General features: G+C 36.9%; 2 protein-coding genes, 1 non-coding gene and 1 pseudogene across 6 annotated transcripts; 3 read left to right on the top strand and 1 right to left on the bottom strand.

Moving 5' to 3' along the window:
- The first annotated feature begins 370 nt into the window (after window positions 1-370).
- On the top strand, window positions 371-47,820 carry KIF5B (kinesin family member 5B). Its single transcript, XM_058681537.1, has 26 exons — window positions 371-951; window positions 8,228-8,315; window positions 17,096-17,169; window positions 18,323-18,427; window positions 19,261-19,309; window positions 19,867-19,922; window positions 20,215-20,302; window positions 20,465-20,589; window positions 21,730-21,834; window positions 22,135-22,280; window positions 22,981-23,129; window positions 23,573-23,766; window positions 27,377-27,445; window positions 29,599-29,805; window positions 32,545-32,688; window positions 37,048-37,236; window positions 37,770-37,887; window positions 38,419-38,484; window positions 38,581-38,686; window positions 39,447-39,548; window positions 40,918-40,978; window positions 41,090-41,161; window positions 41,333-41,437; window positions 42,735-42,951; window positions 43,686-43,836; window positions 47,503-47,820. The coding sequence occupies exons 1-25, from the start codon at window positions 826-828 to the stop codon at window positions 43,814-43,816; spliced, it is 2,892 nt and encodes a 963-aa protein (XP_058537520.1). The 5' UTR covers window positions 371-825; the 3' UTR covers window positions 43,817-43,836; window positions 47,503-47,820.
- A 12,390-nt stretch (window positions 47,821-60,210) lies between these two features.
- LOC131484151 (U6 spliceosomal RNA) lies at window positions 60,211-60,316 on the top strand. The gene has a single exon (XR_009248062.1). It is a non-coding gene; the product is annotated as a U6 spliceosomal RNA (small nuclear RNA).
- Window positions 60,317-69,396: 9,080 nt separating this feature from the next.
- Window positions 69,397-70,948, bottom strand: LOC131484074 (large ribosomal subunit protein eL34-like; annotated as a pseudogene).
- A 46,605-nt stretch (window positions 70,949-117,553) lies between these two features.
- Window positions 117,554-239,154, top strand: ARHGAP12 (Rho GTPase activating protein 12). Of its 4 annotated transcripts, XM_058681538.1 has the most exons (19): window positions 117,556-117,725; window positions 135,785-135,823; window positions 137,909-138,663; window positions 182,601-182,864; window positions 190,469-190,609; window positions 191,776-191,856; window positions 202,743-202,868; window positions 206,849-206,923; window positions 211,781-211,842; window positions 215,888-215,969; window positions 222,515-222,616; window positions 226,583-226,681; window positions 230,387-230,489; window positions 231,295-231,411; window positions 233,510-233,608; window positions 234,926-235,003; window positions 235,100-235,234; window positions 235,462-235,564; window positions 236,748-239,154. In XM_058681538.1, the coding sequence occupies exons 3-19, from the start codon at window positions 137,986-137,988 to the stop codon at window positions 236,920-236,922; spliced, it is 2,520 nt and encodes an 839-aa protein (XP_058537521.1). In that variant the 5' UTR covers window positions 117,556-117,725; window positions 135,785-135,823; window positions 137,909-137,985; the 3' UTR covers window positions 236,923-239,154. The 4 variants fall into 4 exon arrangements, with proteins under 4 accessions (XP_058537523.1, XP_058537522.1, XP_058537524.1 ...); XM_058681540.1 differs by lacking the exon at window positions 226,583-226,681 and having other exon boundaries at window positions 117,554-117,725; XM_058681539.1 differs by lacking the exon at window positions 206,849-206,923 and having other exon boundaries at window positions 117,555-117,725.
- Window positions 239,155-261,851: the final 22,697 nt, after the last annotated feature.

Raw genomic sequence — 261,851 nt, forward strand, 5'->3', positions numbered from 1 at the left:
AAAAACGTGGGCTAGGAACCCATTTTATCTCCAGACCAAACAGAAGGCAAACACCTCCTTATTAGGAATACAGTATTTTATTTAAACAAGCTACAACATAAGGTAGTTTTAACAAATCCCTTGACCCCTGAAGAAGAGAAAACTAAGCGCGTCTGCCTTCGCTCTGGGAAATTCTGCGGCCGGAGAATTGCCCGGTCAGGCGGCGGGGCCACCAGAGGTACTTATATATGAGAGCTTCCAGTAAAACTCGAATCGGCAACCCCAGGGCGAAGAGTGGCTGCAGGGCGGCGGCGCGGCCCAGCGCGGACGCGGATTGGTCATCTCGGCTGGGACCCGCCGCGCGTGCGCCGTGCTCCGCGCGCACCGCCCATCCCGCCGCTCAGTCGCCGGTCTTCGGCCTCTGAAGTGGTCGGGCGGCAGCCGGCAAGCCGGCGATCAGACTGCCCGGCGGGCGGACGGCGGGGCCGGCCTGCTGTCTCCGAGGAAGAGGGACGTGGCAATTTTTCCGGTGTCTAGAATCCCGTCGGACCCGTGCAGCCTGCCCAGGCCGACGAGGGAGAAACTGAGGAGCCGCAGACTCTCCACCCGTGCCGCCGCCGCCATGGCTGCCATGATGGATCGGAAGTGAGCCTCAGGGCGACTGCTACCGGCGCCGGCGCTTCGAGTCTGAGTTCCCGGGCCACCGCCGCCGCGGGAAGGGCGGGCGACGCGCCAGACTGCTGACTCTCTCGGCCTTCGCGACCCCTGTCCTCAGCTCGGGCCTGCTTCCTTCCAGACTGAGAGGCGGGGAGTGGCTCCCGGTCTCCGGCCCCGGCAGCAAGGAAGATGGCGGACCCGGCCGAGTGCAACATCAAAGTGATGTGTCGCTTCAGACCTCTCAATGAGTCTGAGGTGAACCGCGGCGATAAGTACATCGCCAAGTTTCAGGGAGAAGACACGGTCATGATCGCGGTGAGTGACCACCGCCCCTACCCCCAGTCTAGCTCCTTCGGGCCTGGCCGGGCCCCGAGTTCGGGGAAGTGGCGGGGTGCAGAATTGAGAGCTAGCAGTGATGACCCCAGCCCCGCCCCCCAGTAGAGTTTGCCGGTTCAGATAACCCTGGGGAGGGAGACTGCGCGGCTCCATGGCTGTTCCTGGATCGCCCCTACCCCGATCTTAAGTGCCCAGAGAAGGGAGGCGCCTGGTCTCTGTCTGGGACACTCCCCCACCTGGGGCACTGGAGGAACTGTCCGGGGTGTAAGTTTACTGCATATTTGCCTGTGTGTGTGTGTGTGTGTGTGTGTGTGTGCGTGCGCGCGCGCGCAGTTACTGATGCTGTTGGTGTTTTGGACTACCCCAAGTGTACCATTTGTAACATGTGCAAGATTAAAGTTTAGCTAAGAACGTTGAGCTTTAAGACTAGCCCTATTGTACCTTAAATAGTGAAGATACTTAGTTTTATAGGAGATAAAGATACAACTATTTGCTGAACCGTATTGTTTGCCTCACGGGAGAAGGAAAAATTATCAAACAACTACAAATATACCTGTACCTCAAATGTTCACCCCCCCGTTCTTTGAGTGATGAATGAACGTTCATGTTAACTATTATAAATGACAAATTGAGGACTGTAAAGAGTGAGTTTTCTTTTGAAATCGGAGTGATCAATTTGTTCAATTTTATAGTAGATCTAGCAGATCAGATTGGGTCAAGTAAGTGCCCAGAAAAATCTGTAATCTCTTACTGGGTTTTATGGGGTAAGAGCATAGCAAAGAGTGTTAACTTTTTGTATTATAAAGGTAAGCTTTTTAAAAAAAATTAAAATTTGACCAGTAAGCTGGATTGATTTCTTGTTAGCATTAGATCTCTACTTCTGCCTTGAAGAAAAACTGATTTTGATAATCTTAAGGACGGAGAAATAGTGTCCTTTGTACTATAAAATATAAAACATAACTAGAGTTGGCTGATCATTGTCAGGGAAACCAGAATGTAAGGTTGATTTTTTTGTGGTCTGATCTCTGGTATCAAAAGGTCCTCTGGAAATAGAATTCCCAGGTTAAGAAGATTAAAATGGGTAGCAGAATATTACATACCTAATTGTGACTAAAAATTAAATTTATCTTTCTTGGTAATGCGATTGTGGCAGAACTTTTTTCTACATTGCTATCATGGTACAAAATCTTAATGTTAATCTTTTCTCTAATGGCATTCCATATTTAGCATATTTGCACAGCCTAATTTGGAAATAGGACAAAGGGTCACAGGAGATGGGACATTGATGATTAAGAGCATTGACATAGGAGATAGGACTGAACCTCTTCAAGAGTTTCTATGTCAAAGTTTGCAGAATTAAGCTCTAGGTAATGAGTGTCGTGTCATAGCCTTTTGTTGCTTGGTAGGCTTTTGGCAAACAAATCATTAGATTACTAACAACTGCCAGCCACTACTGTGTAAAGACTGTCCGGCTGGCTTTTTGTTAACAAGTTCATGAGAGAAACTGATATCATGGTGAGACTAAGAAGTTAAGCACAGAAGTAGTCATCCTTTTCCTTTAGGATGGTATCTTCTGTGGAATCAGAGGAGGCTTGCAGGGCCTGGGTTGTTGACAAACTGGCTACTAGTTGCTCAGAGTTTTTGTGATTACTCAGCAGTAACAGTGGTTGACACATTGAAGCTATTTCCTTTTTGATTTGTATTAAGAATGTCTCATTTCTGCAGATTTTTGTGTGTGTGTTTAAACAAATCTATAAGTATTACCAGGACTCATTTGTTGGAATGATAGGATTTAGGATTCACAAGATGTATTGAGAAGGCAACTTTCTGCCCAAATATGACATAAAATATGAGGACAGTTAAAACAAGTAATTACCACTGGAAGCACACATGTATTCTAGGTTGTTCCCTTTGAATAAAGTTCTTGGACGTTCCTTAACAATGTAAATACATTTAAATGATAATAGAAATAATGAATAGGTGATTGAGTTGTGAATCTGCAATAACAGTTGGCCTTTAAGTAAACTGGTAAGCATTTTTTTTTAAGTTTAAACAAAAATACAACGGAGTCCTGTAGCCTTAATAAATATAAGAGGACAGGTTTAGTTCATTATTTTCAAGAATTAGTCTGCATTTACTGGGTCATTGGTTACTCTGAGGTCTCAATTTTTTAAATGAATTTATATTTTAAAAGGTTGGGAATTTATAAGGAATAGCTGAGAGAGTGAAATTTAAAAATTTCTAGGTAAAGTCGTGTGTTGGTTTATTTTGTTCATTTTACTGGATCCTGATTCAAAAGAAATGGTTTTAAGAAGGAATTGCTGCAGTGCGTCATTTAAAACTAAATTATTTTAAACATGACTTAAACACATTTTGTACAGTCTTCTGGTTAAATCAAGATTTAAAGCGTAAGTAGTTTATAATGTTACTGAATTATAGGTATAATCTGTGCTCCTTTAGAAGATAATTTTTAAGGATTCTCATTTTCATTGAAGTTCAATTTCTAATATATTGTCCAAACTTTTTTCTGTTACATCAGTGATTTTAATATAGTATCCCATGGCAGGCAAATCTTGTAATCCTATAGTGTCTCTCTGTGTTTTGCAACTTTCATACAGATTTTTTTGATAATTAAGTGCTTGTTAAAGAGGTATAAGTATCCCATATTGAATGAAATAAATGGATTATTTAAGGAAAACCTTTAAATGATAAAAATAGAACGTATTTGCTTTAAATAAGAGAACTTGTTATCCACAAAAAAAGGAGGACAAGGGAAACACCGTATTCAGTTGAAATGAGCCTGCCGAAAACTCCAGGAAAAAAAAAAGTCAATAGAAAAAATTATTTCTTTATGCATCATAAAAGTGGAACATGCGTATGTGTATCATTAAGTATCTTTATTAATCATTGTTCCTTATATGGTATACTGTAGAGGCTGTCAGAACCAAAAACAGGCTGTTGTAGTTCATTGAAATTAGAGGAAAGTAAAACCTAATTAGATAATCTTGTCCAGTTCCTTGCTTATAGCTCAACATGATTTCTCTTTTCAAGTGAATGATGATTTGGTGTTTGATCCTAATTACCTTAAGAGTGAACATTAAAAGAGAAGAAGTCATCATCACACCTGTACAGTTGTGGAATCTTAGCTAACAGTCATTGTCAAACTAAGGAAAATCTGATAAGCTATAATCCCATGTGATCTGAGGATCACTACTCAAAATTTTAGAGAAAGGTATATATGCCTGCTAGGAAGGTGTCCTTTATAACCAGATTTGATGTTCTGCAGATACAAACAGGAACCACTTCACTAAGAAATCTGAGGTATGGGGTGCCTGGCTGGCTCAGTCTGGAACATGCAACTCTTGATATTGGGATTTTGCATTCAAGCTCCACGTTGGGTATAGAAACTACCTAAAATTAAAATCTTAAAAAAAAAAAAAAAAAGACAAAGAAATCTGAGGTATGGTTGCAATTCAGGTAAACATTCCTATTTGGTTCTGTCCACTTGAAGCCTAAGTCAGATATGAATGTATCTTATGACTTGGGGTATCTCTGAAGGTTCATAGAAATAAGACTATATAATGTACATTTCAAGGCAAAGAACCAGGATTTTTAAGATACAGATGTCTAGATTGTGAGTATTCCTTTGTTTAATTCATTTGAAAGATTTTTAATTAAGAGATGTCCCTTAATTGTAGACCCATTAGAAGTTTTTATGTTTCATGTATCTTGTTTTTCATCCCAGGAAGCTATGGTCAGTTAGTAACTTCAGGTCTTGATCTCTAATCAAAACATTTGCCTTATTTAACAAAATTATAGTTTAGTTTTGGAATTTAAAATAAAACTTTTGTCAACTTAATGCTTATAAGTACTTAATTTTTGATTTAACAATGATCTAACATCTAAAAAAATCACTCAATCCTAGCTTAATTATTTTTTAGTTTGCGTATTTGTGATAAGGAATGCTATAGTAAACAGCTGTATAAAAGTACTTTTGAGGCAGGTTTTACTATTATCCATTATTTTGGGTATATCTCTTACTAAGTGAAAGTTTAAGACCACTGTTTTTATTGATGTGATAATGGAGATGACTTAAAACTCAGTCATGTTTGTTCTTTATATACATATATAATTTTTTAAGTTTATTTTATTTTGAGAGAGACAGTGTGAGCAGGGGAGAGAGAGGGAAAGAGAGAGAAAGAGAAAGAGAAAGGATCCCAAGCAGGCTCCACACTGTCAGCGCAAAACCCGACAGGGGGCTTGAACCCATGAAACTGAGATCCTGACCTGAGTTGAAACCAAGAATCAGACACTCAACCAGCTGAGCCACCCAGGCGCTCCTGTTCTTTGTATTTTTTATTTTTATTTTAAAAATTTTTAAAGTTTATTTATTTTGAGAGAGTGAAAGTGGGATAGGGACAGAGCAGGGGCGGGGAGGGGTGGGGAGGGGAGTAGCGAATTCCAAACAGACTCCTTACGGTCAGTGCAGAGCCCTATGTGAGGCTTGAACCCACAAACCACGAAGTAGTAACCGGAGCTGAAATTGAGAGTCTGACGCTCAACTAACTGAGCCACCCAGGCACCCTTCTTTATATTTTCGAAATGTTTACTTTAATAAAATTGTATTACTTGACTTACTTTGGAGGATGCAGTTGTCTTCATGCTATTACCTATTTTCTGTTGATTAGTTTGTTTCATGCAAGCAAAATTTGAATTAATCATTGTTTAATTCTTGTTTTCATAGTATTTTTTATACATTTTTTATTAAATGTATATTTTGGCTAATTGCAGTCTGAGTTCTTTAATGCCAGATGCTGACTCCATTTCAATTCAGTTAACATTGCATGACCACTTACATTAGATCTTAGTATACAGCTTCTTACCTTAGTATTCAAGATTCTACCCAGCCTTATTCTCTGTTCTTTGAACTCTACAGTCTGTACTAGCTAAATAACATTTCTAAAACTCTGTTAATCGTTTAGGATATCTGATACCTGATAGGTGCTAAATGTTTGCTGGATACATACAGAGGAAAAGTTGCTTTCTTTTTGCATAGGAAGAATTAGCATGGTTTATCTGTGGATGGGGATTGTTATTTTGATTGTACATGTGTTTGTTTTCGATCACGATTATGTCTTATAAAATCAGTAAAAGAGTAGTTTTTTTTTTTTAGTTGCACCTGTAAAATTGAATGTTAATGTCTTTGTAGAACCTTAGTGAAAGGACATTTAGGCAAAGAATAATCAGACATTGAGATGCCTACTTTTAATTGAATACCAAAGTGAGGTCATCTTAGTATATCCGTTAGGAATGCTTTCAGCTGCAGAAGGAAAACAACTAATAGTGGTTTAAATAAATATGAGGTTATTTTTCTCAAATATAAAAAGTCTGCAGATAGGCCCTTACTACTACTACTACTTAATGACTCTGTTATCTGTTGTCATCCTTAAGTTGATTGATTTATCATGATGTTTGTAAGATGGATGCTACAGCTCCATCATTCCAGAAAGGAGAAAGGGCAGCTTCAGCTGAGATGGTCCTTTTTATCAGAAAACAACCGTTTCCCCGAGACCCTTCAGGAGACCATCACTTTATTTACAGAATCCAGAACTGGGTCACGTGTCCACTAGTTGCAAGGAGACTAGGCTATCTGGTGGTTAGCTTCCCAACGTATGTAGTGGAAACTGGCATGGGGAAGGGGAATTAGGAATGACTTTGGATAGCCCTTTAAGAGTGTCTGTTTCGTTGTAATTTTCATTATAACTATTATTGCAGACTTTGGGGAAGGAGACTGTGGGATGTAGTTTCTAAAAAGTAAGGTCTTTTTTTTTTTTTAGCTAAGGCCTGAGAAGTCTTCTGTAATGTTAAGGATTGTTTGGGAAGTCATGATTGTTTTATATTTTAGGGTCCAGTGTCTGTCCTTTCCTTTAGGAGCAGGTAGAAAGCAGGCATACACTTCCTTTCAAATACTTAGAATCCCCTTGCCCTCCTCTCATCTGTGCATGCTTACTTTTTCTCCTTGATTACTAGATTGTTCCTGCCAGCATTTAAACTTGTTCAGGTCTTACCCATCTTTAAAAAAAATTTTTTTAGACCTGTAGCCTGATTTCTGCTCTATTCAGTTACTTCTAATACTTTTTAAATCTCTTTCCAGTCTGACCTTTGTCACTGGATACTTTTCAGTTTTGCCTTGACCTCACAGCTATATTTGACACAATCAGTTCCTCCTTGATAATTCTTCCTTGACTTGCATGGACACTGATTTTTTTCATTCCATACCGTGGCTCATTCATCAGACAATATCAGCAGTGTTCTAAATGAGTCCCCAAGATCCTTTCAGGGGACCCAGAAGGTCAAAACTATTTTCAAAATAACACTAAGATGTTATTTGCCTTTTTCATTGTGTTGTCATTTACATTTGATCTTTGTTCCTTAAACTTCCAACTTAACTTCTTTTGGCTTCCTGCATTCTACAAGCTTCTTTCTGCCATAGGATCTTTAAGCATCCCAATACCTAGCTAGGCTACTTCCCACCCTTACCCTCCCATGACTACTTCTCCAGAGTCATTCCCTGCTATATTTCTGCTTTCTCCCAGACTTGGGTTCTTCTTTTATATGCTGTCACAGCACTCCATTGCATGAGTCAGATATCTGGTCATTTAATTATTTGTCTGATGCCTGCCCCACTATTACTTATCCTCCATTAAAGTAGAGAGTGTATCTATCTTGGTCATCATTCTAGTAAGATGTCTAGTATATTAGGCATTCCATAAATATTTGTTAAATGAATGAATGATTGGAAAGCTGTTGCAGTAAAATGAAAAGCCTAATGGGAGTAGTGGAAGGAGCTCTGAACTGAAAGGAGATTTGGATTTAAATTTTAGTTTTGTCATTAACACCGTTTATACCTTTCAGGATTCTAGTTTCCTTGTCTGCAAAATGATACTATTGAAAATAGAGCCTCAGTACTTGCCAGAGTAGACACTCATTAAATAAAAATTCACTCAACAACATTTCACTATCATAGTAGTGCTAGGCCCTGGAAATCTAACAAAGACATTTTTGGTTTTGTAAAGTTTATTCTAGTGAATTCGTACTTAGTGATCCCTAAGGTCCTTTCTACAAAGATACTATGACATGAAGTAGTAAGTACTCTATTTCAAAGGTTAAATATATGATGACATCTTTAAAGGAGCTTAGAAGTGTCCATTCATCTTTAATTTGTGATGTTGACACCTTTGTTTCTGTTTTTCAGTCCAAGCCTTATGCATTTGACCGAGTGTTCCAGTCAAACACCTCTCAAGAGCAAGTATATAATGATTGTGCAAAGAAGATTGTTAAAGGTAAATATATTGCTATGTTGTCCCAACAATAAGTAAAATTTGTTTGTGATCTTCTCCATTTACCCAACATTTTTTTTCATTTTAATTGCCCCCCCCCTTTTTTAGTTAATTGTAGAAGACAGTTTAATAAAAAAGATAACATACAATTGGTAAACACACTGTTGCTCAAATTCCATGATCTAATTCATATACAGTACCTAGTGAAGGGTATTATAAGAATTTTAGTGTTAACACACTTATTCTAAAAGATGCATTTCTATTAGGTATTCCCAGGAGAGTTTCTAAGGTAGCAGTTATAGAAATACAGCAGCATGAGAATGAATACAAAATAGTTGACAAGTTTCTAAAAAAATAGTAGAAAATGGTAGCAATCTATCATTCTTCCATTCCATTGTTATTTCTTCCCCAAAGACTTCTCTTGTGTTCAACAGAAAAATGCTTGAGGAAGTGTGTACATTCCAGTTAATACTATTAATTTGTACTAAGATTTTCCAAGTTTATATTTTCTAAAACCATAGAACCCTAGAGTTGAGAGAGGGTATGAGTGATATCCCAGTGAATACTAGGATAGAGGGGATGGGATTTGGTATAAAAGTGGACAGGTTAGGGTTAAGTAGGAGCACAGACAATTCATCCAGTAACAGGAGAATAGGTAGAGTTTTTGGATAGAAGTCTATAGGTGTGATGGAAGAAAAATGCAGATCTTTGCATATTCCATTTTGTATGTGATACAGGGAGCAGTCATCACAGAATGAAGATGAGGGGGAGGGGGTCCTAAGAAAAAGAATGAAGTTGTCTGGCAATAGAAGTGAATGGATTAGGGAAATGTGGCAGTATTGCCAGGCAGCATTAAGGGCCCACTTGAAGTTAGTAGCCAAAAGAGTTGAATTTACCTAGTTGGTGTTTTACCAGATGAGTACAAAAGAGGGAGAGAAAGGCAGGAGAATTAATTGAGGCTGTAGTCAAGAGAATGATGATAATAGTGAACCATGGAATCTACGGTGAGTGAGGGGAAGGAGAGCACAGGTGGGAGGAATGGGTTTGAGGGACATGAAAAGAAGCGGTAAGGTTAGTATATTATAGTCTTTGTGGGGTCAAAGGTTTGTTGGAATCAGGGTACTAGAAGGAATAATAGGGGGTAGATACTTAATTGGGCTTAGGGAAACAGTGTAGTTAGTAATTAAATAAAAGGTCTAGAATATAACTGTAGAATTGACATCTGAAGGAGTAAAGGACAAGAGATCATGGAGAAAACTAGGCCCAGAATCTGAGAGACCAGGGTATTTTAATAGGATCATCTACTAAATGGACATTGGAACCACCAAGAATTACAACAGGAATAGTATTGATGAGAGACAGTGGACTGGATGTTGAAATCTTCATAGAATGATGGAGAATTAACTTGATTCTATAAATGATTACAACAAAGAGGAACAGGCAGTGTCCTCTTTTGTTTGTAGGCATCAAGTAATTTTCCAAATGAATCTGTCATAGAACACAATTACATTACATTCTTTGATTTTAACATACTTTTTTAATCAGTACAGCCTAAGATTTTACATGAGCTTTTTTTTTTTTAATGTTTATTTCTTTATTTTTGATGGGGGGGGGGGCGGTGGGGAGAGGCAGAGAGAGGAGACTGAGAATCCCAGGCAAGCTCTGCACTGTCAGCACAGAGCCCAACGCAGGGCTTGAACTCATGAACCTTTGAGGTCATGACCTGAGCTGAAATCAAGAGTCGATGCTTAACCGACTGAGCCACCCGGGTGCCCCACATTCACTACTAAGTTATTGATTCATAAGCTCATGGGCAATTTAAATGTACAGATCTTTTTCACATCTCCTGTGGCCAACATTAAACCCTCTTCCACACTTGAGTATTGGAGTTTTAAAATTTGACTATAGGGGCGCCTGGGTGGCTCAGTCAGTTGGGTGTCCGACTTCAGCTCAGGTCATGATCTCATGGTTTGTGAGTTTGAGCCCCGCATTTGGCTCTGTGCTAACAGCTCAGAGCTTGGAGCCTGCTTTGGATTGATTATGTGTCTCCCTCTCTGCCCCTCTCCCTGCTCACTCGCTGTCTGTCTGTCTGTCTCTCTCTCCCTCCCTCCCTCCCTCCCTCCCTCCCTCCCTCCCTCTCCCTCTCTCTCCCCCTCCCCCCTTCTCTCCTAAAGAAACATTAAAATAAATAAAATTTGACTATCAGCTTTCAAAGTGTGGATTCCATCTTACCATTTTAGCTCTTGATTATATTTTGAGTGTTGTTTTTATGGTTATCTTATTGGGATATATGTTGGCTGTCAGCGTATTTGATAAGTCTGTTATGATGTCAGGGACTTGGAATTTTTTTTTTAACTTTTTATAGGTGTTGTTGTTTGAAAAATATGACTCTAAATCATTTATAAAATGCTTAACGGGAGGCGCCTGAGTGGCTCAGCTGGTTAAGCGTCCAACTTTGGTTTTGGCTCAGGTCATGATCTCATGATTTGTGGGATTGAGCCCAGTGCTCTGCCTCTCCCCCCACTCAAAGTATAATAAGTTTTAATAAAGGCTTAATGGGCTGTGTTCCTTTGCCTAGTCTTCTGAAAACTAAATAAGGTTTTTGGCAGTTAATTAAATCACACTGGGTATCCATCCGACTTCAGATTCTCTTATACAGTTACCTAGTTCTTAGCTTGTCACATATCAACAAAAATTTGATGAAAAATTTGGATCCTTTTATGAAGTCATGGTACATGAGGCTGGTGTTTCCCCAGAGTATCAGTTGGGTGACCGTATCGAGACAGCAAATGAGTTTAGTTCAACCATAGCTTTTCCTTAGTGAAATTTTGTGTACTTGTCTGTAGTTCCCATAATCTATCATTTTTCCTTTTTGAAAATGAATATAACATTTACAAGTTAGTAATCTGCTGTTACTTTTCATTCCCCATGGCTTTTAAAAATTAGCTTGGTGGCTGTGAAGTTTTTATCCATGGAATGTATTTCTCCTATAACTAGTAACCTGGGCTCATTTAAATCCATTCTCTGGATGTCTTATCCACTTCAGCCTTAAAGTCTTTCTTGGCAGTGTTTATTTTGTTGTTCCATTTTGAGGATAATTGTGTAGAAGGTGGTAATAAAATGGGAATACCTCTTTCTTATATTATCTGTTAACATTTTATTCTCTGGGCTGTGCAAGTCTACTCATATATTAGTCTTTTTCTGAATATTTTAAAATCTCTTTTTAGGGCCTTAACTTTTTTGTTTTGATTAGACTCACTCATTATGGACTTCTATTTTTCTCATGCTGTTCTAGTGATTTTTATCTCTTGTACATCCTTAATTAGTCTCTTAATAATAGTTTCATACTTACCTTTCTCAGAACCCTCTGTAATCTCAAGTCCTGAGGTACATGTTTCTATTACCTTTTGTTCTTTTTCATTACTGCTTACAATTTTAAGATGACATGATTCATTTAGTGAAATTTCCCTCCTGTTCTCAAAATTTGATCCCTTTTACTTCACAGCAAATTTCTGTTTTACTGTTTAGAACTGAATTCTGAAGAGCAGTTCATTTGTTTGCATTATGTTAAGAACACAGTCTTTGGAATCAGACAGACCTAGATTGAAATCCAGGCTCTGCCACTTTCTAGCTGTGCGACTTTTGGCAAGTTACCTAACCTTTCTTTTTTAAAAAAAAATTTTTTTTTAACATTTATTTATTTTTGAGAGAGACAGAACACAAGCAGGGAGGAACAGAGAGAGAGAGACACAGAATCCAAAGCAGGCTCCAGGCTCTGAGCTGTCAGCACAGAGCCCGACGCGGGGCTCGAACTCACGGACTGTGAGATCATGACCTGAGCTGAAGTCAGCTACCCAACCAACTGAGCCACCCAGGCACCCCTTTTTTATATATATGTATTTAAAAAAAATTTTTTTTTTAACATTTATTTATTTTTGAGAGACAGAGACAGGTTACTTAACCTTTCTAAGTCTCCATTTCCTGTTCTGTAAAATGAGGGTACTGTGAATATTTAAAAAGATGATTCCTGGAGGGACGCCTGAGTGGCTCAGTTGGTTAAGCGTCTGGCTCTTGGTTTCGGCTCATGTCGTGATCTCACGCAGTCCATGGGATCAAGCCTCAAATTGAGCTCTGTGATGACAGTGTGGAGATTGCTTGGGTTTCTCACTTCTCTCTCTCTACCCCTCTGCATGCTCTGCTCTCTCTTTCAAAATAAATTAATTTTAAAAAAAAGATTCAAGAAAAACAACTTCACCCAGGGCCTGGTATGAAGAAGCAAATACACAACAGATATCAACTGATGTTTGTTTCCTCTGTCTTCTAAGAGAGGAAATTATTTTATTAATTTAATCATCATAATTGTGCTTAGGGTAACTCAGTCTACAATATTTTCACTCTACAAAATTAGGCTTCAGGCAACTATTACAGTAGAAAGTTCTGTCACTGTCTCTCTCCAGCTTCTTTGCCAGCTTGTAATTTGTATTAGGAAAGTATCACCTGGCTATGACTTGCTCCTTTTATCTTCACCCAGATGCTGTCTACCATTTTGGAGAAGGCTGGATATTGATAGTAGGTAGTGGGACTTGTCCTGGGCAAGAACATGAATGTGGCAGAGTTAACGATAGATACATAGATGTAAGGAGAGCAATGAGGTAGAGGTAGGTGGTGAGTGCCTGGTGAGGTATGAGGACAGGAAACCAATTTAAATACATGGCAGGTTGTCCTTGGGACAGTTATTGGCACACAAATTAGGTGGAAGGCCATGGTTAGAAACTGTTGGTAGGCAATAGTTAGCAAAATGATAGGTGAATTGGTATTTCTTCTGAGATGTGGATTTGATGAGCAAGCTGCCAAGGATGACCTGAAAGCAGCTAGTACTCTTTGGGCTCCTGATGGTTCACTGAAGCATTGTTTCATAAATTTCTGTATAAGTTTATGTTTGTATAACTTTATTATGTACAAAGTTATTACCTTTTCCTTTCTATAGATTCAGTAGATAGGTTTTCTTTATTTTGAGCAAGGTTTACCCACTTGTATTCTCTCGTGAATTCCAAATCTGAGGGATATCTCTTCAGTTCTCTGTATGAAGTAGTTGTCATTTATTCAGTACTTGCTATATGCTAGTCATCTTACCAGTCCTTAATAGATTTCTCTGTTTCCTGCCGGAGCTTCCTGACCTGAACTGTTTGCCACTTCATTTACTTTTAATTTTTCCAGATGTGGCCTTCCATATATTTATTTTAGTTCCTGTGTTCCTTGATAATACAGTCAAGAGTATGTCTTTAGAGCCAGGACTGTCTGGGTTTGCATCCCAGCTCTATCTTACTAGCTGTGGAAGTATGGGCAAATTAATATCTCTGTTCCTCAGTTTTGTTCTCTGTAAAGTAGGACTAAAAATAGTACCTTTCACAGGGTTTTGTGAGAATTGAATACATTAATGTATGTAAAATTATTAGAGCCTGGCACATTTTATGCTCTCAGATGTTAACAATTTTCTGATTTGTAATTCTCATAGCCTTCCTTAAGCAGACATTTTGCTGATGAGGAACCTGAAGTTCAGAGAGAGAATTGGCTTTTAGAAGGTGTTATGCTGTTGTCTTGCTTACTAAATGTTTTTCTTTCTTTCTTTTTTTAACGTTTTATTTATTTTTGAGAAAGAGAGCACGCGAGTGAGGGGGGGCAGGTGGGGACAAGATCAGAAGCGGGCTCTGAGCTGATAGTAGAGAGTCTGATGAGGGCTGGAACTCACAAACTGTGAGATCATGGCCTGAGCCGAAGTCAGATGCTCATCTGACTGAGCCACCCAGGTGCCCCTAAATATTTTTCGTTTTTACAGAGTATGAAAGAAGTAATACTTGTCTATAGTTGTCCATCTCTGTTTCTCACAAGAACAGCAAAAGTGTACTTTAAAGGGTGAGGGAGGCATTAGAAAGATGCTGTGTGTTTGTAATGGTAACAATTATTCAGCAAGCATTCAAGTCCCTACTAAGTGCCAGTCACTGTGCTAGGAGTTAAACACAGTCCTGGCTTCAAGGAGTTTACAAGCAGGTGAGGAAGGTAGACAAGTTAATTGTTGCAATAGAGGAAGGCAGACAAGTTAATTGACTGTTGCAATATACAGTAATAAGTATAATCTTTAAATGTAGATGCTATAAGAACACATAGGATAAGCTGCTCATCAAAATTTATTTGGGGTGGTTTATGGTGTTGGGTTGGAGAAAAAAGTAAAGCCTAAGCTAGTCTTAAAAGATGCACAAAGGGGCGCCTGGGTGGCTCAGTTGGTTAAGCATCCGACTTCAGCTCAGGTCATGATCTCGCGGTCTGTGAGTTCGAGCTCTGCGTCGGGCTCTGTGCTGACAGCTCAGAGCTTGGAGCCTGCTCCAGATTCTGTGTCTCCCTCTCTCTCTGCCCCCCTGCTCATGCTCTGTCTCTGTCTCAAAAATAAATAAAAACATTTTTAAAAAAGATGCACAAAGAGTAGGAAGGAGAAAGAGGGGTGCCTTGTGGGCAGAGGTGACATTGCATCAAGGCATACCCACCTGAGAAGAGCATCGTGAATGTGGGAAACAACATACATTATGGTATGACTGAAGTTGAACCATGTGAATTTGTCAGATTTGATCATTTTGACCACCAAAAGAGCATTGTGAGAGGAAGGATGATGGGAGGTGGAGCTGAAAAGCAAACAAGAGCCAGGTCAAAAAGAGCCTAATTTTACCTGATTACAAATGTATGCTCTCCAGGACTTTTAAACGGATTTTTAAACAGATGAGTATTATTTTTTATTTTTTTAAAGATTCATCCTCAGGATGGGTACATTTCATTGTATATAAATTTTTTACCTCAGGGATGGAAACTGGAAAATGGATCCTAGTTAATGATATATGCATGGTGAAGTATTTTAGGTGAAAGTGTACTGAAGTCTGCAGGTTACTTTGAAATGCATTAAAAAATGAGATGGATAGATACATGATTAAACAGTAAAATTATAAAATGTAACTGATCAGATTTTAGTGGTTATAGGAGTGTTCCCTGTAAAATGTATTCACTTTTTCTGTATGTTTAGATTTGTTGGGGGTAAGTCACTAGAGAAAGCAAAGTCAGGGCTGGATATGAAGGTAGGCAAGAATTATTTTCCTACCTATAAAGTAAGTTTATAAACTTACTTTAGTTATAATGTGGTATGTCTAGAAATCCCCTCTAATCAGTCATTGTTCTATCCCTTGCACCCAGAGCAGAGCTTAGATCCTAGCAGGTGTCCAATAAATATTTGAATGTTGAATATTCCATAATCTCTGTAATCATACGAAATTTTTTAAGTTATGCTTGAAGTCCCAAATACAAATGTATTGTATACATTTGTTATCCTAGGTCCCTTCACATAACATAGTTTCACATAACCACAAATAATACTGTAATATTCTGTAGACATGCTAGTAAATATGATCTTGAGAAAGTCACTTGTTCACTTACCAGTATTTATTAAGTATTTATTTTGGTGGTTGCTAGGTATTTGGATCGTATCATGAATAGATATATCAAAAATTTGGATTTGATTAAAAGATATTAAGCAGAGGGTGTGACATAGACATACTGAGAACAATTATGTATAAAGGAAGTGAATTGGAAAGGGTCTAGTACTTTTTTCTCTAGATGATTTCTTACTCAAAATTATACTACAATGCCATCCATTTTAAATGTGATAGAAGATCTCTTAAAATTTTCCCAGGGGAGTAAATACCTTCTTTTGTTGTTGTTGTTGTTGTTGTTGTTGTTAATAAATGTTTCTGTAGGAAATCTGTTAATATCTAGTTAGTTGAGCCCAATGTTGGGATTGTTCTTTTTTTTCTTTTTTAAATAACCAATTAAAAAAAAAATACAAGGATTGACTTGCTTACTGATTTACCACTGTTGCCATCAGCTATTTCCAACAGTCTCCTCTTTTTACTTTAGCTTCCTCTAGAATACAGTGTAATCTCTTAGTACCTTTTCGTCACCAAAATAATACAACTAAATCCCTAAAAATTGAAAATAAAAAGGTCACCTTGTTAAATTTTTTTTCCCTTCAGCCTAGTAAAGAAAGATATTTAAATTAAGGTTAATGGTAGATTTTGGAGTACATACAGGGCTAGAAAATACTTAATTTCATAGGAACTTTCTGAGAATTTATTTTTGAGTTAGAACTGGGCTTATTAAGCTTGTGTAAGGGAGACTGTTGTATGGGTTTGTGAGATTTAACCACCAGTTAACCACTAATCAGTAGTCCTAGTTGTAAAAGTGAATTCATATCTCTATGTAAATTTGCAGAACATTTTTTTCCTTTTAGGTCACATAAATCTTTGGAATACAGGTATAAAGACATTTGAGATATATGTACACTTATATAAGAAATGAATATAAGCAATGGAATTTAAATTTTGTGTTTTATTGACCACAGAAAGTAATCTGGGCTGGAGAGAAAGTAACTACTCAGGTGGATCATTACTAAGAAAATTACTATTAATGTATTCTTATTTTTTTCTTTAATGTCTTTATAAATTTTTCATGAACTAAACTTTGTGATGGTATCTTTCATATTAGTGAAAAGAAAATCTGAACCTTCCTTACTGTTCTTCCCACAAATATTTTATTGTGCAGATTTGATTATGCATGGATGAGGAACAGGGTTAATATGTATGTGAATTTTTTCAGTGTTTTCTAACATTCTTAAGTAATTTCTCATGAAACTTCCTTAAGGGGAAAAATAAATGCCCTGAAGTACAAAATCTCTTATTTTCTCATAGATGTACTTGAGGGATACAATGGAACGATATTTGCATATGGACAAACATCCTCTGGGAAGACACATACAATGGAGGTAATATTTTATAATCTGTACTTGCATGTGGTTTGCAGAATAGAGGTGCATTCATTCATTATTTGCGAAATGATTTTACTGTGTTTAAACAGCTTTATTCTATTGCTTACTCTCCTATGAATAATACATAGGTAACATCACTGTTGGAATCTAATCAGTTCTAGAGTTTGAAATTATACATTTGAAATCATATCTAGCTTTGTTTTGACAGCATAACCACACAATTATAAACATTTTAGAATTAACAGGAATTTTCTTTATAATGGAAATTTGAAATCTTGAATGTTTTATGTTTTCATTTCTATTCAGAGCAATTCGTTCTCCTCTCCAAATACCTGCCACTTTTCTTTATTTTTTTATTTTTTAAAAATTTTTTTTTTTAACGTTTTTATTTATTTTTGAGACAGAGAGAGACAGAGCATGAACAGGGGAAGGTCAGCGAGAGGGAGACACAGAATCTGAAACAGGCTCCAGCTCTGAGCTGTCAGCACAGAGCCTGACGCGAGGCTTGAACTCATGGACTGCGAGATCATGACCTGAGCCGAAGTCGGCCGCTTAACCGACTGAGCCACCCAGGCGCCCCCTGCCACTTTTCTTTAATAGGAATGTGTCCACAATTGTCGGTGCTGCCATTATAATAAGATGTGGATCTGCCCAAACTTTGCTTCTAGAAAACATCCTATATCTTATGCTGCTGCTACAAAGCATCTGCTTTTGTCATTTATCTGAGCATTCTGTATAAATGGCTGAGTATTTTAGTGTAATTCACATTATTCGTTTCCATAAAGTTATGGAGAACAAGGACATTTCTAGCACTTGCGTGGATTTGACTTGAAGGAACAGTATGAACTTACATTGGAAGAAACAAACTAAAACTCTTTCTTTAGAATATGTTCATTTCACAAGCATGGACAATCTAAATCTAATGATTAAATAAAAGGCTAAGATCAGTTGGTAACCCATGTTGTTGACATGCAGTATTTATGTATAATTTACAAATATATGTAATAGTTGAATTGGATTTTTTACATATTTGTAGAGCCATTTCACAATAAAATGGGAACAATTACAATTTCTATCCTCTATTGGCTGTAAATTGTAGATTGGAAGTTTCTACTTTTAATTCATACTTAAAGTCTCATTTTCTGTTTAGGGTAAACTTCATGATCCAGAAGGCATGGGCATTATTCCAAGAATAGTGCAAGATATTTTTAATTACATTTATTCTATGGATGAAAATTTGGAATTTCATATTAAGGTAAAATCCTTGGGGTATTTTGTTTTATATTAGAATAATTTTATTCCAAGAAATAATAAGTGCTCTTTTGTTTTAAAAATATTTTTAGTTATTTTATGGACAGTTACAGTAGAAAGATCATTAGAGTTAGTAAACTGAGGGTTCTTTTTTTTTTTTCCAACGTTTTTTATTTATTTTTGGGACAGAGAGAGACAGAGCATGAACGGGGGAGGGGCAGAGAGAGAGGGAGACACAGAATCGGAAACAGGCTCCAGGCTCCGAGCCATCAGCCCAGAGCCTGACGCAGGGCTCGAACTCATGGACCGCGAGATCGTGACCTGGCTGAAGTCGGACGCTTAACCGACTGCGCCACCCAGGTGCCCCAAACTGAGGGTTCTTAATCTGCCATTAGATGACCTTAAACAAGGTCATAAAGTCTCTTTTGTCTTAGTCTCCTCTGTAAAATGATGGAGTTTATTACTGAACTCAAAGGTTCTTACTGCTCTCATGAGTCTAATTCATTGAAGATGGAGATATGTAATAGAAATTGCTTTTTAGTTACATGAGCAGTTTAGAGAATTTAGATATTCCTGTTAGAACGTGAGCTGTGGCTGAGTTGTTAACTCTGTCCTCTGGTATAGATGGTGCTTGGCACTCAAACCCCAATAAATTTAATGAACTAATTATAAATTATTTTATACTACTATAGTAGTATAAAGTAGTAGTATAGTAGTAGTATAGTAGTAGTAGTAGTATAGTACTAGTAGTATAGTAGTATACTATTATACTACTAATAAATTATTTTATAATTTTAATTAGTTGATCTTTTTTTACTTTATTTCTTTGCCCTTCAGGTTTCATATTTTGAAATTTATTTGGATAAGATAAGGGACCTGTTAGATGGTAAGTTAAATTCTTGCTCTTTTATCATTTTTAAATAGTACATGTTACTTTTTTAAATAGGTGTGAGACCATTTCTAAGTAACTTCTATGAAATTGACTTAAATTACAAGAAACCGATTTTAAAGTTCTTTTAAAGTTAGTTGAATTTCTTTTACACATTGAATAACCTATTTAAAGCACATATTTATGGGTGCTTGTGTTTCTTAAGTAGTAATTAGAGAAATGGATTGTAGTTAGAGGTCCTGAGTCCTAGTCTGCTGTCAGTTAGATACATTGCCCTTGGGCAAACTGTTCAACCACTCTGGCTTGTTATTTCCAAAATGTGGGTGGTAGAGGTTGCATTGGACCTAAAATTCTATATTGCTGCATTAAGTTTCTATTCAGATCTCCTCTACTGTTTCTACAGAGTCTTTTTTAATAATGATGTGTTCATATTTTTAAAATTTACCTATTATTAGGCCGCTTGGGAAAGGAAACAATCTATTGAATTAGCTATTTCATGACTAGTGTTAGAGTTTAGGACAATGTTGCTGATATTATTTGTTTGTCTTTTTCAGTTTCAAAGACCAACCTTTCCGTTCATGAAGATAAAAACCGAGTTCCCTATGTAAAGGTACTTATAAAATAATACAGAATGCTTGTTTAGAAAAATCCTGTAATAGGGGCGCCTAGGTGGCTCAGTTGGTTAAGCGTCTGATTCGGCTCAGGACATGATTTCAAAGTTCATGAGTTTAAGTCCTGCGTTGGGCTCTGCTGACAGCTCAGAGCCTGGTGCCTGCTTCAGATTCTGTCTTCCTCTCTCTGCCTCAAAAATAAATAAACATTAAAAAAAATTTTTTTTTAAGAAAAACCCTGTAAGAAAATTTTTTAAGGTTATTGACATATTAAAAAAAATTATTTTATAGGGATGCACAGAGCGTTTTGTATGTAGTCCAGATGAAGTTATGGATACCATTGATGAAGGAAAATCCAACAGACATGTAGCAGTTACAAGTAAGTAGAATGTTTATTAACACGAGTTAAGGTACAGAGCTGCCTTAAAATATCTTTATCAAGTTGGTTAATTGTAAGATTTTTATGTAAAGTGATGCTTTAGAAATTATTACTAAGGGAAAGCCATGTTTGTTTATAGTTGTTTGTGTAATTTCATTGCAGATATGAATGAACATAGCTCTAGGAGTCACAGTATATTTCTTATTAATGTAAAACAAGAGAACACGCAAACGGAACAAAAGCTGAGTGGAAAACTTTATCTGGTTGATTTAGCTGGTAGTGAAAAGGTAAAATCTTTATATTCTGGTAGATATTTAAGCATTTTTATAAACTTTAGCTTGAATTTGGACTTAGGCATTATTCATTGTTAACATCTTGAAAACTTATCAAATTGGATTTGGTAGTATTTTTGAGAGTTTAAAAGCACTGATGCATTGCCAATGACTACTTAAACTGAAAAATCAGTTGCAAGTTACTATCATTTGTGCCATAGTCCAGTTCAACCAATAGGTGTTACCTTTTACTTAGAGTATATGTTTTTATTGAGAATTAGTTCAGCATATATTGTTATCAATTTTATTTTATTTTATTTTATTTATTTTTTTTTGTTATCAATTTTATTAGTTATTCTTTTCCTAATTTTGGTATCTATTTTATCCATATTGGCAGTGGGCTCCCTGTGAAAACTGATAACTATCCATTAGTCTTTTCTGGTTTGGTTGTACCTATTTTCTTTCCTTTGGATGATTATTTAATTATTACAGACTCTACCGTGGACTATCATCTGATTATAATTTATGTGAAAATCAAAATAAGTTCAAATATTTTAATATTGATCTCTGCAACCATTTTTGCTGTTTCACTAATTTGTTTCTTCTGATTAAAATGACATACCTACTCCCTTTTACTCAAGCCTTAAACATATCCTTCAAAGCCTGTCTTTAATTTTGTGAATTCTGAGAGGCTGTTTCTTCAGCCGACATTGCTAGTCTACTATTTTATCCTATCTTTAACATATGTATTTTATATCTTTTTTAAAAGCAGGTTTGCTTATATATTTAAATTCAGTACATAACAGAATATCAACCTTATGATTTAGCAAATTTTAAAAGGTTCCTCTTTAATGGAGCAAAGGGGATTAACAAATAGTAAATTGGAAATGTACCTGAAAATTTGTTATTTTCAAGAGCACAAACTAAAAATAAAATTTGGGATCTCCTTAATCACATTCTTGTCATGGACCTACAGTTGTCAGAAGACCAATACTCAAGTAGTGATAGCTTAGAGTAAATAATTGACAAAATCATGAAGCTTTTCATTTCGTTGTTTGCTGGTTATTGATGACCTCTGAACTTTTTAGAAAATTCAAAGAAAATAATTCTTAAACTTACAGTTTTGTTTTCATTCTTTTGAAATCTTATGCATAGGTTAGTAAAACTGGAGCTGAAGGTGCTGTGCTGGATGAAGCTAAGAACATCAACAAGTCACTTTCTGCTCTTGGAAATGTCATTTCTGCTTTGGCAGAGGGAAGTGTGAGTACACACGTCTTCTCTTTCCCTATGGTTATCTTATGGGGAATTACTTAAATATCAATGTATGTATATGCACGGATGTTTGTGGGGCCAGGGTGGAGCGGGCATCTGGTGTTTTTAAGTCAGTATGTGTAAATTAGTTGTCTTTAGGAATTTATAGTAGTATGTATGTTCCAGTTCCCATCATAATATTATCAGTTAAAATAGCCAAAATCCCTTTGTAATTTACTTAGAGTATTTATAAACAGATTTTATTCTGTAGAAACCCATTGGTTTGTTTCTTTTGTTTTTGTATCGTAGACGTATGTTCCATATCGCGATAGTAAAATGACAAGAATTCTTCAAGATTCATTAGGTGGGAACTGTAGAACCACTATCGTAATTTGCTGCTCTCCATCATCGTACAATGAATCTGAAACAAAATCTACACTCCTGTTTGGTCAAAGGTTTGTTGTTAAGAAAATACAAAGTCTAAATGTAGATAGGTCTTTTGTTTATTAAGTCTAGGAAAATATAGGTAGATATTCAAATCAGTGCATATTGATAATATGACACAACTTTTTAATTGAGAGATAATACAAGCAAGGTCCATTTTTAAAACTGCTTAGATTTGAATTAAGTTTTAGTACATATTGAAATCAAATGTTAAATTCAGTCAAATTTATAGGAGAAGCTTTAAACATTAAAGAAAATAAATATTTGAGTCAGATAACAGAAAAGCTTGACAAATCTAATTCTGTGTTAGTCTGTTGACAGGTTCAAATAATGAGATAATATGAATTGGTTAACCTAGGAAAGTCAGTAGTGATGATTTTATTTTTGACCTTCAACAATAATTTTTTTTTATTCAGCCTTGCAAAAGAATTAGGAAAATATGGGCCCTTTTTTTTTTTATCCTCCTCTGGTGGTTAATTTTTTTTGTCTTTAAGCTATTCACAGATTTGGGGACTGACCCAAATTTATTTAGCTTGTTGAAGAAGCACTGTAGTAATTATGGGTCTTTGTATTTAGTCTAAAGATAATTAAACAGTCAAATTACTCAGCCATATATGCCATACATATATATATAAAAAACAGAGATCTATAGATAGTAATTGAAAATAGTTAATTTTAGTCACACTTTTTTCCTGCAATTACTTCTTTTAGGGCCAAAACAATTAAGAACACAGTTTGTGTAAATGTAGAATTAACTGCAGAACAGTGGAAAAAGAAGTATGAAAGAGAAAAGGAAAAAAATAAGACCCTGCGGAACACCATTCAATGGCTTGAAAATGAACTCAACCGGTGGCGTAATGGTAATAATTTATAAAATCTGTCATTTTGAGTTTGTTGAATATGAATGTAAAACTATTTTATAAATTTGAGACTGACACGAATATAAATAAAAATAGCAAAGCGTATCCATTTTTATTTTTTAAGCATTAGAGATCATCAAATAAAAATGACTAGTCTTTTAAATTCTGATTTTACCTGAAATAATAAATAGAGGCATAAAGGCCATCTTGGGAGCTATAGCAATCAAGGCACAGATGGCAAGTTTCCTAGATTAGGGTGGCAGCAATAAGAATTACAAGATTTGGTGACTGGATTTAGAAGATGGGGGTGAGTGAAAAGTAATTGTAGTTTTTTAAATCTCAGACTGAGCAGATAAAGTTGGTGAGAGCTGCTGAAATTGAATAAAATTGTCATTAGTTTTAGACAGGTGGATGTTTATTAACTATCTGTTGTCTTATTTTAGGAGAGACAGTGCCTATTGATGAACAGTTTGACAAAGAGAAAGCCAACTTGGAAGCTTTTGCAGTGGATAAGGATATTACCATCACCAATGATAAACCCACAGCTACGATTGGAGTTACTGGAAACTTTACTGATGCTGAGAGAAGAAAGTGTGAGGAAGAAATTGCTAAATTGTACAAACAACTTGATGACAAGGTATGTATTATTCACATTCTATTTTGTTTTAGAATGTTATGACATACAGGTATTTTTATTATCTAATTTTAATATTGTGGGTCCAGGTGACCTGTGTATACATCTTTCCTTGATTTGTTAACCTTTTGAAAATCGTAAAGTTGATGCTCAGACAACACTGGTTTGAACTGCATGGGTCCACTTAGATGTGGGTTTTTTTGATACAGTACAGTAATATAAATGTATTTTCTTTATGATTTTAATAACATTTTCTTTAAATACTATATATAATACATATAACATAAAAAATATGTTAATTGTCTATATTATTGGTAAACCTTGTATTCAACAGCAGACTACCAATAGTTTAAGTTTTGGGGAAGTCAGAGGTTACATGTGGATCTTCAACTCCATAGAGGGGTCAGCACCCCTAACCCTTGTATTGTTTGAGGGTCATCTGTTTTAATAAAAAATATAAAATCACAATTTCTGTTTCTGTGCAGAAACTATATATGAGACCTAATTTTTTCCCCCTCTTCTTTAATTTTCTGAAGGAAATTGAACATTGGGTCATTGGAGAGCCTTAATGAAAGGATCTCTTAGAATCAGGGGTCTAAGGACTCAATAATAAAGGTGATGCAAGAGATTAGAGAGGGAACAGAATAAAGTGGTAATAGTGTTTTCCTGCTTTGATTATATCCATTAGAAGTGTGAAGAATAACAAATTACAAAGCAAATAGGAAAGGGAAAACGAGAACAGTGAAGAGACTAGAAGAAAGTAGTTCTGGTTTTGTTTTTAGGTGGAATTTTATATGTGTTGTAGGCAGATATGGCAAGTTTGAAGTAGCTGAATGGCCTTTCTATCTATCTTTCCTTCTTTCTTATTTAAATTCAAGTTAGTTAACATATAGTGTAGTCTTGGTTTAGGAGTAAAACCCAATGATTCATCACTTAATATAACACCTGATGCTTATCCCAACAAGTGCCCTGCTTAATGCCCATCACCCATTTAACCCATCCACCTCCCCTCCAACAGCCTTCTGTTTGTTCTGTGTTTAAGAGTCTCTTATGGCTTTCCTCCCTCTCTGTTTTTATCTATTTTTCTTTCCCTTCCCCTGTGTTCCTCTGTTGAGTTTATCAGATTCCACATACGACTGAAATCATAAATCTGTCTATCTCTGACTGATGGATTTTGCTTAGCATAATACCCTCCAGTCCTATCCAGTTTGTTGCAAATGGCAAAATTTCATTCTTTTTCATCACCAAGTAGTATTCCAATGCGCGCGCGCGCGTGTGTGGGTGTGTGTGTGTGTACCACATCTTTATCCATTCATCAGTTGGTGAACATTTGGGCTCTTTCCATAATTTGACTATTGTTGATAGTACTGCTGTAAACATGGGGGTGTGGAGGTGTATGTGCTCCTTCGAATCAGCATTTTTGTATCCTTTGGATAAATACTGAGTAGTGCAATTGTTTGGTTGTAGAGTAGTTGTATTTTTACTTTTTTGAAGAACCTCCATACTGTTTTCCAGAGTGGCTGCACCAGTTTGCATTTCGACCGACAGTGCAAAAGGGTTCCCCTTTCTCCACATCCTTGCCAACATCTGTTGTTTCCTGAGTTGTTAATTTTAGCCACTCTGACTGTTGAGGTGGTATCTCAGTGTGGTTTGGATTTGTATTTCCCTGATGATCAGTGATGTTGAGCATCTTTTCGTGTGTTTCTTAGCCATCTCCATGTCTGCTTTGGGAAAATGTCTATTCATATCTTCTGCCCATTTCTTCCCTGGATTATTTGTATTTTGAGTGTTGAGTTTGATAAGTTGTTTATAGATTTTAGATATTAACCCTTTATCCAGTGTGTCATTTACAAATACCTTGCCTTTTAGTTTTGTTGATTATTTCCTTCACTGTGCAGAAGCTTTTTTTATCTTCATGACATCCCAATAGTTCATGTTTGCTTTTATTTCCCTTGCCTCCAGAGACATGTCAGGTAAGAAGTTGCTCCGGCCGAGGTCAAAGAGGTTGTTGCCTGTTTTCTCCTGTAGGATTTTGATGGTTTCCTGTCTTACATTTATTTACGTCTTTCATCCATTTTGAGTTTATTTTGTGTATTGTGTAAGAAAGTGGTCCAGTTTCATTCTTTTGCATTTTGCTCTCCAGTTTATCCAGCACCATTTGCTGAAGAGATTGTCTTTTTTCCATTGGATGGTCTTTCTTGTTTTGTTGAAGATTAGTTGGCCATATATTTGTGGGCCCATTTCTGGGTTCTCTGTTCCATTGGTCTGTGTTTGTTTTTGTGCCAATACCATACTGTCTTGATGACAGCTTTGTAATACAGCTTAAAGTCTGGGATTTTGATGCCTCCAGCTTTGGTTTTCTTTTTCAAGGGTACTTCAGCTATTCGGGGTCTTTTCTGGTTCTATACAAATTTTAGGATTGTTTGTTCTAGCTCTGTGAAGAATGCTGGTGTTATTTTGATGGGGATTGCATTGATTGTGTCTTGCTTTGGGCAGTATTGGCATTTTAACAGTATTTGTTCTTCTTTCTGTGAGTGTGGAAAATAGTTTTCAGTGTGCAGATCTTTTACCTCTATGGTTAGGTTTATTCCTAAGTATTTTACGGTTTTTCGTGCAGTTGTAAATCGGATTGATTTCTTGATAGCTCTTTGCTGCTGCTTCATTATTGGTGTATAGAAATGCACCAGATTTTCTATATATTGGTTTTATATCCTGTGACTGCTGAATTTGTGTATCAACTCTAGCAGTTTTTTGGTGGAGTCTTTCAGGTTTTCCATGTAGACTATCATGTCCTCTGTGAAGAGTAAGAGTTCGACTTCTTCCTTGCCAATTTGGATACCTTTTGTTCTTTTTGGTGTCTGATTGCTGAGGCTAGGACTTCCAGTACTGTGTTGAACAACACTGCTGAGAGTGGGCACCCCTGTTGTGTTCCTGATCTTAGGGGGAAAGCTCTTAGTTTTTCCCCATTGAGGATGATATTAGCTATGGGCCTTTCATATGTGGCTCTTATGATGTTAAAGTATGTTCCTTCTTTCCCTATTCTTTTGAGAGTTTTTATCAAGATGCTGTATTTTGTCAAATGCTTTTTCTGCATCTGTGGAAAGGATCATATGGTTCTTATCCTTTTTTTTTTTTATCACATTGATTGATTTGAGAATACTGAACCAACCCTGCAGCCCAGAAATAAATCCCACTTGATCACGGTGAATAATCTTTTGATGTACAGTTGAGTTCGATTTGCTAATATCTTGTTGAGAATTTTTGCATCCATGTTCATCAGTGATGCTGGCCCATAATTCTTTTTAGTGAATGGCCATTATTTTCAATAATAAATTTAAACATGTTTATTATTTTTTAGCATTTAAAGTATTTAATGAATAACTTGTATAAGTTTAAGCTTTTTTAATTGCATGGTAAGTGTTATAATTATTAATTGAAAGACATTCCATCTCTTTCAACATTTTTTTAGGAGATTGAAATAAGCAATGTTGGACTTGGAGAAACAGTTTTGAAATACCCTGATTGGGGGAATAGTAACCTTATAATTCGTATTAGAAAATAATTAGAATCAGATTGTGAGCTACTTTGTTAACTTGGTACTTTAAAATTCTAGGATGAAGAAATTAATCAACAGAGCCAGTTGGTAGAGAAACTAAAGACACAAATGTTAGATCAAGAAGAGGTAAGTTGAATACTTTACATATTGCTTTCAGGAGAGCTTTATAATTTGTCATTATTATTTGAACATAAAAGATGAACCTACAGATCTCAAAATATACTAGAGTCCATTTAAAAATGTTTTGAATGTGACTGGTTCTCTGTGGGTTGTGCTCTCTGTGCTGTCATATGGGTTGAAGCAAAGATTGATTTCCTCTTAAAGTATTTGTTTTTTATTATTATTTTTTTAATGTTTATTTTTGAAAAAGAGAGAAACACAGTGTGAGGGGGGAGGGGCAGAGAGAGAGGGAGACACAGAATCTGAAGCAGGTTCCTGGCTCCAAGCTGTCAGCACAGAGCCCAACGCAGGGCTCGAATTTGTGAACCTTGAGATCATGACCTGAGCTGAAATTGGACACTTAACCAACTGAGCCACCCAGACACCCCTAGGAATTTGTTTTTTGTTTTTTGGTTTTTTTAAGTTAGAGTTCTAACTGGAGGGGAGAAGATAACAGTTTTCAGTATTATTCTTTAACATATTTCTAATGGACTTTTTAACTCTGTCTTCTTCTTTTCTTGCTTAAAATATGGTGCTGTTTTATCTCCTTATTCTCCCCAAAACATTTCTTACTGATTCTTGAGAAAGACTTACTACACTGGACTGGGATAACTTCAGACTCTCCTTCCCTTCATGGAAAGTATTTCCCCAAGGAAATGAAGGAAAGAATGTAAAAAAACAGCATGTTTTATTATCATTCACTTAAACACGCAGAGTTTAAAGGGATGATTAAAGAAGGAAAATACTGATTTCTGAATTACTTTGACCTGTCTTTAATAATTGCATAATTTGAGGTATGACTTATTGTGGGAATGAGAATATCAGTGAATGAAATCCTTTGGGACTCCTCTCTCACCATGTCTACCCTCATTGAACCCATTCATTTCTGCCTTCTTTCAAGTTTCTCTTCTCTAGTTTGTCACCTAGTTTGGACCGTCAATTTATCTTACCTGGGAGAGCAGGGGGATAATTGAAAAATGGTACATCATGTAAGGTTTGTTTTGGAAATGTGGGGAAAAACTGTATAGCTTCAATAAGGAAAAGATAGCCACTGTCTACCAACTTAATCCTGGTCACGTCATCTTTGCACTTATTTAAATTATAGCATGTTTTCTCAAAAGGGACACTAGTAATTTGCATAATTTTTCATTATATTATTCTGTTTTGTATGTTATAGGACATTTAGTACCCCTGGTCCCTACTTCTAAGTGCCATTAGCATTCTGCCCCATTAGAAATACTCCTACACATTTCCAAATACCCCTTCTTTAAAGCCACTGACCCTGGATGATTACAGTGTTCTCCAGTCTAGTGTCTTGATTTCTCTCCAGTTCAAATTTTATTTGTTGATACTAAATTTTCCTGGGACATAATTTAGGTGTCACCCCTGGTTGCCCAAAGAAAATCTGAAATCTTCTAAACATCTACTAATTTCTTTGTTTTTCTATGCTCACCATTCATGAATCTAATATGCCTGTTCCTTTCTATTACATTCATTTACACATGACTAAGATACCTATTCTAGGGGCATCTGGGTGGCTCAGTGGGTTAAACCTACAATTTCGGCTCAGTGAATGAAATCCTTTGGGATCTCACGGTTCGTGAGTTCGAGCTCCATGTCTGGTTCTGTGCTGACAGCTCAGAGCCTGGAGCCTGCTTCAGTTTGTGTCTCCTTCTCTCTCTGCCCCTCCCTCACTTGCATGCACATGCACGCTTTCAAAAAATAAACATTAAAAAAAAAGTTTTTAAATGCCTGTTCTAGCCTCCTTCTTCGTGAATAACCTACAGAAATACCTACCCTCCTGTTTTAAATACTACCAAGTACTTTGTTATGTGTTATGTCCTGTTGCCTCTTTTATGGCTCTTACTTAACATTCTATCTTATGCGTTTATTTATGTACCTGTGTTTCTTCTACTAGATTCCTCAAAGACAGAGTCATTATTTGATTTCCTTGCTGTCTCCCACAGTGTCTAGCACATTGCCTGCACATAGTAGTTAGTAAATCTGTTAAATGAATAAATACTAACAGCTAATTGCATCCATATTTTATTCACTGTATATAGCATATGATGAAGCAAATAGATTTTTTTAAACCTGTATACTTTTACTCTTTCATGTAGCTTCTGGCATCGACCAGAAGAGATCAAGATAATATGCAAGCTGAACTGAATCGCCTTCAAGCAGAAAATGATGCCTCTAAAGAAGAAGTAAAAGAAGTTTTACAAGCCTTAGAGGAGCTTGCTGTCAATTATGATCAGAAGTCTCAGGAAGTCGAAGATAAAACTAAGGAATATGAATTGCTTAGTGATGAACTAAACCAGAAATCGGTAAACTATGATTTTGTTTTGTTAATACTTTATTATTATTTTTTTAATGCTTGTTATTTTGAGAGTAAGAAAACATGCATGCGTGGGAAGGGTGGGGGAAGAGAGAGTGCGAGAGAGAGAGAGAGAGAGAGAATAAATCCCAAGTAGGCTCCACACTGTAGCACGGAGCCCGGCATGGGGGCCAGTCTCAAGAACCATGAGATCATGACCTGAGCCGAAATAAAGAGTCAGATGCTTAACCAGCTGAGTCTCCCAGGCGCCCCTAATACAAGTATTCTTAATTGAAATTATCTCAGTAACTTCTTTCTATGTAAGCCCAAGACTGATGGTATCAATTCTTAAGGAATTCCAGGTCTCAACTTCACTTCCTCCTTTATATGAAGCCTTAGAGGTAAAGGAAGAAGGCTGTTTTTTTAGTTCCTGAAAGTCTATTAATGGGTAATTAAAATGCCATTTTAAGACTTGCTGACTATTCTTAATATTCTGATGTTAAAGGGGAAATAAGTTAGCTTCTAGTTGCTAGAATAACTTCTAGTAAAGTTATTAGATGATTGTTCAAACTGTAAATTGAGAAAAAGAAAAATATATAACTTCATATAATTTGGGTTTTGTTCACTGTTACATTCCCAGCCCCTGGAGCAGAGCCCACCTGGCACATCTTCCTTGTGATTCCACAGTAGATAAGAATCTTTGTTTGTCATCATTGCTATAGAACAGGATTTGCCACCCTCCTGGAGTGATGCTGAAGATAATAGATAGCTGTGATAATGACTGCTATACTTCCAGCATCACCGTGGATGAGCTTTCTCATTAAGGATTTATTATTGCTAATGCTAACTTCTTGTCTAGAAACCACATCTAGAGTTGGACTCAGGATCAGTGTTCACTGCTTACTTCCCTGTCCATGTTCATCTATCTAAAGGAGCGCAGTCAACACTATTTCTAAAGTTTTCATACCCCTGATAAATTCATTTTCCCTTTCTAATCTCCAAAGTTACAGTTAAGCTGGAAGTTACAATTTCACAGCATGGAAACCAAGGTGCCTTTATAGCTCTTATTGAGTTGCATTATTAGCAAACCTAATTACCGTTTGGAAGAGCAGTAGGAATTTCTTACATTTCTATAAGCTGTAAGTTGGTTTTTGGTCACCTATTTCAGTCTTTAAGACATTTGTGTCTGTGTCCCAGTTATGAAGCTGAATCTGTCAGCACTGTATTGGTAATAGGAGTTAGAAACCTTATAGCATTCTGCATCTTTGTATATGCGTACAATATTCCTGCTCAGTTGTTAGAGAAAATACCTGGTGATTTAGACATTAAAGCTTACTACCTGGGGCTCCTGGGTGGCTCAGTCAGTTGAGCAACCGACTTCGGCTCAGGTCATGGTCTCACAGTTTGTGAGTTCAAGCCCCACGTCAGGCTCTGTGCTGACAGGTCAGAGCCTGGAGCCTGCTTCTGATTCTGTGTGTGTGTCTCTCTCTCTCTCTGCCCCTCCCCCCACGCATGCTCTCTCTCTGTCTCAGAAATAAATAAACATTAAAAAAATTAAAAAATAAAGCATATTACCTTATGAGAAAGATACCTGGTATTTTATATTAAATTTGGTGAGTACACTACTGATATTCAGAAACTTAAGGAAATGTCCATAAGAAACAAAAAACTGAGGGGCGCCTGGGTGGCGCAGTCGGTTAAGCGTCCGACTTCAGCCAGGTCACGATCTCGCGGTCTGTGAGTTCGAGCCCCGCGTCAGGCTCTGGGCCGATGGCTCGGAGCCTGGAGCCTGTTTCCGATTCTGTGTCTCCCTCTCTCTCTGCCCCTCCCCCGTTCATGCTCTGTCTCTCTCTGTCCCAAAAATAAATAAAAAACGTTGAAAAAAAAAAAATTTTTTAAAAAATAAAAAAAAAACTGAAATGATGGCATCTTTACTCATTTATTTTTAGTGCAACTTACTTTTAGTCAGTATCTGACTTGTGCTATAATGATTAGTTTTAAAGTGGCCAAAATGGTTGGACTTTTCAAAGCTGTGGTGACTTTCTTGTTGATAAACCAGCTATTATTTTAAACTTAAAGTAATTAAATTCAGTAATACTATTTCATCACTATCTCCTAAATAACTTTATATCATGTAGTAGTAGTAATTATCAGGTGGATTCTTTCCAGTGACTGTGTATGTAGAAAGTATATAAAGAAAACCTACAAACCATCTAGAAAATTCAGTTCTAACATTAATTTGCTCAGACTCTGTTTCCAAATATAAGCTATACTGTGGAAGTAAAAGAAAATTCAATCTAATTAATATGGAAATTTCCCATTTCTAGGCAGAAAATATTACCCAGTCTCAAAAATTAGTGAAATGATACAAACTACCTGCTCGTACTGGAGCATAATATGGCTATGGAGCATAATATGGCTATTTTATGTAGTCTATTAGGTCTGAAATATTTTGTAAGTTTGAACTGAGAGCTGTCCCAGAACTCAGTAGAATAGTTAGTTCAAAAAACTGAAAGTAGAGGGGCACCTGGCTGGCTCAGCTGGTGGAGTGTGTGACTCTCGATCTCATTGTTGTGAGTTCGAGCCTCACGTTGGGCGTAGAGAATACTTAAAATTAAAGTCTTAAAAAAAGTCGGAACTAGAAAATAATGCTTTTGTAAGTACCGGGTGAAAACTTGGGATGTGTCAATATTTGAAGTAATATTTCATTGAATAGATTTAACTGTGTCTTTTGTTTGGATTATGTTAGGCAACTTTAGCAAGTATAGATGCTGAACTTCAGAAACTTAAGGAAATGACCAACCACCAAAAAAAACGAGCAGCTGAGATGATGGCATCTTTACTAAAAGACCTTGCAGAAATAGGAATTGCTGTAGGAAATAATGATGTAAAGGTAAGTAATAATAACCAAATATTAAGCATAATTATTTGTACACCACTCATACTTATGTTTACTACTAACTTTTTGCAAATTTCTTTTCATACCCATTATCTCATGCACAACAGCAATGCATAGTAGATGGTAATAGGTGAGAAAAGAATAAGGGGCACTCAGAAAGTGTATTCAGTAAGTATTTGGACCCCATGTTTGGTTCTTTACTATGTATGTTTGCATTTAGGAATTATGTTAGTTACAGTACTTGAAAGTATGTCACTGGGACAACAGTGAAGATTAGCTCAGGGAGTAAACTTGTAAATGAATTGGCCTGTGGTTTGTTTTAAATGTTTGAAAAGATAAAAGATGGATATGCTTATTAATTTTTTTAAGTTTTATTATAAAAAATTTTAAACAGTAGAGAGAATAATACTGTGAACCTCAGAGTTATTATCAAAAATTTGCCACACCTATTTTATTTATGCCTTTTTTCTGATAATCTTTTTTAGGGTACTAACATTGGTTATGTTAGCACTAGGCATGTGGTAAAAAAAAAACGTTTAGTGACCTGGTTTTAAAACTTAGACCAGAAAAGCACACTAGGACTCTTAGCTGCAAGCACATGCACATAATATGCAAGATTTGTATGTTGCGCTAGGTATTTGTTTGGATTTTATCTTCTTGATTAAAGCTTAATTTTGTAACAAAGAGAACAAACTAGGGTTGATGACAGCCTACTAAGAATAAGAAGCCCAGTTTAACAAGAGCTTGAAATGAGTAAGTTTGCAATATGGAACACACATTCCTTTTGTCAATTGTTATTCAGATTTGCTGTTTGTTGATGGAGGCAGGGATTCATTCTCCTCATATATTATTGGTTAACATTGTCACGCCATTGAAACAGAGGAAAAATGTTATTGTTAAATACTGGATGACTTGACTTGTTCTCTCTCTTCACTCGCTTGTCTTTTCACTCACTTCATCACTCGCTTCTGTCATTCATTAGGGTGATCTAATGTGAGATGATAGAGCTGTGGGAATCTTTTGGGATGGAAAAGTAAATTTACTTAATATCACTAAACACTAGAATGGTGGTCAAATTTTGCTTTGTAGATTTGCAGCATCTTTTTAGAAAAATCTTCCCATTTTGTGTTCAACTAATCTTACATGAAAAGGTGGTAAAGATAGGGAAAATAAGAGTAGAAATTTCGGCTTATGTTCAGTGGTAGAGCCAGTGATAGAATACAGGTTCCCTTACTCCCAGACTGCTTTTTTCACTATACCATTATAGCATTTTGAAAACAAGTCAGCCTTGCAAATAGCTTCTTTTTTTTTTTAATGTATGGATTCTCAATATTTTTGTCATTTGTATGTAATTCTTTTCCCCTTAACATCACCAGTAAGTACTGCTTGTGTTTTTTACGTTATGGTTCACTCGTGTTGTACAATTTTGTGGATTTTGACAACACATAATTCAGATCCACCATTACAATATAATAATGTAGATTACCTAACAAATCCCTTGTGCTTTTTACCCTATTCATGCCTCAGCCCTGAACCTCTAGCAGCCAGTGATCTTTTCACTATGTGTGCAGTTTTGCTGTTTCCAAAATATCATCACATAGTTGGAATTAGACAGTAAATGTCCTTTTCAAACTGGCTTATTTTTCTTAGCAATGTGCATTTAAGGTTCTTCCATGTTGTTTTGTGACGTGATAGCTCATTTCTTATATCACCAAATATTCCATTGTATAGATGTACTAGTTTGTTTATCCATTCATCTGTTGAGGGCCATCTTGGTTACTTCCAGTCTTTGGCACTTATACATAAAGCTGCTATAAACTTGTGTACACGTTTTCCTGTGGACATAATTTTTCAATTCAGTTGGGTAATAACCTAGGAGCATGATTGCTAGATCATATGTTAAGATAGTGTTAGCTTTGTAAGAGACTCCTAAGGTGGCTACAGCATTTTTTATTCCAACCAGCAGTGAGTGAGAGTTCTTGTTACTTCACACCCTCACAAGTATTGGTGTCACAAGTATTGGTTTTTTGGTTTGAGATGTATAGTGTTATCTTGTTTTAATTTGCATTTGGGATGTTTTCTTATCTTGAGTTCTTTGTATATTTTGGGTAACAGTCCTTTATCAGATATGTGTTTTGCAAATATTTCTCCAAGTCTGGCTTTATCTTTTCATTCCCTTTAATTTTAATGACGTTCAACTTGAAAATTTTTTCTTTCAGGATTGTGTTTCTGGTATTGTATCTAAAAACTCATCTCCAAACCCAAGGTCATCTAGATTTTCTCCTATGTTCTAGAGGTTTTTTGGTTTTATACTTACATTTAGGTCTATGATCCATTTAGAATTAATTTTTCTGTGAGATAAAAAGGGTCTGTCCAGCTTCATTGTATTACATGTGGATGGATAGTTTTTCTAGGACTGAGTCTTGAAGATCTATCTCCAGGTTACCTGGGTGGCTCATTCGGTTAAGTATCTGACTCTTGATTTTGGCTCAGGTCATGATCTTATGGTCTAGAGATGTGGGCTCTGCACTGAGTGTGGAGCCTGCTTAAGATTATCTCTCTCTCACGCGTGTGTGTGCATTTGTTTTCTTGTGTTCTCACTGTTGCTCTCAAAAAAAAAATCTCCATTGAATTGCCTTTGCCCCTTTGTCAGAGATCAGTTGACTGTATTTGTGTGTGTCTATTCCTGGGCTCTCTTCTGTTTTAGTTACCTGTCCTTTTGTCAGTACCCCCACCATCTTGATTACTGTAGCTTTAGTAAATCTTTAGGTTAGGTAGTGTCAGTTCTTTGATTTTGTTGTTCTTTAGTGTTGTGTTGGCAATTCAAGGTCTTTTGCCTTTCCCTTTAAACTTTAGAGTCAAATTTGTTGATAGCCATAAAATAACTTGCAGGAATTTTGATGAAGATTATGTTAAATCTATAGATCAAGTTAGGAAGAATGGACATCTTGAGTCTTTCTTTCCATGAATATAGAATATCTTCCATTTATTCAGTTCTACATTGATTTCTTTTGTCCTATTGATTTTATACCTATTCCATTACATTTATGCCTAAATAATTCTTTTTTTCTTTTTATTACAATGTCAGTGCCACTGTGTTTTTAATTTCAAGTTCCCTTGTTCATTGCTGGTATATAGGAAAGTGACTTTGGTATGTTAATCGTGTATTCTGCAATGTTACTATGGTAGTTTATTTTAGGAGTTTTTTTTTTTAAACAATCCTATCTGCAAACAAAGACAGTCTTAATTTCTTCCTTTTCAAGCTCCACTTAATTTTGACACTGAATATTTTACTGGAATTTTGTAATGAAACTTAAGGAATGTACAGTTACCACAGTTCTTTTGGTGAGCTTAAGAGTCATCTTTCCTCTGCCACCTACACATCAGTATTTGTAAAGTTTTAATTTGGACTCACATATGATTAGGAATGAAGAGGAAATCAAAAATAGAAGCAAGTGTCATCAGTTTTGTTTGTTTTTAGGTTGCATTTTTTTTTTTTTTCTCTTGCAAGCATGTATTAACATTAAGTTTTAGAAAATAAGGAAGGCAAGGGACTCCTTGGGAGGCTCAGTTGGTTAAGTCTCTGACTTTGGCTCAGGTCATGATCTCACAGTCTGTGGGTTTGAGCCCCACGTCAGGCTCCATGCTGACAGCTCAGAGCCTGGGGCTGCTTTGGATTCTGTGTCTCCCTCTCCGCCCCTCCCCTGCTCACCCTCTGTCTCTGTCTCTTTCTCTTTCTCTCTCAAAAATGAATAAACATTAAAAACATTTTTTAAAAAAACAAAATAAGGAAGGCGAGGCGTCTGGGTGGCTCAGTTAAGCGTCTGTCTTTGGAATAGGTCATGATCTCTCAGTTCGTGGGTTTGAGCCCCGTGTGGAGTTCTGTGCTGACAGCTCGGAGCCTGGAGCCTGTTTCAGATTTTGTGTCTCTTTCTCTTTCTGCCCCTCCCTCCGAGTCTCATTCTCTTTCCCTCCTTCCCTCCCTCCCTCCCTCTCTGTCTCTCTGTCTCTCTGTCTCTCTCTCTCTCTCTCTCTTTCTCTCTTTCTCTCTCAAAAATAAATAAACGTTAGGGGCGCCTGGGTGGCTCAGTCAGTTGAGCATCTGACTTTGGTTCAGGTCATGATCTCACAGTTCGTGGGTTCAAGCCCTGCATCAGGCTCTGTGCTGACTGCTTGCTTGCTTCAGAGCCTGGAGGCTGCTTTGGTTCTGTGTCTCCTTCTTTCTTTGCCCCTCCCTTGCTCCTGCTCTCACTCTTATCTCTCAAAAATAAATTAATTAATTAAATAAATAAATAAATAAAGCAAGCATTAAAAACCATTATTGTTTTTAATTTTTCTTTTTTCTTCTGACAGCAGCCTGAGGGAACTGGCATGATAGATGAAGAGTTCACTGTTGCAAGGCTCTACATTAGCAAAATGAAATCAGAAGTAAAAACAATGGTAAAACGCTGCAAACAGTTAGAAAGCACGCAAACTGAGAGCAACAAAAAAATGGAAGAAAATGAAAAGGAGTTAGCAGCATGCCAGCTTCGTATCTCTCAAGTATGTATTATTATAGAACAAAGTTTAAGGAAAATGACCTTCTATAGGTTATTTTGGGTAACAATTAAAAGGGTAATGCAAGTAGTTTTTTCCTAGGTTCGCTGCAGTAGAGCAACATGAATGAATTTAACTGGGTTATGTTTACTGACATGTATAGAAATTTATTAGAAAGCTGTAACTGCTTTGACTATTGAAGAATTCTAGGGTAGACAAAACTGCAAGATCCGTTTTCTGGCTTTGGCAACTGAATGGATGAGGTCCTTCACCAAGATAGGAATTATGTAAGGAGGGAAAGAGAGTAGTATTAGATGGAGAGAATAGTAAGAATATTATCTCATATGTCAGCTTTCAGTACCTTAATGTGCAAATGTTATAAGTTAAACAGGTGACCATTTCAATGATTAAATTCTTTATTGTTGCAATATATATTTAGATACATAGATAAAACCTTGCTTTCTGTTAACTTTATCTGTAAAATGTGTGTGTAAGATTTTTTTGCACTTCATTCATATCAGTATATTTTTTCCCAAAAGCATGAAGCCAAAATCAAATCATTGACTGAATACCTTCAAAATGTGGAGCAAAAGAAAAGACAGCTAGAGGAATCTGTCGATTCCCTCAGTGAAGAACTAGTCCAACTTCGTGCACAAGGTATTAGCTTTCAGTGTTTTATGACTTCTTGTCTATATTCTTCCCTTAGTATAATTGTAGTAAACTTATATTCAAACTGATAGAAAATAGTAGGAATATGGGTAATTTGCAATAGGAAACAAATAATACCTTTTAATGTGGCTTTGATGCATATTTTTGCAAAATTGTGTTTGAATGTGGAAGTGGTCAATCTAGGAATTTCCCACAAAGTCATGAGGTTGTATATATATGTATAAATCGTAATATAGGGGATGTGGTGGAAAGCTATCTCATTCCCTACCATTCCCTAACCCATCTGTTCCAGGATTAGGCAAAGAAAATAAAAGAAACCGTAACCATAATACTAACACAATGGATATAACTAAGAGTCAAAATGTTCTGAACTTCAAGAGCAAGATTTACTGTATGGCATTTGGATAAAGTCAAGTACTGTTAAGCAACAGATCCCTCATTAAACCTATTTGCTCCTTGGTTTATAGGAAGAACTTTAAGGCTTATTTCTTCTCCTGTTTTCTCTCTCTACCCAAACAGAGAAAGTGCATGAAATGGAAAAGGAGCACTTAAATAAAGTTCAGACTGCAAATGAAGTTAAGGCAAGTTTGATGTAGCATTAGATTCTAATGACTTGAACTCGTTATTCTTATGTTGATTAATCTTACCTTAACATCCTTTTCCCCCAATAATTTTAGCAAGCTGTTGAACAGCAGATCCAGAGCCACAGAGAAACACATCAAAAACAAATTAGTAGTTTGAGAGATGAAGTTGAGGCAAAAGAAAAACTTATTACTGATCTTCAAGAGTAAGTAAACTTTTCTTCCCTCTAAGATATTAGAAGTAACACAGAAAGATGGACTGTTTAGCAAGAGGCAATAATAAATTATTGATGGACAGTATGTCCATTTTAGAAACCTGCATTTTTCATTGATCCTGTCATTTTGACTTGAAGATAAAGATTTTTTTTAGTTTATGAGCATAACTTCTAAGTTCCAGATGAAATTTTTAAAAATTAACTTCCTCTTTGAAAATTTGTTAACAGAGAAAAAACTTTATTGGAAATTGTGAGGTTTAGAAGTTTTTAAGTTTTTATTTTATTTTAATTCAAGAAGTTTTTTTTAATAGTTGTTGTCATCTTAGTTTTTCTAGAAGAGGTTTTCCCTATTTCCATAGCCATATGCATATATAGCCTAGAATTTATAGAAATTGGAGGTCTGCAACCAAATCATGATTTGAGTAAGAACCAGAGGTGACTAACAAAAAATGATAAATTTTGACATGTGGATCTTAATACCTAATTGATTTAGGGACATGGGTTCAGGGAATTGATGAATATAGAATGAGAGTCATGATTTCAAACCAAAATATGAAAAATATTATATGACTGAAAGTAGTAGCCACGTGCTCTTCCTTTCTTTTCTCTCTGCTGTGAGGACAGGATAACAGGTAGTCTTGAGTATTTCAGTGATGAGATTATAGAACTAAAGAATTTGATGAAAACATTTTAATGGTGCCATTCAGAAAACAGTGCTGTTGATACTGTGTTATGTTTGGTTTTTTGTCAGCCAAAACCAGAAAATGATGTTAGAACAGGAACGTCTGAGGGTAGAGCATGAGAAATTGAAAGCTACAGATCAGGAAAAGAGCAGAAAACTACATGAACTTACGTGAGTAAATGTTTTAATTCAAGTTTAAAAATAAAAACTAGAGGGGCGCCTGGGTGGCTCAAGTCGGTTAAGCGGCTAACTTTGGCTCAGGTCATGATCTCACAGCTCATGAGTTCGAGCCCCGCATTGGGCTCTGTGCTGACAGCTCAGAGCCTGGAGCCTGCTTCGGATTCTGTGTCTCCCTCTCTCTCTGCCCCTCCCCTGCTTGCGTGCTCTCTCTCTCAAAAATAAATAAACATTAAAAAAAATAAAATAAGATGAAAACTAGAGGGATATCTGGGTGGCTCAGTTGGTTAAGTGTCTGACTCTATTTCAGCTCAGGTCATGATCTCATAGTTTGTAAAATCAAACTCCAAGTTAGGCTCTGTGCTGACAGCATGGAGCCTGTTTGGGATCAATCCTCTCTCTGCCCCTCCCCTGTATGCACGCTGTCTCTCAAAATAAATTTTAAAACTTAAAAACTTTTTAAAAATAAAAACTAAATTAGAGGATTGCAGATATTATTCTTGCTATATCCAATGAATATATTTTTCAGTTTGTATAGGTTAAAGGGTATTTTTCTTAAACCTCTGATTTGGTTTGATTTATACCTTAAAACTTGGCAGTAATATACATATGTTATTGTAGTTTAGCAAAGGCAAGATACTGTATTTTTCACTCATAGTCAAGATTCAGATTTCTGTGCTACCATATTAATTGAAGATCCATTGTAAAAATATACCTTATATGACATTACGTCATTTCAAAGATTTCAGGGTCTGCCAAAAAAATTGAATTTTTGTCAGATTTGATTTTGCATAAAAGACGATTATTGTTTCAGCCTTGCCTCTTGAACAGAGGTTTTCACCATTTACTTTTTTCCTAACATACTAAAAAAATATAGTCTGTACTTATTTTTCTAGAATCTGAGCAGGTACAAAACACATGATTATAACTTTTCCTATCTTGAATTTATGAAAGACGATTTGTAAGTGGAACTGCTGTTATTAGGATGGTCACAGATCAGGATCAACTCAAGAGTTGGTTTTATAAAAACTAGCGAATCTCAACCATAATTTTGTTTAGAATAATTCTAATATAAAATACATAAAATGTTTTAGTCTTCAATAATTTATAATCTCTAATTCCCACTTAATAGGAATTATTTTGGATAAATAGCAGTGTGTTCTATGTGGCACTAAACTATCAGAACCACTCCTTATTCTTTGAATTCTGCTGCATTTTATTTCATCTCTTCTGCTATAAGAGGGTTTTTTTTCTTAATAAACTGTAGATTTAGAAGGAAATTATAAGGCATAAAAATTTATTTGAAAATAAAACTATGACTTTACGAAATTCAACTTGAAAATTATGTATATTCTTCTGTTAGAGTCATGCAAGATAGACGAGAACAAGCAAGACAAGACTTGAAAGGTTTGGAAGAGACAGTGGTAAGAAAAACTTGAAAATAAATAAGATAGTGGGATGTTTAATGGGTTTCCCCTGGCTTATGACTAAAGTTAAAGACCAAATTCCAAAAACATTGCTGTTCTTAATTCAAGGCAAAAGAACTTCAGACTTTACACAACCTGCGTAAGCTCTTTGTTCAGGACTTGGCCACCAGAGTTAAAAAGGTAATAAAATAATGCTGAGGTGGGTATTTATATAAGTGGTGTTTACTATGATTATTTATGTTCATAAGTGAAATAATTTTATATTATCAAAACAATTTCTGTGTAGTTAAGGTTAGATTTTTTTTTTAATCTTTAATGTTTTTGTAGTATTCATTGACCTTCTTTTCTTAGAGTGCCGAGATTGATTCTGATGACACTGGAGGCAGTGCTGCTCAAAAGCAGAAGATCTCCTTTCTTGAAAATAATCTTGAACAACTCACTAAAGTGCACAAACAGGTAATAGAGAGTGTATATTCTCGTAGCTGCAAATTAAAAAAATTGAGGAGTGTTTATATATTTCAGAGCACTAAGGAATTTTCATACCCTGAGCTGTTCCATTATTTTAATCAAGCAATTATATAAATAAATCATTAGCAGTTTTTAGGGAACTTAATATTTTTAACAACCCTTTTATCAAGAGGCCATTGAAAATGGTTAGTATTATTTCTTTTCTAGGATTTTAAGTCTTGTCAGTTTTTCTCAGTTATTCATGGTAATTAAGAAACATTTTTTTATAAATTTTTTTTAATGTTTATTTTTGAGAGGGAGAGAGCATGAATGGGAGAGGGGCAAAGAGAGAGGGAGACACAGAATCCTAGGCAGGCTCCAGGCTCTGAGCTATCAGCACAGAGCCTGATACGAGGCTCAAATCCATGAACTGCAAGATCATGACCTGAGCCGAAGTCAGATGCTTAACCAAGCCACCCAGGTGCCCCTTAAATTTTTTTTTGGTGTTTTATTATTTTCTTAGTGCACGAGCAGGGGAGGGGCAAAAAGAAGGAATTCCAAGCAGGCTTTTCACTGTCAGTACAGAGCCTGATGCAGGGCTCAAACTCACAAACTGTGAGATCATGACCTGAGCCAAAATCAAGAGCCACTTAAGTAAACTGAGCCACCTAGGCACCCCCATGGTAATTTAAAAATCTTCAATAGATAGGTCTTTGTAGTTACAAATACATTTTTTTTGTCTTTTGTCTTTTTACATTTAATGCCCCAGAGTGTGAAATAAATAAAATAATGAGGCAGTTCATTTTTTTTTTTTTTTAAATAATGCTTTCACATTACCTAAACTATGTGGGTTTTTATTGTTTTGCTTTCTGTGCCTTGATATGTGACTTAATTATGTTTAAAGTTTCTTAGTGCACTCAATTGTACATTTCGTTATTGTAGACCTGATGTTTGCACCAGAGTAAAGTTAAGGGAATTTTAGCCTTTTTTTGCTTTCAAAACTTGATTTTAACACTTAACATGGTATTTACCAGATGTTACAATTTCCCGTCATTGGCTAGTGGGGAGAAAGAACCCTTTCCCTCAACCCCTCCCAAAATTAAATGAAGTTATATTTTGTGAGACACACATATGGATCTGTATGGATGTATGTATTCTTTGCTTATTGCTGCCTAAGTTGTTAGATAAATGGAAAACATTAATATAAAATGTAGTTTTCTTTTCCAACGAGAAGTTATGAAACATTCATATTTCTTCAGTTCATCTTGTTAAAGCTAAAATCCTTATTTTCTTTATGTACTTTTAGTTGGTACGTGATAATGCAGATCTTCGCTGTGAACTTCCTAAGTTGGAAAAGCGACTTAGAGCTACAGCTGAGAGGGTAAAAGCTTTGGAGTCAGCACTGAAAGAAGCCAAAGAAAATGCATCTCGTGATCGCAAACGCTATCAGCAAGAAGTAGATCGTATAAAGGAAGCAGTCAGGTCAAAGAATATGGCTAGAAGAGGACATTCTGCACAAATTGGTTAGTAGAACACATTAAAACCTTTTAACCTTGCTTACTTTGAGTGTTTTTATTTACTTGAAAACGTAATCTGATTGACAGATTCTGTGTTGTCATGGTTGTACTTGTCTTTATTTCTAACTTACCTAAGAGTGGCATTGTTGAGAATGAAGAGCAAACTGAGGGATAGCCACATTCACAGGAAAAAAAGATAAATAAGAACTAGACTAGCATGCAAAAATGGTCAGGAGGAGGTGAAGCTATAAAAAGAGCATTTTTTTTTTTTAATGTTTATTTATTTTTGAGAGAGAGAGAGGCACAGAGTGTAAGCAGGGGAGGAGCAGAGAGAGGGGGAGACACAGAATCCCAAGCAGGCTTCATGCTCTAAGCTGTCGGCACAGAGCCTGACCCGGAGCTCGAACTTAAAAACCACAAGATCATGACCTGAGACCTCAGCTTAACCAGCTGAGTGCCCCTGTATAGAGAGCATTTTTAAAGCAGAGAGACTTGCAGGAATATGCAATCTTTTAGCAACAATATTACATGTTTTAGAATAATTATTGATACAGGAATTAGGTTCTTAAGAGACTAGGGATTGTATAGGTCCTGGAGAAAAGGCTATAACTGAAAAAAAGAGAAGAATTCTCTGAGGAACAAAAAGGCAAAGAAAAACCACATTTGGGAATTGTTGTGAATAAAGAGAAGAGTCATGTGTTAAGATTTATGCTAAAGTCAGCTTTTGTTTTTCACACTAGCTAAACCTATTCGTCCTGGGCAACATCCAGCAGCTTCTCCAACTCATCCAAGTGCAATTCGTGGAGGAGGTGCATTTGTTCAGAACAGCCAGCCAGTAGCAGTTCGAGGTGGAGGAGGCAAACAAGTGTAACCTCTACACATTACCCACAGGTTTGTAGTTTATATCTGGCTTTGAGTCACAGCTCTACATGGAAATATTCAGCCATTGGTTGTTAAATACTGCTTTTTTGGATATCCATATTGGGTTGTTTTTTATTTTAATGTATGTGATTATAAAAGTAACTTGGCATAATTCCTTCTAGTCTTTTATCATAGTTTAGATCTCATACTTTATATTCAAGTTTGTGTTCCTAACGTCTTTAACCTTACATACTGGAATATTTTTAAAAGCTCTTGTATTTTGTCTAATGGATATACCATGGCTTATAACTATTCCCTTTATGGGACATTTAATTAAATTAAGCATGCTAATTCTTTTTCTATATTTACTATAAAAAGATGTCTCACATTTCGAATTTCATATACGGAAATTTCAGTTTGGAAAATTTCAAGTGTGAAATATCTTTTTGTGTTCTCTTACCTTTTAGATTATTTTCAGAAGATTCCCAGAAGTGGAATTATAAGAAAGCATGAATATTTTTAAAGTTCTTGATACATACTAGCACATTGCTGTCTAGAAGGACTAGGCCAAATTGCGTCATAGCCAGGGATACTGTCTATTTTGTTCCATCTTTGCCAGTATTGAATATTAATAGTTTTTAAACTTCTGTTTTAATATAAGCATCTCATTGATTTATTAAGAAGTTGGATTTTTTTCATATATTTACCGGCTCATTTATATTTCCCTTTTTTTTTTTAGTTATTCCTGTATCCTTTTCCATTTACCTATTGCAAGTGATTTTTATTTGTTTCTAGTTGTACAGGTAATGTCTGTTCCTTATAGGAGAGTAAAGAATTCTCACAAAGTAGAAGATACATTTCATCCAGAGATACCACACAATTTATTGTGTGTATCTTTCTGGTGTTTTCTTTACATATTATAATTTTCTTTTAATATTTATTTTTGAGAGAGAGAAAAAGCATGAACAGGGGATGGTCAGAGACAGGGAGACAGAGGATTTGAAGTGGGCTCTGTGCTGAGACCAGACAGCCCAATGGGGGGCTTGAACTCACTAATCATGAGATCATGCCTGAGCTGAAGTCAAACTGACTGAGCCACCAGGTGCCCACATATTTTAGTTTTTAGATTAAAAATTTCTAACTGTTGATAAATACTCTAATAACATACTGCTCCTATTCTAGTACATGTTTCTTTGTAGCCTTCTTTAACTTGGCAATGTGTTCTGAACATTTTCTTCTACAACATGATTGACTAGTTAATAAGCTGCCTAGTATGTCATCATCTAGCAGAAACACAGATTTTTGTTGTTTAGAAAGTCCCAGATGTATACACGCTTTGGGTACTAAAAATACTAAAATTAGGGGCGCCTGGGTGGCTCGGTCGGTTAAGCGTCCGACTTCAGCTCAGGTCATGATCTCACAGACCGTGAGTTCGAGCCCCGCGTCGGGCTCTGGGCTGATGGCTCACAGCCTGGAGCCTGCTTCCGATTCTGTGTCTCCCTCTCTGTCTGCCCCTCCCCCGTTCTTGCTCTGTCTCTCTCTGTCTCAAAAATAAACGTAAAAAAAAAAAAAAAAAAAAATTAAATAAAAATACTAAAATTATTACGTTACCTATTAACACTTTCTGACAAATACTAAAGTCCACTTATTTGCATCTTGCTTATTTTTACTTTGACACATTGGATAAGAATGGCTCTCAGTTTGAGTAGAGAATTAAGCAATAGTCTGAAGGATTCAAATATCCCAATAACTCATAAAAATTTTTTGTCCACAAAGTATAGGATTTAAAAGAGAGTAACATAGTGAAGAGTACAGACATCGGAGTTCCATCTAAGTTTGAATCCTGAGTTTTCTACTTTTAGGAACTTCAACAAGTTACTTTATTTGTATATAATTTCTTTCTTGTTTTGACTCCTTTTAAATTTCTTAAGTATGAAAATAAATTATGTGTTTATGATCTAAAACTAATGTATCTGTAAACATAACATTTTTTCTATAATCACAATAGTATCACACCTAACAATATTCTTAAACATTGTCTAATACCAGTCCATATTCATATTTCTCTAATTGTTATTTATTTCCTAAGTCCTTTTATAGCTGGTTTATCTAAACCAGGGTATAATCCATGACTGCTGTTTACATTCAGTTAGACCTCCTTAGTCTCTTTTAATCTAGAAAAATTCTCCCCTTTTTAATGACATTGATTTACTGAAGAGACTAGGCTAGTTCTCTTGAGCATATGCCACCTCTGGGTATGTTTGTTTCTATGTATAGTAAGTAGCTTTGTTCCTCTATTCGTTGTAATGAAAGCATTTATTAGATTGGGCATAAGTAACCATTCTTAATGAGACTACCACATAAAGTAATAATGTGTTTAATATTAATATTGTATTGCATTAATTTAATATTAATATCGTATTGCATCAGTAAAACAGTGGTTTTCCTGCCAATTAGAGGTGGCCTCTGTTTTTCTCCATTTGGAGTAATTAACTTGTTGAAGCCCCTTTGCCACAAGAATGAAAGTCATGCTTGAGAATTCTACAAGTTAAAGTGTTACCTGGTACACAACAGTTGTACAGTAGATGCAAGTTGCCTTTTCTGGAAGTGTAGGTAGGCAAAGGGATTTTCAAAGCATATATATACATACAGATAAAAGTTTATTCTTTTTGGGTATTGTCAGAATTCATGTGTAAACTTTGCACTATCATTCATAGACAAGATAGACCGTGGCCTTACTTAAATATAACTAAGTTTTAGCTTGAAAGTAGAATGGTGATCCCAGTGTAATGACAGCAGTTTAGCACATGAGGGAGATAGCTAACCTGTCCAGATGAGGTTTCAAGACTTGAAGTTACTTGAAAAGTGTAGTCATTTGCAGGTTTGTTTCATTGCTGAGCCAGAGGATAGTGGTTGTTAATTTTTAAAGCCTTGCAGTCTTAAACCATGATTGAGGAGTATAGAAGCCTCATAAGTGATAAAGTGTTGAAAAATCAAATAATATGTAGAGAAATTTTTAATTATTAAGAAACATTTTGAGACACTGGATTTGTTTCTGCGAAAGACAACAGTGTATTAATAGTGATTTTTTAGAACCCAGTTTTACGTGGCTGGTCTTGTAGTTTGCATAATACTTTCGACAAGTTGAGTTTTCCTAAACACATAGGTAAAGAGGTAGTTTAATACAAGGTGCCTCCAGGTAACAGCAGTTGGAATTGTTTATTTTAAGGTCACTTTTCCCACTCCATTATCTCTTGTATATCCCTATTCCTGTCCCCAACCCCCACTTTTTGTTTTTCTTTTCCAGCTACCATGTATAAAACTTTGCTAGTTCATGATCCTTGGCTTAAAAATGTCATGGATATCGTCTACTCCCATTTTATTAACCATTTGTTTCTTTTTACAAAAAAATGTAATTCCTTCATTTGCTCATTCATAACTCTCTTGTGGAGAATAAGGGCTGACTTTTTAAGCACTATACTGCTTATAAACTACCCTGTTTAAAACTTAAGGAAAAGGAATAAAATCATTTAATATTGCCAGTCTTTTTAATTTGGGGGAAAGTGGTCTAAGCCGTTGGCTAAAATGTTTTTAAACTATTGTGTATTTTATGAATTTACTCCCATCTTTTTCATGATTGTTTGGAAACAAGTTTTGTATAAATAAAAATATTTTCTGTTTTTCATCTATTTTCAGGCATTGAAAGTAATTGAATATGAAGAGGACATAATATCAAGCAGAGTCTTTCAGTGACTACCCCCTGGGAATTGTAGAATTATAACTTTTTTTTAATGTATAAATTATACCTGGCTTGTACAGCTGTTTCCTACCCACTCTTCTTGTAAACTCTGCTGCTTCCCAACACAACTAGAGTGCAATTTTGGCGTCTTAGGAGGGAAAAAAATGACAGTTTACAACTGTGGTCCTATTTATTACACAGTTTGTCTTTTGTGTCTTAAATTTAGTCTTCACTGTGCCAAGCTAACTGTACCATATAGGATTGTGCTTTTTGTACTTTTTTTGTGTGTGTGTTTATTTTTTAATCTCAGTTTAAGTTACCTAGCTGCTACTGCTTTTTATTTTGCTTTTCTTATTACGATGTCTTCCTTATTTAGGGAAAATGGAACATTTAGATTAAATGTCTTAAATTTTACCACTTAAAACACTACATGCCCACAAAATATATCCAGTCAGTACTGTACTTTAAAATCCCTTGAAATGATTTCAGAGTTAAAATTATTTGTATCGTCTCTGAAGTTTGCTTCTGAAAACTACTGTTTGAGCACTGAAACCTTAAAACTGCATAAGTAGGCATTTGAGACTGAGCAATGCTACTTAATTCTCTCATGAAATGTCTGTTGCTAAATTATCTTGAATAGAAATATTTTATGTCAAAAGCAGTCTCACTTTAAGAAAGAGAGTTTGGGGGCGCCTGGGTGGCGCAGTCGGTTAAGCGTCCGACTTCAGCCAGGTCACGATCTCGCGGTCCATGAGTTCGAGCCCCGCGTCAGGCTCTGGGCTGATGGCTCGGAGCCTGGAGCCTGTTTCCGATTCTGTGTCTCCCTCTCTCTCTGCCCCTCTCCCGTTCATGCTCTGTCTCTCTCTGTCCCAAAAAATAAATAAAAAACGTTGAAAAAAAAAAAAAAAAAAAAAAAGAAAGAGTTTGGAGACTCTTCCCAGTTCTGTAATCAATATGGCCTGATGGAATGAAAATACCCTGCTTCATTCTGGTGAGCCTGCTAATTAATATAAGAATTGGATAGATTAATTTATCATCTTAATATAGTGAAATGAGTTAAGATACTACACGATCAAACAGCATTTTATATTGTTAGTGCTGTATCAATTATTCTAAATTTATAGCCTGTGAAAATTGAAAAAAAGTATGGAAGAACAGGACAAGTATATGGTGGACTTACAAACACGTTGATTAATTTTGGTCTGAAATCCTTGAGGTGTTTTTAATCTGTTAACACCAAGTCATACACTATAATTTATTTGTTTAGTCTAGAAATAATAAATTGCAAGTCACTAATCCTCAAATTATTGTGTTGGCTATAGCCCCTAATTTTGTAATTAGTACTAAGTGTACCTGTTTTTGCCACTCTTCTCAGCTGATTAGGCGACGTCAAGTTTATTTTCAGAAGCTATAAAAGTAATAAGGAAAGAGGTTTCAATATTTGCTTCATCTGTGCGTGGGGTGACTACAGCTATATTAGCAGAAATTTGCAGAGGATGAGGATTTAAGGTTATTCAGTCAGTAAAGAAAGTTGGAGAGTTCTGTGTTAGGATCTGGCTGGCAGAATTAACTTTTTGAAAAAGTTTTATACACAGATATTTGTATTAAATTTGGAGCCATAGTCAGAAGACTCAGATCATAATTGGCTTATTTTTCTATTTAACTATTGTAATTTCCACTTTTATAATAGCTTTGATTTAAAAGATAAATTTATTTATTTATTTTTTTAACAGTCAAAAATCCTTGCTGTTATAGTATGCGACCTTTAAAATGATTGTGTTGCTTTTGATCAAAGAAACACTCCAGAAATTGAGATGAAACCTTGGTGTGCAGCAAGATTGAAGTAATACAGTTAACTTTAAAAAAAAAAAAAAAAAAAGTGCTATAGCCTATTTATGATGATAGTTTTCTAAATGGAGAAATATTTGGCTGCATTCACATAGACATTTATATTTTGTTTTCAAGAGAAAGCTTGCTTCTTTGGCAGTACTCTTAAATGAAGCAGATTTTTTTTTCTCTTTTATCTGAACATGGTAGTTTCACTCTTGTTAGATGTATCACGGGTATTGGTGCTGTGTAACAAACAATTGTAACTAGCATGTGGTTCAGAATACACAATGTTAGGGTTTTTTAATATTGAAATGGTTCTTTTCTATTTATAATTTCAAACTTTCACAAAGTGTACAAAGAATTTCATAAATTAGTTTTCAGTGAACTCTATTTGCTACGGTAGGTCATTAAACAGCATTTACTCTTACAAATGAAAATTTCTGATCATTTGGAACATTGACGCTTATTTCAATTTGCGGTGTCTTTTTTTTTTTTTGACGATATCAAAGTTCCTCTGAATGGTATTGATAAATGGTTCAGAAGAGAAACTCAGTGAAATAAAAGAATAATATTTATTCATGGTGAGCAATTAAATTATTTGCCTAACTTAAAATACTATTTGTAACTTTCAATTTGATATGAGGTGACAGAAAAGAGTCTTGAGTATACCTGTGGAGTATGTGGGTTTATTTTCAGTGTTTGAAGATACACTCAAAGATCATTGGTTTGGGAAGACGCCATATAATTTTAAGTTAACCTGCATGCTGTAAATGTGTTTTATGTTTAAATAAAGAGGAAAATTTTTTTGAAATGTAATAACTTTCTTAAAACTTAGTTGATGAAGTATTAGGTTGATTTTATATGACTAAGAGGCCTTTTGTCTTGACAGAATAGTGACTAATGTGTCATTATATTCATGTATATTCTGTTTCCTAATGTATTACTTACTCTTTGGACAGTGGGTATTAAATATGTAGGCTGAAAACTTCAGAGCCAGAAATGAAATCAGTCTCACCCATGTTATTTTACTTTAGCCTACCTACATGGTTCTGTTCATCTGAGCCTGATTGTTTTATTAACCTGTGTAAGAAGTGTTTGTTTTTCAATGCTTACTCGGTGGTCCTCAGTGATCATTCAAGCCTAGCTGGAGAAAACTAAAGAAAGACTGTTCTTAAGTTCTAGTGGTGATTTGGCTTTTTGTTGGGGGGGGGGGGTGTCGGGGTGTATAATATTAAATTCTTTAATAGAAATGTTTAATTACATATAAAAGCATACAGTAAATAATGAACGTCCAAGTACCTCAACAATTTTCAACTCAGGGCTAATTTTGTTTAATCCATAACCCCCACTCATGTGCCCCCTCCCCCATATATACATTAAAGCAATCCTGGATATATGCATTTCTTCATAAAATTTCAGTATATTATGCATATTAAAATACATGCTCGTTAAGCGGTGCCTGGTTGGTTCAGTCTGTTAAGCATCTGACTTGATACTGGCTCAGGTCGTGATCTTGCAGTCATGAGAACAAGCCCTGCATGGGGCTCTGGACTGAACGTGGAGCCTGCTTGGGATTCTCTCTTTGCCTCTCCCATTTTCCACACTCTCTCAAGTATATACTCCTTAAAACATACAATACCAGATACCATTATCACCAAAAAAACGAATAATTCCCTAAACAAATTCAATTTTATAAACAATTTGTTTGACTCAAGATCCAATTAAAATCCATATATTGCAGTAGCATCCACTTCATTTCTCTTTCTCATTTTTCCCCCTGTAATTAGTTTATAAGGAAAGCAGGTTCTTTGTTCGGTAGTTTACCAGATTTTGCTGTTCACATTCCTTTGATACTAACTCCTTGGTCCTTTATATTTCCTATAAATTTATCCTGGATCCACAGACTTCATCAGGTTTAGCTTTTCTGTTGAGAGAGGTGCAGCATTGCTTCATAGATGCTGATATTCTTCCATCAGGTGGCACATGATGTCTGTTCTCTTCCTGGATTATTATTTGCCATTAATGATCAGTGCCTTTATCCACCAATTATTAGGGGTTACAGAATAGCAGTAATATGTGATGATGCTTTCATTTGTTAGTTGCAGTAGAGAACTGCAGAGGAAAAACAGGATAAGTGATTCCTTGCAAGTTTCAAAGTCAGTCATGTCACTACTATCTTCCAGTGGTGACCAGTAGTGCATTTTTTCCCTTGTTTTTGTTACTTGGTTTTCTTTTAAGTGTGCTCTGTGAGCCTCCAAATCATTTTTCCCTTCTGTGGAGGAATTGAAATGGAAACCGACTCTTACGTATTCTCTCCCACACTGGACACTGGTACAGTGTGTCTTAGGGACTCCACTGTGCTAGCCACTTCTGTCGCATTTATTTCGATAAGCTTAAAGGTGTTGATCTATGTTCTGTGGAGTGACCAGATGTCCAGAACTCTCAGATTTGACAGAGGTCAGGAGAGTTAACATGGCCCTGGAGCAAAATTGTACATGAATGTTGTCTGCTACATATGAATGTGAACTGCTTATAATCTGAAAGGAGCACGTTACATACTGTTTCGGCCAGTGGGTGTGGGAAAGGAGGGCACAGCAGTTTCAAAGGCTTCTGTTTGGCCTCTGGGATAGCCTGTGTCCTACAGGCCAAAGATGCATGTGGGGCGCCCTGCCATTTATTATGTCAATTCTGGTTACACATGGAGAGATAAGGAAATGACCTATAAGCTGAGTCCACAGTATATACAATTTTTTAAAAAACAATTCTATACATTACCCAGTGCTCATCATGATAAGTGTACTCGTTAATCCCATCACCTCTTTCATCTGTCCCCCACCCACCTCCCCTCTGGTAACCATCTGTTTCTTCTCTGTAGTTAAGAGTTTGTTTTCTTGGTTTGTCTCTCTTGCTCTTTTTTATTTTTCCTTGGTTGGTTTTGTTTCTTAAGGTCCACATATGAGTGAAATCATATGATATTGTCTTTCTCTGACTTTGCTTAGCATTATGCTCTGTAGCTCCATCCATGTTGCAAATGGCAAGATTTCATTCTTTTTTATGGCTGAATAATATACTTTTATATATATGTGCCACATCTTTATCCATTCACCTATCATTGGACACTTGGGCTGCTTTCATAATGTGAGCATTGTAAGTAATGCTGCGGTAAACACAGGGATGCATGTATCCCTTTGAATTAATGTTTTTGTATTTTGGAAGTAAATACCCAGTGCAATTGCTGATCATAGGACAGTTCTATTTTTAACTTTTTGAGGAACCTCCATACTGTCTTCCAGAGTGGCTGTAATAGTTTGCATTCCCATGAACCATGCAAGAGGGTTCCTTTGTCTCCACATTTCCACCAATACCTGTTGCTTGTGTTTTTTATTTTAGCCATCCTGACAGGTGTGAGATGATATCTCATGGTGGCTTTGATTTGCATTTTCCTTGATGATGAATGATGTTGAGCAAATTTTCATGTGTTGTCTGTTGGCCATAGGAGTCTTTGGAGAAATGTCTGTTCATTTCTTCCACCCATTTTTTTATTTGGATTTTTTGTTTTTGGAGTATTGCATTGTATCAGTTCTTTATAGATACTGGTTATCAGATACGTCGTTTACAAATATCTTCTTCCATTCAGTAGATCGTCTTATAGTTTTGTTGACTATTTGCTGTGCAGAAGCTTTTTATTTTGGTGTAGTTGCCAATAGTTTATTTTTGTTTTTGTTTCCCTTGCCTCAGGAGACATATCTAGAAAGATGTTGCTACAGCCGATGTCAGAAAAATTACTGAGGATTTCTCTCTAGGATTTTTATGGTTTCCTGTCTCACATTTACATTCTTAATCCATTTTGAGTTTATTTTTGTGTCCAGTTTCATTCTTTTGCATGTAACTGCAATTTTCCCAACTCCCATTTGTTGAAGAGACTGTCTTTTTCCTATTGCATACCTCTTTGTTGAAGATTAATTGACCATATAATTGTGGGTTTATTTCTGGGTTTTCTATTTTGTTCCATTGATCTGTGCATCTGTTTTTGTGCCAGTACCATACTCTTTTGATTACTGCAGCTTTGTAATATAATTTGAAGTCTGGAATTGTGTTACTAACAGTTTTGTTTTTTCAAGATTGCTTTGGCTATTCAAGGTCTTTTGTGGTTCCATACAAATTTCAGGATTATTCTACCTCTGTGAAGAATCCTGTTGGCATTTTGATAGTGATTGCATTACATTTGTAGATTGCTTTGGGTAGCATAGATATAACAATACTTGTTCTTCCAGTCCATGAATGTATGCAGTATAAGAGCACTTAACACATACATTTATAATTTGATCAACACTGGTGTTTATTACTGTGCCTGTACATGTTCTCCTCCCCCTCTCCCCACCATGATGATGCTTCAGACCCCTGAGTGTCAGTGCCAACCCAGACTGTGTCCAACAGCCTCCCCTCAAAACATTGGATATATCTATCCCTCTCTCCAGTGTACAGTTCTAAGTAAATGGCCAGAATTCCGTTTGGGGTCAGATAGGGAATTGTTTTAGTCTGTGCATGCTGTGTTGTTGCCAGGTCCTTCCTCCTGGGTACCAAACCTCTTCATTTTGTGTTCTGGGTTGAAAAACTGGCTTGGGTTAACTGGGAAAGTTATTGTGGCTTTATTAGGGCAACTGCCCTTAGCTTCCTTGTTGTCTTCCATCATTAATATTCTGATGGTAAAAACTGAATAGTATCCTTATTTGCTGCCCATATATGTTGCCCTTAGACATACTGTGTTCTATTAGCCATATCCATAATTGTGAATCTAGGCCTCTAAGCTGCCAGGTCAGCCCTGCTACACAGTATGATAATTATATCCTTCTGTCTTCTGGTAGTTAGGTATCACCACCTGGTCTTTATATTGGAGAGGGTAGGGAGAATTTTGTCATCTCCATCGCTATCAGTAATTCTAGTGGGGTTTTGTTTTGTTTTGTTTTTTGTTTTTTGGGTTTTTTTTTTTTTTTAGCTTTTTTAATGTTTATTTTTGAGAGAAAGAGCATGCACGCAAGCAGGGGAAGAGTAGAGAGAGGGAGACAGAGGTTCCAAGGCAGGCTCCATGCTGACAGCAGAGCCCCTGTGGGGCTCATACTCCCCAAACCACAAGATCATGACCTAAGCCAAAGTAGGAGGGCTCAACCAACTGAGCCACCCAGCCACCCCAGTGAATCTTGTTCTATAACAGCCTCATTTACCATCAGGCATCGGGCCTACCATACAGAAGAAAGTCACTGCTGAACTTTTTACCTTAACCAAGTGATCACCGATGATACATGTGGAAATCCTGTACCCTTGATATGTAATGAGAGCACTTTCCTGTTATTCTCCGCCAAAACTCCTAACCCCAATCTGATCATGAGAAAAACATCAAACCAAATAGAAGATCATTCTACAGAATGCCTGACTGGTACTTTTCCAAAGTGTCAAGGTCATGAAAAACAAGGAAAGACAAACTCACAAATCACAGGAGACTATGGATTCTTGACAACCAAATGCAGTATGGTATCCTAGATTGGATCCTGGAACAAAAAGTCATCAGTGGAAAACCTGTTGAATAAGTAATGTATCACTTAGTTTCTTAATTTTGAAGCATTGGTGATGAAAGATGTTAACATCGGGAGAAACTGAGTAAAGGGTATAAGGGAATTCCCTGTATTACTTTACAACTTTGTAAATCTAAGATTATTCCAAGAGAAAAGGTTTAATAATTTATAAAGCAGTAAGAAACAGGGATACAGCAGTAACATTCTGGAAACTAAAGCAGACTCCAGAAACCTGACATTGAAGTCAACAGTGAAAAGATTACTAAGAAGCAACCCAATATCTCGCCTCCTGTAGAACTCCCAAATGTTCATGAATATGACATCAGGTACCAGTAGAAGGAGCTTGAATATAGGATGCGTTGAAAGTATTTAGGACTTTCAGTTTGATCCCCAGATGGGCTCTTCAATACTCTACAGCTTGGCAACAGCATCCCAGCATAAGCCTGTGTGTTTATTTAGAGGGGTAAAACAAGGTCTCTATACTAGGAAACACCACAAAGAGTTGAGGGGAGGGTAACATACTGAAAACAAAGAGTAAGGAGCATGACAATTATCAATTTATTGCCTCTTATCCCCAAACTCACCCTTCGTTGCTAATAGAAGTTGAATTGTGCTCCTCCCCCTGCCCGCCCAAATTCCTATAATAAAGTCCTAACCCCTAGTACCTTAGAATGTGACCTTACTTGAAGATGGGGGTCTTTTCAGAGGTAATCAAGTTAAAGGTCACCAGAGTAGCTCTAACCCAATATGGCTGGGGTCCTTGTAAAAGACAAATTTGATACACAGGGAAGATGATGTGAGGAGACATGGGGAACAGCGATCTACAAGCCAAGGAGAGGTCTGGCACAGATTCTTCCCTAAGCCCTTAGAAGAAGTCAACCCTGCCAACACCCTGATTTTGAACTTCCAGCCTCCACAGCTGTGAGACCATAAGTTTCTGTGAAGTTAACTAGGCTGTGGTACTTGATTACGGCAGCCCTAGTAAACTACTACAATTGGCTACACTACAATATTGAGTTGGACCCTCAAGCATTTTTCCTTTTCTCATTTCTTAGCTGGCATGCTTTCATTTGCTTTTCTTGTTAACACTATCCAGTTTTTGGTGGTGTGTTTGTGGTTTTGGATGGAGACATCCAGTGGCTCTCAACCCCAGGGCACAAAGTCTCTAAGCGAGCTTGCAGCCCTGCAGCATGTGACCACCTCTCTGGATGGCAAATAGACTTCCAAAGTCCTGACTCCCTCTGAGCCTCCCTTCAGCCTCGTGGAGAGGCATTTCCTGCTCACCTGTACTCTGGAGGGATGTGCTAGCCTCAACCCTGTTGTATCCCAGTGAGGTGTTTCCTTTTTCCCAGTTCCAGTCATGGTTCCCCGCTTGCCAACCTTGGCCTGACTGCAACCCAGAGGAATGGTTCTTGCTTGCCTGGCGACTGTGGTCCAGTTCTAGCCTGAGAACCCTAGCAAACTTCACCATTCAGTGGGCTGCAATCACCTTCACCAATTAAATCTGAATCCCAGACATGGGGAAAGGGGGCCCCCCCTTCTAAGTTTGTTCCATTCTTGGGTACTTTCCCTTAGCCCTAGACTGTTCTTTAAAGTTCTCTGTACCCAAACCCATGGGGGAGGGGAAGGAAAAAAAAGAGGTTAGAGTGGAAGAGAGCCAAAGCATAAGAGACTCTTAAAAACTGAGAACAAACTGAGGGTTGATGGGGGGGTGGGAGGGAGGGGAGGGCGGGTGATGGGTATTGAGGAGGGCACCTTTTGGGATGAGCACTTGGTCTTGTATGGAAACCAATTTGACAATAAACTTCATATATTGGAAAAAAATAAAAATAAAAGTTATCTGTACCCATTTATACTTAATCCCCTTGGACCATGACTGATACAGAGAGTAATATGAAAGTTTATAATGTGAGTATTTAGAACCTCAGCCCTTTATTCCCTCACTTGGCTACCTGAATGCTGGCAGCCAGGCTTAGACTCTCCATCCAGGAGATTAGAAGATTGCTCTGTGAGAGTGGCCAAAATGAACAAATCAGGAGACTATAGATGCTGGAGAGGATGTGGAGAAACGGGAACCCTCTTGCACTGTTGGTGGGAATGCAAACTGGTGCAGCCACTCTGGAAAGCAGTGTGGAGGTTCCTCAGAAAATTCAAAATAGACCTACCCTATGACCCAGCAGTAGCACTGCTAGGAATTTACCCAAGGGATACAGGAGTACTGATGCATAGGGGCACTTGTACCCCAATGTTTATAGCAGCACTCTCAACAATAGCCAAATTATGGAAAGAGCCTAAATGTCCATCAACTGATGAATGGATAAAGAAATTGTGGTTTATATACACAATGGAATACTACGTGGCAATGAGAAAGAATGAAATATGGCCTTTTGTAGCAACGTGGATGGAACTGGAGAGTGTGATGCTAAGTGAAATAAGCCATACAGAGAAAGACAGATACCATATGGTTTCACTCTTATGTGGATCCTGAGAAACTTAACAGAAACCCATGGGGGAGGGGAAGGAAAAAGAAAAAAAGAGGTTAGAGTGGGAGAGAGCCAAAGCATAAGAGACTGTTAAAAACTGAGAACAAACTGAGGGTTGATGGGGGTTGGGAGGGAGGGGAGGGTGGGGGATGGGTATTGAAGAGGGCACCTTTTGGGATGAGCACTGGGTGTTGTATGGAAACCAATTTGACAATAAATTTCATATATTGAAAAAAAAAAAAAAAAGAAGATTGCTCTGTGAAAAATTTGACAGCCGATACTGGGGGTACCCAAGGAAGCAATTTCAGAAATGCAGGCAAATCCTATTCATACGAACCAATTGCTTCTAGTCAGCTTCTTTGCGTCCCCATCTTAAATATGTACAGTCAAGGATCATCAGACATTTGAGGAAAGCCCTTAAAAGGTGAAAGAATCAAAACAAACAGAATTTTAAAAAAATATATTATGACAGGGAGGGAGGCAAACTATAAGAGACTCAAATACTGAGAACAAACTGAGGGTTGATGGAGGGTGGGAGAGAGGGGAAAGTGGGTGATGGACATTGAGGAGAGCACCTGTTGGCATGAGCACTGGGTGTTGAATGGAAACCAATTTGACAATAAATTATATTTAATTAAAATAAAAATAAATATTATGACAAAGAGTGGCTCTATGAAGGGAGAAGAGAATATTTTAAAGAAATGCCACTAATATTCTCAGGTTTTAAAATAGTAAAAAAGTTTGTCTCCACTAAAAAAGAAATTAAAAACCAAGGGACCATAAAAAAGAAATATTCAGAAAACAAAATATCTTGAAAATAGAAATGAAGGGGCACATGGGTGGCTCAGTCGGTTAAGGTCATGATCTCACGGTTTGTGGGTTCGAGCCCCATATTAGGCTCTGTGCTGACAGCTCAGAGCCTGGAGCCTGCTTGGGATTCTGTGTGTCCCTCTCTCTCTGCCCCTCCTCCACTCATGCTCTGTCTCTCAAAAATAAATAAAAATGTTTAAAAAAATAAAAGAGGGGTGCCTGGGTGGCTCAGTTGGTTAAACGTCCGACTTCGGCTCAGGTCATGATCTCACAGTCCGTGAGTTCGAGCCCCGCATCGGGCTCTGTGCTGACAGCTCAGAACCTGGAGTCTGCTTCAGATTCTGTGTCTCCCTCTCTCTCTGCCCCTCCCCTGCTCATGCTCTGTCTCTCTCTGTCTCAAAAATAAATAAATAAATAACATTTTTAAAAAATTAAAAAAGAAAATAGAAAATAGAAGTGAAAAAGTCAATAGAAGGGTTAGAAGATGAAGTTGAGGAAACTGCTACCAAAATAGTACCCAAAAATGTTGGAAAATAGGGGGGAAAAAAGAAATTAGAAGACTAGAACAAAAAGATCCACATGGGAATAATTAAGCATTCCACAAAGATAGAACAGAGGAAATAATCAATGAAATAATTCAAGAAAGTTTAACGAAAGGTCATCAGTTTCTAATGTACAGCACAATGGGTAAAAATAGACCCACACTAAGGTACATCATTGTTATATCTCAGTACAAAGAAGACCTTAAAAAAACAACAGATTTCATACAAAGGGCTGAGAATCTGAATGCATCAACCAACACTGGAAATTACAAGAAAATGTATTACTACCATCAAAATTCTCAGGGAAAATGGTCTCAATTCATATAAAGGAAGTAAAAGGTTTCCAGACACACAAGTTCTCAAAATTTTACTTCTTAGAACCCTTTACTGGGAAACTATTGCTAACCAAAATGAGGGATTAAACTAAGAAAGAAGGTGTGGGACATGCAAAAGAAGGGTTCAACAAAAGAAGGGAATCATCAAGGTGACACATAAAGAGCAACCAGTCCAGATTAGGGCCAGTTAGAAAGCTACCAGAGATATGTTTCCAAAATAAAACAGATTAATTGATGCATTTAAAGATTTGGAGAGGAAATTTATATAACTGAAGAGTAAGGTTAACCAAATGATTGGTACATAGAACCATGAAAGAAGGTAAATTACTGATTCAAAAAGGAACCCTAAGTGAGAAAGGAAAAGTTGCCATAATATTTAACATGGCTCAGCTGTGAGTGGCATATTTCATTGTCACAGTACATAAACACTGATTATTAAATTCATAAACATGAATTATTAAATTCATGATATGACCTTATTGAGAAGAAGAGGGGTTAAGGGTGTGGTGTGTATGTGTGTGGGGGGGTGTGGGGTGTGTTTGTGTATGTGGGGTGTGTGGGGGGTGTGGGGAGTGTGGGGTGGGTGGGAGGGGTGTATGTGTGTGGTGGGAGGGGTGTGCGTGTGTGTGTGTGTGTGTGTGTGTGTGTGTAGTAATGAAAAGGGTTCATTCTTCATCTTCCATAGTGATAACTGATGATGCTTAACCATGAATAATCAAGAAGTAGCAGGGATTTGGAGATGAAAAAAATGAAAAAGCCTGCTTCTGGAGAGTGGGAAAGAGGTGAGGTGGGGCAGGGGACCACTTTTTAGTTTTGTTTATTTTGATTGGGGGGGAAACCACTGTTTTTGAAACAAGTTTTCTACAGCACATTTGACTTTTCAGGGCTCAGCTCTGTATTCTGTCATCAACAGCTCTGCTGTGAAGATGGCTTTGGATGCTAGCCCCAGGTTCTTGACCTAACAGACTTTAACTTGTTCATTTGTAGAACAAAGAATTGTCATTTGAAAACCGCAAGGTGACTCTTAGATCTTTTGTTGCTCTATAATTCTTTGATGCCAACTAACCTTTCCTGGAGATATAAATATAGCAACTGGTGCCTGCTTCAGCAGCACATATACTAAAAATTGGAATAATACAGACAAGATGAACATGACCCCTGTGTAAAGATGACATGCAAATTTGAAGCATTCCGTATTTTTAAGTAAAATGTTTGTCTGAGTTCAAATATATATATAAGATAAATATATATATCTCACATCTGAAGGGTTCATTTTAAATTAAGCCTTTATAATCACTGACGATGTGCAAAAACAAATCCACAAGTTCTCTGAAATGGAAAGTTATTGAAATTACTTCTTTATGAAATAAATGTTTCTAAAGTTTGAAAATTTAGAAGGGAATTTTTTTAAATTGTGGTAAAATGCACATAAAATAAAATTTACCATTTTAATAACTGTTAAGTGTACAATTCAGTAGTGTTGGAAAAGAAGTGCTTTCTAAAGAAAAATGTACACGGATATTAGCTCAGGACTAGAATTATTTGTGTCATGATCTATACCAGAATATTTATTTAATGCTCTTCATATTAGCTTAATGAATTAATGTTAACATTACGAACTTTCAAATGTGTCCACTGAAGCTAAGATTAGAACCTATGACAACTATTTAAAATATCCAAGAAATTAATTCATTTTTTCACCCACTTAACAGTTGACAGCCATTTGAAATAAAAAATAAAGTAGCGTAACTAAATCTAAGCAATCCCAAATAAATGCTCATTGTTTCTGGAGAGATAGACAAGACATCACCAGTGTGAGCTACAGAAAACACCCACATTAACATCTTGGATATATTATTTTCTCGCTGAATAAAAAGTTAGGCACACAGCTTTTCTATACAATAACTGGAATTGTGCACAGTCCCCCTCCACACTGCTCTGAAAATGAACTTTTGTTTTATGCAGATGTAGGCGAGTTAGAATGAACAAAAGGCACACATTTGAAGGCTGAGAACATTCAACTGAAAAGGAAAAACAGATTTTTCTCTCATTAGACAGGACACCAGATGCAAATGGTTTACGGATTGTTTTGCAGTGGGCAGGTTAGAGGCAGACCAGAGGTCTTCGAACTGTCCTATCTTTGACAGTGGCTGTCCACCAGCAAGTGTTTTCTAACTGCTCCTGCCAAGGTTCCCGACGTGGCCTATCTGAAAGAATACACAGGAACAAGCCTGGTCTCCTTTCTGGTCTCCTCTGGCCCAGTATCTGTGTCCAGGACCAACTTCTTCCTATACCCAGTATTGCAATACCTTGCTCATTTTGGGGTCTGAGTAACTTGCTAGAGGATTGAGCTCAACAGAGAGCTGATGGGACTGGAAAACTGCAGCAGACCCTTGAACTTTTATGGGAGAAGAAGCATGTATAATCCTTCTCAAGAAGGCTGATGGAAAGATGCTTGGTTACCAGGAATGTGGAGGTCAGATCCCTGAGCCTGGACGCAGAGGCAACCGTGAGCCCTTCCTACCCCATCCTCCACACACATGCTCCAAAAGTCTAAGTTCACTCTGACATCTGACAATAACTCCACTGAGAACTAGGAAGCCAGAAAAGTGTGCTGTGTCTTTCCTTGGCCACTGCTAGTGGTCACAGTCCAGAATGATCACACCCTCTACTCTGTCCAATTCAAGCTTTCTTCTCCACATTTCTTGATCCATCCCTTAAACACTGATGTTCCCATTGCTCTTCTGGCAATGCATGGATTCTGTTACGGGCTTTCATGATTCTAATGCAACCATTATCTATATATGTCGATAGATCCAAAATCTGCTTCTCTAACCCTAAGCTCTCCCTTAAATTTCTAACTCATATGTCAACAGCAGGCAGGCCATATACACTTGAAGACCTCACAGGCACTAAAAATCCCCCAAGCATTATGTGTGTAAACTCCACAATCTCTTAGTTGAAATCCTTGGGGACAAACATTTTATGGAATTTTGAGTTTCACGAATTTAGAAAAGATAATAATACACAGTATATAAATACCACCACCAGGGAGGTCTAGACCAGTATCTTATAATCAGTTTTTTTCTTCAGCAAAATGTACCACTACTCCCATTAAGCGGAATTTACAAAGGCTAAAAGTAGTCTTATGTCAGCAGAGGTTACATTTTGTTATCAAATGAGTTTGCACCAAATTTACTAAAAACTTCAGAGCTTTTCAGATGTTGGAATTGTGAATAAGTGATTCAACCTTATTTGTTCCATATATGATATTAAAGGGCTAATGTCCCTAATATACACAGAGCCCTTAGAAATCAATAAGTAAAACAAAGATGAAACCTAAAAGGAAACTGGATGAAGGACACAAGTAGACTGTTTAAAGACAATATTTTTTAAATGTTTGACCATACTAACTATAAGCTGCAAAGATATGAAACCTGAAATAGTAAATTATTTTCTGCTTATCAGATAAGCAGAGACAAAAAATAAATAACTTAGCAGGGAACCTGGGTGGCTCAGTCAGTTAAGTGTCCAACTCTTGGTTTCAGCTCAGGTGATGATCTCACAGTTCATGGAATCAAGCTCCACGTCAGGCTCTGCGCTGACAGCATGCAGCCTGCATGGGATTCTCTCTCCCCTTCTCTCTGTCCCTCCCCTGCTCGTGCTTTCTCTCTCAAAATAAATAAATAAACATTAAAAAAAATAATTTAGCAAAGGTAGAGAAACAGGCACTTACATATACTATTAGTGAGCTTATATTTGTAAAAGCCTTAGAATAGTTGCCTAGCACATAGAAAGCTTTACATAAGCGCTTATTAAATAAATATTGGTAGACATTTTTATTGGTAAAAACTTTTGGGAAGACAAGTTTTCAATAATTGATATTTATTAAAATTTTAAATGTGTATATGCTGATATCCAGTACCTCCAGTTCTAAGAATTTATTCCACCAAAAGACTCAAACAAATATATTTTACATAGAAAGATGTTCATCAAATCACTGTAATCATGAAATTTGGAAACATCATTTCCCTAGGGGAAGAAGAGAATATCTTCCTGGGGCTCACATTTAGGAGAAAAGCTTTTCCTAGAAGCTTCCCAGTAGACTTTTCTCTTGTCTCATTGGACATTTCTGGAGTCCATGAACATTCCCATACCAATCCACAGCAAAGAGAATGGCATTCTTCCAGGCCAGTGGTTCTCAAACTTTCTTATCTTGGGACCAACCCAGATGCTCAAAAAAATTTGTCTCCCCTGGTCGCGCTCTCTCCCAAACAAAAAATTAAAAAGAAAATAGCAACAATAAACCCGTTAAATGTTAATATAAGTTAACATAGTTATATTTTCCAAAGCAAAAGCATTTTTTTAATGTTCATTTTTGAGAGAAAGACAGAGCATGAGAGGGGAGGGGCAGAGAGATAGGGACACACAGAATCTGAAGCAGACTCCAGGCTCTGAGCCGTGCACAGAGCCCGACACAGAGCCTAGACCCATGAACTGTGAGACTATGACCTGAGCCCAAAATCGAGAGCCAGATGCTTAACCGACTGAGCCAACCAGGCACCCCCAAAGCAAAAGCATTGTTAAAATAAAAATTGTCAGTATTTAAGGTGTACAACAGGATGATTTGACATACATATAAGTGGTGAAATGATTACTACAATCAAGCTAATTAATAAACTTGTCCTCTCATAGTTACCATTTGTGTGTGTGATGAGAGCACCTGAAATCTATTCTCTTAGCAAATTTCCAGTATTCAAGACAATATTATTAACTGCAGTCATCATGCTGTATGTTAGATCTCTAGACTTATCCTACATACCTGCAACCTTGTACCCTTTGGCCAACATCTTCCCATTTCTCTTACCTCTAGGCCCTTGAAACCACCTCTCTACTCTCTGCTTCTATGTATTTGCCTCTTTTAGAGTCAACATACAAATGAGATCATGCAGGAGTTTTTTTGTTGTTGTTGTTATTGTTTGTTTTTGTTTTGTTTTGTTTTTGTTTCTTCTGTGTCTGGATTATTTCACTTGGCATAGTGTCCTCCAAGTTCATACATGTTGTCACAAGTGGCAGGATTTCCTTCTTTTTTAAGGCTGAATAATATTCCATTGTATGTACATATCACCATTTCTTTATCAATTCATCTGTCAATAAACACTGAGGTTGTTTCCATATCTTGGCTTTTGTGAATAATGCTGCATGAACATGGGAGTGCAGGTATCTCTTTGAAATGACAATTTCATTTTGTGTGTGGGGGAGGCCGGGGGTGGGTGGGTTATACCCAGAAGAGGGATTTCTGGATCATATGGTAGTTGCTTTTAGCCATATAGTAAACATATTTGATGAGAACAGTGGCCTTGCTTTCCATCTTTGCAAAGCACCTTAATATTTGGTTTAGTATAAGACAGCTCGATTCTCATACATGCTTTTGTATTCATTCAATCTGTTGGAATCTATTAGTAGTAGTGTTTTTTTTTTTAAATGTATATTTATTTTTGAGAGAGAGAGGAAGACAGAGAGGAGAGAGAGGGAGACAGAGGATCCGAAGCAGGCTCTGTTCTGACAGCAGAAAGCCTGATGTAGGCTCCAACTCACAAATTGTGAGATCATGAGATGAACTGAAGTCAGACTCTTAACCGATTGAGTCACCCAGACGCCTCAGTAGAAGTATTTTTTAAAAATCCAGGCTCATTCAGGGGCACCTGGGTGACAGCTCAGAGCCTGGAGCCTGCCTCAAATTCTGTGTCTCCCTCTGCCCATCCCCCCACTTGCACTCTCTCTCTCTCTCTCTCTCTCTCTCTCTCTGTTTCTCTCTGTCTTTCTCTCAAAAATAAATAAACATTAAAAATAAATAAATAAGAATCCAGGCTCATTCAGATATGTAGCCGGAAACGGGAGAAACTCACAGACCCTCGAAAAGGATCTCAGAAACCCCAGGGACTCCGGCTGCATTTTAGGAAGCTCTCCCCTGAAGAGAGGCCCACCCCTGGAGAAGGGGGTAGATCACTAGGGCCTAGGGCTGTTAGGAGAATGGGTGGATATGTAAACTAAGTCACACTGTGTTGGGAAGGAGAGAGGAGAAAATAGATTCTGTCAGGAAGAGGAGACGACAACCAGCCACGCCCCTCTACAAACTTTTCTCCAGAACACATCGAGAACAAGGTTTGGTTGTTTGTTTCTGTTTCCCAATTGTGGTTAAATACGCACAACATGCACTTTTCCATTTTAACCATTTTTAAGCATACAGGCATCAAGTACACTCCCACTGTTGTGCAACTGTCCCCACCACCCATCCACAGAACTCTTCATCTTGCAAAACTGAAACTCTGTCCCCATTAAGCAACCCTCCATTCCCCTGGCACCTGACAGCCACCACTCCACTTTTTGTCTCTAAGAGTTTCATGACTCTGAGTACCTCGTATAAGTGGAATCGCACAGCATTTGTCCATTTATACCTAACTTATGTCACTTAGCGTAATGTCCTCCAGGTTCATCCACGCTGTAACATGTGTCAGAATTTCCTTCTTTTTCAAAGCTGAAGAAGATTCCATTTATGCACATATACTTAGTTTATCCATCCTGGTGATGGGCAGTTGGGTTATTTCCACCTTTTGGTTATTGTAAATAATGCTATTATGAACATGGGCCTACAAATAGGTGTTCAAGTCCCTGCTTTCAACATTTTGGGGCAGATGATTTCAGTTCCCAGCTGTTAAGTTATCCTCAGTATCCAACTTTCCCATCTAAGCATGTATGGGGACAAGCTTTCCCTACCAGGCCCTGTTCAAATTGCAGGTTTGTGAGCAAAATAAATGAGTAATCACTTAATGGCTGTTTTAAGCCACTAATTTGGGATGATCTGCTGTCCAACAGATAACGAGAACACCCACTGAATCTGTATCTGCATTTTAACACAATCTTTCAATAATTCATATGCACATTTCAAATGTGGGAAGTATTGTGCTCGCTTTGGCAGCACATATACTAAAACGTGGGAAGTATTGATTTTTTAAAAGTTTTTATTTAGACAGAAACAGAGGGAGAGAGAGAAAAGAGAGAGAATGCAATCAAGGGAGGGGCAGAGAGAGAGGGAGAGAATCTGAGTTGACAGTCTAGAGCCCAATGTGGGGCTCGAGCCCAGGCACTGTGAGATCATGACCTGAGCTGAAATCGAAAGTTGGCACTCAATCAACTGAGCCACCAGGCACCCCAAGAGGTATTGATTTAAAGTAAAATTGTGTGACATGTAATTCTCCTACTGCCTTTAACAACACTGATTGCAAATTATGAAAAACTTCATACTGAGTTAAAATTGTATTTACAGTAATTATTTCCAGAAAGCTAGATAACTGTTCTCTGTTAAATGTGCTGTGTTCTCTAGGTGTTAAAACTTGTCCAGATCATGGGTCTGACTCACAGTTGGAGGGTATTTTCTCCATGAGAGATGGAGAAAACTGGCTAAATAATCGAGGCAAGTCAAAAGATTTTAGAAGCCAAGATTCCTGAAATGTTGTAAAGATGAGGACTGAGGATGTGTGACTGTCTAGCAAACTTACTCATGTCAAGGGCAGTAATCATTTTAATAGCAGGTGGCTTAAAACTTTTAAAAACAGATGGTGTCATGCTACCAAAATGAAATGCAGATGAACATATGCAGGTGTTTGCTATTGTTAAAGTATAACAACAAAACTGTAATTCATCGCATTCTCTGGGGGCAGGTTTTAAAAGCGTGTTAGCTAAAGGCCTATGGTTTCCTAAAGCAGTGTAGAGGATAGCTTTCATTCCTACTTGTGCATGTGGTTAATATCATCATGGTTAAGTTCTTTGTTCAGTGAAGTTGAACATTTCACTCATAGTGCTCTAAATTCTAAGTCAATCCAAATCACAAAGATCCATGAATAATAATCATCAGCTGTCACATGATGTCAAACAATTGGATATTTGGGAACATCTAAATTTTTAAATTCGTTTTTCCAGTTTCCAACCAGATATTTGGCATCCCGTGACCACAGCCAGGTCATTTAGCATTTCCTCCTATCCCTATCAAACTCACCTGCGTTTAGACTATTCCTGCAAAGAATAGCCCTGCAGCTGCTGTTACATTAATGTGCAGCTTGCTTTATTCCTTTTCCAGCTATAAACAATAACTCATTAGTAAGGGTTCTTGGTTGCAAACAACAGAAACACATTCTGGCTAATGTAAGCAGAAAAGGATTTATTGGAAGACTAATAGGGGCTCATGAACACACTAGGGGGAGGAGTTCCAGGCTTGGGAAAGGGCGGGGGTCAAAGAAGTCCCAGCCCCACCCACTTCCGCACCTACAGTGCTACCACCGCAGGGAGACTGTCCTCCAAAAGATCTACCATTCTTGTAGCGCGGCCTCCTGGGTCAGAGTCCTCCTGGCTTCTGTAAGAGAGAGGTGGATGTGAGATGGGCAAGCTGAAATTTCCCCTTCTGCTGAGATCCCTCACTGAGGAAGAAATACTATTTCCCATAAGAAAACTGGGATGTTATAAGGAAATAGGATGATGTTGGGCATCCAAAACCCTCTATATGTCTGCTATAAATAATGTGTAAGACTTGTTTACATTATGAAATAATGCATGTTCACTGTGGGAATATATAGTATTGGTTTTTTAATGTTTATTTGAGAGAGAAAGCGTGCGTGAGCAGGGGAGGGGCAGAGAGAGAGAGAGAGAGAGAGAGAGAGAGAGAGAGTGCCAAGCAGGCCCCTCGGGGTCAGCCTAGAGCCCAAAGTGAGGCTCTATTTCATGAACTGTGAGATCATGACCTGAGCTGAAATCAGGAATCAGATGCTCAACCCACTGAGCCACCCAGGCGCCCCTATAGTATTTTCTTTCTATATTTTTTTTTCTAAAATTGGAATTATATTGAATGTACTATTTATAACCAACTTTTTTCTCCCAACACATTGTGATTATTTTCCATGTCATTAAACTATTCATCTGCTTTTCAATTGGTTTTCAGTGTTGGCATAGTATTTCTTCTCTGTATGTACTTTAATCACTTAGGCAATTTTTACTTTACCTTTTACTATTGTAAATAATGCTGAGCTGAACATACACTTTTTTTTTTTCTCTTTTGCTTAAGTATGTTGAAGGCTTACTATATATCAGGTAATATGCTAAGGTGCTTCGTGTGCATTTCCTCGTTTACTCCCCACAATGCCCTGTGTGGTAAATCCTATTATTATCACCATTTTCCAGATGAGGAACATGCTGCTTAGAGGCTATAAAGAATGTGCCTAAAATGACACGGACACTGAGGGACACTAATTGATGTGAAGGTCACGCAGCCAGCAGAAGCAGAACCAGCCTGCAAAGCTACATATAGCTCAGGCTCTGAACTTCTTAAGTTCCTTCTTATGTAGCAGTTGTTGGATAATCCACAAATAGTTCCTTAGGATAATAAATAAATCAAGAGAAGTGGCATTGAGGGAGTAAAGGCCTTTGATACATATTATGAGCTGCTCTCCTAAGAGCACCAATTTTATACAACCCCAGAAATCAATTAAAGGGCCTATTTTCCCACACTCTGGGGAAGGGCCTAGATGGAATACCTGCTAGGTATTACCTTTATTAGAGAACCTTTGTGAATCTACCTGGTAGGAAAAAAGGTACCTTGGTTTTTAAATTTTGCATGTTTTGTATTATATGATAATGCTACCTATGATTTATGATGTTTTACTATGTGTCAGTCAAATGTAAGCCCCAAGAAGGTAAAGATTATGTCTGTTTTGTTTAATGCTGTATCCCCAGCACCTAACAGAGTGCTTGGGACACAGCAGTCATGTGATAAACATTTTCAGAGTAGAATAAATAAGGGAATGTGCCAGGCATTGAGTTTAGCACTTTATGTGGGTTATCTCAATCTCAGAACACTCTATGCTTTAGCTAGTATTGACACCATTAATACTTTCACTGGTATGTCTGATGCAGTAGGAACTGCCAATGCCTTGCTTTGAACCTCAGGTTCAGCTGTTCTAAAGTAGGACTGCCCATCTCCCTCGGTCTTTCCCCAAATGGATTCCTTGTACAATACATGAGCTGTATTTTAGGTCGAATCACCCTGAAATCATTCCAAACTTGGTGAAAATATGCCCATCCACTTTCCATGAAGTAGTAATGGAAACTTAATTTTTTAGAAGTCTTTTGCTTTTTTTTATTATTTAGAAAAGGTCCATTTTTTATTATTTTTTAAAATTTTTTTAATGTTTTCTTTATATTTGACAGAGAGACAAAGCAGGAGCAGGAAGGGGCAGAGAGAGATGGAGACAGAATCTGAAGCAGGCTCCAGGCTTTGAGCTGTCAGCACAGAGCCTGACATGGGGTTTGAACTCACCAACCATGAGATCATGACCTGAGCTGAAGTTGTTTGCTTAACCGACTGAGCCACCCAGGAGCCCCAGAAAAGGTCCATTTTTTAATTTAGCTTTCTGATTCTGTGTTTGTGCCTTCAACACTTTCATAATGATTTTCTGCTCCTCGGTCAGAAAAGCACTCTTGATCCTGTCCTGGAGACATTTAGCAACCACGGAAGCACCACAGGCCTGGAGGACATGTTTTTTTGGTTTTAGACAGTCTCATAAAAACTTTAGATCTCATTGCACAAACCCCTTGAAGTTGGCCTGGGCACATGCCACATGTGGATTTTGTGTACTGTCCCCACTCTTCTTGTTTTAAAGAGAAACAATTCTAATACCAGGGGCTCAGGGCAGCCTAGTTTTGCTAGAGGTTGTATTTGTAAAATCGCCTACAATGGTATGTCAAATGCTGGACCATTTGAATGCCTCTAGATACTATCCCTAAAAGGGAAAAAACAGAAACCTAATTTTATTTATAGAAGTTGGAAAGAACTCTCCATGTCTTAAAAACATTAGCCCTAATCCTCTGTCATCCTTTGTCATATAGTTTGCAAATACCTTCCAATATTTTTATTTGCCTTTTAGTTTTATTTACAGTATTTTTTACTTGTAAATATGTTCCCTTTTTTGTAGCAAAATCTGTCTTCCCCTTTATGTTTTTTTTTCTTTGCTGTTATGCATAAAAGTCTTTTCTACTTTAAGTAGGCTAATAATCATATATAATAACCATTTCTTGATGGAATTATCTGGATATAGAATAAAAACTCTGGCTTTCCAACGCAAAATCAAGCTGGTGGTGCACAGAATCCCTCTATTACCATGTAATGGCATGAGATTAGCTTTGAAACTGCTCCAGGGCAATCTAACCCACTCAAGGGCCTGGGATGTCAAAGTTCTCTACTCTGGAAGAGAAGATGGGAGCATCAGTTTTGTTTCCTCTCCAGATCCTACAGACTGGTTATATGCTCTCCAAAGAGCATCTATCATCACAAGCACTACTTCAGTTCCTTGGAATCAATAACTTTGGGTATGTTAAAAAAGAAACATTAGGATTTCCAAAATGGAGCCACTTGTGCTAAACCCCACATCAGCAAGCCAAGAGAAGTTAATACCTAAACTAAGTGCAGTTTCAGCCCCTCCCAGGATGTAATCTTAACCAGTCAGTCTGAAATGTCCAAATCAGCACTAGTGAGGTAATCCTAGTGACTTTGACTTTGCTTGAAACAATCCATTCTTTTCCCCCTTCTGCCTATAAAAGCCTTCCATGTTGTAGAGCGCCTTGGAGGTCCTTTCTATTTGCTAAATGGGATTCATGAATCATTGAAAAAAGCCAATTAGATCTTCAAACTTACTCAGTTGATTTTTTTAGCACTGTAGGAAATGAGAAGGGATGTCTGTATGTACACGTGTATATTCATACAATTTTCCTTATAAAGCTCAAAGGACTGAACAACAACAATAAAAACTGACTAGCATTAAAACAGTTCTCTATAAGAGTGGAAAGTTAAATAAGGAAGAGGAAAAAAAACCTCAACCAAATGTAATGTGTGAAAACGGAATTTTCTAGGCACATGAGTGAGAATTGCTTAGGATGAATGAATTTGTACCATACAATGAGTTAACTGGTAACAAACAGTGAATTCCAGGTATTCACTGAATTCCAATGAATTCCACGTAAAGGGCCCTGCTTCCAGTCCTGTAAGAGAAAACCTGGAGCCTGAAGATGGTGGCCAAGGAAGACCATGGCTGAACTCAACTTCCCCCACAGATACCAAATCTATAGCTACAAAAGGGATAATTCCCTCTAAAAGAGAACAGAAATCTAGCTGAACAGCTCTCTCCATAATGAAGGATAAAGGGGCCACACTGAGAAAGGAAGGAGAGGCAGAAATACAATCTCACCAAAAACTTCATTCCCCACACAACATGCAGCAACCCATACACAATAGGGAGGGATCTCACAGGTCTGGAGTCTCTCCCTGAGAAGTGAGAGGTTTATGCCCCATATCAAGCACTCCAAACCTAAGGATCTGCACCAGAGAGATAAGACCCCCAAAACATTGACTCTGAAAATCAAAGAGGCTTATATCCGGGGAAACTGGGGGGCTGTGGGAATCTGAGATATTTCCTATGAGGGGCTCACATGCAGACTTACTCATCCCAGGAACCAGCACAAAGATAGAAATTTGAGAGGTGACTGGATTACATGTGAAGGACACTCATTTGCTAACCTTAAAGCATCTGCCAGAGGGGCCAGGGATGAGTTGAGACATTCTTTTGGGATGGAGGCACCAGCTAGTGTCATTTTTGCACTCTCCCTCTATTTTGCTAGTACAGGCAAATATGTGTGGACACAGCCTCACTAAAGCCACCAACGAGCTGCACTCCCAGCATTCCCACGTCTCCCTAAACCTGTGGACATGTATGGCCCTCGGCACACTCATGCAGCTTTCCCCAAGCCTGTGTGTGAGTGCAGTCTAAACAGGGGGTGTCTCTTGATGGTCTGGCCCTGGAAGCCTGAGTAACTTGTGTTTCTGAGTCCCAAAAGACTATAACAATTGGAAAGTTAGTTCTGGGCAGGCTATAGCACCCAGGGCACTGCACAGATAGCAAACTGAAATGTACTCTCAGTGTACCCGAGAAAAAGGCCCATCTACTTGTCCTGGAGCTTCAATCAGAGGGATAGCCTTCAACTTTGCCCCACTTTAGAGGTTACAGAGGCACTTTGAGGGAACATAGCAGGGAAACACCATCTTTGAGCCCTTCCTTGGTCTCACCACAGCTTGCTGGCACCTGCCAAAAAGGAATTTATATACCAATCTGAAGCTGATTTTTGCAACACGGTTGATGATGATGATGATGATGATGATTCTACAGATCTGTATATATTTGCATACCTTATTTTTACTTTTTTAATGTCTTTTTTTAAATGTTTTTATTTATTTTCAAGGCAGAGAGAGAGAGAACGCAAGCGGAGGGGGGCCAGGGGGTGGGCAGAGGGTCCAATGTGGGCTCTGTGCTGACAGCAGAGAGCCCTATGTGGGGCTCAAACTCATGAACTGCGAGATCATGACCTGAGCTGAAGTCAGACACTCAACTGACTGAGCCACCCAGGAGACCCTGTCTTTTTTTTTTTTTTTAAAGAGAGTCACTTCAGATCCAAGGACACACACACAAACTGAAAATAAAGGGATGGAAAAAGATATTTCATGCAAGAAAGCTGGTGTAGCTACACTTATATCAGAAAACATAGACCTTAAAACAAAGACTGTAATAAAATACAAGGAAGGGTATTACATAATCATAAAGGAATCAATCTAGCAAGGAAATACAACATTTATAAATATGCGTGTATCCAACACAGGAGCACTAAATATATAGAGCAAATATTAACAGATCTAAAGGGAGAATACACCGATACAATAGTAGAGGACTTTAATACCTCACCTTCATTACTGGGATAGACTACCCAGACATAAATTCAATAAGGAAACATCAACCTTAAAAGACACATTAGACCAGATGGATTTAATACATATATACAGAACATTTTATCCAAAAGCAGCAGAATACACATTCTTCTCAAGTGCATGTGAAATATTCTCTGAAATAGATCATATGTGAGGCCATAAAACAAACCTCCATAAACTTAAGAAGACTGACATTATATCAAATATCTTCCCTGACCACAAGAGTGTGAAACCAGGAATCAATTACGAGAAGAAAACTAAACAAAATCACAAATATGTGGAGATTAAACAACATACCACTGGACAGCCAATGAGTCAATGAAGAAATCAAAGGAGAAATTAAAAAAAAAACCTTGAGACAAATGAAAATGGAAATACGACAATCCAAAACCTGTAAGATTTAGCAAAAGCAGTCCTAAGAGGAAAGTTCATAGTGATACAGACATTGCTCAGGAAACAAGAAAAATATCAAATAAACAATTTAACCTTACACTCAAAGGAACTAGAAAATGAAGAACAAATGGAGCCCAACATTAGGAGAAGGAAAGACATAATAAAGATATGAGCAGAAATAAATGAAATAGAGACTAAAAAACAATAGAAAAGATTAATGAAACTAAGAGCTGGTTCTTTGAAAAGATAAACATAACTGACAAACCTTTAGCTAGATTCACCAAGAAAAAAAGAGACAAGTTCAAATAAACACAAGGAGAAATTAAAGAGAAGTAATAGTTGACATCACAGAAATACAAAAGATCATAAGAGACTACTATGCACAATTATATGCCAGCAAACTCAATAACAAAGAAGAAATGGATAAATTTGTAGAAACATACAATATTCCAAGACTGAATAGACGAATTACTAGTACAGAGATTGAATCAGTAATCAAAAACCTCCCAACAAACAGAAGTCCAGGACCAGATGGCTTCACTGGTGAATTCTATCAAACATTCAAAGGAGATTTAATACCTGTCCTTCTCAAACTCTACCAAAAATTGAAGAGGAATGAAGGCTTCCATACTCATTTTATAAGGCCATTTTAATTACCTTGATACCAAAACCAGACAAGGCCACCACTACAAAGAAGTACAGGTCAATATCCCTGATGAGCACAGATGAAAAAATCTTAACAAAATAGTAGTAAACTTAATCCAATAATACATTAAAAGGATTATACACCATGATCAAGTAGGATTTATTCCAGGGATGCAAGGATTGATCAATATCCACAAATCAATCAACATGATACATCACGTTAACAAAATGAAGGATAAAAATCATATGATCATCTCAATAGATACAGAAAAAACATTTGACAAACTTCAACATCCATTTATGATAAAGATTCCCAGAAAAGTGGGTTTACAAGGAATGCACCTCAACATGATACAGGCCATATATGACAGGCCCACAACTAACATCACAAGCAATGATAAGAAGCTGAAAGCTTTCCAAGACCAAGAATAAGACAAGGGTGCTCACTCTTGTCACGTTTATTCAGACAGTATTGGACGTCCTAGTCATAGCAATTAGGCAAGAGAAAGAAAAAAAAAAGGCATCCAAATTGGAAAGAAAGAAGTAAAATTGTCACTATATACATATGACATAATACTATATGCATAGAAAACCCTAAGGACTCCACCAAAAAAAACTGTTAGAACTAATAAATGAATTCAATAAAGTTGCAGGAAGCAAATAAATATACAAAAATGTGCTGCATTTCGATACACTAATAACAAATTAGCAGAAAGAGAAATTAAGAAAACAAACCCATTTATAATTGTATCAAAAAGAATTAAATACCTAGGAATAAATTTAACCAAAGAAGTGAAAGACTTGTATACTGAAAACTATAGGACACTGATGAAAGAAATTGAAGAAGACAAAAAATGTAAAGATATTCGACACTTATGGGTTGGAAGAATTAACATTCTTAAAATGTCCATACTACCCAAAGCAATCTATGGATTCCATAAAATCTCTACTAAAATTCCAATAGCATTTTGCTATTGGAACTAGAACTAGAATAATTCTAAAATTTGTATGGAACACAAATAACCCTGAATAGCCAAAGCAATCTTGAGAAAGAAGAACAAAGCCGAAGGTATCATGCTCCCTGATTTCAAAGTATACCACAAAGCTACAGTAACCAAAACAGTATTGTATTGTCATAAAAACAGACATATAGATCAACAGAACAGAATAGAAAGCCAGAAAAAACCCACACATATATCATAAGTTAACTTACCATAAAGGAGCCAAGAATATACAGTGGGGATAAGATAATCAAGAAATCATGTTAGGGAAATTGGACAGCCACATGCAAAAGAATGATATGCCATATACAAAGGTTAACTCAAAATGGATCAAAGACTTCAATGTAAGACCTGAAATCATAGAACTCCTAGAAGAAAAAATAGGTAGCAAGCTCTTTGACATTGGTCTTGGTGTTAACTTCTTGGATCTGACCCCATAAGCAAAGACAACAAAAGCAAAAATAAACAATTGGAACTACAAAAAGTGTCAGGAGCACCTGGGTGGCTCAGTCAGTTAAGTGTCCAACTCTTGATCTCAGCTCAGGTCTTGATCTCAGGGTAGTGAGCTTAAGCCTTGCACTGGGCTCTGTGCTGGGCGTTAAACCTACTTAAAACAAAAAACTAAAAAGAAACTAAAAAGCTCTGTACACCAAAGGAAACCATCAACAAAATGAAAAGGCAAACTACTGAATGGTAGAAAATATTTGCAAATCATACATCTGATAAGGGGTTAATATCCAACACATATAAAGAACTCAAACAACTCAATAGCAAAAAAAAAAAAATCCAATTTAAAAATGGGATAGGTTTTAACTAGACATTTTTTTTTTTAATTTTTTTTTTTTAATGTTTTTTAATTTATTTTTGGGACAGAGAGAGACAGAGCATGAACGGGGGAGGGGCAGAGAGAGAGGGAGACACAGAATCAGAAACAGGCTCCAGGCTCCGAGCCATCAGCCCAGAGCCTGACGCGGGGCTCGAACTCACGGACCGCGAGATCGTGACCTGGCTGAAGTCGGACGCTTAACCGACTGCGCCACCCAGGCGCCCCTTAACTAGACATTTTTTGAAAGAAGATATACAGATGGCCAACAAGCACATAGTGATATTCAATATCACTAATCATCAGGGAAATGCAAGTCAAAACCACAAGGAGGTATCATCACCTCACAACTGTCAGAATGGCTAGTATCAAGAAAGCAATAAATAACAAGTGTTGGCAAAGATGTGGAACAAAGGGAACCCTTGTGCACTGTCGGTGGGAATGTAAATTGGTGCAACCACTATGGAAAACATTTCAGATGTTCCTAAAAAAATTAATAACAGAGCTAACATATGATCTACCTATTTCACTTTTGAGTATCTGAAGAAAATGAAAACACTAATTTGGAGAGATTTATGCACCTCTAAGTTCACTGCAGCATTATGTGCAATATCCAATGTAAATAATTTCAATGTACATTGATCGGTGAATGGGTAGGGAAGATGTAATATATATATATATCTATATATATCTATATATCTATATATATATATATATATATATAAAAAACACACACATATATATATAAACATAATATATATATTATTTTTTAGATGTAGCTAAAATTATTTTTATATTATTTGTTTATTTATATGTAAGTTTATAAATTATATAAAAATCTATTTATAAATATACTCTATATATTCTATTATATATATTTATGTATAAATTTATTTATATTTATACATGTTTATGAATATATATTATATACATATAATATATATATGAGTTTTTCATCTATACAATGGATAGTAGTCCAGTGTGTGTGTGTGTGTGCACACAATGGACTACACACAATCATAAAAAAGAAGGAAATCTTGTCATTTGCAACAACATGTATGGACCATGAGGGTATTATGTCAACTGAAATAAGTCAGACAAAGAAAGTCATGTGATTTCATTTATATATGGGACCTGGTGGTTATCTAAGAAGAGAGAGTTGGGAAGTGGGTGAAATGGGTAAAGGGGGTCAATTGTATGCTGATGGACGGAAACTAGATTTATTGTGGTGATCACTTTGTAGTGTACACAAATATTAAATTATTACGTTGTACACCCCAAGCTAGTATAATGTTATATGCCAATTTTACCTCAATTAAAAAAAATAACCTGTAGCCTACAAGTAGATGGGAGCATATTTTAGGCTCACTTTGAGACACTGATCTCCCAAAATAACCAAATCAACTTTGTTTTGGATTCTACATTGAACACACTATCTGCATATAGTTATATCTTACAGAAATTATAGCAAAGGTTGTGGCATTCCTGGTGTTACATAATTATCAAAAACACCTTCAGAACTTGTTGGAGCCTCCATCTGTCATATTTAAAGACAAGGAGTTACAGCAGTAGTGTCAGGGTTGTGTGATGACAGGGTGGCTTGGTAATTAGTTGCTAATTAGAATTTTCTGAAATATTAGGGTAATCATCACAGGAAAATCCCACTCAACATTATATGTAAGTTAAAAATGCCGCAGGGTAGCTATTAACTTCTGAAAATAGTAGCAGGTAGAAGTACTTCAGTTGAAGGTAATCAATATTTCTATTACCTACTTAGTTTTTAGAGATTAAAACTTGATTTTTTTTAACGTTTATTTATTTTTGAGACAGAGAGAGACAGAGCATGAACGGGGGAGGGTCAGAGAGAGGGAGACACAGAATCCGAAACAGGCTCCAGGCTCTGAGCTGTCAGCACAGAGCCCGACGTGGGGCTCAAACTCACGGACCGCGAGATCATGACCTGAGCTGAAGTCGGCCGCCCAACCGACTGAGCCACCCAGGCGCCCCAAAACTTGATATTTTTTTATTGGGCTACATCAGTCTGGTGTTTATACCCAGGTTTATAAATCTATAAATTTAAAAATATCTTTCATTTTATTGTGAAGCTGCTGCTAATGAAAATTGGCTTTAATAAACATCATTTTGATATTGGACTTAGTCTGCTTTCTTTTTCACTTGGAGATTTTTTTTTAGACTTTTCATCAGGGAGAGGTACTTAGGTAACCTACAAACATGAAGACATAAACAGATCTCAAAGACAAGTCATGTTGACCTTATTTGGACCTTAACTTCGTGGTGATTTATTTCAGATCTTTTAAACAATGAGTCAAAGGAAACTTGGCAAAATGATTCTTTTTTAACCTCAGATTACAATTGAAACCTCATTTGAACCACTAAAAAATTAGAGAAACAGCAAAGAACATAGCCAAATAATGTAGTCTAGACTTTACCTAGTTACAGAACGCTGTAATTACTGTATCTTAATTTAAGATTTAAATGTTTAATTTTGTAGAGAGATAGAGCAAGCAAGCAGGGGAGGGGCATAGAGAGAAAGAGAGAGAATCTCAAGCAGGCACCGCACTGCCAGTGCAGGGCTCGAACCCCTGAACCGTAAGATCATAACAAGCCGAAATCTAGAGTTGGATGCTCAACCGACTGAGCCACCCAGGTGCCCCAGGTATCTTCATTTAAGATTTAAATTTAGGGGTGCTTGTCAGTAGGTAGAGCATGTGACTCTTGATCTCAGGACTCTTGATCTCAGGGCATTGATATTACCTAAACATTTTTTTTAATAAATAAGATAATATGCAGTCTGTTCATGGATAAAAATAATACCTGATAGTTTCTTTTAGGGGCAGAAAGTTAGTTTTCTTCAAATTCAACACAGAAAATATTCAAACATGACAGAAGTCATATTTGACATTTTTACAGATTTTTTTTTCCTCATCCTGTAGGTTTTTTTTTTTTTTTGGTCATTTGCACATAAGACCATAAATATTACCTAATAATGGATCAACCCCAGTGTATTAGTTGTCTATTGCTCTTTAACAAATACCCCCAAACTTAGTGACTTATAACAACAAAAATGTATGATCTCTCAGTTTCTGTGGATCAGGAATCTGGGTACAACTTAGTTGGCTGCCTCTAGCTCTAGGTCTCTCAGGAGGTTGCAATTGAGCTGTCAGCCAGGTCTGTTGTCTCATCAAAAGACTAGACTGGGGAAGGATCCACTTCCAAGTTCATACACCTGGTTATTATCAGTCTTAGAAAACGCACTTCCAAGCTCACTTACAAGAACCTCTCCATGGGACTGACTCACAACATGGTAGCTGGCTTCTACACAGGGTGAGCGATCCAAGAGAAAGCCAGAAAGTCAGAACATCCAAGATGGAACCTGCAATCTTTTATAACCGAATCTCAAAAGTGACACACCATTACTTCTATCATACTCTCTTCTTTAGAAGTGAGTCACTAAATCTAGCCTTTGAAAGAGAGAGGATTACAAAAGTACATGGATACTAGGAGGTGGGGATTGTAAGGGGGGGGTGTATCTTTGAGGCTTCTATCGTAACTGTAATCAGTCAATGATGATCTTTTAGAGAAGTAGATCGTTGTTCTCTCTTATTTTTTGTCTGCCTGCCATATTTTTAGAAAATGATTTCTTCCTGATTTTCAATCTGTGTGGTTCTGAGAGCCTTACTACCTAACCTCATCACCCTGGTTTTTGTGGGAGGTACTGTGGTGCCCTGGCCTTGCCAGTAAGAATGCTTAAACTTTTTGGCCACAGTGAGTGGTACAGGGATGGGCCATTTGGTATCTCTTTTCAGGAACTGACATGGGTGCTGGGAGAAAAAGGGTTTCCTAAGATCCTAGGTGCAGTAGAACATTGAAAACTGGAATTTCTTCCATCTCCCATACCTATATACAGGCTACCTTTGCTCCATGTGGAAATATTTTTAGAATAATACCATAGAGAATTAAATGGAACTCAGAAGTGGAAAGTGAGCGAGTTACACCAAGTTCTCATGACATCTTCTGCCTCTCTATACCCAGCTACACCTAAAGCCAGGCTCTCCTTTTTTTTTTTTTTTTTTTTTTTAATTTTTTTTTTTTCAACTTTTATTTATTTATTTTTGGGACAGAGAGAGACAGAGCATGAACGGGGGAGGGGCAGAGAGAGAGGGAGACACAGAATCGGAAACAGGCTCCAGGCTCTGAGCCATCAGCCCAGAGCCTGACGCGGGGCTCGAACTCACGGACCGCGAGATCATGACCTGGCTGAAGTCGGACGCTTAACCGACTGCGCCACCCAGGCGCCCCTCTCCTTTTTTTTTAAATTAGTTTTGATGTGGCTTTCTGTTGCTTCTGACAAAAATGGTCCTAATATACTAATATATCCAGATATTATGGGTGTAGCTCCAAATATTCTAGGCTACCTTAACAATACCATCACAGCAGTGCCTTTTATGAAATTATCTAAATATTGAGAATATTTATATGCTTCAACCTTATCAGCTTAACTCTTAGAACCTAAGCTCCAAGTGTTTCTTATTATGTGAACTACTTCCTTTATCCACCTTAAATTTACTCTTCTCAAGATTCAGGAAAAATCTTCTTGTTGTATTTAAGTTCTCTAAAAGCAAGGAGAAATGCCTTCTTAATTATTAATTTCCTCCCCAAATTGCAGCACAATATCTGGCCACGTAGTCAATCCTCAATAAACCTTTAATGAGTGAATGGGTACATGAATATTCTAAGTACACTTCAGATTATTTTTGTCTAAGTTCAATACTTTATTTTTGCCCAAAGATCAATTCAATACTTGCTGCCTATTCACATAGCTTCATACTAACTTCAGATTATCTCCATATACTTGAGCTTTTCATACTCAGAAGAACTTGTTGTCATTATGCCTTCCCTCCTCCAAATAATTAATAAAAATATTAAACAGGGCAAGTTAGAGAGGAATGCCATGTTTATACTTCTTCCTCCAAGAATGCCCTTTTATCCTAAACCATTGTTTCTTGTCTCTAAGCAACTTCCCTGTGCATTACACCAGTCTCCATCATACCATGATGACTCAATTTTTAAAATAGCCTTTTGTGTGGAGCTCTGTGAAAGGCTTTTTGAAAATCTAAATAGACGCCATTCATGAGCTTTGTCCATATGCATATGTGCCTCCTAAAAGAACTTTAATAAACTGATGAGGCCTCATTTCCTCTTATGGAAACCATACATTTTTCTCCAGCTCCTTCCTTGCCTCCCCCAGTTATATTGCCATACAATTAATTGTCTTTTGGGGAAAAGTTCTTTTCTGTTGATCTGCTCTCATTGGGTCTTTAATCCTTACTAGGTATTGTAGAAATAAGCAGGGTTAAGATAGCGCAAATCTATCCTAAAAGAGATTCATATCTATGGTTAAGTTAGCATGTTGAGGTCAGAAACAGGGAAGTATGGACTAATGCGTGGTAACTATGGGCAAAAAACCAGAAGTAAGTTTAGAAATGTTGGAAGCCAGGGGCGCCTGGGTGGCTCAGTCTGTTAAGTGGCCAACTTCAGCTCAGGTCATGATCTCGTGTTCTCAAGTTGAAGCCCCATGTCGGGCTCTGTGCAGACAGCTCAGAGCCTGGAGCCTGTTTCAGATTCTGTGTTTCTGTCTCTCTCTGCCCCTCCTGTTCATGCTCTGTCTCTCTCTCCATCAAATATAAATTAATTAATTAATTAAAAAATATAAATAAACAAATGATGGAAACCAATCAGAGTCAAGGATGTTTTAGGTCCTTCAGGAATTTGACAATGTTACTGATTTCTCTTTTCTTTAGCTTCTCCCTTCCTTTGATTTCTCTACATCATGCTCTCACCCTGCCTTGGTAAACAGTCTTTCTCCGAGTCTTTCCCTGGATGCTCTTTTTCTTTTTAATATGATTGTTTTCCAGGTCCCATTATTGTTTTTGTGTCTCTTCTACATATTCTCTATTCTCAATTTCATATAATCCAATGGATTTAGGTAAACTCTTATGGATTTAGGTACTCTATTTATTCTGTAGAATCAAAATGTAAATTTGGGGCACATGCTTCTTCCCTGAGCTTTAGAGAAGTCTATTCACCTACCTAGTGGACATTTCCACACTGATATTCCATAGACATTCCAAACATGCATCCAAAAATCAAATAACATTTTAACATGTCCAAACTCAAATGCATCACCTGTATATAATTTAAGACCTTTTTTCATTATATGTGACAAAACTTACATCTCGTGGAATCTAAGAGGGAGCTGAACAGACATGGATACAACTAAGCTCAGAAAAAACTGAACCTAGGACCTGGAAAACTTGATGATTTCTCTCTCCAAATTATACCTCTACTTTCCTCTGTATGTCTCTTTTTCCCCTTGTTACAGACTAACTTCTGTTTCTCAGTCTACTTGGTGGGAAATAATGAAGATTTCTATGTTCTTACTTCAGTCACACAGAATGAGACTGGCTTTAGTCCCTTTGGGTTCTAAATTCAAAATATCAAAAAAGAAAGCCCTTGGCTCAGCCATGGCCAAGGTGTCCACTCATAAAGCAATCAACTTTGGCCTCAGGTACAGAGTTACAATGTATGCAACTTGAAATTTTCCCATAGCTCACTGATTCTCTGGTCATTTTACTTTCAACCCTTTTTCTCTGTTTGTTTCATTTTAGATAAATTTCTATTGCTATGTATTCAAGTTTACTATGCTTTTCTTCTGTTGGGTCTAATCTGCTATTAATCCCATTCAGTATATGGGGTGCCTGGGTGGCTCAATCAGTTAAGCACCCGACTTTGGCTCAGGTCACTATCTTGTGGCCTGTGAGTTCGAGTCCCACATCAGGCTCTATGCTTACAGCTCAGAGCCTGGAGCCTGCTTTGGATTCTGTGTCTCCTCACTCTCTGCCTCTCCCCCACTCAGGCTCTGTCTCTCTCTCTCTCTCTCTCTCTCTCAAAAATAAATAAAACTTCAAGAAAAATTTAATCCCATTCAGTATATTTTTCACCATAGATATATTTCTCATATCTAGAGTTTATTCTTAATATCTCCCATTTCTCCACTTACTATGCTCCATCATTCCCTTAGGTTCTTATACTTATGGAATATAGCTATAATAACTTTTAATGTCCTTGTCTACTAATTCTGTCTTTGTATAAATTAATATCCATGTCATTTCTGGGTTTGCTTCTATTGATTGTTTTTTTTCCTCATCATTCATTGTATTCTCCTGCTTGTTTGCATGCCTAGTCCTTTTTCACTGGATGCCAGACATTGTCAATTTTACCTTCTTAGGTGCTATTTTTTATCCCTATAAATGTTTTCTTGAACCTTATTCTGGGAAGTGGTTAAATTACTTGGACATAGTTTGATGTTTTCAAAGGTTCTTTCAGGCTTTGTTAGGCAGGATGAGCAGCCTTTAATTCAGAGCTAATTTTGCCACACTACTGAGGCAATAACATCCTTTTCACCCAAGGATTATTCCCTCTGTTCCTATCCTGGAGTAGTTCCCACATGCTCAGGTGCTGATCAGTACTCAGCTGAGGACTCTTGGGGGCCTCCTCTAGGAGCTCTCTCCCTGTGTGACACTCCTCTCCCTGCTACTGTGCCTGGGAGCTAAAGATGCCATGGCCCGCTCGGACACTCAAGGCCCACACAGATTCCCACTCTCTAAATCGCACCGTGGAAACTCTCTCCAGGCAGTAAGCCAGGACAATCACAGGGCTCACTTCATTTGTTCTCCCAGTCTCAGGGATCACCGTCCTCTGCTGCCTGGCACACAGCGCCTGAGAACAGTTGTTTTCTGTGTTTTGCCTCTTTTTAAAGTTGTGCCAGATGCGAGGAGGGTAAATCTAGTTCCTTCTCAATCCATCTTGGTCAGAAGCGGAAGTCCAGTTTTTCAGAACCCTGGGCCCTTGCATGTCCAGCATTCCTCTTCTGTGCTCCGTGGCTTTAGACACACACCATACAGTTGGTTCCCCTCACAGAACTCTATGTCCTGTGCCCACAGATCATAGCTGATTCCTCTTTGTATTTTTGAACTTAGCATGGCTGAAGCATAGCAGGTGCTCCACATATGCTTCACAGAATGAATAAAACATTGTAGATAATTACACCAAAACAGAGAACAATCTTCACTGTTTTTTTCAGAGTAGTTTATGAGCTGTTACCTGAAAAATGAATTATAACTTAAGCATCTCTATATTCTGAAGTTCTCATATTACATCTCTGTGAGTCAAGTAAGTCATTAGCAAATTTCTCAGCCATTAGACATGATTCTCAACAAAAGTGGTTTAATTAGAAGTGTCTATCTGCCTTCCTTTGAGGAGGGCTGGGGATTGTTTGGCACATGACTGTGCATTTGGTTTGGTCGCATATACTGAGCATGAAATCTTTTCAATGTGTCATAGATTTTGAAAAAGCATTTGTGTATTTACAGCTCATGCTGAGCAGAATGCAACCAGACTGCCAAACATACAACCTCATTATTTGCTTCTCATGATTGCCTTCTCTGATTCCAAACAAAGTCACGCCACAATCTGTAGCTGTGCATTGTATTTCATTTCAGTCCCATGGTCTGCTCAGTGCAGATACATGGAAAACTTTACGTTTGTCAAGAGTTAGATCTCTGAGATTCTGTAATAGGCCCTTCCCAGGCCACACATGTTCTCTTTTGCTAAAATGTGACACCTCTCTCAGCACTGCCTTCCCCAGATCTCTGGAGCATTCTGAGCTGAAAGCTACTTGACACCTTGGTGCTTTCTTTTTTGACCTAAAATGTTAAGTTTATAAAAAACTGACATAGATAGGACCGGTGTTAACTGTAAATGAAACTAAATATTTGTGTATGAGCAAATAAATAATAAATGTCACATATAATGATGCCAGTCAGAATGTATCATATATCACATATTATATATGTTGTATACATGTTATATACAGTATACATATTATATATCTTATGTTGTATCTACTACTTGGTAAATGGTAATCTGTTTTCCATCCCCCCCCATATCTTTCCATGTCAATGAATATATTTTTTAATTCCCCAAAATAAAATCTTTTACAAATATTACTTTTTGTTATGTTTCCGCTCTTTCTCTTTCTTTCTGGAGTGTCTATATTTTAATAAAAACTCTTGAAGGCATAACACCTAACATAAAGGTATTAATTACTCTCAAGTGGTGGAATTTAAAGCACGATGGGGATAGAATTTTGAGTGTTTTTAAGTTGCTGTATTCACTTCATTCATGCAGAAGGCCAGCTCTGCCATATTATGAGTAACCATAACAGCGTCATTGAATAAAAGGAGCAAAACTAGAAGAGACCATTGTAAAAATTCCAAACGTAATGTTCCACTATGTTCTAAGTGACAACTACTTTTAGTAACAGCAGTGATAGTTGTGAAACTTTACTACCTAAAGGAAAAGAGAAAAGAAAAATCTGTGGTTTGACAATTCCAACATTTTCCAATAGCTGTCTAAAGCCAACAATGAGCAATTTAATTGATTTCTTAATTTTATATTTGTATCTTGAGTTGGGGCATTGTGCAGCCAATTTCCTTGTCTCCTTTTGGGGGAAAATATCTATCTTTGAAATAGTCTAATATAGGAAGATAAAAACATTAATGTTAAGGTCTCTTTGGTAAGATATACTAAGTTCCAAGATAGTAGGAATGATGTCTACCTCTAGTGTCTAACATGGTGCCTCACAAAGAATAGGTGCACGATACATATTTACAGAATCTAATCAAGTGTCAGTATGTTTGTAAGAGTCACTATTTGCATTTGAAAACAAAGTGTCATCTAAAAATTAATTTTTTTTCTTACCCCTTTGTTTTAGAATGACATTGATATACATACAAATTATACAAACACACATATCAGGGTTTCTAACCTTGATACTATTAACACTCTTTGTTGTGAGGGGCTGTCTGTGCACTGTGCACTGTGCACTATAGGATGTTTAGTAGTCTCTCTGGCCCCAACCCACTAAATGCCAGTAGCACCTTGCTCTCCTCCATGTTGTGACAATCAAAAAATATCTCTAGACATTGCCTAATATCCCCTGGATGGGGGGATTGCCTACACATACACACACATACACACAGACACATGCACACCCACATATACACACAAAGTCAGGACTGTTGAGAAACAATTACAATGACTCTTTAAAAAGACATCATTCAAGTGACATATTACTAGTAACACATCAATTCAAAGGAAAAATTACCCAGCACCTTTGTGGCTCAGTTGGTTAAGCATCTTCTGACTCTTGACATTGGCTCAGGTCATGATGTCTCAGTCATGAGATTGAGCCTGATTTGGGCTCCGCCCTGCGTGCAGAGCCTGCTTAATATTCTCTCCCTCTCTCTCTGCCCCTCCCCTGTCCTCTCTCTCTCTCAAAATAAATAAATAAACATTTTTTAAAAAAAGAAGAAGGAGAAATTACAAGGGTGCCTGACTGTCTGAGTTGGTAGAGCATGTGAACTTGATCTCTGGCTGGTGAGTTCCAGCCACATGTTGGATGTAGAGCTTACTTAAAAAAAATAAGAAATAAAAATAAACAGCTTTAAAAAAATAAATGAGCAAATAAAAATGAAAAGAAAATGAAAGATTACTTTAAGAAGTAGGAATATTTACCTCAATTTGCACAAAAATGGCTCGTTATCTTGACAATATTAACTGGGTTCTGAAAAATAAAAAGACCTGTACCATGTAAAAAACAACCCCTTTGCAATAGTCATGCATTAATTTTACGCATCCAGTTATGTACTTGAACTTTAAGAAAAATATCTGAAATCAAATCGGCACCAATATCCTAGTGATTCAAGTAGACTACATTTCAATGCCTTCAAATTCAGATTCTTTCATAATTAATGGCATTCTTGTTTACTTCACTATGTAAAAGTTAATTCTCAATGATCCATGCATTGATTATTCTGGTTCTGCCAGTGACACACAGGGCCTCAGTTTCTTCATCTGCAAAATAAAGGTAATACTAATATTGACTCCTAATTGTTTTGTCAGACTTGAAAGAGCACCCACAAGTGCACAGAACAATGACTGACCCTCATAGAACACCCGGTGAAAATAAATAATATTACTAACATCTACCAATTTGTAACCAGTTTTTCATATCAGAGGACTCATTCTTCTCTGTCTTTGCCACACATTATTTTTGGCTATTCCATCCCATCAAATTATACTAAGCAAAGTAAACTTATTTCAAGATTATCTTACATAAAATATAATTGGATATATACAGCTGTCTCACTATTCTATTAATGCTATTATTCTTTTCTTTAATATAAGTAAAAAATTAAGAATTCATGAGAAAAGGGAAGACTGGCTGGTTTAGTTGGTAGAGCAGGTGACTATTGATCTTGGGGTTGTGAGTTCAAACCCCATGTTGGGCACAGAAATTACTTAAAACAACAACAACAACAACAACAACAACAACAACAACAACAACAAAAGATTTATGAGAAAAGAACAACAGTCGCTATCCTAGATTCTCAATTTATTTCTCCCCAAGTTAAAAAGCAGTTTTAAATTCACTTTTTTCAGGTGATATGCTTTTTTTCTGTGTGAAACAAGAACAATAATGAGTACAATTGACACTTGAATAATATGGGTTCGAACTGCCAAGGTCCAATTATATGTGGATTTTTAAAAATAAATATAGTACAGTACTGTAAAAGTATTTCCTCTCTTATACTTTTCTTACTAACATTCTTTTCTCTAGCTTACTTTATTGTAATACAATATATGATACATATACAAAATATATTAATTTTCAATGTTATCAAGGCTTCTGGTCAATGGTAGGCAATTAGGAGTTAAGTTTTGGGGGAGTCAAAAGTTATATAAGGATTTTTGTGCAGGGGTTTGGCAATCCTAACTGTTCAAGGGTCAATTACTTACACAGCATTTATCCTCTTTCAGGTACTTTCCTAAGCATAAAATTTAATCCTCACCCCTATAAGATAGGTATTTTATTATGCCCATTTTACAGATGAGAAGCTGTAGCAAGACAGATTACATGACATGCTCAAGGACATTCAGCTAATAAGTGGCAGAACTTGTGGAAGAGTCTAGGAAGTCTGAGTCTGGGCTCACAAGTGTATATGACTGAAAACAACAGCAGCAGCAAAGACACAGACATAAAATTAAAAGCTCTTTTCTCTTGACTTTTATGTACCTTCTTAAAATAATGACTTCTCATTGTCACTGTGAAGCTGAATGACAATATCCCAATTCAATCACTTATTTGCAATTGAAATGGTTAAGTGAATTTTTGGTTGCAGCCAAGGGAGCAAAATTAGCTCTCAGTCCAAAAAAAAGCACATTGTATTACACTTAAAAATAAAGCTCTAGAGGGTGGGACATCAGCAAGATGGCAAAATAGGAAGCCCCAGGCCTTTGTTCCCCACAGAGACACCAACTTAACAACAACATCCAGATCAAACTGCTTTTGTCAAACTTCCAGCAACTAGTTAAGAGTCTGTAGTACCTAGGCTAAGACAAAGCCAAGAGAGCCACAGTGAAGTGTGTAGGAAAGTTTGTTCCATTTTGCCTGCCCTCACTTCTTCCCTACCTACCCCACCCACCCTACAGTATGGTGAAATTGGGAGAAAATTCCCGAAGACCAGTTTTTCGTTCAGGAAGGAAAGAAAAGATTGGGACATTTGTCTAAAGATTTTATGGGGCTCCTTGAGGGAATATTCTGTCTCACTTGACTAAGTGCTGATGCGAACTAGTGACATAATTGCTTGCTAGGTTGGGGGCCATTGAGAAGAAAGGCAAGCATCAAGATGTTGTAGCAGTAGGGAGACTGCAGTACCTCAAGCAGACACCAGCAGGAGAAAGAGATTACACTCTCATGAAAAGAAATAGGAAAAGGACTTATTAAGTAAACAATCACATGCAAAAGCTCAGAGGAGACATATCTCTAGAGAAATTTTGAGACGTCCCAGAATCTTTACTGGGTTGATTGGTGATGGTCTTCCCCTGCATAGAGGCAGTCTATAAAGACTGGGAGAGGTGACTTTTTTCAAATGCCAAAATCTCGACAAAAGATCACAAGGTACACAAAGAAATAGGGAAACATGGTCCAATCAAAAGACCAAAATAAATCTCCAGAAACTGACTCTAACGAACCAGAGATTAATGGACTACTTAACACAAAATTCAAAATAACTATCTTAAAGATGCTTAATAAGGTAAAAGAGAACAAAGACAAACAAAATCAGGAAAATGATCATAAACAAAATGAGAATATCAATAAGGAGATAGAAACTATAACAAAAAACAAATAGAAATTCTTAAACTGGAAAATATAATAACTGAATTAAAAAATTTACTAGGGGGGTTTAACAGCAGACTTGATAAAGCTGAAGAAGAATCCGTAAACTTGAAGATATTGAAATTATTTTTTAATGTTTATTTTATTTTTGAGAGAGAGAGAGACAGAGACAAAGGGAGGGGAAGAGAGAGAGAGAGACACAGGATACAAAGCAGGCGGCAGGCTCTGAGCTGTCAGCACAGAGCCCAATGTGGGGCTCGAACTCACAAACTCATGAGATCATGACATGAACCAAAGGTGGTGCTCAACTGACTGAGCCACCCAGGTGCCCCATAAGATATTGAGATTATTGAGTGAGAAGAGTAAAATAAAATAAAATAAAAGTGAAGAAAAGTAAAGATAGCCTAAAGGACTTATAAGGCACCGATAAGCAAACTAATATATACGTTATTGGAGACCTGGAAAGAAATGAAAGGGCCAAAGAGTTTTTCTCAGAAAATAATGGCCAGAAATTTCTCATATTTAAGGAAAGAAATGAACTTACAAATTAAAGAAGCTCAAACAGTTTCAACAAGGAAAAACCCAAGGAGAACTATACTGAGGCACATTATAATAAAACTGTCAAAAGTCAATAGTAGGAGGACCCTTGGCTTATCTCATCCCTCAAACACAACTAGATAACTATTGAATCATTCTGAACACCAAAAAATTGACCTGAGGACTGACAGAGCAAACTGCACAACTAGAGGGAGACAGGAGGCCACATCAAGGAAGGTAGGGAGTGTGGAGACATAGTTTAGGAGAAAAACAGATTGCAGGTGCTGCGGAAGGTTGAGAGCCCTGGTCATGAAGAAAGGCAAGAAAGAAGGGAGTGCACAGGGATACACACAAGGAAAAGACTTCCCCAAAGCCACTGACTGGGAAAACAGGAGGGGATAATTTTTGTGAGTTTTTGTAACCAGTAGGACTTGAAGACTAGAGTTTTAAAAGTTGGAGGGCTTGGCTGGGACAGAGCACAGAGCCCTGAGGGTGCTGCCCTACTCCTGAAGAGAAGGCAGGTAATCCCAGGGCAGACTGCAAGATCTGAGGAATGCCTGGGGCACACAGTAGGAAGACTGCTCTCCCTTCTTGAAGCACATGTGTGAGAGGTGGTGTTCACAGAGATGCCTCTCCGGGGAAAAAAAGAGGTGGTGGGCACCATTTCCCTCCCCCACCCCTCAGACACGGAGCCACCTGCCAAGGGCAGCTCGGCCCTGACACTGGCTGCCTAACCTGCTTGCTCCAAGTCCCATGCCCCTGCACTCTGGAGCAACTGCCCTTCTTGATCAAACCTGCATCTGTCCCAGCACAGCAAGACCCTCCCCAAAAGACCAGTGCAGCCCCTGCCCACACTACATCTCTAAATCCTGGAGTTTTAAAAGTCAGCAAGCTTAGCTGGGACAGAGGCAGGAGGGCACTGTACTGCTCCTGGAGAGAAGGCAGGCAAACAACCCAGAGGCAGACCTCATGAAAACCGCCATCTCAAAAACACTGAAACACACAGCAGGGAGATTATTCGCTCTTCTGGGAGTGCTTCCCTGAGAATAGCAAGCACGGAGACCCCTCTCCCAGGACGAAGGAGCTGGCTGGCACCATCTCCCTTCCCTGCCCCTCAGCATAAACACAGAATCACCTTCAGTAAACAGCACAGCACTGACACTGGCTGCCTAACTTGCTTGCGCCAGGTAACAGCCCACTGCTCTCTATTGGTACTGCCCAGTAAAGTGTACCTCAGTCCCAGCACAACAAACCCCCCACCCTAGAAGACCAGCAGAAACCTCCTGCTCACACCACATTTCTCAACATAAGAGTTTTTGGCAAGGCTTCAGTTCTTGTGGAAGTAGCATCAGGTCTCAGTTAACAAGCACACCAGAGAAAACCAAGTTAAAATTCGCCACATCCTGGCCAAGGGCCAAACACTGCCCACTGCAGGCAAGGAGAGCCTCTGTAGACGACTAACCTAAGAGACAGAGCAGCCAAAACACAATAGCAGAGTACATGCAGCACACACCAAAGATATTCCCTGAAGCACCAGGCCATGGACACTATATGGCCTCTTCTTCATAAAGCCATTACTCTCAGGAGCAGGAAACATAATGGGCTTTTCTAACACACAGAAGAAGACAGAGATTTAGACAAAATGCCAAGACAAAAGAATTCATCCGAATGAAAGAACAAGATAAGGTCATGGCCAGAGATTTAAGCAAAACAGATATAAGTAATATGCCTGATGGCCTGATGGAGAATTTAAAGAAACAATCATAAAGATACTTGATGGGCTTGAGAAAAGAATAGAAGGCTTCTGGGAGTCCCTTACCACAGAGATAAAAGAGATAAAAACAATGAGTCAGAAATGAAAAATACAATAACTGAGATTCAAAACACACTGGATGCAGTAAACACAAGGATGGAAGAAACAGAGGAATGAATAAGTGATATAGAAGATAGAATAATGAAAAATAATGAAGCTCAGCCAAAGAGAGAAAGAAGAATTATGCAACACAAAAATAGATTTAGGGAACTCAGTGACTTCACCAAACATAATAACAGAAGTCCCAGAAGAAGAAGAGAGAAAAGGGGGCAGAAAATTTATTTGAGGAAATCATAGCTGAAAACTTTCCTAATCTGGGGAAGGAAACAACCATACAGATCCAGGAGGCACAGAGAACTCTTATCAACATCAACAAAAGCAGGCCAACACCAAGACATACTGTAATTAAATTTGCAAAATGTAGTGATAAAGAAAAACATCCTAAAAGCAGCAAGAAAAAAGAAGTCCCTACCTTACAAGGAAGGACCCATAAGGCTAGCTGCAGATCTCTCCACAGAAATTTGGCAAGCCAGAGGGGAGTGGCATAATATATTCAATGTGCTGAAGTGGAAAATTCTGCAGCCAAATCTATCCAGCAAGGCTATAATTCAGAATAGAAGGAGAGATAAAGAGTTTCCCAGACAAACAAAACCTAAAGGAGTTCATGACCACTAAACCAGACCTACAAGAAATATTAAAGGGGACCTCTGTGAGTGGAAGGGAAAGAACAAAAGTGACAAAGACAAGAAAGGAACAGAGATCTCTAGAAACAATGTCAAAACAAGTAATAAAATGGCACTAAATATGTATCTATCATTAATTACTCTGAATGTAAATGGACTAAACACTCCAATCAAAGGACACAGGGTGTCAGCATGGAAAAAAAAAGCATTACCCATCTGTATGTTGCTTATAAGACGGTCATTTTAGACCTAAAGACACCTGCAGATTGAAAATGAGGGGATGGATGGGGCGCCTGGGTGGCGCAGTCGATTAAGCGTCCGACTTCAGCCAGGTCACGATCTCGCGGTCCGTGAGTTCGAGCCCCGCGTCAGGCTCTGGGCTGATGGCTCAGAGCCTGGAGCCTGTTTCCGATTCTGTGTCTCCCTCTCTCTCTGCCCCTCCCCCGTTCATGCTCTGTCTCTCTCTGTCCCAAAAATAAATAAAAATAAAAAAAAAAAAAAAAAAGAAAATGAGGGGATGGAGAAACATTTATCATGCAAATGGAAATCAAAAGAAAGCTGGAGTAGCAGTACTTACACCAGAAAACTAGACTTTAAATCAGAGACTTTAACAAGAGACAAAGAAGGACACTATATCATAATAAAGGGGACTGCCCAACAAGAAGATCTAACAATTGTAAATATTTATGCACCCAACGTGAAAGCACCCAAATATATAAATGATTAATAACAAACATAAATGAACTCATTGATAATAATACATAATAGTAGGAGACTTTAACAACCCACTTACATCAATGGACAGATCACCTAAGCAGAAAATTAACAAGGATGCAATGGCTTTGAATGGAGAGCAACACGCAGAAGAATGAAACTGGATCACTTTCTTTAATTTTTTTTTTAATATTTGTTTTTGAGAGAAAGAGACAGAGTGCAAGTGGGGGAGGGGAAGAGAGAGAGGGAGACACAGAACTCGAAGCTGGCTCTAGGCTCTGAGATGTCTGCACAGAGTCCGATGCGGGGCTTGAACTCACGAACTGAGATCATGACCTGAGCCAAAGTTGGATGCTTAACCGACTGAACCATCCAGCCTCCCTGAAACTGGCTCACTTTCTTACACCATACACAAAAATAAATTCAAGATGGATAAAAGACCTAAATGTGAGACTTGAAACCATTAAAGTCCTAGAGAAGAACACAGGCAGTAACCTCTTTGATCTTGGCTATAGCAACTTCTTACTAGTTATGTCTCCTAGGGCAAGGAAAACAAAGGCAAAAATGAACTACCGGGACTTCATCAAAATAAAAAGCTTCTGTACGGTGAAGGAAACAATCAACAAAACTAAAAGGCAACCTACTGAATTAGAGAAGATACTTGCAAGTGACATATATGATACAACATTAGTATCCAAAATATTTAAAGAACTTACCAAACTCAACACCCAAAAACCAAATAATCCGATTAAAAATGGGCAGAAGACAGGAATAGACATTTTTCCAAAGAAGGCATCCAGATGGCCAACAGACACGTGAAAAGATGCTCAACATCACTCATCATCAGGGAAATACAAATCAAAACTACAATGAAATATCACCTCACACTAGTCAAAAGGACTAAAATTAACAATGCAGGAAATAACAAGTGTTGGCAAGCATGTGGAAAAAGGAGAACCCATTTACACTGTTGGTGGGAATGCAAACTGCTGCAGGAACTCTGGAAAACAGTATGGAGTTTCCCCAAAAAGTTAATATAGAACTACCCTATGATTCAGTAATTGCACTACTAGGTATTTACCCAAAGGCTACAAAAATACTGATTCGAATGGACAAATACACCCCAGTGCTTAAAGATGCACCATTAACAATAGGCAAATAATGGAAAGAGCCCAAATGACCATCAACTGATGAATGGATAAAGAAGATGTAGTATATATACACACAATGGAATGCTACTCAGCCATCAAAAAGAATGAAATCTTGCCATTTGCAATGACATGGATGGAGCTAGAGAGCATTATGCTAGCAAAATAAGCCAATCAGAGAAATACAAATACCATATGATTTCACTCATATGTGGAATTTAGGAAACAAAACAAAGGACCATAGAGAGGAAAAGAAAAGAGGAAAACCAAGAAAGAGAGTCTAAACGACAGAGAATTAAATGATGCCTACCAGAGGGGAGGTAGATGGGGCAATGGGTTAAATAAATGATGGGTTTTTTTTTTTTAATGTTTATTTATGTTTGAGAGAGAGAGAGTGCACGCACCAGCACAAGTGGGGGAGGGGCAGAGAAAGATAGGGAGACAGAATCTGAAGCAGCCTCCAGACTCTGAGCTGACAGCAGTGAGCCTGATGTGGGGCTTGAACTCACACACCGTGAGATCATGACTGGAGCCAAAGTTGGATGCTCAACCAATTGATCCACTCAGGTGCCCCTAGGTGATGTGTTTTAAGGAGTGTACTTGTGATGAGCACCAGGCGCTGTATGCAAGTGTTGAATCACCATATTGTACACCTGAAACTAATATTACACTGTATGCTAACTAAATGGAATTTAATAAAAACTTGGGAAAAAAAAAGGATCACTGATTGTCTTCTGTCAGATTCCTCCACAGTGTTAGCAGTATTTGTTATGCTTTTTATTTGTTTAGTAACTATTTGTTGAAATAAAAAAAACTGTCAAAAGTCACAGATAAAGAGAGGATCCTAAAATTAGCAAGAGAAAAGTGATTTGTCATCTGTAAGGGAGCATCTTTAAGATTACTAGTGAATTTCTCAGCAGAAACCTTATAGAATAGAAGGGATTGTGATGATTTAATCAAGGTATGTAAGAAAAAACTACCAGCCAAGAATAATATATTTAGCAAACCTTCCTTCAAAATGAAGGAGAAATTAAGATTTTCCTAGATAAACAAAAGCTGGGGGAGTTTATTACCATTAAATTTGCTCTAATGTTAAAGGGAGTCCTTTAAGTTGAAATGAAAGGACACTAGACAGAAACATGAAACTATATGAAAATATAAGACTTCCTGGTAAAGATAAATATATGAACACATACAGAATCCTGTAGTATTGTACTATTGGTGTGTCAGCCACTTTTACTTCTTGTATAGAATTTAAAACATGAAAGCATAAAAAGTAACTACAAACCTATGTTAATGAATACACAATATAAAAAGATGTAATTTGTGACATCAATAACATAAAATGGGTGAGGATAAACATGTAAAGGAGTAGAGCTTCATATTTACTTGAAGTTAAGGTGTTATCAGTTTAAAATAGGTTGTTATAACCTTAAGATGTTTTATACAATTGCCATGGTAACCACAAAGAAATTACCTATGTAAGTACACAAAAGGAAATGAGAGACCTACAGTTTCTGGTCCAGCATGTAAGAAGCTTAGAAGCATGTAAAGAGCTTAAAAGTTGCCACTTTCTCCTAACACATAAAGAGCTGAACAAAATGAAAAATCAACAATTCTTCTAAGATCTAGAAGAAAAGTGAGGTCACAGGGCAAATCACTGCCCCCAGGGTTGGAGAAACAGGCACATACAGAGATTCACAACTACTGGAGTAGAAATCCATGAGCAAAAATCTCAGCAGGAAACCAGTGCCTAAGTAGGAAAACCTGAACAGTAATTGACAATTTGCTGGAGACTCAATATGGACAAGTATGAAAGTTAAAAACTACAGAGGAGCCCAGTCATTGGGGAGGTGGGATCTCATCCTTTTGTGACTTTTACCCCATGGAGCTCTACTGGATTGTCACAGTGAGCACTGGGCAAAAAACCTCTCATGCCTCATGGTAGGAGGAGGAGAAAAGTACTCATTCTGAAGGACACTAGAGCATTGTTCATTTTTCTTTTTTAACGTTTATTTACTTATATTTGAGAGACAGAGGGAGATAGACAGTTGGGGAGGAGCAGAGAGAAAGGGAGACAGAGATTCCCAAGCAGGCTCCGCAGCTGTCAGTGCAGGGTCTGATGTGGGGCTTGAACCCACAAATCCTGAGATCATGACCTGAACCAAAACCAAGAGTTGGACGCTCAACTGACTGAGCCACCCAGGTGCCCCTGGACCATTCTGTTCTTCATAATAAGGACTGTCCTCAGGAGAAGCTATCTACCAGAGACTAACTTGAATCTAGAATCTTGAATCTTGAATCTAATCTAGACTAACTAGATTAGACTAACTCTATCAGAGTCTAATGTATCTGAAGGAAGGGAAATATCCATTTCCAGCTATTTCTAGACTTCCATTTGGGGGAAGGAGAATATGAAACTCTAACCCCATCTTGCCATTTGTCCCAGGTAAGGGGAAAAAAAACCCTAAGAAGTACTGGTCAATTTCATAGTCTAAGGGCACAGGTATACCAAAAGACTGAGGCCTAGTCATACTGCCATAAAATACTTACCCTCCCCTCAACACCTTACCATCACATTATTAATGGCCTGTTTACAGTAGTTCTTTTTGCCCAGTACATCATGTGTGCTTTCCAACAAAAAATTATGAAACATGTTAAAAGGCAAAAAAACAGTTTGATCAGTGAAAAAAACATCAGAATCAGAGTCAGATAGGGCAGGAATGTTGAAATTAACAACCTGGAAATAAAAAAAATTTTGATGAATATGCTAAGGACTTTAATGGAAAGAGTAAAGAATCTGCAAGAAGAGATGGATAATGTAGCAAAGAGATAGAAATTCTAAAAAAATAAATAAAAGAGAAATGCTAGAGTTCAAAAACACCATAACAGAAATGAAGAGTGTAAGATGGACACTAAATTACAGATCCAGGAAGCTCAGAGAACACCATTTGGCAAAAAAACTACACCGATGCATATCATATTAAACTGCAAAAAATCAAAAGAAAGAGTGTGCAGATAAGAGAGAAAAGTCTTCAAGGAAGCCAAAGGAAAAAAAAACACCTTACACAGAGAATAGTAAAGATAAGAATTACATTTTCTCCTCAGAAATCAAGCAAGCAAGAAGAAAATGGAATGAAAATATTCAAAGTATTGAGAGAAAAACCCATCAATCTAGAATTTTATAAACTGTGAAAATATCCTTCAAAAGTGAAGGAAAAGTCTTTCTCAGAAAAACAAACATTGAATGAATTTGTTGCCAATAGATTTTTCTTATAAAATATGTTAAAAGAAGTTCTTTGGAGTGAAGGAAAATGATATAGATCAGAAAGGAATCTACATAAAGAAAGGAATTGTATTAGATAAGGAATAAGTAAAAGAAAAATAAAAACTTTGATTTTTCTTATTCTTATTCTTATACTCTACCGACTGAGCCAGGCAGGCACCCCTGATTTTTCTTATTCTTAATTTAACTAACAGATAACAGTCAAAATAATACCAATGATGTATTCAATCATGTATGTGTAACTACTTATCATACTTATGTATAAATGAAATAAATGATAACAATCAAGAGACAGGAGGAAGGAGTTAGGAGTATTTTGTTTTCATAAGGTACTTGCACTACCAGTAAAATGTTACAGTGCTATTTGAAACTGGACTTGGATTAGTTGTATATAGCAAGCTCTAGATCAACACTAATTAAAGTTTAAAAATTAAGTATAATTGATATGCTAATAAGGAGAAAATAGAATCTCATAAAATGCTCGGTTAAAACCATAAAGGGCAGAAAAAGTGTTACAGACAAAAATAGGAACAAAGAACAAGAGCAACAAATAGAACACAGTAATAAATATGGTAGATATTAATCCAACTATATCAATAAGCACTTTATGTGTCAATGGTCTAGGGGTACATGGGTGGCTCAGTTGGTTCATTGTCTGACTTCAGCTCAGGTCATGATCTCCCAGTTTGTGAGTTCAAGCCCCACGTCAGGCTCTGTGTTGACAGCTCAGAGCCTGGAGCCCACTTCAGATTCTGTGTCTCCCTCTCTCTCTACCCCTCCCCCGCTTGCGCTCGCTCACTCTCTCTCTCCCTCTCCCTCCCCCAAAAATAAACATTAAAAATTTTTTTAATGTCAATGATCTAAATACACTAACTAAATGACAGAGATTGTTGGAGTGGATCAAAAAGCAAGATCCAACTATATGTTGTCTGCAAGAAACCCACTTAAAATATAAAGACACATATAGATTAAGAGAAGAGGTATGGACCACATGATTTCATTCAAATGGGGAATTTAACAAACAAAACAGATAAACATATTGGGGGAAAAAGAGAGAGGCAAACCATGAAACAGATTCTTAACTATAGAGAATAAACTGAGGGTGCTAGAGGGGAGGTGGGCAGGGGGATGTGCAGAATGGAGAGCCCAGAGATATACTCACAAAAAATATAGTTAACTAATCTTTCACTAAGGAGCAAAGGTAACACAATGCAGACAAACTGTCTTTTCAACAAATAGAGGTGGAAAAACTGGATATCTACATGCAAATAAAAGGATCTAGACAGACCTCACATCCTTCACAAAAACTCAGAATGAATCATAGAACTAAATGCAAAACTGAGAACTATAAAACTCCTAGAAGATAATATAGAAAATCCAGATGATCTTTAGTATTAGTATGCCAATGACTTTTCAAATGTAACAGCAAAACACAATCCATGAAAGAAATAATTGACTTCATTAAAATTAAAAATTTCTGCTCTGTGAAAGCATCTGGGTGGCTTAACTTGTTAAGCATCTGGCTCTTGATTTTGGCTCAGGCCATCATCTCACGGTTCATGAGATGGAGCCCCATATTGGGCTCTGCAGTGATAGCATGGAGCCTGCTTGGGATTCTCTCTCTCTCCCTCTCTCTCTCTCTCTCTGCCCCTCACTCACTCTCTCTCTCAAAATAAATAAACATTAAAAAAATTTCTGCTCTGTGTAACACAATGTGAAGAGAATGGGCAAACAAGGGACAGACTGGGAAAAAAATATTTGCAAAAGACATATAAGATCAAGGACTATTATCCAGAACATACAAAGAGCTCTTTTAAAAAAAAATTATTTTAAGTAGACTCCACACACAATGTGATAATTGAACTCATGACCCTGAGATCAAGAGTCCCAGGCTCCACTGACTGAGCCAGCCAGGAACCCCATACAAAGAACTCTTAGAACACAACACTAGGAAAAAAAACTTGATTTAAAAAATAGGCTAAAGACCTGAACAGACACTCACCAAAGAAATTAAACAGATGTCAGGTAAGTGTAAGTATATGAAAAGATGTTCAGCATTATACATCATTAGGGAACTGCAAATTAAAACAACAGTGAGACACCACTACATTCCTGTTAGAATGGCCAAAAAAACTGACACCATATACTGACAAGGATGTGCAGCAACAGGAGCTCTCATTTATTTCTGATGGGAATGTAAAGTGATTCAGCCACTTTGGAAGACAGTTTGGCAGTTTCTTACAAAACTAAACACACTCTTACCATATGACATAACAATCGCTCCTTGGTATTGAAAATTTATGTTCACACAAAAACCTACACACAGATATTTATAGCAACTTTATGCATAACTGCCAAAACTCAAAAGCAACCAACATTTTCCTTCAGTAGGTGAATAGATAAATAAACTGTAGTGTATCCAGACAATGCAATATTATTCAGTGCTGAAAAGAAATGAGCTATCAAGACTTGGAAAGACATGAAGGAAACTTAAGTGCATAATACTAAGTGAAAGAAGCTAGCTTAAAAGGTTACAAACTATGATTCCATGTATATGACATTCTTGAAAAGGCCAAAGTATGGAGTCAGTGAAAAAATTAGTGGTAACCAAGAGTTAGTGGGGGAGAGTGGGATGAATAGACAGAGAATAGAGGACGTCTAGGGCAATGAAACTATTCTGTATGATACTATATTGGTGGATACATGTCATTGTACATGCCCAATGTACAACTCAGAATTTGCAGCACCAATAACGATCCCTAATGTGAATATGGCCTTTGGATGACAATATATCAATGTAGGTTTATCAACTGTAACAATGTACCACTGTGGCACAAGATGTCAATTGTAGGGTAACTTTCGCCTGTGTGGGGACAGGAGTATATGGGAATGCTCTGTAGTTTCCCCTCAATTTTGCTATGAGCCTAAAAATGCTCTAAAAAGTAAAACTTTTTTTCACAAAAGCATAACCTAAAAAACGATAAAAACCCAACCCCCTTCTAACAAAAAAGAAAATAAATGACAAAGCATGCCACTGCAAAAAATAAATGGAGCACAAAGAAAGGAAGTAAAAGAGGGATAGGTTCAGACATACAGAAAATAATGAACAAAATGGCAATAATAAGTCATTCCCTATCAGTAACTATTTAAATGTGAAAGTATCAAACCACAATTAAATGACATATACTGGCTGAATGGATAAAAAACTTACACACTGTCCACAAGAGACTCACTTTAGATCTAATGACATGCATAGGCTGAAAGTGAAAGGATGGAAAAAAGATATTCCACACAAATGCTAACCAAAAGACAGCAGGGGTAGCATGCTTATATTAGACAAAATATAATTTCAGTCAAAAACTCACAAGAGACAAAGGATTTTATATAATAAAGGGTCAATTCACCGGAAAGATATAATGAAAAAAAAAAAAAAAATATATATATATATATATATATATCTCCACCTAACATCAGAGCTCTTAAATACAGGAAACAAACATTGACAGACTTGAAAGGAATAATAGCAACACAAAAATACTAGGAGCTTTCAATACCTCATTTTTTTTAAATTTTTTTTTTAACGTTTATTTATTTTTGAGACAGAGAGAGACAGAGCATGAACGGGGGAGGGGCAGAGAGAGAGGGAGACACAGAATCGTAAGCAGGCTCCAGGCTCTGAGCCATCAGCCCAGAGCCTGACGCGGGGCTCGAACTCCCGGACCGCGAGATCGTGACCTGAGCGGAAGTTGGACGCTTAACCGACTGAGCCACCCAGGCGCCCCAATACCTCATTTTTAACAATGGATGGAAAAACCAGGCAGAAGGTAAATAACAAAACAGAGGACTTGAACGACAATACAAACCAATTGTAATAAAGAGACGTATGCAGAACAATCCATCCAGCAAAAGAATATACCTTCTTACATGTACATGGAACATTCCCCAGAACAGATTACATGTTAGGCCACAAAAGAAGTCTTAAAAACTTCAAGAAGTTTGAAATTATACAAAGTATGTTTTCTGAATACAAGGGAATAAAATGAGACATTAATAGTAGAAGGAAAACGGGAAGATTTACACATATTTGGAAATTTAACAGCACACTTTTAAACAACCAATGGGTTAAAGAATAAATCACAAGGAAAATTAATAATTAACATATATATTATATATGTAATACATGTACATATTTATATATATATATATATAAATTGTAACATCTAAAATATTTTTAGTGTTTCCTATTAAGGGTTACAATTTATATCTTTAACTTCTCACAACCTACCTTCAAATAGAATTTCACATAAATTTAAGAATCTGACAATAATTTATGTACATTTCTTTTTTCTCAATTTTTCCAGTATTAGTTATTCATTTTACATGTAAATACGTACTAAACACCAAAATTCACTTTTACTACTTTTTCTTTAAAGAATACAAAATAGGGGGAACCTGAGTGGCTCAGTCAGTTAAGCATCCAACTCTTGATTTAGGCTCAGATCATGATCTCATGGTTGGTGAGATCAAGACCCATGTTGGGTTCAGTGCTGACAATGCAGAGCCTGTTAGGGATATTCTCTCTCTCTCTCTCTCTCTCTCTCTCTCTCTCTCTCTCTCTCTCCCCCTCAACTCCTCTCTGTCAAAATAAAGAAATAAACTTAAAAAAAAGAGTAAAAACTATTTACTCACATATTTACCATAGCCTGTGCTCTTCATTCCTTTTGTTCATCCAAATTTTTATGTGGTTTCACTTCCCTCTGCCTGAAGGACTTCTTATGTGGTTTCATTTCCATCTGCCTGAAGGACTTTCACATATCTTGGTGTTGGTCATCTGGTGATGAATTCTTTCAACATTTATATGTCTCCAAATGTCTTTATTTTACCTTCATTGTGAAAAATATTTTCACCAAGTAAATAATTCTAGTTTGGCTATTTTTTAGTTTCATTACTTTTAGGATATTACTTTATTCTTTTCTGGTTTGTATTGTTTCCAATGAGATGTTTGTGTACTTAATGTCAGTTTTCTCTGGCTGCTTTTAAGATTCTTTTTTCTCTTTATCAGTAGTTTTAAGCAATTTAATTATAAGGTCTTATAAACTGCATCATGTTTCTTGTTCTTGGGCTTCATTGAGCTACATAGATCTTGTAGATGTATACTTTTCATTACATATAGAAAATGTTTGGTCATTATTCTTTAAATAGTCTTTCTGCTTCCACTCTCCCATATCACATTCTCTTCTTCTGCGACTGTAATCACACGTATATTAGGTTGCTTGATGTTGTCCCACAGCTCACTGAACTGAACTGTGTTCATTTTCATATCCAATCTCTCTTCTCTTTGTTTTTTATTTTGGATAGGGTTTTTTTTTTTTTTTTTGCTTTGTCTTCAAATTCACTAATCTTTTCTTCTGTGGTGTCTGATCTGCTGCTAATCCCATCAGGTATAATTTTTTGTATTTTCCATATTTGGAAGTTTATATGGGTTATATCTTTTATATATCTCTTTGAAATGCTTCTTTAAAATATGTAGAATATTTATAATAACAGTTTTAATGTCCTTTTCTCCCACTTCTATCATGTGCTCCATATGTGAGTCTGCTTCTTTCTATTGATTGATTTTTCCTCTCACTATGGGTTGTATTTCCCTGTTTCTTTTTATGTTATAATTTTGTTTAAATGGGAGACTTTGTGGATTTTACATTGTTAGGTGCTGGATTTTTTTTTTAATTCTCTTAAATACTTTTGAGCTTTGCTCTGGGATGAAATCTAGTAAAACCTGAAACCGTCTGATCCTGTCAATGCTTACTTTTACACTTGCAAGGTAGAACCAAAACAGCCTTTACTCTAAAGCTAATTTGGCTTTTCTCCTAAAGCAATACCCTTCTGAGCATTCTATTTAATGTCTAATAATTATGAGGTTTTCATTCTGGCTAGTGGGAACAGTAACCATTCCCAACCCTGTTTGATCTCTGAAGATCATTCTGCCTTTTTCCTTCAGGTGGTCTTTTCTCTAGCCTCAAGGAGTTTCCTCTCAGGTGTGTGCTGATCAATACTCAGCTGGAGACCTGAGAGGAACACTCTGCAGTTCCCTGTAGTTCTCTTTCTATATAATTCTTTCTTCTCCAGTACTTCACCCTGCAAATTCTAACCACCTTCACCTCAATTCTGTCATTTCAACTCTCTTTCTTCACTCAGGCTCTGTTTCAGTTTATCCCTCTTTGAGCTATGGCCTGGAAAGTATAGAACAGTAAGCTGAGACAATGGTAGGGCTAACCTCATTTGTTTTCCTTCCCTTAGGGAACACTGTCCTGAGCTTTCTGTTATCCAATATCTGTGAACCAATGTTTCATATACTTTGTCCAATTTCTTATTTGAGGTAAGAGGGTAAGTCCGATTCTTGTTCCATCATGGTTGGAAGAAAAAAACCACTTGGTGCTTTTTGGTTCTACTAAATGACTTTACTGACAGTCTGACATCTACTAATAAGACAAAGAGGCCTATAATGAGAGTAATACACTCAGTCAAATATCCACTGTGTATCACTGACATTTTGTATTATGTGCTGATAAAGAAATACTGCCCCCTTTAAGGTTTTTTAAAATAATATTCTCTTCAGTTTTGTGTTTTTTCTCTCCCAACTTTTGATTTTGAAAAATGTGAACCCTTTTTTGGAGAATTTGAAAAAACTTGAAAAATGAAAATCCATAAGCTTTCACCTAGAATCAAAAATTAATATTCTACTGCATATGCTTTATCTCTGTAAATAAATTGAAAGTAAGTTTCACACCTAAATATTTATCCTTTATCTTTCAAGGAAAGGATATTCTCATAGATAGCCACAATAGTATTATTCTACCTAAGAAATTTAATAAGGGTTCCTGGGTGACTCAGTTGGTTAAGCATCCAACTTCAGCTCAGGTCATGATCTCATGATTCATGGGTTTGAGCCCTGTGTTGGGCTCTGTGCTGACAGCTCAGAGCCAAAGCCTGCTTGGTGTTCTGTGTCTCCCTCTCTCTCTGCCCCTCCCCAACTCGTGCTCTGTGTGTGTGTGTGTGTGTGTGTGTGTGTGTGTGTGTGTGTGTTTGTCTCCCTCAAAAACAAACATTAAAAAAATTTTTAAAAAGAAATTTAATACCAATACAGTAATATTAGGTAATACATAGCCCATATTCGAATTTCTCTAATTATCCTTTTCTCTTTCCACAATCACAATCCAATCAAAAATTACTCACTGAATTTGGTAATTATAGTCTCATTAATCTCTTTTGTCTGAAACAATCCCCCTGCTATTTTCTGTTATTTATGATGTTGGCATTTTTGAGGAGCTCAGGCCTGCCATCCTGTTTCATTTCAATTTTTAAAGATTGTGATAATCTTAGTAAATTTTATGACAACTGGGAAAGAGAAACTCCTCATTATTCTAGAATTATATTCATCCTGTCACTTTGAAGACTATGCTAAATTCTGAATATGAATAAAACTCATTTAAAGAACTAATACACTTGAAAGTTGCCCAGTGACTCAAATGTGCTATTACAGAATTTAGAAGTGGAAAATATCTCATAGTGCATTTCTCCCTGGCAAAGGGAAAGGCAATTGAGACATTTAGCTTCATTTTGTGTTGTCGTGTTTGTTTTATAGTACTAGGGTTAAAAATGTGGCCCAACTTTTTCACAAGTACTATTCTTGGGTGATTGTTATAGAAAGTCAAATTTTTTCATCTATTCAGCAGCTGAACCTATTGTATACTCCCCCAAGTGAAATGGAAAAGGAAAATGCTCATTGATTTAGAACCCCAGAATATGCATGAGAGAAATAACTGCATATTTTCCCCTGATGAAAAGTATTTCACTTTACTTCCGGATATTTCAAAACTCCCATCTGGTAGTCCACCCTGTTTTTCCACCAGATGGCAATAATCCATAATGGGTGAGCAGGACGAATGGAATGTACACAAGGGCGTGAGCGTTAAAGGGCTATGAGCTTGCAATGTGGTAATGTAGGAAAAATGATGAGTCCCAGGAGAAGAGGATAAATAATGAGTTGCTAAGTCTGGCATGCTAAAAGCTAACAACCACCATCATAAAAGGGATCATATCATTCATCTTTAATTTATTAGTGTAAAATTTAAGAAGAAAACAAGTTGTGGCATTGTTATATTTTTTTGTTTGTTTTTAGAATCACATAGGAAAGAAAAGCTGATAGAGTGGAGAAGTTGTTGATTTTCAAGTAGAGTTTCTCAAATTCAGCACCAAAAAGACACTGTATATTCCTAACAGAAGTCACAAATTGAGGGATGCCTGGCTAGCTCAGTCAGTAGAGCGTGAGACTCTTGATCTTGAGGTTGTAAGTTTGAGCACCACATTGGGTGTAGAGTTTACTTGAAATAGATAAATAACCGCATTAAAAAAAAAAAGTCATAAGTTCAGAGCATTCGAAGAAAAGGGAGGGAGAAAGGAATCTGCAGGAGCTGCTCAGGAAACCTGGAGACCATTTCTCTTCCCCAGCACCATGGCTTGATGGGGAATCCTGCTGACACCTCACGAGTCTATCAAAATCTGTTTAACTGAATATTCCTTCTTGGTTTTGGTTTTGGGTGGTATCATACAAATCCAACCCAATGCTACACCATCTCATGCAAATAATTCCCAGTGTGTTATAGTGCAAAATTACTGTACAATTCTACACATTGGCAGGTTTCCTTTCAAAAGACTTTTCCCCCACTGGATATCTGTCATTTTCTTCTCCTCTGGGTTCCTTTTTCTAAGTACTGAATATTCCTGTGATAAAGGCCAGGCTGCTCTTTTTGAAGACTAAATAGTACTAACTTTTATCATTGTTTTTACTATTTTCCTTTCTTTCATTTTGAAAAATAACAATATAGAGTTCAAAGGAAACTGAAAAGAATCTAAATGAAGTTGTTTACTGGAACACAATCATACAAAATTTCTAAGGAAACTGTTAGGAACATTTTGCTGTTGGTGTTTTGAGAAATAGATCAATTATCTATTTAACGTAGGTAAAGATGGTATATAAAGAAAAAAGACCAAGATAACAGTGAGAAGAGATGAAATCCAGGGAATTCAGTTTTTTGTTTAGACAATGCTTTTTTAAAGGGGCTATGATAAAAAGCTCTTATCCTTTTTTAAGTACATTTTTGTCTACATTATAAGTGATGAATATAAAAACATTAAGAATGAAGAACAGTAAAGAGTTACCAATCTGAAGACAATTGCTATTAACATTTTAGTGTATTTTCTTCCATTGTTTTTTTCCGGAAATAAGTTTATTTTTGTCTTTTGAAAAAATCTGTTTTCATGATTGTTTCATGTTTTTCATGAACTGATTTCTTACACTGCATGATAACGTATGTATTTTCCTATGTGATTAGAAACAATAAAATTATTTTATTTTTATTTTATTTAAAGGAATATTTAAAAAATTTTAATGTTCATTTATTTGTTTTAAAATTTTTTTTAACATTTTATTTATTTTTGAGAGACAGAGAGAGACAGACCATGAATGGGGGAGGGGCAGACAGAGAGGGAGACACAGAATCTGAAGCAGGCTCTAGGCTCTGAGCTGTCAGCACAGAGCCTGATGCATGGCTCGAACCCACAAACCGTGAGATCATGACCTGAGCTGAAGTCAGACGCTTAACAGATGAAGCCATCCAGGCACCCCTAAAATAATTTTAATTGCTTCATAATGCTTTGGTAAGGATAAGCCATACTTTAATTAGCCTATTATTAGATATTTATTTAGTTTCTCCTTTTTGATTTAACAAATAGCACGGTGATAAACATGTTGGTGTATACAAAATATTTTCCATATTTAAACTTTCTTAGAAAGGATTCCCAAGAGTGAAATCACTAGTTCAACAATGGTAAAATATTTTAATGCTTTAATTTTCATTTGTATCACTGCCAATTTTCTTTTCAATACAGCTAAGTCAGTTTACACAGCTAATCGCAGTGTGCAAGAATGCAGCTTTCACACTAATGTTGTTGCTGAGTATTATAAAAAACAAGCAACCAAACACTTTACTAAATGGCCTCTTACTAGTGCTTTAATTTGCATATCCTTGATTAGTAGTGAGATGGAACCTTTTCCCACTGTTTGCTAAACAGTTGAATTTCCTCTTTTATTAATTGTTCATCCTTTGATCATCTTATGTCCTTTGTTCATCTCTTGGGGTCTCTGTAATCTCCGTTTACAAAGAGAACTAAGAAGCACTATCTAGAGAAAGGCCTTCTGTATGCAACACTGTGGAATTCTTCCCCTTTTAAGTCTTTTCAGAGGCAGCATTGGAACTGCAATGTGAAGAGGAATCCAGGAAGGGCAGGAAAGATATATATTTCCTGTGATATGTTTCCGTCTGCTGTACCAGTGAAATAAAAGTCCATGTTACCGTGGTGAAATCGCTCTCTTCTTTACTTAAGCCGGCACTCGCTCGAAAACTGCATTCTGATAAGTTTTGACCACTTTTCAAATATCATGTTTACATGTTATATAACACCAGAAATACACGTCATATAAGTCACTGTGGAGCCATGGTGGTTCCACAAAATGTTGCCATTCCAGGGTCTTTTAAAATGATTTACTTAGACATAATTTAATTTAACTTAGCTTGGAACCAAGTTATTATCCTTTATTCTGTAGCCACTTCCTGGGAGGCTGGCACTTCATATATAATTTTTCTTATATGGATACAACTAGAGCAAGTACTGAAAGGGGGCATAAATACAGAGTCCTGTCTCTGAAGTGGCAGTGGATGAGCTGAACTTTTCCCTGCATAGGTGACTATCCAGACCCAGGCTCTAAGAACATTCCTCCTCCTGGCAATGACAGGGCTTACGACCAGTAAATAGGACTCTAATGCTGACAGTGACTTGAAACAGCCTAAATTCCCTATATGAAACACCCAGATAATCATAGTTCCTCTTATCCAATGGATATTTTAAGGATTACAAAAGAAAAATCTTTGAGGTTGAAAGGAATAGCATTAAGTATTACTATATTTCAGTAAATGTTATTTTAAAACCTAAGTCAAGACTCAAAAATGATCTCCTTTGTCAAGTATCTTGAGATCATAAAGAGAATCAAGGAATATTGGGAATGGATAGGGTCACGGAATCATCACAGCTAACTCTCTCCTTTGACAGAGGAAGAAACCAAGTCTCTGAGAGGTTTCAGCCAAGATGACACTTGAATAAAGTGACAATGCTAATTAAAGACAGAACTTGCATGCTAGTGTGGGGGTCCTGAGTTTCCTCCAGATATCTTTCTACCACCTCCCTCTTCATCTAGTGGGTAGAAAGTTACTACGCATCATCTTTAATAGAAGTGTTTCAAGCTCCCTCTTTATTCTGAGAGCTAATTATTTTAAGAGAGAGAGAGAGCATGTGTGCACGCGAGCGTGGGGGCAGGGGCAGAGAGAGAGAGAAAGAGAGAGAGAAAGAAAGAGAATCGCAAGCAGGCTCCATGCTGAGTGTGGAGCCACTGGATCCCATGACCCTGAGTCACAGGACCCAGTGAAGCCACTGGATCATGATCTGAGTTGAACTCGAGTGTCTGATGCTCAACCTACTGAGCTACCCAGGTGCCCCCGAAGAGCTAAATTTCTGTTCACAGTAAAAATAATTACTTCAGGGGGACCCTGGGTGGTTCAGTGGGTAGAGCATGCAACTCTTGATCTCAGGATCATGAGTTCAAGCCCCACGTTGGGCGTGGAGACTACTTTAAAAACAAAAAACAAAAAAAACCCACCAAGTGCTTCAAATAGGCTAAAATATGTATATAAAGTTCTCTGACAAAAGACTGTAAGTTTATTTAAAGATAAAATATTTTATGTCTAAAAGCTTAAGAAATAGGCATCAAAGAGCAGGTTTTAATCAAACCGAAGCATCTTTTTAGCTTGTGTGCTGCTGTAAACACAAGAGGACAAAGGTCACTGAAATGAAGTGGAACCAGTTTGACAGAGAGCATTCAATCTGGTTTCAACAGTTTGATTAATATCAGAAGAAATAAATTTGTTACACTAAGGAAGAGGGCTCTGGAATCCTTGTGATTTAAGAGGCTACACCCCTCTTTTCAGCTGATCAGTTAAGTGAATGTGTTAACTCTCTATGGAAATAATGCAGGTTGCAATGAGGAAATTGCATATCAGTACATCAGAGAAGCGTCTTCATCAAACACTGGGAAAACAGGCAAGTTGATTTATTTGTGTGAAGCTAAGGGGAATTGTATTAGTAGATACTTTTTTTTTTTTTTTACAGTTTATTTATTTTTGAGACACAAAGAAGAGTGACCAGGGGAAGGGCAGAGAGAGAGGGAGAGAGAATGTCAAGCAGGTCCCGCACTGTCAGTACAGAGCCTGATGTGGGGCTCGAACTCACAAACCATGAGATATGACCTGAGCTGAAACCAAGAGTCAGACAGACGCTCAACCAACTGAGCCATCCAGGCGCCCCTGTATTAGTAGATACATCTAATGATCCAGAGTTCAAACTTGTAAGTGTTGCTCATGAAGCTACATGCTTAGATAGAGAGGAGACAAACTGTAAAATCAAGAGAGAGAGTATCTTCCCCCTCCCCCCAATTTCTTTAAATATTAAAGAACTTTTGCTTTCTTTTATATATTTTCCCCCAACTTAAGTAGGATTTAATATATATTTAGATACACAAGAATCTGTCTTCTTTCATTCCGTGCATGCACATAAACACACACACATGAAATAGTATGAGTTAATTAAATGAAAAACACAGTAAGAAAGTTCTATGTGGCAAGAACTTTTTTTAAAAGAGAGAGAGAGAGAGAGAGAGAGAGAGAGAGCATGAGCAGGGAAGGGGCAGGAGGAGAGGGAGACAGAATCTTAAGCAGGTTCCACACCCAGTGCAGATCCTGCCATGCGACCTCTGTCTCACAACCATGAGATTATGACCTGAACCAAAATCAAGAGTTACACACACAAACGACTGAGCCACCAAGGAGCCCCTCTTTTCTTGCTTTCAAACAAAACTGGTAAGGCAGCAAAAAGAACTGTTTTACTTTCTCACTGGCCTTGCACCCAAAAGAAAGTGAAGAACATGTTTTGAATTGCCTAAAAACAAAAGGAAAAGACATAAAGGCTGCACATGAGCACAAAGTGAAAATGTCTCAAAATCCATGAAAATAGACGACAGGGATATTTAAGGAAACCAACACCTTGGTCTTGTGGAAACTGTCACAGATCAGGTAGTGGCTGCATTTTACATCTCTATGCTGAGTGAGAACATTGGTATTTTTGTGACTCACAAGGACAGGGGTGTGCTGCCTGCTGAATCACCCACCCTCCTCTCTTCCTGGGGTGCCTGAATGTTCCAAGACACTAATGGAGGATTAAATCGTGGTTACCATGACAGCTACTTAAATGCTGTCATGATAATATCAACAGATGTAGTACAGTGTTCCCTGAAAATTGAAATTTTATTTTACCCCCTTCAAAAACTTCAATAATTGTAATCATTGAAGTTCTTTAATAACTATGCAAAGTTGGTCTAAAGAATTAGTAGTATTTTTCTTAACTAGATAGATTGCTATATTAAGATATAAGTCATCTCTTAAAATTTATTTCATCTAGTGAACACTGATTGATAAATGATGTTGCCTATTGTATTTTTAGAAATTAAAATAATATCAAAGTAGAAATAAGAATGCAGTTTTATCAATTTTTTTGAAGTCTAGAAACTCAAATTTACAAAAACAAATCTGAATACTTTAAGCATTAGCCAGCATCTTGTGGTAACGGGCTGTTTTTTTATGTGTGCCAGCAGTTTATGCAAACTGTAACATGTAAAAACCTGCCTGTGGAGTGTTTGTATGTGGTAGGCTGATGTTCTGTCCCTCTCTTCCCTCGGTTCCAATGATTAGATAATCAGCAGCAGATTTTTATGTATATTTTAAAAATCTTACTTTCGGGGAAGTTTAAAATATCTTTTGGGATTACCGTGAAGCCTCAACTACTGAGGAGCACTTAGACTCATTAAAATGAACAGCAGGAAAAGTTCAATGACCTTGAGGGTTCTTGAAATGCCTTTACTAAATGTTTTCAAAACTCGGCTCAAGCATTTGCTGCTGCTTTTCTGATAGAGTGTTTTTCTCCTTTCATTTCACCTGCCCTCAGGGTATTGGTTATTCTTTTTTTGCTGGAGTGTCACTAGGAATCCTTCTAATTTCAGTGGGACAAATTATCAAAATTATCAAAGGCTAAACTGTTCCTCAGGCACATGTTTAATCAAATGTGTCAGTCAGGGACCTATCAGGAAAAGGTCCACTTAAATGAATTTAATGGAAGTTAATTTAATGATGGCACTATTCACAGAGGTGTGGGTAGGGTTAAAGGAACCAACAAGAGGGTGGTGAGGCACTCAGAGATTAGTACAACCAGGAGTCATTCCACCATCCAGACCTCTAGGTGGAGGAGGAAAGCCCGATTAATGCTCCAGTGCCTGTACAGAGCAGGAACTGTGAGAGAAGAGTTCTTAAAGGGAGTCGCATGTGCAGAGGTGAGCAGCTTCCCCACCACCAGGATCTTGGAAAGGCAGGGCATGGAGAGGAATAAATATCCTGGCCCTTTCTCTCTTTCCACCTTCTATCTTCTGTCACTGCCTCCCAACCAAAAACCAACAGGGCAAGGGAGCCTGGTTTTGATACAATTCCAAGGGATTGGCCTCCAGGGCAAAACGCAGGACACCAAGGGGTGGAGAATGAATCCAGGGATGGTGGCTGGGTATGGAGAATAACCAGCCTATTAAACATAGAATTTCGGATTGAGTAAATTTTGTGCATGAATTCTGTTCTGAGCTCTGCTTTAAAAAAAAAAAAAATTTCTTGGTTCTCGGCTATTTGGGTAGTCTGTATTGCCAGATATCTGATTTATAATTAATCCGACTTACGGTTTTGTAGTCACATCATCACATTTGGATTCATACTGGGAAATGATAAAGTTAAACTTCATGGAGCAATAAAGATGACAATATGCATTTTAATATTCTAATATTTTTAACATAATTCTGGCCACACAAAAACAAACGTTTCTTCTTTTTTTTTTTTAATTTTTTTTTTTAATGTTTATTTATTTTTGAGACAGAGAGAGACAGAGCATGAATGGGGGAGGGTCAGAGAGAGGGAGACACAGAATCTGAAACAGGCTCCAGGCTCTGAGCTGGCAGCACAGAACCTGACGCGGGGCTTGAACTCAGGGACCGCAAGATCATGACCTGAGCCGAAGTCGGACGCTTAACCGAGTGAGCCACCCAGGCGCCCCCAAACGTTTCTTTTTAAGTATGGGACAGAGAAAATCCTCCAGGATTGACTCTTCAAACCATTATTATACACAACTATAAGACTGAATTGGTAGACATACACTGAAAGCAATGCAAATTTCACATGCTCACCTAAAGGAGTATAGGGCCCCCGCTACCATGGAGTTGGAGAATTCATCTAGCATCTTTCGGAAAATATGATCATGATGGTTAGTTCCATCTTGCGCATGTATTTAGAAAATTTCAGAAATTCACACTTAGGGCTGTTATTGAAAATAGAAGAGAAGTTATTGTTGCTCGGTTCCCAGAATTTCCCTGGTGGGATTAACCTCCGACTACCCACTGTACGCATCCTTTACTAATTTCCCTCTTCTCTGCCTCCTTTCCTCACTCCCCTGCTTCTTCCATCCCCTCCCAAATAAACTATCTGCACTTTAATCCTTGCCTCAAGGTCAGTTTCTGGAGGAACCTAAACTAAGAAAAGTATATTTTCATCCCTTGCCTGTGTAAATCTGTAAAGGTCTAATTTCCACAATTTTATAACAAATTACTCTTTTATAAAGAGTTGAAAAACTCCACAGAACTTCAACTTTATCATTTACTGACCACCTACCAAATGCCAAGTTTGGGGCTATCTTCTTTAATCCTTCCATCCAATCATATGGATTTCAGTAATGTGATTTGTTTGGGTGTTTTATCTACTGTACCAAATTGTATAAACATACATAAAGTTTTATTTACAAATTTACTTATTGCCAGATACTCGGTACAACCGCCAGTACAATGTTGACTCAAGGTGGTGAAAGCAGATATTTTTGCCTTATTCCCAAAGTTAGAGTAGTATCTCCACTTTTAAATCAAGAAATATTATTTCTATATTACCTGTGTTTCACACTGAAACATTGTACTACTGCTTAATTATGACAAATACTAAAGGTTTTCATGTAGTGTAGACTTCAATAATGAGTTATTGGTCATTGCTTTTTATTAATTTTAAGGTGATTTCTTAGTGTCTATATCTGAGTTATAAAGTTTAAATGGCTGCATATATAATTTAAAGGATATAAGCAGAACAAATTAAAATATACCTTTAATTATTGATTGGCTGATTACATAGTTTAAATGTTAAAGTCAATTATTAATTTTCTGGTGTTAGGTAGCCCTGGGTATACAATCTTGGAAAAATTTCGAGGTGGCAGTTTGCCTTTTAGTCCTAATTACTTATGCCTGAATTTGTCTCTAACAAAAAGTGTGAAAACACTTATCATGTAAGTTTATATTATGAAAACTGAGATTTCACAAGAATATATTATCAAAGCCCTTAAAATCCTCAAGGAGACAGTGTTTTGTAAACTTGAATGCTACTGTAGTCTATGATTATAATTCTTTTTGAAATTTCTGGAAATTAAGTCTAGGAATAAATATAATAAAATTCTGAAACACAGTAGGCAAAGTAATTTCCAGGGCACCTAGGTAATCTTTGGAAAACAGAAGGTAGTTGACATTACAAAGTGGGCAAACTAACAGATATACACAGAAACACATGCTTTCAGTGTTTTTTTCCCAAATATTTTTTTCTTAATTTTAATTAAGAGATGAATAAATGATCCACAAAATTCTAATTTTATTACTTATTTAGAGGATCCAAGTCATTAAAACGTGTCCAAATAAGGCTTTATTTCAAGAAAAATAAAGTTCTTTTGAAAATACACATATATTTGATATGATGTAACCATACTTCAAAGTAAGTATAGTACCTGGGTCTTAAATTATTTCAGTAAGGTACAGTTATTGTTCAATCAAAACTTAATGAAAATAACTGATTTTTAAAAAAGTTTACCTTATAGGGGTGCCTGGGTGGCTCAGTCGGTTGAGTATCAGACTTTGGCTCAGGTCATGATCTCACAGTTTGTGAGTTCGAACCCTGTTTTCGGGCTCTGTGTTGACAGCTCGGAGCCTGGAGCCTGGAGCCTGCTTTGGATTCTTGTCTCCCTCTCTCTCTCTCTGCCCCTCCCCAGCTCATGCTCTTTCTCTCGCTCTCTCTCAAAAATAAATTAATTAATTAAAAAAAAAATGTTTACCTTATTTATGTACTAGTTTACCTGATAGGCTTATTTGATTAGGTAAACTTTGATAAAATAGGTGAAGCCTGACTGTTTTAATAACAAAATAAAGATAACAGAAAAAAATTAAATATTTTAATTTAAATTTTTGAGTAGTTAAATCACTCACATGGTTTGAATATCAAAAAGTTTAGATACAAAAAAAAGTTCAGATATGAATACAGTGAAGGATCTTTCTCAGGCCTTCCATCCACAGATTTCTTATACATCAACAGTTAGTTTGTCCTAGTTTAATGCATATACAAGGAAATACATTATTTTGCACCATTTTCCTGCTTTTTTTCATTTAACAAAAAAACTTGGAGACTGTGATATTAAAACATAAAGAATTTTGTCTTTTCTTTGTTAACAGCCATACAGTGTTTGAATGTATGGATTTATCATAATTTAATTAGTTATTCCCAACCATTTGCTATTCTCAACAACATTATAAGAAATACCTTATCATTTCTCATGTATAGAAATACATCTGCAGGATAAATCCCTAGAAGTGAATTGGAGTTCAGAATATGTATGCATGTGTAATTTTGATAGGGACTGCCAAATTCCTGTTTCTCTAGAACCTAGCCAAAGCAGGGATGCCAGATATAATTTTATGCCTTTTCATTTAGAAATACAAAATGAAAAGTCGGTTACCTATTACAGAATTAGAAAGCAGGGCATATTCAGCAATTTACAGAGTACATTTCAACAGAAATCTATTGTGCATCTATCACATGCCAAGTACTTTCAGGCACTTTGGATACACACACACACACACACACACACACACACACACACACACCCCAAACTCAAATCGCTGCCTTTGTGGAGCTTACATTTGAATTCTACATTTTGGAACTTCATGCTACCTCATTAGAAGTCAGTTAAATGTCAATATCCTGAAAGTGATCTGTTGAGATCCTGAGCACGGGAGCCAGACATATGCTGCTAGTCTTATTTAAAAACTAACTAGAGGCAGTGTTGCAAATGATTTCATAGCTCTCCATCAGGCTCTTCTCAAACAACACACTTGAGCGAGAGCTCTTTTTATCTGACTCCATCTGCTGTTGGTAGTGATCAGCATACTGTGGGCATTGTGGTATCATCTGAGATTATGTTGTGAAATAGGAAGTAGAAGTTCCAGGCAGATCAGCAAGCATGCAAACTGTTCAGTTTTCTTTTGCTGAAACCAAGGGCGCGCAGTTCAGGTTTGGGGAGTAGGGAAGATAAAGTTATCAGGACATTCCCATCAGGGCACAGTTTACTTTTTGTAGCCTGTCCTTGTTTTGGTTCTAGAAAGAGATCACAAGGGATTCTATGGAAAAGTTTCGGAAGCATACAGCAGCAACACTCTGTATGCTGAATAAGTGCATGGAGAAGAGAACATGTTAGAAACTGAGGGAGACAGGAAAAACCATTAGTGTCAAGGAAGGGGTGGTGGAAAGTGCAATGATAGAGACAGTCTCTGGCTTGTTTAGAAAGTGTCTTTCCTTTCTAAAATGAAAATATTTTAAAACTGTAGTGCCACCCACCCATTAAATTTAATAAGAAGGTGGAAAACTAAGGGTTCGAACTTGCCAATAACTCAGTGGGTTCTCTATCGTCATTAAAGAACAAATGGGAATTTAGCTTATGATAAGGAAGCCAGACACAGTGGCATCTTCAAGTATGAGGTGAAGAACAGAAAAGGGCCAATTCCCGAGAGTGACTTTCCAACCATATCCTCCCACTTTTTCTTTTTTTTTTTTTTTTTTAATTCTGGTATGGTTAAAATTTAATCCCGGCACCATAATAGACACAACAATTGGTTACTGAATGAGTGGTTCCTTATGACCTAATAATGCTGATCAGTTTTCCTCACAGTCATTAAATTTAGGGCTAGAAGAAGGAGACTTTGAGTTCAGTGAACACACTCCTTTGACAGCTGAGGTCGAGAAGTGTGAAGGGACAATGGTAGAAGCTAGGTGTCTTTTCCAGATTCTCTGTCGAGTACAACTCCTGCCATAGGATCACCATGAAAAACCTTTAGTGCCTCTGACTTCTGGATTCTGTGCTGCCAAAGTGCAAACGCTGCAAACAGTGATGACTTTGGCCAATGACACTGTGGCCCCGGAGCTTGCACACAGCTGGCCCCATGGACAGCCATTGGGCTGCTTCAGCATTCAGCTGAATGCTGAACGAGGGGTCATGCTGCTTTGCAGCAGCCTGACCACGGAGCGGCGGTTCTCGGGTCCCCAGGGCCCTCTTCAGCCCTGAGTGTGTGTGCACAGCTGGTGCAGCAATCTGCCCTGGTGGCCCCAGCGAAGGACAGCTCCTCATGGACCCAGTAAATGGACTCACTGTCTCCAGTGTTCCATTTCGTCCCCAGGAGGTAGCTGGTGGCACTTTTTCCGAGTCTCCCCGAGGGATTTCCGGGGCGGTGGACGACTGACCTAAGCCTGGCAGCAGCTCCCAGCAGGCCAGTGGGCCGAGAAAGGGAGCGGGCAGGGCCCACCGCCCCGCTGTCTTTCCCTGGGCTCCATTCCTGTCACCCTAGTGCTCGCTCCGTTTCCCGTTCGCCCTTCCCTCGTTTTCGCCCGAGCGTTTTCTCTCAACGTTTCCCACTTCATGTTTACAAAGTGCTTACGCCCACTTGGCAGGCAACAACCTCGCCAGCCCGAGTCCCTCAGCCAGTCCCTCGGACCGCCCCCCTCCTCCCGGATCCACCTCAGCCGATTCACCCGGCGCCCGCCCGGGTCGTCACGTGAGCCCCGCCCCGCCCCCTGCCATCACGTGAGCCGCCAGCCCCGCCCCGCCCCCGCGCCGGCGCGCTCCGACGTGCCCTGGAACTTACCCTCCCTCGGAGACCAGCCTGCGGGGACGGGCTGGCCGCGGCCGCCGCGGTGTGAGCGCCCTTCGGGCTCGCCTAGGCGTTCTGCAGACCCCGTGCTAGTACAAGAGGGAGCTGCCTCCCGCGAGGCCGCCGTCCTCTCGGTAAGGTGGGGGACACGGGTTCCCGCGGACGGAGGGCAGGTTGGTGAGGTGCTGCACAAAGGCGTCCGCGGCCGGGGCTGTGCCCGCCGAGGGCGGCGGAGTTAAGGGGAGGTGTGTGCGGGAGGCGCGTCGGCGCCGAGGTGAGCGCGAGGTGCGGTCGGGAGCTTCGCGGAGGGGGCGCGGCGCGGGGCGCGAGGTTGGCGCGGGGGGCAGGGGGGCCGTGGCCAGCCCATTGGCTGACGTGGGCGAGAGGGTTTAAATGGCTCTAAAGTTGTGGCTCCTCTGCCCCCCGGGTTTCCTGACTTCCTGTGTGAGGGCAGCGCCCGCCCGCCCCGCCCCTAGGAAGGAGGGCGTCGGTGTGTGTGTGTGTGTGTGTGTGTGTGTGTGTGTGTAAGAGGCAGGCTGGTGCCGCCCTCCTTCCTCGCCTTCTGCAGCTGCGTGTGCCCGCTCTCTAATTGCTGTGGGGTGTGCAACCCTCCGCCCATCCAGGCAGCCCACCTGGGGCCTCCCCTCGACTGCTGACCTTAAACTGGGCACTTTGGTCTCCGCAGTCTTTAGAGGTGCTTCGCCCCTGTTGAATGGACGCTTGCTACTCTAGCTCTTCTGGGAGCAATCTCCTCAAAGTCCTTGAATTAAAAAAAAAAAAAAATGCTCATTATGAGCGTGCTGCCCTCCTGCCGTTTCAACGCAGTTGATTGTCTTCCAAGAATGGCTGTCCTTTAAGTGTTGGATCTTAAGTTCCGCAGACCCTCTGAGAAGAAATGTCCGCAGGGTCAGCATACCCTTTGAGAAAAACTCAACGGCCTTCAGTTTTAGAGGCTTGCGATGTTTTCCTTCGACTGCAGCAGCGGTTATAAATGCATTTGCAAAGGCTAAAGCAAAATGTTTAAAGCATACCTTTAGGAAAGTTCTAATGCCGTTCCAAGTGAAGTGTTTATTATGGGTAAAGGCACCTAACGCTCGAATTGTTTTATAGTTAATTATGACCTATGAGCAGATTTTATTGAGCATTTATGCACATATTCCAAAGGGGAGGAAATGTGGAGGAAGGAGCAGCAAGCGAGGAGTCACTCGGCTTCTGGTTCAGATTCTGCCACCCCTTCTGAAGGTGAGACCTCGGAAGACTCGGTGTTACAGTGGAAGTTTGTTAAAAAGTATCTAGCCCCTGGCCACGCCTGTTTCCTACTGAAAAGTTGGGAAATGGTGGCCTAGAGCTGTTATTTATTTGTCCATTTCCAGTGTTCCTTCCCTGGTCTGTAGAAGGGTGTGTTACAGAATGGGTCATCTTTCTGTACATTTTCTTGTCTGAGTAGACATTCTGGCTGCTGGTGCTAGTATTTTTCTCTTTTTCTCTGTTTTGAAATGGCTTGGAAAGGTTTCAAAATAGGGATTTGGGAGCCCAGAGAAGTGCCTAAAAGCAGGCTGTGAAATTTTAACCCTGAGCAGTGCACCGTGAAGAGCCAGACAAGCCCGATGCACATGTGGGACCCGCGGTTGCATGTAGCTCCGAAGCTCTGGAGGGGTTTGTGCTTGGGGGAAAAAATGAAGTGTAATGAACAGATTATGTGTTTATGTATGTGTATGTCCAGGATTTGTTGATAGGATTCTGTTCAACTTTATCCACCATAAAAGTTGGAAAAGATTGCTAACGCACTAATTTTTGATATAATGCCATTTGTAAAGGTTATTCATATATAGACAATAACTTACATATTTTTATTTTTTACTTACTGTACTAGTTGTGAGGCACAACTGAAAACGTGTACTATAAATGCTGTAGAAAAACAGCGTATTATTTGCAGTTAATCACTTGGTTTTCATTTAATTAATTAGAAAGTATCTGTTGGGTGCTTTTTTTTTTTTTTTGTAAATAGGTGGATAGACAGTGGGCTTTACAAACTTAAGTACTTGAAGTTATGAAGTTGACATTCCTGAGAAAAGGAGGGTAATAAAATGTTTAAATTGATTGAAATAAAGCAGTGACTATAGTGAGGTATAAGTGGTAGTACCAATATTTTGCTTATCTGAGAAAATTGGTACTAAGAAAAGGTAACTTAAGGTGAATCTGGCCCAAATGGACATTACAGTTTTCTAATAGTGGGAGAGAAAAGTGAAATTAAACTTTTATTTTATCTCATATTTAACATTTTTAGTTTTAATTGCAAATATGCAGTGTTTTGTGGATTGAATCATACCTGAAAAGGTATGATTATCACATACCATCATTTTACTTCAAATCATGCTTTTCAAATCTCTCTCTTTTGAGGAACCCATTGGGCCACTATCTTTGTGGTTTTTCTTTTCTTCTGTTGTTAACTGGTCTAATTATGATACATCCTCAATTGTGGACGGCTTTGCTGTGATTCAGCCATTTTCCGTTTACTTTCATTGACTTAAATATTTTGCAGTTTCCGTTTGCAGTTCATTAGCTTTTTATTTGAACCAAACTGCCAAATGCTGACATCTCTAAGCACCCCTCCCTTGTTGATAATTAGTGTTTCTCAAACTTTAATGTGCATGGGAATCACCTGAACTTCTAACAATCCCCCAGGTGATAGATACCGTTGCTGCTCTTCTGCCCAGGCCACACAAACTATTGTCCAAAAGAAATGTAATACCAGTCACCTGTGTATTTAATGTAATGTAATTTTTTATTTAAGTAATCTCTACACCCAACATGGGTCTTGAACTCACAACCACAAGATCAAAAGTTTCATGCTGCTGCAGCTGAGCCAGCCAGTCAGGCGCACCTCACCTGTGTAATTTTAAAGCTTTTAGTAGTCACATGATAAAAAGTTAAAAAAAAAAAGGGGGGGAACCCAAGTGAAATAAATTTTACCATATCATGTAATCCACATGATTCTTTTATTCAGACTAAGTGTTCAAATCCTATGTGTATTTTACACATCCAGCACATCTCAATTTAGATTAGCCACACTTAAAGTGCTCAGTAGCCACATTTGGCTAGTGGCTCCTGCATTGGACACCACTTCTGGAGTCTAGAATCTAGACCACTGCTCTTCTAAGTGTATTTTTACATTAGCCCCATCAGCACATCAGCATCCTTTGGGAACTTGATAGGAATGCAGATTTTGGGGCCTCACCTCATACTGTTCTCATTATATTGTCTGGGTTTCAGTAACTTGTGTTTAAAAAAAATTTTTTTTTAATGTTTATTACTTATTTTTGAGGGAGGGGAGGGGCAGAGAGAGAGAGGGAGACACAGGATTCAAAGCAGGCTTCTTCTGGCTCCCAGCTGTCAGGACAGAGCCCAACATGGTACTCATGAACCCCATGAACCGTTTAAACCATGATTTTATCATGATCACAACCTGAGCCAGAGTCAGATGCCCAACCAACTTAGCCACCCAGGCTCCCCAGTAACTTGTGTTTTTAAAAGCTACAGGATATGGGGCGCCTGGGTGGCTCGGTAGGTTAAGTGTCTGACTTCTGTTCAGGTCATGATCTCACAGTTCATGGGTTCGAGCCCTGTGTCTGACTGTGTGCTGACAGCTCAGAGCCTGGAGCCAGCTTTGAGTTCTGTGTCTCCCTCTGTCTCTCTCTTTCTGCTCCTTCCCTGCTCATGCTCTGTCTCTCTCACTCCCTCAAAACTAAACATTAAAAATATCTTAAAAAAGAAAAAGCTACAGGATATGATTACAAAATGTATATGTGGTATTCTGAATGGAATTCTAGAGCAGAAGAAGTCCATTAGGGGAAAACTAAGGAAATCTGAACAGAGCATGGTTATTGTGTCAGTGACAAATGTACCGTACATACATATATAAGATGTTAAAGGTAGAGGAGACTGTATACAGGGTATATGGGAACTCTCTGTTTATCTTTGCAATAATTCTGTAAATGTAGAACTCATCTAAAAAAGTTTTTATTAAATGTTTATTTATTTTTGAGATAGAGAACATGAGTGGGGGAGGGAGGGAGGGAGGGGGAGAGAGAGAGAGACAGACAGACAGACAGACAGACAGAGGATGAATCCCAAACAGGCTCCTCGCTGTCAGAGCAGAGCCCTGCAGGGGGCTCAAAACCCATGAGCTGTGAGATCATGACCTGATCCAAAATCAAGAGTCAGACACTTAACCGACTGAGCCACCCAGGCACCCCGCAACTTTTGCATTTTTGAATAAGTGATTAGTGTGGATATTCTGTATCATGCCTTATAGTTGACAGAGTGCTTTTTTCTCTTTCCATTCTCACAAGGATCTTTTGAGGTTTGTGTTGTCTGTTTTACAGGTAAGTTAAGGTGCTCATAAATGGCAAATCCTAGATCTAAATTTCAGACCTCTAACCTTGATTTCTGTGCTTTTTTGCCACAGGAGAATTTAGAATACATTTTACGTTTGAGTGGTAGCTTTAAAAGTTTGTTGAAAATTACCACTATTTTGCTATATATTACTGGTTTGCTTAAAAAAATCAGTTTTGTATACATTAACATATAATAACATTTAACAGTAGAAAGAAGTGAACTATAGATACATGCAACTCATGGATGAATCTCAAAAGCATTGTTCTAAGTGAAATAAGACAGATGTAGAAGGCTACATACAGTATGATTCGTGGGTTCTTTTCTTTCACCACTTTGTTTCCTTTAGTGAACAGTGATTAATGTGATGGTCTGTATCAAGCTTTATAGTTTAAGTACTTTTTCACATTTTCTCTTTCCATTTTCACAAGGATGTGTCAAAGTTTGAGTATAGTTGACACAATGTTACATTAGGTTCAGGTGTACAGCATAGTATTTCGAAAAGTTACATGTTATACTCTGCTCACCCACAAGTGTAGCTACCATCTGTCACCATACAACACTATTACTGTAGCATTGACTATATTCGTCGTGCTTTGCCTTTTAATTCCATGACCTATTCATTCCATAATTAGAAGCTTGTATCTCCCAGTCCCCTTCACCCATTTTGCCCATCCCCCTCCACTCCTCCTCCCTTCCCAGGATCTCTTAAGGTTTCCATTCTTTTCTATTTTACACATGGATGTACCACAGTTAGTCTAGGGTTTCATTAGTTGATAGGCCTTTTTTAAAATTTTTTTTAAAATGTTTATTTATTTTTGAGAGAGAGCGAGAGCGAGAGACAGAGTGTGAATGGAGGTGGGGCAGAGAGAGAAGGACGCAACAGGATCTGAAGCAGGCTCCAAACTCACGAACTGTGAGATCATGACCTAGGCTGAAGTCAGATGCTTAACCAACTGAGCCACCCAGGTGCCCCAGTTGATAGGCCTTTGAGTTGTTTCCAGTTTCTGGCACTTATGAATAAAGCTGTTACAAATGTTGATATAAGGCCTTTGTATGGACTTATGGTTTCACTTTTCTTGGGTAAATACCTAGAGGTATTGAAAAGGAATGGCTAGATCATATGGTAAATGTATACTTTATGAGAAACTGACAAAATGTTTTCCAGAGTGTCTGTACCATTTTGCATTCCCATTAGCAGTGAATGAAAATTCCAGTTGCTAGTATTCTTACCATGCAAGATATCCTTTATATATACTTAAAGTCATTGTAGTATAGGAGAAAGTAATATTTGGTGCTTTAAATTTGTATTATTACAGGGTTTTTTAACAGGTTTATTGAGGTATAATTGCTGTCTAATAAACTGCATATATTTTAAATGTGTAACTTAATGAGTTTTGATGTATGTGTATATGTGTGTGTGTGTGTGTGTGTGTGTGTATATATATATATATATATATAAATGTATGTATGTATATATATAACCTGTGAAACCATCACCACTATAAAGAACATGTTAATCTCCTCCCTCCCTCCCCCCCCCAAATTTTCTTGAGCTCAGGATAGTTCATTCCCTTGTTCTCTGGTCAACATTGATTTGTTTTCTGGGGCTTTAGATTCATTTCCATTTTCTAGAATTTTATGTAGATGGACCCATATAGTATGCAGTCTTTCTTGTCTGGATTTTTTTTCACTCAGCAAAATTATTGTGAAATCCAGTTTGTTGTGTGTATTAGTAGTTCATTCCTTTTTGTTGCTAGGTGATATCCCATTGTGTGGATATACCACAATCTATCCATTCACCATTTTTTTTTAATGTTTGTTTATTTTTGAGGGGACAGAGTGCGAGTGGGGGATGGGCAGAGAGAGAGAGAGGAAGACACAGAATTTGAAGCAGGCTCCAGGCTCTGAGCTGTCAGCACAGAGCCGGATGCAGGGCTCGAACCCGCAAACTGCGAGGTCATGACCTGTGCCAAAGTCCAGCTGACTGAGCCACCCAGGCGCCCCTATCCATTCACCTCTTGATGGACATTTGGATTGTTTCCAGTTTGGGGCTGTTACAAATAAAGCTGCTGTGAACATTTACACACAGGTCTTTGTGTGGACACCTGCTTTCATTTCTCTTGGGTAAATACCTAGCAGTAGAATCCCTATGTATTTAAATTTTTAAGAACCTCTCAGACTATTTCCAAATTTTACCATTTTACAGGTCCACCAGCAGTGTTGAGTTCTGGTTGCTCCACATTCCAGAAAACAGTGGTATATGGTCAGTCTTTTAAATATTAGTCATTCTAATAAATGTGTAGTATTATTTCTTTGTGACTTTAATTTGCATTTCTCTAATAACCAAAGATGTTAGGCATCTTCTCAGGGACTTATTTACCATCTGTAGATCCTCTTTGGATACGTATATCTTCTACCTATTTTTTATTGGGTTGTCTTTTTTTTGTTTGTTTGTTTATTTATTTATTTTGAGAGAGTTGGGGGACAGAGGGTGAGAGTGAGTGTGTGTGGGAGGCACAAAGAGAGAGAGAGAATCCCAAGCAAGCTCCACACTGTCAGCGCAGAGCGTGATGTGGGGCTCAAACCTGTGAACTGTGAGGTTATGATCTGAGCTGAGATCAAGAGTTGGACACCTAACCTCCTGAGCCACCCAGGCACTCAGAGTTTTTATTGGGTTGTCTTATTGACTTGAATAGTTCTGTATATATTTAAATGTGAGTCCTTTCTTGGAGATAAGTTTGTATGTATTTTCATGAGGGATGTTAGGTCTTTAGTTTTTCTTACAATGTCTTTGTCTGGTTTTGGTATGAGGATAATGTTGACCTGATAGAATGAATTGGGATGTTTTTTCTCCGTTGCAATTTTCTTCAAAAGGTTTGTGTAGAATTGGTATTATCTTCCTTATATTTTTGGTAAAATTCTCTAGTGAAGCCATCTGGGCTAGGACTTTGTGGGAAGATTTTTAAAGAGATGTCAATTTAACAGATACAGGGCTTTTTAGGTTATCGAGCCTTGGCAATTTGTCTTTCAGGAAATTTGTCTGGTTCATCTAAGTTGTTGGATTTATTGGGTTAAAGTTGTTCATAGTATTATCTTACTTTTGATGCCTTTAAAGCTGTAGTTGTGTTCCCTGTCTGAATGCCTGATACTGGTAATTCATGGTTTTCCCCCTTGTGTTCTGGATCAATTTGACTAGAGGGTTATTAGTACTACTGATCTTTAAGAACCAGCTTCTGATTTCATCTAACACTTTTCTGTTTTCTCTCTCAGTGATTTCTGCTCTGATCTTTATCATGTGATATCTTCTGCCTACTTGCTGTTTAATTTGCTTGATGTTCATCTTGTAGTTTCTCAGAGGGGAAGTGTACATCATTGATTTGAGACTTCTTTCGTTTCTAATATGGCCATTTAGTGCTATAAATTTTCTCTGAGCACTACTTTAGCTGCATCCCAAAAGTTTTGAGATGTCATGTTTTCATTTTTATTCAGTTTAGATTTCCTGTTTGATTTCTTCTTTGACTTCTGAGTTATTTAGAAGTGTGTTGTTTAGATTCCAACAACAAATTTGCAGCTAAGTTTTTGTTAATTTGTAACTTAATTCATTTGTTAGAGAATATACTTAGTTATGATTTTAGTCCTTTGAAATTTATTGAGATTTGTTTCATGGCCCAGGAACAATTTGTTTCAGGCTGCAGAAAATCTTTGTTTATAGGAAACTACTGAACTGGCTGCACTGTTTTTAGAATTTCCATTAGCACTGTGTCTGATTCAGTTGTTGGTAGACTTATCAACATTTTGTATTGTCTTTATTTTTTGAAAATAACTTTATTGTGGTTGGTGTGTAGCAATAATCTTGTTTTGGTTTAATTTGCATGTTTGGATTTTCAATGTTTTGTAAAATAATTTAAATCTGAATAAAAATTAAGAATCATAGTGTGCTTTCTTTTTTCAATCTGAGGGATTGGTAGTAGTGATAATTCATCATTTGTATGCCACATAAGTGCTACTTTCAGTTTTGTAAAAGTTTGAATGTGTTTTTGCCTTTTAAAATTTACTTTGAAAGCATATCTGTAAAAGCTATGTGAGGATTTTAGTGACTTTTGTGGTTTGGGGGTAGGCAGGTGTAAGGTGATTTAAATTGTATTGTGCAATGACTATTGTGGTAATATATACACAGTAGTATTTTATGTATGTACCACATTTTGTTTAGGCATTTATCTGTCCACAGACATTTGGTTTTTCTTTCCATCTTTTGGCTATTGTGATTAGTGCTGCTGTTAACATGGGTGTCCATATATGTTTACAAGTCCCTGCTTTTGGATATATACCCAGAAGTGGAATTGCTGGGTGTTTTAAAAAACCACCATACTGTTTACCCCGGTGCTGCTACTGTTTTGCACTTCTCCGAGCAGTGCAAAGAATTGCAATTTCTCCACATCCTCACCAGCACTTGTTATTTTGGGGTTTTTTTGGCTGTTGTGGTTTGATTTCCATTTCCCTAATGATTAGTGATGTTGAGCATCTTTCCATGTTCTTTTTTTTTTTTTTTTAAACATTTATTTTTGAGAGAGACAGAGTGTTAGCTGGGGAGGGGCAGAGGGAGAGGGAGACACAGAATCTGAAGTAGGCTCCAGGCTCAGAGCTGTCAGTGCAGGGCCCGATGTGGGCCTTGAAATCACAAACTGTGAGATCATGACCTGAGTTGAAGTTGGGAGTTTAACTGACTACGCCACCCAGGCACCCCCATCTTTCCTTGTTATTGGCCACTTGTGTTATCTTCTTTGGAAAAATATCTATTCAAGTCCTTTGCCAACAATGGCTCTTATCATGATGTTAATTTGGAGTAGGTTGGTATAATGTAAGCATTAAACAGAATAGTTTTTTCTTTTTTGAAAAGTTACTGAGGTCTGACTAGAGCTTTGCAATGGCCAGATGTTAATAATCACTATTCTTGTATTTGCCTTTGTTTTGTAGATTGTATCTTTTTTTATTTTTTTTTTTTTTTTCAACGTTTTTTTTTATTTTTATTTTTGGGACAGAGAGAGACAGAGCATGAACGGGGGAGGGGCAGAGAGAGAGAGGGAGACACAGAATCGGAAACAGGCTCCAGGCTCCGAGCCATCAGCCCAGAGCCCGACGCGGGGCTCGAACTCGCGGACCGGACCGTGAGATCGTGACCTGGCTGAAGTCGGATGCTTAACCGACTGCGCCACCCAGGCGCCCCAATTGTATCTTTTTTTAAAGCACAGGATTTGGTAAACATTTGAAAGTAGTTGAATGTAAATAGTCATTTCAAAGATTTTAAGAGGGTAATGTGTATAGTTTTGGAGGAATATCTGAATGGGTTGGGGGAGAGGGTGGTTAATACCGAGGTAACCAATAGAATTGTGAAGTCAATGAAGTTTTTCTTCTAGAGTAAATTATTAGAGGATTAGAAATCCTATTAAACTTTATAAAGACCAAGGTTATGATTTTCTTTTCTTTTTTTAAGTTTATTTTGAGAGAGAGCGAGAGAGTGAGGGAGAGTGAACAAGGGAGGGGCAGAGAGAGGGAGAAAGAGAATCTGAAGCAGGCTTCGTGCTGTCAGCACAGAGCCCAACTTGTGGCTGGATCTCACAAACTACGAGATCATGACCTGAGTAGAAAGTAAGAGTTGGACACTTAAACTGACTGAGCCACCCTGGTGCCCTGATATTCTTATTAATATGTGACAACTTGTGTAATGATATGGACTGAGATCATGACCATGGGTGCTTCCCCAAAGGAAAATCAAGGTGCTGTTACTATAAGGGGGGACAGGTTTGATGCCACCAAGGCAAGATCAAATTTATGTGACCTGTAAAAAAGGTTACTTTCTTTTTTTTAATTAAAAATGGTTATTATAGAAATTTCTTAATAAGAAATTAAAATATGGGACTCAGGTGTTGAGGGTATAGAAGGAAGAATCCATTGTTTGGAGTGCATTCAGAAAGAAGTAATAAGAAAGCTGAAAAATACAGAAGCAGAATTGATTATTGTAGAAGGGTGGTTTTAAAGGTTAACATGGAGCCAGTATCCATATAGGTAGCTTATGAAATAGAATCTGAAGGAAAAGGAAGTTAACCTATTGGCTCAAGAAAATTTTTTGATCCTTAGACTTTTTACTAGGTCTGAGTTTGTTTGTTTGTTTGTTTGTTTGTTTGTTTGTTTTTTTAACCTTATAGGCTGTCTTCCTGGTGTGTGCAAATGGATCTGAAAGGATTAAATTCTAGTTTAATCATTTTTGGTTTGAAAGGGCTTGATCAGGATGGTTTACTGAAGTACTGAGTGTGTGAAATTTTTAATACAGTGGGCTCCTCACTTTCTGCTCTGTCATATATCAGCTGGATCAGTATTTACTCTCCACGTATAAGAGATTATTTTAGAATGATTTTGAACCCTACTGCCTCTTAAGTAATTGTAATTTATGTTTTATTGAGAAAAACAGGCACTGTGATTCTCCATAAATGCAGTGTGTAAAAGTAAAGAATTACAGAAATGTGAGTTTTTATTTATTCAAATGTGGGGCAGCATAATGTAAGATTTTTATTTTTTATTTTTATTTTTGAGAGAGAGCTCCATGAGTGGGGGAGGGGCAGAGAGAGAGGGAGACAGAGGATCTAAAGCAGGCTCTGTGCTGACAGCAGAGAGCCCAATGTGGGGCTCAAACTCAACGAACTGTGAGATCATGACCTGACATGAATTTGGACACTTAACCTACTGAGTCACCCAGGCCCCCCCTAAGATATTTTAATATGAATATGAAATGGGCACCATATCACTTTGAATTATAGTTTAAGAAGACAGTAGTTTAATAATAAGCATTAAAAAATGATAAGCATTTAGATCTAAGGACTAGATAGTCCTTAAAAAAAAGTAAATAAAGTCCTTAAAATCCAGAGGGGGAAGGGTCACTATGGCACTACAAGGAGCTAGGGGCTCATCTTGTATATTTTCTGCCCCAGTCCTTGAATCAGCCATCTCTCCAAAGAGCCTTGTTTCCTTTATTTGGAGAACGGTATTAGAAACCATATCTGGATGTTAGGTGTACTTGTTGCTGTTAGGTATCATTTTTACTGACAGCAAAATGTGTATACTAAGCAATATATAGATACATATCTGTAGTATTTCTTTATAAAATCACCTTTATTTTTGTTGTTATTCTATTTATTTGTTTTTATTTTAGTTTATTTATTCTCAAATTAGCTAACATAACAGTGTAGTCTTGGCTTCAGGAGTAGATTCCAGTGATTCATCACTTACATACAACACCCAGTGCTCATCCCAACAAGTGTCCTCCTTAATGCCCCTCACCCATTTTCTCCACCCCCATCAACCCTCAGTTTGTTCTCTGTATTTAAGAGTCTCTTACGTTTTGCCTCCCTCTCTGTTTTTATCTTACTTTTCCTACCTGTCCTCTATGATCATCTGTTTGTTAAATTTCACATATCAGTGAAATCCCATGATATTGATTGATTTATTTTGCTTAGCATAATACCCTCCAGTTCCATCCACATTGTTGCAAATGGTGAGATTTCGTTCTTTTTTTATCACCAAGTAGTATTCCATTGTATGTATAAACTGCATCTTCTTTATCTATTCATCAGTTGATGGACATTTGGGCTCTTTCCATAATTTGGCTATTGTTGATAGCACTGCTATAAACATTGGGGTTCATGAGCCCCATTGAATCAGCATTTTTGTATCCTTTGGATAAATTTCTAGTGTGGTTGCTGGGTTGTAGGTTAATACTATTTTTAATTTTGTGAGGAACCTCTACACTGTGTGGCTACACCACTTTGCATTCCCACCAACAGTGCAAGAGGGTTCCCCTTTCTCCACATCCTTGCCAACATCTGTTGTTTCCTGAGTTGTTAATTTTAGCCATTTGATGGATGTGAGGTGGTATCTCAGTGTGGTTTTGATCTCTGTTTCCCTGATGATGAGTGATGTTGAGCATCTTTTCATGTGTCTGTTTGCCATCTGGATGTCTTCTTTGGAAAAGTGTCTATTCGTGTTTTCTGTCCATTACAGAATCACCTTTGTTATTTTATCCGTAGTAAGCTAAAAATGAGTTCGTATTGATGTTTCCAAGTTTAATCCATGGATATTCTAGTCTTTTCCCCATGATTATAAATTTCCACTCCATCACTGAGAAACCTGGTTCCTATCATCCATATTCCATTTAATTAATTATTTTGTTACAATACACAAATATGGCTGTATCAGAATTTTTGACTTGTACCCCCATGGGATGTGTTTTTTATCAAGTTAGAATACAGTATTTATGTTCAATTCCTTTGCCTATATTCTTACAAACTTCACTTATTTTCAAAATAAGTTAGATCAGCATCCTCTTCCCACCCTCCATCCATTCAGTGAGGTTGTTCCATGCATTTGTCATACTATTAGACTATCTTGTCTTAATCTGCTTTCCTGGGAAATCCTGGCATTCCCCCAACTGCCTAAATGAATTTTTAAAATTTGCATACATTAAAGTTCATTATTTGTGTTATAAAGATTAATGGCTTTTGACGTATACATTGTCTTACACCCACCATTACAGTATCATACAAAATAGTTCTATTGACCTAAAAGAATCCCCTGTGCTTCGCTTGTGGAACCCTCCGTCTCCTCCTCCCGTCCTGGCAATTACTGTCTGTATGGTTTTGACTTTCCCAGAACGTGATATAATTGAAGTCATTCAGTGTGTAGCATTTTCAGACTGGCCTCTTTCGCTTTGCAAAATATATTTAAGATTAGTTTGTATCTTTTCTTAGCTTATTTTTATCACTGAAGAATATTCCATTGTGTGGATGTCTCACACATAGTTGGTTTATCCTTTGTCCTATTGAAGGATTTCTTTGTTGCTTCCGGGTTCTGGCAGTGATACATAAAGCTGCTGTAAACATTTGCCTGCAGGACTTTTTGTGGACATAAGGTTTCAACTTATTTGGGTAAATACCTTGGAGTGTGATTGCTAGATCGTATGGCAAGACTATGTTTAGCTTTGTAAGAAACTGCTAAGCTGTCTTCAAAGTAGCTGAACCATTTTGCATTCCTACCAGCAGTGAATGAAAGTTCCTGTTGCTCTACATCCTCACTAGCTCTTGTGTTGTCAGCTTTTCTTGGATTGTAGCTGTTGTAAGAGGTGTGCTGTGGTGTCTTGTTTTAATTTGTAATTCCCTAATGGCATGATGAGCACTTTTTCATGTGCTTATTTGTCATTTGTCTGGTTTTTTTCATGATTTGTCTTTTCAGATTCTTTTTCCATTTAAAATGTTAGGTTCTTTTTATTGACTTTTAAGAATTCTTTGTATATTTTGGACACTAGTCCTTAATCAGGTATGTATTTTGAAAATATTTTCTCCTTGTGTGTGGTTTGTGTTTTCATTCTTTTAGCAGTGTCTGCCACAAAGGAGTTCTTAATTTTAATAAACTCCTATTTTTTTTCTTTCATGGATTGTATATTTGGTGGTATAACTAAAAACTCATTGTAAAACCCAATATCATATTTCTTCCCTTTTAAATTAGAGTATTTTCTCCATTCTTGTAACAATCCAAGAAGTTATTACGTCCACCCTTATTTCTGACTAAGATTTTATGGCACGAATCATTCTAAAATACCCTATGCAAATGTAATTTTTAGTAAAAAATGCTTGCTTCCTCAAATGCTTTGTTGTGTCCTCATTATTCTTTCAGATTTAAATCTCAGTTTTTAAATTTCTTTTACTACTCTATGTTTGTGTTCTCTCCTGCTTTCCAGTTACCCAAATATTTCCTGTATCCTTCTTCTGTCCCTGTTTTTGCTATTTCTTCATGGCCAATATAGTTGATAATATTAATCACTATATTTTTCTTCTCTTCTTTAGGCCTAAAGAAATGTCTTACATCCTACACGTTTTTATTATTAGAAAACAGGTGTCATGCATTGTGAAAAACTCTAAGTGCCTGATAAGTGGCCTATGATTTTTTGTTGTGCAAGTGTACAATTTAAAAAATTATTGGGGCGCCTGGGTGGCTCAGTCGGGTAAGTGGCTGACTTCGGCTCAGGTCATGATCTCACGGTCTGTGAGTTTGAGCCCCGCATTGGGCTCTGTGCTGACAGCTCAGAGCCCGGAGCCCGTTTCAGATTCTGTGTCTCCCTCTCTCTCTGACCCTCCCCTGTTCATGCTCTGTCTCTCTCTGTCTCAAAAATAAATAAATGTTAAAAAAAAAATTAAAAAAAATAAAAAAATAAAAAATTATTTGCTGGTATAATTCTTTATGCTAGAACTTAATGCTGGAGTTGTCCTTAACTATTTTATTGTGCTCATTACGTTTAACTGATTTCTTCAGTAGAGTAGAGGCCTGTTTACGAATTGTTCATTTTATTTATTTATAATTTTTTAGGGAGATTATTCATTTTAAACAAGTACTTTCAAAACTACGTGGAGGGCTTCATGTCAAAAAAAAGTGGCCTAAATTGTACTTTTTAAGTTGGTTAATATTTACTTATATTTTTAAATGGTTTCTTTTTTTTTTTTTTAATTTTTTTAGGGGCGCCTGGGTGGCTCAGTCGGTTAAGCGTCCGACTTCAGCTCAGGTCATGATCTCACGGTCCGTGAGTTCGAGCCCCGCATCGGGCTCTGGGCTGATGGCTCAGAGCCTGGAGCCTGCTTCCGATTCTGTGTCTCCCTCTCTCTCTGCCCCTCCCCCATTCATGCTCTGTCTCTCTCTGTCTCAAAAATAAATAAAAACGTTAAAAAAAAAATTAAATTTTTTTAAATGTTTATTTGTTTCTGAGACAGAGACAGAGCATGAGTGGGGGAGGGGCAGAGAGAGAGGGAGACACAGAATCTGAAGCAGGCTCCAGGCTCTGAGCTGTCAGCACAGAGCCCGACGCAGGGCTTGAACTCACAAACCATAAGATCATGACCTGAGTGGAAGTCGGACGCTTAACCAACTGAGCCACTCAGGCGCCCCTGGTTTCTTTTTTTTTTTTTTTTAATGTTTGTTTCTTTTTGATAGAATGAGAGAGAGACAGAGCGAGTGCAGAGGAGGGGCAGAGAGAGGGAGACACTTTGAATCAGAAGTGGGCTCCAGGCTCTGAGCTGTCAGCACACAGCCTGACGTGGGGCTCAAACTCACGAACCGCGAGATCATGACATGAGCCAAAGTCAGATGCTTAACCGACTGAGCCACCCAGGTGCTCCAAAGTTGGTTAATATTTATGCACGTGAGGCTATATTAATATTTTGTTGCTCATGGCATTACAATTGCTATACTCATTGTACATATATGTGTTAGATTTAAATTGTAGACTCATCCCCCTAAAATTATAGACTCATTAATTATGGATGCATTTACTGTATTTCTCTTAAGATTGTGTTCATTTGTTTACTTTTTTGATATACCTAGTAAAGATACCATGCTGAGAGATGTAGTTGATTAAAACAGATGTCCTGGGGGAGGAAGATAACATGTGCTGAGCTGTGTAATTTGCCGTGGGAAAGAAAATGAGGGGGGAAAAAAAAGGCAGACAGAAAGGAGGAGGCTATTAGATTTTAAAATAGCATGGTAGAAAGTTCTGAAGCTGACGTGGAAGAAGAGAAGTAAAAGATGTAAGGAGTTGTATATATCTGTTCTTGTTGAAACATGAGGAAGAAAACTGGTAAGAGTCATGGAAAGCCTACATGGGTGTTGTTGAAACTGCCGAGTAAAGCAGTGGTTGGTACTGGGTCAGTAGATATGCAAAAACTTTATAGGTGGTTGGGTACTTAGTTTTAAGATGTGTGTGTGTGATGAGTGTGGATGGGGGAGTGTGGTGATGAGTACAGAATGTATTTCAGTTCGAGGAGAGCTGTGCTCAGAGCATTATAGTTGGATGAGTAAGATTCAAATCAAAATACTTGAGAGGGTAAAATAGCAGGATAAACAGTGCTTAACCTATCTAAAGAGAAGAATCCACAAGTTTGGAGAATAGAGAAAAAGATAAATGTTTGTTTTAATATAGCTTATGTTTTTAAATAAAATTAGGCAATATAATATACTTGCAGATAATTTTCACTTAGATCTCAGTTTTTAGAGCTACCCCATAATTATTTTAATTTTCTTTGAATCCATAACTTAAAATAAGGCTTTCCTCTTTTTTATTTTATGTAACTTTTCCTAGACCTTGGGTTGTGATACATAATTCCTGCTATGTGACTTTCTAGAAGTTTATAATTTTAGTAGTCTCTCTTAGGGGCTTCCCAATTTCATTCCCCACCTCACCACCCCAGTATTATAACTAGAAAACTATGTCAGCTCCATTTCCCCTATTCTTATCCCATGTGTCTACTCCTGTTCATGTTGTCTGCCTTGATATCCAATTTCTTTTTCTATGTAGAAGTCTTTTGGCTACTTCTCCATCTTCTTTGTCCTCCCAGTCTCATTTTTTTTTAAACTTTAGATTGCATGTCTCATGTTGAACATAGTGAACTGACTACTTCATCTTTCTCTCTAACTCCTCCTTCATATTTATCTTTGTAGTCACAGGGCAGGGTGTAGTCATAAAGCCTGGCAGTGAAAGGGACTGAGCATGGATTGGCTTTTAACCTATTGTTGGTCCCCACTGCCCAGCCTCTCTCCTACTAGCGTGACATACAGTTTTCTTGTTATTCTTCATACTTTCCTTTTCTTCATTGCTGCGGATAAATACCTGACTGCTTATGGTATGTATGAGCTTAGAGGTGTTGCTTAAGTTACTTTATTACTTCCTGGAAAGCAAAAGAAAAAAAAAATCACCTGAGGAGAAGTATTTCAGTGTGGAATTTTAAAAAGTTGTAGTGAAAAACTTTTATGTAGGTAAAAGGATTAAAGCACATACTGACTAATGTCCTGGTAATGCATGAAAGTAAAGGCTGAACATTTGGAAGGTTAGACTTTCTATTTACTGCTATTGGAAAGACCATGCAGATCTGGTGGGGCTCGGGTGGGATAGAGATAGGAAGTAGGTTTTGCATGTTGTAAGTTTTAGGTACCTACTAAAATACCAAGTGGATTTTGTTGTTGTGGTCCAATAATCTCTTTTGATCTAGAAGACTCTTCCTCCCTTATTCATTTTTCCATGAAATTGTATTTCTTGAAGAGTTCAGGTCTGTTATCTAATAGAATGTCTTATACTTTGGAATTAATTGTTTCTTAACAATTAACAAGATTTAGCATGTTTTTGACAAGAATACAACTTAGGCAACATTGTGTACATCACATTAGGAGGCATATATCATCAAGGTTGTCCCACTGTTGGTGTTACTGCATTTGATCACTTGGTTAAGCTCATGACTGCCAGATTTCTCTGTTGTAAAGGTGTATTTGTCTATTTATAATTAGTAAGTAATCTGTGGGGAAACATGTTAGGACTCCCAATCGCTTGGAGTGTTTGTTGTCATTCTCTTTATCCATTCAGTACCATAAACTTGAAAACCGTTTCTGTCATTTTAACAATTTTACAAAGGTTGCTTTCATATTATTAAAAATTTTTAAAGATATTTGTTAGAATAAAAAATAAGGGGCAGAAATGAAATTGAAACCATGTGAGAGTGAAGTAGGAGGGGCAGTGGTGAAGCATACCTTGTATTTGTCCACGTTTGGAGGGTGGTGCGGAACAGTCTTGAGATATAAAATTGTACTGTTTCATAGAGCTGTTATAAAAATGTGAGCAACACATGACAGCTATTCTAAATCATGAACAATATTATTAGCCTTCTTAAAGCAATCCTGGTTAAAGTTAATGAACTTTATTATTTTTTTATAGGTTTAAATGAAATACTGGATATTTATTTCTTCCTTTAAGGTAAGTTTTTTATTTTTAATCTTTTTCAAAACATTATTAAATTTGTTATCCAAGTACTTTGTCCAGAAAGTAAAAGTTTTAGTTACTGAAATTGTGTCACTAATTTATCATCTGGACTTATGGGCTTTATCTATTACAGAGAAGAAAAATGTCCTCAAGGAAATGATTGTTACTGTACATACAGCACCCAGTAATACTATGCCCAGCATTTGGGTGCTGAAGAGAATTGGTAGGTTATCATGGGACCTTAGGTTTACACATTTGTGGTGTATCTCGGTATTCAGAATTGCTTAGCTTTGCCTTAGGATCCTTGAGCCTTGGGTTAATATTAGTTTCCTAGGGCTGCAATAACAAAGTGCCACACACTGGGTGGCTTAACACAATAGAAACTTATTCTCTCCCAGTTCTGGAGGCTAGATGTCCCAAATAAAGGCAGGGTTGTCCTCCATTTGTGAAGGCTTTAGCAAAGACTTTCTTTGCCTCTATCTTCTGGTAGCTGCTGGGTGTCCTTGGGGTTCCTTGCTTATAGCTGCCTCACTCCATTTTCTGCCTCTGACTTCACGTAGTTTTTCCTCTATGTGTTTCCTTTCTCTGCCTCCAGATCCCCCTCTCCTTATAAAAACACCAGTCATTGGATTTTGGTCCTACCCTAATGACATGTAACCTCATCTTAAATTGATTACATCTGCAAAGATCCTATTTCCAAATAAGGTCACATTCATAGGTCCTGGGTTTATGACTTAAACATACCTTTTTTGGGGAACACAGTTCATCCTACAGCAGTTGGTACTTGAGTTGTAGTAATATCGAGATGCTATGATCACTTTGAAGCTTGAATACTGTATTCTATGAAGTACTAAAGTATTTTGGAATTGATATAGAAATAAAAGTGAATCCCTAGATTTCTCAAGCCAAGTTAGAACTCATTCTGCAACAGACTTTGAGTGGTAGAGGGGGTAAGAATTTTTAACATTTATAAATAAAAAGATTGGGGGCACCTGGGCAGGCTCAGTCTGACTCGATTTTTGGCTGAGGTCATGATCCCAGAGTCATGGAATGGAGCCCCACTTCGGGTTTTGTGCTATGCATGGAGCCTGCTTAAGATTCTTTCCCTCTCCCACCCCCTCCTCTCCCCCTTCCCACCCACCCTACCAGCTCCTGCTCTCTGTCTCTCAAAAAAAAAATTATAAGGCTGGTTATTTATTTCCATTTGTGGGATTCAGCCTGACAAGGATTGTGACCCTCCTGAGGTACAACATGGAAACAAAGTAAACTAGGAGTTTTGTTTTCTTCATGAGCATACTTTGTCTGGAAATAACAGTATTCTCCTTTTTATCCATTTATGTTAGACGAAACTCATATAATTGGATAATTTTTTAAAGCACATTAATACTCTTGACCATTTTAGAAAATAGTACAGGGTTACTGAAATTCAGTTCCAGCTTCAAAGAAGGACTTAGATAAGTGAACCTAGCTCAGTTCTTGGCTCTTGGTAAGTGCCTAAGATGTATTTGTTATTATTAGTGAGCCTTTCTAAGAAAGTGAAGGAGGTTTTAGGTAGTCATGAAAAGAAGGAAAATTCTCACCTCTTATTTATTATTATTTTTTTCTGTCTGGCTGGTTAGCATATTTACTGTTCCAGTAATTGGTTTGGTTTTGCTTATAAATGACTGGAAAATGTAGATTACAGTTAGAATGGATGTTTTTAATGTAGGAAAATACATATGATATTAGACATATGTTTACTTTTTGGAGGGTGAAGGTAATATTTTTTAAAACTGTTTATTTATTTATTTTGAGAAGGAAAGAGTGCACTCCCATGTTAGCAGGGTAGGGGGCAGAGAGAGGGACAGGGAGAGAATCCCAAGCAGGCTCTGTGCTGTCAGCACAGTCTGTCAGCTCATGAACCGTGAGATCATGACCTCAGCCGAAGTCAAGAGTCGGACGTGTAACCGACTGAGCCACCCAGGCGCCCTGGTAGTATTCTTTAAATACCTTGATTATATGATGCTTTTGGATAAATATTAAAAATCCAGGCTGTGTTAACTTTTTCTTTATTCTCTTCTTCCATTTAAATAAAAATAGCTGTATTAATCCAACAAGGTATAAAGCCATAATGTGGCATACCATCCTGTTTGAGAGGTGAACATTACTGAATAAAAATGGCTGACAGAAGTGGGAAGACTATTCCAGGACAAGTGTATATTGAAGTGGAATATGATTATGAATATGAAGCTAAGGACAGAAAGATCGTGATAAAACAAGGAGAACGATACATCTTGGTGAAAAAGACCAATGACGACTGGTGGCAAGTCAAACCAGATGAGAACTCCAAAGCCTTTTATGTGCCAGCTCAGTATGTCAAGGAGGTCACCCGTAAAGCTCTCATGCCACCTGTTAAACAGGCAGTTGGACTGCCAAATAATTCTATGAAAATGATACAGAGTCTTCATCTTCAGAGGTCAACAGAAAATGTGAACAAATTGCCTGAGCTTTCGAGCTTTGGAAAGCCGTCATCGTCTGTTCAAGGAACAGGTCTTATTCGTGATGCCAATCAGAATTTTGGACCCAACTATAATCCATGTCAGACTGTGAACCTAAGCCTGGACCTGACCCATAATAATGGAAAGTTTAACAGTGATTCACATTCTCCTAAAGTTTCTGGCCAGAATAGGACGCGCTTATTTGGTCACTTTCCCGGCCCGGAGTTCTTGGACATAGAGAAAACTAGCTTCTCCCAGGAACAATCCTGTGATTCAGCAGGAGAAGGCTCAGAAAGAGTACATCAGGATTCTGAATCTGGTGATGAACTTAGCAGCAGCTCCACTGAGCAGATAAGGGTAAGATGAAAAGTAGAATGATGGAGCACTTGTACTACCATAACAAAAATATTGCAGATTTTAATTAAAATCTTTGTAGGAGTTAGGCATTGTTCATTTTGCTTTGTTATTAGAATAGGTTCTATCCTGGCTAAATGAGGTGGAGAATAGTGTAATAACTTGTAGAGTTCATAAAGGTTGGCCTTATGGTTTCCATAGTTCTCGTACCTTTGTGGGACTAGAGCTGCCTCAAGTGTGGAAAAGTTTTTTTTGGTCTTCACTATTGATAATGCATAGGGTAGAAAGGATTTACTTACCCAGTGATATTTCTTTTACTAGACCAACTTTGTTTTCTAATTGTACTCATTTGGCTTATTTGTGATAAGTTTTCAGGTAATAGTGGGAATATGAGGAAAGGTGTCACTGGAATGTTAGCTGCTAACTCTTGTTCTTTAAAACTTGTTTATTAACCTCTAATATTTAGAAACTAGCTGACACATCTTTGCCTTCATTCATGCACTTTGGTGTCTTAAGTGTTTAAATATACACACTTGTTTGCATAGAGCATTGGCCTGAAAAAGATTGTGTGTCAGTGATTTGATTTTTTTCCTCCTTATCCAACTTTATTTTGAGATTAGTTTATGCCAGCTTGTCATGTAAAGTGAAATAAAATTAAAAGCAATTGCATGAAATCAAAACTTGAATGTATTTGGATAAGTCTAATTAAAAAAATTTTTTTTAAATGTTTTATTTATTTTTGAGAGAGAGAGAGAGAGATGGAACGAGTGGGGGAGGGACAGAGCGAGAGGGAGACACAGAATCTGAAGCAGGCTTCAGGCTCCAAGCTGTCAGCACAGAGCTTGATGCAGGGCTTGAACCCATGAACTGGGAGATTACGACCTGAGCTGAAGTAGTTTGCTTAACTGACTGAGCCACCCAGGTACCCTGGAGAAGTCTAATTTTAAGTGAAATTGTAAATTGATAAATTTTTGGTCTAAAGCTCTGTTGTAAGATTTATTCATCAAGTTAAGTCAGTAATTGTGAGGCTGGTCTTAGATGTGGTCTGACTCTGATGGAACTAGTTTGTTCTTACTATAGCTTTTAATTTTTTTGTGACATTTTGAATGGAAAAGGGAAGATTCTCTAGAAAAATTTCTGATGTTTGAGATCAGGGCAGTTAATGAAGTAGCACTGCCAGTTTACCATCATGTGTCTTAGGAGGCTTCTATTTCTTTAGTCTTTATGAGATACTTTGACATAGGATATACAGTGTTTCCTGGAATTTTTCTGTTCATAGCTTCTTTTTGAACTAGCGGGACTTGGGAAAGATGCGTTTTCTATTACTGATAGCCATCACAGTTCACGGTATGTTTTATATTTATGTATCCCAGCAATCCTATGTTCTCTTCATTATGGTCATCTTAAATTCACTGCATGGAAGTTCATGGCTCCTGACCTCTCCTGAGCCCTTAACACTGCTTGGAAATCCTGCTAAATTTCTCTAGCAGGTCCTTTTCTTAACTGTTCATGACAAGTATTTCAAAACTTTATCATTTCTCTCATTCACCTGCTTTTCCCTGCTCTCTTAGGTCAAATAACTTTACCTTCTATTACCTTCTATTAGTCTGTAGCCTAAATAAAAGCTTTAGGATGGAAATGCTTCAGCTGTGGGGAGGATGTATTGCACAGCAGTTAATAGCACTGGCTTTAGATTTGGATCTGATTCCATACCACTTACCAGCTCTGCCATAATTGGGGCAAAGTGCTTAACCTCTGTGTCTCAGTTTCCTCATTTTAAAATGGGATCACAGGGTTGTTGAGGATTAAGTGGGCTACTATATCTAATATGCTTACAACTATGCTTTGCGTATAAGTACATTATGTATCTATTGCTATTTAATAAATTCCTCCCAAGTCTAGTGGCTTAAAACTGTAACATCTTCTCAGAGTTTCTGTGGTCCATAACTCAGAAGCCGGTTAAATGACTGGTTTTAAAGGCACAGGGTCTCATGAGGTTGTAGTCTTGTGAAGGCTTGGCTTGGGCTGGAGGAGCTGCCTCTAAAATGGTTCACTCACATGAAATTAGTTGGGCCTCTTCACAGGTGCTTGTGTTGTAGACCAGTTTTCCCTCAGGAGCAGTCCAAGACAGAGCAAGGTAGAAGCTACATTGTCTTTTATGCCAGTCTTAGAAGTCATACATTGTCATTTCCTATTAATTACACATCTCACTTCTATTCTGTGTGGGAGGAGACCATAAAGGGTATGTGTATCAGGAGATGAGGATCATTGGGGTCCATGTTGGGGCTGGCTAGCATAGTAAGTATTCAGTAAAATAGAGCTGTTGTTGTTATTTCTATTATTATTTCCACCATCAAATCTATAGGTACACCTGTATCAGCAGTCCCCTTTCCCCTTGTGTGGTGCAAGCATTGTCTCTCTTCTCCCCTCCATATCTGCTAAATATTATGCAGCATTGTGCTCATGTGGTTGATTATTTACCATGTTTTCTCCCTCATTTAAATCTCGTGTTTTTCACATTTTAGTAAAGCACTTCAATAATGCCTTCCCCTCTGAGTATCACTTTATCACCCTTTTCTTTTATTGACAACTCCCGGGAAGAGTTGTATGTATTTGCTTCTCTGCATTTTGTTGTTTCTCACTCACTCCTTAACCTATTCTAGTAGGACTTCTAGCTCCACCATTCTACCTAAACTGCTTCTGCTAAAAGGTACTCAGGTAAATAAATTTACAGACAATTGAAAACATTCATACACAGCCAATGCCATCATCATGGTGAACAAGATTAATAATCATATGACAATTTAAAATAATCTTTTACTGAGGCAGAGCATACAATCAAGTGTGTAAATTGCAGCAGTCTTAAATGCACAGCTTGATGGATTTGACTTACGTATACACCTCTGTAACCTTGAGCTGCTCCCCTGCCCCTCATGTGTCTGCTAGGAGATTGTCATTTTTCTGACTTATAGTGTCATTGGTCAATCTGCTTTAATTAAACTTTTCATTTTGAGATGCTTGTAGATTCATAAAAGCAGTTGTAAGACATAATACAGAGAGATTCCCTTGTGTCCTCTATCCAGTTGCAAAACTATACTGTCATATCACGATCAAGATGTTGTCATTTGTGGGGCACCTGGGTGGTTCAGTTGGATGAGCGACTGACTTCGGCTCAGGTCATGATCTTGCAGTTTATGAGTTTCAGCCCTGCATTGGGCTCTGTGCTGATGGCTCAGAGCCTGGAGCCTGCCTCAGATTCTGTGTCTTCCTCTCTCTGCCCCATCCCTGCTCATGCTCTGTCTCTCAAAAATGAATAAACGTTAAAAAAAAAAAAAGATATTGTCATTTGTACAATCTAGATACTGAGCATTTCCATCACCACAAGGATCCTTTATATTGCCCTTTTATAACCACATCCTCTTTCCTCCCATCCCCATCCCTCCTTAACCCTGGTTACTACTAATTTGTTCTCCATCTTTATAATTTTGTCATTTCAAGAATATTATATAAATGGAATCATATGCTATGAGGTTGGCTTATTCATTCAGCGTAATTCTCTGGAGATTGATCCAGGTAACTGTATCAGTGTTCGCTGTTTTTGTTGTTGACAAGTGTTCTGTGATATGGATGTACCACACTTTGTTTCACCATTAACCCATTGAAGAAAATCTAGGTTTCCAGTTTTCTGCTGTTGTAAACAAAGCTGCTATATATAAACATTTCTGCACAGGTTTTTGAGTGAACATAACTTTTTGTTTGTCTGGCATAAGTGCCCATGAGTATTGCTAATGTTATGGTAGATGTGTGTTTAATTTTTTAAAGAGACTGCTAAACTGTTTTCCAGAGTGGCTGTACCATTTATATTCCTACCAGCAATATATGTGATCCAGTTTCTCTGCATGCTCACTAGCATTTGATGTTGCACTGTTTTTTTGTTTTTGTTTTTGTTTGTTTTTTTTTTTTTAGCCATTCTGAAAGGTGTGTAATAATATCTTGTGATTATAATTTGCATTTCTTAACAGCTAATGATGTTGAACATCTTTTCATATGCTCATTTGCCATCAATAGATCCTTTTAATTGAAATTTCCTTCATATCTTTTGCCCATTTTTTAATTGGACTGTTTGTTTTTGTACTCTTGAGTGTAGAGAGTTCTTTATATTGTCTAGATACTAGTTATTTGCCAGATACATGGTTTGCAAATATTTTCTCCCAGTCTATAGTTTGTCTTTTTATAGTCTTAACAGCATAGCTAGTTTAGTCAGGGTTCTCCAGAGGGTGTGTGTGTGTGTGTGTGTGTGTGTGTGTGTAAACTGCTTTTGTATCTTTGTGAAAAATCAGTAGGCCATATTTGTATGGATCTATTTCTGGATCCTCTGTTGTGTTTCACTCATATATGTGTCTTTCTGTACTCTAATATCAGACATCCTTGATTTTTTTTAATATTTAATTTTATTTATTTTGAAAGAGGGTGAGTGGGGGAAGGGCAGAGAGGAAGAGAGAATCCCAAGCAGGCTCCACTCTGTCAGTGCAGAGCCCAATGTGGGACTCAGACCCACAGAACTGCAAGATCATGACCCAAGTCAAAACCAAGAGTCAGATGCTTACCTGGCACCTCTCAGACATCGTTGATTACAGTAGCTATATAATATGTCTTAAAATCGGTAGACTGATTCCTCCCAATTTGTTCTTCAAAATTGTTTTAGTTATTGTAGTAGGCTAAATGATATTCACCAGAGATATCAGATCCTAATCCCTGGAACATTTCTTTTTTAAGAAAAAGATCTTTATACAGATAAGATTAAGTTAAGGATTTTGAGATGAAGAAATTCTCCTGGACCCTGCATGTAATCACAAATGTCCTTACAAGAGAAGAGCAGAGGGGGCATCGCACACAAAGAAGAAGGCTATGTGAAGATGGAGCACAGAGAGATTTGAAGATGCTGGCCTTGAAGACATGAGTGATGTGGCCACAAGCCAAGGAATACTGGCAGCCACCGGATGTTGGAAGAGGCAAAGAAAGCATTGTTTACTAGAGACTCTGGAGGAAGTGCAGCCCTGCCAGTTCCTTGATTTCAGCCTGGTGATACTGATTTTGGACTTCTGGCCTCCACAACTGGCAAGGAATAAATTTTTGTTATTTTAAGCCGCTTTGTATTAAGTTCTTACGGCAGCCACAGGAAACTACTCAGCTATTCTAATTCCTTTACTTTTCCTCATACATTTTAGAAGAGTCTGATCCATATCTATAAAACATCTTGCTGGGATTTTGATAGGAAGTACATTAACTTCCATGTCATTTTGGAGAAGATGAACATTTTTACTATGTTGTGTCTTTAATCTGTGTATATTGTGTGTCTCTTTCCACTTACTTAGATCTAATTTTATTTTTTTTCATCAGCGTTTTGTAGTTTTTGGTAAAAGTCCTGTATGTGTTTTGTTGTATTTACACGTAAGTATTTAAATTTTTTAGAGCAATTGTAAGTGATACTGAGTTTTTAATTTTGGTATTCACATATTCATTACTAGTATATAGAAATACAGTTGATTTATTTTTTTAAAGATTATATTTTTAAGTAATCTTTACACCAAATGTGGGGCTTGAACCTACAACCCTGAGGTGAAGAGTCTCATGCTCCACTGACAGTCACTCAGGCGCCCACGATTTGTTTTTATTCTTACTTTTGAACTTTTTTAATGCACCTTTAGACTTAAAGAAATATTGTGAAGAAATTATAGACTTCTGATATACCCCACACCTAGTTTTCACTGTTGTTAACATATTAGTATGATTTATTTGTCATAATTAATGAACTAATATTGATACATTATTAACTAAAGTCCATACTTTTTTCAGGAGTTCTTTATTTTCTATCTAATGTTCTTTTTTATCTCTTCCTGAATACCACATTACATTTAGTAGTTATGTGTCCTTAGGTTCTTCTTGGTTTTGATAGTTTTTCTGAGTTTCCTTGTTTATAATGACCTTGACAGTTTGGAGGAGTGTTGGTCAGGTGTTGTGGAATGACCCTATTTTGTAATTTGTCTCATGTTTTTCTCATGATTGGACTGTAGTTCTAGACTTTTGGGCAGGAAGACACAGAGGTAAAATGTCATTTTCATCACATCTTGTCAAGGGTAAATAACTACCAACATCATTTATCAGTGTTGATAGTGACCTTGATCACCTGATAGCTGTTATTGTCAGATTTTTCCACTGTAAAGTTACTCTTTTTCTCCCTCCCTTTCCATACCATGGTCCTTAGAAGGAAGTTGCTATAGTGGCCCATACATAAGAAGGGGAGGAATTATGCCCTACCTCTTTGAGTGTACAGTGTCTACATAAATTATTTGGAATTATTTTATATGAGAAATTTGTATGTTTTGCACCATTTATTCAGTTATTTATTTATATCTGTATAGACTCACAGATTTTTTCTTTATACCTTGCATTATGATCAATACTACTATATTTTGTTCCTCAATTATTTCAGTTTTGGCCTTTGAGAACTCTTTCAGGTGTGTGTATGTGTGTTTTAGCCATTCCTTACTTGCTGGCACTTCAGGATGCTCCATGCTCATCCTCTGTATTTTATGCCCCAGCCCTAGAATCAGCCATTTCTCCGTGGGGTCCCTTGTTTCTTTAACTGGAGAATGGTATTAGAAACCAAGTTCTGGGTGTCAGTGTGCTGATGCTACTAGGATGTCATGGCTTCTAGGCCCTCTGAGCTGACAGAGCAAGGAAATAAACATAGATATGCTAACTCATATATATACCCAATCTATAATTATTTCCATATGTAATCATCTGCATCTATGTTGAGCTAAACCTGGGTTCATATTGATGTCTTCCACTCTGTAATCTCTTCCTGCATGGATCATTGCTTATCTATAAACTTCCTCCCCAACATTGAGAAATGGGGCTTCCGTTGTCCACTATCCATTTGCATAATTGTTCAATACAGGTATAAGTGTATAGGAGTATCAGAATTGTTAACTTGTATCCCTGTGGATAGAACTTTATTAAATAGAATATAGTACTTCATATGCAGTTATTTTTTTTACTTTATTTATTTTTAAAGTTTTTATTTATTTTTGAGAAAGAGCACAAATCAGGGAGGGACAGAGAGAGGGAGAAAGAGAGAAAGAGAGCTAGCACGCCAAGCAGGCTCTGCTCTGCCAGCACAGAGCCCCACACGGGGCTCAAACTCATGAAACCGTGAGATCATGACCTGAGTCGAAACCAAGAGTCAGATGCTCAACTGACTGAGCCACCCAGGCGCTAAAATACTGGTTAGTATTTTTGTTTTTGTTTCCTAATGTTTGTTTATTTTGAGAGAAAGCAAGAGAGTAGGAGCTCACAAGCTGGGGAGTGGCAGCAAGAGAGAATCCCAAGTTGGTCCCATGCCCAGTGCGGAGCCCGTCATGGGGCTCGACCCCAGCCAGTATCAAGAGTTGGATAGCTAGCTCACTGAGCCACCCAAGCACCCCAAAATTCAGTTCTTTTTGATTTTAGTTTTACAGACTCATTTTCAAAGTTTCTTTGATCATCACCCTACCCACCCCCGCCCCCTCATTTTAATGAGGTTGCTGCATACATTTATAACATTTAAAAAAATCATATTCTGCTTTCTGTTTTGGGATTCCCCACACCACCTTGAGTTTCTGTATTAAAAAATTGCATACATTGAGACATTGAGGTTTGCTCTTTGAGCTGTAAAGTTCAGTGGGATTTGACAAATGCATACTATTGTGTATCCATAATTACAGTATCACACTGAATAGTTTCACCCCCCTAATTCCTTGTACTTCGGTTATTCACCCTCTCTCCCCTTCCCTCCCCTCCCACTCTTGGCAACCACTCATTATTTTACTCTCTCTGTAGTTTTGCCTTTTTTGGAGTATCTTTTAATTGGAGTCCTACAGTAGGTAGGTAGCCTTTTTCAGTTGGCTTCTTTAATTAGCAATGTATATTTAAGACTTATCCATGTCTTTTCATGGCTTGATAGCTCATTGCTTTTATTGCTGAATGTTTTGTAGGGATATAGACACAATTTGTCTATCCGTTCATCTTTTGGACTGGTGGTTGTTTCCAATTTTTGACAATTGTGAATAAAGCTGCAATAAATATTTGCATGAAGTTTTTTTGTATGGACATAAATTTCAGATGAGTTGGGAAATACCTAAGAACAATTGGGTAATACCTTGGATAAATATCTAAGATTGCTGGATAGTATGGTAAGACCATGTTTACCTTTTTTTTTTTTAATATGTATTTATTCTTTTAGAGAGAGAGAGAAATCACAAACGGGAGGGGCAGAGAGAGGGAGACAGAGAATCTGTAGCAGGCTCCAGGCTCTGAGCTGTCAGCACAGAGCCCAGCACGGGGCTTGAACTCAAGAACCATGAGATCATGACCTGAGCCAAAGTCTGACGCTTAACAGACTGAGCCACCCAGGCACCCCAAGACTATGTTTACCTTTGTAAGAAACTGTCAAATTATCTTTTAAAGTGCCTATACCATTTTGTATTCCCATCAGTAGTAGAGTTCCTGTTCTACATGAACATGAAGATGGTGAACCAGCATTTGGTATTGTTAGTTTTTTGGATTTTAGTCATTCTAATAGATGTGTAGGATCTGATTGTTTTAATCTGTGTTCCCCAATGACAAATGATATTGAGCATCCTTTCCTGTGCTTACTTTGCTGTCTTTTTATCTTCTTTGGTGAGATCTTTTGCCCATTTTAAAATTGTGTTTATTGTTGAGTTTTAGGAGGTTTTTCTAAAATCACATTGTATGTTTTGGATACAAATCCTTTATCAGATCTCTCTCTCTCTCTATATATATATATATATGTATATATCTCTCTATGTATATCTACAAATACTTTCTCCTAGTCCGTAGCTTATCTTTTTATTTTCATAACAGTGACCTTCACAGAGTAGAATTTTTAAATTTTATTAATAAAATGCAAAATTTAATTTTTTTTCTCCCAGACCGTGTTTTTACTGTTGTATCCAAAAACTCATTGCCAAATCTAAGATCATATAGATTTTCTGTTTTCTAGAATATGTATAGTTTTGCATTTTCTGTTTACGTCTGTGACCCATTTTGAGTTAATTCTTGTGAAAGGTGTAAAGTTTTTGTCTAGATTCTTTGTGTATATGTGTGTATATATGTATATATATATATAATGTATATTATATATATTATATATATTATATATATTGTATATGTATATTATATGTATATATATTATATATATATATTGTATATATATATATATACACAATATATATATATATATCTCCAGTTGTTCCCACTATGTACGGAAAGACTTTCCTTTCTCTGTTGAATTGCCTTTGTTCCTTTGTTAGTGGTCAGTTGACCATTTGTGTGTGATATATTTCTGGGCTGTTTTGTTCCATTGATCTTTGTGTCATTCTTTTGCCAATAACATGCTGTGTGGATTAGTGTAATTTTATAGTAAGTGTTGAAACTAGGGAGTGCATGTCTTCCAGCTTTATCATTCGTCAGTATTGTGTTGACTCTTCTAGGTCTTTTGCCTTTCCATATTAAGTTTAGATTCAATTTGTTATCTATAAAAGAGTTAATTGGGATTTTGACTGGAATTATATTGAATCTATAGATCAAGTTGGGAAGAATTGATGTTTTAACACTATTGAGTCTTCCAATCCATGGGCAAGGAATATGTGTTCATTTATTTAGACTTGCTTTTGATGTCTTTCCATTAGAGTTTTGTAGTTTTTTGTACCCTTTAGCTATCACTTCGCTATTCCTCTATCCATCCCTGCCCCAAACAACCTTTAATCTATTTCCTGTTTCTGTAAATTTTCCTGTTCTGAATGTTTCATTTTAGTGGAATCATATAAGATGTGCTTTTCTGTGATTGGCTTCTTTCACTTAGTGTAATGTTTTCAGTGTTCATCTATGTTGTAGCATGTATCAGTACATCTTTCCTTTTTATGGTGGAATAATAATCTATTGTTTATCCATCACTTGTTAGGCATTTTGCTTGTTTTCATCCTTTTTTTTTTTTTGCTACTGTGAATAATATTGTTATAAACACTTGTGTACAAGTTTTTGTGTGGGTATATGTTTTTACTTCTCTTGGGTAAATACCTAGGAGTGGAATTGCTAGGTGATAGGGTAACTCAGTGTTTAACTGTTTGAGTAACTGCCAGACTATTTTCCAAAGTGCCTATACTGTTTTGCATTCCCACCAGCAATATATGAGGGTTCCAATTTTTCCATATCTTCTTTAGGACTGGTTAGTATCTGACTTATCACAGCTGTCCTGGTGGGTGTGAAGTGGTATTCCATTGTGGCTTTGATTTGCATTTCCCTCATGATTAATGATGTTGAGTATCTTTTCATAGGTTCATTGACTACTTGTGTATTTTCCTTGGAGAAATGTCTGTTCAGATCTTTTGCCCATTATTAAGTTGTCTTTTTATTTGAGTTGTAAGAGTTCTTTATATAGCCTAGGTATAGCCCACTACCACATGATTTGCAGATACTTCTCCCATTTTGTGGGTTGTCTTCTCATTTTCTTGATAATGTGCTTTTAAGTACAAGTTTTAAATTTTGATCAAGTCCAATTTACCCATTTTTTTTTTAATTTTGTGCTTTTAGTGTCTTTGTTGCTAGTGCTTTTAGTGCAACTCCATCGCAAAATATGAGGTCAGGAAGATAGTCCTTCATTTTCTCCCAATAGTTTTAGCTCATAAGTTTAGTTTTGATCCATTTTGAGTTCATTTTTATGTATGGTATAAAGTAAGGGTCCAACTTAATTTTTTTTTTTCCAGGACCATTCCTTGAAAAGACTTTCTTTCCCTCATTGAATGGTCTTGGCAACTTTGTTGAAAATCAGTTGACCATAGACATGTATTTATTTCTGAACTGTTCAACTCCAGTGATTTATATGTATATCCTTATGCCTGTGCTAGATAGACTGTCTTGATTACTGTTTTGAAAGTTCAAAGTGTTGTCCCTTCTACTTTATTATTCTTTTTCAAGAGTGTTTTGTCTCTTCTGGCTCCTTTGTCATTTTATGTGGATTTTAGAATCAGCTTGTCAGTTTCTGCAAAGAAGACAGCTGGAAGTCTGATAAAGATGGTCAGAAGTCTGTAGATAGTTGGGGGAATGATGCCATTTTAACAATGTTAATGTTTCTTTCAGGGCAGATGTGGTGCTGAATTCCTTGTTTTGTTTGTTAAAGCAGGTGTTTATTTCTGCTTCATTTTGCTGCATAAAATCCTTGGATACAAAGAAAATTGGTGATTTTGGTTCTTTCAACACTTTAAATATTTCACCCTTCTCTTTTTGTTTGCTTGGTTTCTGATGAGAAGTATGCTATAATTCTTCAGTAGTTCAGGTGTTTTTTTCTTTTGGCTTCTTTCAAGCTTTTCTCTTGATCTTTGTTTTTTTTGCAGTTTGCATATGACCTGCCTTTCTGTAGGTTTTTTTATATTTATCCTGTTTTCAATTTGGGACGTTTCTTTTGACATATCTTCATGCTCATTGATTCTTTTCCCTGCCATGTCCATTCTACTGATCATCCCATCAAAGGCATTTTCTATTTTTTTTTTAACAGTGCTTTAATTTCTGGAATTTGTTTTTGATTCTGTTTTAGCTTTTCCATCTCTCTGCTTACATTACTTATTTGTTTTTGAATTTTTTTCTTTTATAGCTCTTATGATATTAATAGAAGTTAAATTCCCTGATAATTTGAAGATGTGTGCCATATCTGATGCTTGCTTTATGTTATCTCTTCAAATTTTTTTCTTGTCTTTTGCCATATCTTCTGATTTTTTGTTGAAAGCCAGACATGTTCTGTTGGGTAAGGGGAACTGAAGTGACTAGACCTCTAGTGTTAGGCTAATCTGGCAAGATATTGAATTGTGTTTAAATTTTGCTGTGGTTGTAGGTAGCAGAGGCTTTAAATTTCTCAATTATCCATGTTTGGGAGCTTTTCTGAGAGTTTCTCATTAATGTCTGGTTCCTCACTAAATCTCTCTGCTACCTCCCTGGCTAGGAGGGGTTGAATTACCTCATTACTTGGTCCACCTGGCTTCCACTATCACCGCGGGTTAGAGGATGGCTTCCTTGCTGTTTGACAGTAACGTAAGTTCTGATTGTCCCAGTAGGCTGTGTGTGTGTGTGTGTGTGTGTGTGTGTGTGTGTGTGTGTGTTGGGGGTGGAGGTTATCTTGTTACTGTCTGGTAATGACTCCTAGTTTCTTCTTCTGCCTTCTCTGACACCACTCAGGTGGGCATTTTGGAGTGCCTTGTTCCAGCCTGGTAAGTGTGAAGATCTAGGTTACCTGTTTGCCATTGTTGGTAATATGTGGTGAGACTGTTGGGGTTTTTTTCTATGTAGCATTTGGCTGATGCAGAGTGGTTATGTATAAAAGTTTTCAGTCTTGCTAAATCTTCCTCTTTTTTGGTCCTTTTGTTAGAGCAGGGATTTGTTGGGGCCTTTTAGTCTGTCTGTTAGTGTTTCTGTTTTTTGCTGACTTCTGCCTTCAAATCTGGGATATATGAAGCCAAAATTAAACATAGGAAACTCACCACCATGTTGTTCGTTGGGTCCTGAGGTCACTAGTTGGTCTACTTTCTCTCTACTTTTCAGAGTCTGTGTGTGTTTTAATAATTTAATAATAGTAATTCCTAATCCATTCCCCTCACTCTCTTCCCTCTGGCAACAACTGGTTTGTGCTCTATTTATGAGTCTGTTTCTGTTTATTTGTTTTGCTTTTCAGATCCCACATGTAAGTAAAATCATATGGTATTTGTCTTTCTCTGTTTGGCTTATTTTACTTAGCATGATACTCTCTAGGGCCATCCATGTTGTTGTAATAATGGCAGATCTCATTCTTTCTTATGGCTGAGAGTGTGTGTGTATGTGTGTACCACATCTTTATCCGTTCATTTGTGGGTGGACAGATGTGTTCTTGTGTTTGTTTTGTATTACATCCAGTGTTTTTATTTGTACTTCGTGTGAGGAATAGGGAAAAGCACATTTACTTCTTTTTCCCAGAATGGAAGGTAATTGATAAGTTTTCAGTGGTACTTTTTAAGTATTAATTTTCTTTAAAAAATTTTTTTTATGTTTATTTATTTATTTATTTATTTTTTAATTTTTTTTTTCCAACGTTTTTTATTTATTTTTGGGACAGAGAGAGACAGAGCATGAACGGGGGAGGGGCAGAGAGAGAGGGAGACACAGAATCGGAAGCAGGCTCCAGGCTCCGAGCCATCAGCCCAGAGCCTGATGCGGGGCTCGAACTCACGGACCGCGAGATCGTGACCTGGCTGAAGTCGGACGCTTAACCGACTGCGCCACCCAGGCGCCCCTTTATGTTTATTTTTGAGAGAGAGAGAGAGAACATGAGCTAGGGAGGGGCAGAGAGAGGGAAACAGAGAATCCCAAGAAGGCTCTGCACTGTCAGCGCAAAGCCTGATGTGGGGCTCAAACCCAAGAATTGTGAGATCATGACTGGAGCTGAAGTTGGATGCTCAACCGACTGAGTCACCCAAGTATCAGCTGCCCCAAGTATTAATTTTCTTGACCTCTTAACAGTCTTGTTAGTTTTGGCATCTCTGAGATACCCTCTCATCATAAACTCCTATTGCGTCCTGTACTCCTCCTTTGTTGTACTCACTGCATTTATGATTATTTTCTTCTTTTTCTTTAGTCAGTCTGTAATCTCCAGGCCATACTAGTTATTATGTCTTGTCTATCTCTGCATATCGAGTGCCCTTAGTGTAGTGCATGGTACATAATATGCTGAATGTTTCTGGAATGATGACCAGTGTTTAGCTACAAATGCATGAAGTCAAAGGGGAAAGGGAAACCTAGATTAATGTCCCATCAAAGGCATGTTCCTTTTTGAAAAGTAACCGAGAAGTATTGTGACCCTTGCTTGCAGCATGGATTTTATCAAAGAATATTAGGGAGATGAAGTTGGAGGAGTTGGTTTTAGAGATTCCAGAATTTGAGTCAAAATTATAAAATTCAGTTTGGCCCTTCACTTGCAGTGAAATGGACACATCATATTTATTGTCTTCCTTAGAGCAGTAGGTTTTTAGGTCATTTCAAAGTTCATATTAATGGTTGATAAGAATATGAAACTTTGAAAATCAGTATGTTAGTTCAGAGCTCTAAACCTTTAAATAGCCTTAAAAACTGTACATTTTGCTCCTGATACCCTGTTTTCCCTTCATGATCTCACTAATGCCCCTTTAATATATGACATATCAGCCTGGAGTATCAAGTTTCCCAGTTCCCTATAGGTAGAAAGTATGGTCTTAAACTGGAGAGTAAGGGGTGCCTGGGTGACTCAATCAGTTAAGCATCCAACTCTTGATTTAGGCTCAGGTTATGATTGCAAGGTTCATGAGTTCGAGCCTGGAGTTGGGCTCCATGCTGACAGTGCAGAGTCTGCTTGGGATTCTCTCTCTCTCCCTCTCACTTCCCCTCACCCACCCACTTCTTTCTTTCTGTCTCTCTCTCTCTCTCTCTCTCCCCCAATAAATAAATAAGCAAACAAACAAACTTTTAAAAAAACCCACAAAAACTGGAGAGTAGAAATGGTATTTTGTAGACCTTTATCTATGGGCTCGTGCCAGACAGAGAAATGAGGACTGACAACCTGCCATAAATTTAGGAAGGCCAAACAACTCTAATGCCTAGAATCATTATTTTAAAAATACAATATGAATGTTTATCATGATGACCATAAATCTAGAAATGTTTGGATTAAGTTCTAGCTTTTTATGTTGGCAGATATGTTTATAAAGGAGTGTCTTCACTGACCATGATAAGCTAATGCATTTGAAACCTAATCTTAAATTAATCTGGAAAATTTTATATATGGAGCAGTTCATCAACATTTTGAGGTGTTATTCTTCTCTGGGTTCACAAGATCAGTTCCTTATTTGTTATAGATTTACACTTCGTTTCTAATTGAAAAAACATTTAAATATTTCCTTTTAGTCCCTTTATTGCCAAATTGTGTTGGCTGTTGAAATAGATGTTTATTGTGTTTAAAAATTCAAATTTAACTATACATATGTACGTTTGTATATTTACAAACATTTATATTGTATGTGCAGTTTCACTATAGGGAATATTTTAAAAACTAACATACAAATAGAATATCTGTTATGCAAAGAAGAATGCTTGAGGGATGTAATTTTTCAGGCTAATTGGATTTTCTGGTTAATACAGGAATAGGTATAAAATGTTTCAGGGTTTGTTAGAGATTTTCCTAAATCCATTTCCACATAGATGGTGCTGACTCTAAAAACAGATCTAAATTAGCTTTGTATAGCAAAAACTAATAATGTCTCCTGTCATCCAAATCTTTGTTCACTGTTAATAGATCTTTTTGTTAAATCCTTCCGCTGCCACACTGCTGGAACCAGTGGAGTCATTACTTAGCTGCATCTAGGCAGAATGTTGATGTTTTGAAACTATTTAGTGTCCTTAACTTTCCTTTGTTTATATTTTCCTCCATGAATGACATCTGTTTCTGCTTTACAGAATCATCTTCTAGTCACACCTTTCTACTTAATTAAATAGGAAAGAAAAATAGTTTTAAAAGTTGGTTTTATTTTTATTATTATTAAAACAATTTTTTTTATGTTTATTTTTGAGAGAGAGGGACCGAGTGGGAACGGGGGAGGGGCAGAGAGGGACACACAGAATCCAAAGCAGGCTCCAGGCTCCATGCTGTTGGCACAGAGCCCAATGTGGGGCTTGAACCCATGGACTTCAAGATCACAGCCTGAGCTGAAATTGTACACTTAACTTACTGAGCCACCCAGGTGCCCCCAGAAACCTGGATTCTTCAAGTGGAAGTTTTAGGGTGAGTAATTATGGAGTAAAAATTGATAAATCTTCTTTAAGGAAATTTAGGCATAAATATCTGGGTAGATGGCAGTTTGGTAGAGGAGCTAGATGAGCTTGAAGTTGTATTTGGGGTGAAGCTGAAGGCAAAATTGATTGAGGTCTTTTAGGATAACTGATCTTAGCTTCCTTCTGGAACAAAGAGCCTGTTTTATTTTAGCATAGATCTATTTATCAGGCTCCTTCTTTCTAAATTGTTTTTGTTTTGATCTTTTGAGGATCTAGGGAAAGGAATGAATCGTCTAAGAAAGTGCCTCCATGTGCATTCATGCATACAGTTTCATTGGGCTCACAGTTCACCTTTTATGTCCACCTCCCTTTCACCTCTTCTCTGACCTTTTCTCACTTTTTCATTTTCTAAGGTGTCTTTCAACTTTCTTCTAAACTCTACCTGTCCTTCTACTTTGATTCCTAATGCATTTGGTCTTATTTTACATTCGTTTACTTTTTTCTGCTTTAATCCCTGTGATTGGTCAGAATGTAGCTGTTAAGTGGTAGACACCAACTGTGACTAGGTGAGGCAGAAGGGAATTTAGTGGGTCATGTAACCAGGCTACAGGAAGTGTTTATTCATTAGAGCTAGGGCCTTGTTCACTGTTAGGATTCCTTTTATCACTTGTGTCTCATATCTCTGATTCTGTCTCCATGATTTTGTTATTCTTCCAAACAGACTTCTTCCTCATGGCTGTAGATGAGTTGCTGGCAGCTACTAGGATCACATCCTCAGTTTTATAGTAGAGTATCTTATTTTCTTTTCTTAGTTCTAGTTTAGAAAATCTCAGAGAAGAAATTGGGCTTGGCTTGTGACATGCTTGTACTTATGGCCAGGGACCCTACCCAAACCGCATGGTTGGAATTTACAGAGAAACAGTTCTCCCAAAGAAATAGTAGGTATGCTGTTCCCAGAATAAGGGAGAGGTGCCAGGCAGACAGTATAGTTATCAACCATATCCTCTGTTTCTGAGATTGATTCTCTGGGTCTTCTCACATTGTATCTGTTCATATCAGGTCAGTCATTGACACCAGCTGTTCTGAAAGCCAGGGATCGAGCTAGCAAGGATGGAATACCCAGACTGATTCTGGTTCAGCATATGAAGTTTTGAAGATCCAGATTTCAAATGGAGAGGAATTCTCTGTGCCAAAAAATAGGAAGAGCAAATTTTTGTGCATATCTTGTTCTCTTCAGAGTATAGCCTTTAAAGCCAAAGATTGTGTCCTACCTATTTCTTCCAGTAAACTTTTGACAGCAAATAATGTAGTGAATAATCTGTATAGTGAAGCAGGTACTGATTTAAAAAAAAAAAAAAAAAACCACCACCACCTTAATATGATATGCCTACAGTTGACAAGAGGTGAACTTGTGATGACGAGCTGAATTTTATGTGTCAACTTGGCTGGACCATGGTGCCCAGATATTTGGTTAAATATTATTCTGAATGTTTCTGTGAAGGTGTTTTTTGGATGAGATTTACATATAAGTCAATGAACTTTGAGTAAAGCAGAATACTCTCCATAATGTGGATGGACTTAATGGAGCAGACGATAGACCCTCCCCAAAATGAGAAGAAATTCTGCCTGCAGACTGCCTTTGAACTCGAACTGGTACTCTTCCCTTAGTCTCCAGCTTGCCAGCCTACCCTGCAGATTTTGGATTTGCCAGTCCACCACAATTGCATGAGCCAATTCTTTAAAATAAATCTTTCTTTCTCTATATATACACACATATATCCTGTTGGATCTGTTTCTCTGGAGAACCCTAATTCACCAGATATGCAACTGAATATTCCAGGCTTTTGTCATCACAGTTAGAGCCAGAAGAAAGATATGAAGTTCATATCTCAAGTCCTTTGCAGGGACATCTGAACCTAGCTTAATTAAGTCTGTATTCATCTCTGTAGAGTGTAGGTTGGTTGAGTATTCTGATTTGTCAGAAATCACTGTGTTTTGTGCTAATCCTTCACAAAGGTGTGAGGTGTGCAGGGTAGAGTCACATATTTGGGGGAAGGCAGATAACCAAAGAAAAGAAAGGTGCTGGTGCTAGCACAGGAAAAGGAGAATGCTGGACAGAAACAATACATGTTCAGATAGCACAGTTATTTGCTGTACACTGGGATCTATCTTTTGGAATATGGAATTAATGTATTTATGTTTCAGAATTTTTGCATACTGTGTAAGATCAATTACATATACATTTTTTTCACTTCTGTAGATGGATTCTGATATACTTAAATGCCTGAATATTCTATTCTATGACTTTAAAAAGTCGACATATTTAAAGATTAAAGTCATTGTGTCAGTTGACTTGCGATATTGGGAATTTCTTTCTCTGTCTCTTGATGTATATATGTGTATGTGTATATACATACCTATAATTGTAGTATGATTGTAGTAGAGTAGTAATGGAAAATGTGGTTGAAAAGATAATCTTAATAGAGTCATTAAAAAATGTGTACATTATACATGTTTTGTGTTTTCACCCTGTTTTCTTCCTAGGAAAGAATTTGCTAATCTAGGTGACATATCAACAAAAACAACAGATGTGGAAACATTTTTTGCATTTTTCTTCAGAAAAATCTCATCTGTATGCATAGAATATCTTTAGCAATTGCTTCAGTAAATGCCAGACAGATGGTTTAGACTCAGAATGTCTACCAAATAATTTTATCACCATAATTATTTTGAAGTGGGGTATAGTAACACCACTCAGATTTCTGGAAAATCATGAATGTAATTTGGTACATTAAGGAAAGAGGTGCAGGAATAGGCTTCCAAACCAGAGAAATTTTTGTCTCAGAGCCTTTCTACAAGATATTTGACTTCTGAAGCCCTCTTTCTGTAACCTGTGGTTGAACATTAGTTACTTGCCTGCTTTTCTGACTCAGAGCAGTGTAAAATTCAGTAGTTCCAAAGTGATTTGAAGTGGGTGAATGGCAACTTGATTTTTAATGAGAGATACAAAAATAGAGGGGATTCACAAAAATAACCAATACTGTAGTGAGAGAGAGGAAGGTGAATGGATCTAGCCATTGCTGAGCATCTTTAATGTATCAGGCACCGGGAGAGATGCGTACATATGCGCTTGCTTCACCACTGCTTTGTAAGGTAGATAGAGATGACTTTCTTACTACTCTGAAGAAACAATTCCATATTCTCAGTTTGCACAGTCAGGGGAATACTTACACCTTTAAAAAGTACTTAAATATAACTATATAAAAAATCTGACATTCTTGTTTGTGTTAGGAGTTGAACCAGTCACTTTTCATGGAACACCAGTTTTACCTGAAAGAATGAGAAGCGGTATTCACACTAGGGCATATTTTAGATATTTTCTCAGATATGAACAAAGTAAGCCCATTACTTTCAGGAAAACAACAGTTGTTGCAAATGATAAAATTCAAGCTTTAAAGTGAAAATTAGAATTTTATTTTATTTTATATTTTTAAAGTTTATTTATTTTGAGAGCGTGAGAGCAAGAGTGGGCAAGCATGAACTGGGGAGGGGCAGACACACACACACACACACACACCCCGAAGCAGGCTCCATGCTGTCAGTGCAGAGCCTGATGTTGGGCTAGATCCCACGAACCATGAAATCATGACCTGATCTGAAATCAAGTGTCAGGTGCTTAACGGACTGAGCCATCCAGATGCCCCGAAAATGAGAATTTTAAAAACTTCTATCTGCTGCCGTGAGCTTATAGCTTCTCAGTCTCAAGACCGGCCGACCTTTTTTCCTCCCTCCCTCCCTCCCTCCCTCCCTCCCTCCCTCCCTCCCTCCCTCTTCCTTCCTTCCTTCCTTCCTTCCTTCCTTCCTTCCTTCCTTCCTTCCTTCCTTCCTTCCTTCCTTTTTATTTATTTTGAGAGAGAGAATGCAGGAGGGGCAGAGACAAGGAGAGAGACAGAATCCCAGGCAGAGCCTGATGTGGGGCTTGAACTCATGAACTATGAGATCATGACCTGAGCTGAAGTCAAGAGCCAGACATTTAACCAACTGAGCCACCCAGGCGCCCCAGTCTAAAGACTTTTCTGATGAAACACCGGTGGTATTAAGAATTGTGTTTTGTTCTTTGTTTTTGATACTGTCTAATGAAATGTTTCAACATTTGGAAGATAAATGTAACTCAGTGAATTAGTATTTTTCAAATGACCAAAGCATGATGAATACAAGAGTCATTCAAAGGCAAGATAGACCAATGGACTTTTAATGTGCCAACGAACAAATAATTGATCGTTGCAATTTTAGATTCCACATTGCAGCTAATCTTTAGAACCTATCACTTGTTGAGTTTTGGCAGAGTGACAGAAAAGAATGTTCACAGTTATCTGGAAGGACTATTAAAATACTTCCCCCTTTTCCATTTCCATATCTGTATAAACCATTTTCCCTTCATGTAGTTCAAAACAACATATTACAAAAGACTTCACGCAGAAGTAGATATGTGAATCCAGACAATAAAGAGATTTGTAAATGTAAAACAATGCCATCTTTCTCACTAATTTTGGGGGGAGACTTTTTAGTTTTCATAAATATATATTTATGTTAACATAATGGAGCTTATTATTTTTAAATGAATTTAACAAATAATTTAAAATTTCTTTGTCTTAATTCCTAATAACTAAATAGCAATTGATAGAACATAGATAAACAAAAGCCTTTGGTGTTCCCAAGTAATTATTAAGAGTATAAAGGGACTCTGGGACCAAAAAGTTTGAGAATTGCTGTTGTGGTGAAAGTCTGCATTTGGCTTTGTGAAATGGTATTTGATTGAGGCCTTGCAGAATTCTTCCCTTAGAAGGAAAAGGGTATTTGTGAGTGGTTTAGTGGTTGATGATAATAAACATTTTTGATAAAATGTCTTAAAATTTGACTATATACTTTTTGGCTAAACACTTTTTTTCAGTTAGAGAGATTGGTAGGTGAATTCTTTGTTAAAATCTGCCATCAGTTAGATCAGAAAGCATATATTCAGTGGTCTTTTAATAATATATAGAATTAATTTTTGTTGTAAACCCATATGAAATATTATGAATTATGGCAATACTAAAATGTTGGAAATTTCATGCCTTAGAAGTAGTTTATACTTGGGGCGCCTGGGTGGCTCAGTCGGTTAAGCGTCCGACTTCAACTCAGGTCACGATCTCACGGTCCGTGAGTTCGAGTCCCGCGTCGGGCTCTGGGCTGATGGCTCAGAGCCTGGAGCCTGCTTCCAATTCTGTGTCTCCCTCTCTCTCTGCCCCTCCCCCGTTCATGCTCTGTCTCTCTCTGTCTCAAAAATAAATAAATGTTAAAAAAAAAAAATTAAAAAAAAAAAAGAAGTAGTTAATACTTAAATCAGTTATTGTACATAGGGTCACATTCCCACAAGGAAAGCATAGTGAAAATACTCAGTTTCAAGACCTGAAAACCTTGAGTAAGCAGAAATAGAAATGACAAGAAGTGAAAGACTTAATGTCTCTAGTAAAGATGGAAAAGAGGAAGGAGTCAGACTGCTTTAAATATTTTTATGCTGAAGTTAGAAAATAGAAAACTTACCAAAAGAAAAAAAGGCCTGCCTGCTGTATTGGTTCTGCCTTAAACATAGCATACAGTTTGAGAGATACCTTAATTAGTGATGGAACTTTTTCACTACTTTGTTATAAGATGAATTCATAGCACTTCTCTCCTTTTATTTGTTATGCTTGTTGAGCTGAACTTTGAAGCAAGTTTGGGTAAGGGGATAATTAATATAAGTCTTAGGGAATAAATATTTCTTAATGTAATGAAATCTCAGTCCATTTTCTTGGGGTACAGAAATTTTAGCCTAATTTCCCTTAGTAAGGTAGGGATGTCCAGTATCTATGTTTCCTTCTCCACTTACTAAAGACTTTCTCTGTGCCTGATAAAATGAAGTCTTGTCTAGTTTCTGCCTGTAGGAGGCTTATAATTTAGTGTATTGTAAGCCATGCTTAGTGTATTAGTATCAGTAATATATGAAAGATTATTGAACCCTTCTTTAAAGAAACCACAACTGTTGTTGTCATCATAATTATTACTGTTAGTTATCTTCATAGTAATATGTTAGTTTGTAGTGTTTCTAGGACATACTCAATGCGGTTTTGGGGGAAAAAATAATTATACTACCAGATATCATTTGCCTAATTCCTTTCTCATGAAAACTCTGAGAAGTTACAGGTAACAGTTTTGGTTAGGTAGGCTCTGACTACTACAGTTTTTTTAATGTAGATTTTCACTTTTCTTTCTATCTGATTAAAACAAAATTTAAACAAAACTCTCTAAGTTTGAAACACTTGTTCCTTCTACTGTATTAACTCTTAGCGTGTTTATTATTTCTGACATTCATTTAAAATCCTGTGGATGTAGACTTAGTCTTATTTTGGAGATTCTATCCTCTGAATGTTACTTACCATTTTTGGCCTCTTAGAGCCCAGAGCATACATCTGGCCTTCTTTGGTCTTGTGTCTAGTAGCTTCTCTGCAGATGAGGGCCATATGTTAATTAAAATCTCAGTACCTAAGCACATAATCTAGCCAAATGTCATACAGTGGGAGAATTGTTCTGCCTCCCCTCTCTTTGAGAAACTGATAGAGTGGGAAGGTATCCAGTCCCTTACTTTGGGAGGGTAGACAGAATGTGCGCTATAGTCAGAAATGTATTCAAAACTTATTTTAAAAAAGAAATTGGTGGGTGTGTCATGACCGTTATTTTATAATTTCCAAGGTACTAGAGAACCATGAATATAAACCTTGAGAATGACCTTTTTCTGCTCAAAACTGCCTAATGCCCTATTCTTACAGGCACTAAGTTAGATGACTCTGTGTAATGAATCAAGTAGTAATCTGTTTCCTAGTGGAATACGCTTTTGCACCATTAATTATTCTACTTTCATTGTGCACAGCAAAATTAGTTAATTAAATTAATTTAAAAATTTTGAGCTTGGATATTTGGTAGTGTCATGGATGTGGCAACCATACTGTAGGAACCAAAAATCAGAACATTGTTGTGACAAGTATGGCAAGTGAGAATGAACTTCTGGGGGCAGTAGGAGGCACTGAAATCTGAACTGAACTGTATGGTTGTCATGCTCGTAGAAAGAAGAGTATTATTTAATTATTTAAAATATTTATTGATTACTTATGCTGTGCCAGTCATGTTATACAAAGTATGGAACAGTATTCTCAGATCTTTTACTAAAATGTAGGCAAACTGAAATGAAAGTGGAATAGTTTAGTACTTAGTATTTCCTGTTAGTGTTTTCCTGTTTGCAGTTTCAGGGAAAGACAATGTGTCAGTTCCTAAATTCGAAAATATTTTGCACTGTGGTAACAAAAATATTTGTTAAACACAACTCCAAGAAATGATTACTTTTACTTCTACTTGGTAGCAACAATATAGGTACTAAGTAATAGCCCGGACTTTTGAAATCAAATAGACCTAGTTTTGATCTTGGTTCAGCAACTTCCTCATGAGGAGGAGTAATTAAACTCCTGGGTGTTGACAAGACTAAGGAGATGAGTTAAGTGTTTTGAACAGAGTTTATGCTTAATAAATACTGACTGCTATGTATTATTTTTGTTCCTGCCTAAGGAAAATTTTATTGGAAAAAAAGTACAAAACTTTTTGGATCTTTCTTTCTTTCTTTCTTTCTTTCTTTCTTTCTTTCTTTCTTTCTTTCTTTCTTTCTTTCTTTCTTTCTTTCTTTCTTTCTCTCTCTCTCTCTCTCTCTCTCTCTCTCTCTCTCTCTCTCTCTCTCTCTCTCTCTTCTCATTCTTTTTCTTTTTTAAATGTTTGAGAGGGAGGGGAGGGGCAGAGATAGGGAGAGAGAAAATCCCAGGCAGTCTCTGTGCTGTCAGTGGAGAGCCTGTTGTGGGTTTCAATCCCACAAACCATGCGATCATGAGCTGAGCCAAAGTCAAGAGTCAGACATATAACTGAGCCACCTGGTGTCCCAGCTTTGTGGATTTCTATTTGAGACCCTTCAAAAAAACGTTTCTGAGACCAGCAAAAATTCTTTTTTTTAAAGGTTTTTTTTTTTTAATGTTTAATTTTGAGAGAGAGAGCACTAGTGGGAGAGGAGTTGGACACTTAACCGACTGAGCCACCCAGGCACCCCAACAAGCACAAATTCTTAAGTGTATTATTGGTATATTACTTTGGAATTGATTTGTTTGGAGTGTGTACTTATGTATTTTGTATAGTGTTTTGGGCCTTTTGTAATATATCATTGGGCCCAGGGCATTTATTTGTGTTTTTCCACCTATAGAGACGGTGTTACTGCTTTAGGCAGTTTTTATTTTTTATTTTTTAACATAGCATTGCTTTCTGCACTTTTATTATATTAGATAATTTTTTGTCAATTTTAATATTCTTATGGAAAACTGATACGGTACAGTTTTCTGGAGGTATTTATGATGTAAAGTCTGGAAAGTACACTCAACTGCATTGAGTCTTGCTTCCCATACCTGAGTTGCCACACTTCTCAAGGACTCTGGTTTGTCTGTTACTTTTTTCTTATCCTTTTAGTCAAGGATGTGAACATTTCTTGAATGAGTAAGTGAATGATGGAGAGCATAAAAGATTACTAGTGAAATCAAAAGACCTAGACATTGAAGAATATGATTTCTCAGTTCTTTTTCCTAATTAATGTATACATTGCCAGACAGACATGTTACTTTATTCACTGGCACAAGTCCTTCTCTTGGTTTTCCAGTTTGGTCTTTACCCCGAAGAAGACTTGAATTTTGGTATGGTTTACTTTCTATAGCTCATAACTGTGGGCCATGTCTAAAATTTCAGTATTATATTTATAACTTTAATACACTTTTTACCCATTAATAAAGTGTAGAGGCAGTGTTGTGTAAGACAGGCACAGAGCATGGGTTCTAGAGCCAGGTTGCCTGGGTTCAAAGATCACTTTCTAGTTGTCTGACAATAAATGAGTACCTGAACTTTTCTGGCAGTATTTCCTCATCTGTAAAGTGGGAATAAGAGTACCTATGTCATAGGGTTTTTATAGGGTTAAATGAATTAATATAAGTACTTAGACTAGTGCCTGGTCCATAAAATATATGATATAAGTGGTTTCTGTTATTTGTAGATGTACTTTTGTTACTGATCTCAAGCATATAGATAGAACTACACACACACACACACACACACACACACACACACACACACATTAATCTGTGAGTAAAGACAGTTTGTTTTTTCTTCTCAATCTGCACACAAGAAAATTTCTTTTCTTGTCTGGTTGTACTAGCTGGGTCTTCAAGTATGCTGTTGATAGGAATGGTGAGAGGGAACGTGATTGCCTTTATTCCAGTCTTAGCAGGGAAAACATTCAGTTTCTCACCATTAAGTTGTTAGAGGTTAGCTGTAGACTTTTTGCAGATTAGAACTATATATTTTTTGACATTTTAATTAAAAATAGAAGAAAGGAAAAATAGCTAAAGCCTATTTTAATACCTACTTAGGAAATAAAATTTACTTATGAAGTAAATGTATGAATGTTGTAGAAATACCATTATATGTCTGGTTGAAGTAGTAAAGGTGGAACTTAGTTAATTACTAGGGATAATTTGATATTGACATTCATATGTGTCTGTATTTGGTTATTTTACATGAGGAGATGTGAGCCTGTGTTTTTTACATAAGTATTTTTTGGAGACCATAACAAGGTAGGGTATTTGAAAATTGAATCTGCAATATCTTCCCTGTGTTTCAGAGAAGTTTGAACTCCTCAAGTGAAACAAGAATTTTTTAATACCCATTGTCAGCTAGGGGCTTTCAAAAAACTGGTTTCTTTCCCATACATATTTGTTAAATATCTGAATATTTTTTATTTGGAAAGGAAGGGAAGATACTGATGGAGAAGAATAAAATAAAGCAAAAAATCATGACTTTAGATTTACTGGAATAATTCATTCATTCATGCATTCACTAAATAAATGTTTATTGGGAACCAGCTACATACTTTGTATAGTGCAAGGTTCTAGGGATATGATGATGAGTAAAGGATCATGTCTTATAATAAAACCATGCTTTATAAATGAATACTACATACCATTGTGTAATAGTAGATCATTTCTACTGTTTCCTAGTGATCTCCCATAAGAAAAAAATTTCAATTTGGACATTCCTGACCTTTAGGGGTTGTTAAAAGTACCTGCAGAGACTAGAATGACCAGCAACCTTGTAGAAGCGTGTAGGAGCCATTACTGTAAACATCAAGGAACTATATAGGAGATTCCAATACGATTCTGGTACTGTAAGTGGAGATGATTTTAGTTATGATACTTACCTGATATAAAAACTGCTAGTCTATGCTTGGCAGTGATGTACAGTTCAGATGTTTTAGGTGTTCCTCCCCGCCCCCCAGCTTTCAAATGTTTAGAGGTCACAACATTTTGAGTGTCTTTCTCTCTGTGTATAAATCATAGAAAAAAATTAAGTCACACACATTAATTTTTATTGACTCCTCCAGGAGACTTTGGAGGAAATGGGAGAGGTGGAGTGCTTAGAAAACCAAGATAATCAAGTGACTTCAACTTAACTTGGAGAACAATTAAATGGTTTTGAATAGACAGTTAAGCGTAAGTGTATTTAGACAAAGGAAAATGTCATTGTTAATCAGGAAATGAAATTGCAACACAACATCATTTATCCTCTAATCTTTATTACTATAGAGCTTTTTTTTTTTAAGTTTATTTACTTATTTTGAGAGGAGCGAACGAGCATGAGTGGAGGAGGGGCAGAGAGAGGGAGACAGGATCCAAAGCAGGGTCTACGCTGACAGCAGAGAGGGTGACATTGGGTTTGAACTCAGGAACTGTGAGATCATGACCTGAGCCGAAATCAGGAGTTGGCCACGTGCCCCACAGCACTAACTTTCTGTTCTGCGAATGCAAAGAACTAAAATATAGTAGTACAAAAATAAGAATTAGATCCAAAATATGAAGAGTACCCATTCATTGTCTTAAAAATTCCTGACATGTAGGAAATAGAAATAATACCACTTAATATACTTTTAGTAAGGAAGCTAGGGGGGAAAAAAAACCTTGCCAGCCTAGTGTCAGTCTGTTAGTCTGTATTGACTTTTTTTTTTTTTAACTAGAGCCAAGTGTGAGCATGTTAGGTGATTTGTTGGAATGCAGGTAATAAGTAGGATAAGGCAATGAATAGGATATGAGGTCAGAGGGAAAATATGTGGGGAAGAATAAGTTAAATAATTTTTAAAACTAGAGATTCTACACTTAATTTGTGTGTCTGATTTGGTCTAGGTACTAATGTTGTATTTTTATTTATTTTTAATTTTTTAATGTTTATTTTTGAGAGAGAGACAGAGTACAAGTGGAGAAGGGGCAGAGAGGGAGGGAGACACATAATCCAAAGCAGGCTCCAGGCTCTGAACTGTCAGCACAGAGCCTGATGCAGGGCTTAAACTCACAAACTGCAAGATCATGACCTGAGCCGAAGTCAGACGCTTAATTGACCCAGGCACCTAGATGTCCCACCTTACATTTTTAAAATATAAAAATTTTTTTAAATAAAAAAATTTTTAAGGGAACTCACTAAAGGCCTTTGTGAGAACTCTTTCTGTAGCTAAGAGAACTATGCTTGTCTTTTAAATAGGTAATAAAACTTGCATGTGAATTATGAAAATCAATTGAAACTCACTGGTAACCTAAAAGCTGAAGATTGTAGCTTTTCATCTTTTCTGAGGTTTATAGGATAATGTTAATGCTGAACAGATCTAAATTTTGTAATTATTGAAACTAATTACTTTGGAAGAATGCAGTAAAATACATACCCATCTAATTCTTGTGTACTTGGTTTTAATAAAATCTAGCTTAATACAAGGAGGGCATTTTCACAGGAGTTGGCAGACTTTTTCTGTAAGGAACCAGATAGTGAATACTTTAGGTTTTGTGAGCTTATATGATTTCTGTTCTAAGAATCCAACTCGCATTGTAGCATAAAATAGCCATAGACCATATGGAAACGGTATGTTTCAATAAAACTGTGTTTTACTGAAAACAGCTATGTTTCAATAAAACTTAATTTACCAAAATAGACTACAAGCTACATTTGGATTATAGTTTGCCTTCTCTGTATCATAAGGAAATCTAGGGGAATGCTATACTATACTATTATTTTTCCATTTTTATTTTTTGCCTCATTTTAATAAGTGTAAAATATAATAAAATGCTCACATACCAAATTATAATGGTCACTTGCTTTGCTGTATCACTATTGTTATGTAATAGTTTTCATGTTAGTGCATTCACTGAAATAGAATATGAAGACTGAAAACTGTGATAACCAGACTTGTTCCTTCCTACAAGGAACGAGGCATCTTTATGCCACTTTCAGTATGTGTCATTCAGAAGAGCAACAGTATCCTAAACAGACACAGTAAACAAGAAGTTAGTAAATCTTAATTTAGATCTCTGTCACAGATTTTCTCATCTGTCTGTTTTTATATGTAGAGACTTCTGAAGCCTGAATGAAATGTTTTTATTTCTCCTTGAACGTTCAGATACCTGATGAAAAGGAGCAAACATATAAATAACTGATTCGGAAGCAAAGGGGACTGACATGTCTCAAGTGAGTCTTGGAACAGGATAGAGTAATTCTGAGCCTTTAGAAGAGAGTCAGTAGTTGATTTGACTTAGAGGAAATGTATCTTTTGTATTTAAGAGCTTTAAAAAAAGTTCCAACTGAGAACTAGTTTTGATGAGGAAGAGAGGTTGGAAAGGCCCTAAAAGGAGACTAAAGATCTTGGAAAACAAACTGCAGTTTTGGCTAGCATTAACTCTGTAGAATTCAAGTGCATTTACTGGATGAATTTTGTTGCATGTACTTTGGGATATAACTAGAATGTTTTATATTTTTCTCTTTTACAATGAGGATATATGAGGAGGTCAAGAGGAACAAGATTAAATTGCTTTTAAACTTAGCTGCTGATTTTTCCCTCTTTAAAAATTTTTTAGAAAGTATTTATTTATTTTTTTGAGAGACAAAGAATGCAAGTGGGGAGAGGCGGAGAGGGAGAGGGAGACACAGAATCTGAAGCAGGCTCCAGGCTCTGAGCTGTCAGCACAGAGATGGATGTGGGGCTGGAACTCACAAACTGCGGGATCATGACCGGAGCCGAAGTTGGACGCTTAACTGAATGAACTACCTAGGCGTCCCTGATTTTTCCTTCTTTTAGATTAATGGTCTTTCATATATATGTAAGATGTCAGGAAGTGGAAAACATGCAAGGTATCAATGTTATTTTTTGAATGATGACCTTTAGAGCTAATGGTAAGTTTACTGAGGAGTTTGAGAAGAAAAGGGCTCTTATTGGTATTGGGGTTCTCAAGAGAAAAAGAACCAATAGGGTATAAATAGGTATATATATGAGATTTATTATAGGAATTGACTCATGCAGTCATGGAAGCTAAGAAGTCCCAGATCTGCTGTCTGCAACCTGTAGAACCAAGGAAGCCAATAGCGTAGTTCAGTCCATGGCTGAAGGTCTGAGAGCTGAGGAAGTCTGATGGTGTAACTCCTTGTCTAAGTCTTCAAAAAAAAATTATTTTTTAATGTTTATTTTTGAGAGACAGAGAGACTGAGCACCAGTGGGGGAGGGGCAGAGAGAGAGAGGGAGACACAGAATCTGAAGCAGACTCTAGGCTTTGAGCTAGCACAGGGCCCAACATGGGCCTCAAACTCACCATGAGATCCTAACCTGAGCCGAAGTTGAACACTTAACCAAGTGAGCTACCCAGGCACCCCAGTCCTTGTGTACGTCTTAAGACTCAAGAAACAAGAGAGTCATGCAAGAGAGTGATTTTGCCCTTCCTCTGCCTTTTTCTTCTATTTGGGCCCTTAGCAGATTTGGAGGATGCCAGCTTCCTTTGGTGAGGACAGTCTTCTTGCCTTAGTCTGCTGATGTAAATGCTGATCTCTTCCAGAGGCACCCAGATATAATGTTTTTCCAGCTATTTGGGCATCCTCTCAATCCAGTCAAGTTGACTAAATTAATCATCACAGTACCCAAAAGAATTGAATGCAGGGATTTGAACAGATATTTGTATGTCCATGTTTATAGCAGCATTATTTTTAATAGCAAAAGGTAGAAGCAACCCAAGTTTCCATCAACAGATGAGTAAACAAAATATAGTATGTCCATTCAGTGGGATAGTATTCAGCCTTAAAAAGGAAGGAAATTCTGACACCTGCCACAGCATGAATGAATCTTGGAGACATTATGTTAAATGAAATAAACCAGTCACAAAAAGACAAATATTGTATGATTCCACTACTCGAGTAGTCAAATTCAGAGACAGAAAGTGGAATGTTGGTTGCCAGGGGCTGGGGAGTGAGGGGATGGAGAGTTATTGTGTAATGTGTACAGTTTCAGTTTTGCAAGATGAAGAAAGTTCTGGAAATGGATGGTGGTGATGGTTACAAAGAGAGAATGGTTGGGAATGATTACCTAGTGTCTAGACAGGCCTCAGTTTATGAAACTTTAGGATGAACTGCTCAAAGAGGTGTTAGACTTTTCACTGCTGTCATTATACAACATTCTCATTCTGTCTCACCCATTTTACCTTTCCCTTCTCTCCCCTGTCCTGTTTTATTCCTTAGCAACTTGGAGAACTTGCTAATGGGAATTGTATTCTCATTGTGACTTATGAGGATTTTAATTCTAAGGACAGTGACTACATTTGTCATTTAGAATGAACCCAAAATACTCATGACTGTGAACTAGCCCTTCTTCCTTGCCTACTCTAGATTTTCTGGGTAAACTTAAAGTTTTGAATTTTGAACTCCATGGGTATCATCAGTGTGTTCTTGCTTTTGTAGCTTATGTTGTAGAATTTCTTAAAGATCATTCCAGAATTGTTGTATAGATTTAAAACTAATGGCCTTTTTCTCTTCCACAAATTTTTTCTTTTTAATCTCATTTCAGAATAAATAAGAGAATACAGGTAAGCCAAGCCAGCCATAATTCCATGAAATAAGTTATAAAACTTATAGTCTTAATTTTTTTCATGCATCTATGAATGCATATGTGTGTGAATTTATGGATATATTTTTATATTTTTAGGTTCATCTATATGTGTCTAAATACGTATTTAGAATATCTTTTAAGGAATTCAGGGCTTAAATGTTTCTTGTTTTAGTATAAAGTGGCCATTAAAATGATAGAAAATCATCTACTTTTTATTTGCTTTGTATAGGTATAAGGTGTTCAATACAGTTTTAAGCGTATAATACTTTAAACTTTGTAAACTATGCACTCAGTTTAGAATTAATATAATAATAGATTATCCAAGTACCTGTCATACGGACTTGTTAACAAATTAGTACATGAAGTAAATTAGAAACCCATTTATTTGGTTGTGCTCTTTTGAAGTGAAAATTTATATTTTCCTTAGATAATGAGTTTTTCAGAATATTTTACTTCAGAATCTTATTTTTGAAAAAACAAAAGAACAGTCATGAAAATGACAGGACGGTATGTCAACCATTTAAATGTGTACCATGTAACTTTGGATTGATCTTGTATTTGTTTTTAATTTATTATATTTTTGGCTATTACCAGAAACCTCAACATCTAAGCTTAAACTTGTATTTATATTAAATGCTTTCTAACAAGTAAAGCCAGATGCATTTTTTTCCATGGGTGATTTTACCACAAACTTTTTACTCTCTAGAAATTTCACAACAGAGTATTCTTTATTCTTTAGTCATCCTCTGAATGCTGATCATACAGTTACCATTCAAGTCCCTAGGGAGAGAGATTTGCGATAGTGAATGGCAGCATACCAGGCCATTGCATGTTGCTTCATCAGTATAAATTAGTAGCTAAGTCTTGCTATTTCAGCATAATGTCCTAGTGGAGAATTTTGTTTGCTTAACTGACCAAGGACAGGCGTATCTGGTTGAGTACTTTCAACACAATAATGAGGTTTCATCAATAAATATTCTTAGCTGTTTCATTTATCTTTCTGTTTTTTAAAATATTCTATGTATTGGGAAAGCAGTTACTGGGAAAATTATCAATGTTTGAGTCAGGGCTTGAGAAGACATCTTAAATTTATTAATTTGTTTCTAGATTTTGAAAATACAGTGTGTTTAAGACATGATCTTGCTCTAAACTCTTGGGGGGCTTCAGGTTTAGTTGGAGAGACTGAAAAATAACAACTAAGTATAATGTAGTATGGGGGGGAATTAGTAGAGGTGGATACAAAACACTGTGGATTGATACTGTTTAATACAGTAGCCAGTTGCCATGTGTGGTTGTTGAGCACTTGAATATGGCTAATGAGACTGAGGGACTGAATTTATTTTAGTTTTAGTTATTATAAGTTAAATTTAAAAACGAATATAGAATAATTTGCATATGTGAATTTGCTTAATTGTAAATTTTATGATATCTACAAACAGATTAAGTACTTTGAAAATTTGGGATCTAAATTGAAATATGCTATAAAATACTGGATTTTAAAGACTTAGAATTTTTATATTGATTATATGGTAAAATACTGGTATTTTGGATATATTGGGCTAAATGTATATATTATTACAATTCATTTCACCTCGTTTTGCCTTTTTAATGTGGCTACTAGAAAATTTTAAATGACCTATCTGGCTGTCATTATATTTGTATTTGTGCTACTGTAGATGCATAGGAAACCTGTACATTCTGCATTGAGGAATAGAGGAGTGTCTCAGAGAGAAAGTGACCTTTGAACCAGCTCTTTATGGTTTTATATATGGTTTACTCATTGGTGATTAGGGACAGGATATCCCAGATAGAAGGATAAAGAAATATTTGAAGGTAATGGTTGGAGTTGGGGGAATAGCATGACATTCATAATAGATGTGTGAGTAACATGGGGTTTTAGAGCAAAGAATGTGAAGAGAATGAAAAGAAAGGAGGCAGAAAAGATTCTTTGGGACTGGAGTGTTAAGAGTCTTAAATTCTCTACTATGGTATTTGAACTTCTTTTATAGTCAGTGAAATATTCATTGATGTTTTTAAAAGCAGGTGAGTAGAAGATCAGATTTGTGGTACTGTGAAAGACCAATTGGACAGGGTGAAGAAATGGAGACAGTTGACCCCCAAGGGTGCTTGTAATCATTTAGCAAAATAGATGAAGAGGACCTAGACTAAGGTAGTTATCTTAGGGTAAGAGAGGAAAGAATTTAAGGTATATTAGGAAGAATTCATGGAACGTATTGGAGTAAAGAGAAGAGACACAAGATGACTTTGAGATTTCTGACTGAGTAGCTTATGATGCTGTTATTTGAACTGGCAAATATTCAAAGATAGTGTGTTACAGAAAAAAAAAAGTTTAGGAAGATGTAAGGAATTTAAGGTATGTGTGGAGGATCCATGATAGTAGGTCTTTCAAAATACATGTCTGTCATTTAGGGGAGAGAGGTGGATGTTAGAGAGAGAGTTTGATTTTATTGAAGCAGTAAAATTAGGTAAGATTTCCCAAGGAGACTATGAAAACAGCGGTAAGGAGTTAATTTCAGTGTATGGATTCCATGATAGCTTGTTTAGTTATATGAAATAATTTTCATTAAGGGGTGCATTGAGTGCTTACTGTGTGCAGGTGCTGTATTAGGCACTGTGGATGAAGCGATAATCAAGGCAAACATTTCTGCCTTGAAGATCATCACGTGTTAGAAGGAAAGGCAAACGAGTAAATCTGCGATCGTAGTGCAGTCTAATGAGTACCCCAGAAGTAAGCTGCAGCATAGTAAGGCTGTAGGAAGAGATGCATGTGAGGGCACAACAGAGAATTATTGAAAGAGCTGTGGGCTTAATTTTTTTGTGTGTGGGGGCCTAGTTTTTAAGGGAAATAGGTCTTTTGTTCTTTTTTGGCAAATCTTTTACCTGTGACAGACTTCCTAATTGTACACACCCTTATGACTATGTCTGTATGGGTCCCTTTTATTGTGGTGTCTGTCAGCTCTTATCTGTCCACCCTCTGATTATCCTCAGCTCCCAGTGATTTTAGTTGACAGCATGGCACATTTGCACTGTTGTCAGTTGGCATCTGGTTTTGCAGGTCGGCAGCACAGAAATGACTTCATCAGTACGTTTGTTTATGGCTTCCTACAAATAAGCCTTTATGGGGCCTCACAGCTCTCGTACTTGTGGCCTGCCTTCTTACTGTCTGTCAAGGGAGAGGCAGAAATGGTGACAGATCTCTGATGTTGGGAAGCGGTTGTTGAGGTTTGTCAGTTAAGGTGATCCAAGGGGAGGGAAAGAGGATGGAAACAAGGTGAAAGATAAGCAGCTAAAATGTTTTAATGTATGAATATAAGGTATCAAACTCTAGAGGAGCTGAGCAACCTTGAGTGCAATAAATAGGAAAAAAATAATACAGAAAAGAGGCTTTTTGTTTTTAAACCATGAAAATAATATTTATTAAAGCTTTTCACAGTACTGACTTCCTTTAGCTACCAGTTATCTTTTATTATGCAAAGGCTGGTTTTTATTTTTTTGTGTTATGCTAGCTAAAAACAGATTTTGAAATGTACTCAGAGTGCCCTTCAGCACTTCCTTTGACCTCCTTGGCTCCCTCCTGCTTCCCTCTGCTTCCCTTTATAGATCCAGTTAAACCTGTGTTGTGAACCTTTCTTCCACACTATGTCTCACCCTCTCCTCCTTGTTTATTGCCACTTTTTTTGTGTGTGCTCCTAGAGTATCCTGTAGACATAGCTCGCTGTAGCACTTAGCTTGTGCCATTGGAATCATTTTATTATCTGTCTCTTCCTCTTTACTAGGTTGCTGGCCCTTAAGGATAGGGACTGTCACAATTTCATCTCCCACCCAGCTCATAATTAGTTCTTAAATGTTAGTTAAGTAAGTAAAATCATAGAACACTCCATAGTAAATTCTATAAACACTGAAATCTTAATGTAGGCATGCTTTAAAGATATAAATATTAGAGGGGTGCCTGGGTGGCTCAGTTGGTTAAGCATCTGGCTCTTATGATATGGGCTCAGGTCATGATCTTACAGTTCATGAGTTCCAGCCCCACATTGGGCTCTGCACTGATGGTATGGAGCCTGCTTGGGATTCTCTCCCTCCTTCTCTCTGCCCCTTCCTGGCTCATGCTGTCTCTCTTAAAATAAATAAATAAAACTTTAAAAAAGAGAGATATAAACATTAAAGCTTTTAAGTTTTTATATTTTAAAATTATCAAACAAAGGGTAATATATGTTTTTCTCCCTAAAATTTGGCTTTAAGTGAATAGATTTCTTTTGGAAAGTAACATTTTTCAGTTAAAATTAATATGCAGTTTTCAGTTGTGAAACTAAAACAAATTTTACCACCTATTTTTTTATTATTACTATTTTTTAATGTTTGTTTATTTTTGAGAGAGAGTATGACAGAGTGTGAGTGGGGGAGTAGCAGAGAGAGAGGGAAACACCGAATCTGAAGCAGGCTCCAGGCTCTGAGCTGTCAGCACAGAGCCCGACATGGGGCTAGAACTCACAAACTGTGAGATCATGACCTTAGCCGAAGTCGGATGCTTAACCAATTGAGTCACCCAGGCGCCCCTTACTGTTACTTTAACTGAATGTGGGCTTGTTGGCTATTTTTTGTCCTTTATTCTGTTGACTGGACCAATGTTATGATAATTGGCAATTATGGTAAGGCAGAGTTTAAGCAGGTAAATTACCAAAGGCATATAAATGTCTTTTCTCCACATCAATTAAAATAGAGTTAAAAAATAATTTAAATTTTGTTTTGGAGTCTGATACTTTGGTAAATGTTTTGTTTTGTTTTACCCATACTAAGTCAGAGATATGATTATAGGCTGCAGGGACTTACATTGGTTGAATAATCAACTATATTACTAAGTAGCAATATAAATATAAGCATATTTATATAAATGTAATTCATTATTATTATGAAGGTAGATACTAAGTATTAGTACTGAGTGGCATATGCTATTTAAGAAACAAGGGGCCTAGCTCCTTAGTTAATACATATTCTGCCATTCTCTGAAGTTTATTTTAGAAGCAATACTTTAATGTTAAAAAGTAAAGAGAGAGCGAATCTCCATGTTTTTGGTATTAAAAAAGTAAGGATTCAGGTAGAGTCTAAGTTTAAAGTTACCTTCTTATATATATATGTGTGGTTCCCCAGTTTTTTCTTTCTGTGCATAGTGGGAGGACTATTTTAGTCTATGTATAGACAAAGTGGAACAGGCCAAGTCTTTTTTTAAATATAAAATTGGGTCATGTGCAGAGGTACTAGTCCCAATTCAGTTGTTAATTAATGACAGATATATGGCCCATAAAATTAACTTTGTTTCTTTGTTCTCCTTTTAAAGTTTTTTTTTGTTTTGTTTTGTATGAAAAATCACTTATTTTGTTGTCTACAATTCATGAGCAAGGTTTTTTGCTCAGTTTAAGGGCACAATGCATAAGTCTTATAAATATTAGAAAATTAATTTTTATGTGATTCATATGTTGGAAGAACTTCTTGTTGCTTATTCTTTTATTTTAATTCTTTGACTTATCTGTAGACTAAGAAACAACTGGGGGTGTGGAGTTCAGAATTATCTTTAAGCCTTTTAGAATACAAACTTGTTGGACCAAGGGTACCAGTTTGCCCTGAGTCCATTCAGGAAGATTTAATTTTATCAGTGTGTTCCAAACAATAGTACACATAAGGATCCCATAGAGTATTTAAAAATACAGATTCTTGACTACCACTTCCCAGTGTCTCTGGGATATGACTCAAGAATTTTAAATTTTATTTTATTTTATTATATTTTTTAACGTTTATTTATTTTTGAGACAGAGAGAGACAGAGCATGAACAGGGGAGGAGCAGAGAGAGAGGGAGACACAGAATCCGAAACAGGCTCCAGGCTCTGAGCTGTCAGCACAGAGCCCGACGCGGGGCTCGAACTCACGGACCGTGAGATCAGGACCTGAGCCGAAGTCGGACGCTTAACCGACCAAGCCACCCAGGCGCCCCAAGAATTTTAAATTTTAAAAAGCATTCCTAAATGAGGCTGATCTAGATCATCCTTTGACCACCTGTTAAGAAACACTAGTTTACATAGTGTTAATACTGTTGCTGTCACTTTTGTGAGTCCCCTGGACTAGGCAAGTGCCCCAGATTATTGAGGAAAATAAAATTGGGAAATAAAGCACATAAAAAATCATACATAATCCTATTATCCAGAGAAAAATGACCATGTTTAGTTGGTTTTTCTTCATACTTTAAAATTTTTAGTTGGAACTTAGTTGGAACTTAGTGTTAGAAGCAGCTTTATATTCTGCTATTCTCATTAACCTCAAAATTTTTATTGTGTTATTAAAAATCATTAACATTTTCAGTGCCTCACTGAAAAAAAATATATTATTGCCTCATATATCATTATTTACTTAACCATTCCTCTGTTGCTGAATGTTTAGATGATTTCTAATTTATTTCTGATAAATAACATTGGAATGAACATCTTTGTGGGAAAAACTTTTTTCTATACTTAGGATTTCCCCCCCTCTCTGCTCAGCGTTCTAAAAATATATATAAAAGCTTTTGAAACATACTTGCCAAACTGTTTGGCAAAAAGGTTCAGCTAACTGAAGTTACCAGCAGTAAACTGAAGCTCTTACATTCAACCTTCACCAGCATTGAGTGTGTTTGTTTAAAAAAAAAAAAAAAAAGTATTTTTGGTTCACTAGACAAAATGGTGTATAATTATTTACATTCCTCTTTGTAGTTAATCTGTATTTATTTATGTGTAAATTTAGTTTGATATTTTATACTATTTTTTCTATCAGGAATTTATATTTTTAAAAGTTCTTGAGGAAAATCCTTAGTGATCTCTAAGGAAATGCCTTACAGAAATGGCATTTTTCTTCAGTTTTTTTCAATGATTTGAGCAATTGACATAAACATACACAGTTTTCTTTTTGTCAGAGATGAGAGTATTAATAAAAATACTGAATCCTCTTCTGTTCTCTTTCTGTATACTTTGGAAGTTAAAGTATAAACTGATTTTAATCATGAAATTAATTCTTTTTTATTCTTTTTTTAATGTTTATTTCTGAGACCGAGCATGAGTGGGGGAGGGGCAGAGAGAGAGGGAGACACAGAATCTGAAGCAGGCTTGAGGCTCTGAGCTGTCAACACAGAGCCCTGTGCGGTGCTGGAACTCACAGACTGCAAGATGGTGACCTGAGCCGAAGTTGGACGCTTAACTGACTGAGCCACCCAGGCGCCCTTTAAGTTAATTCTTAATTAAGAAAACAAAAGTCTTCTACCAGATACTGTTTCTGACAGTAGATGAGCAACATACAAATGAACATCTGTCAAAAATTTTAACTGGTAGTAAGAATGTGAAATATTAAAATTTTACCATTCATTCATTGTCAATAAACCTCTTCTAACTACATGTCATTCTGTTTAAAATTGCTATTATATTTCTTGATTTCAGACATAACTCTCCTTGATTTCTTAGTTTATCAATTTTGAAGAACATCAACAAAATTTGGAGATTCCTGGAAAAATTAGAGACCATTCTCCTTGTCCTCTCTTTGCAATATTTGATACTTGCATAATTATTTTCATTTGTTGTATTTTTCCCTTTGATATTTTAAATAAGAAATGTAAACCTTTATCTCTGTACTGTTTAGTCAGTGAAACTGTATAGGTTTCCCCTTCCTGTGCTGATTTCTGGAAACTACCTCCAGGCAGAAAGCCTTGGAGTGGTCAGGGGACACCTCATTTGTTTCTTCTTTCCTGAGATCACAGTCCTGCGCTGCTTGTTGTTACAATGCCTGAAAATGCCCGTTTCCTGTATTTCATTCCCTTTTCTGAATGTTGGTGGCAGGGAGATAATTTGGGATCTTCATGACTGGAAGTTGAAGTCTTGTAATGACTCCTTAATTGTTAAATCTAATACTCGTTCCAGAGCCCTTATATTGAATTCTTTGAAATGATACTGTCAAATTCCCCTTCTTTTGAAATTTTCTTCTCTTTGATTTTTTTAAATACCACCTTTTCCTGTTTAGCTCTTCTATTTCAGACTTTCCTTTCTTCCTTTTTTATTAGATCCTCTAACTTTGGTACTTTAATTATAGTAATTGCAATAATAATTATAACAATAACAACACTAGAGGTCACCATATTAAACCCTGTGCTAACTTTATACCTATATTTGCATTTTAATTCATAAAGCAACTGCTTAGTATTCTCCACAGTTCTGTTTTCCTCCTCCTCACATTCTGGATACTCTACTCTCTTAAGGTAATGGCCCCACCTGTATGCTGATGACTTACATTTATATTTTTAGCTCTCATTTCTATACTGAACTCCCCATCCTTGTAGCCAACACACAATCTGTGAATATTTTCAAAAGGCACATCAACCTAATACAATCTGAATGGAATCCCTCTTCGCTTCTTTTTGTCCTGTTCTTTATCTTGGCATTATTTCACCTGTAGTTAAACACACAAAATAAAAATATACTTCACATAAACAAACATACAGTCCGTATGCTAATGTAACCTCATTATTTCTTCAGTCTGGCCCTGCTGCTTCATTCCCACCATCCTTGTCTCATTGTAGCTTTCTTCATCTTCTGTCTGTACCTTTGTGCCAGCGTTAACAGCGCTCCGCCTCTGGTGTGTCCCTCCGTAATATTTCTCAATTTTAAACCAGAGTGTATTTCCTGCCTTAAAGTCTTCAGCCCTCCTTGTTCTGTCATTGCTTCTCCTTAGATCTCCGTCTTGCTGCTCCTTTTACGTACTGTAGGAGTCACATCATTCCTTGACTGTGCCATGCTTTTTCCCCAAACTTTTGTTTGTGTTGCCTCCTGTATCCCCAACTTTTGCCTGGCTGACTCTTATTATTTATTCATTTCTAGAACTCAGTCACTTGTTTCCAGGTCTTTTTCCTTTTAGCTCCCACAGCATCCCATGCGTAGCTCTAGAGTCTTGTTGATTATCCACTTAAATGAGCTTTTGTTTCAGTTTCTTTTGCTGTATCACGAAGTCCCAGAAGACAGTACATTTTTTAGTTCATGTTTGTAACCTTAGCACCTAGTTAAGTGCTTGGCTCCCAGTTCATTTTTAAATAGTTTCTTTTCGGGGCGCCTGGGTGGCGCAGTCGGTTAAGCGTCCGACTTCAGCCAGGTCACGATCTCGCGGTCCGTGAGTTCGAGCCCCGCGTCAGGCTCTGGGCTGATGGCTCGGAGCCTGGAGCCTGTTTCCGATTCTGTGTCTCCCTCTCTCTCTGCCCCTCCCCCGTTCATGCTCTGTCTCTCTCTGTCCCAAAAATAAAAATTTAAAAAAAAATAAAATAAAATAAATAGTTTCTTTTCTTAAGATACTTTTTTAAAGTTTATTTATTTTTGAGAGAGGGGAAAACATGAGTGGGACAGGGACAGAGAGAGAGAGAAAGAAAGAGAGAGAATCCCAAGTAGTCTCTGCACTTCAACATAGAGCCCAGTGCAGGGCTCAAGCTCACAAACTGGCAAGATCGTGACCCGAGCTGAAATCTTGAGTTGGACACTTAACCGACTGAACCACGTAGGCGCCCCTAGATAGTTTCTGTCTTAAATGGTGACACAACCGTCCATCCTTTCCCAAGACTAGAAATATAGATGTTTTTCTAGTTTCTTCTCTCTTTATCACATGTAGCCAGTTCCAAGTCCTTGAATTTCACTTTCACTTGGGCGTTAGGTGTTTGTATTTTTTTGTTCACATGTTTGTTCGTTCATTCAACGAATTTCATTAAGTGCTACTTTGTGCTGGGCAGTGTACTAACTATACTGCTTGCTGGACATAGTGTTGAATTTGTAGGATTTATAGATTTTTTTTTTTGCAGAAATCACATGTTTACAAGATAACTTTTTCCCTCTAGAAACAAAGGTTTGTCTGAATAGATAAATATAATTTTAGGCACCTAAGGAAGGTTTTATAAGTACATATTCCTCATTTGATTTTATACATTTCTTTTAAAGCTTATTTATATTCTTTTCCTATCGTGAATGAGGTTTTTTTACATTGTTACATTTTCCACTGTGTCATTGCTCATGTATGAGAAACTGATCAGATGATCTTTTATCTGGCCAACTTATTAAATTTCTTAGTAGTTTTTCTGGACTTGGGTTTCCAGATATTTGTTATGTCATTGTCAGATATCAGGGTTTTTTTTCCTCTAGGTATTTATGAATTTAATTCATTTTTTATATCTTAGAACATTGCTTAGAATCTCCAATACAGTGTAGAATAAAAGCAGTGATATTTAGCATCCTAGTTTTTATTCTTTTAATGAAAATGCTTCTTATCAATCCTTGCTGTGATGCTTATTTTATTTTTAAAAAACTTTTTAAAATGTTTATTTTTTTGAGATAGAGGAAGCACGTGCAAGCGGGCAGGGGGCAGAGAGAGGGAGACACGGAATCTGAAGCAGCTTCAGGCTCGGAGCTGTCAGCACAGAGTCGTATGTAGGGCTTGAACTCATGAGCTGTGAGATCATCACCCAAGCCAAAGTCAGACACTTAACTGACTGAGCCACCCACTCAGCTTAACTGACTGAGTGCCCCTGTGATATTCATTTTAAATAGTAATTTCTAAAGTCACATTAAGGAGACATCACACTTATTCCTTACTTGCTAAGAGTTTTATCCTGAATCCACGTTGAGTTTTATCAAATGGTGTCTGTGGAGAGGATTATGTGAATCTGTTAATGTAAAGAATTATAGTATGAGAGTTCCTAAAGATGGACTTTCTTAACATTTCTGTTTTTTTTTCTGATTTACTTACTTAGTACAGTGCTAGATTTGATTACTAATGTTTTACTTAGTATATTTTCATTTATAACCAAGGTTGGTTTATAATTTTCTTCCATTTAGAATAACGCTAGTCTTATAAACTGTGTTGAAGCATTTCAATTTTTTTTTCATGTTTATTTTGAGAGACAACATGAGTGGGGGAGTGGCAGAGACAGAGTAGAGAGAGAATCCCAAGCGTGCTCCACTTTGTCAGCCCAGAGCCTGATGCAAGGCTCGAACTCACATGAGATCATGACCTGAGCCAAAATCGAGGAGTTGGACACCCAACCAACTGTGCCACCCAGGCGCCCCGAAGCATTTCAGTTTTTTTTAAGTAGAAAAACTGTTTAAATTTGCACTGTTTAAATAACAGGACTTGGTGGTTTCTTAAAGATAGAGTAGAATTTTCTATCAGTAGAATTTTCTATGAACATCTTTTAGAAAATGGCTGTCTCTTGGCTCTTTGTTTCCCTAAGTCTAGTAACATATCAGGAGCAAAGTAAGAATTTCTTTTAACACTTGTTGAATAAATATTCTCTAGAAAAGGTTCTGGGAAATGATTTGCTACATAGAATTATTTGTTGTATTAACAGAGTTCATTGTAGTCAGAGAAAAACATTGTTACCTTGGCTAATTCACCAGGATATGGAATTACTCTCAAAGAGAAATACTACATGGAAATCTGTCTTCATAGATTTTCTTCATAGAAAGATGCTGTTCGGTGGTAGTCTAAATTCACAGCTAATATTTCAAGGAAAACAGTCTTAATTTGTATCATTGTGCATAATTACTATGTGTAAAAAAACCAAGGTAACAATTTTACATATGTATTCATGTTTGGAGTTATTTTACTGTTTTCTCTTTTAAATCTTATTCTTTGATTTAGATTCATTATAATTACTTTATAGGCAGGTAATATTTTAGAAGTTAAAGTACTTTAATTTTAATATAACTGACTCTGTATCCATCCACATTTCCCTTTTTAAATTCAGTATTTTTAAGCATTCATAAAACTCTGGATACATTATAGATGTAATTAAACATCTGCATATAATGCTAGGATTTATATAGTAAAGCAGTGGTTCTCAGTCAAGGTTAGTTTTGTCCCCAGGGGACATTTGGCAATGTCTAGAGACTTTTTAGTTGACACAGTGGGGGAATGCTGCTATCATCTAGTGGGTGGAGGCCAGAGATACCAGTAAACATTTTGTAACACACAAGATAGACCCCCCACAGCAAAGAATTATCAGTCCCAAAATGTTATGGTGCCCAGGTTGAGAAACCCTGTGGTAAAAGGAAAGATACATATACAAATATGAATACACAGTGTAGAAAGGTGTTCTCAGACATGTGCTTTTTTTCTTCAGCTATTAGAATTTTAAATTCAGTCATAGTGTCCTTATGCAAAGTGTCTGAAGAATATTCTGCTCTTGACTGACATCTAGTGAGACATTTAAAAATAAAAAGTAAAGCTGGAAGTTGAGATTAAGCATGTAAATCAGTTCCTGCTAATGCTTATTTTTCCACTGTTAGGAAATTCACAAATGAGGAATCTAGGAAGAGATTAAATGATTCGTTTATGGCAACTGAGAAATTATTAGTTGAGAAGGAATAGAATGTAGTAAACTCTTAGCTGAAGAATTTATCTCCTTTATCTTTCACTTATGTATTCCTGATTTAATATTAGAGCTTAGAACATAAAATCTTTCTTTTGGTAGTTTTTTGAGTTACCCAGGTGTAAGGCTTTTTGTGTTTTAAAAGATTGTCTGAAATGATAGACTTTTAGAGACAAAGGAGACTGGTGTGATTTAATCTGATCCCCTCATATACAGAGATTTAAAAAATCAGTTTTGGAGAGATGAGGTGATCTAATCCAATGTCATACAACTTGTTAGTGCCAGATCTTGAACTGAAACCCACAGATCCTGACTTCTAGTGCACGATTCTTTTAGGATAAGGAAAAGTTACTAAGTACACTTTGGATTCTATTTGAAACTTTTATATTTTCTTTAACCAAATCATGAATATTAATACCATTGCATTGTTTTTTCTTTAGAAAGAATATATACATCTGTATGTATGTTTTAAATAAATTTGTATGTATTTTCTGTGTCTCATGTTTCATTCAATTTTTATTTGTAAATGTTATGCCAGTTTAAACATGACTATTTCACATTTTCCACAGGCCACAACCCCTCCAAATCAAGGACGCCCAGATTCTCCTGTCTATGCTAATCTACAAGAACTGAAAATATCCCAGTCTGCTCTCCCCCCACTGCCTGGGAGCCCAGCAATTCAGATTAACGGAGAATGGGAAACTCATAAAGATAGTTCAGGGCGATGTTATTACTATAACAGAGGAACACAGGAAAGAACCTGGAAACCACCTCGTTGGACTCGGGACACAAGCATAAGCAAAGGAGATTTCCAGAGTCCAGGAGACCAAGAGGTATGAGTGATTAAGGAAATCAACCAGTGACTTACCAAATTTTCTGTTTCTATTATTCAGGATAAAAGAAGTGAATAGGTTTGTTTCTTGGTATTAAAATAGTAGAACACTTGAAATCTCTAAGATACTAAATGTTCTTTCCAAGTTTCATTATATTCATGCTACTTTCTAATATCTAACTAATAGACAGTAGCTAACCTTATAATGTACTTACTAGTTCCAGAATTAACTCAAAGTTGCTTAGTGCCAGTTATAGAAGATACTAATTTGGTTATTGTTATTGCTGAATCAGTGACATTTTATAGAAAAAGGAAAGAAAATACAGATATGACTTAGCCAAACAAATAAAAACAAAGTTATTAACTGGTTAAAACAGACATTTTTCTATATTGGTGTGGTATGACTAAGATACTTTCCCAGTTTTTGTCAGTCAGAGGTACAACATCACTTTTTATTTATATGTAAGGAAAATGAGTAAATGTAATCCTTTGCTATAAATGAGCCACCCTGTAAAGTTTGACCATTCACTTTCAAGTCATTATTTTCTCTATCAAGTGTTCATACTACCTGTCCCCTACCTTTGTCTCACCTCTTTGAGGCTGGTGCAGTGAACTTGGCCAGCCATATTTTGAGTAACTCTCATGTCAGAAGTCTGGAGGGATTCCTTAGGACTGTTCAAACATGCAGGAGAGGCTTGGGTAGAATTGATAGAACGGAATTAAAGTCTCCTGTTTGATAGACGGAAGCCCCTATGCCCGCATAGGACACCTTGGTCTTACAGAAAGTAGCTGGATTGTGTAATAAAAACAGAACTCCAGTCACATAGGAGCTGGAAAAATCAGGTAGCACATCTTGTATTTAGCAGAATCTAAAAGCTTTTTGTAGTTAATAACTTCTCGTCCTATTTTTCAGTTGGTTATTTATAGCTTTGGTTTGGTGGTAACTTGTACTTTTAGTGTTCAAGAATGAGATCGAGAATAGTGAGAGAAATTTGCTCATGTGTTACTATAATAAGAAAAATGTTGGGAAAATTATTTGAATTGTAGATCTAGAAAGATTTAAAATTATATTGTCCTGTGTATGAATAATAAAGTAAAATCTAATAATTTGGAAGAATTAGGGATTAAATTAAATTACAGAATAATTTAAAGGAATTTGAAGTATACACAGGAATTTTCAGTATGTTTTTTAGCTTTCCATTTTAATAAATACATGAGATTGATTTGTATATGAGAGTCTCAGTCTCTGCACAGATTGTTTCAAAATAGTTATTTCCATAGTAGCTGGAGCACATTTTCCAGTAACCTCTTGAGAAAGGTTGCATACATTATATAATATTGAGACTTTATGTGTGAAAATGTTTATATATTTTTTTAATGTTTATTTATTTATTTTGAGAGAACGAGAAGGGGAGGGGCAAAGAGGAAAAGCAAGAATCCCAAGTAGGCTCAGCACTGTCAGCATAGAGCCCATCGCAGGGCTCCATCTCAAAAAGCATGAGATCATGACCTGAGCTGAAGTTAAGAGTCAGCTGCTTAACTGACTGAGCCACCCAGGTGCCCCGAGAAGGTTTATATTCTGCTCTTATATTTAACTGATAGCTTGCCTGAGTGAGCATAGAATTCTAGGTTGGAAATCATTTTTTCTCAAAATCGGAAAGCATTTTGAACTTCACTTTATGGCTATATGGATCAACTGCTTGTAGGGAGTCTCCAATGTCAGAACCATTAGGTCTTTCCTTTTAGACTAATGAGTCTTCACAGAAGTCTTAAAATCTTCCAGGAAAGTAAGGGTTGCCAGGGTCTTGGTAGTCAGCATTTAGTGTGCGTTTAGTCTCTCCTCTTTCTGCTTGGTACTCATGTCCCAGTTGTGTGTGTTGTCTTTCAAATCAGAATCTTTTTTCCCTCTTAAGAGGGAGTGAATTCCTGTACTTCTGCTGGGAAAAGGGAAGGGTGCACACCTAGCGGTCAGGCCTGAAGGAAAGGGATTCTGGCAATTTTAGTGCTCATTGCAATACCCTCTCTTCATCCCCAGTTCAAAGAGGACCTAATACTGTCAGTTCCTGAGCCATTTGAAGATTCTGCTCTGTAAAGTGGTTGGATTTCACTTCCCTCTCCAACTCCACCCACTACCCCCACCATTTTAGACTTTGCTCTTTGCAGATAATTTAGTCTTTTGTTCATCTGCTTCTCAGCTTCCAGAGTTTTGTGACTATTGTCTCTTCTTGTGTTCTCCCTGTTCTTGGGAGTTTAGGTCTTTTTATTAAAGCGTATTTGAGTACTTCTAGTGGGGATTGAGAGGAAATAAGTGTTCAATCATCCATCTAATTCAGGCGTATTATTTTAGTGTTTAGAACAGTTGTTCTCAGCTGGAGATGGTTTTGCCTCCTGGTGACACTCCATGTCTGGGGACATTTTTGGTGGTTAGAACTCGGGGAGGGCTATTGGCATTGATTGGGTGGGTAGAAGCCAGAGGTGCTATCAAACACCCTATGATATGAAAGAAAGCTCCCACAATGAAGAATTATCTGGTCCTAAATGTCAGTAGTGCTGCTGTTGAGAACCCTGCCTTATAAGTGTTAAGGTGCATGTATATCAAAGTCTAAAGTTAGTATCTTCTTGCTCTTTAAAGCCATACAAGAACCGTGTGCTGTTTGCTGTTCTTGTCTTTTATTTCTGTTTTTAGCCCCTTCTTTGTAGATGGTATCTCATAAAATTTGTCTTTGTATTTAGCACTTTCTTTTCTCACACTCCTTTATGCAAATTAGATATCTTGGTTAACTTTTGGTTAACTACTGTCTTAAGTATGTACTTTTAAATTTTCTTAGTGAAGATTTATTAGTGATAGAATCTAGTTTTGTCTGAAAATTTAATTTTCCTCATTTTTGAAGAATATCTTTACTTGATAAACAGTTCTGAGTTGACTGTTTTTTCCTAGTTCACTGACTATTTTATTCTCCTGTTTTCAGGCTTTCATTGTTGATATTGCAAATTCAGCTCTCAGTTTGATTGTCATTCCTTGTCTGTTCTCGCTGGCAGCTCTTAAATTCCATGTCTGTAATTTTCCTATGATGTGATTAGGTGAGGGTATCTTTATTTCCTGCCAGGGTTTTTTTGAGGTTCTTGAACTTGAGGAGCCCTGTCTTTGATTAGTTCTAGAAAATTCTTGGTCATCTATATATAGCCTCTGTCTGTCCCATTTTCTCTTTCCTCTCATTCTGGAACTTTGATTAGAGGAACATTTAATCTGCTTACATTGGTCATGTCTCTTGATTTCTCTTATACTTGTGTATTATATCTCTAGGTCTCTCTGTGCTTCTCAATTTTTAGATGTAGTTCCAGTTCACTATTCTTCACCTTTATTTGTTTTTGCATCTTTTTTCTGTAAGTTTGTTTATTTATTTTGAGAGAGACAGAGAGAGTGTGAGCAGGAGAGGGCAGGGAGAGGGAGACACAGAATCTCAAGCAAGCTCTGCACTGACAGTCCCAATAGGGGGCTCAAACTCACAAATGGTGAGAGACATCATGACCTGAGCCGAGATTAAGAGTTGGACACTGAACCGACTGAGCCACCCAGGATCCCCCTTCTTTATTCGATATTAAACCATCCTTGAATTTTAAAAACCTGTTAGTTTTTATTTATCTGGGGGAGCTTCTCCATCTTGTTACTTTGGAAAGTTTTAAACCTAAAGAATAGAATAGTGAACATCCATATACTAGATAGCCTTATTAGTCAAGATTTACCAGTTTTAAATTTTGCTACATTTGCTTTATTTCTCTCCCTCCTTCTGCTCTCTACCCTCCAGTAATTTTCTTCTGAACCTTTTGGATAAGACAACATAATATTTTATTTTCTAAGGATAAGGACATTTTCTAGCAAAACTTTTTTTTTGGTGGAAAATAATTTATCATACTCAAGTTTAATACTGGAATACTATTTAATACGTAGTTAATATTCAGTGTTTCTCATTTGTCAAGTAATATCCTTTACATTTTTTTTCCTGCAATAAAAGATCCAGTAAAGGATCATATATTTCATTTGTCCTATCTTTCTTTAGTCTTTTATTTTTTATAATTCTAGTATATAAAGTCTTTAAGAGTTGGATTATGATGGTTTTTTGCTGTCTCTAACTTATAGTGTTTTGTTTCACATCTTGTCGGTGTGTGTGTATTTTAAGATGAGATTATAGTTCATATATAGGAAGTCTTTAGTGCTGGGGTTGACAGTCTGTTCCATCAGAGAGGATTTGCTTTTGTTTCTGCCAGGAAGTTAGTATCCTGTGAACATTTGAAACTGAATTTTCAGCTTTAGTTTTTACAGGCCACCTAGGTAGTAGTAATTTGGATTGCATGAAGACTGGTTTGTGGCTGGAGATTCTCCCATTTTCCCTCCCATTCTTCCATTATTTGGGAAGATTCCCGTGATTTCTCTTGTGTGGAATAAAGGGACAAAATTTGTTTCTGGTTAACTGATAATCTGAGGGTATAATTCTTTGGGGTCCCAGTTCTTTATTTTCAGGGGGGAATTCTGTTAGACTCCCTACTTTTGGTAGTCTTGAGTTCTGTTTCCCAATGCTTCATGACTTTGAAAAGTAATGTTCTAGTTTGGGGATTGGCAAATGCCTTCAAAGAGAAAGCTGGTCTTTATATTCTTCTTATACTTTTGGATTCTTGCTTCTACTTAGTTTTGACTTCTGAGTATTTCTTAGTCAGTTTCTTGCTTCTTGATAATTTTTTAAAAAAAATTTGGGGCACCTGGGTGGCTCAGTCTGTTAAGTGTCCAACTTCAGCTCAGGTCATGATCTCGTGGTTCATGAGTTCGATCCCCGCATCAGGCTCCTGTGCTGACAGCTCAGAGCCTGGAAACTGCTTTGGATTCTGTGTCTCCCTCTTTCTACCCCTACTCTGCTCGTTCTTTGTCTCTGTCTCTCTCAAAAATAAACTTTTTTTTTTTAAAGAATGTGTTAAAAAATTTAATATATTAGGGGTGCCTGGGTGGCTCTGTCAGTTAAGCGTCGGACTCTTGGATTTGACTCAGGTCATGATCCTACGGGTTTGTGAGATCGAGCCCCACATCAGGCTCTGTGTTGACACAATTCTTGCTTGGGATTCACTCTCTGCTCCTCCCCTGCTCATTTTCTCTCTCAAAATAAATAAACTTAAAAAAAATTAATATTTTAAATTGTTTTAATCCAGGTACCCATTTCAGTGCCTCCCTGTCATTCCCCTGTAAATGGGACATCTGTGTAGCCCCCTTTATTTCTACTAGGCCATGTTTGCTGCAAAATATATACCCCAAAGTTACTGAGCTAAGTATGCTGCTGAATGGAATTATGAGTATATAGCACAGTTAACATTGACAATGCTTGCCAAAAATAATCTTACTTTTATTTAATTGCCACTAAATAGCTCCTTTCTAGCAGTAAACAATCAAGACCTTCAAAGTACTCCTGGTTCTGTAATGAAACACATTGAGATACTGGAGGTTTCTTTTCATGGAAGAAAGGAACATCTTACTGCACAAAAATTGGGAAATGATGGGAGCATTTTGCCAAGTAGAAAGTCATATTTACAAAAAATTGATTTAGTAACTTTGTTTCCTAAATTAATTTTACTAGTTTTTTTTATTCAGGTATAATTAACATATAATATTTTGTTAGCTTCAGGTATACAACCTAATGATTCAATATTTGTAAATATTATAAAATGATCACCACTATCTAGTTAATATCTGTCACCACTTGATTATAGAAGTTTTTGTCTTGTGATGAGAAGTTTTAATATCTACTCTCTTTGCAACTTTCACATATGCAATACAGTATTATTAACTGTGGTTGCCATGCAGTACATTATATCCCCATGACTTACTCACTTTGTAACTGAATTTCGTGCCTTTTGTCTCCTTTGTTCATTCAACCTGCCTTCCCCATCTCTGGCAATCACCAGTTTATTCTCTGCATCCATGAGCTTGTTTTGTTTGGTTTTGAGGACTCTACGTAAGTGAGATCATATAGTATTTGTCTTCTCGCTATGATTTACTTCACTTAGCATAATGCCCTTAAAGTCCATCCATGTTGTCACAAATGGTAAAATTTCATTCTCTTTTAGGGCTGAATATTATTCTACTGTATAGATTTCTTTTCTCTATTTCTAAAAGATTTTCTTGTACTTTGCCTACGTGAACTTATATTTTAAGTGGCCTCAATTAAATAAAAATAAATTCTGATTTTTGCAATAAGTTTTCATTAAAAAAAATTCCTGTTACAGAACATATATAGCGCACTTTATGCAAGGCTTCTGTAAAGTTGTTTATGTCAGTTTTTGTGTTATGTTATTATTAGTATGTTTGTATCTTTAAGTTACATTGAGAATCTACACATTTTACTATTTTAGACCATTTAGTATTTTAGTATTCTGTGGTGGGAGAAAATGCAGTCTGATTAAGTAAGATTTAATTGTAGAAACTATTTTACCTAAAAGTGACCCAGGAAAGGTCATTAGCACATGAGAGTTAATCTAGTAAATATTTGTTGAATTAATGACATTTAAGGGCAGTAAGTAAATTGCTACTCACATTATGATACTTCTTGTTTGAAAAAAGCAGAGATTAGGTTTTCTCCGTCTCAATCGCTTGTCTTATATGTCTGGATTCTCTCATGCTTTTATTTTTATTTGTTTTTAAATTTTTTTAATGCTTATTTTTGAGAGAGAGAGAGAGAGAGAGAGCGAGAGCAGGGGAAGGGCAGAGAGAGAGGGAGACACAGAATCTGAAGCTCCAGGCTGTGAGTTGTCATCACAGAGCCCCACACGGGGCTTGAACTCATGAACTGTGAGATACGACCTGAGCCAAAGTCGGAAGCGCGACCGACTGAGCCACCCAGGCGCCCCTCTCTCATGCTTTTAAAAGTAAAGTATACCTAAGTTACTTCCATACTGAATTTTTTCATCTATCATGTTTGAATTTTTTTAATATTATTTTTTCTTGTTTTGAAGTTCAGTTCCCAACCATCTTTAATAAACGTTTGGTTGAATGAGTTAGGAAATCTTGCCAATAATTTAGAATATAAAATACAGTATTATAAAACTAATGTCTCTTACCTCTCAGTTTCACACATTTAAAAAAATCATTCAAGATTTATTTTTCGAACACTGTCAGGCATTTGTCTAGGAACTTGTATATATATAGGTGAGTGAGAATTTTTAAGAAACTCAGTCTAATGAAGTACCCTCATCCCCTATTTTATAGCTTACACATGGATGTGTATACCCATACACACATTCAGTTTTTAACCTGATATTGGCTCAAAAGCAGCATTAGATAGAAGGCAGCATTTTTATCTCTCAGTCTGAAAACATTGTTTTCAGTTTTATTATAGAGAATTTTTCCAGGGTTGCATTATTGTGCTAAAATAACCATTATTAATTTCACCTTACCACTTACAGTGTACTCTTTGAAAGACTAACAATTTGTTTTGAAAATATTAAGATATAGTCAAGATATCTTAGTGCTTCAGCCAAATACAGTTTATTGCTTAGATTTGCAACTGCTACATATATATTTTTTTTTCAAAGAAGAAAAATACTTATGTTTCTGACTATTTATAGCTTCTTTCATCAGAAGAAAACTACCACAGCATTTGTTACAGCCAGTCAGATAGGCAGTGTGGTTCTCCTCCAAGGGGTTGGTCAGAAGAGTTGGATGAACGTGGGCATACCTTATATACCAGTGACTATACTAATGAAAAGGTACATTCTTTTTTTCTCATCTAGTTTTCTTGGCAGAATCTTCTCATAAAGTAGTTGTGTACTCAAGTTTGGTATTTTAAAAACTCATGAAAATATTCTTTATTGTAATTTTGTAGTCATGGCAATTGACAACATGAAAACTCACTGTAACTACTGATTCATGGTTTTAAACTTTATAATTACAGTGATTCTTGTGGGGTCAAAACCCATTTAAGACAAATCTTTATAAGAGTAGACCTATTGAGTGTCATTCTGTTTAAACTTCTTCAATAAACATATTTCTTTATATTTTTTGGGGGGGGAATGGTTTTTAGGGAATCGTTTTCTCAGCATGTGTCACTATGATATACCGCTTCACTTTCTATGCTTTTTATTTTATAACCAAGTTGCGTAAAACAAAAACCATGAGTCTAGTTATTTTATGATTGATTAACTATTTTGGGAATGCATATTGAAATTTTATGTATTATATCTCGTGTCATCAGAGAAGGTAAGGTTGTGCTTGCCTAGAGAATAGACCTTTGGGAATAAATGGAGATGGGCTTTTACCCCTCATTTCTGCTTTAATTATTTCACACTAGAACATAAGGAAACATTAGTTTTCATTTATTTCACAATTTTGTTTATATTAGCAGTGCTTAGTCTTTTGCCCCACATATTCCCTGTATTATTTTATACGAAGTTTTATTAGTATTACTTAAATCATGTTGAGTAAGAAATTTGTTGGCTACAGGAGGTAATTCCTAAGGGTTTGCATTAAGTTTGGCTTAAATTGTTCAATAGTTTTATATTTGAAGATTAAAAAAAAATTTGTTAATTTCTTAACCTTGTTTTCAGAGTGAGTGTGGCTCTGTGTCTGGTGTATATGCGTATCTGAGTATCTTTGTTACATATTTCTTACATTAAGTGGTGCTTGACATTGGAACTAGCTTGACACACTGGAAGAAAGAGAGAGAAAAATTCAATTAAAGAAATTAATATTGAGTTTACTTATTTTTACCAAACTTAAAATACAAATCTATTAGTATAAGTTTGTAAATTTCTTTTATAGTGTTCTTGAGCAAGTAGAATAAAATTCCTAAGAAAATATCTAATATCTCTGGTTGTATAAGCTTAAACTTACTTTTACTTAAATTGAAAAAGTAACACCTATTTTGTTTTTATAGTGGCTCAAGCATGTTGATGATCAAGGTAGACAATATTACTACAGTGCAGATGGATCTCGGTCAGAATGGGAATTGCCAAAGGTAATAAACCTTAACACTGAATTTCTGTTTTAAATAGCAGATAAAATATTATCTGAAAATGGCTTCAGCAGATTTACTTAAAATTTTTATTCAACCTTTAAAGAACAAGACTTTTTTTCAGAATTCACTGAGAATCTTTTTGGTAACTTTTTCTAAGATGTGTATTATCTTTATAATACTATATAATACTGATAATTTCTATTCAAAAATTCTGGTTTAACTTGAAATCAGTTTTTCATCGTTCCTAGAGATAAGCATCCCCTTCAGTGCCAATAATGACATCTTATACCTAGTTATCTTGAATATATTGAATTTTCTACGTGAGGTTGGTTTTACGTTTAATCTTTTTTTTTTTTTTTTTTTAGTGTTTATTTATTTTTGAGGGAGGATAGAGCACACAAAAGCGGGGGGTGGGCAGAGACAGAGGGACAGAGGATCCAGAGCTGGCTCTGCACTGACAGCAGCAAGCCTGACGCGGGGCTTGAACTCACAAACCGTGAAATCATGACCTGAGCCAAAGTCAGATACTTTACCGACTGAGCCATCCAGGTGCCCCTAATCTTTTTTTTTTTTTTAGGAGGAAAAAAAAAGCAGCTCAGTATTCCAGTTTATTCTCATATGTAAATATGTGTTGTAATTGTGTCAGTAATTAGCAGCATGTGCTGATAAGATATTCTGGGCTCTCACTGGATATCTCCTTTCAGATAAGTACACTAGGGCTGAGTTTAAAAGGCAGCAGTTTTCAGAGTGGTCATGTGCTTGTCACTAGTAGTATTGAGATCATTTTAAATGATATCAAGCAGGCTTTTAAATTTTAATTGGTATATTATTTTGATGTTTTAGAAAACAGCCATAGTCAGCAGACATATCTGTAGTGTTAATTATCAGGTAAACTTCAGTTTTTAAAAAAATTTGTCTCTTTACCAAAGTCAGTCAATTTAAAGAAAAGTATTAGTATAAAGATACATATAGAAAAACTCACTATGTGTTACTAAATTGAAGATTGGGAAACACTATCTAGTAAAGTAGTAATGATGGTGGTTTCTTCCTATGTGAAGGTCATCTGCCTCTAATTCTTTTATGAAATTATAAGGGTTGATATTAGTAGAAAAAGATGAACCGCTTGTACTTGACTTTTAAGAACATCTTTGTGGCCTGTCTTGAGCCACTAGCATAAGAACTCCATTATAAGTCTGACAGCTTTTATTTTTAGTATTATCTTTTAATTTTGAGAGAAAGCGAGAGAGAGAGAGAGAGAGAGAGAGAGAGAGAGAATATGAATCACAAGCAAGCTCCATGCTATCAGCGTAGAGCCTGACCTGGGGCTCGATCTCATGAACCGTGAGATCATAACCTGAGCTGGAATAGAGAGTCAGACACTTAACCTATTGAACCACCCAGGTGCCCTTAAGTCTGACACCTTTTAAAATGTTTAGATTTCAGGGCGCCTGGGTGGCTCAGTCATTGAAGTGTCTGACTTCCACTCAGGTCATGATCTCATGGTTTGTGAGTTCAGGCCCCACCTCAGGCTCTCTGCTGTCAACACAGAGCCTGCTCTGGATCCTCTGTCTCCTTCTCTGTCTGCCTCTCCCTCCCCTCTCTCTCTCAAAAATAAACATTAAAAAAATTCTTGTAAATAAAATGTTAAGATCTCAAAGAATGATGTAAGTTGCTATAATGCAAACTTGATAACATTCGGGGATAAGGGTTGGGGATAAAGGAAATAATAGCTCTTTTGGTTAATTTGACTATCAAGTACAGCTCCGGATTTTTCTTGTGTTTAAAAAAAGCCTTGTCAAATCTTCAAGTGACTATTTATATTCACATATTTTAGCACTTATTTTACACAGGTACTTTCTCTTTTGTCCAGCTCAGCAGAAAAAACTATTTCATATTTTTAACCATTTTTAGTAGTTTCAAAATGAGAAGTTGTATTAAAATTTATGTATAGACAATAGGTACTACTTGTTGGGCGCCTGGGTGGCTCAGTTGGTTAAGCCTTCGACTTCAGCTTAGTTCGTGATCTCATGGTTTTGTGAGTTCGAGGCCCACATCAGGCTCTGTGCTGACAGCTCAGAGCCTGGAGCCTGCTTCGGATTCTGTGTCTCCCTCTCTCTGCCCCTCCCCCACTTGTGTTCTGTCTGTCTCAAAGATAAACACTTAAAAAAACACAAATGCTATCTGAAACATAATGTATTACTGTTTTTTGGGGGTTTTTTTTTGTTTTGTTTTATGTTTTTTTTTAAACATTTTTTTTAACGTTTATTTATTTTTGAGACAGAGAGAGACAGAGCATGAACGGGGGAGGGTCAGAGAGAGGGAGACACAGAATCTGAAACAGGCTCCAGGCTCTGAGCTGTCAGCACAGAGCCCGACGCAGGGCTCGAACTCACGGACCGCGAAATCATGACCTGAGCTGAAGTTGGCTGCTTAACCGACTGAGCCACCCAGGCGCCCCTATGTTTTTATTTTTGAGAGAGAGCAATAGTGGCAGATGGGCAGAGAGACACAGAATCCTTATCAGGCTCCAGGCTCTGAGGTTTCAGCCCAGAATCTGATGCAGGGCTCGAACCCACGAACTGTTAGATCATGACCCGAGCCGAAGTCAGACACCTAACTGACTGAGCCACCCAGGCGCCTCCATGACATATTACTGTTAATGACGATAAGTTTTATATTTTAATTACAAAACTCCTTTATGCAAAGAGTTTTGAAGATATCACATTGTGGGTTTTCTTTTTCTTTGTAAGACTTAAGTTTTTTAAACAGTTTTAGGTTTACAACAAAATTGAGAGGAAGGTACAGAGATTTCTCAGATATCCCCTACACATGCATAGCCTCCCCCATTATCAACATTGCTTACCAGAATGGTATATTTTTTACTAAGGATGAACCCACATTGACACATCATAATCCCTGAAGTCCATAGTCTACTTTAGGGTTCATTCTTGGTATTGTATATTAAGTGTGTTTGGTTAAAAGTATACTGACATGTCCATCATTATAATATTGTATGATGTATTTTCACTGCCCTGAAAATCTTGAAAATCTTGAAAATCTTATGGATGGTGAGAGTCAAAATATGTAATACCTATGTGCTGGGAAAAGAATATGTATTTGGGGACATAATTATTCAATATTGAGAACTATGTAACAATGATTGATTGTATTGGGCTTATAAAATATGAGATCTGCTTTTACTTAAAGACATCAGAAGATAAATCTGCTGGAAATTTAGTTCACTGAAAGTGATTTAGATTATAGAAGGCCAATATTTTATTAATATATTATTAATTAAATAATTTAAACATATATTAAATTTTTGTTCCACTTGACAAATTCTCATTGTAGCTCATACAAGTATGTCAAATATCATTTGAGTTATAGAAAAATCTTATTGTATTACATCTTCTTTCATAGTAGTTTCTGATTACCTGGAGTAATGAGATCAAACACAAGCTGCCTTTTGAGCGATTTGTCTCAGGTCAGGGTCCATTGAAAGAAGAGGCTTCCAGGATGACCTTATGTAAGGAGCAATTTGGAACCTGTACTTAACTGGTAGCTAAGTATTTGTTTGTTTTTGTATTAACTCCTATACTTTCCTTGGTCAAAAGACTTAAAAGTTCACTATTAAGAAACTTGTTTGTGGAGATGCCCTGGATGAAAGAAAGAAGAGAGGCAAGGGACTAAGTGATATCAAAACCTTTAAGGATAGTTCCACAACAATGGAAGTGAGTGCTGATTGTGACCAGGAGTGAGTCATTAGTTTTGTGATATTATTTCATTTTCTGCCAATATTTGCCACTTGGACAGAGTCAGAATGGGCAGTTTCTTGAACTTCTAACTAAATTGGATGTAGGGAGGTTTGATTTGGGTACAGTGGGAATGAGGAAAAAAGACAAAATGTTTTAGAACCATTATTTAAAGGATTTTTACTGTATGATAAAGAAAATTATAGGTTAAATTTTGTACTCTAAGCAATTTACCACTTAGTAAATCCAAAATAAATTCTATGAGATAGGTTTGTAACTCCCAGTGCAGATAGATATTAGAAACTTAGCTAACTATTTTATGAATATATCTTTGTCAGCTCTGTGTAGGTATTATAATGGATCCAAATGCATAGGGCATGGTCTTTACCCTCAAGGAGTTTGCTGTAAATTTGGAAAGAAGAAATATGTTCATATGACAGCTAAGTGAGACAGAATACATACACACATACATTTATGCATACCTGGTTCTAAATTGGGTGTAGGTGAAGGGGATCATAAAACTAGACAGGAGCAGGGTACCTGGGGGCTTAGTCGGTTGAATGTCCGTCCAACTTCGGCTCAGGTCATGATCTCACATTTTGTGAGTGCAAGCCCTGTGTTGGGCTCTCTGCTGTCAGCATAGAACCTGCTTTGGGTCCTCTGCCCATCTCTCCTTTTCCTCCCCCACTCGTGTCTTCTCTTTCTCTCTCTCTCTCTCTCTCTCTCTCTCTCTCTCTCTCTCTCTCAAAAATAAATAAACTAAAACAAACAAAAAACTAGACAGGAGGAAGGACTGGGAGAGAAAAATAAGGATGAATGAAAAGAGAACAAAATAAAATATCCCCCACTCAAAATGAGTCTAGTTCCAAAATTCTAAGTAAAACACATAAAGAACCCCAACACTTATATAAACATGAAAAAATCCAGAATCAGAACATTGTACTCCAGTTGAAATTACTTTTTAAAATAACTTAATGAAGACTTTATAAATATGTTGTAGATGTCTAGAGTTAAATGAAGTCTTTCATTTAAAAAGAACAAGAAATTATGAAAAATAAATACAAATAATATTTTAATAGGTGAATATGATAAAAAATAAATTGGAAATATTTCAGGTGAGGGACGCCTGGGTGGCATAGTCGGTTGAACATCTGACTTTGGCTTAGGTCATGATCTCACGGTTTATTGAATTTGAGCCTGGCATCTGGCTCTCTGCGATCAGCATGGAGCCCACTTTGAATTCTCTGTCCCCCCGCCCCTCTCTGCCCCTCCGCTTATGTGCACTCTTTCTCTCTCTCTTAAAAATAAATAAAACATTTTAAGAAAAGAAATATTTCAGATGAAGAGATAGTGCAATAAAAAGTGTAGGTAGTCAGTAGTGTAAACTACAGACAGAAGGGCAGAAAGATAACAAATATTAAAGCATAGTTAAGAGAAATGGAAGATGGGTGAGAGGTTTCCTGTATTCATATACTAGGAATTCCAGAAGAGGAGAATGGAGAAAAGATAGGGAAATAATATTTAAAAATATAATTTCTAGGAATTTTCTAAAATTGAATGAAGGCATGAGTCTTTAACTAGAAAATATGCCTTAAATACTGACTAGGATATATAAAAATAAATCTACGTGTTGACAAACTTTACTGGATATTCAGAACTTCAATATAGGGAGACAGTTGTAACAACCATCAAAGGGTAAAGGACCATATTACCTACTGTGGTAGAGTGCATCATTGGATCCGTTCTGCACCCACTCCTGTATCAGTGCTCTTTGCTGTATGCCTTGTAGAGGCCTCCCACTGTGAGTGGAGGTATATTCTGCTGTTAACTGAGTTCAGTCATGTGACTTGCTTTCCCAGATGATTTTTTTTAAGTTTATTTTTTTTACTTGAAAGAGATACAGTGTGAGTGGGAGAGGGGCAGAGAGAGAGAATCCCAAGCAAGCTCTGTGCTGCCAACACAGTGATGCGGGGCTTGAACTCATGAAACCATGAGTTCATGACCTGAGCTGAAACCAAGAATTGGATGCTCAACTGACTTAGCCACCCAGGTGCCCCAGCTTTCCCTAATGATTTTGAGCAAACGTGTCACTAGTATTGAAATGAGCATGTGCACCAAAAAATAAAGTTTTAAAAAATGAACAGAGCTTCAGAAATCTGTGGGGAAAATACAAAAGTGTTAGATATTTATGATATTCATTTTATTGGAGTTCTAGAAGAAGAGGAGAAAGAGTGTGAAGCTGAAAAATAATATTTACACCGTTAGGTGTTTGAAGACATCTCAAATTTGGCAAAAGGCAAACCAAGAATCTGAGCAACACTAAACAGGATAGACCCAAAGAAACCCACATCTAGACATAGTAGTCAGATTTCTGTAAACTAAAGACTTCTCTTTCCTGCTAAAATAATCTCGAAAGCAACTCAACACAGTAGCTGTAGGGTAATAGTGGTTTGAATGGCAGTGGATGTCTTATCAGAAGCCATGAAGCTAGAAGGAAGTGGTATAACATTTTTCAAATTCTGAAAGAAAAAACCGTAAACCCATAATTGTACATCCAACAAAAATGGCCTTCAAGAATGAAAATAAAAGAGACATTTTCAAAGGAAAGGAAAGTAAGAATTTTATCACCAGTATCACGTTCTTAAAGAATTACTATAGGAAGTCTTTCACACAGAAGGGAAATGATAACTGAAGAAAACCTGGAACATCAAGAATGAAAAAAGTACAGTGGAAAGGGTGAATATCTGAGGAGACTTGTCTTGAGTTTTAAAAATTATGTTTGACATTCAAAACAAAAATTAAAACATTTCTGAAGTACTCATTGTAGTTAGAAATGATACTTTTTTAAAGTTTATTTTGAGAGAGAGAGAGTGCATGTGCATGAGCAGGGGAAGGGCAGAGAGAGAGGGAGAGAGAATCCCAAGTAGGCTCCCCACTGACAGCACAGAGCCCAACATGGGGCTCAATCTCACAAACCATGAGATCATGACCCGAGCCGAAATCAAGAGTCAGCGCTTAACCAACTGAGCGACCCAAGCGCCCTGGTAGAGATGATACTTAAAACAGCCAAATACAGTACCATAAAGAGGGGAGAGTAAAGTGATATCACTGTTAATAAGTTTTCTGCATTTCACTTGAAATAGTAAAATGTTGATACTAGTAGACTGTGGTAAATTAAGCATGTAAATTGTAATTCCTAGAGCAGTCACTAAAAACCAACAAAAGATATATTCAAGAAACTATAGATGAATTAAAATCTAATAGTGAAAACTTTTCAAGTAGTCCATAGGAAGGTAAGAAAGAAGAAATGTGAATGATAAACAGGATAAAAAACAAAATGGGAGCCTTAAATCTCATGGTTTGTGAGATCAAGCCCTGCATCAGGCTCTGAGCTGACAGTGCAGATCCTACTTGAGATTCTCTCTCTCCCTCTCTTTCTGCCTGTACTCTATTCATGAGGGTACTCTCTCTCTCTTTCTAAAAATAAATAAAGAACCTTAAAAGAAAAAAAAAAACAACTACCCATTTCTCTAGTAAAAAGTCAGGTTTGAAATGTGATAGAAATAAAGATCCTCTTTACATTAGCAGCAGTGGCAACAAGAAGAGTTGTAACTACTGATACACCTATTAAAGGTTTGTAAGATCTTAATGAAGAAAATTTCAGAGCAGAATGGAAGAACATAAAACCTGAATAAATGGTGCAATATGCCATTGTGGTTTTGGACAGGGAGGCCCAGTGTTAGTGTAGTGTCCACATTAATCTGCAAATTCACTGCATTTCCACTTACTTTTTCCCTCTCCACCTTTTTTGGAACTGATGCTAAATTTTGTTGACAAACAAAGGTCTATGAAGAACCAAAGTATTCCTGAAAATGGGAGGTGGGGCATGTGAGGGATGAGGTTCATGAAAATAAGTGATTAAGATGGGTAGTAAGAGCACACATATAGAGAAATAGACCAGAATAGAAAGCTCAGATCTGACATTACAAATCTATGAGTTAAGCATGGACTGTGCAATAAATGTTGCTAAGATTATTGGTTATTCTCTTGGAAAAAAAAAATGAAGTGTAGATCTTGACTCATGTCATACTTGATTAATTCCAGGTAGATGAGAGATGTAAATTTAATCAGCAAAACTTTAAAATCTATATAAAAATATCTTTGACTTCAGAATGGGAAGGATTTCTTAAAAAGACTACAATAACGAAAACCTGTAAAAGGAAAGATTGACAGATGTGATTACATCAAATTAAACAAAACACTAATATAAAAGGTAACTTTTAGGGGAAAAGCTGAGCTATGGACTAGGAAAAGGTATATTAAACTCAAGAACTCAAGTAGCTTACAAATATTTAGAAGCAAAATATATAAAGAACTTCCTGATCCTTTCTGTATGTAAGAGAAAGTCCAGTTGAAATTAGGCAAAATACACGACTAAGCAATACACAGAAGAGGAAATACATGAAGTAAGTATATGAAAAGATGTCCAAATTTATAGGTAATCAGAAAATGTAAATTAAAACACTGAGCTAGCGTTTCACCTTTCACATATTTTTTTAATGTGTATGTGTACTTAACATTTATTTTATATATACAAATGCATATAAATTCAGCAATTCAAGTAGGGCAGTGCAAAGCATTATGTTCTGCTGGTAGAACTATAAATAAATTAGTACTGCCACCTTAGACCTATCCATTTGTAGCAAAATGGTTAAATTGTGGTGTTTACATATAATGTAATATTCTATAGAAGTGAAAATACATGAGTCAGAACTGCATAGTCACCAGCATGGATATGTTTTTTACAATAACATGTTGAATGCAAAAAGCAAGTTGAAGAATGATGCAATATGTGGTCTGATTCCATTTATATCACTTTTAAAACTCCACAGGTAAATATATTTATAGGTGCATAAGTATATATCAAAGTGTGATGAGAATGATGACCACTGAATTATATGATGCTGCTGGGAAAAGAGGGAGAGGAATGGAATCTCAAAGATGTGTTCAGAGGGTCTCTAACATGTCTATAGTATTTTCCTTTTTTTTTTTTAAAGGGTACCTAAAGCAATGTCTTCTATTAGATATGCTAAAACTTGATGGTGGGTTTTCATTAGTCTTTATTCTTTTGTATATGTTTGAAATAATTCAAATAAAAGTTCATTTAAGATTGTTAAAAAGGTGTTTTTGATGGGATTAGAAAAGTTTTAAACTTAGCCGTCTTTTTAACTAGACGCGTGTGTGTGTGTGTGCATGTGTTTTAACTGTGGGGTAGTTATTTTCTGTTCTTTGCACACAACTGTGCAAAAATAACAATTATTTTTCCTTTCTCTAATTATGTGGCGCCTTGTTTTTGTCTTCTGTCTATGCAGTATTTTCTGTTTGACATTTTATTTATGCTTTGTTTTTATGAACGTACTATGCCCTAGTAAAACCACCAACACATTTACAATTGTGCTTATTACCCAGTTTAGTTTTATGTTATCTTTGATACTGCGTAGAAAGGATTTCTCAGCAACTATAGTAATTATAAAGCTCATAAGCTAAGGTAGGTATCTGTTATGGTTTGTATACATGTCTCTACACAGCTATACATTTTAGTTCTTGCGATGTTTGTATTGAAGGGAAAGTGTATTTCTGTTTTCACTTAGAGACTTCTGGCAAAGAATTTTGGGGGTGTAGCCTTTAAGTTTCATCTTTGTTCATTCTAGAAATTATCCCTTTGTGAACTTCTGTGACAGATTTTAAGATTGCTAATTGTTAAGCAACAGTGATTTAAAAACAAATGCCATATGTGACTGCCTGGCTTTGGCAAATTTTAATGTGAAGAATGAAGTAACAGATTTGGGAGACAGTTTAGGGGGCCTATATAGGCTCATTTTGGGGACTAAAAAAATGGCATAGAGAAACATGTTGGAAGATTTTTTAATATTAAAAACATTCCTGTAATATAATTTTACTGGAATTGTAATGAATCATTAAAATTTTAAGATTTGATGGGCTTTTTACGGGTGAGAGAAGTAGATAGGTATTAGGTGTCCTTTGCTTTCAGGAGAAGAATGTAGCCTGTAATTTTTTGTCATTTAATTATGTTTTATTGCTTATAATTTATTAAAATTGGCTGTATAAATCGGTATAACTCCTAAACGTCACATTTCTGAAATGTTTATGCTTGCTGATCTACTTGACATTTCAAACACATGATTTAATACCTTACTGATAATACATTCTTAATTTTCTGTGTAATTTTAGGGGGGAGTTACTTTCTGTTCTTTGCACACAACTGATATATTCAGGATTGGTCTTTCCAACCAATACCATCTCTGTCTTCTGGTCTGCTATGTTTTACCACTTCAGAGAAACAAATAATAATATGTTTGGTTTATAAATGAAAGCAAAAATAAAAACAAACAAAAAACCCTTTAAATGTGAGGATACTGTTTTATATGTAATAATTATTTTAAAAACCTAAACCAAAAATTGAATTCATGTGGATTTTTGAATTAGAAGGAACCTTAAAATAATAAATTTGTTCAACAACTTCGTTCTACAAATTATAACTAATATTTACTGAGAATCTACTATTAGGGCAATATTTAGCACTTTTTACACTGCTTAAGTTTTTTTTTTTTTAAGTTTATTTTGAGAGAGAGAGAGAGAGAGAGAGAGAGAGAGAGAGAGGCACACAGGGAGGGGCAGAGAGAGGGAGAGTCTCCGTGCTGTCAGCCCATAGCTCCACATGGAGCTCCGTCTCACAAACTGTGAGATCAGGGCCTGAGACGAAATAAAGAGTCTGACACTCAACCCAGTGAGCCACCCAGGTGCCCCCATACTGCTTAACTTTTATAACACCGGTGTGAATGAGACGGTGTTTCTGTTATGCCTGTTTTACAGTTGGTGAAACGGAGACCCACGGAGACTGAATATTTATTTTGCCAAGCTAACGTTAACTTTGTCCAACACCAAAACCCCTGATCATCTCAGTTGTGCCACAGTGTGGTCAAAGATGAGAAAACTGAGACAAGAAAAATTCCTGTGATGAACTTCGCCTAACATTATGTGTCATTTGGAGCCTGCATGTTTAGATTCCACTTTTGTTTATATTATTTATGAGGTATAATTTTTTTTTTTTAGTATAATGCTTCATCCCAACAACAAAGAGAAATAATTAAAAGTAGGAGCCTGGACAGGCGGCTGCAAGAACCGATAGTTTTAACAAAGTGGAGACATAGCACCATTGTGTTGGACACCAATGACAAGGTAGGACTTTTTGAGAAAAACTGTTGACAGTATTGGCATGTTCTTTATTCTTTATACTTTTATCTTTTTCCTTAGGTGGATCTCCTATTTTGGTGACTACTGTTTTATTATATATAGACAGCAGCAATTTATCCTGGAATAGGTTTTGGTTTTGAAGCTTACTGATTTTTGCACAGTGGACTGACTTATCTGTGGCTTAATAATGTATACGTTTGAGCCTAGTAGGTGATAAATACTTTTGATAACCCTTTTTAAAAATCATATATCTGTTACTGTTTATCTTCAGTCTTCCACAAGTTTTATAGTAAAGACATTAGTTAATTTTCTTCATCCCCTGGGAAGATCGGAATCCCACTCCTCTGTTCCCCTAATTGTTCTCTGCACAAAGGACTTTTATCAACCTGAGAAATAATGTTCTCTGTTTCAAATAAGGGATAAATTTTGATGCAAACAGCAGAATGGAAAAACCATAATGTTTTTAACTTCCTTGTGAGTTTTCTCTTTATGTTGTATCTTCATTTTGGGGATGGAGTAGGAAATTCATGCGAATTTGTAGAACATCAGCCATACTAATGTAAAAATGAAAGGGCAGTAGTAACACTCTAAAACTAAAAAACTTATTTTAAAAAGATATCTGTCACTGGGGACTCTTTTATTTTATCATAATCAGACTTTTCTTTGGCATAATTAACAGGTTTCCTACGTTTTCAGGTGTGTGAGTGAAAACAGAATGAACTCTCCTAAGGCGTGTTTCTCTATGCCTAGGTACTTTCAGATGTAAATTCCTTTATAAATTATATCAATCAGTCAAAACAAGTTGGTTTTTTGTGTTTGTTTTTTTTTTAGTGACTTTAATATTTTTGTGAAATTAAATGGAAGGTTTTTTGTGCAGCTGTAGAAACAGTCTACACACATTATGTTTGTAAGATAAACTAATAGAACAACGACGGAAGTAGTAGATCAGTTTGTAATTTATATTTTTTAAGAATATTATGTGATTTGAAAGTAGAGGGCATATCAAAGGAATGAAATTCTGGAACCTGTGCTATTGAAGAATGCTTCAATATTTTAGCATTGGGATTAATGTGAGTAGGTGAGATTCCTAGAGATTTTTAATAGAAAAATTTATTTAACTCCAAAAACCAGATTACAATTCATTGTAGACACAAAGCTTGTGTATGTTGTCATATATAATGCTCTAAGGCAAAAGCCATTTTTTAAAAAATTTTTGTTTATTTTTGAGAGCTAGAGAGACAGAGCATGAGTGGGGGAGGGGCAGAGAGAGAGGGAGACACAGAATCTAGAAGCAGGGTCCAGGCTCTGAGCTGTCAGCACAGGGCCCAACCAGGGCTCGAACTCACAGACCGCGAGATGACCTGAGCCAGAGTTGGCCCAAGTTGGCCCATTGAGCCACCCAGGTGCCCCAAAAGCCATTGTTGGAACAACCCCACTCCCTCTTCATTCTCGAGTAAAAGGGATGATTACTTTGCAGATGGAGACTTAGTTTCTTAACTCTTGTAAAATCTTTTTTGAGATTTATTTTCAGTCTGTTGTTAGAATAACTTGCCTGAAGTTCTTACGACATTCCTTCTTTTTTAATGTTTATTTATTTTCGAGAGAGAGAGAGAGAGAGAGAGAGAGAGAGAGAGACAGAGTAAGAGGGGGACAGAGGATATGAAGTGGGCTCTGTGCTGACAGCAGAGAGCCGAGAGCCCGATGCAGGGCTTGAACTCATGAACCATGAGATCATGACCTGAGCCGAAGTTGGACACTTTTAACCAACAGAGCCACCCAGTTGCCCCAGACATTTCTTTTTTTACCTGATTGTTTCAGAGTTCTGATAGCCTGATTTTCTTGTGACCAGAGATTTACTTATTTTTGGTACAAAGGTCTTTTTTTTTAATACCCACACCTTAAACTTTATAAACGAAATCATAGATAATAACTTCAAGTAAGCTTTTCTATTTATTATCACCACCTAGTATATACATTAAGATTTGAGGAACTATGCCAGAACAAACTAGCTGAGTAATGTATGATGAGGGTTAAAGGATGTGTCACTTGAAATGTAATAGAAAGTGGGGTGCTTGGGTGGCTCAGTCAGTTAAGCGTCCCAACTCTTGATCTTGGCTCAGGTCATGATCTCACTCTGTTCATGGGATTAAGCCTCGCTTTGGGCTCTCTGCTGGCAGCTTGGAGCATACTTAGGATTCTCTCTCTCTCTCTCTCTCTCTCTGCACACCCCTCCCCGCCCCTTGCTTGTTCTCTCTCTCAAAATGAATGAATAGACTTTGAAAAGAGGAAAAAAGAAATAATAAAGAAACCTAATACTATGTAGCAAATGTTGTCATGATGATACAAGTCCTAATTCAGATGTCAGACAACTTTGGAGAAGGTAGATGTGTGTATATCTGTGTGTATATGTATATGTGTGGGTGCACTGTTCCTGCCTATGTATGTTTTTTTTACTAAAACCTCATTATAGACATTTAGATATACATGCACATACATTTATAAATATACATAAATAAGTGTAAAACTTTTGTTATAGAATTCTACTTGTTGTACATATATTATTACTTCATTTGCTGTGGTTTTTATTTCTGTAGGACTGATAGTGTCATGAAAAAAATCGCAATTACCATTCACTTATTTTTTAGTTTGTGGGTCATCAAATCTATCTTTTCTCTTTTTTTCAAACTCTTAATATTAGACACACAAGAAATTAAAAAGTGAAACATCTGAAGCAGTCAGAAAAATACTTAAGTGAAGCTATACTAGATATGTGTAATTTCTTTTTGTAAAGATACATTTGATATGCTTTTAATGTTTCTTCATTAGTAATATAGGCTTTGAATGTTTGATTTGTAAGATTGTCCCTTCAGGGATTTTCTCTGTAAACTTTCACTACTATCTAGTTTCTCTGTTTACAAACTTTATATGGTATAAACCTGAATATTTTTTTCCAAGTGAATGGATATGGAGTGGGTGGTTTTTTTTTATCGTGTTTTAATACAAATTTCCAGGTTTGCTAACAGTACCTGATTTCATAACCATGGTAGACTGATACAGATGAATGTGCAAACACATTATTTAGTTTTATAAGAAAACTAATAATAAGTGGTGGCATATGATTTTTCTAATTCTCTTTTCCTAAGATTATTCATAAAGCATTTAGGGGAATGGAAAAAATTAAATGGAATTTGGCTGTGGGTACCAAAAAGGTTTTTTCAGTCTTGTCTTCTGTGAAGAGTCTTGTAAACATCTGTGGTGGAAATCACATAACATGTCTTAATATTGACAAACTAGAATTGCTTTTAAAATACACACCATCGATTTGCTCCTGTTATATATTCTTGTAGGCTTAGACATTAAAACATTTTTTTTCTAGAGAGTTATTAATCTTTAAAGTTTTTTTGTGTGTTTTAAAAAATCTTGTTTATTTCTAGTAATTGAAAGTTAGCTATAAATTACTTTAAATATTAATAACCATTTAATTTAATTTACATAGATAACCATTAACCAAAAAAGTTTTCATTCTGGCAGTTGCCACGTCATTCCTGTGACTGTTGCTTGCCTAATCCCGGGTATTCATACCTGCCGTACCAAGAGCCAGTTAGTATGGTGACTAATACATTTTTATCCATAAGTGTTTAGATTTTACCTATTTTAAATGTGGTCAGTTGAAGCTGATACAACATCATGGTATTAAGGCAACATGCATCATTTCTTTTGAGTAATTCTGTATGCAGTATTTAAGTTTAACTATAATTAGAATAAAATTATGTCATATTTCATTAACTTTAAGACATCTGTATTTTATAAATCAATACCATACTAGTTTCAGAGCTGAATATAGAAAGAAAATAACTAGGAAGAAAAATTTTTAGCTTCCCTTATTAAGCTCTCCCACTGCGAATAGAGGGAGAAATATAATGCTATAAAATAGAGTAACATTTTTCATTACTTATTTCTTGTAGGAATCTCCAACTGCCTCAAAACCCTGCTTTCCTGAAAATGAATCTTCTCCCTCTTCACCAAAGCACCAAGATACAGTTAGTATGATAGCATATAGTATAATATAGTCCAGTTATTTCAATCAGTTTCAATAAGTTAATTTTCTCTAAGTATAATGTTTAAATATTTCTTTGGCTTCTATTAACTTTCTTTGGTTTTTTAGATAATCATAAAATAGGTTTAAATTAAGAATTTAATCATTTTATAGACTTAAAAGCCCCCTTTTTATGCAAAATATGGTATCTTCATGATTAAATAATTTATATACCATATTTGTAAGTGACAAATTTATATTCGGTTTTTTAAAATAAATATAACATCCCTGGAAAATACTGTCAAATTATACTTCACTCTTTTTTCCTCAGGACAGCAGTCCAAAGGTAAGCAGTTTCCCTTCTTCCTAATGAGCACAGACACCACTTTTGTTCTGTGCTGTACAATTCAATGACGGGTCTAAGCCAGAAGAATATTAGAGGTCTGTAACTCAACTTTAAGGTTGCCCTAAACTGAAAACCTCCAGATGACTTCTCTTCAGAGACCTGGTTTGACTTGGATGAAAGTTTACTTAATCTGTGTATTGCAGTCCCTCCTGGTCTTCCCTGTATTGGGCTGATCCTGCTAGACCTCTTCAGTGGCTTTCCTTTTCTTTTAGAGTGAAGATCAACATTTGTAATGAGGACTACAAGACTGAGCATGCTCCAGCCTTACCTCACACTTCTTGTGTCCTCCTTTTCCCTCCTTGCTTGTTTTCCCTCAGCTGCACTGTACTTCTTTCCTCAAAAGAGCCTGCTTTTCAGCTCAAGGTCCTGGCACATGTCATTTCTCTGTCCACTGAACCATTTCTCTCCCACATCTTTGCTTGTTAATGTCTGTTCGTTTGTTCAAGTTCAGTTCCGATTTTGCTTCCTCAGAGAATCTCATTTGAATCTTCTAGATTTGGTCAGATTTCTCTGTAATACTCTTTGTAGCATGTAATTATATGTTACTTGATTATAGAAAATAAGATAACACTTTTCATTTTTATTTCTTATAGGAACCTCAGACCCTCTATTTGTGTTTGTCTTCCCTGCTAGACAAAGAAAAGCTTTATTAGAGCAGTAATAGAGGAGCCCTAGTACTTCTGTGGGTACACAGAGTAGTAGCTTTTCAGTAAATACTTATTGAATGAATAAATAAAACTTTTAAAGCTTTTTAAAAGACAAACTTTTATTGTTACTTCCTTATTTTATGGAACTGTAGTAGACTTACTTATATGATACTTCTGATTTTTTAGAGGCAAAGGCTTCCACAGATGCCATTTTATTTTTGTAACTCTTTCTCCATTCCCTAACTGAATCACATCTTTTATGGTTCATATCACATGTTGTACACAGTTCCTTCTGACATTCATTGTCAGAGTCAGGACTGACTCTTTCAGAGGCCTTGCCAGACTAACCTTAGCATAACAATGGTCTCTTCTTTTTGAAAAAAATTTTTTTTGATGTTTATTTTTCAGAGAGAGTGAGCAAGCAGGGGAGGGGTAGAGAGAGAGGGAGACACAGAATCTGAAGCAGTCTCCAGGCTCTGAGCTGTCAGCACGGAGCCTGACGCGGTGCTCAAACCCACAAACTGCGAGATCATGACCTGAGCTGAATTCAGACGCTCAACTGACTGAGCCACCCAGGCACCCCATGATCTCTTCTTTTTTTCCTGAATTGCCAAGTCTCTTATTGCATCGAATAGTGTAAATGTTAACTCATGTACCTGTCATCTCCCTACTAAGGTTTTAAACTCCCAAGGGATACATAGTGACTACTTTTTTAGTTTCTATTTTTGATCTTTTGCATTATGTAACATAGTACTGGGTACATAAACATTAAAGATAAAAGTGAACATGACTTTAGTGGTGGTGTCAGGAATTTGTGTATGAACCTAAGGTGTTGTTACCCTAATACTCTTTATTAGCACATCTAGAAAAAAAGCAGAAGTCCTTTCTAACTTATTTGAAATACAGGTAATACATAATTATTAAGGAGACCTTTTATAAATTATTTACATTTTGGTAAAAGTGAATCTCTAGGTTAGACTAGAAACACAAATTTGCAAATGTTCCACATAGAGTTAAAAGGACAATTTGCAAATTATTTCCCAAACCATTTACCCCTTTTCTCCAGAGTTCGACAGCAACTAGACCATCCTGGACTCATGGTACCCCCTGATGGCCATCACAGGGAACTGTCTCACCAGTATTTTCCTCTTTGATTCTTTTATCTTCAAGTGAAAAGTTGAATAGGTTTGTTAGTTCTGCGTGACTCCATTCTTTTTTCCACATAATCATACAACTCTTCTTTCCTGTTCTGCAGTAGACCTCTTCCAGGCCATCTGGCCCCTTCGCATTGAGGCTTTGCCCTCCTTGACTTTTCCCTTTCTTGGCCCTCCACTCCCTATTCTCAACTTGTGCTTTTTTCCACCAAGTCTTTTTTCCACCAAGCCTGCCTTTCCCACTCTTAATGGGTTAATATGGGTTAATACTCCCTTTTTGTGAGTTAAAATCTGGTTAGTATAACGCCTTAGCAGTAAGAAAAAGAAAGCTACAAATTTAGGAATGAAAATAATACTGTAATCATTGTTAGCTTCCTGATGTCATCTTAAAATCTCTGCAAAGTGCCCATCTATCTCTTCAGACCCTGTTTTGTTTTTATAAAAAGCTTTACTGAAATATAATTCATGTACTGTACAATTTACCTACTTACATGTATAGTTAAATGGTGTTTAGTATATTCAGGTTTGTGTAGCCATCATCACAGTCAATTTTAGAATTTTTTTCATCACCTCAGGAAGAAACCACATACTATTAGGTATCACTCCTCTACCTCCACATCTCACCCAGCCCTGAACAACTAGGAATCGCACTTTCCGTCTCCCTAGATTTGCCTATCCTGGACATTTCATAAGAATGGAATCATACAATATGTGGTCATTTTTGACAGGCTTTGTTCACTCAGCGTGGTATTTTCATTTAACCTCTTCTAATCAAACCAGATTTAAAATTCCATCCCTCAGTAAAAATTTTAAACACGTTCATTTTTTTTTCTTGTTTCATTTCCATTCAAATGCATTGCTGTTGTTTTTAATGGTCCCTTCAAATCCTTTTTTGAGATATGCCGCATATGCTTTTTAAAAAGATCGGTGTTAATATTTCCGTGCAGTATGAGTACAGTGTGGATTAAATAGGTGTGGGCTGATGCAAGAACCCAGTCTCTTTCCCAGTGTGTCTGTGACAGATGTGCATTTTTTTTAAGTTTTTATTTAAATTTGAGTTAGTTAACTTACAGTATAGTATTAGTTTCAGGTGTACAGTACAGTGATTTAACAATTCCATGCATCACCTGGTGCTCATCACAACAAGTGCCCCCGTCCTCACACCCACCTCCTTTCTGGGAACCATCAGATTCTTTTCTGTAATTAAGAGTGTGCTCCTTGGGTTGGCATTCTTACAGGCTGGACTCCCTCTCCTCTGTTCTTCCAATTCCTGTGTCCCCTAGCTCACATAAGCAGTGCCCTCCTGGCAGTTGTTGTTACTTAGTTCCTGTATCATTGAAAGGGTTTTTTCCCCCCTCCCTGCTCCTGATAGTAAGTTGGGAATATTCTTACATAAATGTGCATACTTAAAATTGTGTAATTGATGTTTTTGTTAAGAGGCAATAGAGAACTGTTAGAAGTATCAGGCTTGCATGTCTAAGGAGATCTAACCTGTGTTTCATGAAAAAATTACAGTAAAACTTGATATGGTATTTCCCGAGTCTTCATTATACCACAAATGATGAACATTAATACTTTATCAGCTTTGTCTATAGATGAGAATTTTTGGCAGAGTAGGCAAAACTTTCAAACATTATTTTTTAGACATTATTGAGAAAACAGTCCACATCATGTTTATCTCTCATACAAGAAAGATTTATCTGTTTCTAATGGAAATACATTGAGAAAATAGCTGAGGGATAAATTAAGTAGAAATAAATTCTGAATTGGGAATATTTTTTCTTTGGTGTGTATGTGTGTGTGTGTGTTTTGGTTGAAGTAAAATTGTTCTGTCATATACATACAGTGCTTACTGATTTGGATGATTGCTATAGACGTCAACTCATGTAGATTAAATTCAGTTGAATATTGGAAACTAAGCAATGAGAAAGTGTTTCCTTTCTTCCACCTGGAAGAATTTTAAGATCAAATTTAACTTCAGCAAAGTGGTTTTGCCTTCAAGGGGTTTGATGATAAAGCTGTGTCACTATTTGACATCAGCTAACTACTATATCTGGTTTGTCCAGAGCCCAACTTACCGTCTGATAGTATGTTTAATGAAGCACATACTGAATTTTTTAATGCCACATTAAGGCCAGTTCTATGCATAGAAACATTGACTTTTGAGTAATTTATTAATACAGTTACTGCATTTGTTTTATTTAGTTATTTTTACATTCTGACAAAGGAGGTTAGTATCTTAACTAATTTTCAGGCAGTACTGCTGTAAAATAATACAAAGCAAATAATTTCTTTTTGTAGTATTTATCATTATAGCATTGTATTACTTTCTTTCAATAGGAAGTCATAAATCATTTTCCCAATACTGACTAGTAGTGTTCATGTGGAAACCTAATTTGACAGTAAAATACTTTATGGCCGCTGTGACTTGAGAAGAAGAAAGGTTTAATTGTAAAGTTACCGAAAATAACCTTACGGAAGTACTAGGAAATTGTATTCCTAACATACTTTAGAACTAAGCATATTACATACTGACTAATCTTTTTTTAAGCTGATTTTTAGAGTACCAGATCATTTTGTCTTAATCATATATAAGAATTTAGATTTTACTGTCTAGATGAGTGATGTGTAAATGGTATTACTCTGTTACATAGGGTCAAGAAAAATATGGATTATTAAACGTAACAAAAATTACTGAAAATGGGAAAAAGGTTCGGTAAGTATAAAAATCATTAATATTCTGACATGTATTATTTGATTGAAATTAAAAGCTATGAATATAGTTATAGTAGAAATGATTAAAAGGTTCATAAGAATTTCAAATAATGTATTTTCTAATATAATGTATCTAGGATTGTCATGAAATGTATGAAAATCTCCCTTTGTCTTGGCATTTTTAAAGGTGGTACTAGATTCAGAGGTGATAAAGCAGAGGATTCTGATCAAGCATTAGCTTTATTTAAACATTTTTTTCAGTAAGTAGTAAGTGCACATGGTAAAAAACAAAGATATGCATAATATTTAGCCAAAAGTCAGTCATCTATCTATGAGTTCCCTTCCCTAGAGGCAACTAGTTAAGTCTAATGAGAAATAGTGTTTTCTTCCAGAGTTAGAAGATATACACATCTGTATATGCATAGATTAATTTTTTAAACAGTCTTTGAAGAGTTTATTTTGGAGATGGTTCTGTTTCGTTCATGTAGAGCTGCCCATTGGTTTTAACTGCTGCAATATTGTGTGGCTGTACCCTAGTTTATTTAACCATTATTTGCAGGTAGGTAAATAGGCCTTGTCTATTGGTAGACATTTAGAATGATTACATTTTTTTTGCTATTGCAAACAGTATTACACATACATTACATCTTACATAGTTCATTTTGCAAGTATGTAAATATACTTGTAGAATAAATTACAAAAGTGGACTTGCTAAGCCATATGCAGTAGTCATTTTGATAGTGTTCCAAGTTATGCTCTATGGCACTGAATCGGTTCATACCTCTAATAGCAGTGGATTTCTCTGCACCTTTGCCAATTCAATATATTGCCCACTTTTTTGATATTTGCTAATAGAGATTAGAGAGAAAACGATATTTTTAATTTGTATTATTTTTAATGTGGTAGAATATCATAAGCCACTTGTAGGTCTTTTTGTTGTTGTTGAATTGCTAGTTCATCCCCTTTGTCTGCTTATCTATTGGGTTGCTGGCTTTTTTGGTTAATGTGTAGTAACTCCTAATGAATCAAGGAAATTAACTCCATAAGCTAAGTTGGATTTTCCCCAGTTTTTAAAAACTGCTAAAATGCTGTGATTTTATAGTCAACAGAGATCAGTCTGTTGTGTAAAGAAGAGTTTAAAATTTACATATAGTTGAGTTTTTAAGATTTGCTTTAACTGAACTGTCTTTGTCCCATTTTAGTACTTGGAAGTTTTTCTTTTAAGTGGTCTGAAATAGCTTTACAAATACTGCAATTATTTGTTCCTTCATCTGTTCTTTGGGTGGAGTCACTTGTGAATGGGGTCTTTATTTTTCCTTTTCTCCCTTTTGGGCATGTGTAGTGCAGATAGTTCTTTGGCCACTTTCTCTGTTTTTGTTTTTCCTGTGGTAGTCTTTTAGATTTTCGACTTCTTTTGGAATACTTTTGGTGATTTATGTTTTCTAAGAAAATCATCCATTTCATCTTCAGATTTATTTGTGTGGAGTTGAACAAAATAGTTTTTTTACTTTTGTGTATATCCAGGGTTCTCAAACATTTTGATCTGAGAACCCCTTTAAACTCTTAAAAATTACTGAATACTGCAAAGAACTTTTGTCTATGTAGTTTATAGCTATAGCTATTTACTTTAAGAAATTAAAACTAAGAAATTTTAAGTATTGCAACTCTTAAAACTATAACCCATTATCTGCTAACACAGATAACACAATTACACATTTTTATGAAGGAAAATACCTGCATTTTCCAACACAGAAAATTTCCCTGAGAGGTGTGGCATTGTTCTACATTTTTGCAAATCTTTGAAATTTGATTTGATGGAAAACAGCTGGATTCTCATCTATGCTGGCAGTCAGTCTGCTGTGACACATTGTTTTGGCTGAAGTATATGAAGAGAATCCTCCCTTTCATATGTAAAGCTGGCAAAGGGAGGAGTAGTTTAGTATTCTTAGGTTATTGCACATATTTCTCTGCTACACCATAACTCCACAAGTGTTAGTTGCAGTTAGTGAACTTTCCTACTTAGTCACGTCAAAGTCCATCGGTCTGTATTGCACTTTGAATGAGTCTTCACCCATGCACAATTTTGTAGCATCTTGTGGATCATTTGGAAAATACTGGTTCACTAAAGTTTGCTGATTTCTTCAAATGTTGACATATTTTATAATATCAAAGAATCACAAATCTGTAACATCATCAGAAAAATCATTAAGGATTGGAAAATTGTCCACATCACAGTGGTGGGTATGCCAGGTTTTCCCAAATTCTACTTACCCTTTGAAAGCTTTAATTTTTTATTGTCAACAAATACTGTCATTTAAATGACACGCTCACTTCATTTATTTTTGAGATAATGTCTACCTGCCAAATGCTCAAGACTAAATAACCATAGTATGATCATCAGTCTTGTTTTTGCTGTTTTTTTTCCAGGAAAAATTTCCTGGGGAAAAAAATGGTGACTAATTCCGCTTGCAGCTCAGTCCCACGAGTGCTTCAGTCTTTGAGACAACTATTGTTAATTCACTATTTAATATTCAATATTCTTAATATGTTTACTAGTTCTATAGTTTTTCTAATTTTGAAAACTAAATTCAAAAAGTTTATTTAGAGTAGAAATACACTAATTTTAGCATTTTTCAGAGGAGGGAATCAGTAGATGATCTCTCTAGAAATAGAAGATTGAGTATAAAATAAATTTACAAATAAAAATAAATCTCTTCAAAATATCTTAAGAGATCCACACAAAACAAAATAATAAAATGAAATGAAAATATAGCAAAAAGATGACACAAGGACTAAACATATGTCAGTGTCTATACTCCTCTATTAAAAGAAAAAGATAGATGAAGCACAAAACAAAACCCACCTAAATATTATATATAAAAGAGATACCTGAAAAATGATTCAGAAAAGTTAAAAAAAAAAAAAAAAAGGGCATGTCCAAGATACAAAAAGTAAAGCAAGAATAGGGCTTTTAATAGCAGACATGTTCATTTCGGAGGGGGGCAGGGGGAAGGAAAGCATTAAGCATCGCAAAGATGGGGACTTAAGATGATAAAAACTGTGGATAAATCCACAATAAAGATCTAATCATTAGGAATAGCCATTCACCAAGTAAGTAGCATTAACTACCATAAGGAAAAACACCAGGAAATAAAAGGAAAATTAGATAGAAACTTAGTAGTAGTAAACTTTATTTTACTTTTAATCCATGAAGTTCAAGTATACATAAAAACTAATAAAGTAGGTCTAATTGATATGTATTGAGTTCTGCATTCCGAAAAAGGAAAATAAATCTTTTCAGTACCCATAGAATTTTCACAAAACCGTCAGTATGTTTGGCAGTAAGGTAGGCCTTCATAAATTTCTGTAGTAGACCTATTTGACATTCATTTTAGCCTGCCAGCAGTTGAATTTCCTTATAAGGTAAATATTGCTTGTCTTTGGAATGTGGGTTGAAGGAGAAGAAATAGGGACTTTTCTCTTTATACATTTTTTTCTTCATGCATTTTATATTTAGAGTTTTATATATGTGTTAATTTTGTAATTTAGGACAATTAAAAAAAAACCCTCATCTTAGTAACCTCATTGATCAATGAGTATGTAATTTATTGTATACTTGTAATGTACCTAGCATCTATCACTTACATTGTGTAGCCTTATTAGGGGAAGGGAGAATACTAAGAAATATAAAACAATATGTATCTATAAAGAATTAGGTGAAGGGGTCATGTTTGCCTAATTTTTAATCATAGGTAATTCTTACCAAATAAAGGGTTCAGTTCGTGTTACTTCAAAATAAATTCATACCCTTGATCACAGGTGTGCTGGATTAGTCCATGAGAACTTAATTAGGTATATAGTTATTCTGATAACTTCTATCTCTATTAGCTTCATTTATTTGGGGCATTATATCCTCAGTAAATACAATTAGAATGTCAATAATGAGTATACATTGTGGAAAACATTGTTAAGTAGGTTTTAATATTTTAAATGCAGTTGGAAAAACTAAGTAGCAAAGTTTTAGTTGGTCATATTTATAATTACAGAAAGAACTGGTTGTCTTCTTGGGCCGTGTTGCAAGGTTCATCTTTACTCTTTACCAAAACTCAAGGAAGCAGCACAAGTTGGGTAAGTATTTCTTCTCTTTGAGGGCTTTATACATTTAAATTTTGTGGAAGGTATTTTACCTGAACTTCATGTAGTATTTCAAAGTCCTTCTAGCTACAGCTGGTATGCAAATAAAAGTAAATGAAATTTTTAAAAAGATGCATTTTGACTCAAAACAAGAGGGCTAATTAGAAGTCTGATAAGTTGTATTATTTAAATCATCAGAGTCTGTTGTATCCATTGGACTGAAAGGTTAGCTTATTACTTGGACATAATAGAACAAAATATATCTCTTTATTCATCTCCAGGATGTTATAGGTTGTCCAAAAGCAGAGCATTCCAATGAAACTTCATAAAGCAAAGAAGCAATTACCATCAATTTATATAGAAAAATTTTTGAGCATTTTCATCCCTCCCCCCACCCACCCCCCATCCCTCTTTTAGGCTTTTCTGATACCTTAGGAAATATCTTGCTAATGGATGCACAAACGAGCTAAAGCACAGATGCTTACACAGTCAAAACCATGGTGGATTGATGCTCAGGTGCTAGTGTGGGTCCCTGAGAGGGAGCTTGGGGTGTGAGTTTGTCTCCACAATTGCTCACTGACAACAAATGTCCAACGCTATTTTCACTCTTCACCTTTTTTTTTTTTTTAATTTTTTTTTCAACGTTTATTTATTTTTGAGACAGAGACAGAGCATGAACAGGGGAGGGGCAGAGAGAGAGGGAGACACAGAATCTGAAACAGGCCGCAGGCTCTGAGTGGTCAGCACAGAGCCCGACGCGGGGCTCGAACTCACGGGCCGTGAGATCATGACCTGAGCTGAAGTCGGAGGCTTAACCGACCAAGCCACCCAGGCGCCCCCCTCTTCACCTTTTTTAATGAAAGTGCAAATACTCATCAGATTTGTTTTGGTTAACAAAAACAGGTGCTAATGTAGGTCTTTTGTAAAAAGCAAAGTGGTGTAAAACTTCCAAAAAGCAGGGGACACCTGTAAAAACTTTCTTATGCTTTGTGGTTTTGCCAGTTCAGATGTTTACTCAGAAAATAAACAGTAATGTGTCAAGCCCCACCTTGAATTGTGATCTGATCCTTGGATTACTAGTCAGTGATTACATATCTGTGTATGTCAGCCAGCATTTAGAAGAATAAGTAAATGTCCCATTACTTGTGGGATTTTTGAGGTTTTTTGTATATCTGAGTGTTTGCTATTATTACCCCTCAGTTAATTTGTAATAGAAATATTAAAAATTACAGTTTGTGACATAATAGTTAACACTTTTTGAATGCTTAATATGTATCAGGTACTCCTTTAAGGGCAGAAGATTATGCATATATTATTACCCTTTTAAGTCTGAGATAGCTACTGTTTATCATCCCCTCTTCCCCTGTTGTAGATGAGAAAATGAGGTGTGAAACAGTTAAGGAGCTTGCTGAAGGTCATATAGCTAGCTACTAAGTGGCAGAACTAGGTGGCATTTTGTCTCCAAAGTCCACCCTCAGAATATTTCCAAAAATTTTTGGTAATTGAATTTGAAAAGTCAAGCTTAAATAAAATTTAAAATGAAATCAATCTAATGTCTTTAGTCTGCTCTATATCCTACCTTAACCAGTATTTTCTTATATTTACTGTTGCTTTAAAATTAACAGGACTTATGGACCTTATGTTTGATAAAAAAAAGAAATCCATTTATAAAATTCAAGCAAATTCTACTCATTTACATTTGTAATGCAACCATTTAACATATTGCTCAGAACCAGGAATGCATAGAACATGTTAGAACTCTGATATGGCAACAACCCCAAAATCCTCTGGATTGGGCACTAATATGAACATTCTAGAATGTTTCTTCTGTTTTGTTCACCAGTTTTTTGGTTTGCTTCATTGTTTAACCAGAATGGTGGAACAGACCTGTGATCTGCTTTCCATATTTAAAGATTGAAATTTATCTTAAAGTAAATGGATAATTATGTGTTTCTCCTTTTTTTCTCTGAGGTAAAGCATATGGTACTTTTTGTTTGTGCTAATGCATTTCTAGAGGGTTATGCAATTCTTCTTCCTGCTTGTGGCTCAAGTTTTCTTTGAAATCGAGTGCAGGAAATGAATGCAAGAAGAGGAATGGAGAAGCAATTAGAGATTAATAAGTAATAAAAAAGTACCTAAAGAAAGCCGAGTAATGGTTGTTTGATAATTTCTGATACTTAAAGATTGGAGGTTGTGTTATGTGCAGATAAAGTAGAGAACATTGTGGTAAGAGGTGTCATTTAGCTAGGCAGATTTGTATGTTATTTAAAGAAAATGAAAACTTTTTTAAATTTAAAGATGTTAAGTGAATACCTCAGCTCATGATCATCAGTACAGGCTGGTTGCATTTTACTTAAGGTTTTCACTCTTGAAGATCTTACATAATTCAGAACTCATAATTAAATCTAATCTTGACAAAGGATGTGAGGTATTTCTGTTCATCAGCTAAAGTTGTGTTACTGTATTACCATGTGGCAATAACGGAAACAGTGTAAAATTCAGTGAGCCAGCCAATTTTGAAACTGTAGAATTCTTAATTAATTTTTAAGTTTAGGGATTCACTATTTGAACTACTGCCTTTAAATGAAATTTTATTAATGTATTTTGAATTATAGAATATATTGTAATCATTTCAAATTGGTATAATTAAATAAAACTAAACAGATGTGAGATGATAAAATGCTTGGATTTGCAGTTAATTCTTAATTTTTATTTTATGGCAAATTTAAAAATCAGACTTTCTTTCCATATGTAACATTTATGAAGTGAATGAAAACTAATTTAAATGGGCTAAGTAAAAGCAAGTCAAGATGATTCAAATAAAAAGTATATGAGTGTGTACAATATATTTTGGCACGTACAACATTCATAAATATTAAAAAATTGGTGAAATATGTGAAAGGCTTCTTAATTAACTCTGTAATTAGGATTGTTAAAAAGGATTTGAAAAAATCACAGCTTTGTTTCTCTGCTCAGTCACCGAGTAGATCTATTGTAGGTAAAATGTATCCTGTTTATATAATGAAATCACACCTTACCTGAGGATGAGATTCTAAGGCTAGATATAAGCCAAAAAGACAAAAATCACTTGTAGTGAAAATGTCCTTGAGTATCTCTTAGAAAGGTGTTAGTTAGAAGTTGGTCTCTAGCAGAGATATTTTCTGCCTTTGATGTTGGAAGATTGCTTGCCCTCCACTTGGTTTATGTTAAGGGGCTAGTTGGTCCCCAGTCCAGTTGGTTCTTTAAAAATTAGTTTCACAATTAGTGCAAAAACCTATACCTAGATCTACTTGAAAAAAGAGCAGGTTCAAATCTTATGCTCACTCCAGGGCATATACTCATTGATTGAAGGCTGAGCAAAATCACTCACACTATTTGAAATTGTTTTTTGTTTTAATTAATTCATACTTAGCATTTATTTTTGGTTCCATGGATAGTTAATATTAAGTAAACAAAACATACATATGCACCATGCAACTCCACTATATAAGATAAATTTTACATAGGTGGTACATGATCCAGTGAGCCTTTCTTTCCCCTTTAGGATATATTCCAGTTGTTTTCTGTATAATTAGTTATCCACTGGATTGTGATATCAATAACATAAATTATACTTGTTTTTTTTCTTACTTCATTTCACCTGATCTGTTCAACAGACCTTAAAGCCTATTTTGTTCTGGGCATTGTGTTAAGTTTGGGGAGTTACGAGTAAGTAACATGGTCTTTATCCTCATGACTTACACTATAATGGGGAAGACTGACAAGTGCACAGTTATAATGTGACATGACATGTATTGTGCTACCTTTCGGGATATCATTCATCATATTCCTTGAGTATTATAAAAATCACCCCACAAATATTAGTAATTATTCAAATTTATTTATATGTGCTTTTAAATATCTAAAAATTGTCATTTTGGGGGGCAGATAATTCTTTGTTGTGGGGGCTCTCCTGTAAATTTTGTGGTATTTAGCAGAAGATAGTAGCATCCTCACCTCCAGGTGTGACAACCACAAATGTCTCCAGACGTTGCCAGATGTCCCCTGGGGGACAGAATTGCCTGTGGTTGAGAACCACTTGTCCTAAAGGAAGAGAAGGCAAACTGGATGGTAGGGCCACTGGGGGACATTGCCCAGCAGGTTGCAAGGAGGAAGCTCCCAGTTTCAGGGGCTGCTGGGTAAGATGGTGGTGGGCCAGATGTGACTCCCGTCTGTGACCCTTCAGGTCTTCTGTTGTGAATACAGACGAAGATGTTTAATGTAATTTCTGTTTAATGTAATTTCTATAAAGCATTCACCTTAAAAATAAAGCATGAACTTACATAGTAACAGAGTCAGAAAATAATTCTGAGATATAAATGCTTAGTGTAATGTTTAATGTAATTTCTGTTTAATGTAATTTCTATAAAGCATTCATGTTAAAAATAAAGCATGAACTTACATAGTAACAGAATCAGAAAATAATTCTGAGATATAAATGCTAGGGCCTTTGCAAAATATTTGGAAGTTAAGCTTTGTGTTGTGTCTGCTTGTGGAATTGTATTTTTGTCCCATTTGTTTCCATATGCTTTTCTCTTATGTGTCATTTTGCTGTTGTGCATTATTATGACATCATCACTTTCTTCCCTTTTTCCATCAAGTCATTCTGCCAACAGGGCTCTGTCTCTGAGCTCTTGCTTTCGCTGCTTTCTTCTTGGAAAAATTCTGTCAGTCGTCGGCGTGCATATGTAAAATCTGATCCTGTTTCGGCTGTCACTGTATGTGTTCTTGTTGCATGCCCCTTGCCACAATTATTCCATTTTCTTTGCCATGAATTTATTGGAGGGATGTATGATAAAGTGGGACTAAAGTTTGAAAAAGAATGAGTAACAAACACAAAATTTTGCCAACCGCATTGAATGTACTTTTACCAGCATTCCATGTCCTGTCATTGTATTTGTTATTTGGTTGCTATATCTTACTTGGTTAGTTATTTAAGCTAAGTATCTTAGTTTATAGCTAACCATTTACAGGCATGTAATGACAATTTGTACATGGATTTTTATCATTCAGTTAAATGTGTACATTTAAGTTTTACAACTTTTGAGATCATCATTTTTGCTCAGAAAGTTCTCTTTGCCCATTGTAGCTCCTATGGTTAATTAAATGTCTTTTGAATGACAATGACAAAGACACTTAAGGCCAAGACTCTGTAAATTAGTCAAAATTTTTGTGATTGTTATTATGATTCCACTGATAAAAATTCCATATAACACTCTAAGCTTTGTTTTGATTCCACTAATAAATGCCATATAATATCCTAAATGTTGTTTTGTTATAACAAGTACATTATTTAAGTCCACGTTGCTAGCTGAAAAGATGAAGTAAAAGGGAACAGATGAAGTTGAACCATTCATTAAATGGGAAGCTACTGAGTAGTTATTGACGTTATGAACAGTGACTAAGATATCACTAGGTTGCTGGGGTAATATCCATTTCCAATGACAAACATAATTTGACTTGAAAATATTTTAAGAAACGAAATCTTCTGTAATAAATCTTTGGCCTTAAGATTATAGCCCTTAAAGATTTAAAACCTCTAAACCTTTCAATAAATGGGAATGCTATTTTCTGTTCTTAGTTCTGTTGTCTATTCTTAGTTAAATTTCTAAACAAAAATTTAAGTTAATGATGACAAGGTGCAGAGTACGTCTGTATTTAACATGAATTTTCTGCTGCTTGCTAATCTTTTCCTTATCTGGTTAACAAAAGCTAACAGCTAGCTAAGTGCTTTTTCTTTTCATGTCAGCTGTCTTCCTATTCTTTTCACAGTTTTTTATTAAATTGCTGAGGCTTCATAGCATCTGGCTCCAGGTATAATTTCTAACAAAGGCTAAATAAAAGAACATGAGGCTTAGAGTTTTCTGTTTTTATAAGTTACTGTTAGTTGTTGACAACATAAATAGTCAATAAGGAAATAACTCTTGAAAGCACAATCAAGTTTATAGAATGTTTATTGAGTGGAAAACAACTTGATATCTGCCAGATATTATTTATACATATGTAAGAATAATGCCTTGCCTTTTGAACACATCATTTTACCTAGTCCTATATAGTCTAGGTTCAGTTCCAAGCCAAAGGATACATGCGTTTGTAAATTTCCAAATAAAGTATTACAATTTTCCCTCTCTGGGCATTGTTCCAATTTGTACTGTACTTGCATATGAAGGCCTATTTCTCTATGCAAAACATAGTTTTTCATCTAACTTTTAGAATTTTTTTTCTACACTGATGGGTGAAAAAAGATTTTAGTGTGGCTTTATTTTGTGTTTTTCTTATTAAGATGCAAGTCGAGCCATTTCCTTTTCTGTGAACGATATATTCATGTCTTGTAGACATTTCAGTTTTAAGGTATGAATTGTTATTTTATAATAAAGACAAGAATTTGAGGTAATCACCTATTTGATTTATTGTTCATAATATAAAATTGGTCTAAATTGTTTTTGATACGCTCGTGTACATGAATATCACAAGGGTTTTTCCTTTTTTCTAAAATGAAGTTTGGGAGTAATCAGTCCAAGCCAGAGTTCACAGTGGACCTGAAGGGGGCGACAGTGGAGATGGCTTCAAAGGACAAATCCAGCAAAAAGAATGTATTTGAGGTAATACATTTTTTTTTCTAAGTATAATTCACCTTCTTTAAATTTTTTTTAATGTTTATTTTTGAGAGAGATTGAGAGAGAGAACAGGGGAGGAGCAAAGAGACAGGGAGACACAGAATCAGAAGCAGGCTTCAGGCTCCAAGCTGTCAGCACAGAGCCCGACCCGGGACTCGAACCCACAAACTGCGAGATCATGACCTGAGCCGAAGTCGGACACTCAACCGACTGAACCACCCAGGCGCCCCTATAATTCACCTTCTTAACCATAGTAATTGGGTGTTCTTGTTCTTTTTTTTGAGTTCTTTTGAGCTATATTTTAGTGCAACTGATTAAGGCAAAGTTGGTCTTTAAATCAATTTGGTGTCATAATTTAAGGGGAAAAAACCTGGTATAAAGATCTGGGCTTCACTTGCATAAATTATTGGGTCTCAGACTATATATTACAAGCCTTTGTTCCACAGTCTTGCCTTTCCCTACCAACAATAAAAAGGGTGTGGATTCCTTTACCTACCAAATCTAATATTGAAAAATAAGTTGAAACCTTTCCATTTTGTCATTAAAAATCCCCCACAGTAATATATGATTCTGTATCTGTTATTACTGCTGCATATCAGACCACCTTAGAATTTAGAAGCTTAGGAGAAAAGAACCATTTTTTTAGTTGGGTTTGGCCTTTACTGAGCTGAGTGGTTCTTCTGATCTCACATGGGGCCATTCATGAGGCTTTAGTAGTGGCTTGACTGCGTTTGGGCAGTCTACTCACATGTCTGGTGTTGTGCCAGCTGCTAGACCTCTTTCTCTCCAGGTTCTCTCACTCTTCAGGAGGCTACGCCAGGCTTCTTCCTGGGGCCGTGTCAGGGTTCCAAGAGGGTAAGAGTGGAAGATATAAGACTTCCTGAGGCCTAGAGTTAGAAGTCACACATCAGTGGATTCCGTTGGTTAAAGCAAGTCCGAAAGCCAGCCGAGTGTTGAGGGTTGTGGGGAACTAGAACCCACCTGTTGATGGAGGAACAGTAAAGGCACATTGCAGAAGGGTGTGTATTCAGAGATTGGAGGAATTTTTCAGACTGTCTTTGCAAACAGTCTTCCCAATCCCAGCCTTCCTTTAGAGCCTCATGTGTCAGTCCTTTCCTGTCTTGTCCAGGCATTTGCTGTTTTCCAAGTGAGACCTAGGCTTTACTGCTCCTATGATTTTTACTCTTAGTATCCATGGCAGTCTCTGCTTATCACATGTTACCTGTCTTTCAAGACCCATGAGAAATGTGACCACAACACTGATGCTTCTTTTTTACTATGCTTTTAAAATAGCATTTAATTGAGTGTGCCTTAGTTTACTATCATGTGTAAATTATGCTTCCCACTAGATAATTATTATTTTTTTCAGCAGAGAGACTATTTTTCCTTATCTTGAAGTAAGAACTTCTGACAGTATCTCATGTGCAGTGAATATTCAGTATTGGTAGACTGGCTTGATAGACTCTGGGAAAGTAGTACAAGAAAGGAAGTCAGTGTTTACTGAATTAACCTTGTAGTTTTAAGAAGTAATTTAGAGTGAAAGTGAATCCATGGTCAAATAAATGCAGGCAATGGTGTATATTGTTATTCTTTCCTTAGAAAATCAGTGTACCCTGGAATATCAAAGCCCTGCAATATCTTGAAGGAGAGAATCTTGTTTAACTTTCTTCAATCCAGTATTTCCCAAATTAATATCTTAAATATCATTGAGGAATACCTTTTTTTTAAAACATTACTTTGGTAACTATATTTGAGGCATATGTCTCAGAATGTTGTATGGGAAACAATGCAATATGTTCCTCAAGGAAAAAAATAAACAGTTACTAACCACAAAATAGGAGGAAGGCTTTCTCCCAATACCTCATAATTTTTCTTAGTCAAGTGGAAGAAACTTTGAAGCAAAGTGATTACACATAATCTGGCAGTAGCCTTCATGTAGAATAATACATAGTATCCTTACTTGAGTAGTTCATGATTTGACACTTAATTTAGTACTGTTTCTTTCCAAAAGTGATGTAACATTTATTGTCTGTGCCTTCTCTTTATACCAAGACATTATATTTATTTGCCTATTAAATAGGAAATAATGAATATTTCACTCTTTCCTATATTTTTTCCTACATTTATTTTTTAACTGGGGAGAGAAAAAAGTTCCTCAGATTTACATAAAAAGATCACAGATTTTATTTCTTTACCAATGAATTTTGTTTTGGGGCACCTGGGTGGCTCAGTCAGTTGAGTGTCTGATTCTTGATTTCAGCTCAGGTCATGATCCTGAGGTTGTAGGATTGGGTCCTGCACCAGGTTCTGCACTGAGCATGGAGGCTGCTTGGGATTCTCTCTCTCTCTCTCTCTCTCTCTCTCTCTCTCTCTCTCTCTCTCTCTCTCTCTCTCTCTCTCCCCTCTCTCTCCCCTCTCTCTCCCCTCTCTCTCCCCTCTCTCTCCCCTCTCTGCCCCTCCCCTACTTGTGCACATGTGTATGTGTTCCCTGTAACATAAAAAACATAAATTAAAATGAATTTTGTTTCAATTCTAATTGAAAACACACAGCTTTGATACTTGAACTTATTTTTTTTTCTGTTTATTTTTTGTTCTCATTAATTTTTTTTTTAATTTACATCCAAATTAGTTGGTGTATAGTACAACAATGACTTCAGGAGTAGATTCCTTAATGCCCCTTACCCGTTTAGCCCATCCCCCCTCGCACACCTCCTCCAGTAACCCACTGTTCTCCATATTTATGAGTCTCTTATACTTTGTCCTCCTCCCTGTTTTTTATATTATTTTTGTTTTCCTTCCCTTACATTCATCTGTTTTGTATCTTAAAGTCCTCATATGAGTGAAGTCATATGGTATTTGTCCTTCTCTGACTAATTTCACTTAGCATAATACCCTCCAGTTCCATCCACGTAGTTGCAAATGGCAAAATTTCATTCTTCTTGATTGCCGAATACTACTCCATTTTGTGTGTGTGTGTGTGTGTGTGTGTGTGTGTGTGTGTGTGTGTGTATACATATCACATCTTCTTTATCCATTCATCCATCGATGGACATTTGGGCTCTTTCCATACTTTGGCTATTGTCGATAGTACTGCTATCATTGGGGTGCATGTATCCCTTCGAAACTTCACACCTGTATCCCTTGGGTAAATGCCTCGTAGTGCAATTGCTGGGTCATAGGTTGGTTCTATTTTTAGTTTTTTGAGGAACCTCCATACTGTTTTCCAGAGTGGCTGTACCAGCTTGCATTCCCATACTTGAACTTATTTTTTAATGAAAAAGTACACTAGATTTCAGCAAGTTTTATTGCATTTGTGTGATGGAATTTGGGACCCTAAGTTATTAGATTTTTGTTGAGAATTTTTTTGTGAAAAAAAATTTCATGTTTTATAAAATAATTCCTCTGGGATTATTTTATATTAAAGTAAAAAATACTCTATTGCTATGCAGCATTACTTTAACCTTTTATCACTTAATGTAACGTCTTTTGCTGGTGGTTTTGTAGACTTTAGCTTAAATATATTCATTTATTTGGGGGCTCCTGGCCGGCTCAGTTTCTGGAACATGAGACTCTTGATCTTAGGGTTGTGAGTTTGAGTCCCATGTTGGGGGTAGAGATGACTTAAAATTTTAAAAAATAAAATATATATATACACACACACACACACACACACACACACACACACACATACACACACACATGCGCGCGCACACACACACACACGTGGCTTAGATGAACATCTGACTCTTGATTTCAACTCAGGTCACAATCCCAGGGTTGTGGGGTCAAGCCCTGCATCAGGCTCTGGGCTGAGCATGGAGCCTGCTTGGGATTCTCACTCTCTCTTTAATAATTATGTGTGTGTGCGTGTGCGCGTGTGTGCGCACATGTGCATTCATTTATTTGGTTGAAAGCACTAACTGTACTTTTTTTTTTTCCTTTTCTCTAAAGCTGAAAACCCGTCAAGGAACAGAACTGCTAATTCAGTCTGATAATGACACTGTTATTAATGATTGGTTTAAAGTTCTTAGTAGTACTATCAATAATCAGGTATGTGTTTGACTTAGGTAAATGTTTTTACTTCAGAGCTGTTTTTCTTTTCTGCTTTCTAATTGACTGTTGCATATCTAGTTTCCAATTTATATGTGATAAAACAGGTGGGAAAGGCAGTGGTCAGTTTAGCAATTCCCCAGGGCTCGTGGAGACTTAACATTCTCAATTCTATAATATTTGCTATTAGTGGATGTTAAATAATTTTCAGATTGAAGGATTGGTCCTAAAAGAAATCATTCAAGAAGAGGGACAAACCATTCCTAGTGCATAGTATTTATTCAATGATTGATGAATTGGGAATAGTGCTATTTGGTAGAGGCAGGTCCTAGGCAGTTATAAAATGAATAAAGCTATAGTCTCTTCATGAGCACCTTTTCTTTCCTCATGATAGCTCTCTAGCTACCCCTTAGGCGTTCTAGTTCCTCCCCTCACCCCCCTAATCATGGAGGTGTTCAGTACCCTCCCATTCCTGGTAAGTCTCCTCGTGTGTGTGTGTGTGTGTAATATTACACACACATACACACACACACACACACACACACAGCAGATATAGAATATAGAGTATATGTATATATATAACAATAATAACCAAAAAGAACCTCAAATTTGTATCCTGCAGCTGTGTTAGTAAGAGCAGGAAGAAACAAATAGGGACGCTACTTTTTCAGACTATATTCTTACCCACACTGTATGGGGACATGTTCCTGATTAAGGATCATAGGTCAGTGACAAAAAGAAAAGTGAATACTGAAGAAAGTGTGTTATGGTTTTAAACTAAACAAAGACTGAAAAAAAATTGGGAATCACGGGCTTTAGTGAAGACTGAGAAGTCTTTCAGAGACTGTAGGTGAAGCCTCATTATTAATAAGATTTGTGATCTTGGGGCACCTGGTTGGCTCAGTCAGTTAAGCATCCAACTTCAGCTTAGGTCATGATCTCATGGTCTATGAGTTCATGCCCCGTGTTGGGCTCTGTGCTGACAACTCGGAACCTGGATCCTGCTTCGGATTCTGTGTGTACCCCTCTCTTTCTGTACCTCCCCCACTGGTGTGTTCTCTCTCTCTCTCTCTCTCTCTCGCACACACACACACACACAAATAAATAACCATTAAAAAAATAAGATTTCTGATCTTACTGAGGTATTCTACCTCTATGGGCATCCATTTTTTTCACTTATAAAATAGGGAGGTTGGATTTGATTGTCTCCCAGTATCCTTTTAAGCTCCAGTGTCTTTATGATGCACTCAGTTCAAAACAACCAGATTTGGAATCTTGATTATTAACTCTTACTCCTCTTTTTACCTCTTGTAGCCAGTTATTCATTCATATATATATATATATATATATATATATATATATATATATATACATACATACACACACATACTTCCTTTGCAGTTTGTAATATTGTATATTTCTGAATCTTGTCTCTTCCTTTCCATTTATTCCTGAAACCTGATCAGGACTTTATATGTTAGATAAGAGTCACTTCCCAGTTTTTCTTATTTCATCTCATCCCCCACCAATATGTTCCTAATAGTATTGCTGTATGAAACTTCCTAATGTTAACTTTATAATCCTCTCCTGCTCAGAAACCTTCTGTGACTCTCATTAAAATTCAACAACCCGAGCCCAGTCTGTCTTTTCAAATGTACCTTCTTTCTACTCTACCCAATATGGGCTTTCAGCTCTAGTCACTGTAATCTGTTCCCAATCCCTTGAAAAGCAAGTATGGCTGCATTCATTTAATAAACGTGAGAGTGCTTTATGCACTGGGGAGATATAGCAGCATGCAACCACATGCTACACATTTCTGTATGGAGTTTACAGCCAAAGACAGAAGATTACTGAAGACAGATGACTGAATAGTTAATACAGTGGAATGTGGTGAGGTTTATGATGGTAAGGGATATACAACTTACTATGAAAATACCAATTAAGGAGGGGCTAACCTAGTGTAGGGATCCAGGAGAGCCTTGCAGAGAGAAAAAGGGTTTGTTTTTTTTTTTCCTTTCCATTTAAGCCTTATAGGATCAGGGGATAAGCCAAGTGAAAAGAGAGTAACATCAACTATGAAATTTAAAATATATACTGTTTACAAAGTGGCAAAAGATACTGTAGAAATATGCACAATAAATGTAGAAAGAAGCACAAGACTCCTGCAGGGAAGATTGTAAAACTTGACTGAGAGACATGGGAGAAAATCTCATTATATGTTCATGGATTGAAAGATTCAGTAATGTGGAACGCCTAGGTGGCCCATTCGGTTAAGCATCTGACTTTGGCTCAATCATGATCTCCTGGTTCACGAGTTTGAGCCCCGTATTGGGCTCTGTGCTGACAGCTCAGAGCCTGGAGCCTGCTTCGGATTCTGTGTCTTCCCCTGCTCACGTTCTGTCTCTCAAAAATAAATAAATATTAAAAAATATTTTAAAGATTCAATAATGTAGGGGCGCCTGGGTGGCTCAGTCAGTTGAGTGTCTGACTTTGGCTCAGGTCATGATCTCATGGTCTTTGAGTTCGAGCCCCGCATCGGGCTCTGTGCTGACAGCTCAGAGCCTGGGGCCTGCTTCTGATTCTGTATTTCCCCCTCTCTCTGTCCCTCCCCCGCTCATGCTCTGTCTCTCTCTCTCTCTCTCTCTGTCAAAAATAAACATTTTAGAAAAAATTTAAAAAAATAGATTCAATAATGTAAAGATATGCTCTTCCAAATGATTTATAAATTTATATATTTGAGATTTTTGAACCTCCTTCAAAATCTCATGGAACTTGACAAGCTTGTTCTAAAATTCATACAGGAATATAAATTTGGTAAAAGTAAGACACTCTTGAAGAAGAAAGTGGAAGGACTTGTTCTCTCAGATGTCAAGACTTTATAAAGCTGTATTAATTAATAGAACATGGTATCCATACCAGGCTAGATATGCAGATCTATGGAACAGAATAAAGAACACATACCTTTGTACACTTTATGCTAGATTTAGCACTGTAAATAAGGAAGAATAAGTTTTAAAATAAATGGTACTGGGTCAACTGGATATCTAAGAAGAAATTAGAACCTTTTTTTATGCTCTACACAAAAATAAGTTCTAAGTGGAATAAAGACATCAGTGTGAAAGGCAAAGCAATGCTTCTAGCTTTGAGAACTCACTTCAGTTTTTTAACCCGTAAAAGTGACTGGTCAGGCTGTACATGAGCCCTGGGATTTCTGTCAATGCCTAAAATCCATGAATTGTGAGTAATTACTAGCTATTGATACAAAGTATAATTTGCAACATTTGTTGGTGTGAAAAATTAATGTGCCCTAGGCTAGTTAGCTTTATCTTGTAGTATTAGCACAGAATGTAGCTTCATCATGTTCTGTCACCACAGATTATAATCTGACCTTTTAAGTCTTGTTACTATAATTCTTACGCAGTCGATCTACACAAAGGAAGATAGCCTCATCATCAGTATATAAACCCATTGTCATGTGAATTATTAGCATTTTTTCTCTTTTGAAATCAGAATTAATTTCCCCCATCTAGAGGAAAAAGAATACTTTTAAAGAGTTATCAAGTATCTAAATCATATATATCATATACTAATTAGTTCCCTAAAATCATTTAGGAGGATCAGTTACTGATTATAATGAGAACTATGCTATCACATCTAAAAATAGTTTCAAAAGTAATATGTGTTTGGGAAATCTGTAATCAATAGACAGTAGAAACTGATGAAGCAATTGAAGAGGAGATACCTGATTCACCAGGAATAGAAAAGCATGATAAAGAGAAGGACCATAAAGACCCTAAGAAACTTCGTGGTAAGTTATTCTTTATATGTTTTGCTAGTAGCCTTCAGATTAACTGAATGATTAGAAAATCATTTCTGCTTTTGTTCTCCCATATTCTGAAGAAGGCTAGGCCTGTTACAGGCATTGTCATGGACATATAACAATGTAAACACATGAAAATTTGATTATTTTAATTCTTTACTACCTATTGTTTGTGCTCTCAACTTTCCTCATATATAGTTCCTTTCGAGAAATTTACTTTTTGGATATTTTTATGGTAACCAAAAAAGAAATCAGATTGATGGCAATGTAGGACGTTATTCACGTGGTCCCATTCTTAGTGTAGAAGTAATTATTATGAGATTTTGTTAGCTTAAAGTACAAATAATTGTGATGGGTATACATATCTCCAGACTCCTAGTCCAGTAAGGATACTGCAGGATAGGGACTTGTTTATGTTTTATAGACATTTTTTTCTGGTCATTTTACCTTCTAAAACTGATGGAGAGTCAAAGAAGGTAAAAGTAGTATCATTTATGAAACACTGAATATATATTAAAATAACCAGTGTCTTAGCACATATACCAAAGAAGGTATAGTTCATTGTCACTGTTTAGCGATAAAAATGAAATGTTTTGCTTGATTTATCACTTTGAAATTGGGTCTGGGTTAGCTTGATTCTTCACATATTACTCTCAAACTATGTTAAAGTTACAATAACTGAATTTATAATTGATTTTTACATTTGAGATTAATATGTTTTGAGTGCTAGGTGGAAAAACTTTCATCAAGAAGTTCTTATTTTATGAAATGCCTAATATCTGTTTGTCTTAAGCCATGAAAGTGTCCAGCATAGATTCTTCAGAACAGAAAAAAACGAAGAAAAACTTAAAGAAGTTTCTTACACGGCGCCCCACTTTGCAAGCTGTTCGTGAAAAAGGTTATATCAAAGGTAGATAGAAGTGATGTTTTTACTAATGTTGGCCAAAATCAGAAATAAGACATTTTAAAATAAAAACTGAAAAATTTTTGACTAGTAAAAATGTTTTAATTCTTTAGAGTTACCAGGTTCATTGGTTAAAATACATTTGAGTGATTAAAATTGATATTTTAATGCACATGAAGGGTTTAACTAAAACATTGAACAGACCTAAATACCAGACAACCCTGTACCAGAGGAATTACAGGGATGTGATGGATGGATAGGAGACATGACAATAAAGATTTTTAGTTTTGAGATGCACAGATCAGAAGAAATTTTGAATAATTGGTCCCTAACACAGTAGAAAGAAAAATATTGAACAATTTTATCTTGATTGTTTGCTTTCAGTTTTCATTTCAGGTGATTTTAAAATTCATACAAGGTGTGTTTTCCTAATTAATTTTTATATTTGTTACTTCATTTATAAGCAGTAATAGCAATAATGCACTAACAGGATCTTTTTTTAATAAGAGTATTCTTTAAAATCACATATACTTGTGTATGCCTTTAGTTTTTACAAGCACTTTTAATTTCAATGATTTCTAGTACATGACTCAGTGACATTAATTAGTAAATAAAGATATAGGTAAAGGTAATATATAACACATACATGTCTTTGAAATTTCAAATAAAGACCATCACTGGAACATCTGTTTGCAAAGCATCTAAAATACACAAATGGGTTTCATTAAAAAGATACTTAAGGGGCGCCTGGGTGGCACAGTCGGTTAAGCGTCCGACTTCAGCCAGGTCATGATCTCGCGGTCTGTGAGTTCGAGCCCCACGTCAGGCTCTGGGCTGTTGGCTCGGAGCCTGGAGCCTGTTTCCGATTCTGTGTCTCCCTCTCTCTCTGCCCCTCCCCTGTTCATGCTCTGTCTCTCTCTGTCCCAAAAATTAAAAACAAAAAAACAAAAAAAAAAAAAGTTGAAAAAAAAAATTTATTAAAAAAAAAAAAAAAGATACTTAAAACTAGGTAGAGTTCAGCCAATTAAGGGATTCAAATTAGCAACCTTAAGAGTTATCGGTAAACAGGGACTCTGAGATGATGCATATGAATTTTGTATATTGAGTTTAGAACTTTAAAAAAAAGCCTGACAAGTCAATGAAAAGAAACTGCTATTAATTTGTTCACCAGGCTTTTTCATTGAGAAATATAAACTGTTGGTGCTTTATAGTGTTATGCTGCCTTATGGTGATAGGAGATTGTGTTTAGCACTTCGAGTATTTTGTTTTCCTGGATACTTAGCACAAATGTGTCATGTCAGAACCGTGCTTTTTTCTTTTCTTAATGTTTATTTTTGAGAGAGAGAGACAGACAGAGCGTGAGCAGGGGAGGGGCAGAGAGAAAGGGAGACACAGAATCCAAAGCAGGCTGCGGGCTCTGAGCTGTCAGCACAGGGCCCGATGTGGGGCTCGAACCCACAAACCACGAGATCATGACCTGAGCCAAAGTCAGACACTGAACCGACTGAATCACCCAGGCACCCCGTGCCGTGCACCATGCTTGTTTTAATACTTAAAGAAATATTTCAGTATTTACTAAGTGTTAAGTGTTCACCTAGGTGCTATGAATACCTACTGGTGTTCAAGAATTGCAAGGTCCCTGCCCTCATGAAACTTACATAAAAATGAGAAATGGACAAGATAACTTCAAATAGTGCTGACTACTCTGAAGAATTTACCATAGTAATAGAATAGAGAGTGATTGTAACTGGGTTGCCTTAGGCTGCTCCTAAGGTTTTTCTAAGTAGATGATACTTTAGCTGAGGGTGAGAGTGAAAAGAAGGAGCCACGTTTGGGAGAGAGGATGGATCTCTGCAAAAGGTGTAGAAAACAAAAAGGCTCTCAGGTAGAAATGAGTCAGGGTGTTTGTGGAGTTTAATAAAAGCAGGACAGTTGAGTTGTTTGAAGTGGCATTGGAAAAGGGCAGGCAGATCACAGAAGGCGTAAGTCACAGTTGACGGTGTCTGGCACGGAAATGTCTTTGATAGCACTGTGAATGGTTATCACCATGTTGCAAACTAAGTTTTAGCAAGGTGGTTTATTTTAAAAAATAAATCTCTTTCAGATCAAGTATTTGGAGCCAATCTTGCTAATCTGTGTCAGAGAGAAAATGGCACAGTGCCAAAATTTGTGAAGTTATGTATTGAACATGTTGAAGCATATGGTAAGAGAATGATTTTTTTTATGTTAAACATACTAACCCATTGTTTTGCCATCAAAATCCCTAGGATTTTTATGATTTTTGAGTGATAGAACAGTTGTAAGATATTAAGAAAAGCATCTTGTTTGCAAAAAACTTACGTGTTTATACTTATTTTAAATTAAGACCTTTGCAGGCACCTGTTGAATGTTCTGCACTTCTAGTTGACTAAGCGAATGGTATTCTTTGAAGCCATTTGGAGTTGGCATTTGCTTGAGATGAAGAAGGTGATTATGAAACTGAGTTTATTAAGAAGTGGTAGTGTAGAAGGTTGTGTTTACTTATCAAGAGAGTGTTCTTTCTCTTTAAAATAAAAATGAGATCACAGTTTAAAACCGTTAAATCAACTATGAAGTGTCTCAATAGACCAACCTTCTTATGTCATTTCCTGTAAAATAAGACTTAAACCAATTTATATTTTGGTTAATGTTAACATGTTCATAATACTTATACCTTTATTATATAAATATTATACTTAGAATTTATATTATACAAATATATAATATTTTTAATAAAATAATATCTTGATGGTAATCACATTAACTTGTATCTGTACCTCATCAAAAACATCTTGTATAGTTAAAACATTTGCATAATTTGTAATTTCTGCCAGTTTCAGATCTTGTCTCTGATTTTTCTTGACAACACGCCTTTATTTGAAGTTATATGAAGAAGCACATTAGATAGTGTGTGCTTTGTTAAATGTGTACAGCCTTATCATTTAATGAACATTTGAATTTTTTAGGCTTAATGGGATGAATTTCAAATGATTCTATTCCATATATAAAATAAGTTAAACTCTGTCAAATTATCAATAGTTTTTATAGAACCTTTACTTTTTAATTGCTAGTTTATATTAAGTTTATTATAAGCACTTAATAGGACAGCCATGTTTGAAAGAGTGCTTTAAGATATACATCTACATTATAAAATGTGCAAAAAAATGGATGGGCTGATTTTACTGGTTTCCTTTACCTGTTGAACTATCCGCAGGTGCAGAAGTTTATCTTAAATTGTTAGTATTTCAAGTTTGATGAGGTGATTTTTTTTGAAATGATCCACCAGCTTCATGATAAACAAAGTAGAATTGTTGCTGTTTATTAAACATTTCCACCCCCTCTGTCTCTGCCAAGCATCTATAAAAAGCCAGTTAGAGGAAAAGAGCATTTGCCCATTTGATTTTAGGCTAATGTTAATGAAGAACAATTCTGAAACATGCAAGCATCTTTAGAAGAGGCAAACACCTACTTTAAACACAAAAATACTGTAATTTTCTTTTAGGTTTGGATGTTGATGGGATATACAGAGTAAGTGGCAACCTTGCTGTGATCCAGAAACTGAGATTCGCAGTCAATCATGGTAAGATTGTACTCCCTATTGTTATGTGCAAAAACTCTCATAACTGTTAGAATAAGTTTAAAGTAAGTTTTAAAAATTTCCTATTCTGTTTTTCAGATGAGAAGTTGGACTTGAATGACAGTAAATGGGAAGATATTCATGTTATCACTGGAGCACTCAAAATGTTTTTTCGAGAATTACCAGAACCTCTTTTTACATTTAACCATTTTAATGATTTTGTTAATGCAATTAGTAAGTATGTCATTACACTCAGTTTTTTTTTTCTAAATGTTGAAAGTCCTCTGTACTGATTAAGTTACTACATTCTGTTTGATCTTTTAAATTTTTTCAAAGGTTTTACTTCAGAAATTTTAAATGTGACCACCAGATGTCACTGTGTATTACCAAATATCAGGTTCTAAAATATGTCACTGTTTTCAATTTCATGCAAAATCTCCAGTTTTTATCTTTTTTTTCAGAACAAGAACCAAGACAGCGAGTCGCTGCTGTTAAGGACCTAATCAGACAGTTGCCAAAGCCAAATCAAGATACAATGCAAATTCTTTTTAGACATCTCAAAAGGTAAGAGGTTTACCACGAAAGAAAGAAAGAAAGAAAGAAAGAAAGAAAGAAAGAAAGAAAGAAAGAAAGAAAGAAAGAAAGAAAGAAAGAAAAGAGAGAGAGAGAGAGAGAGAGAGAGAAAGAGAGAAAGAAAGAAAGAAAGAAAGAGTAATTAGGGAGAAAAAAAAAAAGTAAGACAAATGCATGGTTATGAGATGTGGCGTGGTACCCCCAAGGCTAGGTCAATGTCACTGAGACGTTGGTTCAGATCCCAGCTGAGCTAATTGCTATCTTTGTAACTTGAAAAAGACCATTCCTTTGGGCCTAGTACCCCATAGGCAAATGGTCTGCTATGAAAGATATTTACTTAAAGTAAATATTATATGTAAGCATTTATATAATACCTAGCACATAAGTGTCCAGAAATTGTTGAAGTTAGTTAATATGAAGATGAGATTGGTTAAGTGATGAATATTAAATTTAAATTACCCTTAAAGCCATCATAGCTTACTGCTGTAGTTGTTACATATAGTTGTTACTATAGTTATTACAGTACTATATTTATATAGTTACTATAGTACTATATACTGTAGTTACTATAGTTACTGCTTAGCCATTTTAATAACTGATTAAAGTGTTCTGATAGAATACTAGAATACTAAAATAAATTATCCCAACGAAGGAGATTTAAAACACACATAAAATGAGTAAAATGAAAAATTAATCTCTGTACCCTACTGAAATTTTTTTCCCCATCAATCTGGTGGAGTAATTATTGTTACCTGAATTGTAGCTCATACTTACATCTGTGTCTTAATTTTGTTAGAGTATATACAGTTGTACCTTTCAGCTGTGTTTATCCAAAAGAAACTTTCACATGGTGTTTGGACTGAGTTCTACTTGGTTAAGTAGCTTAGTTTAGGAGAATAAGCATTATTTCTCATTTCTCTTTTTTTAAAATTTTTTTTGTTTTTGAGAGAGCAAGAGCACGAGTGGGGAGGGGCAGAGAGAGAGAGAGAGAGACAGACACACACAGAGGCAAGCAAGCTCTGTGCACAACCTGAGCTGAAGTTGAACACTCAATAGACTGAACCACCCAGGCGCCCCATTATTTCTCATTTCTAAATGCAAACTGTTTATAATACAATTTGAAGATTTTTTCCTCTCTGCTTACTCTTTTAACAATTTATTTTTTCCTTCTTAGAGTTATAGAAAACGGAGAAAAAAACCGAATGACCTATCAGAGTATAGCAATTGTTTTTGGTCCCACTCTGTTAAAGCCAGAGAAAGAGACTGGTAACATAGCAGTTCATACTGTCTACCAAAATCAGATCGTAGAATTAATTCTTCTGGAAATAAGTTCCATCTTCGGGCGTTGATTCTTACTGAAGACAACCTGTGGAATAGAAGTTGGATTCGATCAGATTTCAAACCCTTAATATGATGTGTTTAATTTTGGACCAAGCAGTTACTCTTTGATTTTGCACTTTTTGGAGGGATCAGAAGGGAATGGGAGAGTCAAGATGTGTGTTAGGCCCTCATATTTGCTGCTTTGTTGCAAGTTGATATAACTGTGTGTAATTTTGAATTAATTTTATCCTGAATGTGTGCATTTCATACTCTGAATTTCAGTAAAAATCAAAACTTGCAATTCTAACCAGTCGTATACACTGGATAATTTGGTAAGAAAAGTTTGTTTTTTTGTTTTTTTGTTTTTTTCAAACTGGATAATGTAGAATTTCTTCTCGTGATTCGTTAGATTCATCACTTGATAGAACAGTACTCACTATCAGTTATTTTGAAGACGCTCTTGGGCATTCTAAACGAAATGAAGTACATCCTTTTTGAAACCTGTGTATTTTTTTTTTCAGGGTTTCTGCATGCAGTGGTAGTCTAAGTACTACAAGTCACTATAACCCAGATGTAATCCCTTGTGCAGCCTTGCTGCCTTTAACTGTGTTGCACAGCATCCTTACTGGATGGATGTCTTAGTTGTTTGTTTGGGCAGCACACTAATATTACTTAACACACTGTGATACTGGAGTTTAACTTAGCATAAGTCAGTTCAGGGTATTTTTGGGCTGTCTGTGCTATACTGATTTGTAGCTAAGCATCCTAATTCTGTCTAGTGCCATACTGAGTTCTTGGTATGACCCTGTGGAAACAGACATTAGTTGATGTAAATATAAGCTAAAGACAATGTCCTTTAGCTTATGTATATAATTTTGTTGTATAGTCTCAGAGTACATCCTAACCTGACATTTCTAATCATGATATTGGTAATCTTTTCCGTGAATATTAGGTTTCCTCCAGAAATAGGCTGTTATTTGAGAAACTTAACTGTGTGCACTTTTAGATTTTAATTACATTTACAGGCAAATCACTGTAATGCAAATGGTACTGGAAAAATACTGAATAGACTTGCTAAATGGCAAATGCACTACAAGAGGAACCTTTTAGATAATTTAATATGTACAGAATACATTAGAAAAAATTTATTACAGAATTCTAACTGCAGTATGAATAGTGGAAACCCATATGTAAATTAGATGGATGTCAAATGGAAAATGACATTGCTAAATTTGAGAATTTCTTTTTACATTACTAATGTAGGTTGATTTGTACAATAAAACAGGGTTTGGAAGGTTTTGTTACAGAGAGCATGGTCTGTTAAAGATATTTTAAGATGTATTTTTCTAGATTAACTGATGTATATGAAATGTCTAATCTGAATAAAGAAAACTATAAGAGGTTTAGAGATTTTCCATTGGAAATGTGCATTTTGGTTTTACTTTTTTCTTGTTTTTGCATTTACTGGCATACTCTTATACCTCATTTTTAAAAAATCAATTGAATCCAGTATTTCATGTGGTAAATATGTTTTCCTCATTTTCCACACCTTTTCTGCTCCCTGCCATGCCAATACCTCCTCCACTATCCCCCCCTCCAATTTTTATTTCTTCATCAATATTTAAAAGTGGATACTTTTGTAATTGAGACTCTTTTCTTAGAATTGCATTTGTAATTTACAGATTGCCTTCCTTGGGAACAAATAGTTTTTGTATGATCTGCCTAAAAATCTCTCACCTGAGTTTTGTGGTAAAAATATTGTTTGTTGTTGTGATCTTGTTGGATTGGTAACAAACCAAGCTACTTGATAGCTATGAAAAGCAGATTGTTTTGGGCAGGGAGAAAAAGCCCCCAAATGAGAATGTTTATATTTGCCTAACAATGTCCTGAACAATACAATATGCTTTAGAACTGACCCATATAGTGATTGTATGCCAGCAAAACAGTTAGACTCAAATCAGTGATGCTCTTTTTCTTGGTAGCTGTGGACATAACAAAGATTAAAATTGTCCTGTGTTTCTTGTTTCGAAGTACATACGTGTGTATGTGGGGTCTTAAATGTTTTATTAGTCTACAGCTAATTCGTTTATTGTAATATTGTATGTACAGTGAGATAAATGTCTTGTGTTTTCATCCTTTGTGAATTAAAAATTCTCACTTTTTTTTGTAATAGCAAAACCAGTAATATTTTCCTGTCTTGATAACTTGATTTTTAGTAGAAAACATGTTAAAGGCTGAAATAAATTGTCAGTGGAATTTCATTTGCTAATAGGCCTTTTCCTTCAAAATGTCATTTTAAAAAGTAGTTGGAAATTGAAAGGAAAAGTATATTCAAATATGCATTAGAAGAAAATGTTCATTTAAATTTTACAGCAGTAAAACTACCTTTTACTCTGGAAAAATGATGTTGTCTTCGATAGAGGCAAATCTGCAAATACATATATATATATTTTCTTATGGGAAAAGCACCAATGGGATAATTCAGCCAAACTGGGCTGAGGCACATGTATGTGTATATAAATGTGTGTGTGTGTGTGTGTGTGTGTGTGCGTGCCATTGCTTACATACAAATGAAAATTTCATTAATAATAATGGCAGATATCTGGAGACCTTTGTGTTATTTTAGTTCTATCCCATGATTCTTTGTAAGCCTGTAATATTAGATGTTAAGATAGCAGTAAGAGGATAAAGAGTTATTCTGTAATTTTGCCAAGAGATTCTTTTTTAGCTCATGGGAGAGATCCTCTAATTAAATATTTAAAGTAAACATGCAGTTTCCCATGACACTAATTTCTCCAACATATTTAGGCTTTTAAAAGACACAGAGGAGTCTACAACATGTCATTTTAGTAAAGAAGAAAATAAAAATAGTCAAATGGGCATCATGCTGTCAGTGGCCTAATAAAAGTCAAATGTTCAAAGATTACATCTATATAGAGACCTGAAAATGGGTAGAAAATAAGATTTTGTGGAATTTTCTAGTTTCTCTGAACTCTAGCCATCAGCTCTAATGATCCTCTTTTATAGAAAGCACTCTGTAGTACAAGACTAGAGAAGGTGTTTAATAGGGACTGTAGCCTGTAACAATCCTAGATGCAGGGCATAGTCTTGTTTTTGTTTGTTTTTTTAAACAGTATTTCAGTATAACTACTACAGTTGTGTTAAATGCAACTTTCATTTTAAACCAGAACCCCACCCCCCCCACACACACACAAAACAAATAGCAAAGGGGGCTGCAAAACAAAATCAAGTCTTACAATAATGGTGTATTAGAATCTATTGGAAATTCACAGGCTGCAAACCCAGGCCAAGCAGAGTCAGACTTCGTATTCTAGAGAAGGGGGAGGTACAGAATGCCTAATGAGACATTCTATAACTACTAAAGACAAGGGAGTTCTCCTGAAGAATCTCAATTAGTCTTCTCAACTGAAGTTTTGTGGGCCAGTGGTGGCTGTAAATATATTCAGCTGGATTGAGCTTTTACAAATTAGCCTTATGTGAATATGGCACTTAAATGAACTCTTTCATTTCCTTCATTGCTTCCCTTCTCCCACAGGAAAAAAAGGAAAGAAAAAAAGCACTTTCATGGTACTCTCCTAAACAGAGCACTTGTAGAACAAGGTAACTGTTTAACAAACCATTACAAAATGTATTTAGAAAAGTCTGATTTCTTAGTTTTTTCTCATCAACCCCCCCCCCCCCTTTATTTTACTTCCTCTCTGTGTTTTCAGAAAAACAGTTTTTGGTAAAGAATTTTAAATTATTAATGCTGGTAGCTACATCTTTCAGGTAGTTCTAGTAGTTGTAATGTCATGAACCTTGCAACGCTAAAATTTGTGGTGACTCATCTATCTCATGGTGGAGTGACCGGTGAAGATTCAGCATAGCATTCAAGGCCTTCTTTCCCCTCCTGGACATTTTGAGAGATTGTTTATATTTAGGCAAGAGAAATGGGGCTCTTAGACACTCAAGTAAAACTGAGTGTAACTGATTGATAAAGCAGGACAGAACAAATAGGGGCCCTAACATTCACAGCCTTACTTTATGGAAGCACAAAATAAGAAGCTTAAGGCTGGAAGGAAGACCTATCTTGATTAGTTACGTTATTGTCTCTTTAAACTTCACAATCAATTTTAAGGAAAGCGTATTTTGCCATGTTCAAATACTATCATTTGAAGAACAAACTAGTAACTTCCCTACCTATTCTGACCATCTGTTTTCAAGCTAAGTTAGTTTTTATTTATGCGGCGTATTGAAACTTCATTTACTTATTATTTATTTACATTTTTAAAATTTTTTAAACTTTTAATTTTTTTACTTTTATATATTATGTACATCTATTATGAATATAGATGTGGCAGAGAGGGTATGCATTGCTTTCTGCTGGTCTCTCTTAGTTCTAGTTGTATAATCAGGCTTGAGTGGTTGTATTTCTACCTGCTGACATTCTGGATTAGCCATTGTGTTCATTAATCTCTGTTTAATATGGATGTTTGCTTTCACTGGAGTTCTAGAACTATGCTGTCCAGTACTATAGCCACTGCACACATGTGGCAACTTAAATTTTCATTAAAATTAAGTAAAATGAAATTCAGTCACAGTAGCCACATTTAAAATGTTCAGTAGAAATGTGGAGTCTATGGCCACCATATTGGACAATGCAGGTATAGAATATTTTTTATCCTTACAGAAAGTTCTTCTGCAGTGTTGTTATAGAAGGTTGGTTGTGAGGAATAAGCAATTACAAAATACAAAATTCTTTCAAAAATATATGCTCTAAAGCATTATATTTCACAATTCTCCCTCATGCGCATCTCAAGTACATGACACTAGAAGAATTTAAAATCAAGAAGGGATAACATTTTTATACAAGGGCTGCCAAACTTTGAATATTTGTCCCATTATATGCTGTCATTATAGGGGGCTGGGAGAGTAGTAAATGTGATTAGACTTCTAATACAGCTCCATCAAAATGCTTGCAATTTGGTGAAAATCAGTTTGAAACTGTGGCTTAAGAAAACCTTCAGTTGACATTGTTCTCTGGAAATTTAGGAACTATGAGATAATTAACATTTCTGATGCTATGTCACAGTATTCTTACATTCAGATTTTAGGGACTTTTCACCTTGGTGGGAAAGATTTTCTGAAAGATTTTCAAATCTTTCAAGATTTTCTGAAATCTTACTTTTTTTATTCTTTTATGCAATCTTTATTTATAAAACTTTTTTTAAAAAATTAGATTCAAGCTAGTTAACATACAGTGTAGTATTGATTTCAGGAGCAGAATTTAGTGATTCATCACTTACATATAACACCCAATGCTCTTCCCAACAAGTGCCTTCCTTAATGCCCATCACCTATTTAGCCCATCCTCCTCCCCACCTCCCTTCCAGCAACCCTCTGTTTGTTTTCTATATTTAATGGTCTCTTACGGTTTGCCTCCCTCTGTTTTAATTTTATTTTCCCTTCCATTCCCCTATGTTCATCTGTTTTGTTTCCTAAATTTCACATATGAGTGAAATCATATAATGTCTTTCTCTGATTGACTAATTTTGCTTAGCGTAATACACTCTTATTCATCCCTGTTGTTGCAAATGGCAAGATTTCATTCTTTTTCATCGCAGAGTAATATTCCGTGTGTGTGTGTGTGTGTGTGTGTGTGTGTGTGTGTGTGTGTGTATACACGTACACCACTTCTTTATCCATTCATCAATTAATGGACATTTGGGCTCTTCCCATACTTTGGCTATTTTTATTTTTATTTTTTTAATGTTTATTTATTTTGAGAGAGACTGAGCATGAGTGGGGTGTGGGCAGAGAGAGAGGGAGATACAGAGTCAGAAGCAGGCTTCAGGCTCTGAGCTGTCAGCACAGAGCCTGACGTGGAGCTTGAACTCACAAACCATGAGATCATGACCTGAGCCGAAGCCAGACGCATAACCCACTGAGCCACCCAGACACCCTACTTTGGCTATTATTGATGGCACTGCTATAAACATTGGGGTGCATTTGCCCCTTCGAACCAGCATTTTTGTATTCTTTGGATAAATACCTAGTAGTGTAACTGCTGAGTGGTAGAGCAGTTCTATTTTTAACTCTGCGAGGACCCTCCATACCATTTTCCAGAATGGCTGCACCAGTTTGCACACACCAACAGTGAAAGGATTCCCCCTTCTCGGTATCCTCAGCAACATCTGTTGTTTCCTGAGTTGTTAATTTTAGCCATTCTGACGGGTGTGAAATGGTATCTCTGTGGTTTTGATTTGTATTTCCCTGATGATGAGTGATGTTGAGCATCTTTTCATATATCTCTTAGCTATTTAGATGTCTTCTTTGGAAAATTGTCTATTTGTGTCCTCAGCCCATTTCTTCACTGGATTATTTTTTGGGTGTTGAGTTTGATAAATTCTTTATAGATTTTGGATACTAACCCTTTATCTGATCTGTCATTTGCAAATATCTTCTCCCATTCTGTTGGCTGCCCTTTAGTTTTGTTGATTGTTTTCTTTGCAGTGGGAAGCTTTTTACCTTGATGAGTCTCTAATAGTTCATTTTTGCTTTTGTTTCCCTTGCTCCAGAGACATGCCTAGTAAGCAGTTGCTGCTGCCAAGGTCAAAGAGGTTGTTGCCTGTTTTCTCCTCTAGGATCTTGCTGGATTCCTGTCTTACATTTAGGTTTTCTATCCATTTTGAATTTATTTTTGTGTATGGTGTAAGAAAGTGGTCCAGTTTCATTCTTCTGCATGTTGCTGTCCAGTTTTCCCAGCACCATTTGCTGAAGAAGCTGTCTTTTTTCCACTGGATATTCTTTCCTGCTGTGTCGAAGATTAGTTGGCCATATATTTGTGGGTCACTTTCTGGGTTCTCTATTCTGTTCCATTGATCTATGTCTGTTTTTGTGCCAATACCATATTGTCTTCAAGCTTTGTAATACAGCTTGAAGTCTGGGAATTAGGATGCCTCCCACTTTGGTTTTCTTTTTCAAGATTGCTTTGGCTATTCAGGATCTTTTCTGGTTCCATACAAATTTTAGGATTGTTTGTTCTAGCTCTGTGAAGAATGCTGGTGTTATTTTGATGGGGATTGCATTGAATGTGTAGATTGCTTTGGGTAATACAGACATTTTTAACAATATTTGTTTCAGTCCATGAGCATGGATTGTTCTTCCATTTCTTTGTGTCTTCCTCAGTTTTTTTCATAGTGTTCTTATAGTTTTCAGCATACAGATCTTTTATCTCTTTGATTAGGTTTATTCCTAGGTATCTTAAGGTTCTTGGTGAAGTTGTAAATGGGATCAGTTCCTTGATTTCTCTTTATATTGCTTCATTATTGGTATATAGAAATGCAAGAGATTTCTGCATATTGATTTCATATCCTGCGACTTTGCTGAATTCATATATCAATTCTAGCAATTTTTTGGTGGAGTGTTGCAGATTTTCCATGTAGAGTATTGTGTTGTCAGCGAAGAGTGAAAGTTTGGCTTCTTCCTTGCCAATTTGTATGCCTTTTATTTCTTTTTCTTGTCTGATTGCTAAGGCTAGGACTGCCAGTACTATGTTGAACAGTAGTAAGAGTGGACATTCCTGTTATGTTCCTGACCTTAGAGAGAAAGTTCTCAGCTTTTCCCCATTGAGGATGATATCAGCTATGGGTCTCTTATATATGGCCTTTATGATGTTGAGGTATATTCCTTCTATTCCTACTTCCTTGAGGGTTTTTATCAAGAAAGGATGCTGTATTTTGTCTAATGCTTTTTCTGCATCTACTGAGAAGTCACGTGGTTCTTACCCTTTCTTTTATTAATGTGATATATCATATTGATTGATTTGAGAATATTGAACCACCCAACAGCCCAGGAATAAATCCCACTTGATCGTGGTGAATAATTCTTTCTATGTATTGTTGGATTCTATTTGCTAGTATCTTGTTGAGAATTTTTGTGTCCATGTTCATCAAGGAAATTGGTCTTTCTCTTTTATAGCAGGGTCTTTGGTTTAGAATCAAGGTAATGCTGGCCTCATAGAGTTTGGAAGTTTTCCTTACATTTCTATTTTTGGAAAAGTTTCAAAAGAATGGGTGTTCTTCTTTAAATGTTTGGTAGAATTCCCCTGGGAAGCTATCCGGCCCTGGACTCTTGATTGTTGGGAAGTTTTTGATTAGTGATTCAATTTCTTCAATGGTTATGGGTCTGTTCAAATTTTCTATTTCTTCCTGTTTCAGTTTTGGTAGTTTATATATTTATAGGAATTTTTCCCCTTCTTGCAGATTGCCCAATTTGTTGGCATATAATTGCTCATAATATTTTCTCATAATTGTTTGTATTTCTGTGATGTTGGTTGTGAGCTCTCTTCTTTCATTCATGATTGCATTTATTTGGGTCCTTTCTTTTTTCCCTCTTCTTGAGTGCACATGGAACATTTTCCAGAATAGATCACATACTGGGTCACAAATCAGCCTTCAACAAGTACAAAAAGATTGAGATCATATCATGCATATTTTCAGGCCACAATCTTTGAAACATGAAATTGACCACAAGAAAAAATTTGGAAAGACCACAGATACCTGGAGGTTAAAGAATATCCTACTAAATAATGAATGGGTTAACCAAGAAATTAAAGAGGAAACTAAAAAGTACATGGAAGCCAGTGAAAATGAAAACACAACAGTCTAAAACCTTTGGGATGCAGCAAAGGCAGTCATAAGAGGGAAGTGTATAGGCTTTCCTAAAGAAGGAAAAAATGTCTCAAATATACAATCTAACCTTACACCTAAAGGAGCTGGAAAAAGAACAGCAAAGCCCAAAACCAGTAGAAGAAGGTAAATAATAAAGATTAGAGCAGAAATCAATGATACCAAAATCAAAAAAACAGAAAAGATCAATGAAACTAGGAGCTGGTTCTTTGAAAGAATTAACAAAATCGATAAACCCCCTAGCCAGACTTATCAAAATGAAATCTTATTTTAGAAACAATAAAGAAATGGTTCTAATGAGAACTTTCCCTTGAGATCCAAGTTTCTTCACCTTGTATTTACTTCTGATTTTTAATAGTACCTTGTAAGAGATGGAGATCTTGACAAACTGACATACAAAATTTCTCTTTAAATGAGAGCTGACAGGTAGTCATGGATACAGGGAAATTTTTGGTTGTCTCAAAGTTAAGTAGGTCTGTATGTGATTTCACCAGATGCTTGCTTGAGTATGGACAGTGACATGGTACATAGGTTCTATACACTGTATGGTAATTAGCATTTTTCATTTTTGTCTCTATCAGAATGTTTATTTTAAGGGTCCCAGGCCAGATTCTTTCAGAGATGGTACTTCTCTGCGTAGCTGACATATATAATGCTCTGACTGAAGAAAATGCTACTGTTGTATTTTCAACCTTGTAAGGCTTTCTGTTAAGAAGTATCTTAATATTTCTAGTGAGTATAATAGTTTGTTTTTCTAATTAAACCAACTCATTGATAGAATGCTTCAGTTCAGACTTAAGCAAAACCTAGGGTGAAGAAGCTTTGCTGTCTAGTAAAATTAACTCACAAAACTCTCTTCTTATATTCTCATTAAGAAGTACATGGGAACATGAAATGCTACTTTCTGTGTCTTTTCCTCTTTTATCTCCCCTCCCCTTCTCTGTCTCAGTAGTTGCTGTTTGCTTTATTTAGATGATCAAGTGAGTGGCTACTCACAGAGGCTGTTTGGGGACTTATTGAGGCCCTTGTGTCCACAGTGTCCAGGTTTCCTGAAGGGGAGTTAGACTTAAAGAGAAATCAAAGGCCTCTAGGGAAGCCAACACAACTGCATTAAGGTGGAAACTAAACCTTTTATAAAGAGCAATCCCAGTATCTTTGGATGACATAGTTCTATAAGATTCCCAGAATTCAACCCCTTATGCTAGATGACCAGATTTTTTTTTAAATTTTACATGTTTATTTTTGAGAGACAGAGCGTAAGCAGGGGAGGGGTAGAGACAGAGGGAGACACAGAATCTGAAGCAGGCTGCAAGCTCTGTGCTGACAGCAGAGAGCCTGATGCAGGACAACCGCGAGATCATGACCTGAACTGAAGTCAGATGCTTATCCAACTGAGCCACCCAGGTGCCACTAGATCACCAGATTTGATGTAACATTTCTGACATCTGGCTACATCTTATGAATGCCCTCTCTGATCATGTCCTTGTTTCCTGACTTGTTAGATTATCCAAATTGATCGCCTGAGCATTGCCAAAACAGTGACAACCTTCTTACCCGTTGGATCACTCATTAACGGCTGTAGCATATTCAGTTGGCATTAATGGTTCTACAAAGCCAGCATCAGGCAAGATGCAATTGCTATTTTAAATGAAGAGTAGTGCTGAAACATCTCTCACTGAATAAATGGTTGTGAAGAGAGTTAATATAAACAATCTGCTAAGAGTCCATTCGTTCAACAAATTCAGTGAATGTGTTTTAGGTATTTAAGCATAGTGTTAACCTCTGGGGATAAAATGGTAAACCAAACAGATGGAATCCTTGCTTTTATGTTTACAGTTCTGAGGTTGATAATATGATAACTGGTATATATTTAATTCTGACACCTGTTTTGAGTAGGTGCACTCAGAATGGCCAATCTCAAGTAGTTTTATTAGTGTGCCTTCCAGATTGCTTATTTGTGTTGTGGTCATGCCAGTCTACTGAGATTGAGCTAGCATTTATTGCTACGTAATTGGGTAACATGTTGAGAATGACATAATTCTTGAGTGCTTTTTCAGGTGAAGTAAGGCAAAGCTTGTCAAATACAAGAAATGTTGAAGACTGTGATGAAGCATAGTTTAAAGAGGTGTGGTTTTAAACTGCAAATGGATCACCCTGGCATGAAACAATAAAATGTGAACTGGAACATTCTCACCGAAAGTGTTAGGAAAAGCATGGATTTAATAACAGTAGTGGCCCCACAAGAGATTCACATCATACTTCATATAAAATTAAATGTGGAGAGGACTCTGGGAAGATGGTGGTGGTGAGAGCATTCTTTTTCAATTCATACATTAAAACAACGATATAATCACATTGACCCTAAAACTAGGTAACAAGGTATCTTCATACCTCCAAATACTAGTAGGGGGGATTAAAGCACCAACACCTCCAAGGTCTGCAATGATATTGGTGTCTCAGAGGAACAAGGAAGAAGAAACAGGGTAGCATCTGCTAGGTCTGAGAACAGAAGAACCACAATATAATCATCAAGAATTAAGGGGCTAAAACATTAGCCTCTGGGAATTCTCAAAACCAACTTGGCAAAGCTTTCTTCCAGCACAAGTCACATTAAAGAAAAGTTGCTGAGAGTGGAATCAAAATTGAACAGGATAGGGACAATAGACCAAAAAGGTGGTCTAGTTCAAAGTGGGGAAGGGAAGTAAAGCCAGGAAACCCCAGGAATCAAGCTGTCATATTTTTTAACGCAATGCAAAAACAAGGATGAATCTGTTAACAAAGCTTTCCTGAATCCTATTTCAAAAGTTTGAGTTAATTTTACACAAATTGTTAATAATTACACAATTATAAGTACTAAAAAATAAATTTACACAAAAACAAGCAAAATAATTGTATCAAGGCCAAATCCCGTATTAAGTTATAAGAAAATAAGGAGCAGAATAACATCCAAGTGGAAAATGGAAGTATGCCAAAAACACATGCCCACAAAACTGAAACCTATGATTGCAAAAGGAACTCAGTCTCTAAGAAATGGTAAAGACATAAGAACATAAAACAGAATTACAAGAAATAAGGTGACAACTCAGGAAAGAATTAGAAATAGGAGGAGATATTTCAGAATTGTAAATAGAAACCTAAGAGCAGACAAAACAATGCCCTGAAGGAAGTAGGTGTAAAAAAGAAAACAATTTTAAATCAAAAATAAAGATTTAAGAAAACATCATTTTAAGATTAAAAAGTGTCATTGAAGATAGGCAAAGAAGATCAAACATGTAATTAATAGGAGTTTATAAAAAAAAAACAAGACAAGCAAAAAACATAAAAATATTTCAAGAACCCTGGAATTGGGAAAGACATTGAAATTCTGTATCGGAAAAGCACAGCAAATAATTAATATTGACCTAAAATAACCAATACCAAGACATCATCTAGTGAAATTACTGGACTATAAAGAAAAAGAAGCAAATCTTTTGGGCATCCATTTTAAAAAGGGCATGTGATTTGTATTAGATTATCAGAATTTTCAAAAGCAACACTTTATACTAGATGGAAATGGAGAAATATATTTAAGATTCAATTCAAGGGAAACATTGAATAGAAAAGGCAAATTCTGTGATACCTAAATAAGACATTAATTTGTAAAGAAATGTAAAGAGAAACTAAAAGGAGATATGTAGCACTGTAGTATAATTACATAATGCCACTTACTATTTGGAAAATATGAATGATGATTGCTTAATATAGATTATATAACACAGAAATAATCCATTGAATTAAGACCTTCAACTTTCCTGATCTCTGCTAAAAGCAGAGGCCTGGAATCGAATCCAACCTTGCCTACACTTTCAGAAGGGGAGCAGCTATGTGGATAATTTTAATAAATAAGCGCTAGTTGGTTGCCTGGAAATGATAGGACACTGAGAGACAGCCTTTTATCCTAAAGTTCATAATAGCAGGGAAATGGAATACTGGGACTGAAAAAGGTAGTAACTGAAATTAAAACCCCAGTAGGTGAGCTTACATATTAGACACAGCTAAAGAGAGAATTGTACCAGAAGATACGTCAAAAGGAAATATCCAGACTGAAACTTAGAGAGACAAAAGGATAAAAAATAAGGAATTGAACATAAGGGTTGTATGGAACACAGTGAAAAAAATTTAACATGTGTAGTAGGAGTTCCAGGCAAGGTGGAGAGAGAACATGGCAGAAGCATTATTTGAAGAGATAATAGCTGGGAATTTTCTAAAATAGATTGAAAATCAGCCATAAATTGAGGAAGTTTTATAAATCCAAGCAGAATAAACACAAAGAAAACTACATCTTAGGGCATCATGGAGAAACTGCCAGAAATTAAAAACAAAAGAAAAAGGACATTACCTTCAAATGAGCAATAATAAAATTGGCTGTGGACTTCTCAACAAAAATAGTAGTGTTAAAAGTAAACTGCCAACCTAGAATCCAATACTTATATATTATGATTCATGAGAAATAAATGACCCAACATATATTTCTCATGTGTTTAGTTTTTGCCCACAGTTCCTGGCTTACAGCTCCCCAAACCCTTGTAATTTATTGAGCAATGAGAGCATCTTTTGTTATTAATATTTGGTCTCTTGTCCTCAGTTCCTAAAATCTCTTCAGAGCCATAAAGGTGAAATGGAGATCTTCATGACAAGCCCTTTCCACCAAAACTGGGTTTATGTTGATGAGTTGACTTTTGAAGCACCAAAGGATAAGGCTGTTTTCCATGGGAACCAAACGTGATTAGAGGGTTGGAACTTTCAGTCCCACCATCCTGATTTCCAGGGAGAGGAGAGGGGCTGGAGGTTAAATCAATCACCAATGGCAGTGATTTGGTTATTCATGCCCATGAAATGGAGCCTCCATTAAAACCCAAAAGGACAGGATTTGGAGTGTTTCCATGTTGGTGAACACATAGAGGTGCTGGGAGGGTGGTGCACCTGAAGAGGGCATGAGAGCTTTGCATCCCTTCCCATATACCCTGCTCTATGCATTTCCTCCATCTGGCTGTTCTTGAGTTGTATCCTTTTACAATAAACTAGTAATTTATTAGATAAAATCCTTCTCTGAGTTCTGTGAGCTGCTCTAGCAAGTTAATTGAACCCAAAAAGAGGGTAATTGGAACCTCCAATTGATAAGCAGTCTGTCAGAAGCCCAGATGATATAGCCTGGGCTTGTCAGCTGGCATTTAAAGATGGGGAGGTGAGGTACTCTTGTAGGATTGAACCCTTAACAGGTGGGATCTGACACTGTCTCCTGGTACGTAACGTCAGAATTGAGTTGAACTGTAGGACCCCAATTGGTGTCCAAGAATTGTTTATTGTTGCTGTGAGGAACCAGCCCCCTCCTTCCCACCTACTGGATTTGTGTGCAGAGCCCCCTTAATACAACTTTCAGAATGATGAAATTGGAGAGAATTTGTTACTGGTATTTTCTTGATAAACCAAAATAACAAATGTAGTTCCATAGGCAGAAGGAAAAATAACCTCAAATGAAACTATGGAGATTAAGGAAGAAGGTACTAAAACAGTAAATATGTGGGTATGATTTGTGGGGTACACATGTATGTGCATATGTGTGGGTACTCACATGTCTAAAATATGGCAATAATAATATGAATGATGTGAGGCAAGTAAATATAGTCAAATGTTCTGGAAGTGGTGAAAGTACTAATTTACATCAGATTTAATAAATCAAGAGACTTGCTGTAATCTCTGATCTCTTTTATAATCAAGAGTAGCAAAAAGACTTAGATACAGAGGACAAACTAGGGGTTGCTAGAGGGGAGGTGGGTGGGGGGGATGGGCTAAATGGATGATGGGTATTAAGGAGGGCACTTGTTGGGATGAACACTGGGTGTCCTATGGAAGTGATGAATCACTGTGTTCTACTCCTGAAACCAATACTACACTGTATGTTAACTAACTTGAATTAAACAAAAAAAAAATAAATTTAAAAAAAGAGTAGTAAAAAATATACAGTTAATAAGCTATAGTAAAGGAAGTGAAATACTGAAAACCGTAAGATTAAAAAAAAGGCAAAAAAGGGGAGACAAACAGTAATGTAGGATAGGTGGGAAAAGAGAAAACAAAACAAATAGATAATAAAACATAAAAATAATACATGAAATGTAAACAGATTAAATGTTTCACTTAAAAGTTTATCATACTAGATGAAACAAAACCAAAACTTACGAATATACCTTTTATAGGAGTATGCAAATATAAAAATACAAAAAATGTTTAAAGTAAAAGAATGGAGAAGATATACCATGTAAACATTAACAAAATGAAGCTGTTGGAGTTACAAATTAGACTTAGCGCAAAAAAGCATCATCAGAGATAAGGAGGGATATTTCATATTGATAACAGAGTCAGTATACAGAAAGATACAAAAATTCTAAATTTAATGCAGCTATTTACATAGCCTCAAAATATGGAAATCTAGAACTGTCAGAACTGAAAGAAGAAATATACATATTCACAAACATGGTGGGAAATTTTAACACATCTCTCCCTTAATAACAGAACTTGTTGAGAAAAAATCAGCAAGGATATAAAAAATTTAAATGATACCATTAATTAATTTGCCCTAATTGACGTGTGTGTACCCACAATAGTAGAATGCATGTTCATTTAAACTGCATATGTAACATTTACCAATATTGGCCATATGCTGGGCAATAAAGAAAATTTCAACAACTTTCAGTGGATTCAAATCATACAGAGAATGCTCTCAGACTAGAGTGGAGTTACATAAGAAATCAGTATCAAAGGGAACTATAAAAGTCACATGTGCATGGATACACTTTGTTCGTTTGTGTTTTGAGAGAGAGTGGTTGGGGAGAGGGGCAGAGGGGCAGAAGGAGAGGCAGAGAATCTTAAGCAGGCTTCATGCCCAGCGATGAGCCTGACGTGGGTCTTGATTGCACAACTGTGAGATCATGACCTGAGCCAAAATCAAGAGTCAGAGGCATAACCAACTGAGCCACCCAGGTGCCCTGAAGCAGTACATTTTTGAATAACCCAGAGGCCCAAGAAGAAATCACAATGGAAATTTAAAAATATTGTAACTGAATGATCTTGGAAATGTGACAGTTCACCTTCTATAAATAAGCAAAGGACAGCAAATTAAACCCACAGAAGTAGAAGGATGGAAGTAATAACATTAAAAGAAAAAAATAGTAAGTGTACAAGAGTAGAGATTAGTAAAACCAAAAAATAGTCATTTGAAAAAAAACTAATAAAACTGATGATAGAGAATAACCCATAAAGCACAAAAACAGGTGGCCATCATCACAAATTCTAGAGATATGTAAAAGGTAATAAGAGGATCTTACGGAAATATTCCAACAAATTTGAGAATTTAGATAAAATGGGCAAATTCCAGGGGGGAAAACTTCCCAAGACTGACACAAAACAAACAGAAAGGAGAGAATCTGTCCTAGACAAAGGGCTAATCTCCCTTATATTTAAAGAGCCCTTAGAAATTAAGAAGTGAAAGACCAACAATCCAGTAGAAGAATGAACAAAGGAAAGAAGAGAATAGCAGCTATGTAAGTAATAAGGGATTCATTATAGGTGGGTGCTAACCTAGTGAGTGAGAGTTGAATGAGAAGGGGGATACGCACCACCCTCTTCTTTCAGTCATTCCCAATTGTAAATGCTTTGGTTTCTGCAGTTTGGAGACCTTGCTATAACTCTATTATTATTACTACTACTGCTGTTCTTATTTGAGACCTCAATTCACTCTTCTCTTGGTAGATGCTGCTAGATGGACCTTATCAAGCCTTAGAAACTGTATTTTACTGCCATTCAGCTTTGGAATTCTTGTAATTATTTATCTTTCCACTCCCAAGAAGACGCTATCTTAAAACTCATCTTGGATTCTCAGCTTCTTCGTTTGGTAATTGGTTAAAGGGGACACAATGGGAAAATTACATTTGAAATGTAAGGGATCTGATTTTTTTTCAAAGTTGTGTTTCACTATTTTTTCAAAACAGATCATTGGAAAGAAAAACTTCCCCATATGACAGAGATATTTGTATCTGAGGCTAATTTCAAACAACTTACCTATTTTTGAAAACTTAATTTCTGAGAAGTCTGTTAGGCAGTAAGATCTATTAAGACTCTTGTCTCAGTCACTTTTGGATGAGTTTATACCTGGGCTCAAGGCACCAGAGTATGTGTGACATTTACTGATATAGTCTGTATTGACATAGATTTTCAAGTCTCTGTCCTATGCTGCTTTGGGTTGGGATAAGCAACACAGAACTGTTAACTCATTTTGAAAATGACTACATTTTTCATGGCATTCAAAAGGGAAGGAGAAAAACATCTTTCACTTAGTGAATATGGAAGTTATTTGTCCAGAGACTGCCCTGTTTCCCTTCATTTCACCTAAACAGAGAGATCAATCTGCATGGTTTTCGCTTGTCACACCAGTGATCAATAAAAGGCACATGGTGTCTTTCTCCAAGTAGCTGAGTCTGCTTGAAACTTTAATAGTACTATTTTATGAGCTGAACTGCTTCAAGTTTTTCTCTTAGAGAATGGTTATATTTTATTGAGAATAATTGTGCTGCCAGGTAATGGAAAATAAACATTAAACACTGATACTATCATCCTCTTGACTTGTCTAATTTTCCTAGTTCATAATGCATTGTGGCTAGACTGATGAAATCAAACCGTTAATGGTAAATTACCTGTCAGACTGATTTGTCTGCTCTGTTCATTATCTTTGGTGAAAATACGGCTGAGATGGTGTGTGTATGTGTGTGTGTGTGTGTGTGTTTTAATTTACTTGAGTTTAGAGTAGAAGTTGGAAATGCCTCTTTACAGAAAGTAAACTTAGTGTGTGTATGTTTAAAATAAAATAGCTACCCACTCGTAACTGCTGTTCAAAATATAGTCATCAAGCCCTTACTGTTTCGGATTTATCTTGGGGTCCTAGAAAACAATAGTGGAAACTCTTCTGGTTGTCCCTCTTTACTACCCAGAGGGATTTTAAGCCTATACATATCACTGTGCTAGGCACTGAACACAGAAGGTTTTCCAGCTCCTTCGGTGATTGAAGATGAAAACAGCTTTGCCATAACTACATGAAGGCCTTTCAAAGAACAAAATGGAAGCCATAAACTGATTCCTAAGTAGACCAAAGTGTAGTTCTACTCAAAAACTTAGGAAACAGTTCTTTTGGATCTGGAGACGAGTGGCAAAAATTTTAAGCTGTTTTTTTTTTGTTTGTTTTGTTTTGTTGCCTTAAGTTTGAAAAATCCTTTTTTGAAAAATCCTTTTGTTAAATGAGGAAGAACTTCCTTCAGTATCAGCCTCTCCCGCCATGAGGTTTTGGACACTCAAGGACTGCTTGAACTGTGTGTCTGTGAGTGGAAGACAGGAGGAAAGCCATCATGGACTGAAGCAGATCTTGGACGAGAGGAAGAAAGTGGCTCCGTCACCATAGTCATGGGGACACCTCTGTGGGGCGGCCAGACTCAGAACCCTCTGCAAAACTGGGTTTCCCCAGCTCATCCAGGTTCTCTATGCTAGGGAGTGCTGTGCTTTGGTATATTTATTCTAGTGAAGTTGGGAAGGACATGGTTCAGAGAGGACCTCCGATGTTCGCTCCTTGATTCCTAGCCAACCAGACAGTCGGTTCCAGAGTAGATGCTGCTGCCTCAGAGCAGTGCTGGGCTCAGTGGGGCTCTGGGATGACACTGAGGCATGGGGGTTAAGAGTGTGCAGGTGCCAGGATCAGAGACTGAGTTCTGACCCCAAATTTCTCAGTTGAAGATGAAGCAAATTTCTTCAACATTTTAGGACTTCGATTTCTTTGCTTGTAGAATGAAGACATTAATATCTTCTTCACAGTTTTTAAAATAAAGATTAGATGAGATCATGTATTTGGAGCACTTTGCATAGTGTCTGGTTTATAGTAAGTACTCAATAAATACTTATTAGTCATATAGCATAATGTGGTATTGTTCCAGCTACAATCCTATAGTAAAATTTTTCATATATTGGGTTTTATTTGGACCTTATAAGAACCCTGAGAAGTAGGTGGGTGGGTCTTATTATTCCATTATACAAGAGGAGAAACTAAATTGCAGAAAGATCAGTGCCTGGCAAAGGGCACAAGATAAGTGGCAAAGTTGGGGCAAGCTCTGTGTTCTGAGCTCCCACAATTCAGCCATTCAAAAATAATTTTGAGTATTTCCTGTGTGTTAAATACTAGAATTTATGATGAATATTACCAGATATATTTCCTGCTACCAAGGTGTTTATAGTCTTGTGAGGGACAGAGATATTAATCAAGTAAGCCCACTAATAAATGTCTAATTCAAAACTGATTTAAGTGCTCTGGCAGCAAGGAAGGAAGTTTTATAAAGGTGTATTTACAAAGGGGCCTGACTTAGACTTGAGGTCAGATCAAGCTTCCCTGAGGAAATGCCGCTGGAGCCAAGGTCAAAAGGATGAGTATGGGGGCGCCTGGGTGGCGCAGTCGGTTAAGCGTCCGACTTCAGCTAGGTCACGATCTCGCGGTCCGTGAGTTCGAGCCCCGCGTCAGGCTCTGGGCTGATGGCTCGGAGCCTGGAGCCTGTTTCCGATTCTGTGTCTCCCTCTCTCTCTGCCCCTCCCCCGTTCATGCTCTGTCTCTCTCTGTGCCAAAAATAAATTAAAAATGTTGAAAAAAAAAATTAAAAAAAAAAAAAAAAAAAAAAGAATGAGTATGGGTCAGCTGATCATGGAGCAGATGTTGAGCCCCAAGGGGAAGGCCAGGGGCGGGAGAGTGTGGGAGCTTCCAGGAAATGGGAGGAAGCCAGTGCAGGTGGAAGACACAAAAGGCAGAGAGGAGGCAGAGAGTGGTGCGATGGAGGTGGTGATGGGAGGTGCTAATGGTGGTTGCTAATATTTATTGACTCTGTGCATACCACGTAAGTTGGGCCCATCTGGGACCACCTTCCACTAGATTCTGAGGGTGAGTTTCCTTGTGAATCTGGGCTGCAAATCCATTCTAGGGCCAGTGGCCAAGGATGTGTTCCTTTTGTTTTTTTTCCTTGCCTTGCCTGCTAGCTGCAGAAGCGATCTACACTATGACCCCTGGGTTGTGTGTTTATGTGGGGTGGGGAGAATGGATTTGGGCTCAAGTGGAGGCCACCATGTGGGGAGGGTGTCCCGTTGGGTTCCCTGTCTCGGTGGATCCCCAAGCCTTGGTTTCCGTTTTCTTGCCCCAACAGGCTGTTAAAGTAAAACCCATTTAGTTTGCCCATTTTTAGCTCTGAAGGTGAAAACAGCTGAGATGTTTTCATGTTCTGCTACCTCTGTGTGTTCCCATTTCTGCTTTGAGTCCAGCCTGGTAGTTACTATCTGGTTAGCTTAGTGATGCTTTTAAGGAATTTGCTTCTATTTTATCCAGTATGGTTTTTTTCCCCCCAGTGGACATCTTGGTCTGAAAATCCAGTGTGCCATTGAAGGAATCAAAAATCCACCTATTACTGGCTTCTTCTCTCTCTGCCTGTGGAAATCTTATGTAATATGAGAGTGATATGGGGCTTTTTTTTCCCCCAGTAGGAATTAAGTAACTAAAAAATTGTTTTTATTGTGGAAACACATATATTACACAAAATTTACTATTTTAACCATTTTAATTGTATAATTCAGTGGCATTAAGTACATTCACAATGTTGTGCAGCCATTGCCAGAACTTTTTCATCATTCCAAATAGGAATTTTACACCCATAACCATAACTCCTATTTTCCCGACCCCAGCCCTTAGTAACCTCTAATCTACGGTCTCCATGAATTTAATGACTTTATGTGCCTCAGATAAGTGAATCACACAATATTTGTCCTTTTGTGTCTGGCTTATTTCACGTACCAGAATGTTTTCAAGGTCCATCTATGTTGTAGCATGTCAGAACTTCTTCCATTTTATGGATGAATAATAGTAATCGTACATATACATGCCACATTTTGTTTATCCATTCATCTGTTAATGGAAACTGATTTGTTTCCACCTGTAGGCTATTGTGAATAATGCTGCTGTAAACATTAGTGTGCAGGTATCTGAGTCCCTGCTTTCAGTTCTTTTGGGTATGTACCTAGGAGTTTAACTTTTGGAGGAACCGATACTCTATTTTTTTGAAGTCACTCTTTCTGACATCAACTTTATGCCCTGGGGCTCTCCCAGCACAGATCCTCAAACCCAAGCTTCTCTGAGACACATCCTGCCCATGTGCTCCTGTAACTCTTATGCCTGCCCTGTGACTACACAGATGGTACTTACATGCGTCTCCCGGGGCTTCCAGGAGGGCAAGGTCTGTCTGTGTCTAGCATGGTGCCTGACATGCTGAATGAATTAATTCCTTTGATGAGTGTTATTATACTCTGCCCTTACAAAGGTTGTGGCCTTGGAACATGGCCTCTGAGAATCAGTTCCCCCTTGATCTAGACTGAGTATAGAAGTAGCCTGGACCAAAGGCTCTGAGCTCAGCCACGCCCTGTGGACACAGGAACTTCAGATCTGCCCTGGATTCTAAGGGTGAGGATTCTTTTTTTTTTCTTTTAATTTTTTAAAATGTTTATTTATACTTGAGAGAGAGAGACAGAGAGAGACAAAGTGTGAGTGTGGAAGGGGCAGAGAGAGAGAGAGGGAGACGCAGAATCTGAAGCAGGCTCCAGGCTCCAAGCTGTCAGCAGAGCCCGACGCAGGGCTCAAACCCATGAACCGTGAGACCATGACCTGAGCCGAAGTCAGAGACTCAACCGACTGAGCCACCCAGGCGCCTCAGATTCTTTTTTTTTTTCTTTAATGTTTTTTTATTTTTGAGAGAGGAAGAGAGGGAGAGAGCAGGAAGAGGGCAGAGAAAGAGCGGAATGGAGGATCCAAAGATGGCTTTCTGTTGACAGCAGAGAACCCTATGCAGGGCTTGAACTCACAAACTGTGAGATCTTGACCTGTACCCAAGTCGGACGCTTAACCAACTAACTCACAGGGCTCCCCTAAGGTGAGGATTCTAAGTGTGTGGGCGGATCCACCTGGAGCAGGGCACCCACAGCAGAGTTACTCCCATGCTGGGTGTTAATCACTGGCCAAGGCTGGGAGCTCGCGCTGGCCTGAGTGCTTTTCCTTACTCTTAAGAGCATCAGTGCGCTTGTGCAACAATCTTTCCAGAGGCTAGATCTGGAAACAACTGAACACTTTTCTCTTTATTCCCATTAGGTTTTTCTTCCTTTTAAACAATTGCAGTGAAGTATACATAATATAAAATTAACCATTCTGATCATCTTTACAGTGTCGTGAAACTTTCCCGTTCATTTTGAAAAGATCTCTGTAGTCAAAAGAGATTTTGCCTTTCTAATACTAAAAAGAGCTTTTCCCTTAAGGAAGCAGAATGCTCCCCCAGGTATGTGATTTTCAACAATGTGCACAGCATTACAAATAGAATGGGTAGACATGACAAGGCAGACCCTGGGCTGTTGAAGAGAGAGCCACAGTTCCTCCTTCTTCTTTCCCTTCTCTCCTCACCTTTCCTTTGTTTCCATAGTACTGGAAGTCAATACAAGTGAGGTTGTTCACCTCCTCCCAGAGGCATCAGCATCTTTGATGATGTCTGCAGGAACCTGTGCTGCTCTGTGAATAATAGTGATTAATTCCTGCTTTTGTCTGCAGTAGGTGATGGGGGTGGGGGGCGGGAAGCCAAAGCAAAACTAAAGAGAGGGAGCTGAAGGCTCTATTTATGTATTTATTTATTTTTTTTTTTACCAAACTAACAGTTTTTAAGTGATTAACCTGTTAGGTTTTATTTCGGTGTCACTGTTTTGGAGCAAATGCCATTTCAGAAATGTTGCAGCTGCAAAGCAGAGCCCTGACGTGGTCAGAGATGTGGGCTCAATGTCTGCGCTGGTCTGTCCCGCTCCAGTGGTGGGACCACCTTGCTTCCACCATTCGAGGGGGAATGTCACCCCCAATCTCCACGGTCATGGAATCAGAATTGATAGATCTGGAAGGACCAGAGGGAACAGATCCAGGGTCCCATTTTGCAGACTAGTTCATTGTGGCTGTCAGTGAGAAGTGCCTTTTAGCTGAGGCAGACCCAGGAGCAGAGGCAAACTGTCCTGAAGGAACCAGCACACTCCTCTCCCCGCCAGACTGCAGGACTGTCTGCACCAGGTTGGGTAGTGTGGGGCCCAAGGCGGCAGCCCTAGGGCCCAAGATTCTCCCAGGGCTCTGGCGTAGGAGGTTGGGGGGTCCCTGGGCTTCTTGCCCCACCTCTGCTGCTCAAAGCCTGGCTTTCAAAGTTGTAGGACAGTCACAGACCCCCTTCTTCCTTTCTTTTTCTTCCTTTTGACCCAGGCGGTGGGCCTGTTCAGACCCCCCAGGCTTACAGGAGCCTTCCCAAAGACGTGGGGCTGTTGTTGATTTACGGGGACACGGCTCCTCTGTGTGCGCCTGGCTGCATAACTTAACGGGATCTGTCACCTTCAATAGACTGCCACACAGCTGCGCACGCGGGAGCAGCTGCCTTCTCTGCCTTTGTTTGGTCTCAGCGCTCCTCTCCTCCAGCAGTGGGGCCCTCTCTCCTCCCGGCACCTTGATTAGTACTGACTGTCTCTGCCCTCCAAGCGCTTCGCTTGGTCCCCGTATATACAGTGTCTTGCACACAGTTTACGATAGTGACAGCAAGCAAAGGTCGTCCATAAACACTGAGTCGTGGGTGGTAGCATTAGCTCTTAAAAATCATAATCAGCTCTCCTGGTGGCCTCTTAAATTCGTGTGCGGCTTTTCTTCTCACCCATAAAATAGGCTCCTTTAGACAGAGGCCCCAGAGTTGGCAAGCGTACAGAGCACATGTTTGGCCATGGGTGCCTCAAATGACAGTACAATCTCCAATTTGGGCTGAGAGTCCGTGTGCCCCTCTAAACACACGCGTGCGTGCACATACATTCTGTCACACATGAACACCCATGCATGTGCACTCCCTCTCGTGCATCCAGAGTCCGTGGTGCAGCGGGCGGGCAGCCAGGCCGGGAAGCTGGTGCATGGGCCACAGCAGGCTCATGGCCGAATGGACGTGCACAAATGGCTTCCCCTTTCACTCCGTGATGGCTTGCTCTCTAGTGTCAGATCTCAGTGCCGGCGACCTGTCCCTCGCCCCATCTCAGGGAGCATCTGATATCATTTAAGAAGGCCTCACCCAGGGGCACTTGTTTTGGCTGCTGGGGTTGTGGAGTGAAATCCCACGGAGTAGGTGGCCGGGGTGTCTGAGAGCGTCATGCCTGCTGCCGCCAGCCACTTGTCGCTAAGTGCCACCGGTTCCTCGTGGGCACCAGAGTGGACCTTGGGACAGGAGCTAAAACGGCATGCTGACTGGTCACAACCTGGGCAGCGCTGCCCAGAGGAAGGAATGCGGGATCCCCAGACGGATGCATGCGGGCTCACCAGCTCCTGGCCATTCCACTTCCTGGCTGTGAGACCTTGGGTGAATTATTAACTTAACCCTGGAGCCTCAGTTTCCTCATCTATAAAAAATGAAAATGAAAGAACCTACCCTCAAGGGGCTGTTAATAGGAGTTAAAAAAAAAAGAATATGTGTAAAGGGGCAATTGTTTTATTGGGGCTCGATACATGGCAGCTATAATAAATACTATTATTATTTTATGATCTCTTTGGCCCAAGGCTTTGATCCCGGGATAAGGAAACAAGTGTTGGGCCACATACAGCCCTGACAGACCCAGGGCTGATTTCAGCAGCAGGGCCAGTAAAAACCTCACCTTTTCGATGTGTGTGTAACGGGAAGGAAGCCCCCAGGTGTGGCGATGACAGGCAACCCAGGGCTTCTGTCCGACTCATTCCCTAACTCTTCTGGGGTTCATGTGCTCCGCCTGGCACTGGTGTCTCTTGGTTTGGGACCCAGCCCTCCTCTGTGATGAGTGGAGGAATTGAGGGGGAATGTGGGACTCTGAATGGCCATGGCCAAAGATGGGCCGTGAGTCCTAGGTCACCTCAGATATCTGCCCTGGGCTCCCATCAGTCCCAGAAGAGCTGCTAAAATAGGTGTGGAGAGGCCAGGTGCACTCACCAGCCATTCGGTGTCAGCATCAACAAGAAACCAAAGCAAGCCCCCACCTTCAGAGGTGGGAAGACTGGAGACGAGGGACCACAGGGATGTGAGGGCTGAGCAGAACCCGCGGGAACACAGTTTAGGACCCATTACCTCAGGCCAAAGACTTAACATTTCCCAGAT

Source organism: Neofelis nebulosa, chromosome 8 (genome assembly GCF_028018385.1).
Source record: "Neofelis nebulosa isolate mNeoNeb1 chromosome 8, mNeoNeb1.pri, whole genome shotgun sequence".
Lineage (NCBI taxonomy): Eukaryota > Metazoa > Chordata > Mammalia > Carnivora > Felidae > Neofelis > Neofelis nebulosa.

Coding starts and splice junctions, on each gene's coding strand:
- KIF5B (XM_058681537.1), top strand. CDS start 826: ATGGCGGACCCGGCCGAGTGCAACATCAAAGTGATGTGTCGCTTCAGA. Junction 20,590..21,729: donor ATTTAGCTGGTAGTGAAAAG/GTAAAATCTTTA, acceptor TCTTATGCATAG/GTTAGTAAAACTGGAGCTGA. Junction 41,438..42,734: donor TCACTAAAGTGCACAAACAG/GTAATAGAGAGT, acceptor ATGTACTTTTAG/TTGGTACGTGATAATGCAGA.
- ARHGAP12 (XM_058681538.1), top strand. CDS start 137,986: ATGGCTGACAGAAGTGGGAAGACTATTCCAGGACAAGTGTATATTGAA. Junction 138,664..182,600: donor GCTCCACTGAGCAGATAAGG/GTAAGATGAAAA, acceptor CATTTTCCACAG/GCCACAACCCCTCCAAATCA. Junction 235,004..235,099: donor GAGATTCGCAGTCAATCATG/GTAAGATTGTAC, acceptor TCTGTTTTTCAG/ATGAGAAGTTGGACTTGAAT.